Source organism: Stomoxys calcitrans, chromosome 2 (genome assembly GCF_963082655.1).
Source record: "Stomoxys calcitrans chromosome 2, idStoCalc2.1, whole genome shotgun sequence".
Taxonomy (NCBI): Eukaryota; Metazoa; Arthropoda; class Insecta; order Diptera; family Muscidae; genus Stomoxys; species Stomoxys calcitrans.
Window position 1 is genome coordinate 145,409,680 of NC_081553.1, and position 288,358 is coordinate 145,698,037.

General features: G+C 36.1%; 2 protein-coding genes and 3 long non-coding RNA genes across 11 annotated transcripts; 4 read left to right on the forward strand and 1 right to left on the reverse strand.

Annotated features, from left to right (window-relative positions):
* The first annotated feature begins 46,955 nt into the window (after window positions 1-46,955).
* LOC131995368 (uncharacterized) lies at window positions 46,956-47,691 on the forward strand. The gene is made up of 3 exons (XR_009397425.1): window positions 46,956-47,120; window positions 47,209-47,352; window positions 47,413-47,691. It is a non-coding gene; the product is annotated as an uncharacterized LOC131995368 (long non-coding RNA).
* Window positions 47,692-57,085: 9,394 nt separating this feature from the next.
* LOC106088314 (sex determination protein fruitless) lies at window positions 57,086-236,088 on the reverse strand. 6 transcript variants are annotated; one of them, XM_013253765.2, is made up of 8 exons: window positions 235,754-235,771; window positions 184,143-184,183; window positions 136,903-137,050; window positions 105,794-105,994; window positions 105,006-105,731; window positions 99,215-99,469; window positions 97,257-97,389; window positions 70,814-73,849 (listed from the first exon to the last, which is right to left on the reverse strand). In XM_013253765.2, exons 3-8 carry the CDS (start codon window positions 137,026-137,028, stop codon window positions 72,612-72,614), a joined length of 2,679 nt encoding a protein of 892 aa, XP_013109219.1. In that variant the 5' UTR covers window positions 137,029-137,050; window positions 184,143-184,183; window positions 235,754-235,771; the 3' UTR covers window positions 70,814-72,611. The 6 variants fall into 6 exon arrangements, with proteins under 6 accessions (XP_013109225.1, XP_013109224.1, XP_013109219.1 ...); XM_013253771.2 differs by lacking the exons at window positions 70,814-73,849; window positions 184,143-184,183 and adding an exon at window positions 57,086-60,784 and having other exon boundaries at window positions 97,257-97,386; window positions 235,754-236,084; XM_013253770.2 differs by lacking the exons at window positions 70,814-73,849; window positions 184,143-184,183 and adding an exon at window positions 67,408-67,958 and having other exon boundaries at window positions 97,257-97,386; window positions 235,754-236,088.
* Window positions 98,449-99,862, forward strand: LOC131994888 (uncharacterized). Its single transcript, XR_009396922.1, has 3 exons — window positions 98,449-99,094; window positions 99,150-99,576; window positions 99,646-99,862. It is a non-coding gene; the product is annotated as an uncharacterized LOC131994888 (long non-coding RNA).
* Window positions 110,627-180,882, forward strand: LOC131994885 (uncharacterized). The gene is made up of 3 exons (XM_059361935.1): window positions 110,627-111,122; window positions 180,399-180,526; window positions 180,595-180,882. The coding sequence occupies exons 1-3, from the start codon at window positions 110,747-110,749 to the stop codon at window positions 180,631-180,633; spliced, it is 543 nt and encodes a 180-aa protein (XP_059217918.1). The 5' UTR covers window positions 110,627-110,746; the 3' UTR covers window positions 180,634-180,882.
* Window positions 194,902-196,293, forward strand: LOC106088316 (uncharacterized). Of its 2 annotated transcripts, XR_001221418.2 has the most exons (3): window positions 194,902-195,235; window positions 195,665-195,691; window positions 195,780-196,293. It is a non-coding gene; the product is annotated as an uncharacterized LOC106088316 (long non-coding RNA). The 2 variants fall into 2 exon arrangements; XR_009396921.1 differs by having other exon boundaries at window positions 195,665-196,293.
* Window positions 236,089-288,358: the final 52,270 nt, after the last annotated feature.

Sequence of the window (288,358 nt, forward strand, 5' to 3'; positions counted from 1 at the left end):
GCCTATGACGCTGAACGCCTAGGTTCAAATTATGGCGAGAACATCAGATAAAAATTTTTATCGGTGGTTATTCCCTCCTAATGCTGGCGACATTTGTGAGGTACAATGCCGCTTCGGCACGCCGTTCGGACTGGACATTAAAAAGGAGATCCCTAATCATTGAACTTGAATCGGACAGCACTCATTGATATGTGACAAGTTTTCCCCCGTTCCTAAAGGCCAAAATAAAATGAGCATTTAGCGTTGCAAAAATGCAAGTTAGCACACAAATCCCACAAAAGCAAAGCAATAAAGTTAAAAAATTTTCAACTTTGACGCTTGAAAGTAAGCGGGCAAAATTTGCATTGCATTCTTCTTCTTCTTACTTTATTTTTAACATATCGTGCTTTTCAACATTTCTCACGTAATGAATACTCCATGGCTGAATTACTTTAAAGGTTGTCTCATTTGTACAACAACATAAAGACCATATGTTGAAATCGCCATCTTGCCATCAAGCTGATCGAAAATTTGCCAACACAAGCAAAGAAATATGTTTTTGACAAACGTCAAAATTTGTCAGTGTTAGAAAAAATGGTCGATTGGCACAGTAAAATTAATTTTTTTCACACCAGTGTAAAAAACCTCCCCCTTTAAATTCGTCCAAAATTATAAATCGATGCTTGTCGCCATCTTGTATTCTACCCAACTATTTTCCAGTGGCGACATAAATTTATTGGCTGCAACACTCTGGTCTCACGCGAACAGCTATTTACAGCCGGCCAGTACGGTATTCAGATGCCAGATTTTTGTTTGCATTCTCTTTGTTGTCATCTTCTTTCTCCCATATTTTCTGCAAATTTCTTTGCGTGAGTTGGCAAAACGTAGATCAGCTTGATGGCAAGATGACGGATTGCACCATATGATTTGTGATTATTGTAGAAATGAGACCACTTTTAATTGTTTCGCCATTCAAGCATGACATATTTACCAAGCAGTGTACCGTAAACAGCTGACTAAAATTTTTTTTCGCGAAGTGCACTAACTGTCGACGTGTTTTGGTTACATTTGAGACCACCTGTAATTGTTTCGCCATATTTTCTTTGTTTTTATTCACTATTCCATCTAGGCCATCGTAGTGCAGAGGTTAGCATGTACGCCTATGACGCTGAACGCCTAGGTTCAAATTATGGCAAGAACATCAGATAAAAATTTTCATCGGTGGTTATTCCCTCCTAATGCTGGCGACATTTGTGAGGTACAATGCCGCTTCGGCACGCCGTTCGGACTGGACATTAAAAAGGAGATCCCTAATCATTGAACTTATACTTGAATCGGACAGCACTCATTGATATGTGAGAAGTTTTTCCCCGTTCCTAAAGGCCAAAATAAAATGAGCATTTAGCGTTGCAAAAATGCAAGTTAGCACACAAATCCCACAAAAGCAAAGCAATAAAGTTAAAAAATTTTCAACTTTGACGCTTGAAAGTAAGCGGGCAAAATTTGCATTGCATTCTTCTTCTTCTTACTTTATTTTTAACATATCGTGCTTTTCAACATTTCTCACGTAATGAATACTCCATGGCTAAATTACTTTAAAGGTTGTCTCATTTGTACAACAACATAAAGACCATATGTTGAAATCGCCATCTTGCCATCAAGCTGATCGAAAATTTGCCAACACAAGCAAAGAAATATGTGTGCGTGTGCAGAAACTGTAAACTCAGAGAAAAGTTAACACCAAACGTGAGATATTGACAGAATGCACTTATAGGGAGAGGTCATGCGCACAGCTGAGTAAATTTTTTTTATATTTGTTTTGATTTTGCAGTGAATCTAAATGTCAAAGGCTGGATAACACAGCTGTGATTTTTTTTAAATCTTAAAAATATGTTTTGAGTACCCAGGGACTGGGATCTGTTTTAGATTGCCTGATCATAATACGGCCGACAGGCGATAATCCGGGCGATCACGGAATGCATGGGGTGGTGTGGTGCTAACGCGAGGACGTCGAGTGTGAACATCTTTAAGGGCATTAAAAAGGCCATAAGGGCAATAACAAAAATTAATTATTTTGTAACTAGCACGGAATTCCAAACTTAAAGTTTTATTTTTCGAGGTTAGTTTTTAAAGCGCACAGCATGTCGATTTTTGGCTTAGGTGTAAGTGCATAAATGGCATGGGGCGGGTTATTATTCGCACCCTCTTTTTTACCTAACCTAGTAAAAGAAATAAAATTAGAGCAATATATCCCGAAATGTGAACTTTTGGTTTTTTCAGATACCTTATGCGCTGCAAAAATGTTTAATTTGTTTTTTTCTTTACCTTATTTCGGATATAGAAAATAAATGTGAAAAATTGCATTGTAGTTTTTAATATTATTGGAACTTTTTTATATAATATATTGTAGTTTTTCCTTTATTTAATTATTGGCTTTTACCAAACAATCATCGTATGTTTAAGTTCAATTAAAATATTCGTTTTTTCGTGTGTTTCTTTGATTCGCGTTTATCGACCCTGTTTTAATTGAAGTTCTCGTTAAAGTCTTTCTACTCCCTTTGAGCGCAACTTTGTAGTTGCAATGTCAGATTTTTACGAGTAACTAACCTTTTCCCTACTAATTGACCCGCCACCTTGTAATTGTTATCACCCGTTATCGTTTTTTGCAATATGCAGCCCATTATTTCGTAATATTTTATATCGTTGTAATAATTATAAAAGGTTATCTTGTTTACCCCCTTTCGTACTTAAATTGAAAGTTTAAATTAAGCTTATGGCTACACTTATTGCCATATTATATTGAAATCAACTGCCTTTTATATTTATTTCGTTTGTTTCTGTACCTGACTGACTGACTTTGCCATTTTACACGAACAAGTGTCAAAACGCACTATAAAAAAGGTGACGAAGATAATGCGAATACATACCGTACATGTGGTCCTGAGTTCTATGAGCAAAATAGTAGCGACATGTCGCTGCATCACGATAAATTTCGCACAATTATAATTGCAAGTGTAATTAAACGTTTGGACCGAATCAACTCTGCTTCAACACTATTGTCTTGTTTTGTGTTGTTGCCAGACTTTTGTTTGTGTGCTGACAGAGAAAAGAGTCTGTCGGATTTCGCAATAATTTAAAAGGCATTTTCACTGTGAATAAAGTCAGTACTAGGCTTTACGGCGAACAATTTGGTCGGAGCCTTGGAGACATAAAAGTTACTTATATGGCAATAATTTGTTCTGTGGTTTCTTCAGCCCACCCCTACATCGATAACATTACACCATCACCACGCCTTCGGAAGCATCAATTTAATATATAAAGGGTGATTTTTTAAGAGCTATAAGAAATTAAAAAAAACACAAGGAAAATGCATGAAATCTTTATTTGAATCCATAGTACGGTCCGTATAAATTATTGTAATGTCTGAAGATTAGATCCATTCGCTTAGTCCAATTTTGGCATACCCTTTCCAACATTTCGGCCGGTATCTCACGAATAAAGGCTTCAATGTTGTCTTCCAAGGCGTCAATTGAAGCGGGCTTGTCTGTATAGGCATGAGCTTTAACATATCCCCACAAAAAAATTAGTATAAGTAAAATAGGTACCGCACGATCTAGGCCCCCAATTGACCGATCCCGAACGTGAAATAAATGTTCACGGAACTCGCTTTCAATAAGTCCATTGTTACGCCCATAAACCGCACCAAACTGTGACTTTTTCTGGATGCATTGGTAGCTCTTGCAATGCGTCTGGGTGATCATTCACTACAAAATCGGCAATTCTGCTTATTTACGTACCCATTGAGCCAAAAATGAGCTTCGTCGCGCGATGAACTTTCTTTTGCAGAGCACGTATTTTGATAATAAAATTCAATAATTTGTAAACACGAAACGTGCGTGAGCTGTTTAAACCAGTGGTGCCAAAAAGATAATAGCTGAAAAATCACCCTTTTTATACTAAGGTAGGTGTAGTGCAGTTTTTTTTTATTGAAAATGTGAGTTCGCGCTTAAAAAAAAGTGTCGTGGTCGTCCGTCCAAAAAAGTCGTCTCGCACTGCCCTCAATTATTTGTTTATTTGATTTCGCGCTTCGTCTTCGTCGCAAAATTATTTTTAATCGAAAAAGTCGGGAATTGGTCGCATTGAAAATATTAGGTCTGTTTGCGTACTTTTCCAGTAAAAATTTGTAAGAGAGTAAGAGCCATTTTACTTCCTTTAAAAAATTTGCAAGCAAAAGTAAGCGAACGGCTTCGAGTAAAAATTTGCGGAACAACAGCTGCTTTTTGCTTTGGTTGGTTTTTATTTGCTTGCTTGGGAACGCAGTTGTTTTAAAATAAAAAATGGTGGGGATACATGTGAGGTATTTTCCTTAAACTGAGTTCTGTTCAGCTTTACAGGCGGGATGCTGTCAAACTCCATATAAAAAAAACGTCGGCGAAATGCTGGAGGAAAATGGTTGAAAAAGTAGTAGTACTCTGTTTATAGTGAGGAATATGGCAAAAATAAATTTTAAGGGGAACGCTTGGCTTCATTTTTGTTTAATTGGTTTCAATGGTTCATTTTTTCTTTTTGTTAGTTTATTTATTTGCGAAAAAAAATAATAAAACCATAAGTGCAGATAAAAAACGTTTTTTGGTATGAAAACAAAAACAAAACTTAACTGTCAAATTCCGGTCGCGAAACAATTAGAGATTTCCGCAACTATTCCCAAAGCAGAATAGAATAAACGTCAATATATTGACCCGAGAGTGATAAGGCTATAAGAGAAGCCATACGTCATATCCGTGAGCTCCTTCGTCATATCCGTGCTGCTCGACAGCCAACACAATTTACCGTGCACGAAGCTACCAATGTCTATTTGGTCATGTGGCGGCTACGGATACTGTTCAAATTCAAAGAAACGGTGTTGGTTTCATCGTAGTTCTCCGATGAGGATGATGCCATCAAAACACTTAAGAAATCGATAATTGCTCTTATTTTCCAAACAATTCCGCAAATCCGCACAACTATGCTCGAAATGGACCTTTAACTCGTACTTTTTTAAATTTAATTTCTGTCAACATTGAGTTTCAAAGGGAGTCAAACCCATTCATTGATTTTAGCACATCAAATAAATCTTCAAATCAATTATATATAAAATTTTTCCAAATCCATAATTCTTAATTTTATTATAAATTAAGATTTAAACATATGTTACTGAAGTCATCTACGTCTGAAAGGATATTAATTCCATTGACTAAGTAATATATAAATAAAACCAGCGGTAGTTTATGTATTTAAGATTGGTACTATATTCGGGTTTCGCGGTGAAACTCAAAAAAAAAAAATAAAATAAAAACATGCGGAAAATATTGATGAAAAGTATTTGTTTCGCTATAACTTGTTTTTTTCATCTAGGGAAAATTTACATTTCACTACGTCCAAAAAGAGCACAATCACAGTCGCTGCGCAACAAGTTGTTTTCTTACGTAAAATAAACTTCTAATTGTAACTAAGTGTTTGTTAGTGTTAGTGATCCTACTCACATGTATTTACTCGGGGTGGAGAACAATTTAGTATTTGTGGATGCATAAATCCGAAAGAATTTGTATATAAATAAATATACTTTTAAAATAAATCTATTTCAACAAATCTGTACGAAGTAATAACGATTGTGAAAGATGGTGTTGAGCTTTTGGTCTTGCAATTACAACAACACTATTTTGAAACAAGTGGAAGATGCTGGCAAAGAAAGTCGTGCTTATTTAACTTATTGCAAATTTTGCCCATGAACATTCCACTAAGAAACAGGGGTAAACTTCTTACATATCAAGGAATGCAGTCCGATTCAAGTTTAAGCTCAATGATAAGGGGCCTCCTTTTTATAGCCGTGTCCGAACGGCGTGCCGCAGTGCGACACCTATTTGGAGAGAAGTTTTACATGGCATAGTACCTCACAAATGTTGCCAGCATTAGGACGGGAAACCACCACTGAAATTTTGTTTTTTCTGATGGTCTCGCCAGGATTATTTATAAACTTATACCAATGAAAATACTACAAAATTTGATTATATTTACAAATAAAGGCTGCATTCGTTTCTTTTTGTGTTTCATTATTTATAAATTTCGAAGGGGTGGGTTTTGGTTGAAATTACAACAACATATAAGAATTTGAGAACGCTCCACACACTCACATTTCTGTGTACACATGCACGTATGCAGCTGATAAATTGATTGGTGCCATATTAATTTTTATATGTAAATAGCAACATTTTGGCCAAAGAAACCCAAAAAAAATCTAATGTGGTAACCTTGTCAAACCACTGAAAGAATGATTTAGGGAAAACTTTCCCCAAAAAGAACGTAGTACCAGTCTTTATGTGTTAAAGTGCATTTTCATTTACATAAAAGTGATTTGCATTACCGTGGGCAAAACACTATTTATTGCACATCAATACACTTGCCACTGTATATAATATTATTATCGCAGTGTTTGTTTCGCACTTTTCCCATCATTTTAATTATTTTTTTTTTGTTAATTTTTTTATCGTTTGCATGAGTTGCAAATACATACAGTTGCATTTGTTTTGATTAAAGTACGTTTACATTGGCCACTAAATACGGATTTATGGCCTTTTCCAGATTTCAGTGCTAAATCCTGTGTTTCTTGCAGGTTTTACCATAAAAAATAAATCCAATTTTTGCAGGATTTATTTCTAAGGCCAAAATAAAATAGTCGTTGAAAGTACCAAAATATGCATTTGTTTTCAATAATTGTGTGTGATATACACATCCGTGTATACTTATATACGCTTGTGTATGCCACTTAAATCCCCAAAAGGCAGTGTAAACGGCCAGGATTTGTTTTTGTTTCGGATTTCGGATTCGGATTTGTGCAACCGTCGATTTATCACACACGGAATTTTCTGGAGTTCGTCCTTTAGTAACGTTCGATTTATCGGCTGAGTTATATATTTATAATTTCAATAATATTTTATACATTTAACTTTATATATTGACTATTTTGGTTTTTATTTGCATAACTTCAATTTAGTTTTGGATACATTTTTCGGCACCCTACTTCCGGCGTGTAGGATTTGAAGTTGTTTTTTCGAAAATTTACTTCCTATTTCGGTTTGTTTGATACTTGTTTTGAATTATTCATTGTTTGAATTTTTCATTGTCCGTGGTGAAGAATAGTAAAGTAACTAAAACATTCTTTCGTGTGTTTTTGCTGTTTTTGAGGTAGAACGTCCTACGGATAATTGATTTATTTTGCCTTTTCGAATCGAGCGATTTTCTCAACATGCCTTTGAGCCCTCTAGACCTTTTGTTTTTCAGAGCCTCCGATGCTCTCGTTAAATTTAACGCTCATTTTAGTTGTGTTAAAGTTGGGGAGCTGAACGTTTTCAGTCCTGAAATTCGCTCTAGTGAGCTTAACAAAATTGTGGGAGAAGACGCAAGAAACCTTTGAAAGATATCTGAAATTTTGTACAAACGATTGATAATGTTTGTGTCGATGAGTTAGATTCTGCCGATGGAAAATAAGAATCTTCACATTACGTTTTTATGGATTGCTTGTCTGCAATAAATCGTAAACTTTCACACTTTCCTAAATCTCAAGTTGCATTTGGTGATGCTTCAATCACTTCTGCCAGGTCTTTTTGGCACCAGCCGTGTGCGACCCCTAGAGATGCACAGGGCATCAACCGGCTGTTAGATAGTGCGCATCATTATTTTATTAACCGGCGGGCATCGGGATACTGGCAATGCTGATCGCAGCTTCAGAAGTGTAGTTACTTAGTATAGTGTAGTCCTCCTCCTAGTGATATGGTTCACAGTCTCTAGTTGCCACCTTGTGAAACCGATATTTTTGAGGGAAATTTATTGACATGGCCCACTTTACGAGATTTGTTTCACGCGATATATGTCAATAATTCCCGGTTGACTGATGATGAGCGGTCATGCCATTTGGTGCGCAAAACCTGTTTTTAAGCTCGGGAAATGGTGTTGAGATTTCCACTCACTAATCGAAGTTTTGCGCTTGCATGAAAGCTTTGAAAGACGCTTATGACAATACGCGTATTCTGGTTCATAACCAACTCAAGGCCCTTTTCGCTATACCGGTAGTTTCGAATGAGACTTCTTCGGGTTTAAAATCGATTCAAAAAGTCACAAATACATGTCTTTCGGCATTGTCGACTTCTGATGTTTCGACGGGTAGTTGGGATTCGGTCTTGGTTTTGTTTGTGTGCAGCGTTTGCCAAAAATTACGCAGAATTTCGTCGTCGGCGGATTTGAACGCCTTTTTGTCCGAACGACATTAGAACTGGTGATTCATCGATACAAATCCAAATGAAAAAAGTTAATTAATTTAATTAATTAATTTAATTAGTTTAATTAATTCTTCTTCCAAACGTCGTGCGTTATAAACCCAACCAGCAATTCGACCTTTAACTTCTACCTCCGAGGGACAAACGCAGCCTTTGGCTCAATCTACGTGCATTCCTCGACAGGTATTTCGTACCTTGCAGAATAAAGCCGATTTTTTAGGGACTGCTATGATCAATGTTGTTCACAATGGTGTTTCGTATACAGCGCGAGCATTGATTGATCCTGCTTCGGAGTCGTCTTTTCTGACTTAAATTTTTCGGAATAGTTTGAAACTTCCAGTTTGGTCTACTAGTGGTACGGCCACGCCATTGGTTTGAAAATCGTTCTCCTCAGAATTTTTCATTGTAAAAGAAACTGCGGCTTTGGTTTTACCATCAACATAGGGTAATTTGCCGTCGCTTCGTGCTTTTGAGAAGCTGTCATCTCAAATGATACGGTAACAGCTGGCTGCTTCGGATCTTTTTGTATCTTGTCCTGTAGATTTTGTTAGGAGCTGATGTGTATCCAAAAATACTTCTAAATAGTTGTTTGCAAAATGTGGCAGGCTCGTTAATATCAGGAAATAGTGTTTTCGGTTGGCTTACAACAGGTCCTAACCTTCGGCAAATATTCGTTCCTTCGTAACTACTATCGGTACGACTGACGTGGAAAAGATAGATCAACTTTGAAACAAATGTGCATTTGCTCGTCGCGATTTCTTTGTGGATAACTTAGTCGTTACAAACCCGATACATCAATTATTTCTGCATCATCAATATTCGATCGGAAAAAGCCGTTATGGGGCGACCTTACACTGCATTGGTCTTGTTGGTCTTGCATTGGTCTTGTATTTCGGTGAGAGGCTTTTTTCTGGCCCTACAGGGTTCCTATTGGCCCATTTGATAATTTTTTCGTGGAAGCGAAGTCTTTTTGGGCTTCGTCTGGGTCCCTACTGACATATTCGTTAATCTTATCGTGGATACAAAGTTCCTTACTGCACTACGCCTTATCACTTACTGCACTACGCCTTATCTCCCGCAGACTAAGTCTAGTTTTAGTTGCAACATACCTGAATGTTGCAAAGTGGCCGGCAATATTTAAGTTCAATTAAAACATTCAGTTTTAATTTTGTATATTTCTTTGATCCGGATTTATCGGCCGTATTCTAATTGAAGTCCTCGTTAGAGAACTCAAAGTCCCTTGAGCGCAATTTTGTAGTTGAAATGTCAGATTCTAACGTGTAACTAACCTAACTTACTAAGCTTTCCCTATAACTTATCCCACAACCTTTCTCCGTCTTGTAATTGTTATCACTCGTTATCACACTTTTGCAACATACAGTCCATTATTTCGTGATATTATATATCGTTGTAATAATTATAAAATATAATCTTGTTGACCCCCTTTCGTACTTAAATCGAAAGTTTGAATAAAGCCTACTGAAGCTAACTGTCTTTTATTTTTATACCCTCCACCATAGGATGGGGAGTATACTAATTTCGTCATTCTGTTTGTAACTACTCGCAATATTCATCTGAGACCCCATAAAGTATATATGTTCTTGATCGTCGTGACATTTTATGTCGATCTAGCCATGTCCGTCCGTCTGTCCGTCCGTCCGTCTGTCTGTCGAAAGCACGCCAACTTCCGAAGGTGCAAAGCTAGCCGCTTGAAATTTTGCACTGAAACTGAAGCTAACTGTATTTTATTTTTATACCCTCCACCATAGGATGGGGAGTATACTAATTTCGTCATTCTGTTTGTAACTACTCGAAATATTCGTCTGAGAACCCATAAAGTATATATGTTCTTGATCGTCGTGACATTTTATGTCGATCTAGCCATGTCCGTCCGTCCGTCTGTCTGTCGAAAGCACGCTAACTTCCGAAGGTGTAAAGCTAGCCGCTTGAAATTTTGCCCAAATACTTTTTATTAGTGTAGGTCGGTTGGTATTGTAAATGGGCCATATCGGTCCATGTTTTGATATAGCTGCCATATAAACCGATCTTGGGTCTTCATGAGCTTCTAGAGTGCGCAATTCTTATCCGATTGGAATGAAATTTTGCACGACGTGTTTTGTTATGATATCCAACAACTGCGCGAAGTCTGGATCAAATCGGTCAATAACCTGATATAGCTGCCATTTAAACCGATCTTGGGTATTGACTTCTTGAGCCTCTAGAGTGCGCAATTCTTATCCGATTTGAATGAGTTTGTGCACGAAGTATTTAGTTATGATATCCAACAACTGTGCTAAGTATGGTTCAAATCGGCCAATAACTTGATATAACTGCCATATAAACCGATCTGGGGTCTTGACTTCTTGAGCCACTAGAGGGCGCAATTATTATCCGATTTAGCTAAAATTTTGCATGAGGTCTTTTGTTATAACTTTCAACAACTGTGCTAAGAATAGTTCAAATCAGTTCATAACCTGATATAACTGCCATATAAACCGATCTGGGATCTTGACTTCTTGAACCTCTAGAGGTCGCAATTATTATCCGATTTGCCTGAAATTTTGTACGACGGATCCTCTCATGACCATTAACATACGTTTTTATTATGGTCTGAATCGGTCTATAGCCCGAAACAGCTCCCATATATATCGATCGCTCTATTTTACTTCTTGAGTCCCCAAAGGACGCAATTCTGACATTTTACACAGGTCTCCAACATATAATATAAATAATTGTGGTCCAAACCGGACCATATCTTCATATCGCTCTAATAGCAGAGCAAATCTTTTCTTACATCCTTTGTTTGCCTAAAAAGAGATACCGTGGCAAGAGCTCGACAAATGCGATCCATGGTGGAGAGTGTAAAAGATTCGACCCGGCCGAACTTAGCACGCTTTTACTTGTTATTTATTTTGTTTTTACGCTTACGATTCTACCTGTGCCGTTTTTTAACAAAAACTACTGTAACACTATTACTGATAGAACCGATTGGAACTACGATATTCCTAGTAATAGATGTTACATAGAGTTCTATACGGATCCAAACTAGACGACCAGGTGGGCTTTGGGTGTACTCTTAAGATCTAGAACTGGTCATATCGAAAAGTTTACCCGACCACTGTGTATCAATCGGACATCATTGCAATTAAGGAAGTGGTGGAACGGCTAAGATGTAATGTCATAACGACGATTGGCATAAATATCTTCTCAGACAACCAGGTAGCCATTAAATCCCTGGAGAACGTATTTCTGAACTCAAAAACCGCCATCGACTGTCATTGATCTCTCAACGAGATTGTTGAACGTCCAAAATTCACCTGTTCTGGGTGCCGGACCACAGAGATTTCCCAGGGAATTGTAAAGCGGAGAAAACCTGTCTGACGTAGCGTATGTGAACATTCGCAAGTTATTGGGCTTTTTAAAGCGATCTGTATGGTTCAACGGTAGGAACTAGAAGGCATCTTCCTTCTTCTGTTCCTGTGGTATCACAATGGACCGAAACCTGTAATGAGTCTGATGGCAGACCGCCACTTAAGCCTAACCCAATCTAAACTACGCTTACCGCGAACAGCATGAACAAAAAATTTTATGAAAGTTTCTAACTACCCGTAGCCAAAAACCTCACATATCTTATTTTTCTACAAAACTTTATGCGAGGACCCTATCTTCACAGTCAAGGTAGGCATGTATCTTTGTTGGTTACCGTTACTGAAAATTTCACTTGCAGGTATTCAGCTCAAATGAACTTTTCTTTGCGTAACAGGACATAATAGACATTCAAGAAATTTTTTCTTGCAATTACGAATGAAAATGTTTGTTTTGATAGACCCATGCAACATGCTATTAAGTTATTTCCAAGTAAAAACGATTATTTTTGTACAGGGGCGTAGACAGGGGGGGAGGGAGCAAGACCACGGCAACGGCTCTCGCTGTTGCTCCGTGTGCCCAGGTTCAAATCCCGGCCGGGCTCTGCCGAATTTTTCATTTTTCAAGTTTTTTGCCTGTTAGGGCGAAGATTATTAAATTTTACAATTTTTGTTTGTTCTGATCTTCGCCCTAACAGGAAAGAAACTTGAAAAATGAAGCCCTTGAAGCCATCACACCTAATATGTTTGAAAAGTCTTTTAACCAAAGAAACGCGTCCCATAGTGCTTGGTGAGTATTGCTATCTTTGGCTTTCCTTTTCCATTTGCATCTCCGATCATTGAGCTCGTCTCGAAAGAGAAACACACGATCATTGAGCTCGTCTCGAAAGAGAAATACACAAAAATTGGAACATCTTTTCCTTCAAAATCGGATTTTCGATCGATTTTCATAAAGTTCGGAGAAGAACATGGTGGAGTCTTGAAGGTGGTCTCACCCGAACAGATGACGGTATTAAATGTCAGTTCTGTGTTTACATTCTCAGCAAACTACCCCATTTTTTTGCACGTTGTCTTTGTTTGAGTTTATCTTTCTTTCATTTAACTGGCACACGTACGCAAACGAGGGCAAATTTCTTTGGTTGTGTTGAGAACAATACCAATTTTTAAATGACATCTTGGTGACGAGTTGGCGGATTGCACCATATGATTTGTGATTGTAAAACAAATGAGAACACCTTTAATTGTTTTGCCATGGGAGGAGAAATAAGCGGCATCATTTAAGCCGAACGTTGATGGCTCTTCGTAAAAATTAGTCAAAATTTAGGTTTTTTAAATATTTAACATTTATTGTTCCATTATTTTTTTATGTATTTGCGTAACATTTTATCGAAATAAATCTCATTTAAAATAAATTGACCGACACAAACAATAACCTTTTGAAATCATAAAACTAGTTCAAATTAAAATGAGCGCAACAAAAAAAAAATCATCAAAATACTGAAGCTGGTTCGTCAAACCTATCACAATAAAACTAAGATATTCGCAAAGACAAGCACATTTTGAAGGCTTTGAAATATTAGGATCGGCTTGAAAATAGTGTGTTGGCAAGCCATACAAAATTCAACTCTGACTTTAACCCCAAGTCAACGTCGATGGGCCAATTCCTGCAAACATTAGCGACGATCTTTAACAATTTCACAGTAGCAGAAAAATTTTTGCAATTTTCGATTTTGAAAAAAATGTGGGGTGGCCCTCCGCAAAATAAAATCCTGTCTACGTCCGTGTTTTTGTTCATATGTACTTGATAAGACAAAAATTATGAAAAATCGGGCAAAATAATAAATCAATGTTTGTCTACACAACTATTTTCCAGTAGCGACATAAATGACTTGGGTGCAACCGAAAATTTGCTAGAGGTGTATCAGGATATTTGTCTATATGTGGGGGATATATTAAGATATAGAGTGATTTGGATCACATTTGGAACGAATGACGGGATTCAAAATATAATTCATTGTGCTAAATTTCAGCGAATTCTGGGAATAAATATTGTTTATGAGCAAAGGACCCTAAAACGAGAGATGGTCTATATGGGGTTTCATCAATATATATAGGCCTGTTCCGATGACCGCAACAGTAAGCATTTTGAAAATTCAACTTTAGTTTATGTTCCGGAAATCGTACAAATTTTATGGTTTTCAATCGATCAGACTTGCCTCCGCGCATTGAAAATGATTGCGCTGATTTCTTTATAAAGGGCAGTATGCACCTTTAGCGAAATTTTCGTTACCAAAAGAATTGCATTGACATATTAATTGATCTCGGATTTGACTTCAAGATATCATGTTGAAATACCTAATAGGAAACTTTACAAGGTAAAATACCCAAATCAAATCTCACAAGATTTTTCAATGGTTTGTCCTCATTTTACGTTTGTTTCCATTTTGTTTTTTTTTTTGTCATTTTCATTTACAATATAATTTTCATACTTATGATCACAAACATACCTGTATTTATCTTTTACATTCATCTTCATCTCTTTGACCTGTTTCTCTCTCTCCCCTCTCTTTCAAATAGTATCATGTGCTCATCTACTCATGCAATTCAGTCATCTGGCGCCAATTTTTACTGGAAAAGTAAGCGTAAGAGAGCACAGGCAAAATTTTAGAGTTTGGTGATTGAGAATTTGCAAATTTCTGCTGAAGGTTTGCCGGCATTGATAGGGCGATGAGTGATACACGTTTACTAGAGCACTGGAAATAGTTCTAGATGTCCGAGCCATAGACTTACAGACCTTACGTATTCACAAAAAGTTATGGAGGCTTTATAAACTACTAAAAGGCATTTGCACCAAAAACCGTATTCGCAAACCTTTAAAAGCCAAAGGGTTTATAAAAACCTTTATTCACTGAGCACAAGTTGTTGTAGGCGCTGACCTTCTTTAACCAAATAATAACCTTACTTATTGCAATTTCTGCATACACTCGCAAAATAATAATACTATCTAAAAAAATAAATATTTCTGTTGAAAAAACAAAGAGAATTTTTACGAGATTTTGGAAAATGATCTCCTAACGATATGCAGATAATTATATATTTTATATTCTTTAACACAAATTTTATTCAAAATTATTAATAATTTTAAAAAATTTGGCAAAAACAAGTTCTTTATGTGTCTACTACAGATAATCGAAAGAATTTGGAGCGAACGCCTATACATATTTTGAAACATGGCCATGAAAGTCCCAAACAGTCAAAAGCAAAAATAAAAATTTTTTAATTGGTGTCTCCCATTTTTTGTGTACGGTGTAAATCAGCTGATTACAAATTTATTGGAATTAAATGGATATAATTCGTTGCAGTTTTAGATGTTCCGATGGCTATTTGTGTAAATTTTGTGATTTTGTAATAAAATAGCTGGACTCACTTTTAGTGATGCAAACCAAATAAAACGAAACCAACATTCGAGCCTACACCGGTTTGTATAAATAAAGAATATTTTTATTTTTAAAATTTCCTGCTTATTATATCCCAGCTGCTTGTGACAAGAACTAATGCTTTTGTTCTGAGTAGCTTGCAGTTTTTTTAATAATTATTCCACAGCTATGTTTTATAATATCTAGAACTGTGAAGAAACCGACGCAATAACTATTTTTTTCAGCACTAGCACAAACCAAAAAATGAGTCGCCCTTTAGTTATTCAGTTGCTATTGTAGGTTTTGTGAAAACGGCTGTTAATGTTTAGGTATGACGCAAGACGGATTTAAAAAGGTGGTCTCACACGAACAGCTGTTAACAGCCGGCCAGGTTTGACGGTGTTAAAATGTCAGTTTTTTGTTTGCATTCTCTCTTTTGTCATCTTCTTTCTCGCATACTCTCTGCTTGTGTACGCACACGTATACACTCACGCACATAAAATTCTTTGTGTGAGTTGGCAAAACCTCGATCAGCTTGATGGCAAGATGGCGGATTGCACAATTTGTGTACAAATGAGACAACCTTTAATTGTTTCGACATGGGTATGTCACACCCCATGAGACCTTTTTGGGACCTTGAATCGATACGGTTGTGTATTGCTTTATATGTCAGGGTTTTCTTCTAAATTGGTGTCCACAGAAACTGTTAATTTAACAAGTGTGCATTTGTACACTGAAAAAACGACAGTGTGCAGTGTGCGGATGTTTCGGGGTTCGGTGCATTGTCGTCGTGCTTTATCCAGTACAGTTATAGTACTGGATAAAACACGACGACAATGCACCGAACCCCGAAACATCCGCTTCAATTTAAATCAAATTGCAAAGTCTCTTGGTTTGGCAACACGATTTCTAATCAAGTTATGTAAGAAAGCTCATGTTCTTTTGAAACAAAAGCTATTTAAGTCCATTACAAATTGAAAATTTTGAAAATACGATGTGTAAAAACTTTGTCATGCACTGTGCAACTGATATGCTACTCTAAACTGAAGCGACCAATTGCGACAAAGAAAAAACCAATAGGGGGTTGAAAAAAAAAATTGTTTACATAAAGTTGGCACCTCTTGCGAAATTGTCGGTGCAGCCAAGACATTTATGTCGCCACCGAAAAATAGTTGTTTAGAATACAAGATGGCGACAAACATCGATTTATAATTTTGGCCACAGCACATATGTACTAAAATTAAACGTTTTTATTTGCAAATAACTGAATTTCATGATGGGAGAATGGATTGAGGATGGGATAATCGCGGTATAATCGAGACGACGATAGGAAACCTGGAAGGAAGAGAAGAGGTTTCCGATCGGATACCTGGGACGATACTGGAGGTCGAGTGCGAGGCACTGCTGCCAGCGGCACAGTTTTGGACTGACGGAACCCTAGTGTTGCCATCTGGACGATCATGTTACACGGATGGATCATAGCTAGAGAATAGAGTGGGCCTGGGGGTCTACATTGAGAACCCAAGGACTGAGATCTGTTTTAGACTGCCTAACCATTATTCGGTCCTGCAGGCGGTGATCCGGGCGATCACGGAATGCGTGGGGTGGTGTGGTGCTAACGCGAGGACGTCGAGTGTGAACATCTTTACGGGCAGTAAATCTTGGAATGTAAGAAGGAATTTAACGGCTTCTCTGAGAATCGCACAGTCCGCATCGTTGGATGTGGGCCATAACGGAGTAAGGGGAAATGAAGAGGCAGACGATTTGGCGGTGAAGGGCAGAGGACTGCCTTCAATAAACTTGGTTAACCCGAAGCCTTTCGGGTCGACGCAGTCCGAGTTAAGGGCGTGGGCGTCGAATGTGCATGTAACGCTGTGGAACGTGGAACTGCGAAACCGTCGGTAGGACGGTGAAACCCCTATGAAGTGATACGGATGCTAAGTAAAGCTTTTGGCATCATAACGGGACACATAGGACTTCGAACTCACTTATGCAAAATCGGTGCGGCAAATGATAGTATGTGTAGGGTAATAAACCAACTTTAGGACGTGGCAAGGAAACAATTAAGGATTTTGTGAGTAGCACCGAATTCCTAACTTAGATTTTCTTTTTCGAGGTTATTTTTCAGTATTTAGAGCGCACAACAAGCTGATTACTGGCTTCGGTGTATGTCTATAGTGGCATAGGGCGAATTAATATCTGCACCCCCTTTTTCAACATAACCCAACTTAATTTCATGTTGCATGGGCCTATAAAAACATACATTTTCACCATAACTGAAAAAAATCTCCAATGCATATTACGTGACCCTGTTGCGCAAAGAAAGTTTCATTTGATCTGCGTACCTGCGGCGACATTTTTGGTAACGTCAGGGGCAACGAAATCCTTTCGATTTCCTTTAGGTAACGAAAATTTCGGCAGAGGTGCAAACTGCTTTTTAGACGTTTTTTCAATGTTTTTTATTTTTGTTAATAAACTTGAACAAGCTTAACAGGACAGGATTCGCGTAACAATATGATATTTTAATCATTAGATCAAAGCAATTCAAATTAAATGGCTGTAATATATAGGCATACACGTAACAGAGATTTGAATTCGCTTGAAATTTTTCAGGATAGAGCAAGGCGTATTTAAGGTGGCCTCATCGGCGAATCGCTACAACAAAGCATCATTTTTTGGTATGTCAAAATTTCTAAGCGAGGTGAATTAAATTTTATTCGCGGTGACTTTTAAATTTTTGGACAAATTTGCTTCGACCAATCAAATTTGCTATTTTTAAGTGTCAAGTAAGAAAAAAAAGATTTGAAAATGTACAAAATTCCCATTAGCACAAAATCACGAGGATGACAGGTTTAAATAGAAGTGAAGGTGATGTTGAATGCTACAGAATAAAACTATCAAAAGGCTCAAATAGGAAAATTGTGACTAGAGCTCAATCAGGTCATTTGAAGAGAACTGTTAAAGTTTCTTGATGTATTCCTCGGAAGATAAAGTTTGTGCTATTCACCAGTATGAGACAACTTAGTGTGTTCTCCTAGATGGTGTGAAGCTATCGCTCTCATGGCAATGTCACGAATTTGACGTCGCGCTGGACAAATGACGGACTTACGTTTGATTCGATGGGATGAAGAGGAGTTATATAGTTATCTCCCTGTTGGGAGATGATCTCAAATCAAGTGGATTTGGGCTCTAATGTAAACATGATTTAAAAAATAAGAACGTCCGATAAAACGAACACTATGCACTAATGCGTTAATATTCAAAAATAATTAAAAACCGGGCAAAATTATTAATCTAAGTTTGTCGCCATCTTGTAGTCTACACAACCGTTTTCACTGGTGACATATACATACATATGTTCTGGCTGCAATCTTATAGGACAGTATGCACATCTGGCGAAAATTTCGTTTCCATAAGAAATGCATGGACATATCGTAAACGAAATTTATTTATGTTCGGGAACGATCAATTGGCCGCCTAGAACGCGAGATTTAACGCCTTAAGACTATTTTCTAGGGCTATGTTAAAGCTCATGTCTATGCCATGAAATAATTACCAGGTAGTGTATCCTAAACAGCTGAGAAAAATTTTTTCTCGCGAAGTGTGGTTGTGCGTGTGTATTATAGTTAAGAACAATAACACACAAACAACGAAAAATGGTGCGAACTGGTAACATACACAAAATAAGAGTTGCAATAATCACTGATTTTGATAGATAGTGCACTCAATATTTTGTTGTTGGGCAACTGCCAATACCTGTAAATGAATTTATCTTGTGTCTATACAGACAAGCCCGCTTCAATTGACACATTGGAAGACAACATTGAAGCATTTGTTCTTGAGATACCGGCCGAAATATTGGAGAGAGTATGCCAAAATTGGACTAAGCGGATGGACCATTTAAGGTGCAATCACAGTCAACATTTGCATAAAATAATCTTCAAACTTTAAATTATATGGACCTTACTATCAATTCACTCATGGGACTCACGGAGACACCGGAATCTTGAAATAATGACGTTGATCGAAGGTTTATAATAACGGAATTTATGGTGAAGGAATCCTTGAGGAGCTTCAAACCATTTAAGTCACCCGGACCTGATGGGATATTTCCAGCGTTACTACAGAGGGAGGCAGACTATCTGGCGCCTCGTCTGGCCAAAATTTTCACAGCGTGCCTAGGACTTTCATATACTCCGAAAGCCTGGCAGGAGGCAAGGGTTGTGTTCATACCTAAGCCCTGCAAGGCAAGTTATGCGACACCAAAGACCTACTGACCCATAAGCCTTACGTCCTTTCTACTCAAAACCATGGAACGTATTGTGGACACCATGATAAAGAATATGACATAAAGCGAAGTATTCAAATACAAACAGCATGCCTATGTCAAGGGAAGGTCGGTGGAGACTGCCCTGCACGAGGTTGTGCATAAAATAGAAGAAGCGTTCGATGCCAAAACGTACACACTGGCGGTATGCATTGACATCGAGGGGCTTTTAACAATGTGCGGAGCGACACACTGATCCAATCCTTGGAACAGTACCGGGTGGACCCGGTCCTTAGAGACTGGATAAACCATATGCTAAGGAACAGGTGGATAAATTGTATGTCCAATGGCATAAATATAAGGGAGAAAGTGGCTCAGGGCACGCCACATGAGGGCATTTTATGGCCACTCCTATGGGTGACCACCATAAAGACCTATTACGGATGCTGACTGAGGAGGGATTTGAACCCGTCTGCTACGCAGACGATGTTATAATACTTCTAAGAGGTAAAGGTCTGAACGAGCTATGCAGAAGGGCCGAAAGAGACTTGTTTATGGCATATGACTGGGCTAGACCCAGAGGTCTCAAAGTTAACCCAGAGAAGACTGAAATATGCCAGTTTACGAGGAAGACGAAGGAGGGTCAATTTAACGCACCACGTTTCCTCAATAAGACGATTTCGATATCTGACAAGGTCAAATATTTAGGTGTGATCTTGGACAGGAAACTGAATAGGAAGTGTCACATTCAGGAGCGTAGTGAGAAGGCTCACAGATGTTGGGCTCTATGTAGACGGGCCGTAGGCTCGAAATGGGGCATGAATCCTAGGATAGTCCACTGGCTCTACAGGAGCGTGATTAGACCAATATATACTTACGCCTCAGTAGTTTGGGGGGACTGCTATGGAGAAAAAGTGCAACATAAGGACCATACAACAGGTTCAGAGAATATGTTGCCTTGGCATAGGCGAAGCGATGAGGACCACGCCCACTAGGGCACTGGAGACTATTTTAAATATCATCCCCATTGACATACAGATTAAGTGTGAGGCAGCCACTACGGCTATGAGACTTAAGGCGATGGGAGAATGGATTGGGGATGGGAGCAGCTCATACTAACGCGGTATAATCGAGGCGACTGTGGGAAACCTGGAAGGAAGTGGAGAGGTTTCCGATCGGATACCTGAGATGAACCTTGAAGTCGAGTGCGACGCACTGCTGCCATCGGCACAGTTTTGGATTGACGGAACCCTAGTATTGCCATCTGGAAGATCATGTAACACGGATGGATCAAAGCTAGAGGACAGAGTGGGCCTGGGGGTTTACATTGAAAACCCAGGGACTGATATCTGTTTTAGATCCGGGCGATCACGGAATGCGTGAAGTGGTGTGGTGCTAACGCGAGGACGTCGAGTCTAAACATCTTTACCGACAGTAAACCAGGACGGTAAGGTCACGAACAGTCTTGCAGTGTAAGAAGGAGATTAACGCCTTCTCTGAGGATGTCAAAATCCGCATCGTTTGGGTGCCGGGCCATAATAGAGTAAGGGGAAATGAAAGGGCAGACGATTTGGCGATGAAGGCCAGAGGACTGCCGTCAATAAACTTGCTTAACCCGAAGCCTTTCGGGTCGACGCAGTCCGAGTTAAGGGAGTGGGTGCCGAATGCGCATGCAACAATGTGGAGCAGCGAAACGGTCGGTAGGACGGCCAAAATCCTATGGGGGGATCCAGATCGTGAAAATACGAGGCTATTACTGAAAGGAAGCAAGAATGAGGTCAGTATAGCTATTGGTATCATAACGGAACACATACTACGAGTTCACTTATGTAAAATTGTTGCGCAAGTGATAGCATGTGTAGGGCATGCGGGGAAGATGATGAGGCGTTGGAGCATTGCCTTTGTCATTGCCCGGCTTTCGCGTCCAACAGATACGGGTACTAAGGTGGAGACACAATATCAGACAAGAACCAGCTTGGGGAGTGGCATTGAAAACAATTAGGGATTTTGTTAGTAGCACGGAATTTCTAACTTAAAATTTTCCTTTAGAGGTTACTTTATAGTTTTTAGAGTCCACAACAAGCCGATTACTGGCTTAGGTGTATGTCCATAGTGGCATGGGCGGATTAATATCTGCACCCTCTTTTCAACCTAACCTACTATCGATTCAAATAAAGATTTCATGAATTTTTCTGCATTTTATGTGTTTTTTTTTGAAAAACATTCCTATAGCTCTTAAAAAATCGCTCTTTATTATAAGACTTTCATTTTCGCATAGCTCTATTATGGTTTTGTATTGTGATCTGTGGTTATACAATGGGCGTTTTTGTTTTCACACATTTGAAAACCTACTTTGGGTTGGATATTCTTTATCGCGTGAATGTTACCAAACAACTTATGAGTCTTAGAAATTCTTTTGTGCCTTTGTGTACCTGGCAGCCATTTATGTGTTGCTGTAATGATTTTTGTCTTTGGCCATATCAGCATTTTTGTACCGAAACCTTAAAAATGTACACATTCCGTGTTTACCATCCGCACTCGTCCGAGCTGCAGAGATGAGCTGACTTATGCAGTCATCAATATCGGCAGTGCATCCGGTAGCATTCTACCAGATCATCGGCCCCAAGTGGAGGATCTGGTTAGCGATCTTATTTTCGAACATGTGTGGAACTCTGTGGAGATGTAGAGGGGACATCTTTACGCTGCGTTTTGCGTCGGCGGAATGCATTGATATACAAACAGCTCGTCAGAGGTATCCATGCTACCTGGGAGGACGCAATGCTCGAGCTGGTGAGAAGAATGGACATCCTCCAGCTCACAAAGGCGACGGTCTTCATTAAGGGACGGGGCAGTAAATTTGCGACGGAACGTATGATGGGATTCTTGGGCAAGCAAAACCAAGGATAGGTCGCAGAGAAGTGGGAGATCTTTCACAGCGAGGACAAGGACGAAGGAACTCTCCTTGTGGTTGGTATTGATCAAGTCTCCGTGACGAGTTTTGCTACGTCTAAAGGCAGGATTCGGAAGACAAGGATAGGCAGAAATCCTCATATTGAGACATCAGGCCGTGCAGTGGCAGATGACCCAATACCGTCCAACGAACTGACGACGAGATAATTACTACCGCCTCTTTCAATATAAGAAAGGCAAGGTCAAATATTTATGCATGATCTTGGATAGGAAACTTACTTAGAAGTGTCACATTAGGGAGCCCACTGAGAAGGCTCACGGATGTTGGGCACTATGTACTCGAAATGGGGCCTGAATCCGAGGATAGTCCACTGGCTCTACAGGAACGTGATTAGACCAATACTTACTTACGCCTCAATAGTTTGGTGGACTGCTATGGAGGAAAAGTGCAACATAAGGAATTTACAATAGGTTCGGAGAACATGTTGTCTTGGCATAGGCGGAGTGATGAGGACCACGCCCACTAGAGCACTGGAGACTATTGTAGATATACGGCTCATTGACATACAGATTAAGTGTGAGTCAGCTACTGCGGCTATAAGACTTAAGGCGATGGGAGAATGGATTGAAGATGGGAGCAGCTCATACCATCACAGTGTAATCGAGGCGACTGTGGGAAACCTGGAAGGAAGTGGAGAGGTTTCCAATCGGATACGTGAAGTGAACCTTTAGGTTGAGTGCGAGGCACTGCTGCCAGTGGCACACTCTTCATCTGGAAGATCATGTTACACGGAAGGATCAAAGCTGGAGGATAAAATGGGCCTGGGGGTCTACATTGAGAACCCAGAGATTGAGATCTGTTTTAGAATGCCTAACCATAATACGGTCCTGCAGGCGGGGATCCGGGCGATCACGGAATACTTGAGGTGGTGTGGTGCTAACGCTAGGATGTCGAGTGTGAGCATCTATACGGACAGTAAAATAGACATAAGGGCAATAACAACCAGGACGGTAAGGTCACTAACAGTCTTGCGGTGAAAGAACGAGATTAACGCCTTCTCTGAGGATGACACAATCCGCATGGTTTGGATGTCTGGTCATAACGGAGTAAGGGGAAATGAAAAGGCGGACGGTATCTGTTAGACCCCCTGCGATTTTGGCGCAGGGTATAAAATATTTGATATACAAATTAGACATCGTTGAAAAGGTATAGGCTTGTATAAGACAAAAAGATTATGATAACATAAAAATTAGGATTTTTGATGAGAAATTTTTGTAAAAGCAAAAATAAGGTAAAAATTAAATTTTTGTGAAAACAAAAATTCAAATTCACAAAAAATTCTAAGAAAAAAACGAATAAAGATTTCTTAGTAATTCTTTTTTCACAAAAACCCCAAAATACCCCTTTCGGTCAAAGATGGTTTCAAAATCGGCATGGAGGCTACAGATATTTGTAGGTGCAAAATAATTTTTGCGTGGGTTTAGAGGACATATGAAGTAAAAAAACATGTGTCCAATTGTTGGATCTGAGCTTTGGAAACTTTGTACGCGAGGGGTTTTTCCAATTGTTTAATAAAAAATTGACTATTTCGTGGTACACATAGCACCCGTTTAAGTTGGCATATCGTTTTCAAATTTGTCGTAAAAAGCATCTACTATAGGTATTTAACCAAGTTTTTTCCATAAAGACTAATCAAGAAAAGTACTTTTTTTACCAAAAAATTTTTAAAATTTTTTGATTTCCAAACTGTATAACCTTTAACTGACTGTAACTTTAACTTTAACTTTAATCAGATGTGGACCGTTGTTGCGGCAAAGTTGTTGTAAATCTTATCATGAATCCAAATCCTGCATCAAAATTAAAATTGAACCACAAATACAATGCAATGTAAATTGCAAAATACAAAGCAGATCTCGGTCAAAATAGCAAAACCCGGTTTAGTTGAAATTTAGAACAGCGTCATTCTGTCAACATCCGCTACGAGTTTGGTCCATATCGAACTATGTTAAGATATAATTGCCATATAGACCGATCTGCCAATTAAGAGTCTTAAACCCAAAAGCCCATTTTTTTAAACGATCTCGCTTAAATTGGAAAAAGTGAGTTGCACTGGGCCTCTCATTGTCCGAACTGAACATAGTTCAGATCGGACCAAATTTGGATATAGCTGTCATATAGACCGATTCACCGATTTAGAGTTAAACAAAAAAAAAAAACGCATTTTCCTATTTCGCTGAAATTAGAGCAGTGAGTTGGACTAGATTTCCCGTTGTCCGAACCAAATTTGTCCAAATCGGACCATAGTTTAATATTAAAATGGAATATGGAGGTGCACTAGGCCACCCGATATCCGAACCGTGTATGGTCCATATCAGACCATATTTGGATATATCTACCATATGGACCGATTTGCAGATCTTAAGCCATAAAATCCTCATTCATAGCCTGATTACCTTGAAGTTTTAAACTGTGACTTATATACACTTCTAGGTACCGGAACCAATATGATCGGCATATAATTGGACATTAATATGGATATTAATATGGATATGGATATATAGAATAATAAATATATTCATTGGCGTGGGTATCCTAAGTTCGGCACGGCTGAACTTAATGCGGAAGAAGTAAAGTTGGATGACATGTATATATAGGTGCAATAGACACGGACCATTATGCAAAATTTCGGTCAAATAAAATAAAAATTGCAACTCTAGACGCTTAGAATGTAAATTCGGGAGGTCGAATTATACGAGAGTTGGAGGTGTCAGGAGAAATTATGAAAAATATCACCCAAATCGGATAAGAATTGCGCCCTCTAGGGGCTCAAAAAATACAATCGGGAGATGGTTTTTATGGGGACTATAGGCGGTTACGGACCGACTGAGACTATACTTTACAAAAATGTTGGAGGTAAAAAAAAACCGGTTTGCAAAATTTCAGCAAAAAAACGGACAAGAATCGCTCCTTCTAGAAGCTCAAGAAATAAATTCAGAAGTTCGGTTAATATGGATGTAACCCGATATAAGAATACATATAAACGGAGTTGAATTAATATATCACTTCATAGGGCACGGTGTGTAAAGAAGAAAATTAAAAAATAAATAGTCAATTAAAAGTAAAGGAGCGAAGCGAAAAAAAATTGCCGGAGCGAAGCGGAAAAAAGGTACCCGCTCGGATCTCTACATATATATATATATATATATATATATATATATATATATATATATATATATATATATATATATATATATATATATATATATATATATATATATATATATATATATATATATATATATATATATATATATATATATATATATATATATATATTTATTAATATTGTCTTATTTTAATTTTATGGTGCATTTTGCGGTCAACCGGCAGAATGGATTTTAAAGAAATTGCCATCAATCGAAAGATATTTTTCTAGAGAAGCGACGAATATATGTGAAAATAAATGTTCCTTAAAGAAAATCCATGAAAACGAGGAATTAATTTTCAATAAAACAACACGAATCTTAACAGCTAACACAGTCCAGCAAACTATTGTTGGTTTTTATGCCCTCCACCATAGGATGGGGGTATACTTATTTCGTCATTCTGTTTGTAACACCTCGAAATATGCGTCTAAGACCCCATAAGGTATATATATTTTTGATCGTCATGATATTTTACTTCGATCTAGCCATGTCCGTCAGTCTGTCGACAGCACGCAAACTTACGAAGGGGTAAAGCTAGAAGCAGGCTTGTTTAACCCGACGCCTTTCGGGTCGACGCAGTCCGAGTTAAGGGAGTGGGTGCCGAATGCGCATGCAACAATGTGGAGCAGGGAAACGGTCGGTAGGACGGCGAAAATCCTATGGGTGATCCAGATTGTGAGAAGACGGGGCTATTACTGAAAGGAAGTAAAAAGGAGGTCAGTATAGCTATTGGTATCATAACGGGACACATGGGACTACGAGCATTTCCTTTGTCATTGCCCTGCTTTCGCGTCTAACAGATACCGGAACTTAGGTGGGGACACAATACCAAACATGAACCAACTTAGGGGAGTAGTATTGCAAACAACTAAAGATTTTGTAAGTAGCACGGAATTCCTAACTTAAAATTTTCTTTTTAGAGGTTACTTTATAGATTTTAGAGCGCACAACAAGCCGATTACTGACTTAGGTGTGTGTCCATAGTGGCATGGTGCGGATTAAAATCTGCACCATCTTTTCAACGTCATCCAACCTATCCTAAGCTAGACGCTTGAAATTTTGCACAAAAATATATTTATTAGTGTAGGTTGGTTGGGATTGTAAATCGGCCAAATTGGTCCATGTTTTGATATAGCTGTCATATAAACCGATCTTCGATCTTGACTTCTTGAGAGTCTAGAGGGCACAATTCTTATCCGATTTGGCTCACGTGGTGTTTTGGTATCACTTCCAACAACTGTGCTAAGTATGGTTCAAATCGGTTCATAACCTGATATAGCTGCCATATAAACCGATCTTGGATCTTGGCGTAATTGTCATCCGATTTGGCTGAAATTTTCCACGAAGTGTTTTGCCAAGACTTCCAAAAACTGTGCTAAGTATGGTTTAAATCAGTAAACAACCTGATATAGTTGTCATATATACCGATCTTGGATCTTGAGCATCTAGAGGGCGCAATTCTTATCCGATTTGGCTGAAACTTGGCAAAAAGTGTTGTGTTATGATTTCCAAAAAATGTGCTATGTATGGTTCAAATTGGTTCATAACCTGATATAGTTGCCATAAGCCTGGAGCACGCAATTCTTATCCGATTTTGCTGAAATATTGTACAACGGCTTCTTCCATGCCCTTCAACATACATGTCCAATATGGTCTTAATCGTTCTATAGCCTGATACAGCTCCCATATAAACCGATCTACCGATTACGCTTCATGAGCCCCTACAAGGCACAATTCTTATCCGAATGGACTGACATATTACCCAATGACTTCTTCTATGGTCTTTAACATTTAATTCGATTATGGTCCGAATTGGACTATAACTTGATATATCTCCAATAAAAACAATTCTTACCACAATTCTTTGTTTGCCTGAAAAGCGATACCGCGCAAAGAATTCGACAAATGCGATCCATGGTGGAGGGTATATAAGATTCGGCCCGGCCGAACTTAGCACGCTCTTACTTGTTTTTTCTAAAGCATTCGTTATGGGTTTGAATGCAAAGCCAAAGGTGGGAGTATTAGTGGTGAGAGTAGGAGAAACAAATGGTGCGAGGGAAAGAGTATTACTATTTAGGTGTGGATGTTGTGGGGGTGTGATGTGGGTCGCTCTACTTGGCATATAGGTCAGCTCAGTGTTGCCAGTATTTTTCCGTCCCTTGTTCCCAAGTTTCGAATCCTTTGTCCCCAAAAATCACCAATCTCAAATGAATATCCGCAATAGAAATCCATTCATTTCTTAGGGAATAATATTTGTTACTGGCGGCCAAACCGACTAAGGATTTGTGTCACGCGAAGGCATGGATATGCAATTTTGAAGAAAAATGGATGCAGATCTGTTTTTTAGCATTATACATTCAATGCTAGTGAAGTTTGCTCAATCATAAAGATTTTGTCCTTAATTTTAGGATTTTGGTAATAATTTCGAGCCAAAGATATGCATCTTATAAACAAGGATTGCGTCCAAGGATCAAAGACGTAGTGCGGATGTAAATCAAGTACATGTACAAATACTAAAACAAGGTTTTTTGCCATTTGAAACCCAAAAATATGATGACTTTAATTAACGATTTTGGTCGCTCAATTCAAAAAAAAAAATAGGAATGGATTAAAGTTTGCTGCAACATAATAAAACCACTCGGTTTGAAAATAAGGCTTCTGCGATTTTTATTTAAAATTATTTTACCTCAACATTTAAAATGGCCTTTTCTGCTTTCATGAATGAATTAATTTTGTTTTATTTTATTGGATAGTTGTATATAATGTTTCTTTGTCAAAAAAAAAGAAATATTAAAAACAGCAATATATATTCTTTAGTCAAACTAAAAGAATAATGTTATAATTTTCAATCATATTTATATATTTTTGTATTTATGTATTTGGTTACATAAACATCTTGATGTACATGTCATGGATTATTAACTCATCCAATTATCCTTATTCCGTTAAAGTTTATTTTTTATGATTTCAAAAAATCCATTGTTATTTCCGAGTGAATTGTGTTCCCTAGATTATCTAAAATAAAAACAAGTAAAAGCGTGCTAAGTTCGGCCGGGCCGAATCTTATATACCCTCCACCATGGATCGCATTTGTCGAGTTGTTTTCCCGGCATCTCTTCTTAGTATAAAAAGGATATAAGAAAAGAGTTGCTCTGCTATTAAAATGATATCAAGATATGGTCCGGTTCGGACCACAATTAAATTATATGTTGGAGACCTGTGTAAAATTTCAGCCAATTCGTATAAGAATTGCGCCCATTGGGGCTCACGAAGTAAAATAGAGAGAACGATTTATATGGGATCTGTATCGGGCTATAGACCGATTCAGAACATAATAAACACGTTTGTTGATGGTCATGAGAGGATCCGTCGTACAAAATTTCAGGCATATCGGATAATAATTGCGACCTCTGGGGGTCAAGAAGTCAAGATCCCAGATCGGTTTATATGGCAGCTATATCAGGTTATGAACCGATTTGAACCTTATTTGACACAGTTGTTGAAAGAAAAAATAAAATACGTCATGCAAAATTTCAGCCAAATCGGATAGGAATTGCGGCCTCTAGAAGCTGAAGAAGTCAAATCCCCAGATCTGTTTATATGACAGCTATATCAGGTTATGGACCGATTTCAACCATACTTGGCACAATTGTTGGATATCATGACGAAATACTTCGTGCAAAAACTCATTCAAATCGGATAAGGATTGTGCCCTCTAGAGGCTCAAGAAGTCAAGACCCAAGATCGGTTTATATGGCAGCTATATCAGGTTATGAACCGATTTGGACCATACTAGGCACAGTTGTTGGATATCATAACAAAACACGTCGTGCGAAATTACATTTCAATCGGATAAGAATTGCGCCCTCTAGAGGCTCAAGAAGTCAAGACCCAAGATCGGTTTATATGGCAGCTATATCAGGTTATGGACCGATTTCAACCATACTTGGCACAGTTGTTGGATATCATAACAAAACACGTCGTGCAAAATTTCATTCTGATCGGATAAGAATTGCGCACGCTAGAGGCTCAAGAAGTCAAGACCCAAGATTGGTTTATATGGCAGCTATATCATGTTATGAACCGATTTCAACCATACTTGGCACAGTTGTTGGATATCATGACGAAATACTTCGTGCAAAAACTCATTCAAATCGGATAAGGATTGTGCCCTCTAGAGGCTCAAGAAGTCAAGACCCAAGATCGGTTTATATGGCAGCTATATCAGGTTATGAACCGATTTAAACCATACTTGGCACAGTTGTTGGGTATCATAACAAAACACGTTTTTCGAAATTACATTCCAATCGGATAAGAATTGCGTCCTCTAGAGGCTCAAGAAGTCAAGACCCAAGATCGGTTTATATGGCAGCTATATCAGGTTATGGACCGATTTGAACCATACTTGACACAGTTATTGGATATAATAACAAAACACGTCGTGCAAAATTCCATTCCAATCGGATAAGAATTGTGCACTCTAGAGGCTCAAGAAGTCAAGACCCTAGATCGGTTTATATGGCAGCTATATCAAAACATGGACCGATATGGCCCATTTACAATACCAACCGACCTACACTAATAAGAAGTATTTGTGCAAAATTTCAATCGGCTAGCTTTACTCCTTCGGAAGTTAGCGTGCTTTCGGCAGACAGACGGACGGACGGACGGACAGACGGACGGACATGGCTAGATCGACATAAAATGTCGCGACGATCAAGAATATATATACTTTATGGGGTCTCAGACGAACATTTCGAGAAGTTACAAACAGAATGACGAAATTAGTATATGGGGGGTATACTAATTTCTTATGGTGGAGGGTATAAAAAACAAATTTTGACATAACACTCTAAAGAGCAAATTCTTTTTATACCCTCCACCATAAGATGGGGGGTATACTAATTTCGTCATTCTGTTTGTAACTACTCGAAATATTCGTATGAGACCCCATAAAGTATATATATTCTTGATCGTCGTGACATTTTATGTCGATCTAGCCATGTCCGTCCGTCCGTCCGTCTGTCTGTCGAAAGCACGGTAACTTCCGAAGGAGTAAAGCTAGCCGCTTGAAATTTTGCACAAATACTTCTTATTAGTGTAGGTCGGTTGGTATTGTAAATGGGCCATATCGGTCCATGTTTTGATATAGCTGCCATATAAACCGATCTTGGGTCTTGACTTCTTGAGCCTCTAGAGGGCGCAATTCTTATCCGATTGAAATGGAATTTTGCACGACGTGTTTTGTTATGATACCCAACAACTGTGCCAAGTATGGTTTAAATCGGTTCATAACCTGATATAGCTGCCATATAAACCGATCTTGGGTCTTGACTTCTTGAGCCTCTAGAGTGCGCAATTCTTATCCGATTGGAATGAATTTTTGGCACCAAGTATTTCGTTATGATATCCAACAACTGTGCCAAGTATGGTTGAAATCGGTCCATAACCTGATATAGCTGTCATATAAACAGATCTGGTTATTTGACTTCTTGAGCTTTTAGAGGGCGCAATTCCTATCCGATTTGGCTGAAATTTTGCATGACGTATTTTATTTTTACTTTCAACAACTGTGTCAAATAAGGTTCAAATCGGTTCATAACCTGATATAGCTGCCATATAAACCAATCTGGGATCTTGACTTCTTGACCCCTAGAAGTCGCAATTATTATTACCGATATGCCTGAAATTTTGTACGACGGATCCTCTCATGACCATCAACAAACGTGTTTATTATGGTCTGAATCGGTCTATAGCCCGATACAGATCCCATATAAATCGTTCTCTCTATTTTACTTCGTGAGCCCCAATGGGCGCAATTCTTATACGAATTGGCTGAAATTTTACACAGGTCTCCAACATATAATTTAATTGTGGTCCGAACCGGACCATATCTTGATATCGTTTTAATAGCAGAGCAACTCTTTTCTTATATCCTTTTTTGCCTAAGAAGAGATGCCGGGAAAAGAACTCGACAAATGCGATCCATGGTGGAGGGTATATAAGATTCGGCCCGGCCGAACTTAGCACGCTTTTACTTGTTTGCATTTATATTGCCTAGCTGGTCAAAATGACCGATTTGATTTGAAGTCGAAAAACTTATTAAATTTTAATTGACGCTTGATTACTAGAAATAACATCCATTTACATTCAAATACGAGTACAGCTGAGCATCGATAAATGAAACAAACATAATTTTTGTTTATTTTATTTTGTGGACTTTTTTAATTCGCAAGTAATTTTTGTATTTTTTATTTCCGATTTATGAATATTCCTATAAAACACTACTGTTGTTGTTGTGTTCCATCTTTCGTCAGCTTGAGTCTGTTGAGTGTCAAGACCCAGAAACTCTGCGACTAAGATGGGGCGCGTCCACAGGGTTCTGGGTCTGAGACGAGTGGGTCTGGCCGGACAGTTAAACAGGTGACGTGTGGTCCCTAGTCACAATCAGGACATACATCTTCCACGTCAGCATCAATCCTTGGTCTGCCGGAACGTAATTGAGCCAGAACTTCTCTGGCTTGCAGGAGGATGTCAATTTCTTCAGCTGTAACTGGAGGCGGTCGTCCACCAAGGACTACATTCACCCCGTGTCTGCATGAATGTTGTTTAGACCCGCATGATACGCCACTTGATCTAAAGGTTCTCTCTTGTAGCGCTGAACCTCACGCTTTAGACCATGTAGATCTACCTTAAGGCTTCTAAGTGGTGGATGTCTCTGCGATAACAGCTCAAAAGGTATTGCTTAGACTGCATGTAGTTATATTTTCGCACGGGTATTATCTTTGTCTCCTGATGAAGGTGGTCCACATGGTGGTCCAACTGAGGACTCAGTCCGTCGCAGAGCTGACGAGACCACACTGGCGCTGCATTAATTACCACAGACCGGCCAATTGCTTTGCACGTGGTCAACAAGGTTTCTTTGTCTGCAACCCAAGAGCTGCCGGCATGTGACTTGAGGGCCTTTTTTTCTACTTTTGAGAAGAGAATGTGTAAGAGCTGTTAAATGTGACGTCAAGTATTTTGGGACACTTCATGGTCGGAATCATTTTTCTATCGATCATCACCGTCAGCTGTGATTTCCTCTCGGCAACTAGCACATCCGAGCGGGAGTCAGTTCACTGAAGCGGCGATTGGTGGTCGATGGTGAGAATTATGGGGAGGCGGTCTGATCCCAAAGAAATGACGACTTGGCAGGAATTTTCTGGCGAGCTTTTTCACCTCCTCGCAATCCTATTGGGGGCATCCAAAGTTCTGGCCATAAAAGATCCATTTATTACAAGAGTTCCATGAAATTTGGCACAGTGTGTTTTGGTAGACCCCTACCCATTCCTGTCAAATGTGGTTCAGATCAGACCATATTTGGATATAGTTGTTATATAGACCGATCTCCCGATATAGTGCAATGGGTCAATAAAAGGAGCATTATTCATCCTATTTCGATGAAATTTGCCACAGTGAGTTCTGGTACACCTAAACCCTTTTCTTGAATATCGTCCAGATCGGATCATATTTAGATATAGCTGCCATATAGACCGATCTCCCGATACAGAGTATTGAGGCCATAAAAGGGGCATATTTTATCCGATTTTGATGAAATTTAAAACAGTGAGTTTTGATAGACCTCTACACCTTTGTGTCGAACATCGTCTAGATCGGTCCATGTTTGGATATAGATGCAATAGAGTATTAGCCCATAAACGGAGCATTTTCGTCAACATCGAATTCGGGTAATAAATGGATTTTTTATAGCCCCAATCCTGGTGGCAGCCTCTGCGGCCAATAGGGTCGCTTTTAGGTTCTCGTTTGTCCGTCCGTTCGTCTAGTCTTTGGTAAGTATTGTCGTGTTTAAGTGTATATGTCGCAGTCAGTTCTTGTCTAAAAAAGTTTTTTTTCTTTTATTATTTTCTAGGGGTTTTCTGATGTGCTGCTTTCTCAGCACCGTTAGGTCAACATTGGCTGATGGGCAAGGAAATATCCTCTACTATCCACTACCTAACCTAACTATGAGCTCATGCTTAGGTTACTCTATAGAACTCCACCAAAGGGTAAGTAATAAAAAAAGCTCGATGTTGTCCCCACCTAATTACCTTTTTTTCTCTTTTTTTTACAGAAAAAACTTTTTTAACAAAATAAATCTGTCGAGAGTCAACCGTCTGTATGCCTGTCGGTTTATGGTCAGAGAAACTTTTTGGACTACCTTATGGACACTGGGGTATGCGACAGCGTCTAGGTCCCTCGGTGGAGTAGCGACAGGGGTTGTGGATCTGCCAATTGCAGCAGCTGAAGTATTTTATGTGTGTGGCAGTGGAGGTGGAGGAGTCTTGGCTTTCGCTTTTATTTTTTTAGACTTAAGTTTTTAGCTTTAAACTTTACATTATATGATTTGATTTTTTTCTATTTCTTTTCAGTGTTTCCTTTTTTTTTAATAAATGTTTCTTTTTCTTTTAGGTTTTTACAGTTTTACTTTACTTTAAGCTTTTCGATTTCTCTTATTCTTTTATTTTTCAAGTTCTTTTAAATCATTGTAAAATTTTCATAGATATATATATATATATATATACATATATATTGTTTTTAGAATTTTTGCCTTATATTTGTAACTTTTTCTATAGCTTTAAGATGTTCACCAAAACTTTACATTTGTTTTAAATTATTTGTTTAGTTTTCACAACTTTGTTTATTTTGTGACACCGCTCAATAAACACATTAAATTTTTCTTTTGTTAATTCACTTGTGTTTAATTTTTTTTATATTTACTGATGGCTCCACCTCCGTTTGCTGCCAAGATCCAATCGAAAAAGAACTTGTCATCCTCCACATACTGACCATCATGGTTCCCCCAAGCCATCATGTCCACCGAGGAACCATCATGAAATTTGCTTTTCCAAAATAGCAAAAACAAAAAAAACATATGTTTCTTTGAAGTGTCGTTGTAGTGGTCACATTTGTATGTGGAGGTAACATATGGTGGTAGCGCAGGGTTGTATTCCCTAGTTGCCATAAAAAACGTGACTGTTCAAAACCAGATGTCGCTCTACTCCAATCAGACTTAGGGTGACACGCTACAATATATATCAAATTCTATTTTATGAGATCAGAAGATCAAGTTTATATACAAAGAATACGAAATCATCAAAAATTGTGTGTAAAATGTTTTTATACTCAATATATGTGCAAAATTATAAATACCCACCTTTTGGGTTTAAATGGGTAAATACCCGGGAATTTACCCAATGTTTTCAAATTAATAATAGAAGAATTTTAGGCTATGAGAAGAATTATTAATTTTTTTCGTCGATTCCTCTTTGTGTTTTTCGTTTTTTGGGTAGAGTTGCCAGAGAGGAAAACTGGATAACGGTTTCTGTTAACAAGGAATTAGAGAACAACACAATCGTTAATGCAAACGATTTTTTGTTGACATATTTAACTAAACGATGTTCGTTATGAGTTAACCGAATATAGTGCCAACCTTTACAGAATTGCGGGACTGTTCAAAATCAGATGTGTGCTTTACAACCTACTCTAGTTGGGATGGTATATAGAGCACCATGATCCATTTGACATCGTCCATACAGCTCATACAGCTCGTGGTTCATACGTCGCCTATATTTTCCATTATCGCAAACTGGTCCATCCATTTCGTCTTATCTCCATTTTCTGCCAGACCCATTTTCAATGACTCTTGTGATTAGTGTTCCATATATATTCACATCTGCATCTCGTATAATCTTCTCCAACAGGATATTAAAGAGTCTGACTCCTTGTCTAAAACCCCTTTTGGTATTAAATGGTTCCGAGAGATTCTTTCCTATTCTTACTGAGGAACGCGTATCAGCAAGTGTCATCCTGCAGAGTCTTATTAATTTCGCAGCGATACCAAACTCAGACATGGCTTGAAATACCTTTGAACGTAAAGGAGTATCGAAGGCAGTTTTGTAGTAAACAAAGAGATGGTAGGTGTTGATTTGTCCTTGTAGGGTCTTTTCCAGGATTTGGCGCAGTGTGAATATCTGGTCTAGGGTGGATTTACCAGGTCTAAAGCCGCATTGAGCGCCCAATTATCGCATTGACTTTAGGTTTTAATCTTTCGCCCAGTACGCTCGAGAGCATCTTGTATGCGATGGGGAGGAGATTTATTCCTCTGTAGTCGGCACATTCCGTCTTGTCTCCATTCTTGTGTGCGGGACATAGTATGCTGAGGTTCCAATTATCGGGTAGGCGTTCTTCTAGCCAAATTGCGTGGATAAGCTGATGCATACGACTTATCAACGTGTCGCCTCCGGTCTTAAATAGTTCAGCGGGTAACCCGTCGCCTTGTTGTTCTTTAGTCGGATCACTGCTACTTGGACCTCATTCTGGCTAGGAGGTAAACATTCTATACCATCATCATTGATTGGTTCTGCGGTATCCTCTTCGCCGCCAACGTCGGACACTAGCAGTTGGGTAAAATGTTCTTTCCACATCCTTAGCATGTTTTTTGTGTCAGTTACCAGATTTCGGTTTGATGTTCGGTGTTCGGTTTGATGTTTAATTCTTTGGTAGAATTTCCGGACTTCATTCTGACTCCTGTACATCTCAATTCGCTCACACTTACTCCGGATACCTCTCCTTCATCTGACGGATTGGTACTGATTACAGTGTAGCTCTATATGCCGCATTCTTGGCTTCAGTAGCATCTCGATACTCTTGGTCGTACCATGGGTTTCTTGGAGGAGGCTTCCGGTACCCAAGTACGGATTTCGCAGCATTTTCCATGGAGTGGACAATAGTTTGCCACTGCGCCATTATACCATCGGAACAAGGAGTGCTTTCATCAAGCAGTTGGGTCAGTCGAGTGGAGTATGCCGCTGTCATTTGTTGTGTTTGCAGCTTTTCATTGTCCAGCTTCTGTGCAGTGTCAGATCGTACTTTCCTCGCCATGTTCAAACGGGTGCGAACCTTTGCTGCAACAAGGTAATGATCCGAATCTATATTCCCTCCACGGATCGATCGTACATCTAAAACGCTGGATGAACGCCTTCCATCTATTACAATGTGTTCAGTTTGGTTTCTCATGTTTTGATCGGGTGACAGCCATGTGGCTCTGTGAATGTTTTTATGTTGAAATCTGGTGCTCAATCAGCCTCAACCCATTACTAGATGTTATCTCATGGAGGCTTAACTTTCCGACTGTTGGACCAAAAATGGCTTCCTTCCCTATCTTCGCATTAAAATCTCCCAGAACGATTTTAATATCATGGGCGGGACAGCGGTCACATTCTTTCTCTAGGCGCTAGTAGAAAATATCCTTGGTCTGCACGTCTTTGTCTCCCGTCGGGACATGGGCACAAATAAGGCTGATGTTGAAGAATTTGGCTTGTGGATTGTGGCTAGCCTCACATCCACCAGAGTAAAGCTGGAGACAAGGTGTTTCAGTCTCCGACTAACCACAAATCCACAGCCAAATTCATGCCTCGTGTTATGGCAGCTTTAGTATAGCTCGTCACCGTTTGGTGTTGTAGTGACGCCACATCTGCCTTGTACTTCTCTAACATATCCGCCAGCGCGTATACTGCTCCTTCTCTGTAAAGAGTGCGGACATTTCAGGTGCAGATCCGCAAAGCATGGTCTTTTTTCGTTTGCGTGGGTCGTCAATATTGGGGGCGGGTTACTGGCCCTGCGCCCCAACCGCATGGGTTTTGTGGGATTGCACATGTATCCCTCGTAGTGGCGAGCCGCTTGATCCAAGATTCAACGCCAGCCTCCAGCCGCCCCTAACCTGGGAATAGACGCTGATATTGGCCATTGGTTATTTGAAGGCGCCAATAACTCGCCTTGTCATCTCGAGTATCATTGGCACTCAGTATTTAGTTAAGAGCCAGTGCCGTCTGACTCCTCACTGGGACTCTCCTCTCGAAAATCACGTCAATAGCAGTTTAAAAATGGCATCGTTGAATTTTTTTTGTCATATTTGCAACATTTTCTAAAAAAGATACTCCCATTTACTCAATTTTTTGTAGACTTTGGCCATCAAGGCATTAACATTCCATCCTATTTTTATAAAATGGAGGTAAAAGAAAAGATTTAAATGTTAATTTGACTCATTTTGATATTAAATCTCCCCATTATCTTAGGACCAATATGGCAAACTTTTTAAAGATCCACGGGAACTTTCCCCTTTTTTAGGCTCAATGAAGGTATGTCTCACCATATCCTAGCCATAAATGAGGTCGTGGCAACCAAAATCCTAAAAAAAGTTAATTTTCATGTGGTGCTATTTTCATTGTTATATACTAAGTTCAGCATCAAAAGTTATTACAAAAATTGTTATGAGCTCTTACTTCGTATTACTTCTTCTACAAAACTAAAAAAAAAAACATTTTATGTAACCGGCAAAATAAAAGTCCATTTTTCAAAAAGTCGAATTTTTACTTTTGCCATGCCTCGAAAATGTCGCTTGCCAAATTTTAGAAAAATTGGAGCAAAAATGATGTTCCAGAGCAACAATATCAAAAATAGGGGGAACGTTTGTATGGTGTTCTCAACACTGCTTTAAAATAAATATCGAGATGGGCCGGGCCAAATTTTATCTTTAGAAATTTTGAAAATTTAGAAAATTTTGAGACTTAACACTAGTTAAAATAAACTAATGGCGCTAAAAAATAATATGCTCGTTGCGAGTTCAACAAATTATAAATAGCAACGAAATTGTTTATTAAACTCTTAATTTCGAGCATGTATTAGTGAACTCAAGAAATGGGAATGGGATTGAAGTCTAACTTGTATTGAACTAAAAATCTTTATTTCTTTAAGAAGTTCATTCAGCAATAAATTTCAGAAAATGTATTGTCAACGATGATATGTTTTTGTAAATGAATAGTAAAATTCTCACTTTTTTCAAAAATAATCGTTTAAGGAAAATTACTAACTCCACCTGAATTGTAAGCTTTTCTTCTATACTCACGAGTAGTTAGTTGTATTCGTAAAACGTTTATTTCTCACTCTTTAGGAATTTTTAACTATTCGCGGATAAATATTATAGACTAACGAGTATTATGTAATTAACTCCTATTTACGATCAGCATTTTTCTGAGTGTAAGAGCATTCTTTCATTATTTATCATTAAGACTTCATATTTATTTGCTTCTATTTTAAAAATTGAATTCGAGATTGAATTTTGTTTCAGTGATTTTTTTTTTTAAATTTTGACTTAAAAGTTTTTTTCTTGAAGCTTTGTCCATGGAAAACAAGAACGTTGTACGTTTTTGGTTCAATCCAATCCGATTCTAGCTCAAATTTTTATTTAGACATTCAAAGAAAATGTCTTCCTTTTGGTCATGACCCGGTACATTTCTTGACGATCCTTCATTGCTGAAACTTTTCTTGTGTTTGGGAACTATGGTAACTGGAACCTCTGACAGCTGTCGATTTTCATAAGATTCAGGAATATTAGCGTTTTCAATGAATTTGTCATTCAATAGCCATTTGAATGTTCATCGTATCCTTTACTTTAGTTTGGCTATGACAGAATATTTGTTCCACTAGTCGAACGCAGAATAGCGTTCCAAGCGCCTCGATCTTCTGCGCTCATTCTAAAATCTCTGACACCAAGTTTCGAGGTGTCTCCCACCACTAGATCTTTCCATCGAGCTTTTGGTCTTCTCGGTTTGCGTGTACCACCGTGTTTGCCTTCAAAAGACTTCTTTGCTGTAGCTTCTTCATCCATGTATGTAACTAAGCTATCGTCGCCATACAGCTCATACAACTCATGCTTCATACGTCGCCTATATTCTTCATTATCGTAACTGGTCCATATATTTTACGAAGAATCTTTCTGTTCCTTTTTCGAGACGAGCTAAATGATCGAAGATGCAAATGGAAAAGGAAAGCCAAAGGTAGCAACACACACCAACCACTATGGGACGCGTTTGGTTAGAAGACTTTTAAACCATATTAGGTGTGATGGCTTCAAGGGCCGTGCGTTGGTATGTTGTATTTAAATCGTATTTAATTGCGAAAACGCATCTATGATACAATGACCACATTAACCAAGCTCGACAACCCTGCTTATTAGCAGAACCTTTTCCAATGCATTTATTTTTGTGTTTTTGTGCACCTGTTGGAAGTTGTATTGATGGCTTCCAACGCTAAGACAACGACAATGGCTCTCGCCGTTGCTCCGTGGTCCCAGGTTCGAATCCTGGGCGGGCTAATAAGCAGGGTTGTCGAGCTTGGTTAATGTGGTAATTGTATCATAGATGCGTTTTTGCAATTAAAAACGATTTAAATACAACATACCAACGCACGGCCCTTGAAGCCATCACACCTTATATGGTTGAAAAGTCTTCTAACCAAAGACGAAACGCGTCCCATAGTGGTTGGTGTGTGTTGCTACCTTTGGCTTTCCTTTTCCATTTGCATTTTCGATCATTTAGCTCGTCTCGAAAAAGAAACAAACAAAAAAATTGTAAAATTTAATGATCTCGTCCTAACAGGCAAAGAAAAAAACTTGAAATATTAAGAATTATTCTCTCAAATACTCCAAGCACTGCCTCATATAACAACACGGGTAGTATCAGTGTCTTCTATAGTGTAATTTTCGTCTGTCGAGAGGTGGCCTTGTTTCTAAACTGCTTACTTAGTCCAAAGCAGCATCTGTTTGCCAGTATTATTCTTCACTTTATTTCACAACTGATGGCATTCGTTTCGGTTACGGTGATGCCGAGGTAGATAAAGTTACTGACTATCTCAAAGATATCGTTCCAACTTTCTCCATTTTCTTAATCTGCTCGGTTGTACAAGGCGTTTTGGGAGTTGAAACCATCCATTTCGTTTTATCTCCATTTACTGCCACAGCCATTCTCAATGACTCTATTTCGATTATTTCATAGTCAGTAGTTACTACTTCCGGTGACCGACCTATGATGTCGATTAGTGTACCATATCTTTTCACATCTGCATCTCGTATAATCTTCTCCAGCAGGATATTAAAGAGATCACACGATAGGCTGACTCCTTGTCTGAATCCCCGTTTGGTATTAAATGGTTCAGAGAGATTCCTTCCTATTCTCACTGAGGAACGCATATCAGCAAGTGTCATCCTGCAGAGTCTTATTAATTTTGCGGGGATACCAAACTCAGACATGGCTTGAAATTCCTTTGAACGCTTTTCGAGAGGAGAGTCTCAGTGAGGAGTCAGGTGGCACTGGCTCGCCACAACGAGGCATTCATGCGCAATCCCACAAAACTCATGCGGTTGGGGCGCTGGGCCAGTAACACGCCCCCGGAAAACTATGAGAACTACTATGATAAACAAAGGAATAGTAAAAACGGACCCCCAACGTTGACGACCCACGGAAACGTAAAAAGGACCATGATTTGCGGATCTGCACCTGGAATGTCCGCACTCTTTATAGAGAAGGTGCAGTATACGCGCTGGCGGATGTATTAGAGTAGTACAAGGCAGATATGGCGTCACTACAACACCAAACGGTGACGAGCTATACTATAGCTGCCATAACGCGAGGCATGAATATGGCTGTGGATTTGTGGTTGGTCGGAGACTGAAACACCTTGTTTCCAGCTTTACTATGGTGTATGAGCGGCTAGCCACAATCCGCATAAAAGCCAAATTCTTCAACATCAGCCTTATTTGTGCCCATGCCCCGACGGGAGACAAAGACGTGCAGACCAAGGATATTTTCTACGAGCGCCTAGAGAGAGAATATGACCGCTGCCGCGCCCATGGTATTCAAATCGTTCTGGGAGATCATAATGCGAAGATAGGGAAGGAAGCCATTTTTGGTCCAACAGTCGGAAAGTTTAGCCTCCATGAGATAACGTCTAGTAATGGGTTGAGGCTAATTGTTTTCGCAGCGGCAAAAAACATGGTAATTAGTAGCACCAGATTTCAACATAAAAATATTCACAAAGCCACATGGCTGTCACCCGATCAAAACACGAGGAACCAAATGATGATGTTATAGAATCAATCAATGATTATGGTATAGAATGTTTACCTTCTAGTCAGAATGAGGTCCAAGTAGCAGTGACCCGACTAAAGAACAACAACTCAGCAGGAGCCGATGGGTTACCCGCTGAACTATTTAAGACGGGAGCCGACACGCTGATAAGGCGTATGCATCAGCTTATCCACGCAATTTGGCTAGAAGAACGCATACCCGATAATTGGAACCTCAGCATACTATGTCCCGTACACAAGAAAGGAGACAAGACGGAATGTGTCAACTACAGAGGAATAAGTCTTCTTCCCATCGCATACAAGATACTCTGGAGCGTACTGGGTGAAAGATTAAAACCTAAAGTCAATGAGACAATTGGGCGCTATCAATGCGGCTTTAGACCTGGTAAATCCACCCTAGACCAGATATTCACACTTCGCCAAATCCTGGAAAAGACCCGAGAAGCACACATTAGCACCTACCATCTCTTTGTTGACTGCAAAGCCGCCTTCGATACTCCTTTATTTGGCTAGAAGAACGCATACCCGATAATTGGAACCTCAGCATACTATGTCCCGTACACAAGACGGAATGTGTCAACTACAGAGGAATAAGTCTTCTCCCCATCGCATACAAGATACTCTCGAGCGTACTGGGTGAAAGATTAAAACCTAAAGTCAATGAGACAATTGGGCGCTATCAATGCGGCTTTAGACCTGGTAAATCCACCCTAGACCAGATATTCACACTGCGCCAAATCCTGGAAAAGACCCGAGAAGCACACATTAGCACATACCATCTCTTTGTTGACTGCAAAGCCGCCTTCGATACTCCTTTACGTTCAAAAGTATTTCATCGTATCCAACAAATGTCAAAATTTACGGTTGCTTAACATTGGAAAGTCAATGCAGTCTAAAGAACAGGGAGCAGACGATTCGAATTATATATTTTCCCCAGAGTTGTCAACGTCGGATGCAACAGTGGTGAGACAGGGAGACGGTGGAGCATACCTGGCATCACTTTATCTGCCTTTCGACACTCCGACACCGCCACCCAAGTCGGAGCTGCAACGGCTGGTGAGTAAAGCAAAACAGACACGAAACGAGGTACTAATAGTGTGCGATGCGAACTCTCACCACATTGCATGAGGTAGTATCAACACAAATAAGCGAGGCCAAGCCCTGGCAGAGTTCTTGAATACTAACGACCTAATAACGCTTAATATTTTTCACAGGATACGAAGGGACTCACGGAGACACCGGAATCTTGGAATAATGACGTTGATCGAAGGTTTATAATAACGCAATTTATGGTGAAGGGATCCTTGAGGAGCTTCAAAGCATTTAAGTCACCCGGACCTGATGGAATATTTCCGGCGTTACTACAGAAAGAGGCAGACTGTCCGGCGCCTAGTCTGGTAAAAATTTTCACAGCAAGCATAGGACTTTCATATACTCCGAAAGCCTGGCAGGAGGCAAGGGTGGTGTTTATATCTAAGCCCGGCAAGGCAAGCTATGCGACACCTAAGGCTTACAGATCCATAAGCCTTATATCCGTTCTACTCAAAACTATGGAACGTATTGTGGACACCATGATAAAGAGTATGACATCCAGCGAACTGCTCAAATACAAACAGCATACCTATGTCAAGGGAAGGTCGGTGGAGACTGCCTTGCACGAGGTTGTGCATAAAATAGAAGAATCGTTCGATGCCAAAACGTACACACTGGCGGTATGCATTGACATCGAGGGGGCTTTTAACAATGTGCGGACCGACACGCTGATCTAATCCTTAGAACAGTACCGGGTGCACCCGGTCCTTAGAGACTGGATAAACCATATGCTAAGGAACAGGTGGTTAAATTGCGTGTCGCAAAGAAAGTGGCACAGGGCACGCCACAGGGGGGCATTTTATCGCTACTTCTATAGGTGACCACCATAAATGACCTATTACGTATGCTGGCTGAGGAGGGATTTGAACCCGTCTGCTACGCAGACGATGTTATAATACTTCTAAGGGGTAAGGATCCGAACGAGCTTTGCAGAAGGGACGAAAGAGACTTGCATATGGCATATGACTGGGCTAGACCCAGGGGTCTCAATGTTAACCCAGAGGTCTCAATGTTAAACCAGAGAAGACTAAAATATGCCTGTTCACGAGGAAGACGAAGGTGGGCCAATTTAACGCACCACGTTTCCTCAATAAGACGATTTCGATATCTGACAAGGTCAAATACTTAGGTGTGATCTTGGACAGGAAACTGAATTGGAAGTGTCACATTCAGGAGCGTACTGAGAAGGCTCACAGATGTTGGGCACTATGTAGACGGGCCGTAGGCTCGAAATGGGACCTGAATCCTAGGATAGTACATTGGCTCTACAGGAGCGTGATTAGACCAATACTTACTTACGCCTCAATAGTTTGGTCGACTGCTATGGAAAAAAAGTGCAACATAAGGACCATACAACAGGTTCAGAGAACATGTTGTCTTGGCATAGGCGGAGCGATGAGGATCACTCCCACTAGGGCACTGGAGACTAGATATCCTAGATATCCGACCCATTGACATACAGATTAAGTGTGAGGCAGCCACTGCGGCTATGAGACTTAAGGCGATGGGAGAATGGATTGACGATGGAAGCAGCTCATACCATCGTGGTATAATCGAGGCGACGATAGGGAACCTGGAAGGAAGGGAAGAGGTTTCCCATCGGATACCAGAGATGAACCTCGAAGGCGAGTGCGAGGCACTGCTGACATCGGCACAGTTTTGGATTGACGGTACCCTAGTATTGCCATCTGGAAGATCATGTTAAATGGACGGATCAAAGCTAGAGGACAGAGTGGGCCTGGGGGTTTACATTGAGAACCCAGGGACTGAGATCTGTTTAGACTGCCTGACCATAATACGGTCCTGCAGGCGGCGATCCGGACGATCACGGAATGCATGGAGTGGTGTGGTGCTAACGCGAGGACGTCGAGTGTGAACATCTTTACCGACACTTAAATTGCCATAAGGGCAATAACAACCAAGACGGTAATGTCACGAACAGTTTTGCAGTGTAAGAAGTGAGGATGGCAAAATCCGCATCGTTTAGGTGCCGGGCCATAACGGAATAAGGGGAAATGAAAGGGCAGACGATTTGGCGGTGAAGGCCAGAGGACTGCCATCAATAAACTTGCTTAACCCGAAGCCTTTCGGGTCGACGCAGTCCGAGTTAAGGGAGTGGGCGACGAATGCGCATGCAACATTGTGGAACAGCGAAACGGTCGGTAGGACGGCCAAAATCCTATGGGGGGGGGGGATCCAGATCGTGAGAAGCCGAGGCAATTATTGAAAGGAAGCAAGAAGGAGGTCAGTATATGTATCATAACCGGACACATAGGACTACGAGCTCACTTATGTAAAATCGTTGCGGCAAGTGACAGCATGTGTTGGGCATGCGGGGAAGATGATGAGACGTTGGAGCATTTCCTTTGTCTTTGCCCGGCTTTCGCGTCCAACAGATACCGGTACTTAGGTGGAGACATAATATCAGATATGAACCAACTTAGGGGAGTGGTATGAATTCCTTACTTAAAATTTTCTTTTTAGAGGTTACTTTACAGTTTTTAGAGAGCAAAACAAGCCGATTACTGGCATAGGTGTATGTGCGTAGTGGCATGGTGCGGATTAATATCTGCATCCTCTTTTCAACCTAACCTAACCTAACCTAACAACATTGCTACCAACCTGCGTTCGGAAAAATTCTTACCAATGGTCTGATATTTCGTAGGCATTGAATATTTCATGCCACATATCCGCCTCACTCTCCTCATTGGAGTATTCTTCTCGTAGTGACTTTGAAGAATCATTCAGCATTCTTTATTAACTTTAACTGAGCGTCTTCGACTGAAAGTCCAACTATTACGGTGGCATCTAAGTTCTGCTTTTTTCAAACTTCCATAATTACTGATGTCACAGGCCCAGAAACGTAATTCCGTAATGCTTCTTTATGCAAGATCAACTCAAATTTGTATTTCCATAGGTGGTAGTTATCAGCATTCAATTTCGCAAACAAAGTCCTTAAACGATCCATACTGACAGGCCCATAACTTATTGCAGGTCTGCGATGGTGGAATAGTATTAACTTTCTAAGAACAAACGCACGTCTCTAAGGTAGGCAATTTTATTATGGAATGAGAAAGTAATTTAAATGTTAATTGGATAATATGTACACTAAATCAAGGATGACTTGACCGTTAACGAAATTAAATGCAAAGTGTTTCAAATGGGAATTGCTGTCGATTGTAACTCCAAGTTTCCACTTCCTCCGCAGTTTCCACTTCTTTTTCTGGTAGAAGGGATAGTCGTGCAGAATGTGTGCCGAAATCTATCCCAATCCGACTTTCTTCTGTTAAGCCGAGGGACCACTTCTGCAGTTTTTTCCCCAAGGCTGAAACTAATATACCGATGCATCGCGATGGTCAGAGAAGCTGTGGTCATCCAACACTTCCCAGTCGCATATCCTTCTGCTTAGATCTTCCCATACAAATCTTATACCTCCTGCCTGTTCCTATTAAAAAAAAAACGGTTTATTCTCTTTATTACAAATTGCCAGATTGCAACTTAAAATATATTCGATAAGCAGCTCACCCGTTTTGTTTATATCCGAACTTCCCCATATCTGTTTATATGCATTGGCATCACTTTCAACAATGAGGCTCTTTTTCCCTGCAGAAGCGGCTTCAACCAGCAACTTAAGGCTTGAAAGCGGCATCTCTGAATCGCGTGCCGCCTTCGAGCACAATTAACGGAGCCTCTCTCCTTGTCGGTGAGAGTTTTAGGATCATTCGCACCAAGCCTCTGTGATTTATTATCAGAGAGCTATGCGGCATTTACTATTCCAACCTCTTAAAGAGCGTATTGATTTACCGAAGTAGGCTGATGGCGAAGATAAAATAGGTTCAGTTTTGTCCTTTAGACTCGAACCGTGTGTCGTCCTCAAAAGCCCCTGCTGACCAGTCATCTGTCGGCTAGTGGAGCCTGGTGCAACCGCTCCACCAGTCGAGGTCTCTATAGCAGACAACATGCTACGGCCTTATACTACCACCGCAGCTGTTGGGTCTTTGGAGTCCATTCTAATCCTGCTCCATGGCACTAGATCTGCCGCTCCACTGGATATAGACGCAGATCTTCAAAATCAAAAATTGCCAGTTTCTGTGAAATTGGGAAAGACACCAACATTATTTTTTTTGATATTTGTGGTCAATATTGGTTGCAAGAACTGCGGTGACATTTGGTCAGAGCTGAATGTTGTATTGATTGCCAACACACACTTTCAAATCCTTCAAAATGAGATTGTCTTTGCGAATATCTTAGTTTTATATTGATAGTTTCATTGAATCAGCTTCAGTATTCTAAATAATTTTTTTCTTTTGCGTGCGTAGAGCGTAGTTTGCTCTCAAACTAGTTTTATGATTTCAACAGGTTTTTGTTTGTGTCGGTCTATTGGTCTTAAATGACTTTTATTTCCATAGAATTTTACGCAAACAAACTGAAAACATTATGCAACTATAATTTTTAAATATTTCAAAAAAATAAACCAATTTTTACGAAGAGCCATCTATGTTCTGCCTAAATGATGTCCGGTAACGATTGCATCCAACTAATGCCGTATTTGGTTATAATTTGCGTCATGGGTTTATAAGTCCTAAAACGTTCCTAACTTATTGAAGATAAGTACGAAGATATACGAAGAAATTTTATTTGCGTTTTAATTTTTTTTTATTATTTAATGTCTTCCCCTAAAATGGTAATCTTCAAAAAGAAAATTATTTTCAAATATTCTCAAAAAAAAAAAAGGTTTTTCATTCAACTTCCCCAAGATCCCCAAATTGATGTTAAATGTCTTAGCGGCAAATGTAAGTGTAATATAAAACGTACTCCATAGAAAAATATGTATGTAGTATTAGTAAGTATGTATATGTATAACAGTTAAGGAAATATTACTAACAAAAGTTTTTCTTGAAAGAAAATTCAAAAAGGAAAGTTTGAACATTTTTTAAAGAATATTTCACTGAGGCAAATTTACGGTCAAAGACTACAGAAATAATAAATTTCGACGAGAATCAACGCTGCTTTCTATTGACTGATAGATTTCGACCCTTAATCTCTATGAACTTCGTGCCAAAAAGCTTCAATACTGTGTTGTGAATTATGGAAATCCAAGAAAAATCGAAATGTTTCATTTGCAAAATAATTTTAAAATATAAATTAGTCAGGGTGATAATTTCGGGTGTTTTAAATTTGGGTTTAGGAGCCCCAAAAATTTTCATTTCATTGAAAATCTATTTCAAACAATTTTTAATTACTAATAATTTTTTGGAAAAAATATTTTTTAATACTTAAGTTTTTCAGACTAACAAGCAAAATATTTTATTTAAAGAGAAATTTTAAATATTTTTTTTCTACAGATAAAATTCAATTAAAATAATAATCTTAGAATTAAAAGGATATTCATATATAATTATGTCTATGAAATGTTTGTCTCTCGGAAGAATTATTACTGAATAAAATCCATTTTAAAGCAATCTCAAAAATTTCATCTTTTGAAAAAAGTATGCAGCAATTCCGTTTTAAAGAAAATTTTATTAAATTTTTTCTATAAAAATTTTTTATCTTTGGCTTCTTTGTTTGGCTCGAGGTCATCGAACAAATTACAAATTATTTAATTGTTTTATTTGTAATTTTTATTGAAAATTCTCTTTAGAAAAAATTGTATGAAAAAATTGTTGAATGGAAAAATGGAAAAATTTTGAAATTGTGTCCAGATTAGACCAATGGGTTTTTTTGTTTCTAATTAAAATAGAAAAGCCAAACAAAAGGCTTTAAAAAGTTTAGACAATATGCAATCTCTCAAAATGCATTGAGCATTGACTGAAATTTTGGCATGAAAAAATTATTTCTAGTTAGGCCCAAAACTGGGCAAAAGATTGTCTTTAGAGGATTTTTCACTGGAATTTAGTCCTTAGAAAAAATTTATTTAGTCTTTGGACGAAATTTTATTTTTAGAAAAAAATTTTTAAACATTTTTTAGAAAAAATTTTATGAAAATTGTGTCTTTAGAAGAATTTAAGTAAAATGTTATCTTAGAAAAAATTGTAAAGAAATTTTGTTTTAAAACAGATAATTTTGAGGATGTCGGGCGCTAGCTCAGGTTTTATCGTTGGGGAATGTTATGCTGAAATTATGTCTTTAGAAAAAATTTCATCAAAATGTTGTTTTTAGTAAGAGTAAGCCCGAGGGACTCCTCCCTGGCTACGTCCTTGCTCTCAGAGTGCAAGGTTATATCTTATATATAGAAATCAATTTGTGTTTGTTTGTCTCTATGTTTGTTTGTGTGTTCCCTATAGACTCAAAAACGGCTGAACAGATATGAAATTTCCACTAATGGCGCATTATGATCCCGTGGTGAAAATAGGGAACTGAATTTTTTGATATCTGAAGGGGGACAAAAAATCAATAGATTTTGTCCTTGGGCCAAAGAAGTGAGATGTGGAAAATTTCGTGACAATCGGATAATATTTAAATGCGACCTGTACCTTGTTCACAAGAATACATGGACAAACGGACAGACTGACATAGCTAAATCGAATGAGGAAGTAATTCTAAGCCGATCGGTATGCTTATCAATGGGTCTAGCTCTTCTCCTTCTTAGCGTTGCAAACAAATGCACAAACTTATAATACCCCGTACCACAGTGGTGGTACAGGGTACAAAAATGGTCTTTGATAATGCTGGTTACATAAAATCGAATTGAATTGAGATAATTTTTTGTTTGTTTTGGGGTTTTATAGAAAAAGTGATAGAGAACTCATATGTGCAATGAAATGTGATGTTCTACTTGGGCTTTAACATTCGGAGTAACACCAGCTGAAAGTCGGCTAGGATATATATATACCATTTCAATCTCTAATTCAATTAAAAAATACAATGAGTCGAAAGGCATAATTTTACTCTACATACCAAATTTCGGCCAAACCAGCCAACGATAAAAACTTCTATGAACCGAACAAGGATATGGAGAGATCAGTTTATATGGGAGCTGCATCAGGCTAAAAACCGATTGGGACCGTACTTGCGACAGTTGTTGCAAGTCTTAATAGAATACCACGTGCAAACTTTTGGTCAAATTGGACAAAAATTGTGGCTTCCAGGAGATCCAGACGTGAAATCGAAAGATCGGTTTATATTGGAGGTATATCAGGTTATAGGCTGATTGCGATAATTGCAAAATTTCAACCCAATCAATAAGATGTATCTGTGCAAAATGTCAAGCGGCTAGGTTTATGCCTTCGAACCGCTATCGTGATTTCGACAGACGGACGGACGGACATGGTTAGGTCGACTCAAAATCGCAGATCATATCGAATTAAAGCCAAATCGGACAAACATGTCTAGATCGACGCAACATGTCCAGACGATCAAGAATATATATCGCTGATCAATATTTCGAGCAGTTTTGCCGTATTTGGTGGGTTCCTACCAAAATGGGCAGGTTTTTATTCCCTTGGTAGGTTGGTTGGCTGACCTCAATGTTTGGTAGGTTTTTCCAACATATAAATACCAAGCTATTTACTGAAAAAATCGCCGGGGGGAACTCAAAATTATTTCACTTCTTGTCGTTTCTGTGCATTCGTTAAGAGTGCAGAATAAAACCATGGATGTCGAGGAGCCAAATGCTGTTACAAGGGGACTCACTGCTTCAAACTTCTGGAAAAGTTCTGATATTGGCTGTAACTTTTGTACGTTCAATGCCTTCAATCATAAAATTGGACTATGTGACAGCTGCATACCAATATGGTCAGATCTGATCAATACTCAGACGTTCAGGGGTCCTAGCACCGCAAAAATGGATAGAAAAAGCTTATTTCTGGGCTCAGACGGACGGATTTGTTCAGATCGTTTATAAATATAACGACAAATGGAATGGTAGAAATTAATTTTCTCGAGTGGCAACATTGATTTCGAGTTTTTGCAAACGGAATGACTAGGATAGTATGCCCTCCATCCTCTGGTGGTGGGTATAAAAAGGGAAAGTAAACGGGAATGTGGAAACAATAAGCCATATTGACTTAAAGATATCAGTTTTTCATTTTGAATTCTTCTTAATACCTCCCCTTTATGAAAATACAAAGGAATGATTATATTTTGATGAAAAAAGTCTACAGACTTGTGGGAATTGGAAATTTTAGACAAAAAATTTAAATGTCTACTTTTTGCAAAAGCCGACTTTGATTAAGTCGAAAAGTCGACTTTTTGCACAAATTAGACTTTTACTATTTTTATAAATTCGAAAAGTCGTCTTTTCTTTCGAACTTGGGATCCCTTGGATCTACCGGCCAAACAATAAATAGATTTGAATCAAATTCATAACGTCTTACAGACCTTAATATTGTTTTTATAGCTGGGGACTTTATTACCAATATTCTCATAGATTCTAAATTGACGGACAATATGTTAGCACTGGGGCTCTCCCCTACCAATTCTAGAAACAACACTCATTTTTCGTCAACTGTTAGTACCCTTTTGTATATGTTCTTTGTGAAAAATACTTCTAATATTTCGTTCTATGACCAAATATCTGCCACTTGTTTCTCAAGACATGATTTGATTTATCTGGCTTACAATTTCACTGTGCCAAAGATAATAAAGAAGTTTTCGTACCGCGAATTCAAAAATTTTGACTATTCTGCCTTAGTATAATTAGGAATTCTATTCTGGTGTCGGAATAGCCGTTGAAATTTGAAATAGTTTCGCAATTGACAGCAATCAAATGTTTTTGTTTCCGTACCAAAACACGTTTCTTTATCTTCACTTATTGTTTTCTCTATTTTATATATTTTTTTCTCAAATAAATAAAGAAATACGAACCATTGGAACCAATGAAACAAACTAAATAGTTTCAAGTGTTGCCACTAGTTTCAAGTGTTGCCACTATAATTGTTTTTTGCCATTTTACTCACTATAAACAGAGTATTACTTTACCGCCGATTTCCAGTCAACGTTTCGCCGACGTTTTTTTTTATATAGAGTTTGACAGCATTCCGCTTTTAAAGCTGAACAGAGTACTCAGCTTTATATGAAAGGATTCAGGAAGTCTACTGGAATGGGATATATGATTTTATATCTATCGAAGATTGTTGCTTTCTTCAAGATAACATTGAACGTATCTATGATGCAACAGTCCCCATTCAGACTTATATGAAGAAATCGGATATTAAGCCTTGGTTTAATTCCACTATTAGGAATTTTATTCATTATAGGGACCTAGCCTACTCCAGGTGGAAACGTTTTAAAACGGCTGAACTTCATGAGGAATTCCGCACGGCAAGCAATAAAGTTAATGCACTCATTAGTGATGCAAAATTACGATATTATTCATCCAATTATTATTATTATTATTCGTCGTTAGACATGAAAGGCAAGTGGAGGGTTATAAACGATATAGGGATTGGAAAATTCAAGGCAATTTTTAATTATCTTGGTGATGTAAATGAATTTAATGAAACTTTGGTTAATAAAGGGTGATTTTTTTGAGGTTAGGATTTTCATGCATTAGTATTTGACAGATCACGTGGGATTTCAGACATGGTGTCAAAGAGAAAGATGCTCAGTATGCTTTGACATTTCATCATGAATAGACTTACTAACGAGCAACGCTTGCAAATCATTGAATTTTATTACCAAAATCAGTGCTCGGTTCGAAATGTGTTCATTCACCGTAACGTTGCGTCCAACAGCATCTTTGAAAAAATACGGTCCAATGATTCCACCAGCGTACAAACCACACCAAACAGTGCATTTTTCGGGATGCATGGGCAGTTCTTGAACGGCTTCAGGTTGCTCTTCACTCCAAATGCGGCAATTTTGCTTATTTACGTAGCCATTAAACCAGAAATGAGCCTCATCGCTGAACAAAATTTGTCAAAATTTGAACATAAAATTCAATGATTTGCAAGCGTTGCTCGTTAGTAAGTCTATTCATGATGAAATGTCAAAGCATACTGAGCATCTTTCTCTTTGACACCATGTCTGAAATCCCACGTGATCTGTCAAATACTAATGCATGAAAATCCTAACCTCAAAAAATCACCCTTTATTTAGACCTTAGATATAGACTCGACTTTTTACAAAGACACTAATAGGCTTTCCGAAAGCACAAATGTTGATTGCAGTTTTGAGTTTAGATGTGTATCGCACGACGAAGTCTTACATTGTCTTTGATCAGTCAAGTCAAACGCTATTGGTCTTGATAACATTGACCCAAGATTCATTAGAATATTAATTCCTTACCGTCTACCTTATTTCACTCATCTCTTTAATTCAATTCTAATCACCAGTGCATATCCGACTATTTGGAAAAGATCAAAGATAATCCCAATCCCTAAATCGAATAATGATTTCCGTCCGATTTCCATATTGTGTTACCTCTCGAAAGTTTTCTAGAAGATTTTGCATAAACAAATGTCCGAATATCTCTATCATGAATCTCTGTTGTCTGATATCAATCCGGGTTTTGTGCCCATCAAAGTTGCGTTAGTTGAGGTTCTCAACCAATGTTTCTCACTTCGCTTCTTCCCTTTATGGCTGTAGCTTCGACAATCTACTTAGAACTAGATCTCTACTATTCTTACAAAAAATCATTTGGACGCAAACACCTAAATACCTCTATGACAAATTGACATTTTCCCGATCTAGAAGGGGTAGGAAACTTGTTCCTTTTAGAAGAAGGAGCTTAGTATCTGAATGGCTGTTTTATACGAGTACCATACGTCTTTTGAATACTCTTCCTCACAACAAAACACGAAACGTGTGCGAGCTATTTAAACCAGTGTTGCCAAAGAGATAATAGCTCAAAAACTCACTGCACCATTTTGAATGGTGTCCTTACTATCACTGCAACTCAATTGAGTCTGCGCAAAAACAATTCATGCTATTCTGCTTCAGTGGACGTATGTGGATATTTAATACTTCATCACCATATTAGGGAAGACTTACAGCCCAATTCTGAAAACTCCCTGGGAATAAACTCCCTAAATTAATTTCTCCCTCGAATAAAATCCTCCTATTCTGATTGAATGGGGAGAGGGAATTTCGAATTCTCGAAAACAGCTGTTTTGCTTCAGCTGTTTTATTTTGGCTAAACATTTTACTATTATTTTTGGGGAAAAGAACATAAAATGGAAAAATAAGCAAAAAGAACTTATAAAGGTTGATAAAAAAAGTTTACAAATATGTTTACTGTTGCTATTGTAATGTTTGTTTTAATTTTTGTATTTTAATAATGCCAATTATGGCCTACAACTTGTCACCATATTTATGTGTTGTGATAACAACTTTCCGTCTTCATCCAACAATCGTTGGCTAAACAGAGTGGTCTGGTAGACAGATTAATTGTGGCGTGTTGTCCCTGGTTGCATGCGGGGCACACATTTTGGCGTTTTCCCTTGCCAAAAGGAGTTAAGATTGCTGAATCGTATGAATGCTGTGGTGGTCGGCCTGATACACCGTCTTGTCTAAAGGCCTACTTTTATGGAACTAGAATTTGAAGATCTAATCGATATTTCCGGGTGGCGACCGCTTTCCTTGGTGGTTGGGACGGCTGCTGGACATAGTGCTGCCGGAAAGCGACTTATGAATTTATTCTTACTCCTATGAAGTAAATGCTGCCAAATGTGGCACCAAGTATCTTTGAATAATTGCTCACTAACATTCCATTAAGGAACAGGCAGAATACTTCTTGCACAGCATTGAGTGCCGCCCGATTCTACTTTAAGCTCAATGATAAGCGATCTCCTTTAAGTATCCGACTCGGAACGGAGTGCCAATGAAATTTAAAAACTTTAGAAAATCTTCTTTGGTGTGTACATGACATATTTAAACCGGGAGAACCTAACAAATTTGTACTTGTTTTTGAAGAAAAAGTGAAAAATAATTTCCATATATTTTAAATTGTTCGTAAGTAATAAGAAGTGGTACCATTTATTTTATAAAAACATAAAATTCACAATTTTTTATCCTAACTCCCTTTTATTTGTTTGGGGGAATTTATCCAAATTTTTATCGCCTCATTCTCCCTTTTATATCGATTCAGAATAGCTACTTTTTTCCCTGGGAGAGATTTCCCTTTTTCGAAGTTTGTTTAGAATAGGGGAAAGGGGATTAGGGAAAAAACTCCCAGTAAATTGTTATTCAGAATAGGGGAAAAGGGAGTAGGGAATAAACTCCCAGGGAATTGTTATTCAGAATAGGGCTGTTAATCTGATCCAATTTCCCACGATCAAAAGCCGGCGTACAATGCTGAACCTCAATTTCATAACAAATATACTCAATGGAAAGCTGAAGAACGAGCTTCCATTGGAGAACATTTGCCTAAACGTACTGTTCAGACCAATGCCAAATTTTGAACTTCTTCATGTTAAAAATGATCGTTACATCGATATCGATACATTATTGATAGAACTACGCGAGAACAAATAGGCATTAACAAAGAAAAATCATACTTTTGCTGAGTTCATAGTTTTCAAGCGTAGATGTATTTATTGAATATACAGTAAAATAACGTAGGTAAAAAAGTCAAAAAATACCAATTTTTTCTTATTATTATGGCATATAAAAAACTAATTTTTTATCCACATACATATACGGTTTTTTTTTGTATGAGTAACGTCTACTTTTCCTTCACAATGCGACATTTTTTGATGTGGAGGTAGCGAACCTCCTCCGAACCTCGTTCGGTCCGCTGGCGCGATTGCCAAGAAAACGTGATGGTCATTGGTTTTTTTAAGGCGCCAATAACTCGATTTCTTATATGGAGTATCATAGGCACACAGTGTTAAACCAAGAACCGGTACCGCCCATCCACTATTCGAAACCTATGGACGCGCGAGCTATGAAATTTTCAGCTTCGATTTTAGAAAATGATTTCTTGTGCACGTTTGTTTCTTATAAGAGTGGTTTCTTATATCAAATCATTCAATTATTTTGCTTGCTATGAAGGTTGTAAGAAAGGCATGGCGTGTTTTTTAGAACATTTCTTTAGCACATTCCCTTCTCTAACATGATGTGCTTGTATCCGTTATAGGCTAGTCTGTAAGGAATATAATACATATGTAGATCAGTAAATGAAATGATAATAGATTACTGAGTTTATAGTACTAAGAATAAGTATACATCTGCCTGTCCATCTATCTGTAGTCTGACTTAAAAACGAAACCTCTTAAAATTGGTAGAAGTCGGGTTTTTAAAAAGCTTTTAGATTGCGATTTAGCGAAAGCTGTCTTTGGAGCAACCTCGCGTTCACTTAATGATCTTTAATCTTTGTTTCAAATCGTCAAAAATGGGTATTAAAAAGGCTTTTTTTTTCTTGTCAAAGCAATGCCTTTTTTTGCCAGTATTTGATCTCCACTGTCTTTGATGTCAACTGCGATTTTTATTACGTGCATGGTTTTTCGATGCTAATTCTATGTACGGATATCGATGTTTCTGTAGTTAACTGATTGTATCAGCTTCTGTTTTGTTTATGATTGTCAGTAATACCGATAAAAGATTTGCCTGTTTACTTACATGCATTAAGCCTTAAACACTTACCACACTGAATGTAGACCTCATCTGAAATAGCAAAAACCAAAGTACAAAACTAATCCTAATTGTGCTTCCAACAGAAGGGGGTCTTTCGTTCTTTCATATGAAAACTCCCGCAGTATCAAAAGATTCCCACAACCGCCATACGAGTATACTAACCATACACCGACTGTGACAGAAGGGAGATAACAAAATATATGTTTACTTGTTTAGAAGATTTATTTTATATATATTTTTTTTTTTGAAATTTTCGTCAAGTGTTACTTACTCGTTATCTTAGTTAAAAGAGAAGTATGGGATGGATGAGCGCCATCGTGAATATTAGTGGATGATTGTAGCTTATCATGGGATAGGAAATAAGAGAATCTTGGAAAGAAGTAGCTGTTATACGGTCATAATTTCGAAAAAGAAAAATAATTAAAAGGAACTTTTTGGACTATCTGTATCTGTAGCTGTATATTTATGAGCGTACGAGTATGCGGTATATTTGATGCAGTGAAATTTATAAATTCTTGCATTAAAAACATAAACTTGTCGAAATTTAAGAGGTGTAATTTTTTTTATTTTACATACTTTAACTCCAAAGTAGTGTTTTTTTATTCTTTGCATGCTTTGTTTTGACATGTATTTTGTTTTTTGTTTTTGTTCTGTATTTTGATGTATGAAAAATCTTGTAGTGGAAAAAGTTAGATTGAAGTTGAATATAAATTTATCTTTTCGCGTTAGTAGTGTAGTGTTTTAATCATTAGTTTCATTTGCAGTTTTATTTACTGACTTTGAATGTTGGGTGATTAATCAATTTCAATTACGGGAATTTGTTTTACCGTGCTTTCAGACAGCCTGAGGGATATCATATCCGTGTATTACTGGGATTTTTTAGTTGGTAGTTCCCGTAATAATATATATATATATATATATATGTATATATATTTTTTCGGGAACTACCAACTAAAAAATCCTAGTAATATATATATATATATATATATATATATATATATATATATATATATATATATATATATATATATATATATATATATATATATGTGTGTGTGTGTAGTATATGTGTACTCAAATATAGTTGTGATATGCTGGATGGGGACACCTTCAGTTATTATTTAGTGCCCTTGTTATAGGTTAACACATACACAAGTAAGCAGTCAGTTGGTTAATTTCTAACGATTTTCAATCGATGAGTTCCAAGATTTTTAATAGTTTGCAATTGCGTCAGTTTGTGTTTTCTTTTTCGTATTTATTGGATTTTTTGGTACATATATTGTTTGAATTTGAAATTTCTAATAGCTAAATTTATATGGTAACTAAATGTAATATATACAACTAATATAAAAAAAAATCATAAAAACTATTACTAAAAGGTCATTGAGCAAAACACTTTTATTATTTAGTTTTGTTGTGTAAAAATTGCTTTTAGCCATTTCGCAAATTTATTTTAACAACTTAATATGGTAGGACCGAAACATAACAATTTGGAAAAAGATCAACCTAAAATCCAACAAATTTTTATTTTCAATAAATAATGTTACGAATTTATGCGAAGAAACTTTCATATATTTAGTGTATTGTTTTTCGAAAATATCACAAACATTTTTTTAAAAAAATATTCTTGATATTTTTGTGTAAGAACAAACTTATAATTTTGAGTATCACAAAATGTTCAAAAATTAAGTTTTGTGAATTCTTGCCAAGTTTTCTTGCAAACATATTAGCATTTGTTTTATTTTTATTTGTTTGGCGTTTCTTTGTCTTATTATAAACATAAACAAAATAGGAAACCTTACAAAGCGAGTATGAACGCCATTTTTGAAAGATATGGATAAAACTCAAAACAAAATCAATTAAAATTAGAATAAACCTATAAAGCAAACAAGTTTATATAAATCAATGTTAGTTAATTTTAATCAATTGACATAAAGGAGCGGTGTCGTGGCAATTTGAGGGAAATTATGTTTCATCGAAATGCATCCATCTATTGTTTTACATAGTAGCCAAATTACTTGAAAGTTGTTTGTTTATTGAAATTAATTGTTTGTATTCAAAATTCTTCAATGCTTACGAGGTTTCGGAGCAGACAATATATGCAAGCAACCGGGGGAACTAGCGAACTAGAGCTCATAAGAATGGGAACCTCTCCTTGAACAATACAAATGATTAGGTCACAACTAAATAAAGAGTACATAAATAATATACATATGTGTTTGCTTTAATTATTTGTTTTAACGTTTAAATCAAAGCTAAAACTAAAGTAATATTTTTGTTGTTTTTTCGTTTTTTCGTTTGTTTTTTTAAAATATTAAAAGTAAAACATTAAAACTGAAATGCATTTGAGGTATATTGATATTTGTTTTGTAGTTGAATTGGTTTAATTCTTTACACTTTAAGTTAACACAAAGAACAAAACTTAACAAAGTAAACATGTTTGAATTGTTGTCGTTAAACAAAAAAAAAAAAAAATAAAAATAAAATAAAATTGTAAAACAAAGTCCTAAAACTTAACAAACAGTGCTAAATAATTCTATTACAAGGAGGTAACAAAGAAACCTTTATTTTGCGATTTAATTTTCTTCGTTTGCATCATCGTCATACTCCCAATTACAAATAATTTACTTAAGTAGCAGTTTAAATGCACTTACTCTCACATGGCTCGTTCATTCATGTTCAAAATGCCAAAAATCAATCATGGTGTAGTGTACGAGTACACACTTGTTGTACAATAAGTTGTACAAGCGTGAGCATATCATATCTGGCTGCTGGTCTGTTAATGCGATTTCATTTGAGAGAGCTGTATTGAGAAGTGTTGAGTGGGAGCGATGCCATTTTAATCATAATAATAATTAATTCTAGTTCACATTTTGATGTTTTCTTAAAATAACGCTTTTGTTTCATTTTTTTGCTGTTGTCACAACAATTGCTGGCTGACCAATGTTGTTATGTTTGTTGAATATAATTTAAGTATTTGAAGAAACCGTACATATAGTTATACGAATATATAAATAGTAATTTTGTTTTGTAATTTGTGACTTGATTATACTTGAAACCTTCCAATTTGTATAGTTTCCCGTGGGACAAACATAAAGATAAGATACAATTACAGTAACAATGATTAGCAACGGTATAGCTGACACATATAAGAAAAATACAATATACCATGCCATCATCATTCATGTGCCCATACATAGTAGTCCTTTTCATTTTATGTTTTGATTTTTTACAGATTTTATGTTGTTTGTTGTTGTTGTTGTTTTTTTTGTGTCTTCTAATGATAAACTATTTATGTTAAGAAGAATTTACTTTGGATGCTGCTGTATTATTTGAATTCAGTTGTGCGACCCTCGGAGGAAGAGTAAGAGGCGTTAGGATGGGGTTTCGAAGGAACGATCTTCACAGAAGAATTATAAATCACGTCAAGACCCTGCTTCATTACATCCACTTGTTAAAGCTGCCGATTTGCCGCCGTTGATTGCATTTGGGCCACGATAGAGGGGTTTGACTTCTGGACAATATTGTTGACAAAAAAGAAATGTTAGCCATTCACACCTCTGTGGGTCATTAAGCCGACGAATGTTGTTATTAATCTAATGTGGGTTTACTTCCTGTGGTACATTTAATATGTATATTATTTGTAGTTATTGTTTTAATATATTTACGTTATGCTAAATTTGGTTGCTAAACATAAATGCAAATATCTTGTTTGGGTATTGGCTGAATAATCAATAAATTCTATAAAATCACTATTTTGGAAGAACTTATTAAGAGTGGTATAAGACGAGTGGCAAAACCGAGTATAGTTTCTAAATCAAAAACCAATGTGGAACGTACGAACAACAGAAATGAAATAAGCGATTCGAAAACATTGAAAATAATCATCTGAAAAGTGATTGTACATATTTTTTCTCCTTTTGTTACTACTGGTGTGGTACATCTCCGGTAGTATGTGTTAAAAATATGCTTTTGTTGTTGTTTTTTTTTTTAATTTTTAAAATAAAAGTCCTACACTTTGTGATATGGGCTGGACTTGGGAAAATGGATTTCTTTTACAGGTTTGTGGAAAGAAGATATTTTATAAAGCAGTCCCGAAGCTAACCAATCTCATCGATGCGGGATTCTGTATTTGCGATCAGGTTTGTTTTTGTCGATTGTTGTCGATTCAATGAAAACTTGGGTATCCATTGTGGAGAGGGTTCCAGACAGATGACGAAAGGAAGAGAGACATGCATTGGCAATTTGGGTAGCTTATATTGAGGAGCCCAGTTTGATTAAACGATCAGAATGTTTTACCCGCAAATGTGAACGCAGCGTATCAATGCGACTATAGGTTGCCGGACAATAAGGACAATTTGAACGCTGGGCAGTGTGCGAATGGAAATGATGCCAGCGATTTGTAACTTCCTTGCCACATGATCTGCAGCGCCACATTGTGCCAGGATCACGGGACGGTGTGAACATATTGTGATACGACATCTGGTGATGTAAGTTGTGTCCTGAGCCTCCAATATTGCCAGTAGCAGATCCAATTGTGTGTAACTGGTTAAGAGTTTGATGATGTCCCTGGTCGTTCTGATGGTGTCCGCCGTTTGTGCCTCGCATAATGTTCTCCAACAGATACTCGTTTTTGATAGCTGCATCCAAATGTAACCCGTAGGCTGAAGCAGGGTGATGTGGCGGTGAATCAGATAAAGAAGAAGCTCTCGAAAATGACGTCCTCCGAAATGAGGTTCTTGATAAGCGTCCTCGGGATGCTGTAACCAATGAAAAAACAGAACATACACCACATAGTGGGGCGAAGGTCAGCCCAGAAAATAAATAGAGTGAAAAATCGATTTTTAACGTTTCATAATAATATTGTTGTTGCTGTTGTGTGATAGGTAATGACAGTGAAAAGAAACTTAATAATCCAACAAATTAACTGAGTAGAATTACAAAAAAAAAAACAAAACTAAAATAAATCATAAATTATAAATCAGTGTTGTCTAAGTATATTACTAGCTTATGAAGCATTATTTAAGCTATGTACTTGTTTGTGTATTTGATCAATTAATTATTATTACGAACAGAAATGAGGTAAGAAATAGAGAGTTAGGTAAGGGTAGAGGTAAAGAGATAGATAGAAACATATAGTAAGGAAAACAATACAACTAAAAACTGATTTAACATAGATTTAATCATATTTCTGTTTGTTTTTTTTTTTCTTTTTGTGATGAAAGTCGATTGCATCTGTTGATTCTTTTCGTTTGCAGCGAGCAAAAAAGGAATACAAACACAAACCATCGTTAAAGTTATGGTAACACCAATCAAGGTCGAACGTTGTTGGCCAATTATACCCCAAGACTCATGTGAGACACATACTTAATTCAGTACAGTTACGCATACTGTAGATATTTATGACTCCAATTAATAGTAATGGGTTGTAAGTAACCATTAAAATCGCATATCAGAAGAAGATGATAGATTTTTTTACAGTAATTATACATTTTTATGTTTATGAATAACTGTCACAAAGTCCCTTGCAAATGCAAATAAGCCCATAAATATTCCATGAGGGAACAGGGGCAAACATCTCCATTTCTACTTCATAAAAACTCTGTAAAACTTTTGAAAAGAAGTGAAATGGGAAAAATGTTCGAAAAGATAATTTTTGTTGATCGAAATGGTTGGCCTGTTTAAAGTAGATCAACAGATCATCTATTATTGCTGAATCGGTTAAAGCTTTACTTGATACGAGTACAGACTTCCATGAGAATACAAAGCAAAGTGGTACGCTGTGAGTTGCTTTATACAGACCTTGGACTTGCTTTAAATGTATCATACTTATTTTATAAAGAGAATAATTTAAAATACTGCCACTTAAGTGTTGTAGTTGAACCGTATTAACTTCGAAACTTACTTACAGTTACGTCCATCAATGTTGTTGGTTTTATTTGATTTATATCAAGAATTTATAAAATTTACAAAATAAAAACTATCGAATAAAGTAAAAATGCCTCCGTTTGTATGTTGATGGTAGGTGAGTTTCACAATTACAATCTATTATTTTACCATTCCAATTTCGGAGTCGAAATGAACAATGTATTAGTCACAATAATAATGGAGTGGCGTACTATGAACGAAAAGTCGCTTTATGGGCTAATTAGAAAATTGGCTTTGACAAATATTCGCACATAGTACATTTAAATCCATAAGTTACGAGTTAGTGGAATGTAAGTGTTTCACTCTTTCTTATGCATTGCATACTTATGTGCGAAAGTTTAACAGAAATAATTATTTTTGATTTAAAAACAGATATATGAAAGTATAGATTGTAGTAGATATATATATAAATATATATTATTATGCTTACCATTTGTAATATGTACTTATACTAAAATAAAAAAATAAAAATATATGTATAGAAAAATAAAAAAAAATGAATGTTTCATGATAGCAATCAACCAAATAAAATTACAGGAAATTGGGCCGGGATATTAAGAGATAAGCTTAGCTTTTAAATTGCATATCTATGGTTGAAGACGTATGTGTGGTCGGACGACATGAACCCCAAGTTGGAAGCACAATTGTAAAAGGACAATAATCTTTGATGGACAGTGAAATAAAATAGTAGTTAGGAACAACCTTCTGTGATGCTTCATTCCGCCAGAGAAAAATCGTTTATTTATTCCTTTTTGTGATATATATATGTTCATATAATATTTTTTAATGTGTACATTCTTGTTGAGTGTTTATGTGTATGTCATCCTAATTTGGAAGGACTCACATGCAATTTTTCATTTTTTTTTCTAAAATATCTTGGACTAATTGGTCATAACAAAACGTTATGTAAATTTAAGAACATTTATACGCTTGCTATACTGTATTTTCTTTTGTTTATTGGAAAGGTTTTATCATTTCCGGTTGTGAATAACAAATACTGGGCTTTTGTTTGTTTGCTAGTAATTGAAATGTTTTTATTTTTAGTTCTTGTTCTTTTTTGTTTCTTTTTTTCATTTTAATAGTGAAATAACTTATATTTAATGCATTAATTGTTTATATAAATAAGTCTTTAAATATATATATATATATATATATCTATATATATATATATATATATATATATATATATATATATATATATATATATATATATATATATATAAAAATAATTTCAGTATTTTGTTATAAAAATTATATAAATTAATAACAGTACAAAAATGTTTATTTCATTAAAAAATAGTTAATGTAATTTGTTCCTTAAATTAAGCAATTTAATTTTTAAAATATTTTAAAACAAAACAATGTGTTGCCGCTCGATAAAGAGAAAAATTATTTGCGATACCCGAACAAACGAGGAAGTGAGGAAGGATTTGTTCAGCTATGGCTAAAACACAGAAAACGTGTCTCTCGAAAGTATGAAATTTTGTTTTTCATGTTGAGGTTAATTTTAGATTTTTTTTGATCATGTAGTGGCGAAATGTTCAACATTGCCAAGAAAAGGTAGATACGGACGTTTTCAGCGAATACACCTGCTATTGCATAGTGAGGTCTATTCCCACAATCGCCGTGAGGTTTATTGCCACCAGAGAAGCAGAGGAAACGCACGAGTTGCATTGCATATAGACATTTTCAAATCAAATCGTTGGACAAATCTTAAAAAGAATACCTAATTGTTGTAAAGGTTAAAATAAAACCATTGTCGTTTATATTTTCAGAATATTAGAGAGATCATCCATGTGCAACAACTAAATTCAACAATATGGTTTGCGTGATTTCGACTGAGTACCTTATTCGTGTTTGTTGAATATTTGATGATGGGTCAGTTGATAGAAAATAATAGTTTCTCTTTGTCGTGTGGTTGTACGGTTTAAAAGATCAGAATACTTATTCTAACATCTTTGACAAGTTTTTTTTATGTTGCCACCATATCGTCTGGCCGTTTGGCCCTCTTCAACTTCTTAGTGTTTAATCGAACATTGCACAAAGTTACGATTGCAGAAACTTGCATTGGGGGCTGTTCATAGTTGAAGATCTCTAAGATATGTTGTCGATTATCTTTACAAATCTTTCGTTGATTTTAAATGGGAGAAAAGAATCTGCTTATAAATCTTCAAACGTATGCAACCCATTAAGTTTACATGTATTTCAAAGTTATCTATTTAGTAAACATTAGTTATTGCATATAGTACATAAATAATGTAAGTTATCAACTAGGAGAAATATTTATTTATACAAGTAAAATGTATGAGTTTAAATAGTAATTATTAAATAATTTGTGTTCCATGTTTTTTTTTTCTAACTGTAATTTATTTTGCTTTTTAAGAAAACTAGTTTATATTGCACATACGGTTTTCTCCAGTTCCTTTAGACGTTGTCTCTTTTTCTGTTTGTCATTGCATCTTATACGCAATTCAACCTGTTATCTAGTCAACTCCTGTGGTAGTTTCACATATGGGATTATGTGCCCACATCTATTGGCTTGGAAGAGAGCCCATTACTTTTGCTCCTTCTGTTTTTTTATATATTTTTTCTTTGTTTTTTTGGATTTAGCACCTTTACGTTATTGTTTGTTACATTTCTAAGATTTTGTTGTGTGTTGTAATTTCTTATTTTAGCGTTAGTTATCACATTCTTGAAATAAAAATTGTCGCTAACAAAATGACCACTTAGAATCGGCTAATCATTTTCAATTTTTATTTTACGTCTGTGCACCATATTGTTTTAATAGTAATTAGTATCTTGTTCCATCTAAGGCTTGGAAGCTTTAATCGAAAGAAATTGCCAAAACTGCTTCTTGCTATTAATTATGGACATCTATAGTATAACAATTTGAATATTTATTTACATATCGATATTGTGGAAAATGAAATTTGTTGCTTTTGGGCTGCACCTTGGAAAGGAAGTAAGGTAACTGAAGAGTACAGAAGCGGATAGTTTGGGTTTGGTTTTAGATTTGAAGTAAAAAAAGACATTGTTGAAAAATTTGTTGGGTGTGAGTTATGGTAAAAATGTTAAAAGATCTACACTTATGATAACATTCAATTCGTTTTCGAATATTTGTTAAGTTTCTAGGAAGGGAAAGCAATGAATTCTCGATTTGCTTAATATTAACCCACTGGATAGCTGTAAAGGACAAAAATAAAGCCGTTTGCCGCCAACCTATCAAAGCAAGGCAAAAAAGTAATATTTTTATAATTTTGAAATAAAACTAGCGAAACATTCCTCAGTTGGTCATATATATTGGTGAAAAAAATGCCGCGGAAACTCTAGAAGTAGCCTGCATTGGCTACCTATGCGAAACTTCATGGCATGTATCATTTCCTTGTATAGTTGAAAAAAAATCGGGGCCACTTTTGTAACAAAGTGTGTCGGCATTCAACAAAATAAACAATAAGTGTTTCAAACGTGGTTAGTTTTGTACATTTTCGTTTAGCGAATATAATCGAAATGTTTACTGTCTCAAAAAGGGGTATCCTTGATGTAATGCCATGAGATGGTGTTGGGGTGCAATATGAATGATGTAGCTCATTGGACGGGAAGGTTGGTTTCAAAATGAAGTTTCCTAGGGGCATAAGTCGACACCAAAAAGCTACCAGCAACCGGTTTAACTGTTGCACCTTGGTTCAATTTTAAACATGGGTTTTGAGTTTACACCATCAACATCAAAACACAGTTCAATTGGTTTCAATGATTAACTTGCTTAATTTTGTGTGTGTGAGTATGTGATTAGTGTGATAAATCGTTTACATTCATACCTGCCAGACTTCTGCAATATCCAGAGAGCAACAAATATTTGCTTGTATGATTGTAAATGGGAGATTACTCCAATTTCCGAATTCAAAAATCTAACGCTTTACCTTAAAGTGGAACCGAATCGAAGTGATTTGTTAGAAGGGATTGGTGGGGGAGAGCTAAATGAGCATCGAAAGGGAGTTTTTTTTCTGTATGGGTTATAGGGCGCTATATGACAACATTTATCTTAAGTAAGAATAAAGACGGAGTGCCATTTAGAAGAGATGATAACATTGCCGTTGAGTATTTGTACAAATCGTCTCTTATCTCCCAATTGTTGGTTATTCAATATTGGTATTTTGTAAACGGTGGTTAGTGGGTTTTATAGTTGGGTTTTGCCGGCGTTATATTCCTTCAATGTGCGTGACATAGACCGTAGCTTCTTTGTTGAGGTGGCTTGTCTTCACCTTCTTCTTCTTTTTCTTCGTCGTCTTCTTATCTTAGATTTTACTCTATTACAATTAATAACAATTTGATGTACTTTAAATGCAAAGACATTGTAGATTAAAAGAATAAAACGAATAGTAGATGGATAGAAAGTCGTTTTGGGTACATTCACATATAAATGTGTACCTTGTGTAGGTATTAATTTATACTACTTAAGAGTTATGGTTATTAAATATGTCAGGGTATTTGGCAACAAAATCTTTTTCATACTCATACTTAAAGTTGGCGTATCTAAAGAAACCATTACGTGTTATCAAATGGACCTTAAGTACCGCGTACTGGGTACTCCATCACTTTCGCACTATTGCCTACCTTAACATGAATCACACAATGAAACCGTTGGCACCAAATAATTCTACCATTGCACCTAAATGTGGTTAGCTGCTGTTGTTTTCCTTCTTTGAGAAAGAGGTGCATAGTTGGGGTTTATTTAATAATTGACTTCTTCCGTACGCTTCTTTGGTCGGCCCTGTAATGCACCGATCTCATATTAACTTTGGCTTTCTCATCAATTGCTCATAGCATGTGTTCGCAAACAAATTTCTTTGTCCACGTTGCTCGTGTTATGCTCTGGTCCCGATGTTGAGTATGAAATAAGTTCTAATGGCATATCCGCATTTGATTTTGCCTCCTTTTGACACAAGAGATTTTCCAGTTTTGGGTCGCCGTTTACGGTTGTACTGGTGTTTGCAGTCCGTAAGTATGGAGATGGTGTTTTCGGGTTCGGTACCAAATCAGTGTTATCATTATCGGTGTCATCATTATCATCGCTCTCCACTAAGTTAAGTACAGGTATACGATCTTCACAAGTAGGCGCTCTGTCTGCATGGATGGAGTCGGAATGGGGTGGCTTCATATAACCGCTAAATGGATCGGCATTACAGTGGTTGTAATACAATTTTTGGAGCGTGTTTGGGTTTTTAAGAATGTTGTTACTATTATGATGGAGACTTTGCATTGAGTCGTCCGTGTTCCAAGCAAATGGATTACTGGCTACCAACGAGCGGGTGGTTAGTGAAGAGGACAAGGACGACGATGATGCCAACGAAGACATTTCGGTAGACGTTGATAGACGTTGGGTTGAAGTAGGTGGCGGCGGTGGTGCGTGTGAATTCCCCAGGATATTACCGTAATTCCAGGCCAGCAACGACCCGTATCATTCGTTTGTGGCATTGTGCGGCTGAGCTTGCTGGTGGACTGCTGTCTGGGAAATCATTTGGGCTGCTTGTTGTTGCTGTTGTATTTGATGTTGCAACATTTGTTGCGTTTGCTGTGTCAAGTTATGGGCATGTTGCTGCATTTGCTGTTGGTGGTGTTCTCTTTGCTGTAGCTCCCTTTGTTGCTGTTGTTGTTGCGCTGCGTTGAAGGCCGCTGCAGCGGCAGCCGCTGCCATTGCCGCCTGTGACGCAGCTGCCAATTGCGTTTGTGTGGGTGACTGTGTCGCGGTGGCGGCAGCAGCTGACATCATATTTTCAAATTTTCTTGTGTCTGGATTGTACATGGGGTGTTTGAACTTACAATGCGTTCTCAGATTATCGCTGCGTGTATATGTAGCCCGACATAAGGGGCATTCAAATCGGCCCGGAAAATGGACGTGATAATGATTTCGAATATGCGTCACCACCTTGCCGCATAATTTGCATCGGTGTAGATTGCAGCCCCCCGACAGACGCTCAAATGTCAAACGCATGTGCCAGGCCTTAGAACCTTTTTGTCCCAGTTTTCGGTTTGGGTTGTATTATAATTTATTTTTTTATTAAATGCGGTTACGATTATTAAAAGTTTTTCATATCAATCGTTTATTTTCGTGCGCGCAGCAAATAAAAAAGAAGAGAAAAACATTGTTTTTGTTGGTGATTGACAAGAAACAAAACATAATGTATTTGGTTAGGGAGAAAATCTTAAACACTAAATCTTTTTAATCATTAATATATGCTTTGCGGGTATTATATCATTTAAGGTCCTGCGGAGAAATCGCGATCTTAAAGCTCCTTGGTACAAATTCGAAATTGCATCGATAAAGCTTCGAGAGATGGCAGAATCTTCATAAAATGAAATAATTTAAAAAAAGGACAAGGGAAAGGAAAACTTTTCCAAATGCAGGGTGAGAGAGTAAGGCAAGATTTTCTTTCTGATTCTTTCAGTTGAAGACTTTATCTATTCAGCATTGAAATTTAAAATCGTAACAAATAAAAGCCAATTTTTCAATTCCCATAAATCGGGAAATCTTTACGGACGTGTGGTGTTTATGTACTGCTCATATCTAATTCTAACTTAGGTTATTTAAGTTCTTTGGTGGGTAGGTACTTATTTTTTATATTATTTACAAAAGTGGTAATGTATGTAGTTTATTACAGATTTAAACCATCTCCATTTAAATATTCATAGTGGACATTACGCTAAAGTTTGCGTTATTAACAGTAGAACTGATGTTAAAACAAAACAAACAAAAAAAAATACTACTATAAATATTTGTACCAAAATAAAAGTAAATAGGAGTACATAAGGTGTGTGTTTTGTTTATATTGAATTATTTGTCTTTATTGTCATTAAACCCAAACCAATATTGAATGATCTGCTCTTGTCGGTTTTTTTAATACAATTTACATTTAAAATGTGTTAATATAATATATCTTTTATATATAAAAAAAAACCAATCGGACATAGCCTGAAGAGGAGTCTTTTGTATGAGTGTTACGTTAACCACCATATATTAACAAATGAGGTTATATCATAGAGAATCGAGAGAGAGAAAGAGAGAGATGGATAAATATACGAAGTGAAGGTAGCGAGACAGTCAGACAGTGAATTAAAGAGAGAAAAATAGTTGTATTAAGAGGGGTTATTGCAAAAGAGTTCTTACGGTAATTAGCCAATGTTTCGATAGCAAATAGTGAGATAACAGTCAGTGGTAGCAATAAACTTTAAAATCAGTTTAGTTAATCAAAACCAAAGGTAAACATTTATGAACGATATACGAAAGATGAAATTGAATTGTTTTTGAAAACAAAACTTGGAGAAAGTTTTAAACATTAACATCAAACAAATTTTCAACACCCCTCCTTCCTAAGTAGGTTTTTCTCTTGTGGTACAGTCAACAAGATACACTTTAGAAGTCAAAACAAAATGAAAAAAAAAAAAACGAATTTTAAAAAAATGATTTTTTGTAGAATTTAACGGCCAATTCCTGTAACTTTATTTGTTTTGAACTACAATTAAATAAACATAGTTGGGATTTTTAATCGTAAAAGATGTAAATACTATATACGGTCTTTAAATAAATACATACTTAACATTCATATACACAAAAACTTACCGTGTCTTTTCGAATTTTTTTATTTTGGGGTTTAGGGGGAAAGAAGAAAGTTTTAAATATAAAAGAATAACAGAGCCAAAGTGAAAAACTAAACAAAGATCAATGAGCTTCGGAGAAACAAAAAAGAACAAAACATGATAGATCAAGTGCGCTGTCTTCACTCAAGAATAAAAACACCATTATTTTGTTTATTTTTGTTGTTGTTTGAAATTGAAAGAAGTTTTATTTTTAATTGTTTAAAAGATTTTCTGTTTTAAATATGTTGTAGCATATACTATTTGTATTTTTCTTGAATACTATTATTTTTGTTGCATGTATGAGATATACATATATATATATATATATATATATATATATATATATATATATATATATATATATATATATATATATATATATATATATATATATATATATACACATACTCACTAATTGATTTATAGAGTTTGCTTTGTTTTGTTTCTGATGTAATAATATTGAGCTTAACTTTGTTAACTTCCCTAAAAACACAATTTACGTTTGATCTTTTACCACATGAATAAAAGTCGAATTTCTATGAAATTCTTTACAAGAACTTTTTTCATAATGTTTGTTCAAATTATTTGCTGTTGTTTTTTCTTTCTTTAAATAAGGTGGGTTACGTTCTTTTCTTATACGGGATATAAACATCCTTTCAAAAAATTATTTGCAAAAAATCTAAATATTCTGAAAATGATTTAAATTCGTTGTCTAGAAATTTTTTACTACTTCAATACTGCACATATTGGGATCACAAAACGAGGTTCTCTTATTACATTTTTAGAACATTAAGAGGAATGAATGGAAAAAAAGAGACATATTGTATATGAAAGGGGAGATTTAAGTTTAATTTTTAGTTTGGTAAAGACACGCTTCCATGCAAAGCGTTTGGATTTCCAAGAATCTCATTCTCATTACACGAGATTGCATAAACAATAGCCAAAATACACTGATACATGAGAATTGATGAACGAAAATATATTATCGCCTATAATTACTATAACAATCTCACTCGTAAGCTCAATGCCTCATTGCAGGAAGTTAAGCTTTTGTTTTTGTACTCGTACTTAAAGTTAATTTCTTTCTCTTGTTGCTTTTGGACTTCTTTTGATTTTGTTTCGTGTCTAAAATGTGCAAAAGTAGGTTGGGGGTTGAAGTGGTGAAAGTTTTTTTTTTATTAAGATTATAATAGTGGATCTACTATTTTTTTAAGTAATAAGTAATTAAGTATGTCTGCATATGTTTGGATTTATTGGAATTATATTGTAAATATTATTTCTGTTATTTATAGAATTGTTTTTTGTACACTTATCTATAAGTATGTAGCGTCTTATTATTGATCGCTGCCAGACTACGTATACGCCAATTATGGGACTAGATGAGAGTAAGGATAAGTAAGTACATACTCATTAAGTTATATTTATAAGTAATAAGAGGGTTTCCTAAATACTGCTATATTTTCCTGGATTTATTTCTTTATATTTCCATAGGTTCCTATTCTACTGAAGAGAAGCGTTTATTTTTAAGATTATTTTCATTGTAATGATGTTGGTAAGCAAAGGTAAATTCTAGTGTCTTCCATTATTGTGCCCTATCGCAATGCACTAGTGCTGGCATGTTGGGTAAGCACATACATACATTGGTCTGTGAACTTGAAGGATATAGATTTGCATTCACATTAGAAAACAGCTGAGTACTGCCTACCTTACCTACTGAAATCGAAACTATCCGACAGATGATAGGTTCCCATTTGATTACGTATATAAATGTGTATGTGTGTGTGTTGCAGTACTTAGAGTAGTATTTATTTGTTGATTTTTTCTTTTTCTTATTTAGTTATAGTAATTATAAATCTACTTTTCTATAGTTATGGTTTAGGTAGGTATTTGGTTTGGTTGGTTAATGTGAGAATTAATATCTAAAATCATCAACTGATCGTTACCATTTGTAAAAGAATCTTTGGTTTATGTTGTTAGAAGCATTTTCAGAATATTTAAATTTCAAGAACCATCCAAAGATTTGTCAACAATTCTAACTTAAGCTTAAAATAAAAATAAAATAATTGGCTAAAATCATTATGGCAGAGAAATAAATTCGCGCAGTTACAAATTTTATTAAAATTTAATAACAAATTAATTTAGTTAATTTAACTACAAGACATGTTAAAGTAATTTAAAATAAATTGGAATTTCTAGCATAATACTTTTAAAGTACACATTGTAATCTGATTTGTTCGTCTCGACATCATCCTCATCATCATCATTGGCATCATGATCATTGTTTTTGTTTTTGTTTTCGTTTTCGTTATGTATAAATTTAACACAATCTCTGTTTCGTTTCCAAAGTTCTTCGTTTTGATTTTGCATTTGCCTTTATCAACTAAAATTAAGACGGTTTTAATTTAATACTACAGCCTATACTAAACATTCTCTTCCAATTTTTAATTGAGTGATGTTTCCTTTGGGTATGCACTATATAATACTTTGTTTTGTTAAGAAAAAATTAAAAGAAAAATTGTTTAGATACTAATTTTCCCTAACTTGCTCTAATTTTTTACAATATTATTTAAAGCGCAATTTTGCGAATTTCTACTTTTCTCTTCTTTTTCTTCTTTTAATTGTCATTAGGTTAACGGCTATTAAGTTTGCATTCGGAGAGAGAAAAATTGAAAGGAGAGTGAGTGTAAGAGAAATTACTATGCAAATTTGTATATGCTTGAGAATCTGCTGTAAATTGGGCAGACTCGTTTCGATTGACATATGTATGCAATTAGATTTTTGGTTTGATTTTTTGTTTTGGTTTCGGGTATTTTAGTAGTTAGAGAATAAATTGCAGAGCGTATGTATGTGAAAGTATCTATTTGTTTTATTACTTAAGTTTGGTTATTATTCAATCTGATATTCATTTTATTACTTGTTGAGTTATAGAAAGAAATCGTTGAGAGAGATAGAGAGAGAGAGTGAGAGAGACGAAAATTTTGCTACTATTTAACTTTTGTATGTTTACTTGACTACATATAAAATTGATCACATATGTACATAATGACTGAAGAAACGATCTTTTATGTCGGCATGCTTAATCTTACAATGGGCTTTCATGTTATCTCGACGCGTAAATTTCTGGCCACAAACAGGACACTCATGACTCTGGGGCCTGTGTATGTTGGCGTGGTGCCAACGATTCGAAACGATTTTATTACAACTGACACAACGATAGAGCGTCGGCAGGGTTCCGGACAATTGAACGAACAGTAACGAATAGTCAATGTTGTGATCGCGTCGGTTAGCGGCGGCCGCGGCTGCAGCCGCTGCAGCTGCCGACGAGGCTGAAGCCGAAGAGGTTGAAGAGGACGTGTTCGTGAGATGTTCACTTTCATGTACTGCTGCTGCTGCAGCCGCTGCCACAGCTGCTGATTGCATTGCCGCCGATGACGATACCATTGTGGAGTTCGTGCAGGGATGGAGTTTGGGATGGTGGCCATGATGATAGTTGCCATGTTGCGGAGCGACATGGTGGTGGTGATGGTGTATACTGCCAGTGGACTGTTGTTGTTCTTGCGCATGATGATGGTGCTGTTGCAATGCATACATATGCTGTTGGTGCTGTAGTGATGCCGATGATGTACTGGATGCTGTTGGCGAAAGTGCAGCGGCAGCCGCCTCGGCTGCAACTAGTGTGTCTAGAGAGGAAGATCCACAACGACCTAGATTGATGACACTCTGCGGAGCCGCTGCCACATTTTGTTGATGTTGGACATGTGCTTCGTGGTGCTGGTGATGCGAATGATGGTGAATGTGTCGATGTGATGTTGAGAGCTGAGGCGAGTGCTCTAGTTGATGCTGAGCCTCATGATGCTGTTGCTGCATGTAGATGTCCCCACGCTGATGACAGCGGATTTTCGTCAAATTCAAATCTTCACTTTTATAATGGCAATTATAATTATTCTCCACACCTATCTCATCGTTGTCAACATCAACTGCGACCTCGGAGACCTCAGTATAGTGGCTGCTTTCGTCGTGACGAGCCAAAGTTCGGCGCCGCTCAGTAATACCATGTTGATGTTGATGAATCCTTTCATCGGGTGGCATCTCATCACTGTCTTCATCCATATGATCCTCGGCGTGTTCCATATGGTGTACATCCGGATGGGGTTGTGCGCCATCAGTACTGGCCATGACATTGGCGCTGCCACCAGCATTGCCATTGGCGATAGTGCCATCACCATCACCACCTCCTCCTTCTCCTCCACCATCAACAATTTCACCTGCAAACATTTTGGTATTATGCATATTCGGGTGTTATTTTCCAACAATATACTAGATACATAGTATGTGGTGGGTGGGTGGTGGGTGGTGGATAAGTCAATTGCGACAATAGGAGGATGTTGTATAGATGTATTTGTAGAGTATGTGGAGGTAAGTTATGATTTTTGCTTTCACGGGAAGAATATATATAGCCAAATACTTTCTATGTATTTACTAGGGGAAAAGCAGGTGATGTCCGATATTTTTAAAAAAATTTGGATTTAGGATCGTTACGTTTGTGTACTGTACTTTCAACTAAACAGAAAAAAGCAGAGATGTAATTATTTCATTATTCTGCAATGGAGCCATGACGCCAGTCCGTGTTGAATTCACTGCGGCGCACGTCTTCTGCCAAGGCCAATATCCATTTGCGATGGATCGGCGGCTGTCGGCGGTGGAAAAATGAAATAATTATCTACCCTAGGGGTTTCGCTCTCTATGCTCATATGTCTCGGTGTTATTATTACCAATAGTAGTCGTGTATCGCAGGGAAATTCTTTTAAAGTAAATAATTTCTAAATTATAGAATTTAACAAAGAAATGCATCTAGATTATTAATTATATCATTTAAATGCAAACTCAAAAGTAATAAAGGTAAGTACTAACAACAGTCAACTACATTTTTAATTGAATTTTATATTTTTTATTGTTTTCCAGGCTTAAGTATTGTTTTTTGTTCTTTTCTTTTGAAATTACGTTGAATGTGTGTATGTATGTATGTATGTCGGCATGTATGTTTATGTATGCATGTTATATAGTTGAATTGCTGTAAATATAGGTATCGGTGGCTGTTTTAGATTTCACTTTTTTTTTTTGTAAATATTGTTATTGTAAATATTAAGAGGCATGTATACCATAAAATCAACTAGCGTGTATGAAATTTTCTATTTTAAAAAGAAACATCTTTCAAATAAACCGAAAGAAAACTATAACTAATGTTAACGCATTATAATAACGCAACTCGGTGTGATAGGGGATCGCTGTAGGAAGAGGGCTAAACTAGGCTAGGGTGTTGCCAGGATTAACGAACGCATTATTATAAATGTCAAACAAAACACAATAAAACAAATGAATAAAAAACGCATTTTTTTAACAAAACGAAGTATGTCTAAAGTGTCTAAAAAATTACAAAAACAATAAATAAAAAGTATAGTTGGTAGATAACTTAAACGTATAGCCAGCGCACAAGTCAATCAAAATGGTAATCAAGTGTAAGTATAATAACAATAATATAAACAAAACTGATGCTGCAAGGACTCTTTAACAAATAATGTACAATGTAAAAAAATCAATAAAAATCGAATCGAATTGTAGTGGGGTAAATGTGTTGGGTGTACAAAACACTTTTCTTGATTATGCTATATATATATATTTTTTTTTAATTTCTCGAACTTTAATTTATTTACGTAACCAAATGGGAACTTCCCGTCTTCTCATAAATATGCTTCTTCTCCACTTTTTCTCTTTTTTTTGTCATAGTATTAGTAGTAGTTCCTATAACACACGACATTGATGTGCGCTAATTTTTAATGTTTCAATGTTGCAACATTTTTACTAAAATTTCTGTTTGATTGAATATTTGTGCGGAATTGTTCGGAGGTGGTAGCAATGTTAATGTTATCACCTGTCGTTAAAGCAATTCCTAATGAGCTATGCATAATATAAAAATAAAACTTCTTTCTCCTTCCCAGTCATTGAACTCTTTTTCGTTAGACTTCTGTTCAAAGGTTTATATTCCGAAGACAGACGCACACATACAAGCAAACAAACCGGATACATTACGGATAGTTTTGCTTTTACGAGTATTTATGTTCGGTTTGTTGATATGCTTATATCTGTCTGTTTAATTTTAACTAAGCATTAATCGCTTTCGAGAAAAAATTTCGAATAAAAAGGCATGATCTGCAGCGTACATTTTTTTAACTTCCATTTAAATAAAATTCTTACATTGCTTAATTGGATTTAAAATTTAAGTTTTTTGCTCTTGTTGTATTTGTAATAACGATATAAATAAACAAAAGGACGACACAATATAAGTTAGTAAAAACAAACATTAAAATCGAAGTTTAAAAAAAGAGCTTTTTATTATAGATAAAACAAACAGCACTAAAAATAAACCTCAGTTAGCAGATCCACATACTTTGTTCTTTATGCCTCAATGAATTTGGTTCCCCTTAACGAAAACTGAATGTTAAATCAACCAATCAATTAAATTATGCTTTCATTTGTATGATTTAAGGATTGTCATTAGTTAACAAACACAAGAAATATTCGTAAACCATACAGTGAAATGATAATAATTGGAATTATTACAATAATACACAGCTCATAGTAACATTTAGTATTAAAATTTTGACTCTATTTTTTTTTAATAAAAAAAAAAACACACACACACAAATACTTAGGACATTGAGAAAACATAAGATCACATTTAATCCAATTCATATTTAAAATTTAATTTAACTTTTTTAATTTAAATTTGATCTTTATTTTTATTTCTGCTTGTTTATTATTTATTTGTAAGTTGCAACATTAAAGACAAAAGTAGAGGAAAATATAAAAAAGTTTATTTTGTGGTGGAGGGTGTAGTTTCTTGATGTTGGAAGTGAAGGTGATTGGGAAGAAGTTAAGGTTTTAAAAGTTCTCGGGATTATTTTAACTTTTCGTATTAGTAAGAGAGACATAGTGGCATACCATTGCATTAATGAATTGGTTTTTACACTCCTAGAAGTCTAGTTTAGATGGAGATAGCAAAATCTTGTCCTGGAAACCGGCAAAAGAACCATTTACTCGACGAAAATTGAAGACAGGCGTATTCGCATAGTTGGTTAGCAGGAAATATTAAATTAACTATATTATTATAGTTAAAATCTTTGCTGCATAACCAAAAAAAAAGGATGGAGAAACATTGTTTTCATTCTAAAAACTGGAAATCCGTGACGTAAAGTGGAACTCCTTCTGACTGCCAGTGCGGCACACATACGAGTACACAGCAGATATTCTATAGTCTCTTCTTCCTCGCAGCTTCTCTTTTCTTTCTGACAGCTTCTGCAGAAGTCGTTACATGCAACCTTAAATCTGTCAGTATGTTTTCCGATCAGAAAGTGATCTGTCATGACTAGAGATGGGCGTTGGGTAAATACCCAAAAGGTAATTACCCTGTAAATTGGGTAAATACCCGGGTATTTACCAATATATACCCAAAACCTGGTTATAATAATTTTGTTATTATAATTTTGCAGATATCTTGGGTATAAAAACATTTTTCAAACATTTTTTGATGAGATCAGAAGGTCATTAAATACCCAAGCCGGTAGAAACCCATCTCTAGTCATGACGGACACAGTGACTGAGACGTCTGTTCTAGCCAGCGGCAGATCTCTTCAAGTCTAGATTAGGCCACATAATTTTGAGGTGTTAACAAAATAAAATCTTGGAAGTATGTACCACAATCGCAAAAAAGTCCAAATTAACTTTTTAATGTGGGTAAATGCTTAAAGTTGAATGCAATGTTTGCAGGTTTTTAACCGACCTACTTCAATTAGAAATATTTGTTAAATTTAGAACGGAGAGCTAAATTTACTCGAAAGGTAGCTTGCCTTCAGTCGGATGTCGGATGATGAAGTTAGTTTAAGTCGATCATATGGTGTACGGTATGAAACGATAAAAGTTTCAAAAATAATTTAAAAGAGGCCATTGCTCCTGAGAAACGTAAACCAAACTCCCAAAACCTTCTTTAAGTTGATCCCTCAGCGTGAAAGAATTCAAATAGATCAACATACAGAAGTTGAATTTATTCAATGATTTGTTATCGGAACACATGATACCTCAGTAAGCTGAGTCCTTAGATTTCAACACTAGCGAAAGCTCATAAATAATTGATACTAGCCAGTACAAAAATTCCCCTACATTTGTAATCTAAACATCTAGGTATGCATGATACCTTCAAAGGTTTGTGTAAAATTTTGCAAAAAAATTACAATCAGATAAATTTATTAGTCAAATCAGCAAAAATTTTGGTGTAATGGCTGGTACTAAGTTGCACAGTTGAAAACATATTTTTTCGCGATTACTTTTTTGGCCCATTGTGGTACCCTAGAGAGAGAAAGGGAAGAAAACGGAAAATGTGAAACCTCGTACTAGAGGTTATAATGCGAATAAAAAGAAAAAGACAAAAGTGCAACTTTGTCATCTGACATAGAAATATGGTCTCCAGGCACTTGACGCCATATTTCTATGTCAGATTCTCTATACCTAAATTTTGAGACAACATATTGTCATGACCGAGCCTTTCATCGCATTGTCCCTAACAACCGCGAACATGGGCTCACATAATGCGAGATACTGCATGCTCTCCCTTAATCTTCGTTCATTGAGTGCATATTATAGCCACACACTCAATTACTTTGACTGAGCAGAATCGTTTATAACCCGGAATCTTTATAAGTTTCACTTGTATGTTTAAATAAAAGAAGTGCTACCCACCCAGCCACTACATATTGTATACTCTAGTTATAAGATTTGTCGTCTTGTTGTGCAGGGTCACAATAGATATACAAACAACAACAAAAATGCAAATACCTTACACGCCCAAACCGAACCTAGAGTAATTGCCACAAACCCCTGCTCTAAATAATGATATTGCTCCTATTACTCCCACTTATCTCAATATGGCATTGCATTCACACAAACAACGGATCCTTTACAAAACCCTTGGCTGTTTAATAATATAATATAAGTGACACCCACCTACCTATTGCATACGACCTGTACTGTTATTAAAAGATTTTTGTCTTGTTCTGTAGGCCTCATTGCCTCATTTAAATCCATTCAGACGTTTGACCGTAATATGTACCACACAATTGCCTTTATAAGACACTTGGCGGTTTAATAATAAAATATCCCCTCGTTAATGCTTGTTTGGTATTCAAAATTTTAACGCTTTACTCTTGCCCGAATTTGGAAACAAATTTGAGTGTTAACAATCTTATAACTGTGAAATTGGCTACATGTTGATGATGCATAAGAAGTGCAGATTTATACCATATGATGGTTTATTGCTTTTAATCTCCTCTAATATTTGACTATTAAATACTGAAAATAATCGTCCAAAAACAAACTCAAAATGGCGTAAGGAAGTACCTTTCTAAAACATACGCAAGCGAAATTATCTTCCATTTCAATTAGATTTTATGTTTATGAAAATATTGAACATAAAACATTTCCCGGGAATTCAAAAATCTTTGTTTCCTTTTTCACGGGAATGTAAGAAGCCGGGAAATGATTTGATCAAAACTCTTTAAGAAATTCATTTATATATAATTGATTCATAAACCAATAGTCGTGCGAAGCTCACATCTCTCTATTTGTCATTGCACTAACGGACCAAGAGAGACATTTTTCCTGCTTCGGTTATGATAGGTTGGAAGAGGATAACAGAGAAACGTTAGAGTAAATCTGTTAGCAATACACACAGTTATTGCAGATAAATGGTGTTTTCGATTGTGCAAAAAAAAAGCGTAGAATTTTTTCGACTTGTTGCACTGAAATAGATTTTTTGTGTTCGTTTGTCCAAAAAAATGTAAACCCAGCACCGGGTGTAGAGTTCGTTTGGAATGGTGTTGCCTACAGAGAGTGGCAAAATGTTGCATTTCTTGCACCGTCAAGTCTACGGTGGAGAATGTCGCACTTAAAATTAGCGGCTATCATTCAAACAAGTTTTGTTTGAACAGAAGAAGACAAAATATGTTGAATGTTTGGGGGAAAAAAGCGATAAAATATTAAAAGTAAATATATAAAAATGGAAAAGGGAACGCGTTTTATTTAACTAACGGCATATTAGAAAGTTCTTCATCCGAAGACGAGGATTCGATTTTACCGTAGTATTTGGCCGAGACGACTACATATAACTACATAACACTATGAGAGGGTTAGGCGACATTTGCAAAATGTTGTCCCGTATAAGTGCAACATTAGTGTAACATATTTTTTCAGAATCGAAATCACCATAAGTATGTAACAATTCAGTCGATTAAACAAGACAAAATGACCCATTTCCCTAAGTTAGGGAAATAAGTATTTTACTAATAATGTGTATTATATATAAAAATTATCGTCTGACAAAAGGCATTTTATTTTTGACCCTTGTTTGGCCGAGTCATAACATCCAATGCTACGCCAAAAAAAATATTATTTGAAATTAGACCCTGCAATACAGTTAAACCTCGATTATTCGGGCTATTATTACTCCTGTAAACCGGCATGCTGTGCTTTTGGTTTTGGACCTCTATTAACCGTGGTTTACCTCTATTGCCCGTGCTTCAATAATGGTCCCTCTATTAACCGTGCTTACCTCTATTATCCGTGCACCGCACATATGATTGATGTAAAATTCTGGGATTCCCTTTTTATTTTGAGATAAGTTCTATCTGTCAGTCTGTAATTGAAAAATGGCAGGTCGAGGTGTTTGTTCGAAAATGGCTCCAACTACAGGAGAGAAAATAAGAGAACTTAAAGTTCTTTCAATTCAGGAACAATTTGAACTGATTAAAGAGCACAGTAATTACACACCCGGTTTGTTTGTAATCAGAAAAATATGATGTAGGCAAACAAACTTTTTTGCAATTTAATAAATAAGAAGTAAACAATATTAAAATATGCCGCTAGAAGTGAATCTATGGATTGTTTAAATAAAAAAAAATACAGAAGTAAAACGAATTCTACAAAACATTTGCTTCGATAAGGAACTCAAAGTGCTTTCGCTTCTAAATGAGAGCACAACCAGATGTAAATGTACCGAATTTAATTCAGTCTATGGATCAAGGAGCAATCCGGTGCTTTAAACACCGTAAATTAATCATCCAAAAACGTTTGTCTTCAGAAAGGAGACATAATTTCATCAAGTCTCTGAATATCAAGCAATAGAGCTATTTCAGAGCCATTTGTAGCCCATGTACGTACATAAAAATACATTAATAATGAAATTAAGAGAAAAACCTCTATTAACCGTGTTTTCGCATTTCCGTGCTAGCTTGGTTCCGAGCGAACCGGATAATCAAGGTTCAATTGTACATTGAAAATCTCAAAGAAACAAAGCTTATAAGAAATGTGATGTAGTCGAAACCGCATTGCAAAAGGATATTGGCAATGTTGGTCTAATAATGAAAAATCGATTAAAGAGAGGTCAACGTAGCTGTTTAAGTATGCTTTGAATAAGGCGACGCCTAAGTTTACAATTAATTGCATTCACATATATTTTTGTTGCTGGATCTTTAAAAATAGCTTTTGTTCACAGATCTAATATCGAACAATTGATCACTAGCTATCCTCTACTAACGATGACTTTTGTTAGAGTGGAGTTAAGTTATGCTGAGGGGTAATATATCTAATAGTTTTTTGAATAACTTTTTTTAACTACAGTATTAAGTTTTTTCTCCTTTTCGCATCGCCTTCTTGGAGAATGTCTCCATAGGTCCTAGATGATTAGTTAAATGATGAACATGAAATTGTTTTCAGTGAAGTTAGTTTTAATGGTTATTTACGATTTGATTGGACGTGAGTCTTTGAGTTAATCAACATTAAATCGATCCCAAAAATGGGTAAACTTTTTGGACAGATGTGATAATGTACATACAATCTATTGTAGCCAATTATAAACGATTAATTTAAAACTTATAAGCTATCAATTTATATTTTATATTGTCTACCAAAGAAACGGAGGCATTTTTAGTTTGATTTGTTACAATTTATAAGTAATGTCAAGTAAATTTGGAATACGTGTATCGTTCTATAATTTTAAGTAGTATTTCGATATTACATTGTTGATCGTTGTTTATTTTGCCTGTATAACGTTTATACGCAAGGGAATGTAATGCGGTTTAGGTTAATTAATGTCTTTCTTATGAATGTTAAAAACTAAATGAAGTAAAGAAAACATGAAATAATTAACTGCAACTAAAGTGGAAAACAATTATGCAAAGAAATTGAAATAAAAGTACACACAATTTTATGTAACGAAAGTGAAAGTAACCAAAAGTAGAAGGAATATAAAATGAATGTAAAACAAAGTAATAGAAATTGAAATACTTGAAGAGAAGTGAAATAGACAATTTAAAAGGATCGCCTAAAGATAGCAAAATAAGAAAAGTTTAAAAAATAATATATAGACGGTAGACGCACTTTGGAAAAAAAAACAAACAGAAATTGGAGGGGGAGCAAGAGGAATATATTATTATAGTTCTACTGAACATGCAGCATGCAAAGAACGATCGAACGAACGGACAAACACGATTCCATTCTCCGTAGATAAATAAGCACATATGTAATTCAAATGTAAGCCTTATAAGCTTCAAATGTTTGCGTGTATATCCACAGTTTTGCGCATGTGGAAAATAGCTTGTTTCAATTACATATGTGTTTGTAATGATGTATGTATTGTATAATAAATAACATAAACCTTAGGATTTTACTATGATTTAACAGTGATTAAGCTATGAGCAAAAACTTTCAGTGGATCTAAATCGAAAAAGTGAAATCAAAGATTAAGATTTTCGTCGATTGTTGTTGTCGTCGACTGATGTTTTCTGTTTGTTTTAATTATCACTACAGTTACCGAAAAAAAAAATCCTGATTGGGTAGGAGAGGTGTTGATCGGTTTCTTCCTTACAGGAAAAAATAAAGAAAAATATTAAAGTGTCATATAGTTCTAAAATAATTCATTATTACAGGCTAGATTTGTGTCCATTCTATGTTGGTGATCTACTTTTAAGTTGCCATCGTCAAAATGAGTATTTTGGAAATATTTTAGCTTTTTTTTTGTAATAACAAAATATGTTATTTTTTGCTGATAAAAATTACAAACAATATATGTGCTTTTTTCAACAGTTTTTGAAGTTTTTCTTTTTATTTTCCAAGAATCACACAAATCACGAAAATATCAGGGTAAAGTTTGATGAAAAAAAAAAAATTAAAAACAAAATTTTTGTTTCATTTTCAAGCAATCAAACTAAAGTCAAGTCAATAATATTAATTGAAGGGAATGAATTACGAAAAAAATGTAAGAACAAAACTATAAGTGCCATAATTGTGATAACTGGGGTATATCAATTTACTGTATGTACAATCGTACAAATGTTAATGTTAATTTATTGACAAATCACACATTTGGACCATACCGGGGCGGGAATCGGGATATATTTGTATGAAAATATTACATTTACTTTAAGCCAAATCCAAATTTATACAACTATTTTGTTTCTTCAAAAATGAAATGCGTTTAAAACTTCCAAAACGAAAGCTTACCTTAAAAAATCTAATTGATATGTTAATTGATATGTGTAAGTAGCTAAACTATCCTAAATTAAAAAAAAAATGCTGGAGTTTGTCTTTCTATTAACTCCGTCCTTTGTAAAAATACTGCAAATGTGGTCCTTTTGCTAAGAGACTACTGTAGCACAGAGGTTAGCATGTCCACCTATGAAGCTGAACGCCGGGGTTCCAATCCTGACGAGAACTTAAAAAAAAATTTTAACGGTGGTTATTCCCTCCTAATGCTGGCAACATTTGTGAGGTACTCTGCCATGTAAAAAAGATGTGTCCCACTGCGGCAAGACGTTCAGATTCGGCTAAATCATAGAGCTTAAACTTGAATCGAACAGCAGCCAGTAACATGTGAAAAGTTTGCCCTTATTAGAATGTTTAAGCAAATTTGCATTTTTTCCTGCTTAACAGAACGAAGGCGCATTGGAATAGGTACGTATTCTACACACTGACAATTTTTTCTTAACTTTTAAGATTCGAGCTAAAGATATGCAATCTTACTTTGAAGATGATCAATTTTATAAATTTTTTAGAAACATTTCCTTTGGTGAAAGATATTTACTTGATATTAAGGATTTTTTATTTTAAATGGTAGGTTAATAGATGCTTAACTTTGCGTTCTGTTTATAAAAAACAAAAATCTGAAATGAAGCTCAAAATATCGCTGAAAGTTAGGAAAGTAGCCTTAGTAGCGTCTTAATAGGTTTAGTTGATTTTAGATTGAGATGATTAGTTTATATAATATAGCTCCCATATAAGCTGACTCCTGATTTAACTTCTTAAGCCCCATGAAGCTTCAATTTTTGCCCGATTTGGCAATTTGAAATTTTCCATGTAGTGTTTCGTTATGACTTTCAACAACTGTGCTAAGTACGGTCCGAATCGGTCTATAACCCGATATAGCTCCCATATAAACCGATCTCCCGATTTGACTTCTTGACTCCTTTCAAGCCGTTGTTTTTGTCAGATTAGGCAGAAATTTTGCATTCGGTATTCTGTTACCACTTCTAACAACTGTGCCTTTAGTCTGATATAGCTCCCATATAAACCGGTCTCTCGATTATCATTTTTCGGTTGCCAGGAGCTTTAATTTTGGCTGGTTGGACAGAAGTTGGTATGTAGAATAAAAATGTGCGCTTCAACTAAATTTATTTTGTATAAATTTTTAGCAGAATCCAAGAAGGTGGGTTCCCAAGATTCGGCCTGACCGAACTTTGCACGCTTTTACTCCTTTTTGGATTACGCATTCTAAAACAAACAGTGGTGTGCAAAATGGTATAATTTAAAATATTTATTGTTGTGGCCTGAACTGAATGGAAAGTTACGAACAAAAAACAACAGAGAAAAAAATGGCAAAACTATGGCTATTGAAGAAAGTGCCATATTGTGACCAAAGTTGAATATATATATATATATATATATATATATATATATATATATATATATATATATATATATATATATATATATATATATATATATATATATATATATATATATATATATATATATATATATATATATATATATATATATATATATATATATATATATATATACTTGATTTTTTATATCCTCCACTATAGGATGGGGGTACAACACCTCGAAATATTCTCCTAAGACCACGTAAAGTATACATTTTTTTTAAAGTCAGAAGTAGTTAAGCAAGGTGCCTGGCATTTTGCCCTAATACTCCTTATTAATATTGATCGGCTAGGAGATTTAAATCGAATTTGAAATGATGCAATTCTTACCCATTTTGGCAGAAATTTTGCAAGATGACTTCTTATGTGACCTCCAATAGTTACAATAAGTAAAGGCCGAATTGGACCATAACTTGATGTAGCCCCTATATAAACCGATCTCCCGATTTTACTTACAGGGCGTAATTCTTATCTGATTTCGCTGAATGACATTTCGCGCCATGACTTCTGCTATGGCAACCAAATAGTAATAGGTATGGCCCAAATCTGTCCATAACCTGAAGTATATAAACTATTCTCTCCATTTGATGTCTTTTTGCAGAAAGTAGCTTTTATCCAAGCATATAAAAAATCTATGGAGATTTTTTGTTTTGATCTCCCATTATCCTTGTATAGTTTATGCAAATAAGGAGAGACCATGCAACGAACTGACAAAGGCATTCCTTGGTGGAGGGTATATAAGATTAACCCCAGCCGAACTTAACACGTTTTTACTTCTATTAATCCATTTTGTACTCATATTCTCCGTTTCTTATGGAATAAAGAGGTCAGCCGACTTTACGTATTGTTCTTAATACTGCAAAATAATGCATATTTTTCTATCAATTATGATGACATTTAACTCTTAGCATTTCTCTATATCATTAAAACCGTGGCTATATTATATGGAAAATCAGATTTACATATAGTCTAATGTATACTCTAATAACAATAGTCTAACATATTAAATGAAAAATAAAAGCCAAAAAGCTTTTTTCATGATTTTATTATAAGTAAAAACCAAACATTCCGTTCTTTTACAACAAAATGTACTTCCAAAATTGTAAACATCACATTATGTGAACTTAAACAAGTAAAAGTGTGTTAGGTTCGGCCGGGCTGAATCCCGTGAAGCCACTACCATAGATTTTGCTTAAAATTTGTATTTGAATTATTTTGAACAATCAAATCGGGTATTGATTGACGCTTCTATGGTCTCAAGAAGTCATATCGGGCAATTGGGTTTAAGGGCCTATATCTACAATATTTATGAACCTATCGGTGAAGGATACGTTGTGAGTATTGGAGGGCACAAGTGTGCTTCACGTACCAAATTGAAGCCAAATCGAGCAAAAACTAAAGGTACGTTCAGATTTGTCAAATATTGGACCCAGGATGCAAGAAGTCAAATCCAAAGATCGGTTAATATGGGAACTATATATGTTTAACCTATCTTGGTGGGATTTGTGGTGAGTATAGGAGGGCATAAGTTTTCGAGACGGTGCACCGCATCCGCACGTGGTATTAAGAAAACATCAATATTTGCGGTGAGAAAATACCAAATGGTAAAAAGAATTTCAACCACAGCATTCAACAATGTTCTCACCAGTGTCATTGAGCACACTCTCTTGTCTTTGAGGGCGATGCATACTGTTAGTAATTGTTTTATATTCAGAGTTTTTTTTTATTTGTTTTTGCATTGAAATTAAGTATAGCGTCATACATACAGTGCTTCAAAACGAAAAAGAAATGGAAATAAGTATGGAACTTTTACACTACCAGCCGGAAACTTTCGAGTGTAGTGAAATAATTTTTTGTTTCAGTCAAAAATAAGCAAATTTCAATATCAATTTAAAACGGTTTTGTTATTTACTTTTTTTTTTTTAAAAAAATGGGGTAATTTTTTGCATATCATATACCGTTATGAATGAAACTCTTAAATTGTAGTAATTTTCACTTTACATTTACTCACACATTTGTAGCATTTCTATAAAACTTTAAAATCGATTTAAAAAACGCAATGTCCTGCTCCCTTACTAAAACGCCAGAACTGCTATAAATAAATTGCCATGTATACACACAAACGTTGTCAACATTGATTCTTACGAATGTGATTGCAATCCTACTCGGTCCACGTATTCGGCGAAATTCGGCCCGTTAATGCTTTGCTCATTGGTTAAACATCTCAACAGATAGCCAACAAAACTGGAAGTGTGTTTGTTGTTGCACTTATATTACGAAAAGCAACCGGCATTCGCGAGTAAAACCGGAGTATAAAACAACTATACTATGCTTTGTTCGGCCGGGCCAAATCTTATATACCCTCCACCATGGGTCGCATTTGTCAGCAAACAAAGAATAATGGATAAGAATTGTAATGGCTATTGGAGAGATATCAAGTTCTAGTCCGATTTGGACCATAAATGAATTGAATGTTGAAGACCAAAGCAGAAGTCATTCGGTAATATTTCAATCCATTCGAGTAAGAATTGCGCCTTGTAGGGGCTCAAGAAGCATAATCGGGAGATCGGTTTATATGAGAGCTGTATCAGGCTAAAGAACGATTAAGGCCATATTGGACATGTATGTTGAAGGTCATGGGAGAAGCCGTTGTACAATATTTCAGCAAAATCGGATAAGAATTGCGGCCTCAGGCTTATGGCAGCTATATCAGGTTATGTACCGTTTTGAACCATACTTAGCACAGCACTTCGTGCAAAAGTTCAGCCAAATCGGATAAGAATTGCGCCTTCTAGTGGCTCAAGAAGTCAAGATCCAAGATCGGTTTATATGGCAGCTATATCAGGTTGTGAAAAAAATCTTTTTATTTCCTAAGCCCCTACAACAAAAAATAATTTTCTTTATATTTTTGACCATTTAGCCGAGACAGCTGGATTTAATTATTTTGGCATAAAACAGCACCTGTTGTCAAAAGAAGTAGGAATATTGCCATAATTCCCATAAATTTATTTTTTTAATATATACAAACCATCGCATGTAACAAAACATCAAAACGGATTCCAGAAATCTCACTGCTCAGAATTTTGAAAAATTTTTTTGTTTGATTTTTGGTATATAAAAAATTGTCGGCTTTCGACGCGACAATTTTCCCCCAAAACATGACGGGAAAATTTGTTGTAACTGGTTTCAATCATCCACTTTACGCCAATCCGAATTTCATTACTATACCTCTTTCCTAACTCGAGCTAGAACTTTTCTAAGTCAGCTACTGTATATTTTTGGGTGTTTTTCGTCGTTTATGGGTTAAGGCTATTTTTTTAAGGCCGCATCGCAATGTAATTTTTTCAAAAGATAAAATTTTTGGGAAAAGTTGTTGAGAGTTTCTTTAAGCAAAAATTTTTCATGGAATTTTCTTGCCAACATTTGTTTTTTTTATTAAAATTGTTCCGAAAATTTTTCTATGGCATAATTGTATATGAATTTTCTCTTAATTCTCGTTTTATTTTAATTGATATTCTATCTGTAGAAAAATATTATTTAAAAAATGTCTTTAAATGAAATAGTTTGCTTGTTGGTCTGAAAAACTTTTCCAAAGAATGAGTAACTTTTCGTTTTGTTTCTCTTTGGAGACGAGCTTACTGTTCGAAGATTTTGGCAATGGAAAAGGAAAGCCAGAGATCACAACACACACCAACCACTATAGGACGCGTACTTGTACCGTTTTTACCCCGAAAACGTGTCTACGATGTAAGCAGACAATAACACAAGTCTGGCACATTTCATACTAGTCTGCCACTTTCACTATAAAACTAAGATATTCGCAAAGACAACCACACTTTGAAGGCTTTGAAAGATCAGTTCTTGCTCCCAATAGCGACCACAATCTTCAAAAAAAAAAAAATTAAGGTATCTTAACCAATTTCACAGTAACAAGAATTTTGGCAATTCACGATTTTTGAAAAAATTAGAGTTATATTAGCCCCTCCTATTTTCCTTTATTCTTTCCACTTGGGAACAAAGGGTTTTTTTTAAGATTATTCCTACTTATTCTATCTTTACATGCTGTTCTTATTTTTTTGTTTTGATTTGATTTGATTTTTGTTTGATCTCTTAAATTCATTTTTGACCGTTCTGCCCCACATAGTTTTGGGTCGGCCCTAACCGACATCCCTGTGTGATTCATTCAAGTGCGGTTTTGGCTCTGCTTTCGGACGGTTTGCGTAGTTTATGGTCATTCCACCTCCATTTTCTTCTTGTAATCTGTCGAGTTATTGGTTCTTAAAAGGTTCCGTTTCGTAACTCTTCTTTAGATATTGTGTTTGGCCAGATAATCTACATAACATTCGCAGACATTTGTTGACAGTTGTTTGGATTTGACTTGCAAAAGAATTTGTCATTAACCACGTCTCACTTCCATTCAAAAGTGTCGACTTCACACAGGAGTTTAATACACGAAGCTTGCTTTGTCTTTCGGATATCTGCGTTGAATGTCATGGTTTGATTAGTCATCCAAAACAGGTCTAGCTTTTTTAATTCTATTTGATACATCGCTATCCACGCCATCTTCTGTTGACAAAATTCGTACTAAAAAATGTTTGCAAATATGTACAAATTGTAACTGAAAGTTGCCCACGTACTTTATTTGCCAGCAGAAGAGAGAGGGAGAGTGCGTGGGAGCGTGCACAATTTTGAGTGTTTGGTAATTAAGAGCTAGCAAACTTCTACTGGATGTTTTTTCCCAGCAAAAATGTGCAGCTTCGAACAGCTGTTTTATGATATTCAGCTGTTTAATTCAAATAAACAGCAAAAGAGATTTAAGGCTGTTCTTACTCTCCTATAAATTTTTACTGGCAAATTTTGAATGGAAAATTACGCGAACAGACATACAATGCAACCAAGAAAGCAGAACTTATCAACGTATTTTCATGTATATGTATTTTATAGGTGTATGACGTATCTTAAAGTTGTTAGGTGTGTTCGTGTGCCCAAAAATTTGAGCAAATTTTTACTGGCTAATTTTCGCGTACTTAATTTGCCAGCAGAAGAGAGCGCGAGAGAGAGCATTTAGTGGAACTTTTTTTGTCAGCAGAAATTTGCAACTTGAACAGGTATTTTATGAATGTCATCCTTTTTTTGTGAAAAACAGCTGTTATATGAAAATACAAAAGTTAACACCAAATGCAGCCAAAATGGAAAAGTTAAGTAAAAAATATTGTTACTTGGTAATGATTGAATTTGTTTCATTTTAATTTATTTTTAAGAAGATTGAAGGCAGCAACCAGCGTTCGGGTAGAGAAAATTCGCCAAATAAAGTTGTAATTTTACCTCAAACCGGTTTTTCTACACTAGAAGAAAGGTGCAAAATTTGCAGTAATATTTGGCAAAATCTCAAAAAATTAAGACATTGCATCCTTTCAGACACCAAAAAATTAGCAATTATCGTTCCTTATATTTGTTTAATGTTGTAACTACACTATAGATAGATTTTAGTGCCATCATTGTGATTCCACAGGAACAGGACAAGTAAGATGCCTTATGGTTTCTACAAACAGTCCTAGTTACTGGCGTATGTATGGAGGGCACTTAGAGGTTGTCATGGCCGTCTTTGAAGCTAAACGCATGTTTTTAAATCCCGGCGAAAACATCAGCTTTGGTTATCCTTTTCCTATGCAGGCGACCCTTATGAGGTACTATGACATGTAAAAACTTCTTCCCAAAGTGTTATCACATTGGAACGCGCCGTTCGGACTCAGCCATAAAAAGAAATTCCTTATCCTTGAATCGGACAGCACTCATTGACATGTGAGAAGTTTACCCCAGTTCCTTAATGGAATGTTCTTGGGCAAATTTGCAAATGGCGTATGTTCACATCAACCAAATCAAGCAAGTCCTAAAATAAATTGACACCTACAGTATGCATTAAGCACTTCGTCTTGCTTCGTTTTTCGTTTATTTTACACTAACTCCCTAATCCGCGTCACAACTAATCGTTTTTAGTACAAGACCAAGGCCCTCTTGCCGTGGATTCTCATAAAATGGTTGCTTTAGGGCCAAATAAAACATATTTTTGTGGTTGTTTTTAATTACATTTCCCGTTTTTTTTATTAACAATAAACGATTTGTATGTGATTCGGAATTGTGTACTATAAAAACAATCAACATATCTTTTTCTTGCCAGTGCCGGCCAGGCACACATCAAATATTCTTTGGACTCTTCATTGGTGAATTAACAAGGTTGGCTTGCCCGACAACAACGGAATCAACTATACACCCTGTGGTGATGGTGGCGCAAATTCCCACTAGGTTGTCAAATTTGTGGACCCTTCCTACTTCACATTTTAGTTTTTATTTGCATTATCATATGTAGCAGCCGCATGATCAAAAGATTTATGAATAAAAACGTGTTAATTATAAATTAAAACAATTAAAATATGAAAAAAAGAACAAAATATGAAAAAACAAGTAAAAAGGCGTTAAGGTCGGCCGGGCCGAACTTTGGATACCCACCACCTCGGGTATATATATAAACCACCTTTCATCAAAATCCGGTAAAAATTGCATACCTTTTGTCCTATAGCAGTGGTATCGAAATATGTTCCGATTTGGACCAAATACTAATAAGTACAAGTTATTGTTCAATTATGTATAACAAAATATTGGTCTTTTTAGTAGCTATAACTTAAAGTAAACCGATCTGACTCATATACAATATGGATGTCGAAAAGCCTTACATAAGTCAATGTGTCAAATTTCAGTTAAATCGAATTATAAATGCGCCTTTTTTGGTGCCAAGACTTTAAATCGAGATATCGGTCTATAAGGCAGCTATATGCAAATCTTGATCGATCTTGACCAAATTGCAGAAATATGTGGAGGGGCTTAACTCTCTGTCCCAAATTTCGGCAACATCGGACAATAAATGCTACTTTTTATGGGCCCAAAACATTAAATCGAGAGATTGGTCAAAATGGCAGTTATATCCAAATCTGGACCGATTTGAGTGAAATTGAAGAAGGATGTCGAAGGACCTAACAGAACTCACTGTCCCAAATTGCGGCGACATCGGACAATAAATGCGCTTTTAATGGCCCCAAAACCTAAAACCGAGAGATCAGTCTATATGGCAGCTACATCCAAATCTGGAGCGATCTGTGTCATAATGCAGAAGTATGTCAGGAGGTTTAATTTAACTCACTGTCTCAAATTTCGGCGACATCGGACAATCAATGCGCCTTTTATGGGCCTAAGACCCTAAATAGGAGGATCGGTCTATATGGCAGCTATATCCAAATCTGGACCGATCTGAGCCAAATTGACGAATAATGTCGAAGGGCCTAACACAACTCTACGTCCCAAATTTCAGGACATGTCTAGATCGTCTTAAGATTTTTACGCTGATCAAGAATATATATACTTTATAGGGTCGGAAATGGATATTTCGATGTGTTGCAAACGGAATGACAAAATGAATATACCCCATCCTTCGGTGGTGGGTATAAAAATGTAAATCCAAACCAAGCATTTGACGTTCTAGTGGAATTTGGAAAGAACTCTGGAGTTGGACAATTCCATCAGCTAGCTGGGCAAGTGAGCCAACCTTCTTAATTCAACCATGGGACTCCTCACAGCAATCTTCTAAACCGTCAAGCTGGATATTCATTAGATACGATTTCATTACGCTGTCTGGTTGGGCCTGATGACGGGCTTTGTCGGACAATATCTTGATGTTGTCATCGATACTTTCGATATTATATTTTCTGTCTGAATAATGATTGATACTTTTCCTATCGATTCTATTGGCATAGATCAATTTTTTGTCGTCTAAGTCGAGTAGATTTTGTTGTAGCAGAGTGTTGTACACAGAGGTGGCAGCCCTCGCCGATGAAGGACTCCATCGGGTCAATCCGGTACATGCAACCGGTTGCCATGGATTGAGCGAGTCTGGCTAAGCAGTTCAACAGGTGACGCACAGTGGGGTGCGAAACAAATTAAAGGAAACAGAAGCGCATTTATGTTCTGATTTTCAAAATTTTTTATTTGTTCGAAAGGGTTTGAAAGCTATAGGTCGATTTTTTTATAGAAACGATGCAATGTAATTAACTTATATGATCAAAACATGCCAATCATTGCTTTTTTCACATTTTTTGATTTGGAACTCTCAAAACTTCGGACTGAACAATCAAATTTTAGCATATAATGCGGCAAATATAGTTATCCGTTATCCAAATTGGTTGAAAAAATTTAAAATTGGTTAGGAAATTCTTCCACATACAAAAAATTAAAAGACCAGCCTCAAAGAAAAATTTTAGTTAGTAGATTTTCTTGAACACTATAAAAGTTATACCGTACAAAAAACATATTTTTTGTAAACACTATTAAGCAAATAAAAAAATATATAAAATCAGACCATAAATGCGCCTTTAGCAGCCCGAGAAAAATGATGTGGCGCCGAGATGACCAACTCCGAAGTTACACCAATGTATCCACGGGCCAATGTAGTGCCCTGAAATACTGCACATAGTCTGGATATCACCTAACTATTACTTATCTTTACTTTAATTGGCTATGACAGAACATTTGTTCCACTAGCCGAACGTAGCATAGCGTTTCAAGCACCTTTATCTTCTGCGCTCATCTTATAATCTCTGACACCAAGTTTCTGGATGTCTCCAACCACGTGATCTTTCCATCGGTCTTTTGGTCGTCCCGGTTTGCGTGTACGCCCGCGTTTGTCTTTAAAAGAATTCTTTGCTGGAGCTTCTTCATCCATTCTGACAACATGACCCATGCCTCAGAACCATTTAACAACACGGGTAGTATCAGTGTCTTGTATTGTGAAATTTTCGTCTGTCGAGAGGTGGCCTTGTTTCTTAACTGCTTACTTAAAAAGCATCTGTTTGCCAGTATTATTCTTCACTTTATTTCACAACTGGTGTCATTCGTTTCGGTTACGGCGGTACCGAGGTAGATAAAGTTGCTGACTATTTCAAAGTTGTGGTTCCCAACTTTTTCCATTTTCTTTATCTGATCGGCCGTATAAGGCGTTGTGGGAGTTGAAACCTTCCATTTCGTCTTATCTCAATTTACTGCCAGACCCATTTTCACTGACTCTCTTTCGATTCTTTCAAAAGCTGCAGATACTACTTGCGGTAACCGACCTATGATATCGATGTCGTCAGCATAGGCGAGCAGCATGTGTTCTCTTGTGAGTAGTGTGCCATATCTATTCACATCTGCTACTCGTATAATCTTCTTCAGCAGGATATTAAAGAGATCACACGATAGGCTGTCTCCTTGTCTGGAACCTCGTTTGGTATGTCAGCTCTTCGATAGCAGAGTCTCAGAGAGTTCACAAATGGCAGACTTATTTTTCCTATTTTGTTTTTTCCCACACCACTGTTGGGTGTGTGGTCCCAGTTCCACGTTGGCATCAATGCCTGTAAGAGTTGAGGCGGCTTAATCTGCTGCCATAACTACTGTGGTTTGCCGGGGAGATTTATTTATTTTGGTGCAATGGGTGGCGTCGTTTTCCAAGGACCACATTCAACAGTTAGCTATTCACAGCATCTGCTTCCGGGTCTGCATGAATGTTGTCTAAATACGCCTCATATGCCGCTGGATCTAGAGGTTCTCTCTTATTGCTCTGAACCTCTCGCTCCAGATTATGTAGATCCACCTTAGGCTTCTGGGCGGTGGATAACTATTTGAATGATCCCTTCGATAACAGTTCAGAAGGTATTGTCGACACAGCATGTAGTTATGCCTTCGCACGGATGGGATCTTTGCCTACTGAAGGAGGTGGCCCGCGTGAGAACTGAGGAGAGAGCCATTCTGACAGATATGAATATTATTCCACTGCGTGCCATATAGCTGACGAGTCCATACTGGCTCTGCATAATTTACCACATACAAAGCACACCAAGTGTGCTCGACCCCAGGTTGAACTACCAGGCATTTCTCTTCGGGTCAGTCACAGTTACGTCGCCAAAAATCGGGGAGGTCCTTTCATTCTTTAATCCGGAAGTGCGAGAGTGGCTGAACAGTAGACCACAACTTGCCTAAGCCGTTTTATTGCTTCGATTGTTCCAGCCACATATTCCGCTTATGTTCGATGGCTACCCTGTTTATTTCTAGATTCAGCTATATCTTGATATAGCGTGTTTAAATGTGAAATGACGAGTACCAGTTCCTTCTATATTTGTACAATGGAAATGGAAAAATAAAATGAAACCTTTGAACATTCCATTTAGCGCTGTCCTACACAAGTTTTTAAGCTCAATGATAAAGGACCTCATTTTTATTGCCGAGTCCGAACGGCTTGTCGCATAGTGACACCACTTAAAGTGCTTACATAGCAGATTATCTAAGGAACATACCTCACAAGTGTCGCCAGCACTTTTTATGTAAAAATAATTGTTTCCCTCTAAAATGGACAAACAAATAAAAAAACAAACCCAAACAAAGATCAGTTGTTTTTCTGCCAATTTTTACTTGAAGTTGTTCGCTGGTAAATTTTTTAAAGAGAGTAAAATGGCTCTTACTCTCCTGCAAATTTTTAATGGCAGATTTTTACTGGAAAAGTACGCGAACCGAACTGTTGTTGTTTATCCACCCTCCCTCCACTCGAAATATTCGTCTGAGACCCCATACAGTATATATATTCTTGATCGTCGCGACATTTTATGTCGATCTAGCCATGTCCGTCCGTCCGTCTGTCGAAAGCACGCTAACTTCCGAAGGAGTAAAGCTAGCCGCTTGAAATTTTGCACAAATACTTCTTATTAGTGTAGGTCGGTTGGTATTGTAAATGGACCATATCGGTCCATGTTTTGATATAGCTGCCATATAAACCGATCTTGGGTCTTGACTTCTTGAGCCTCTAGAGTGCGCAATTCTTATCCGATTGGGATGAATTTTTGCACGACGTGTTTTGTTATGATATCCAACAACTGTGCCAAGTATGATTCAAATCGGTTCATAACCTGATATAGCTGTCATATAAACCGATCATGGGTCTTGACTTCTTGAGCCTCTAGAGTGCGCAATTCTTATCCGATTTGGATGAATTTTTGCACGACGTGTTTTGTTATGATATCCAACAACTGTGCCAAGTATAGTTCAAATCGGTTCATAACCTGATATAGCTGCCATATAAACCGATCTTGGGTCTTGACTTCTTGAGCCTGTATAGGGCGCAATTCTTATTCGATTTGAATGAATTTTTGCACGAAGTATTTTGTTATGATATCCAACAACTGTGCCAAGTATGGTTTAAATCGGTCCATAACCTGATATAGCTGCCATATAAACCGATCTTGGGTCTTGACTTCTTGAGCCTCTAGAGGGCGCAATTCTTATCCGATTTGAATGAATTTTTGCACGAAGTATTTTGTTATGATATCCAACAACTGCGCCCAATAAGGTATAAATCGGTTCATAACTTGATATAGCTGCCATATAAACCGATCTGGGATCTTGACTTCTTGAGCCTCTAGAGGTCGCAATTATTATCCGATTTGCCTGAAATTTTGTACGACTGATCCTCTCATGACCATCAACATACGTGTTTTTTAAGGTCTGAATCGGTCTATAGCCTGATACAGCTTCCATATAAATCGATCTCTCTATTTTACTTCTTAAGCCCCCAAAGGGCGCAATTCTTATTCAAATTGGCAGACATTTTACACAGGTCTCCAACATATAATTTAATTGTGGTCCAAACCGGACCATATCTTGATATCGTTCTAACACCAGAGCAAATCTTTTCTTATATCCTTTTTGCCTAAGAAGAGATGCCGGGAAAAGAACTCGACAAATGCGATCCATGGTGGAGGGTATGTAAGATTCGGCCCGGCCGAACTTAGCACGCTTTTACTTGTTGTGTGTATTTATAACCCGGCCTACTCAGCAAGTTTCACCAAATCGCTGATTTTTCTTTGCATGTCGTTGAAATTGTGCGACACACAGTGAATTAATTTCACTTATCCGAACGACGCTTAATTGCAAATTACCTGTTCGTAACCCAATTGCTACATTTTTAGCGTTTCACTTATCCGAGTTCGACTGTGGCCCAATAAAGCTTACACGATTGTCACTTATATACAAGGGCTCCTTACGCTTCACTATATGTAGGCAACAAAAAAAGTGTATTTTTATTTCAGGTGACAAAGAGGTATTTCTAATATTTTTTTCAAAAAAGTTAAACGCATTTCATTTCCATTTACAACAAGTAGAGGAGGAAAAAATTATATAAATATACATATATTGTTTTGTAATTTTTGTTAAAGCTTGATTTAATGCTGTATTTGGAAGATCAAACAAAATTAAGAAACTAAATCACAAACTAAATTTGGGGGGAACTACGTTAAAATGGGTGAAGATAAAAAAGTGTTTGCACTAAATATTTATGTATATATACTAGTATGTATGTTTATTCAAATGTAGATAAAAAAATGTCTGCTTGTTGTCGTGGAAGGGTAAGTTAAATCGGGTTGTTTTTGCTTTTTACAGAAATATTACATAACGAAATGAAAAGAAGAGATTAAGAATAAGTCTACTAAACAATCGATACTAGAGGCAGACTAGGACATGTGAAAAAAACGTGTACGACGTTCAAAGAACTTACCATCAATGTTGTCTGACTGGTCGAAAGGCAATTGTTTTGCATCGTTGTGATCCTCTCGCGTATCGGCTGCTTGTAACGAATGGCTTGATAACAATGATACCATGTCCTCGGGGTGTTTCAATGCTGCCGGCTGCTGGGGAATCGATCAACGCAGAGATAGCGAAGAGAGGGGGAGAAAAGAGGGATATACAAAAATGACAGCTTCGCTTAAAAAAAAACTATCAGGCTTTGATTTTGTACTCATTGAGAATTTAATTGCTGTGGGATTTTCTTAGAAAAATGCTTTAAACCTTAAATATGTACAAAACTACTCAACTAAAACCTAAGTTCCGTTAAAAGAGACGAAATAGTGACAGCTATTCTTGGCAATTTGATTTCTTTATTTCCATGCCAGTATGTGACGCCAGTGGCTTTGTCACCAATGTCAAAGGATATCAGGGACTGTCGTCTCCCACATTGATGGTTATTATCTCGGGCGCCTTAGTGTTGTCTCTGTCGTCGGGTGTTGTATTGCGTTTCAAGTCTTCACCGCCGTTTGGGGCTATCTTGGCCGCGGCTTTCTGCTGCGTGTGACACTCCTGTTTCTCCCTCTCGTAACACATGCGATGCGATTTGCATTTGTTGTGATGATTGACTATCTCAAGTCGAAAATTCGAGTTGCCCTCCACAAATGAAGTGCGGATATCCGGCAACTCGTTTGACCACTTGCGACAGAACTTACAATACATTGTGTTGGACTGTTCGTCATATTGCAGCCAATCGTATAGAAATAGCCAATTTGTGCGGAAACGACCATTTTTGCGAGATGTACTGGGCGGGTGAACAACATTGGGCGGTACGGTGGGAGTTTGATTCGACTTGCCAGAGGAACTACGGGAAGTTGACGCTTCGCATGTTGTTGCCAGGAGTTGTTGCTGATGTTGTTGTTGCAGCAGGCGCTGAATGGTTGAGGTGGCAGCCATTTCAATGTCGGCAACATTTTGCTGCCATGTGTTCTTGATGTGCTGTTGGGTTTGCTGCTGAAGCCGTTTCAGTTGAACTTCGACAGCGTGTTGGAAGATTATGTTTTGCTGCTCCTGCTGCCTTTGTTGATCTTTTTGAATGCGATCTTTTTGCTGATGCTTTTGAAACTGTTCATATTCTTGTTGCAAATGCTTCGAGAATGTCTCAGCAATACTGAGTTGCCTTTGATTACTACTAGACGGGCTTGGTTGCCGAGGATTATCAAGATTTATGGTAGTCTTTAAACGATCGTTCGTGTTCGTATAAACGCAAGGAAACAAAAGAGACAAACAAATAAAATTAAACTCAAAAGAAAATTTAAAAACTTCATTCTCGAAATTTTTAAAGCGAAAACATTCTATAAGAATGTATTACTGTATAAAATGCATTCTTCTCCACAAGAGGGAAGGGTCTCGCTTTATACGAATAAACACAACATGTAAACATTCTTAAAGCACATCCTTAAATTGTTTAGATTTTTTCTTTTTCACGGCCGATTTATTTTTCGCAAGAATATCTTAATAATCCTTCGTCATCCCAAAACATTCATCATTGGAACATACTTTCATGTCTCCGTCTCTGCCTACCGAAGTGTAAAGTGCGGCAATTTTGTAGTATTTGAAGGTTTAAAGCATTTTTGACAATAAATAATTCAACTGGTTCAATCATTATACATCTAACGAAAAGTTGTTTAAGAACAAGGACAATTTGGCATGTTGTAAAGCAAAAAACATTAAAAATACTAAAAAAAAAAAACACAAATCAATTGGAACCATCGCACCGGTCCAAAGAAAAAACCTTAACAAAATAAAGCAAAAGAAATGAACAAAGGGAAAGTATGGGTCATTTGAAGAATTCTTAATGCGATCAGTGTTAGTAAAACCTTTCCAGCACTTAGGTATCTGTGCTGCTGACCTCGAGAGGAGAAATGCCCGTTTAATCTATACGAGACTTACCGGCAAGTATTCTGGAGGCAAGGAGACGTGATGCTCACGTTGCTGTTGCTGCTGGGCATCCATTAGTTCTTGCTTAATACTCAGAGATTGGTTTAAACCCATGCCACCAGATGATGCATTAACGTTGCCGCCACCGCTGAGAGCACTGGCCGACAATGGAGAGTCACGGCGTCCTCCGGAATCTTCTGTTTCTGATGTATTACCGCCACCGCCAAGGGACTTTGGCACAGGACTTGATTTAAAGTTTGAGGGCGCCTAAAAAGAACGAAATTCGCATGAGTGATCGTGTTTTGACAGTAAGTGTTATGTATACGAAAACACTTTCTCAAATTAACGAAACGGAAACAAAAAATTATTCGCTTGTAAGTGTCCATACAACAATCAATTTGGATTATTATTTCTAATAAATATATGAACACATATTTATTTAGGTTTTGGAATACACCCCAGACAAATAATTATATGTGCAAAAAATTTTGCTCTTTTCCATCTATATGAAACCAACAATTGAACAAGAATTAAAGAACAAAATGTTCACTACCTTGAACACTTTTACATTCCATAACCAATTCTCTGTTTGAACTTCATCCAAAGTACTATCACTCTTAATTTCTGTGGAAGTCTAAGATTCCCATAGAAATTATTCATATGTGCATTATTGAAAAATTAAGTTTTAGGAGCTAAAAACCAACAATTTCCAATTTTTCGGTAATTACTGTGAAATATATAGCAAATGGTGAGAATCAACATACTTAAAAAAAAAATGGAAATAGATTTGTATTTTTTTTTTTGTTTTTTTTAGAGGCTTTGTTCCAACTAAAATGAATGCAGAACTATGTAAAGACCTCCTGGTGCCAAGTTCGGCCGGGCCGAATCTTATTTACCTCCACCAAGGATCGTTTTGGTCGAGTTCTTTGCGCGGTATCTCTTTTTAGGCAATCAAAGAATAATGGATAAGAATTGTTGTGCTGTTGGAGCAATATCATGTTATAGTCCGATTCGGATCATAAATGAATTGAATGTTGAAGACCATAGTAGAAGTCATTGGGTAATATTTCAGTGCATTCGGATAAGAATTGCGTCTTGTAGGGGCTCAAGAAGCATAATCGGGAGATCGGTTTATATGGGAGCGCTATCAAGCTATAGATCGATCCAGACCATATTGGACACGTATGTTGAAAGTCATGGGAGAAGCCGTTGTACAGATCAATCGGAGAAGGCGGAAAATGCGCCTCCTAGTGGCCTAAGAAGTCAAGTTCTCATATCGGTTTATACGACATCTATATCAGGTTATGGACCGTTATGGACATTTCATGCAAAATTTCAGCCAAATCGGATGAGAATTGCGCCCTTTAGTGGTTCAAGAAGTCAAGATCCAAGATCGGCTTATATGGCAGCTATATCAAAACGTGGACCGATATGGACCATTTACAATCCCAACCGACCTACATTGATAAGAAATATTTGCGGAAAAATTTCAAGCGGCTAGCTTTACTCCTTCAAAAGTTAGCGTGTCTTCGGCAGACGGAACTGGCTAGATCGACTTAAAATGTCATGACGATCAAGAATATATATATATATATACTTTATGGGGCCTTAGACGAATATTTCGAGGTGTTACAAACGAAGTGAGGAAATTAGTTTACCCCCATCCTCTGGTGGAGGGTATAAAAAGTAATTTCCTTCACCAGAGAATGTGGGTATACTAATTTACTTACTCCGTTTTTGCATCACGCAGCGGAACATTGAACATGTCAGTATATCAAATTCGTCTAGATGGTAAATACGGCGTTATACGTGATTATATTTCTGGAGAACATTTTCTCTCGAGTATATTCTAAATTTTAGCTTGCATTCGTAGGACGCACAATGAGATAAAACAAGTAAAAGCGTGCTAAGTTCGGCCGGGCCGAATCTTGTATACCCTCCACCATGGATCGCATTTGTCGAGTTCTTTTCTTGGCATTTCTTCTTAGGCAAAAAAGGATATAAGAAAAGAGTTGCTCTGCTATTAAAACGATATCAAGATATGGTCCGGTTCGGACGACAATTAAATTATATGTTGGAGACCTGTGTAAAATTTCAGCCAATTGGTATAAGAATTGCGCCCATTGGGGGCTCACGAAGTAAAATTGAGAGAACGATTTATATGGGATCTGTATCGGGCTATAGACCGATTCAGACCATAATAAACACGTATGTTGATGGTCATGAGAGGATCAGTCGTACAAAATTTCAGGCAAATCGGATAATAATTGCGACCTCTAGAGGCTCAAGAAGTCAAGATCCAAGATCGGTTTATATGACAGCTATATCAAGTTATGAACCGATTTATACCTTATTGGGCGCAGTTGTTGGATATCATAACAAAATACTTCGTGCAAAAATTCATTCAAATCGAATAGGAATTGCTCCCTCTAGAAGCTCAAGAACTCAAATCCCCAGATATGTTTATATGACAGCTATATCAGGTTATGGACCGATTTCAACCATACTTAGCACAGTTGTTGGATATCATAACGAAATACTTCGTGCAAAAATTCATTCAAATCGGATAAGAATTGTGCCCTCTAGAGGCTTAAGAAGTCAAGACCCAAGATCGGTTATACATCAGGTTATGGACCGATTTGAACCATACTTGGCACAGTTGTTGTATATAATAACAAAACACGTCGTGCAAAATTTCATTTCAATCCGATAAGAATTGCGCACTCTAGAGGCTCAAGAAATCAAGACCCAAGATCGGTTTATATGGCAGCTATATCAGGTTATGTACCGATTTCAACCATACTTGGCACAGTTGTTGGATATCATAGCAAAGCACGTCGTGCCAAATTTCATTCTGATCGGATAAGAATTGCGCACGCTAGAGGCTCAAGAAGTCAAGACCCAAGATCGGTTTATATGGCAGCTATATCAGGTTATGGACCGATTTCAACCAAACTTGGCACAGTTGTTGGATATCATAACAAAACACGTCTAGCCAAATTTCATTCTGATCGGATAAGAATTACGCACGCTAGAGGCTCAAGAAGTCAAGACCCATGATCGGTTTATATGGCAGCTATATCAAAACATGGACCGATATGGCCCATTTACAATACCAACCGACCTACACTAATAAGAAGTATTTGTACAAAATTTCAAGCGGCTAGCTTTACTCCTTCGGAAGTTAGCGTGCTTTCGACAGACAGACGGACGTACGGACGGACGGACATGGCTAGATCGACATAAAATGTCGCGACGATCAAGAATATATATACTTTATGGGGTCTAAGACGAATATTTCGAGTAGTTACAAACAGAATGACGAAATTAGTATACCCCCCATCTTATGGTGGCGGGTATAAAAATTAGTGCAAAGAAAGACTTCCATTTTTGAACGAATAGAGATATCGTCACGAAATTGCAGGGCCCTGGAAGACCCGGGGGCCTATTGGCGAGACTTCAAAGTTGGTCACCAATATCAGTGCGGTAATAAGCTAGTGGCAAACGGTACAAATCGTTTTATATTTCATCTATTCCATGCGGCATTGCTTTTCTATCAACACCGTGTGGTACTGAAATAAGCACGTTTTGTATCAACTTTGCTCTAAATGAGGCCCATAGCTATTGCTATCGTTATTGTCGTAATGAATATATGCCAATCGTGTGGCAGTTTATAACTTATATACAACAACTACCTATGACAATTTGGTGAGATCAAAGTGTTTTAATTTTTCGAACAAATTGTAAAGTCGCTCTTTTTAAGTTACATATTTCGGCTATAAAGCGCCCATCAAAATTGACCAATTATGAATTAACATTTTCTTAAAAAAAATGGTTTACCACCGTAGCGTAGTATGCCTGGATTCGAATCCTGGCGAGAACATCAGCAACAAATTTTCAGCGCTGGTTTTCCCCTCTTAATGGTGGCGACATTTGTGAGGTACTATGCCATGCATAGAGTCTATGTTAAAACTTCGCCCCAAAGAGGTGTCGCAATGCGTCACGCCGTTCAAACACGGCTAAAAAAATGGATATGTGAGAAGTTTGTGCCGGTTGCTGTTTATGGGCAAAAATATGTAGTATGTGTCTTATAGGCAGAAATGAAGTTTATCGCTAATGGGGTAAATAAGAAACGATTTGGGCGTAAAATGATTATTGTCGACTTGAGAACGAATTATATTGTCCTATATCTTGCTTCGACTATATGCGGCGTAGACCAAAACCCAAATAAACTGAGTTTTGAGGTAAACTGAATGGCGGTCAAAGATACCAGCATAGGATAACTATGAACACCACCGACCTTTTAGGTGTTTATCGTTATCATGAGAAGCTCAACTCAGAGCTATCGAGCTCGTCCACAGGACAATCAGCATTTCCAGTGGAGAGTCTTAGTGCGAGGCCCTTTGGCGCCGGCACTTACTTAAGTACTGGGTCCCAATGACACTCGATATAACATGACGGGTTATTGACGCCTTTAAACAACCAATGGCCATAACTTTACCGCGGCGATCGATCAAATCGACAGCAACGACCTTGCTCACCTACAGGAGCTTGATAAGGATCGCTAATTCCACATGGAAATATGAAGCTACTACAACAACGACACGCATTGAAAAAATGTTTGTCTTTCGGGCCAAAGAAAAGCAAACTAAATTTAAAGATGACCAATTTTCCAATTTTTTCCTTTGGTATTAGGATTTTTTATTTTAATCTTTTTATTGGCTTTAGGGCAAGACAACAGTGTAAGTAATAGATAACGACGCAAACTAGCCTTAGAAATAGGACTGTCTTTTAATCTTTGGCTTCCTTCGGTTTAAATGCCACATTTAAAAAAGGATTTTTCAACAAATAAAAATTGGGCAGTCAACTGTGAAGTACAACAAGAATCAATCAGCGATCGAAATTTGGTCGAGAGATGGTCGTGTCCGTTAGTAAATAGGAAAGTAAATGTTAAGATAGCATCTTTAATATAACATTTAAGTTCTTTGGCTCGTTTCCACGTTTAAGTCCTACAAGTAAGAAAATTTCTACAAACACACATAAAGAGATCTACATTGAATCCCTTCATTGATAACTATTGCGATGCAGTCGGGAAAGCAAAGCGGTAGGCGATGAGATGTCGCACTTTGGGATAGCATCGAAAAACTTGTTAAAAAGACTGCCGTCTGAGAACGGGTAGAGATAACTCTTTGAAATTTTGAATGGTTAGGATGCCCGCCTATGACGCCGAACGCCTGGGTTCAAATCCCGGCGTGAACATTAACAAAATTTTCAACGATTATCCTCTTAATAACGCTGGCTGCGTTTGTATAATATCCTGCCATGTTAAAACTTTTCTAACAAGTGGTATCGCTATGCGGCACGTCGTTCGGACTCGGCACAAAAAAGGAGGCCCTTATCATTGAGCTTAAACTTTAATCGGACTGTACTCATTGATATGAGAGAAGTATCCCCTGTTTCTAATGGAATGTTCAAGGGAAATGTATTTGTAGTAGAGCTGAGGTGCTAACGAAATCATGTAAATTTGAAGGCCCTAAGTAGTCCGGGCACCTATTGACAAACCCCTAAAGTTGATCACCTCGGTATTCCGAAAAATTTTCAGGCCACCAAATCTTTAATAAAATTTCTCAAAACCTAAATCCAATTTGGTTTTTCTTTTAACTTCGTAAGTCCGCAAACAATGTTTGTAATCCAATTTGTAGTGTTTGAAGACTTTTGGTGTATTGAAAACTTCGTACAAAACTAAGCGATTGTTTCGAAAATTAATTATAATCAAACTTTCCTGTGTTGATTTATAACATACCTGAGAGTCTTGGGTGTAATGCCTGTCCTGTACATTCGCATTTGGGGTCGAGGTCAACAAATTATCACAGTTAGATGAGTTCTTACGTCTTCTTTTATTACTAATAATATGCTCTGGTGTGGTCGACACCTCTCTGTCGCGATCTCTCTTGCTCTGGCTGCTGTAGTCTAGTTGGACCAGATCCTCACGACGCTCATCGACGCCACCGCGATCCATGCTGCTGCCAATTCCGCCAATACCGCTGACACCACAAACGCTGTTATCATTTCCACGATCGCTTCCGCGATCGCTGCCGGAATCAGCACGGCTGTTTAAGACATCGGTACTAGCACTACGGCTTGCTGCAGCTGCGACGGCAGCCGCAACGGCGGCAGCTGCTGCACTGGTACTTCCCACGCTGGGTGATCGCTCACCGCCTGTTAAACCTAAAGTGGCTGCGGCAGATTGTAAATTGGCGTTGCCGCTGGCTGCAGCAACAGCTGCTGCCGCAGCTACGGCGGCTGCCGCCGCAGAACTCCGCTCGCTAAGGCTACTACTGCTGCGGTGCGAATGTAGATCGTCGCGCAGGTCACCACGACGATCTCGAGACTCGCGTTCTCCGCGCATTCCTAGACCAGAGCCGCCGCCGTACGATGTTCGACCAGTGGGCGATGAAATGTCTGCATCGCGGTGTTTGTCGAGTTCAGAGGGATAATTAAGATTATTGTTATCTGTGAGACCGCGCACCTGTGAATAAAGCGTCAAATGTAGTTTAGCACACTACAAAACAAAAAATCACAATCACGTACCTGCAGACTTTCGGCTGTTTTCAGGAACATCGGTAATGAACTTTGGCCGACATTTACTTCGCCCTTGTACATGAAATCGAGCAGGGATCGCATTTCTGAGTATCTGACATCTTTCAAGTATATGATAGGGTGTGGGTGGTGATTTTGCAGGAATATTGTTTCGAAATATGGACTGCATGCTGATAGTATAGCCTGATGAGCCTGAAAATAAACGAAGCAGAATATTATAAATGAATATTCCTTCACAATTTCATCCAACGTGTGTATATGTAATAACAATTCCATTAAGAACAAGGATATATAGGATTATAAAAATGACAGTCTGAAATCGGACTGCCCGTCTATTTATCTAAGTGACAAGTTGTGACCATTGTGATACAACAGTAGCGACCAAGCTCACTACCAATTCACCTACAAGGGCGCTTAATACGCTTGGGGAGTAGACTTGCCAGGAACCCAAAGCTCCAAGTCGGGAAATCCAAAACTAGTGTCAAGAGTCTAATGGCAAGTGACTCCCCTGTGACTGTCTTTTATATTTCGGGATTGGACAAACCTTGTGTTGCAATCTGCCAACTGACAGCTCTATCGTAAAGCTTGACATTTTTGAGGTAATACGTACTCAAAACGTTTTGACATACGAGCGCTATTTGTGTTGCTTACAGTAACTTAAAAGATTCACCGGAGCGAGACTGCTACACACGCTCTGATGGAGAAAATCAGCAAGGGCAAGATTTATATTGCCTTAATTCAGGATCCATGGACGACCCGGAACAGAGTTTCTGGACTGAACCATATCAACTACCAATTATTCTATGCTAACACTGGTACTCGTTAATTGTAATAAAAATTTTAATTATATATTTTCCCAGAGTTGTCAACGTCGGTTGCAACAGTGGTTAGACAGGGAGACGGTGGAGCATACCTGGCATCACTTTATCTGCTACATCGCCACCCACGTCGGAGCTGAAACGGCTGGTGAGGAAAGTAAAACAGACAGGAAGTGAGGTGCTAATAGGGTGCGATGCGATAGTACCAACACTAATTAGTCGGCCAAGCACTGGCAGATTCTTGAATACTAACGACCTAATAACACTTAATATTGGTAACCAGGCTACCTTTGTTAATAGGATTAGGGAGGAGGTATTAGATGTGACAACATGTTCGGAAAATCTAATCAATGAGGTTCAGGATTGGAGGGTCTCCATGGTACACAATTTCTCTAATCATCGCTACAGTAGGATTAGAATAGCAAGGCCAGTGCCAAATCAGAGACTTGGGCAAAATAATTTAGATTGTCCAAGCATAGAAGACATTGCCGAAAATTTCAACAGGATTACAACTGCATTGGTGGGGTCTTTCGAAGATCGTTGTCCACTTCGGGAAAAGAAATCACTTCTTAACAGAGCACGTCGTTAAAAAGTGGAAGTTTATTGGGATGTGTATTACACAGGGCTCAAGGAATACAATAGGATAATCAGAGCGCGATAAATAGAGCTTTCGCGTCTAATAGATACCATCACTTAGGTGTAGACACAATACCAGACATGAACCAACTTGGGGGAGTGGTATTGAAAACAATTAAGGATTTTGTAAGTAGCAGGGAATTCCTAACTTAAAATTTTTCTTTTTAGAGGTTACTTTTTTTGTATTTAGAGCGCACAATAAGCCGATTACTGCACCCTCTTTTCAACCTAACCTAATCGTCTGGTGTTTATAAACATCCACTGAGACACATATATACATTTGTATTTTATTTTTTCTTCTAACATCCCTTTCATAACTACACAGCAGTCATTTTTAGCAAACAACAGACTTTTTAGCAGTCAGAGTGTACATGACTGGCATGGACTTTCTAAATTTAAAGAAAAAAGAATATGGAAAGTGAACATTCAGTGGTGATTATAAACATCCACTGAGACACACATTTACTTTTTATAAACATCCCCTTCAACAGTAATTTTTAAGCAAACAACAGATTTTCAGCAGTAAGCCTGCTGCTCTGAAATTGCAGAGATACTGCTGTTATAGCAAAACTACTGCTATAATAGCAGCATAATTATCTAATAATATTCAGCAGACAGTGTTTGCCCCTTTCAGCAATTTTTTTTCTATAAGCGTACACCAGCTATCACCTGAAGCACCGATTCATATTAATGTTCAATCTTATTATTAAAAAAAGCCTGTAGCAGATTATATGTCTTTCCTTGGTGTATACATTACTTAAAATACTGAACACGTTTTCGCATTGGGCATTACTTATGGGTATATGCTCAGAGAAATTTGTTAGTAAAAACAACAAAAATGTTTGCTATAGCAGCAGAAGTCTGCCCAAAATGGGACAGTAATAATTTATTGCTAAAACAGCAAACTTTTGTTGCTGTTTTCAAATGGTAAAAAGTTAGAAAAAGATTGAAAATGTCATTTTCTCTTAACTTAAAATTTTACAAGCCTATAATGTAATTTTTTCCAATTTTCTATTATTTGCTAATTTTTGAACGAATTTTAATAAAAGCAGACAAATAACTACAAATTTTATAATTGTGCTTTTACAAAAAAAAATTTAAAGCCTTAAAGTGGCAATTTTAATACCCTCCACCATAGGATGGGGGTATACTAATTTCGTAATTCTGTTTTTAACACCTCGAAATATACGTCTAAGACCCCATAAAGTATGTATATTCTTGATCAACGTGACATTTTAAGTCGAACTAGCCGTGTCCGTCCGTCTGTCTGTCGAAAGCACGCTAACTTTTGAAGGAGTAGAGCTATCCGCTTGAAATTTTACACAAATACTTCTTATTTGTTTAGGTCGATTGGGATTGTAAATGGGCTATATCGGTCCATGTTTTGATGTAGCTGCCATATAAACCGATCTTGGGTCTTGACTTCTTGAGCCTCTATAGGGCGTAATTCCGTCCGATTTGACTGAAATTGCACATGGTGTTTTGATATCATTTCCAACAATTGTGCGAAGTATGGTCTAAATTGATCCATAACCTGATATAGCTGCTATATACCTGATCCTGGGTCTTGTCTTCTTGAGCCTCTAGAGGGCGCAATTCTCATCCAATATGACTGAAATTTTGCACATAGTGTTTTGATATCTCTTCCAACAACTGTGCGAAATATGGTTCAAATCGGTTCATAACCTGATATAGCTATTATATAAACCGATCTGGGATCTTGAGTTCTTGAGCCTCTAGAGAGTGCAATTCTCATCCGATTTGGCACAGATTTTGTACAACGGCTTCTCCCATGCCCTTCAACATACGTGTGCAATATAGTCTGAATCGATCTATACCTTGACACAGCTCCCATATAAACCGATCTCCCGATTTTGCTTCTTGGGCCTCGAATCGGACTATAACTTGATATAGCTCCACCTCCTCCTCCGTCCATATTCATTATTCTTTGTTTGCCTAAAAAGAGATACTGCACAAAGAACTCGACAGATGCGATCCATGGTGGAGGTTATATAAGATTCGGCCCGGCCGAACTTAGCACGCTCCTACTTGTTTTTATTAATATATAGCAATGCCTCATTTCTTGTTAAGAAGTTCAAAAATATTGTATGGATTCCGTCAAAAGTTAAAAATTTAAATTAAATCTAATATCAGCAGTGTTTGCTGATATCAACGGACAAATTTTTCCGGGTGTGGAAATCTAAAAGATCAAAGCGTGACCTACACCTTTTTCAATAGTTGTTGGGTATGTAGAGGACCTTTATCAATTTGACAAAGGTGTTGATGAAGATACATGGTCTATCAGAAATTGCGATGCACTATGCCAGTCAAAGTGCTTTCAAAATACTTACTGAACTCTTCAAAAGTTCTTTGCTATGTTATTTTTTGAAGAATCTTAAAAAAAAACGATTTGCTTTACCGCATTTGTTACTTAGCATACCTGTATGTAATGTTTCAGAATCAGCTCGAAGACTCTCGTAGTCGCCATAAAACATATCAGATTCTTTAAAGTTCTGGTGGAAACGAGTATTGCTTGGTCATATGTTCTAATTATTTATAAGCAGACTGCACTTGGGCAGACTAATCTGAACGACTTTACTTGTACAAAAACATAAATTTGGAAAATACGCAACATTATGTAAATTTGAACGATATGCAATCGCATTAATTCAGAAATTTCATTCGATTCCTGAGTACGATTCCAAGGGTAGTAATGGAAAAAAGTAGGTGCTGGTTATAACCAAATTTTTTGTTATTAAAAAACCAAGTCTTTTTGATTCATTAAGAAGTTGGCGAGCATGGTAGATAATTTTATTATAGTAAATATCTTCAGTTAATCTGGCATATTGCCTTTAAGTGAAAGTCCAAATTATGTAGATGTGGAAAGGACTTTCCAGAGTCTACCTTAGTTTGCACTATTGCCTTTCCCTTGGGGTTTACTCCAAAAATTTTATAGCCTTTTACCCTTCATAGACAGCAAACAGTTACGGAATCTCTAAAAAATGATAGTTTAGCCGCTTTGCCGTCTATAGGCAGCAAGCAATCAAAAAACCTTCAACACTCTTTGAATTTATATTTCAGACTTCATGAGCTACACCTAAAGAAACCCGTTTGGTATCAATAGTATTGATAGTGTGGCGGCTGGAAATAATTTACTTTGAAATTTAAAATGTTTTTTATTATTTTAACAACTTAGCTTTGATTTTATTTGTTTTTCATTTTTTACTTTAATTTTGTAATTTTCATTCTTTTTAACAAGTCAGCCTTGATTTTGTCACTTTTTTTATTTTGAACAAGGTAGCCTTGAAATTTCTTGTTCTGGGTGACAAACGAAAATTTGTAAATATGTTGAGTTGGAAATTGTCTTTCAAACAATAAAAACCTTATCACTCTTTTTGTAAAAAACTTAATTGTTGCGTTTCATTATTACCAAATACGTAACAAATTGGTGACCCCTGACGCTAAGATTTCTACAACTACAGGACTAGTAATGGCAACGAGCGATAGCAATTCATCAGTGCAAATGCAAATTTCCCGCGTAGCTGTGAAAGCTCCACCATTTTGGCGTGCCGACCCTCTTTTGTGGTTCAAGCAAATGGAATCTCAATTTTTGATGGCTGGTGTTACGCAAGATGCGACAAAATTTCATACCGTCGTGGCTTCAATTGAAAGCAATATATTGGAAAAGACAGCAGAAATTATTGTAAATCCTCCTTCGGAAAATATGTATGACACGCTTAAAAATAAATTGATTAGCAGTTTTACGGATTCCGAGGAGAAGCGTCTCAAAAAGCTGTTGACAAATATTGAACTCGCGGACAAAAAGCCATCCGAATTGTTGTGGGAAATGCGGTCTTTATCACAAGGTAAGGTGTCAAATGATGTTTTGAAGCAGCTTTGGATGTAGCGGCTTCCAACTCAAATGAAGACAATTTTATCCGTCAGCGAAGATGGTCTGGACAAATTAGCTACCATGGCCGATAAGATTGCTGACTGTAACGAATCAGAAATATGCAGTTTTTCACCTCCTGTGAATCGTTTGGAAGAAATTGAAAAGTTGGCTAGCCTTTGCACACAAATAGAATCATTTCGTAAGTCTAGAAGCCGTAGTAAGTCATCATCTTCAAGACGTTCACATTCAAAATCCGGCAGCAAAGCGAAACCTTATTGCTGGTATCATTTAAAATTTAGAGAAAATGCCAGGAAATGTGTAGCTCCATGTACGTATAAATCTTCAACTCGGAAAACTAAATGGTGCGCCGTCTTTGGTGACGGATGGGTGCACCCCAGAAGTATGTCGCCTGTTTGTTCGGGATATCGTAACAATAGTGAAGCAATAGCTTTGATATGTGCTTCTAATTCACTAGCAATACCGATGATGTAAATTTTTTCTTCAGGGTACATTCTTTGCGTTTTTTCTTAACAAGTTACTATTACTATTTTTGCGCACTCCCTTGGGATCGAATGTTTTCTTTCTTGGGCCATTGCTATGCAATTGTCAATGTAAAACTTGTACTTCCCCTAATTTCAATGGTGTCCTTTAGCACAATGTGGTCTTTATTTTCGATAGGAATAACACCTTCCTGACGCGAATCGGTTGCAAATAAGGGACAAGAGTGATTTGTTAAGTGAAGTAATACACTTAATAAAAGGGCTTTTATATGGGTTTTTAGCGAATAATTTACACAAACTGCAGTTGTGTTACATCATCCCTTTGATTTTTCTAATAGAGTTTTGTTCTACGTTTTGTCAGGTAGATGTCGACGTTGCACAGTGTGAGAAAATAAAAAAAAAATCAAAATTATCCGAATAATTGTGGGGGCTGCCAAATCTACAAAATTCTTTTTTTGCTGGATAATTTTTAACGACAGTTTTATCTGCAAATTCAAAAAGAATTATTACTTGTTGTTGTAAATTTTGTCACAAATCAAAATCATGCACAAAAATTAAAATCGAACCACAAATGTCTTCGTAAATTGCAAAATACAAAGCAGATCTCGGTCAAAATTGCAACAAAAAATTTAAAAGTTTAATATCTCCAAAACCAGTGGAGATATTGTATATCTCAAGCGGATTTTTTGTAGGGATTTCGAAAATCGGACCACAAATGAAGATTTGGCAGTCCCAACAATTTTTCGGAGTACCGAGGTGACCAATTTTAGGAGCCTGCTAAGAGGCGCCCGGATTATGTAGGGCCTTTGCACACGAACTCGACAAGCTATAACCATTCCAAATTTCAAAGATATATCTGTACCAGTTCTCACACAGAAAATTTTTATTAGTTTTGTTTTTTTTTCTCCCACTGTGCGTCGTCCTACAGCCAATTTCCAAAAGGCGCAGTTCCTGCTTTGGATGACCGACCCATACTATCGATGTCTGCGGCATAGGTGAACAATAAGTTCCCTTGCGAATAGTGTGCCTTGCCTATTACACCTGCTTCTCATATAGTCTTTTTCAGCTATGCTGGCCAGATGGTAGGTTTTGGTAGGGATTATCCCGACTTTCTTTGGCTACCCCGACTATTCGATAAAAAAAAATATGGGAAAATGATATATGATATTGAACGAATCGGAATTGTAAACACGAGGGTAAATTTTTTAGTGCAATTAATTTTGTGTCTGTCTGTTTGTTCTAAGTACACTCTATTTTCATAAATAATGCTATCGGACTGAAAGTTAGTACCGCGTTTTTTTATACCCTCCACCATAGGATGGTGGTATACTAATTTCGTCATTTTGTTCGTAACTCATCGAGACATTCATCATAGACTAATGGGGTCTATGATGAATGTCTCGATAATGTCGGGATAATGTCTCTCGGTATATATATTATTGATCGTCATGACATTTTAAGTCGATCTAGCCATGTCGGTCCGTCTGTCGAAAGCACTCCAACTTTCGAAGGAGTAAAGCTAGCAGCTTGAAATTTTGCACAAATACTTCTTATTAGTTTAGGTCGGTTGGGATTGTAAATTGGCTATATCGGTCCATCTTTTGATGTAGCTGCCATATAAACCGATCTTGGGTCTTGACTTCTTGAGCCACTAGAGAGCACAATTCTTATCCGATTTCGCTGAATTTTTGCATGAAGTGTTTTATTAGGACTTTCAACAACTGTGCTGAGTATGGTTGAAATCAGTTCATAACCGGATATAGCTGTCATATTAAGCTATCATATGTATGCCATATAAATGGATCTTGAATCTTGACTTCGTGAGTCACTAGAGGGCGCAATCCTCATCCGATTTGGCTGAAATTTGGCATGACGTGTTTTGTTAAGATTTAAATAACTGTGCAAAATATGGTTCAAATTGACCCATAACCTGATATATTGGGTTGCCCAAAAAGTAATTGCGGATTTTTCATATAGTCGGCGTTGACAAATTTTTTCACAGCTTGTGACTCTGTAATTGCATTCTTTCTTCTGTCAATTATCAGCTGTTACTTTTAGCTTGCTTTAGAAAAAATGTGTAAAAAAGTATATTTGATTAAAGTTCATTCTAAGTTTCATTAAAAATGCATTTACTTTCTTTTAAAAAATCCGCAATTACTTTTTGGGCAACCCAATAGCTGCCATATAAACCGATCTGGGATCTTGACTTCTTGAACCTACAGAGGGCGTAATTATTATCTGATTTGGATGAAATTTTGTACAACGGCTCCCATGACTTAACGTACGTGTTAAATATTGTCCGAATCGGTCTATAACCCGATATAGCTACCATATAAACCGATCTCTCTATTTTACTTATTGAGCCCCTTAAGGGCGCAATTTTTACTCGAATTGGCTGAAATTTTACACAATGACTTCTACTATGGTCTCCAACAATCAAATCAATGATGGTCCGATTCGAGCTTGATATAGCTTCAATATTTTAGCAATTCTTATCTTTTATCACCTGTTTGCCTTAAAAAGAGATGTCGGGAAAAGAACTCGACAAATGGTGGAGGGTATATAAGATTCAGCCGGCCGAACTTAGCACGCTTTTAGATGTTTTGGTTCCGTTTTATTTTACTTAGGGTAGTCTGCTTGAACATTTGCAAAGTTACTTTGTATTGTTGTAGCTCATATATAACATGAACTTTATGAGTATCGAGAAGCCCTAATTTTCATCCGATTTGTTTGAAAAATAATTTTTCAGCCGTTCAACGCCCATACCAAATATCACTTATGAATAGAAATAGCTTTTATATGGTACGTGAGGTATACTTAAACGCTCCAATAAACATACCATATATTACCCTATAAACCGATCCCTCAATAAAGAGTGGAGGGGCTAAAGGGCCCGAGCACTCCCTCCTTTTGTCTAAAGAAAAACAAAATTAATTATTGTAAACCCAAAATTTCAGTAAAATTTTCTTCAGCACAGCTGATGGAACTGCAGATGTCAAAATAATTTTGAATTCGTCGTACAACATTAAACGTCAGTTGAGAGTCCATAGATTGCAGATAGTCGAATTGAGTGCCTGAAAAACACACCTGATACGCCTGTGATGCTCAATGTGAGAAGGCGGTGATCGGTCCTATGGTTCATTATGTCGCCCTCGAAAAAACATTCAGAAAGGTCAGAAAAACACAGATAAAATTTACGACAGTACAATGCCTGGCGAACTGGATTAATTCCCTCAGCTGTCATTTCAAGGTGTTCGTTTAGCCATAATTCTGCACTTTCCCCGCAATTTCGGGGCAGTGCCACAATTGTTGCTTCACCATCTATAACCATCCTCATTTCCACAAATCCTGGGTTAGTTCAGGGTCAGATGTCAAAAGGAGCCTGTTAAATGTTCCCATTTGTATTTTCTCTGCATCTTCCGTGCGCATAATGGGTTTAATTGCAGAATGTTTTGCAGAAAATACCAACATTTTTCATTGCCAATGCTGTGCCCACACGAATTGGAATTTTATAAGCCGAATGTAAAAGGCACTCAAAAAAGCGTATCCATCCGTGAAGTATTGAGATTCCAAATAGCAATTGTCAGTATTTATGCTTTTGGATTTTTTTTTCCAAAGAGCTGATCTCCTATGTCCTCCTAATAGTCCTTACAGACTTACCTTAGCTGATGACTTCGAAATATTGATATTACTCCGATTTGGGTAACACTTGTGTTTAGCCTAATTCTTATAAATGAAAATTTGTCTGGGCGGCATTTCTAATAACATTGTACGGACAACGAGTTAAGGCCTGGTTATGCTCTCGTAAACATAAAATGTAAATGTAAGAAAACGTGTCAGCTGTTTTGTTTTGTTTTATGAAAACGCATGCAAACGATTACCGAACGTCTGTCGACCGTAAACGGAAAGTAGAATTCAATAAAAACAAAATTTTACGTTTCGTTTTCGTGTCAGCTGATAAAATTTGAAGTTTGAAGAAATTTAAAAACCAAAAATTTATATTTAGAAAACTGCTATACTATTCTATTTCTCTGTGGCATTTATTACAATTTATTGTTAATAATAAAGGTTTATTGGGTGGCCCGCCATGAAACGGTGGCCAGTCTGACAGGTTGTGATAAAAAGTGAGACATATGTGATTATCCGCTAATCCATGTTATCACTATGTCGTGAAACTGAGGTCTGATCAGGCTTTCCACACACTCCTCCACGCACTTCGACCTCACTGTACTAGAGCCCACGGCCTTGAGGGCCGCCATATACACATACATAAGCTCAGCTGAGAGCTACCGGGCGAGTCCACAGATTGTAATTAGTGAAAGGCTTCTTATACGGAGTAGCTCCAATTGAAAGTCGCGAACAATCAGCGGTATCGAAGGGAGATTCTCCATGAGAGGCCGGGCGGCAACGGCTCTGACTTAAATACTGAGTGTCAATGATACTCGATGTGACAAGGCGATCTATTGGCGTCCTTTAATAACCAATGGCCATAACGTTCCCGAGGCGATCGGTGACCGAAACGAGCTTGAAGAGAATCGCTACCTCCACATACAAATGTGGCTACAACATCATCAACAACAACTGATTTCGAAAACTGTAAATCCCTTCCCAAAATTTCTTTGCGTCTACCGTTATGGCACATAGCTCTCCCTGAAATGTTGTGTGTGTCGCAATATAGTCCCAATCCAGTCCCTTTCTCCTAAAAAGGGAAACTTGGCCGTATTCTGTCACAACGAGCGGGATAGGGCGGTGACGGTCGACCCAACTCCTCGTTGTTAAATTCACCCTCAATATTCGAGAAGGCCGCCATTGCGTACTCCTTCAGTTGGAGATACGTCTCAACTTCAAGCATCACTGCGTGGAGGGCCGTTTTCTCCGACCTGCCCTTAAGTTAGGCCAGTTATGTCAGATCTATCTCACCTTCAAGTCTTTTTTGTTAAAAAAAAAATTTTTTGTTTGAAATGTCAAATGCTACGTTTGGTAATAAGCATAATTGCCTCTTTACATTTACGATACATTTGTTCTACATTTGCACTACATTTACGAGAGCACAACCAGGCCTTTAGTTTTGTTAGTTAGTTTGCTTAGCAAGCGACAAAATAGGCAAACTAAAAATATCTAGTAGAGGCTTGGATTTGTTAGCTTTGGTGTTATCCTCAGAGCCTTGAAACGAAATTAGTTTTCCCCCTCTTTTCGCATGCCCTTTCACATCAGAATCAAAAGATACAGTGACATTAAACCATACTATGTAAGAGTTCTGAAATCTTTCGTCATTCCTTACACATGGTTCACAGAACAGTGTGAAGGCTTCATTAAAACGTTCCGTTTTAGATTCACAAACAATCTTGTAATCGTTTCTTTTAATTTGTTTTTACTGCAAAAAGTTATTGAACTGCATTTTCTCCCAATATTAAAAAGTTTAAGACGACCATTAATGTTAGTTTTTGACCCTAAAATTTTAATATCCTCAATTCCTAAGAAAAAAATCGAGAAAGAGGAACAAATATGAACAAATTTTTTTTTGAGGATCTGAAAGCTGCCGGTCTTTACTATGTGAAACATACACAATCTCAAGGGATGTGGGCACTTTTTTAGGTTTTCCCTATTATGTCATAGAAAAGGCTATATTTCAAGGTATTATTTAACTAATTTGACATTTATGCAAACAACCATTATACACAGAAAAAATACCACCACTTTGATACAGGGTATTATTACTTTGTGCATTTGTTTGCAACGCTATCTCCCAGTGGACCAATAATATGCTTTATGGCAGAATTATTAATGCGAACCTGGTTCTACCACCGATTCTATGGATTCTATGGAACCTCGTGATTTATGAAATCCTGATGGAATTCGGTGGGGACGGCACGAGGATAATCCCTTATGTGGACGATGACATGCTGCTGATCCAATGCAGGATTCTGTCGACGATCAGCGAGATCATGAAAGGTTCACTGAGAAGGTTGTCGCGATGGGCTACCACAAATGGGTTGAGGACCAACCAGGGAAGACGGAGCTGGTGCTCTTCACGCGTACATATAAAATACCGGAGTTCAGGATGCGGAGAGTAAACTGAGGGGGATCTCCGACTACCTGGCACCAGTGCCGACTGGAATGAGCGCATTAGCGATTCGATTGCCTGAGAGGGACGAATGGAGGGCGAATGGTGTACTTGAGGAGGATGAGTCCTCGAACTACACAGATGGCTCCAAGATGGAGTCAGGGAATGGATTGGGGTCTACTTTGATGCACTTCATATCAGTATGTCTCTGAGACTGCTGGACGAGAGTACGGTCTTTCAGACAGAGGTCTGTGCCATTGCAGTGGCCGCAAGAGAAATTCTGGTAAGGGACTAACCTTACCAGAATTGGTACTTGAAGTACACCGAATGGTGTACTTGAGTAGGATGAGTCCTCGAACTACACTGATGGCTCCAAGATGGAGTCAGGGACTGGTTTGGGGTCTACTTTGATGCACCCAATATCAGTATGTCTCTGAGACTGCTGGACGAGAGTACGGTCTTTCAGACAGAGGTCTGTACCATTGCAGTGGCCGCAAGAGAAATTCTGGTAAGGGACTAACCCCCTTCGAAACGTAGAATTTATTTATGTGCATGGCGGCGCTCGAGGCCTTAGGGCCGAGGGTGATGAGTTCGAGATGCGTGGCGGATTGTTTGGAGTCCCTGGAAAGGCTCCGGGGACATGGGTTCCTGGGCATGAGGGGATTGCAAGGAATGAGAGGGCGGACGAGTGAGCCAAGCGGACTAGTCATCCGTCGTGCCTATGTGCCATTTGTCGAGCTACTGAACACAGTAGAGGGAATGGCCAGGACGGCGTCGGTGGCGAGGTGCGACTCGGTGGATGGTTGCCGGACTGCAAAAGCTATGGCCGATCATCGACCGGAGGAGAAAGAGAGAGTTGCTGGCGTTCGATAAGAGGTCGTTGGGTAGCTTGACAGGGGTCATATCCTGACACTGTGCCATAGGCCGAATGGTGGCGCGCATGGGGATACCGCACACTGACTTCTGTAGGAGTTGCCACGATGAGGAGGAGACTATTGAGCACTTGCTGTGTTCTTGTCCGGGTCTGCAGACACGTTGGCTCTCCTTTCTGGGGAGCCGTTTCTTCTGTGATCTGGGTGAACTTGCGAACGTAACTCTGTTATATCTCCTGAGATTCGTTGAAGGAAAAGGACGGTTCCGGCGGTGGGTGCCATATTCTGCGGCGTAGGTTCTTCCGTTTTTGCGTGGGGACGGGCCGCTTGCGTTCTCCATTCCTCCTGTTTTTCTTTATTCGTGTATAACCTCTAGTCCGAGGTCTCACAACTTCTATCTCTTCCCTTTCTCTTTAGGGTACCACAATGGGCCAAACTGACCAATTATCCAATTTTATCCAATATGGACTTTGAAGGCCGTAGTCGCCACAATTTTTATCCGGTCTTTACAAAGCTTTGCAGGAGGTGTTTTATTTGATGTCCCAATAGGTGTGCAAAATTTCATAAAAATTGGTTCAGATTTAGATATAGCGCCCATCCGACATGGGCTTTGAAGGCCGTAGTCGCTACAATTTTTGGTCCGATCTTGACAACAATATTTTGCATGACAAAATGCAAAATTTCATCAAAATCGGCCAGATTAGGATATAGCTCCGATATATATCTTTCATCCTTTATGGCCCTTTAAGGCAGCAGCAGCCACAACTTTATCCAATCTTAACAAAATTTAAAACGAGATGCTTCATTTGAGGTCCCAAAAAATTTATTTTTCATTAAAATTGAATCAGATTTAGATATAGCTCTTATAAATATCTTTTAACCGATATGGACTTTCAAGACTGTAGTTGCCACGATTAAGGTTTACCATAGGACCTAAATCGTACGATATGACCTAAACCTTACAAGGTTCCATTTAATATTTCAATAGGTATGCAAAATTAAATACAGCTACTTTTCAACATAGGTTCCATGTATTAAAAGTAGTACGTAGACTCGGTAGTGTAGGGTATTATATAGTCGGCCCCGCCCGACTTTTGCCTTTCCTTACATGTTTTTAGTTGAAACTGCTTTAATCACCAAAATGATAATACAATCACGGTTTTTGAAAAAGTAATTAAAAAATTTTTCAAATAAAAAAATTGCATATTCTAAAAAAAGTGATTGTAATTTTTGAAATTTTCAATTATTTTTTTAAGTTGATCAAATTAAAAACATGATGGAAATTTTTGAGGTTTTCAATTACTTTCTTAATTGATCCAATTAAAAAATTACTTAAATTTTGCGAAAATTTGATTTAATTTCTATATTTGGTACACAGATGTTTATCTCGTGAAACATGAACTGGAGGTGCGTTGTTTGGGCAAAGGTCCGTGGGCACCCGTATTAAAAGAAACTCAACCGCGGGGGTTCTCAAAAAAACTAGGGTGTTTGGTGGGGTCGCCCTATATATTTGTTGTCGTAGCAGTGTATTTTGCAATGAGGCGGTAGCACTTAGAACCGGCTGTCATGGTATTGGTATAGATTTGTCGAAATGTGGAACGTATGGGTCTTTCAAATTTCTTTCCCTTTATATTGTAGAGGACAAAATAGACTTTAACTGAAATTACTTAAGTACCAAATTGGAAAATTTTTTGAGATTCGATTAAAAAATTTATTGAATCAATTAATTTTTTAATTGAAAAAATTTTTCAATCATCGATTGTGATTGAAAAAATTCAGATTTAATTATAAAATGAATTGAATCAATTAATTATTTGATTGAAAATTGCGAAAGCTCAATATTCAAAAAAAAAATGGTTGAATCAATTAGTTTTTTAATTGAAAACGATTTTATTTTCAATTAAGTTTTTAATTGAAAATGTTTGTTGAGACTTTTTTTCTGTGTATGTGCATTTAGCTGGTCACTTGTAGATGACGATCTTATTTTTGTGTATTAAATAATTAAAACAGTTTAATGATGTTTCGTGTCTTCACATTTATTTTTATATTTCCAAAAAGTTCTTTTTCCAGAAGAGATTTGCAACGAACTGCAGTACTATTGATATTTAAAATTGACATTTCTTGCGTCAGAGTTTTGTGCCCTTTCTTTTGATATCAAAAACTGCTATGTTCGTCATATTCAATTTTTCTAATAAATCCTCAAACTTATGGATTTGGCCCAGTAGCGATTAACTTTTCAATTTTGAGGTATCTTCACCAATTTACAATACCAAAAGAATGTTGAAAATTTTTTGATTTTGAAAAAATGTGGGGTGCGAATGAAACCATACATTTTTATTAGGCATTCATAAGTTAGTTGCTTTTGACTTGCATTCATTCAATAACAGCCATAGTGACTTCTGTTCTGTTACTTTGAGACAGGGCTTCCCAACCTAAATAACATAAATAATGTGATTATTTCATTTCATTCACATTTAATACTTTTTATTAACAATAAAAATGTTAATGAATATTAAAGGAAAAAAAAACAAATTTACCAATTAGTGCGAAATTTTGGAGTTTCTCTGTTGATTAACTAGTTTTTTTTTATATTTGGTACTATTGCTGATAAAGCATACCTCAAATCATTATCAACATTTAGACAATAACGATATTTTGACTTTATGTTTAAGTGTCGAAAAGATTTTTTCGCATAGATAAATTGACCAAAATAATAAAATTTTTTAAATTTTGTGAAGACTTGACTATCCAGTCACGATAATTTAACCAAAAAATTTACAAAATCACTTTTTGCGCTCGAATCATTTGTCTTCCGTTTTTTTTTCGATGATTGCTACCCTTATGAATAACACTCGACGGCAACTGTGGACAGCTGTCAAATCCGATAAATATGAGTGCAGCAGGGAGTCTTGTTTTAGTCGTTAACGGAGAAGCATTTCAACCGGGTTCTGCCATACTATTTATCTTTATTATAAACACAGAATACAATTATTGGAATTAAAAAACATTTTTACTTTAAACCATTATGCCACTCGTCCAACCTTTGACACATTTTTCAAATATTCTTAGGGAATGACATGGTGTCTACAAAAAAACGGTTACGAAGCAATTTTAATTGCCAATAATGAGCGATCATATCTGGAAAACATCTTAAATTCACTCGAAAGTGTATCCAAATGTAGTACAATTTCGTAGCCAATGTTTGTGTTGGCCATATCGTCGGAAACTAATATCTCTATTAACCGAGGAAAAGATGTATATTTTGGGAAAGGCGATAAAATTATTTTTTCTCCACACATTTATTTTTCCGCTAAATGAAATTATGGAATCAAATACTGTTAAAATATACGTATTTTCTCCCAGATATGCCAAGAAACTAATTGTATTTGTATTTGTGAAAGGATCATTAGGTTTTTCATTATTGGTATTAAACAAGAAATGTTCTACCTCGTTTTGCCTACGCCTACGTGTGGCGTGCCTTGTGCCACTTTCTCCCTTATAGTTATGTCATGGGACCCACAATTTATACACATGTTCCTTATCATATGGCTTATTCCAAGATTCCGGTGTCTCCGTGCGTCCCGTGGTATCCTGTGGAAAATCGAGTTTTCATCAAAAGCCTCAACATGTCCTTCGTTGTCTCTGCTCTCACTCTCATGTCGTCTACTTACGTTTCAGATTCTGAGAGAAACTTCATCTTGAGGGCGTCATAAACGCTATCTACTTGTTCGCAGAAAAGCTTAAATGCTTAAATGAAAAATGAGAAGAAGTTCAAGAAAAATGATGACTCTTTTATTGATGAGCAAACGTTTTTGGAATGTACAACACAGGAAGATGGAGGTAGATTTGGGGATTCGGATGCCAACGATCTATTCGATCACGAATTGCCAGATTTTCAAGCAACCTAGGAGCATAAGGGTTGCAAATGGTGCCCTTATACTCGCGTATGGCTTCGGCGACATACATACATGTTAAAGCAATCAAAACATTTATCGGATGCTCTATATGCGCCGGATAGTAAACTTAATTTGTTTTCAACAAATGCCTGCTTCGAAGCCGATTATTGTGTTTTCTAGAAGGTGTTCGGGAGAACTCAAAACTTTTCGAACTGCTGCTAAAAAAGGGGTAATGTTCCAGGTGCAGAAGCAAATATGGCTGTCAGAAATAATTCCCTCCAAGTCTGGCATGAGCGTATGTACCATCAAACCAAGTTACATGTGAGAGAAGTATTGGAGCAACAGAAAATCAAATGTACGCGCGACGATTTATCTGTGAGGGATGTTTAATGGGAAAACAACATACATACAGCGGTCAAAAAAAGTATTCATCATTCAATGTTTTTTTTTTAATAAGTCTACAAAAGACAATTGGAATAAAAACATATTAAACTAATGATGCAGTAGTGCTTGTGTGATATATATGTACACAATTTTATTGTTTTTAAAGAAAAAAATAGTATTTATTGGAACAAAAAGGGCTATTTTACAGCTGAACACAAAAAATTAAACAAAAAAAGTATTCATCATTGCAAAAAAACAAAAAAATAAATAACATAATTTAAAAAAATTAATACTTTGTTATTCGACCACCGCGTCTTATAACTTCTTTTAAACGGTTTGACATCGATTGGACTAATTTAGCGGTTATATTTTGGTCTATATTAGTCCATTCCTCCATTATCACCTGTTGCATTTGACTCTTGCTCGAAAAATTGCGCGTTCTCAATTTGCGTTCGAGATGTTCCCAAAGATGTTCAATTGGGTTCAAGTCGGGACTTTGAGGAGGAGTTTTAATGACTTTGGGGCAGTTATACAGCATCCACATCTTGGTATTTAAAGCAGAATGTTTGGGGTCATTATCTTGATAATATTGAAAGTTATTACCAAGCCCAAGTTTTACAGCACTATCTTTTAAATTCCTCTTTAAAATGTCAATGTAATACTTATGATCCATTACTCCATTAATAATTTCAAGATTTCCAGCTCCTGAAGCCGCCATACACCCCCAAACCATTAAACCACCTCCACCATGTTTTACAGTAGCAACTGTGTTTCGTTCTTCAAGCTCTGTATTTGGTTTTCTGTACACTATGACCTTTCCATCGCACCCAAAAAGATTAAACTTGCTCTCGTCTGCAAAAATTACTGTTTTCCAAAATGATTCGGGCTGTTTTACATACATTTTTGCGAAGTTTAGCCTTTTCACTCGGTTTATTTTATTTATAAAGGGCTTCTTACGTGCAGTTCTTCCTCTGTAACTATGCCTTTTGAGTGTATTTCGAATTGTTTGTGTAGTAACTTCCTTCCCTAAATATTCCATAGTGTTTTTACGAAGAATGGTCGCATTTGTCTTCGGAGTTTTCTGAACTTGCCGCACTAGCCAACGCACATCTCCAACTGAAAGTGCTTTTGGTCGACCAGATCTTGGTTTATTGTCAACAGTTTTCGTTTCTGTCCACTTTCTGATGATGGATTGTATAGTAGATCGTGGTCTATTTAATATTTCACTGATAGTTTTTTGAGTTAAACCATTCCTGTGGTGTTTTATTATCAAAACTTTTACCTCATCAGAAACCTCGTTTTGCTTACGACCCATTTTGACAAAAACTATATTTTCAATGAAATTAAATATTTGCTGTCAAGGGCAAAGCCTCCTTTACTAAATAAAACAGAAAAGGGGGATTCCCAAATAATATTTGAATTTGACTTTGATGATAGCACATCAATGATGAATACTTTTTTTGTTCTGTTTTTGGTGTTATTATATAAAATTGCATTTTTTGCGCTAATTAAATTTATTTTTTGAATTTATTTTAAAACATATTACGAAAAATAAACTATTGCATAAAACTGCATTATTTGTTTACTTTAAATTTTCTTCAATTACCCAAAATAAGTGAATTTATTATCAATTTTGCTAATGATGAATACTTTTTTTGACCGCTGTAGATGCCATTTAAGTAGAGTTCTAACAGAGTTGAGAAATTTGGAAGTTTAGTCCATACATACGTTTGCGGTCGATGAAGGAAATGTCATAACGTAAGAAATGGCGTGCCAAATCCAAGAAAGGTATATTTGTTAGATACCAAAAGAATTTCAAAGACTATCGTATTTGGATTCCCCAAGAAAATCGTATTGAGATTGCACGAAGTGTTATAACAACAGAGCAACATGACCACGTCAATAAGACAAATCACCTCAATAAGTAAGATCACGTCAATAAGGCAGATAATGCCAACGCAAAAATGCGATTCCGGAAAAAATTTCTGAATCAAGTGACGAATTTAAGGATGCTAAAAATGAATCAGAAAGAAAGGGTGATCATATTAACGAAGACCAAGATACTCTCGATGAAAGACAAGCTGAAGATCATTCGAGTGAATAATAATAATACAATCAACTTAATTTATGATCCAGATCAATACAAAATAATGATGATGCAAATTACTGCGTTTATCTTGCTGGTACGGTTGAGCACGGAAATGATCAAGAAGCTATAAAAAGTGGTCTTAAGAAGCAGTGGAAGAAAACCATGGATGAGAAACTTACATCAGTTGTTGACAATGAAACTACCACAAGGAAAACCGATTACCTGATTACCAGCAAATGGAAATCAGATGGGTGAAATAGAACGATACAAAGCGCTATTTGTTGCGAGGGTTTTACCTCAAAATTATAGAATTGATTACGAATAAACTTTTAGAAAAGTTGACCTCCATCAGGGTGATTTTGGCTCTGAGTACGTAATTTAACTATCATCTAGCACAGTTTGATATAAAAACAGCATTCCAGTATGGTTTTCTGGATGAAGACAAAGTCTGCAAGTTAAAAAAAGGTATACGCAATCTTTAAGATGTTGTTACAGGCGTTTCACTGCATGCTGAGAAAGTTCGATTTGAAGATAAACAATTCAGACCCCTGCATTTTCATCGGTGAAATAAGGAATAAAAAGGTTGCGCTGCGTATTTATGTAGATGACGGAATAATTACGGCGGAATCTTAAGAGATAGCTGACGAAGTTATTGAATATTTGAGAGGTGAGTTTGATGTTAACGTTTTTTCTTCGTTAAAGAACCAGGAAGATTGTATATTCGACAAACACCGTACATTATGAAAATTCTTAAGAAATTCAATATGCAAGGCTCAAGACCAGTTTCAACACTAGCAGAATCTTACCAACTTTTTAAAAAGAAATCAAATTACCGTATAGGGAAGTTGTGGGATCTTTAGTGTATCGTATAGCATTAGCTTCAAGACCGGACATAGTGTCTACAGTGTCTCATGCAAGCCGTTTTCTTGATTCTTATAATGTAGACAACGTAATGCAGTAAAAGGAATCTTCAAATGCTTACGTGGAAATTCGAGTGAAGGAATTACATTTGATAAAACGGAGAAGCTATATTGTTATACGGCTTCAGTTTACGCAGGGTATATTGAAACAAGACATTCGGCAAGTGGCAACATAATTATGCTATCATGTGGTCCTATTACATGGCCACCTAAAAAACAATCAACAGTTGCCTTGTCTACAACTGAAGCGGAACCAGTATGTGGCTGCAAGGGAAGGAATTAAAGAGCTGATTTGGGTTAAAAGGTTGTTTAAAGAGCTAATTCCAGAAAATCAAAATGCTCTTGTTCTATCTTTAGATAGCCAAGGTTCTATCGAACTTATAAAGAACCCTTAGTTCCACCAAAGAAGTGAACATATATATGAGAAAGGAGCGTTTGAAATTCAATATGTTTCTACGAATAATTAATTGGCTGATTTATTTATAATCACAATCGTGAAGCAGCAGTTCAATAATTTAAAAACAAAGCTTTATATTAAAAAAATTAAATGAGTAAATATTTTCGTTTATAAAAGTGGAAGTGTTGAAGAATTTGTTTATGTAAAACATGCATTCATTCTTATTTATGAAAACATAGATGTCATACTTTTGTTTTGTTATAGTATGCCATGCATTTGTATTTAATCATAGTAATCCATGTTTTCGTTCATTGTTCTATTAAACATAGTAGGCTATGATTTTTTCTTCTATGTACATTTTTCAATAAATACTTTTAGTCTCAATTTTAACACCAGAATTTTTTATTTCTGCTTACAGTTTTACCGTAGGCGAAGCTGCTAAAGATTATACAATAAACAAGAATCATTAAGTTCCCCAATAAGTTACGTTCACTAATACTACCTTTATGGCTAACGTTTGATATGTTGAAGCGAATAGTTGGGATAAAAGTAGTTTGCTTGTTGTAAAATAGTCCAAAATGTTTTATCTTCTGCGAATGTGTAAGATACTCTCTTAAAGCATTTCTAATTCTCTCAATGTAAAAAAATTGTTTTTGGACTGAATGATTGATTTTTGGCAAAATTAACCAACAACTAGGAACATTTATAAATATCATTGTTTTTAAAATAAAATGAGAAAAACGATGCGTATTCCCGTGCACATGTTCATTCGTTGCTTTCTGTATAAAGCAGGGATGGAAAAGTCGGTACTTTAGTAATTTTTCAATACTTTTTTCCACCCAAAGAGTACCGTGGTACCCCCACTACCGATTTAGTACCCTTTGATGCACTAAGAATAATTCTTAGTATTCGGATGTTTTAGAGCTTTTATTGTTTTACTGACAAGTAGTATTTAATTTAGGAAATGCATCATGCTAAAATAGGGTTACTCGTTTTCTAGTCATTCGATCGAATTATGTCCGCACGGTTGTTGAATTTGCCTCCATTGAAAAATGTTTTAATGGGACAATATCAGTTCATATTTAGAGAAAAAGAAGCCTTATGCACGAGTCGCCTCATATGACTCTTATTGAGCCTCTACAAGGCTTTGGGTGTGGGAAGGGCCCCTGAAATTTTACACCTGTCATTCCTTTCGTTTCGGTCCCATGTTGTACCTATTGCTTTTTAGGTTAAGGCTGCCCTCTAGGTACTTGACTCAACATTTGAATATCTGATATCCGTTTTTGGGTTACTATCGATGTACAATCAAGAACTGAAATAAATCGGTTCACCCATAGCTGATGTATACTTCACAAATATAGCAAAAGATGGAGAACTTTCGTCTTCGGTGAGGGTTATATTCAAGGGGCCGTTGCAGAGTGTAATCAGTAATCTGCACTCGAATATTTTTGAAATTACAAAAAGTACCCTTTCGGTCCAAAAAGTTTAGTACTATTTAAAATGTTGTATTTTCCATCCCTGGTACACAGTGGGCAGCAAGGGCTGTTTGCAGCTTTTTCGTCTGACTTGTGCGAAGAGAGTCGAGCTTTTAACTTCGTCATAGTAGTGCCAATATAGTAGTGCATATGTTGGTCTCCTCGCCGTTGCTTTTGATTTTATAAACTAGATTGGAATTATCTTCTTTTTTGCATTTAGCTTTTGTCCTGCTCATTGACGGTTCTGTTTGTCTTCCATGCTAGCGTATATCTTCCTTTATTGTATATATTGGACTTACTTAGTCTTTTTGAGAAACCTTCCCATATGATGCCGTTTTGTATACATTTCCTTCCGAAACTTTGGATCTTTTAGAGTCTGATATGTTACATTGTTTGGCTTTGCATATCAATTGTTTTATTGTGCGGCTGCGAAAATCGTAGGCTTTTAAAAGGTTTCATATTCTTGTTTCATAAAATTTGTCGCCTCTCGGAGCAATGGATTTTTGGTACCAAACAATCACCTTTTAGTTATTCCTTTTGTCTATGTATCATACAGTCAAGGTATGGTAGTTTGTTATCTTCTTCTTCCTCCATCGTGAACTGTATTTGTCGGTTGTAAGCATTTAGAGCTTCTAAAGTTTGGTCCATTTTCTTATGACTGCGAAGATGTCATCCACATATTTCGTTATTATGTTTGGCTTGGCTATTTTCTCTATCACACTATCTAGTAGGTCGTCCATAATAACATCGGCGACGCTGGGGAACCGTAGGCACGCCCTTGAGCTGCTCGTAATCTTTATCCTAGTACTGAAAGTACCTTGCGTCCTCAATACAAAATGATATTATTTCCTTAAAAAGGTTGTATGGTGTACGTGTGTATTTTTTAATTTCTCCCTATTTCCTCTCGATCGTTTGGATAGCCAAATTCACCGGTATGGTCGGAAAAAATACAATCACATCACATCAAACATCTCGTCGTCAGTTTATTTTATTGTATATTATCGATTTTTGTCTTGATGTCAATGGCTTCCTTTACGTCATATTTGAAATTCGAGGTTGCATGTTCCAAAATATTTATTGTGTATTTAGATAGGTTATAGGATGGTGAACTGATATATGAGCAATTTGGCCTCAATGGTGTACCCTCTTGATGCATTTTAGGGAATCCGTTAATCCTTGGGGCCAATGAGGTTCTGTTTGTCAGTGCATTCTTCTCTTGGGCATTTTTAAGACTTAAGTTAAGCCGAGCTTTCCGGGTCAATCTTTCATCTTTTATATGTCCACAGAATATCTTTCATTTTTGTTTCATAGTCATATTTATTTGCCCATCGCTTGTGTACACATTTTCCAATTGACATTTAAATTATTTTTTAGTCCATAATAAAATTTCGAACTTAAATACGTATTTCTGTTCTTAGAAAAACCACCATGCCATTAAGTGATCTCGCATCCAAGATAAAACCCATAGAAATTTGTTTGCCTTTGGTATCAAAAGGACATATGGTAAAATGGGTGAAGGCATCTTAAAACCGTTTTCCCTATTTTGTAATTAAAGATTTCTATGGTATTTAAAATTACAAATATGTATGTACCCACTGATTCCATTGTCCAATCTTTATGAAATTTCATATATTTGCACTTTCGAGCATTTATACACTTAAAAAATTAAAATTTCTTTGCTGAATGGTGATATAAAGCTAAAGTAATTATTTTTTTTTTTTTGCAGTAAAACCTTAGAAGCTGAAAAAATTAAAAAAAAAAATCTTAGTTTTTCTTCAAAAAAATAAAGAAAAATTTTTAGAAATAATAAAAAAAATGCTGTATTAGCAAGCATTTCGGTCAGCTTAATCATCAAATAAAATCTGTTCTAAGTTAAAAAATCGGCTCTGTCTGTCTGTTGTTTTGGTTACGTTAGGAAATTTCTGATCCATAGGCCAAAATAGTGGTAGGCCAAAATAGTGCGTTTTTCGCCATACCAACTTTTTTTTTATCTGCCTATGATAATCGTCAACTACATGACTATGTCGTATGTAGTTGTAGTGGCCTGCGACTCAATTTGTTATGGCATAACCTAACAGGACAAAGGCATGCTGTCACAGCAATCAAGCTTTCATACAATTCAGCTTGTGCAGCCCTTTAATGTACATCTTTCGCCCGATATGCACTATTATGGCTAAGATTAAGAAATGGCTCTCATATTTATCTTTCGTCCGATATGATTTTCTATGGCTGAAGTAACCACAAGATTTTGAGTGAGAAGTTTTATTGTATATTTGAAAACAAGTACGAGTATATATTTATTTTCGAGATGGGATTAAATTTAGATATGGCTTCCATATATATATATATTTCACCCGATATTCACACGCAAAAATATAAAATGTTTGGGAAATTTTTACAACAAACAAAATACTTTTATCACGAAGTTTTGCTTTTATTGTAACCGTGTAACGTTTCGCTGCAACATAGCAAACGTTAGCCACAGACGTTACCCATAAACCCTTTAGCCGCTTCGTCTACGGTAAAAGAACATTGCTTTTGTTGTAAAGCCAAAAACTCTTCAATTGCAAAAGTGCTTCGACAGCCGCAAACGATTATTCGTGTACTGCACCAATAATTATATTCTTGTGTCTCTCCTACTAGAGAGAAAGGGCGAGTTTTTGAGCGTATAGACCAGAGGTTGGTAAAAATTCTTGCTCTATTGCACCTTACTTTGTAAATCCCAAACAGACCCATAGGCTAGCAAAAAATTACAATGGTGTGCTTGCCGCTGGTATAGGCACATTCTGATACACAACATTTTTTTCCTTTTTTGTTTTGACTGAGCAAAGAGCAGCCAGTTTTTTGAGCAGCTCAAACGAGTGCGGATGGCTACTCGGAAAGTGAAAACTTTTTGAGTTTCGGTACAAAAATGCTGTCTTCTAATATAAATGGGTTGTATAAAAAATGGTAGGTTTAAATATAATTGTGTATCATAACATTGAAATAAATCCAAATACAATCTGAAGGAGTTTGAATTACCAACTGAGATCTGCTTATAATTCGTAAAAATTTTAGTTTGAATTATGTTACAACATTAAATTGGGCTTAGTGTCCTTTTCACTTTATTTTAATAGTTAATATATACCAAATTCATATTCGCAACGTGTAAATTTTAAATATATATTAATAAAATATAACAAAGGATGAATATGGGAATAAATAATACATCTAATTGCAGATGATTTTATGCGCATTGTTTAAATCTGAACGGAATAGAAGCCAAGATTTTGCGAAAATATTGTTCAGATGTATTACCATACAGTAAATATTTCGTATATTTTATTCCATCAAATGTGTTGATTTCAGTTCAAAATTATCTTTCACGATTGTTCATCATATGCACATCCAGTTTGTTTAACGTTGAACCATAACGAAGTTCTTCGATGTTATTTTAATTTAGATCTAGATTAAATAAAAACGAATAAATAACTTAGAGCTATATGAAGTTCAACTTTATTCGAAAGTAGTTTATTTTAACTCAAACATTGGGTAAAACAGCAGTTTTTATCTACTGAAAATGGGAAAGCAGATATTAAGGGCTGCTGCATTGGCAAACATTTCGGAACAATTTCAAAATCAGTTTAAAGTATAAGAATCTGCTGAAAAAAATTGTTACGCTATTTTTATGTTTGCCTGTTACTTGTTTTGATTAGTTTAGGCATTTTTTAGAAATTTTTTTGAAAGAGATGATTTCAATTTGTGGTTTATTAAATGTCCCCGAAGTTATAAAAAATAATTGTTAGCAATTTCTCATATAAAATTTTCTAAAATTACTTGCTAAAAAATTAATCTACCCATTTTTGAAACGGCATTGCAGTGGGCCATAATGTTAAATTGAAATATAACTTTAAGGGCCGAATTTCTCCGATCTGAAATATAATTTGGATTTAGGGTCTACTGACTCTAGTAGCTCTTAGTAGTAGCTAATCTTGGTATAAGTTTGTATCACCTATCTTTGACCAGTGCAGCACAGTGGGCCATTATGTTAAATTCAAATATAACTTGAGGGGCCAAATTTCTCCGATCTGAAGTATAATTTGAATATGGGGAATTCTGATTGTAAAAGCTCTTGGTAGAAGCTTATCCTGGTATTAGTTTGTATCACCTATCAATGATGAGTTCACTTCAATGCCGTTTTAAAAATCGGTCATATAGGACGTCAGGTTATATTTTTCATAGAAGTGTGCGGGTTTGGTTATTATTTAGCATTTTGTAGTTGTAGATAAAGTAATTTAGAAAATTTGGAGTAAAAATTGCAAAACATTTATTTATTTATTTTAAATATAAAAGGAAATCAGTTAACAGTGCTCTGTTAATCACTTAACATATCTCTGTTAAAATCTCCGATTCGTGTCTTGGCTAAGTTATATTCATATTTATCTTCACGGACATGAATGTTACTGCAAAGAATTTACCTGATCAATCCGTTAGTATACATTTCGAAATGTGCACTCAGAAAAATGCTTATCGTAAATATGAGTTGATTATATAAAACAAATTGGTTCATGATCTTTACTCACGCTTAATTAAAATTTCGTAAGGGGTTAGAAAGTTAACTTTGTACAATTAAAACTAACTTTTCATGAGTATAGATGAAAAAGTTAACGAATTTTTTTGAAAAAGCTTGAAAGTTTCTCGTCATTTGCAGGACTTGATCTAATTTTAGAAATTTTGCTTACTGCGGATATCAAAAATTGATGTATCGTTAGACATAAAATCTCTAACGACCTCCAAATTTGTAAGTTTTTATACCCTCCACCATAGGATGGGGGTATACTAATTTCGTCATTCTGTTTTTAATTCCTCGAAATATTCATCTAAGGCTCCATAAAGTATATATATTCTTGATCGTCGCGACATTTTATGTCGATCTAGCCCTGTCCGTCCGTCTGTACGTCCGTCTGTCTGTCGAAAGCACGCTAACTTTCGAAGGAGTAAAGCTAGCCACTTGAAATTTTGCACAAATACTTCTTATTAGAGTAGGTCGGTTGGGATTGTAAATGTTTGATATAGCTGTCATATAAACCGATCTGGTATCTTGACTTCTTGAGCCTCTAAAGGGCGCATGTATTAACCGATGGCTGAAATTTTGTACAGCGGCTTCTCTCATGACCTTTAACATACGTGTCAAATATGGCGTGAATCGGTTTACACCCTAATACATCTCCCCTATAAACCGATCTCCCTATTTAACTTCTTCAGCCTCTAAAGTGCGCAAATCTTACTAGATTTGGCTGAAATTTTACACAATGACTTCTGCTATGGTCTCCAATATTCAGTTTAATTATGGTCCGAAATGAACAATTACTTGATATTGTTCCAATAACATAGAAATTAATTTCTTTTATCCTTTATTTGCCTAAAAAGAGATACCGTGGAACGAACTTAGCACGCTTTTACTTGTTTAGAATTCCATGGAGATATAGTTGAATAATAATAATTCAATTCAATTCAATTTCAATTTACTTTATTTTTTCAAAATCGTTACAATTTATAACTTAATGTTACAGTAATCACATTTGTAATTTTTTTTGAAGTTATAAAGTACAATACGGCATGATTTTAGTAAAATCGTCTACCGGATTAATGAGTTTTTACATTGTTTAATAGTTGTATTCGTTTATTAATTCTTTTCTATAGGATAGTGCCTCTCGCAAGTAATTATATAATGGAAACCAACAAATATCTTCACCACCATTTAAAAAGTGGATTACTTCTCCATCTGATAATCTGTGCTTATAAAAAAATTTCATTCTGATGGCGCTGAAAATTGGACAACGTCCTATGAAATGTGCTGCTGTTTCTACTTCTCCTAAATTACATATGGCACACAATTGTTCATTGGTTCCGTATCGGCTGCCGTTTAAACCCATCACGTCGGCTCTCGCTCTCATAATATATCCAATTTGCATTTGATTAAATTGCTCATTGCAGTATGTGAAACCCAACGTATAATTAAGAAATTTATATATTCGTCTCTGACTTTCCTGCGATTTGTTTATGTATTCTTGGTGGCTTTTAATTTGTAAAACATTAATCAATTGTTTGCTTGCCTTGCACCACAAATACTTGCTCAACTTCATGTTGTTGTGTTCTATATTGTGTAACTCTAGATGATCGATTAGGTGTTTATACCAGCTAATATTCTTCTCCATAATTTTAACTGCTAACTTATGGGTTAGTCTTTCCCGATCAGGTTCAAAATAAACTTTAGCTACATACTTTAAGTGTTGTGTGTATGTGTATATGTATCCAGGTTCATATCCAGTTTCCAAAGCTATTATATAATTTGGTGTGTTTTCTGGAAGTTTTAAAACACGTTTAATAAAATATCTGTACAGTTGATCGACGTCATCAAAATATGCGTTTCCCCAAATCTGTGAACCATAGCTTTGTATAGATCGACACACGGAGAGAAACATTTTCCATTTTCCACTTAGAGTTATATTAGGTTTTCCAATGAAATTCTTCCACGTTGCGTTTATACATGTCTTAGCGGCTTCGTTTTTATTCTTAAGATGTTTTGTAAAAGATACTTTTGGCGTGAGGGTGATGCCCAAATATTTATACTCGTTTGTAATTCTCAGCTCTTCTGCGTTGTAAAACCATCTCTCACTTGCAGCTAACCTTCCTCCGTTGCGGAATACCATCACTTCTGACTTCGACTGGTTTACTTCCATACCCCACATATTGCAATATGAAGCTAGGTTATTTATCATACCCTGTAGAACCTGAGGGTCATCTGCAATGATTACAATATCATCTGCGTACATTAGCAGACGGATATTTATTTCATCGATGTTGAGGCCACCCCCTAAGCACTCGTGCATATCATTTAGATACAAGGCGAACAAGATGGGTGACAGCAAACATCCTTGTTTGACACCAGTCCTGGTTTCAAAATGGTCTGAAAGTGCTTCTCCTGTCCATACAGCTGATTTCGTGTTTTCATACACTTTCTCTATAAAACGTATAATTTTGGACGGGAGACCTAAGGTATATAATTTATATATCAAATGTTTTCTTGGTACTCTATCAAACGCCGCCTTGAAATCGACAAAGAATGCGTAGACTTTCTTGTATTCAGCTAGTTTTATATTTACAATAGACACCAAGTTAAATACGTTGTCGACTGTGGAGTAACCTTTCCTAAATCCGGCTTGGTATTCATTTAAAATATGCCGCTGGTTTACCCATTCTGTTACCCTGGAGTTCAGCATGCCAATCATGAGTTTACCGACGCAATTCATAAACGTAATGCCTCTATAATTGCTTGGTAGACTGACGTCTCCTTTTTTGTGAATTGGATAAATAACTCCAGAGCGAAACATATTGAAATCGTTCATTCCATTTAAAATTTTGGTGAACACGTTAACCAATGCCATTAAAAATTCGTCTGTAGCGTGTTTAAAATATTCATACGGTACCCGATCTTCACCTGGCGCTTTATTTTCCTTGACTTTGTTAAGCTGTTGCTTTAATTCCATCAGTGTGAAGTCACTGTCCATTTTTTCATCTTTTATTTCATTTGCTGCATAATAAATGACTGGTAAGCAAACATCTTGATTTAAGAGCGAGTCGAAGTAATCTTTCAGTTGCTCCGCATTTATATTGCAATTGATTTGGTTCTCCTTTTGCCTTATTTCTTTCGCTAAAGCCCACCATGACTTGCTGTCGGATATGTAGTTTAATTTGCGCTCTATATTAAGATAGTACTCTTTTCGCTTTTGTTTACATAATTTCTGAAAGATCTTCTTTTGATTTGCATATTTCTCTCTGTCGGCTATTTGATGAGTTTTTCTAAATGCTCTGAGGCTTCTCATTGTTTTGGTCCGAAGTTTCCTGCAATCTTTATCAAACCATTTATTTTTAAATTTGAGTTTCTTTGGTCCAGTTTTGCTTTGATCCGATTGCCTGATCAGCTTTATATAGTCATATAAAGAAGCGTTAGGGTCCATGAGATCTAAGTTATAATTTAGTTTTTCTCGATAAGTTTCTTTTTGGCTGTTCTTCCATACTAACTTGGGAAGTAAATTCCGTTTTTCCGATTCATTACTGCCCTTGTCTTTTATTTCCAGTGCTAAACATAATGGAAAGTGGTCGGACCATATCTGATTGTTTACCTTAAAACTTTGTACCGTATCTAACATATCATATGACATTGCGCAGAAGTCGATCACCGAGCTGCCATTTTTATTTGCAAACGTGATATTCCCGTCCTCATCACCTAAAGTTCTGCCATTCAGTATGGCTAGGCCGTTGTTGTTGGCAAATTCTAAATAATTTCTCCCGTTGGCATTTATTACTTTATCATTTGATATCCTTGCGACATCGATGGTTGTTAGTCCTTCTAAAAGTTGCTCTCCAATTATTTGATCTTCGCCAATACGCGCGTTGTGATCCCCGATGACAATTTTTTGAACATCATTAGCCTCTACAGCGTTCTTTAAGTTTTCAAAATCATGTGCCCAGTTTAAGCTTCTCAGGTACACAGGTATGATTTCAAATTTCATTGACTTTGTTTCGCAGTATATTAAATCAATATTATTTCTTTTAATTAGTTTATGCGTTAGTCCATTTTTTATTAGATCCTTCCTGACCCCGCAGACTTGACCTCCAATAGCTCTTCCTCGATTATTAACTCGTGTTGCAGTTTTCCAATGTGTTTCAAAATTTTTAAATTTGTTCTCATAATTACACTGATTTTTTTCTTCAATATGTGTTTCTAGGAGGATAAATATATCAAAATTTTCTAAGAATGCGTAAAACTCGTGGTGAAGATATTTGTTACCTAACCCATGAATATTATATGCTAGTATATTTAGAACAAAATTATTATTAATTGAATAATAATAATAATATGTGCATTTTGTGTACGAATCACATTCAAAGACTTAAAATTCCTAAAAAATATCCATATACAATTTTACCGGTCAAGATGGTACGTATTATTGATTAACGATCGCCATAATATTTCCTATTTCTCTTTTTGGGGTTAAAGGACAAATAAATAAAAGGAATGAGTTTCGAAAAGAAAAAAAGTTTTTGTTTATCGGGACACTTTAATGCTCACATGGGTTTAAAATCAAAATATTCGACTTCTTGTGCAGCTTACCTTAACTGTTTCGCCTTCGCAGGCTAGAGTAACATCGCAAAGGGCTTCTCTTTGCAGCAGGGAGGTGAGAACACCGGTTAAATTTGTCGGATGATTGTTCCAGCGAAGACAGAATTGCTGGTCCATAGCTCCTAGGTCAGCGTTGAACCTGCAAATGTAGAGAACAAACCGCAAGCGGTCATCACTAATGAACCACCGAATAAGCTAATTATGTAATTTAGTCGTTAAACAGATAAGCGGTATAGAATAATTAAAATTTAACTGTACATTCATTCATATCGATTTATTAACCAACCATACTTTGCAGTCTGGTAAATTTAATTAAATTTATATATGTACACATAACATATTTTGCAAAATGCATGATATATTCACAACGAATAAATGCCAAATTAAAGCATTCAATGATAAAAATAATGCAATTGTACACCCCATTCTTCCTGCTATTCCAAACATTTTACCGCAAAACGAAAACAACCAACGATAAAAAAAAAAAACACAGAACAACTATGTTGTTACAATAATGCAAACCATGTAATAGATTTCTCTATATATTATAAGGTGTCGAAAGATTATTTTTAATTAAGGGGTGGAGGGAAATGATAGCTGTTTAACTCAAAGTTAGCTTAATACAAATGTATCTCCTTTTTACAACCGACCCTGAAAGGAGTGCTGTTGAACGTGTCCTTACAAGGAAATGGATCATAAACACTAAATCAAACTACTAGTTGGCAATCTAATGTTATAGTAGGGTCTGCTTAAAAAAAAAAAAAGAAGAATTCGCCAAGTAAACTTCTTTTCTGAAAAACATTGGATTTGGTTTACGATAAAAGTACACGTGTGTTTGATACAAATTCTTGCAAGAATCTTTGACAAATATAACTTTTTTACACGGACAATATCTTTCATTCTTGATATATACAACGATATTCGGAGTTACAACTAATTTTTTCTTTATTTATAAATTAATTTAACGTTATGCCATAGGAACATTGTAACAGCCCGAAATATGCGTCTTAGACCCATATTTTTTCTTGATCGTCATGACATTTGAAGTCGATCTAACGAAGTCGGTCCGTCTGTCTCACTGTCGAAGGCATGCTAACTTTTGAGGGACTAAAGCTATACGCTTGTCTCACTGTACATCTGAGACAAATACACATCTCCCGATTGGAGTTCTTAAGCTTCTAGAGTGAGCAATTTGATTGAAAATTTGTCATATATCGTTTTGGTATGGCTTCCAACAACCGTGCCAAGTGTGGTCTAAATCGGTTGATAAAGTGATGTAGCTGTCATATAAATTTTTCTATGACTTCTAACAGCAACGACAAGTGCGGTCCATATCGGTCAATAACTTGATGTAGCTCATATATATATTGAAAAAGTCATTCAAAGAAATTGATAAATGCGATCCATGGTGGAGGGTATATAAGATTCCGCCCGGCCGAACTTAGCACGCTTTCACTTGTTAATTTTAAAATCAATTGAGCGTATTGAAAAGGCTAATAAGTTTAATTTTGTGTTGTAACACAATTCTTACTCAAATTTTACCAATTATAAGTGGTTCTAAATTGGTAATTCAAACTCTTCCAGAGTATATTTGGATTTATTTCGATGTTATGAAGCACAATTATATTAAAAGCCTTCCATGTTCCGCTAATGATTTTTGTCATTGGACGTACCTAAGACGAAACTTTAAAACTTTTCTATTTTCGAGTTTACCATCCCCCCATCACTTGTTATCCATCACTGGTCTATACGCTTAAATACTCACCCTCTTTCCGTCTAGTAAGAGAGACACAAAAGAATTATTATTGGTGTGTTAAACAAATAATCGTTTGTGCCTATCGAAACACTTTTGCCATTAAAGAGTTTTTGGTACAATGAACAAAGTTGGTTACATTCGATAATACTACGTTTGTGGCGAACGTTTAATATTTTGAAGCGAAACGTTACATAGTTACAATAAAAGAAAAACTTCGTAATTAATGTTTTTTTTCTCGTAACAACCTCCCAAACGTTTTATTTTTTAAGTACAAATTATTTAATGCATCTATCAAGGTTTATGTCTAAGCAATGCAATTGTTTGGTAAAACGCTCTTCATCTAAACACAAAGAGAAAATAAAAAAATTAGAAAATCATTGCGACAAACCAGTTTGTATTTTTTAAAGGGAAGTTTATAGCAAAAACTTAAGGAATATCGTCTTTTGAAAAGAAGGCTCTTTTATGCGCAATCTCTAAAATTCTTTGAATCCAAAGAATGTTTTGTGATATTTAAGAACAAAAATCTGCTAAAAAAAAAGTATGCTATTTTTTTGTTTGCCTGTTACTTGTTTTGATTACCTTGGGCATTTTTTTAGAAATTTTGTTGGAAGAAGACAATACAACCAAATGGTTATTTGTTTAATAAATAAATAAAACCACCCACGATTGCCAACAAATAAATAAATTGGGCAAGTATTGATTTGGAAGTTATCCCTGCGTTAACTCTTAGTAACAACTGCACAAATGTTCTACAATAACAATAACAATAACATTGCTTGCTACACATTGAATAAGAAAAGATGAGACCTAATTTCTCAATTCGCCTACAGAATATTGGACATTAGTATCGAAAACAGCGAAGCACCTCCAAAATTTTACAAAGTCCGTTGTTTTCGACAAAATTTGCTAATTTCATTGCTATTAAAACGTAAAAAAATTGTTTAGTAGCTTTATTTGTTTAATTAAATATAGATTCATTTATTGCATCATTATTCTAAATTATATTATTATCAATTACATATAAGCTAAATTATAAATATAATGAGAAAAATGCTATGACTACAGAGGCTTTAACAAGTAAGTGATTTACAAAGAGAAATATGGAGGCAATTTAAATATAATTAACACGCTTATACTTCTTTAAGAAAATTAATAGCTTTATTAAAATGTGATAACTTTTGTAATTTCTGTTTTTTTTTTTTTTTTTTTTGTAAATATAATGCTAAAAATCAAAAATTTTTGAAATATATATAGTAAATAAGATTTAACTAACAGTAACAATTACATCTGTTCATATGGCCTCGAGTCAGGCTGAAAAGCGAAATTATATTAACAATAAAAGGTCCACACCGCAATACATTTAGAAATAAACATAAGGGAACTAAAGCTAGAACCGACATTAAAATGTGGCTACAACAACAACAATAAAGCTAAAACATAACCTAAAAAGTGATATTATAAAAAATAATATTTAATATTTGTGAGGTACGATGCCATGTAAAACTTCTCTCCAAAGAGGTTTCACACTGGGGTACGCCGTTTGGACTCGGCTATAAAAAGGAGGCCCCTTATCATTGAGCCTTAAACTTAAATCGGACTGCGCTCATTGATATGTGTGAAATTTGAAATTTGGAATGTTTATGGGCAAAATTGCCATTTGCAATATTAAAAGAAAATTTTAAATTAAACGTGGTAACGTAGTATTGCAAAGGTTTAACGACCAGTTTGGCTTTGCTATAGAATACTTAAATGAAATTTTAACAGATTTAAGAAGAACCAAATGTTTGCTGCTTCAGCAGACAAATACTGTTGCTTCAGCAAACTGTTTGCTATTTTAAGTAACAAATTTCGTTGAGTGCACTTTTTGTTAACTGCATGCCATCGCAGCTATGATTGTTTTTTAAACGTTTAAAATGACGTATCACATTATCCCATTTTCAGGACATAGGCAACAAAACAGTGTTCTAATGATGAAATTATTACAGAAAAATGTTTTTCAACTAGATAAGCTATAAAACAAAGTGTATTTGTTAACCCAATAAGACATTTGAGTTTCGCCATGTGTCATCGCATGAAGGTAGTGGTGGTTGGGTTGTTTGGCTAGTAATCCCAACTTTTGAGTGTACCCTGTTTACATGCATTAATGTGTGATTATATTGTACGACTTGTTTCTCGATTCATGGATGGACATACGCAGGCATTTGTACAAAAACGGTCTTGCTCTCTTTGTATAAGGCCCATTCGGTTTATTGCAATTTTTGCAAATTAGTTTGTATTGAATTTAATGATGATGCATATCAATGTAAATTAGGATTTGAAATTTCAGTAGAATTATATATGTAAACAAACATTGCAGATGATGCGCTTAAATGTTGCGTGTGTGTACGAGCGTGCGTGTGCGTTTCTCGACTAATGTACTTTGGTTTTAATTCCATTTTGATAATTTTAAATCAAAACAGTTAATGCAAACAAATAATGGACAATCGACCACATACAGACATACGCCACATACGCACATCATTTTGCTATTGTGGCATACTTCATTATTAACGAATGCAATTGCATGTCAACACACCGACAAGCATTGATACATCTGAGTACAAACAATAATAACAGTAACATTGCTATAATTAAATGCACGAGGCCATAAACAATACTATTCGACTTACGTATGCTGGCAGGTTGTGTGTGTTTGGCATTTGTGACATTTAAAGGCTTATTCGCACCTGCTTTAGTAATCAAATGTGTGTGACAGGCAGGTATACATGATCGCACACACCCACAAACACCTTCGTTGATGAGATCTCGCAACCCTTGCACCGAGGCCCTGCTGTGTTTCGCGGAAGACCTTAAAGTTAAAGAATAGGAACGAACTAAAATACAATTTTTCACATACCTACATATGCGAGAACAAATCCCAATTGACTGATGGGCTTTGACATTGTTTCGAATGTGTGGCATTCTGCAATCAGACTCACATTTAATTTCACCGTAGAGCAAACCAGATCATTTTAAAAAGCCTTAAAACTTGGGAATGATTTACATCGGCTAACTCCGGGCTGTATGCAACAAATCCGAATGAAATAATTTTCAACGATAAAATATTTTTTTTTTTTACATTTTATTCTTTATTTTTATGTTCTTGATTGCTAGAACGCCATCTATATAGCCATTCGAAATTTTGCTCAAATATTATATGTATGTCTATTGATGCAGGTCGGTTGGGTCTGTAAATGAGCTAAAACGCTCCATGTTTAGCTATAGCTCGAATATAAACCGCTCTCACGTTTAACACCCTCACTGAATTAACGGGAAATCGTATCCATATTAAACGATATTAAATAACTGATAGAAAAATTTGGAAATGCGGTTTATGATTATGAATAATCCGATTTTTAATTTCAAAAATTTATTTAGTATAATTTTCTGACGTAAGAGCCTTAAAGCCACTGAATGTTCCAAGCTGTCAGTTTTTAATTACCTTATTGAACAAATTAACTCAGCTGCTCATATAAGCATACTAATTTGAATCATGGCGACGATTTTCAAAAGATCCATGGAAATGATTTGTATATGATACATTTTAGGTAGACATACTATTTATATAAAATTCTAATTGCCGGAACAATTTTCTTTTTGAATTCACAAATATTTACGACCTTATTCACAAAACTTAGTGTAGATTTGAAATAGGTTTATTTGACAGATTTCCTTTATAGAACTGTCAAAAAAACCTACTTCTAGGCTTCATTAAGTTTTGTGAATAACTTGTCGAGTGCTCCTCCCTCAAACGCTTATTTAACATCTGCATGTACTGAAAAATTTACATGATGCCTCGTTGCATTACTAATTACCAATTTAAGTTAATCGGAAGCAACAACAGCCCTAGTCCACTTTCACTATGTAGTCTACATTCCAAAAACTACTTTAGGCATACCTAAGCAGTACATGAAAACTAAAGCTTTTACAATTTTCGAATTCCTTGCTACGAACTGTATAATATGGCAAATATTGAACCATTAATTTGTGACCTCTGGAGACCACCGTAGAGCAGAGGTTACCATCTCCGCCTATGACGCTGAAAGCCTGGGTTCGAATCCTGGCGAGAACATCGCAAACCTCGCCAGCAATAGGAGGTCTGGCGAGGAGCTTGTAAGGTACTATGCCATGTTAAAACTACTCCCCAAAGAGGTGTCGCAATGCGGCTCGCCGTTCGGACTCGGCTATAAAAATGAGGCCCTTATTTCCTTTTGTATTTTGTGATCTACCATATGAAAATGCTTGGTTAACCCAGTTAGACCACAAAAGTCATCTTCAGGTCCCATACAAACTGCAAAGAAACTAATACTGCATCTTTGTTTCACTCAGAAAAATTGTGCGCATAAAATAATGTAAAATACTTATTCCAAATAAGTTACCTAATTTGGTTAAATTTTGATTAAAACGGGGAAAAATGGCCAAATTTTAGTAAGTTTTACTCATTTATAATTAGCTGCAAATAATTTATAAACTTGGATTTGGGAAGTCATTTTACTTAACCAAGTTTCTTCCGAACAAGTTAAATATTCCTATAGCAAACAACATTTGTATTTACCCAATATAAACATATTGTTAAGTTGAGTGCAACGCTTGCTTCAAACCTATATTCTTCAAATTGACTAAATATTCGTTCAAAATAGTTATCGAATTTCCACAAATTTGAGTATTATTGAATCAATACAAGTTTTTACTTAAAATTTTGTTAAAACTAAATTTAGGTTAACAGATTTTTTAACGGAGATGATTAAATCCAAATTCTCTCTCAGTAATTCCAAACCTATCTTCAATGAAAGTGCTTTTTAAACTCGTTGTTTGTCAGTTATGCAACCATCAATCGATTAAAAACGTATAATATCATAATACAAGAGCGTTTGATTTGTGACTTCAATTTGTATAGAACAATAGATCTGTTCACCGTAAGCGTAATTAAAAAATAAACAAGAGAAATAAAAGACAGTTGGTTAAGTTCAATTGCCAATAAAAGGGAAGCCGTAAGTTTTATTCAATTTTTCACGATAGGATGGGGGTAAACAGATTACCTTTAAATAATTACAACAAGAGGTAATTTACCGCGAAATTGAAGATGCACTATAATCTTTTAATGTACGATAACGAGTGATAACAAATACAAGATGGAGAAAGGTGGGGGGTCAAGCATTAGAAAAAGATTTAGTAACCCGTTAAAATCTGACATTTCAACGACAAATTTTCACTCAAAGGGAGTAGAAAGATTCTAACGAGAACTTCAATCTAGGGTCAAAAAGCCTGGATCAAACGAAAATGCGAAATTAAAATCGAATATTTTAATTTAACTTAGACAAGATCCGTGTTAGAAACCATAAATAAAATGCCCCTAAGAAACCTATAAATGTTTATTACCGATATAAATTTTTATTTAAAACCCTGTATATGGGACATTCACCATGTTTACCCTTGACCCAGGGACGTAGCCGGGATTTTATTTTGGGAGGCCCACTCCTTATTTTTTCAAAATAGAAAATTACCAAAGTTCTTCTGAGAAATTGGTAGATACCTCAATTTTTTTGAAAAGGGAACAAACCCATCGACTTCTTTTGACCAGTTTTTATGAAGAGCCATCTACATTCTGCTTAAATGATGTCGCTAATTTCTTCTTCGAACTTCAAAAAAAAAATCTGGTAAACATTTCATCCAACTATGACGTATATGCTTATAATTTCCATCATGTATTTATAAGTCCTAAAGTTTTCCTTATGTTTTGAAGATAAAATAAGAAAAGGCGGTAGAACTAAAAATCAGAAACACGAAGAGATTTCTACTTTATTGCAGTTGTAAACTTTTTTCTTTCTTTGCCCACTAATTGATGTCAAATGATCTAGCGGCAGACGTAAGTGAAATATTTGCCACTAATTGATGTCAAATCACCTAGCGGCAGACGTAAGTTTAATATAAAACTTGTTCTAATAGATAAAAGTCGGTTTACTAATATTATTTTAATACATTTCCACACTTAAGGTCTGTCTTTTAATAAAAATAGATTTTGAAGCAAAAGGGCTTTCTGATTTCATTCATTAGCGCATTATGATAAAATTTTAATAAATGTGTTATGTTTTCATTGATAATTTATAGTTTTCCAAAAAAGAAATCGTGAAAACCATGGGCATTTTACTGTGAAACACGAACTTTTTGTAAACATGCAGTTTGACTCGTCGCATTCGATTAAAGATTTTTTTACATAACACATAAGGAAATCACTATTCGCAAAATCTTTTCAGTAAAACGATTTTCTTGGAAGAAAATCAAAAAATTCAAAAAGTATATTTTAAAATGTTTTAAATAATATTTTACTGTGCTCAAATTTACGGTCAACGCGAACAGAACTAGCACATTTTTACTAGACTTTTCGTCCCTTAATCACCATGAGCTGCGTTTCAATTGCCTTAAATACTGTATTGTAAATTACGGAATTTGAAGACAAAAACGATATGTTATTATTTGATATAGTTATTTTATTTGAAATGTAAATTAATCCGTGTGATCATTTCGGGGTTTCAAAATTGTGCTTCCGAGTCGTAAAAATTTTGTTTCTCTTTCGAAACTAGCTGAATGATCGGAGATTGGAATGTACGGGATTCAAACCTGGACAAACGGAGCAGCAGCGAGAGCCGTTGCCGTGGACTAGCGTTCAAAGTCATAAATACAACTTCCAAAAGATACACACAAATGGCATGCGTATACTATGGAAGCTAAATAGGCGTATAGAAAAAAAGTCTATCAATACAAGAAGATACGATGAAAAAAAAAAGCCAGTGGGTAAGATGTCAAACTTGTAGACACTACGTAGTAGACACGTTTGAGCGGTATATTCGATATAAGTACGACCAATGTTGGCCCTTGAAGCCCCACACCTAATATGGCCGATGAGTAGTTCTAATCAAATGACGAAACGCTTCCCATAGTGGTTGGTGTGTGTAGTGATCTCTGGCTTTCTTTATTCATTACAAAAATCTTCGATCATTGAGCTCTTCTCGAAAGAGAAACAAAACGAAAAATTACTAATCATTCTTTGGAAATGTTTTTCAGACTAACAAGCAAATTTTTCTACAGATAAAACTTCAATTAAAATAATAAAACGACAAGTAAGGGAAAATGTTTATAGAATTATGTCTTAGAAAAGTGTTTGTTAAATGTTTGTCTTTCGGAACAATTTTTGTAAAAAAATTTTTGACAAGAAAATTCTATGAAGATTTTGGACTTAAAGAAACTTTTAGGAAATAAAAAAAAATAATTTAAAATATGAAAAAAAAATTGATATATAATAATTTATCCATATCAGATAATGGAATCGAGAGCCAGGCGTAATAGGTTAAAATGTTGCCTTTAAATATATTTATTGAAATTTGTCTATAGAAAAAGACTTTAAAAATGTTTATGCAAAATGTAGTGTCGCAAAATGCAAAATGTATTGAAATTTTGGCCTTAGAAAATAATCTCGAGGTTAGGTTGTCTTTAGAGAGTTTCTCGCCAAAATTGAATTCTTAAAATATCATTTAGTCTTTAGAAAAAATCTTTTTGAATTTTTTTTCTTTACAAATGTTGTCTTTAGAAAAAATTTAATTAAAATGTTATCTTAAAAAAAATTTAGGAAATTTTTCCTTTCCTTTAAAAAATAATTTCAAAGGCCGTGCTGAAGTTTTGTCATTAGAGAATGTTACGCTAAAATTGTATCTATAGAAAAATTTCACTAAATTTGTTTAGAAAAAATTTTATTGAAATATTTTGTTTAGAATAAACTTAATTAAAATCTTTCTTTCAACAAAATCATTTTGGGGCGGGCTCGGGCCAGATGGCTACGAGGGCCCCCTGGCTACGTCCCTGCCTTGACCCATTTATGTTTGTGTTCATGATAACAACAAATATTGCAATAAACATGTGAAACGTCCTAAACCATTCAGAGCAATGCAGATGCAGGTGCCGCCGATAAAAAGGCGTCAGCAACACACACAGCTGGCAAAGGATTTATACTACTAATTACGCACAGACGTACACCTTTCATGGTAGGTATTAGACTGAAAATAAAACTGGAAACTTTCATTTCTTTTTCAACAGACTATAAAATATTTTAGATATGATATAACGGAACTTCTGGGCAAATATGGTGCTTAACCCTATGCCACTTATTTGCAATTGCGATTTTTTCCGAAGCCATTGAAAAATAAAAGCGTGTATATTTTTATTTTAATATAAAAATATATGACGAAATATATATATATATGTATTAGCAAAGTGTAAATTCAAATAAAACAGAGGATAAATATGAGAATAAATAGTAAATCTACAATTAAAAGAGTTAACTCATGCGTATTAGTTAAAACTGAACGAAATAATAGAAGCAGAAATTTTGCAAAAAAGTTTGTACAGATGTATTAACACACAAAAAAATCGAATATTTTATTCTATAAATTTTATTTATTTCAGATCGAATTGTCTTTCACGATTGTTCATCAGATATACTGAATAAAGACTAATTAAGTTCCATTTATTTAACGTTAAACCATAACGAAGTTCATTCAATGTAATTATATTTTAGAAACGCAATAACTAAAAAAGAATAAAATTGTCTTTAGTTTATTTTAACTCAACCATTGGGTCACAATTTTTTGGGTGTTCGCACCGTTTTCTGAAACCATATTGAGTCCAAACGGCGAGCAGCCTCTACGAGGAGTAGTTTCTACATGGCATAGTGCCTCACAAATGTCGCACAGTGGGCCAAATGGCAAAAAAATTGGAAATAAGTCTACAACTTTTTATCTGTTGATTTTAGCCATACAAAATGTTCTAGACATTTGTAGAGGAGGACATAGGCTTTCAGAAAAGTGCTGTTGTTGGTCCATATCTTTAATACAGGGTGAGCTACAGGGTGTCAAAGTTGACCACTTTTGACTTCTCCAAGCTTCTGGGGGCCATAACTTTTGATCTACTCAACCGATTTACATGATTTAGGACTCTAGAGAAAGAGCTTGACAAGATCTAAAAAACTTATGCATAAAGTACCATGCCATCGTGTACTGTTAAGGAGTTATGAATTGTTTAATTTTAAAATATGAAAATTTGGCCTTGGTTTTTTTCAGTGTTTTTTTAATAACTCCGTCAATTTTAAAGCTATAAACTTCATACTTCACACAAATTATGCCAGCATATGTGTGCATAAAATACAAAAGGAATCACGTGAATATCTTTGGCGGTTTAAAAATGGCATCGTTTTCAATATGAAAAATATTTTTTTTGTCAAAAAATTGCAAAATTTTTCAAAAAAGATACTCCCATTTCCTTTAAGTTTTCGCAAACTTTGGCCGTCAAAGCATTATCATTTCTTTCCATTTTCACAAAGTCGAGGTATTAAGAAAAGTTTTAAGTGCTAATTTGGCTAATTTCGATATCAAACAACACCGTTATCTTAAGACCAAAATGGCCAATTTTTTTACTAAACTTCAAAAGTTTCTCACTGGAAAAAAAGTTCCACGGGGATTTTTTCGCTTTTTTTGAACTTAAATGAAAGCTTAAAATGTTCCCAACATTTTAAGGTATGTCTCGCCATATCCTAGCCATAAATGAGATCGTAGCGATCAAAATACTGAAAAAAGTCAATTTTCAAGTAGTGCTATATTCATTGCTAAAAAACAAGTATTACGTCACATTTTATTGCAAAGATGTTAAATAAACTTTTATTTGGTAACACTTCTTCTACAAAACACAAAAAGAATCATGGAAATATCTCTATTCTATTCCATTTTATGGAACCGGCAATAAAAAAGTCAATTTTTCAAAAAAGTCGAATTTCCCAAATTTTGTTTTTGTTGTCCTAATTGCACATGACACACTATAGCCATATTTACGCAACATACCTTATCGTAAAGGAAATTTTCATACCTTTCCAACGATGTATAAAACATTTCTCAACTCGGATTCTATCTACTCTAAAATTCATTTACACTTCATTAAACTCTATATAAAAATGTCTATTTGTGAAATGGAACCTTATATGGGGCCTACACTAAAACATTGATAGATTTGCCCAGGGTTTACAATACAAATGTGTTAGAATAAAAAAAGGTCTCCTGCCAAAGTTTAAAAAAATTGGAATAAAAATATGTGTTTTAGAGCGAAAACACTTCGCATCGGCGTGCGTTTGTATAGTACCTACATCTATTTTTAATGTAAGCTGATGATTTTTGAATAAAAAGTAACCTAGAAATATACCTGCATATATATATATATTTGTGTTAAGATTTGATGCAGACAAATGTTACCTGTTTCGCTATGTCGAATTCCCAGGAAATCCACCGTATCAATGAATGTGAAAAAACCTACCCATAAAAAATTCATTGTCATTTTTTTTAACCAAATTCGAGTCCAGGTAAATAATTATAGAAGAGTAAGTAAAAAGAGGCACTTTGGACCCCTTTTTACGATTGCGTCTGATACCTGAAATGGGTCATTAATTGTGAATATATTGCATAAATATTTGAACAAAATCCAAATTTTCTTCATTATATTTTGTAGAGGCGTAAAGGACATTTATAAGTTATGGAAGTCATACTGAAGTATTCCACTCTTTCGAAAATTGTATGGGACATCAAAAATGATTCCAAATCATACACGGAGTCATTTAAGGAACTTGTTTACACTTTGGACCACATATATGGAATAAGGCTAAATAAAGACGCTTTAGACAAACTTGAAAAATTCTACAAATCATTTGAGAGAAGGTTGCCAGAATGTTCATTCGCAAAAATCAAGTTTTTCAAAATGTATGAGAAGTGGCTGAAATCGGATCTACTTATTGAAATTAAACCGCTGATTCCCGGCCGGCCTAGCAAAGCATACGACGAAGTTACGGAGAAAACCAAAAAGAAAAAACAAGAGGAACTATTGGCGGCACATCCGCCAAATTTAATAAAAGATACGTTCAAAACAGCATTGTTAAAAACACAACCAAAAAATGTTGGACGAATTGTCGATGTTTTACCATTAGCATCTCCGAAAAGGGTAAAGAGAATGGTAGAAAGTATTCCAACTCCAAAATCGACTACAGAATTCACGGAGGAAGATGCACTGGCCCTGATTTTGAACCTAGGCCTCTCAAGAAACAAATACTCAACAATGAGGAAGGCTCTTCGTGAAAAAGGATGGGGTTGTTTACCCTCAAAACATAAATTGTACAACACCAGGACGAAAATGGTGCCATCAAATATATACGTGGACGAATTAAAAGCAAGAGTGAAACTTGCTGATCTTGTTGAAAATACAGCTGTTAGAATTATTTCTAATTTTACTGAAGAACAGTTGAACACATGTAATAATTCCGAAGTGGTTTTGATCAGCAAATGGGGTTGTGATGGATCATCTGGATTTTCCGAATATAAGCAACAAACAGAAATAGATACCAACTTCGCATCAATTTTCATGGCATCATTAGTACCATTGAGAATGAGATTGTACAAGGACCAATCTTCATCATCGAAAGAAAATGCATTTCAAGATATATGGATAAATAGAACACCTGGGTCAAAATATTTATGTCGCCCAATTCGGTTTGAGTATACAAAGGAAGACCGGAACACAACACGATCTTTGGTGAACGAAATAAAGGAAGAAATTGCTGCATTACCCATGATTGTTATAAACCAATTGGGAAGAAATATAAAAGTTTCGTTTCAACTACAACTCACTATGATCGATGGAAAGGTGGCAAACGCATTAACTGGCGTTATGTCCAATTGGAGATGCAATATTTGTGGCAAGAAGAATGGGCAATTCGAGGACAAGTCTGATGAAAATTTAGTAAACGAAAATGCGCTCAATTTCGGTATTTCGCCCCTGCACTGTAGAATTCGATTCATGGAGTATTGTTTGCATTTATCGTATGACCTTAAATATCGGACTAGCCCTGGAAACCGCGATGTCTCTGCTAGAAACAACCAAGATCTTCACAAAATGAGGCAGGAAGAGAAGAATCGAATCCAGTTGGAGTTTAAACAAAAGGGACTTATAATAGATAAACCTCTTTACGGATACGGAAGCACAAATGATGGCAACTCGGCAAGGCGGTTTTTTGAGGACCCCGTATCGACATCTAAAATAACCGGTCTTGATGAACACTTGCTAAGACGATTCAAAGTGATTTTGGCTGTAATCAATAGCAAAAAGATGATAAATTCAACCAAATTTGAAGCTTATAGTAATGACACAAAAAACATTTTATCTGATTTATATTCGTGGAAAGCTTTAACACCGACAGTACATAAAGTCTTACATCATGGCAAGGAAATTGTGGAATACAACATACTTCCGTTAGGAGAACTTACAGAAGAAGCTCAGGAATCCCGTAATAGAGATGTTAAACAGTTCCGGCTTTTCAATACCCGAAAGAGCACCAAATTTAACCAAAATTATGATTTACTTCAATATTTATTGTTATCGTCTGATCCGGTACTATACAGCATCAGAACTAAATGGCTACCAAAAATATGTGACGATATAGATAAGGACGATCCCGATGCCATTCAAATTAAAGAGCTTTTAAATTTTGATACCTTAGATTATTTGGTAGAGAATAAAATCAAATAATACAAAACTAAAATGCTTTTTTATTTTGGGAGTAGCTAATATACATATAAACGCACGCCGATGCGAAGTGTTTTCGCTCTAAAACACATATTTTTATTCCAATTTTTTTAAACTTTGGCAGGAGACCTTTTTTTATTCTAACACATTTGTATTGTAAACCCTGGGCAAATCTATCAATGTTTTAGTGTAGGCCCCATATAAGGTTCCATTTCACAAATAGACATTTTTATATAGAGTTTAATGAAGTGTAAATGAATTTTAGAGTAGATAGAATCCGAGTTGAGAAATGTTTTATACATCGTTGGAAAGGTATGAAAATTTCCTTTACGATAAGGTATGTTGCGTAAATATGGCTATAGTGTGTCATGTGCAATTAGGACAACAAAAACAAAATTTGGGAAATTCGACTTTTTTGAAAAATTGACTTTTTTATTGCCGGTTCCATAAAATGGAATAGAATAGAGATATTTCCATGATTCTTTTTGTGTTTTGTAGAAGAAGTGTTACCAAATAAAAGTTTATTTAACATCTTTGCAATAAAATGTGACGTAATACTTGTTTTTTAGCAATGAATATAGCACTACTTGAAAATTGACTTTTTTCAGTATTTTGATCGCTACGATCTCATTTATGGCTAGGATATGGCGAGACATACCTTAAAATGTTGGGAACATTTTAAGCTTTCATTTAAGTTCAAAAAAAGCGAAAAAATCCCCGTGGAACTTTTTTTCCAGTGAGAAACTTTTGAAGTTTAGTAAAAAAATTGGCCATTTTGGTCTTAAGATAACGGTGTTGTTTGATATCGAAATTAGCCAAATTAGCACTTAAAACTTTTCTTAATACCTCGACTTTGTGAAAATGGAAAGAAATGATAATGCTTTGACGGCCAAAGTTTGCGAAAACTTAAAGGAAATGGGAGTATCTTTTTTGAAAAATTTTGCAATTTTTTGACAAAAAAAATATTTTTCATATTGAAAACGATGCCATTTTTAAACCGCCCAAGATATTCACGTGATTCCTTTTGTATTTTATGCACACATATGCTGGCATAATTTGTGTGAAGTATGAAGTTTATAGCTTTAAAATTGACGGAGTTATTAAAAAAACACTGAAAAAAACCAAGGCCAAATTTTCATATTTTAAAATTAAACAATTCATAACTCCTTAACAGTACACGATGGCATGGTACTTTATGCATAAGTTTTTTAGATCTTGTCAAGCTCTTTCTCTAGAGTCCTAAATCATGTAAATCGGTTGAGTAGATCAAAAGTTATGGCCCCCAGAAGCTTGGAGAAGTCAAAAGTGGTCAACTTTCACACCCTGTAGCTCACCCTGTATTAAAGATATGGACCAACAACAGCACTTTTCTGAAAGCCTATGTCCTCCTCTACAAATGTCTAGAACATTTTGTATGGCTAAAACAGATAAAAAGTTGTAGACTTATTTCCAATTTTTTTGCCATTTGGCCCACTGTGTGTCGCCAGCAAAAACTTATCAAAGATCAGTTTTCGAATCCACTACGGATATACAGTTATGTGCAAAAAATGGGCACAGCGGCAAGCCATACAAACAAAGGATTCTAAAGCGCGTAAAACAAAAACTAAATCGATATTTTATATCAATTTTTTATTGCAGATACACTGAGAAAACCATTCCCGTTATGAAAATGTCAACTTGTGCCAAACAATAGGGCAGTGAGTAAATTCGTTTAAAAATTAAAAAAAAAAATCATTAAAAGCTTTTACTCAAAGTGAATAAAAAGCAGCTATTTGCATAGACATAGAAAAGGTGTAAACTTTGCAACTCAAAATGTTATTAAAATAATTCAAAAGTTCTCCGTTCCTTATCGCCCGGTTTACTTGCGCACTCACATATAAACTAGAATTTGACATTTTTCCCATCTGATTTGCTTTGTCTATGCTTTTTGTCCGTAGAAATGTTAAGACAAGAGTTTAGGTCAATCATTTTAATTGTAGTTTCTCAACTAGGAACCTAAGCAGATCGGGGCATTGTGATCGTTACAAGAAAAAAGCAAAAATTACTTAACTTGGGAAATTACAATCGGGAAGTAGCTGAATTGCTTACACTTTCGTCAACTCTGATGGAATATTCTGTGGATTGGATACCTTAAAACATAGAACGATTAGAATCAAATTAGTTTACATCGTGGAAACAACAAAACAAGTTTTGGTAAATACTAAAATTGTTACTACTACAATTCTTTGAAAAATTTTAATTCTTGAAAGTTTATGTCTTCAAAATAGATATGATCAAAAAATACCCGTTATTTTCGAATTTCGTGAGTTAGTTCTGTTATGTTGGTACACATGTCTATTATATATGTAATATCAGCCATTTTGGATTTTCAGTTTGTTTCTGACAGATAAAAAGGTTAATCGTGTTTTGGTGTGCTCTTTGATTTTTGTGCTATCCGAAGAAAAGGATCAAAGAAACTGTATTGATTTTTGTGTAACCAAAAAGCGTGTATCCGAAGTGTTTCAAGAATTGAAAAAAAAACGGAAAAAATATCAAAATATATCTAAGGGGGATTACTTTGAAGGTCAAGATAATTATTGATGAATAAACAAATACTTTTTGGACAAATTTAAAATAATGGTAATTTTTGATCAGACCTGGTATATTCAAAATAGTCAAACGTGGTATTTTCAGCTGGCCAAAAGAAGAATGGAGCAATACTTTTTGGACTGATAACTAAAAATAATTTCTAACATCCCAAATTGAGGATAATAATGAGACCGGCTAAAGCCCAGGTACTCCTTATAACCCGTCAAACATGTCGATGAAAATATCGGGGTTTGGAGAATGTTTCTGAACAATGTAGTGGGCTTCTTGTATCGTATACAGGGCATGGCATTATCTAAAAATATCGTTGACATTTTACAGAATTTTATAATTATATTATCTGAAGACCACAATTTTATTTATTTTTATTTTATTTATGGATTTATTGTCTACGCAACAAGATGATAATCTTATAATTAGAGTGTAGATTTATTGTTATATAATACATTCGACATCCGTTACAATAAATAAAAAGTGGAACAAAACAGTGTTAAAAAAACAGCCGTATGTAAATGGGAACAAAAAGCACAAATAAATTGTAATTAAAAAAAAAGGTTTGGAGCAACATTTAAAGAAATTAAATATCAGTAAACTATGAAAAAAATTTAATAAGCCGTTTTTTAAATGTAATCGTGCTGCTGATGCATTGAATATCGTGTGGTAGATTATTCCAGAGACGTATGTTGGTAATATAAAATTGTCGTTCAGACATAAGACTCCGTCTTCTAAAAGGTTTAACTTTCTTCCTTTATCAGATTGGGCAAATCCCAGTCTCTCAAACAAATATCGGGGTTTCTTTTCCAAATAACCTGATCTAGTTTTTAGAAGTTTGTTGAAGCTAAGTCCTAATAGAGAATCTACATATTGTGAAACAAGCTGACTCCTTTTTAAACCATACACATAACGGACTATGCTGTTAAAAGCTACATTCAATTTTCGGAGGCCCGAAGAATCACAATTCGAAAAAGTTCACAACCATATATCAAACCTGAAACAAGAAGTGTTTTCGCCAGAAGAATTCGGATATTTATGGGTGTAAAAGAGTGTGAGATCCATAAAGCACGAAGCTTTGCATAAGTCTGCCCGGCTGCAATGATAGCATGATCGGACCAGCTCAAAGAACTGTTAAAAACCACGCCTAAAACGTAGCACTAGACAGAAGTCAGATAAATTTTTCAACTGGATAAAGACCTTAACCACACGTCTTAATACAGCCAACCTTCCCATGGAATATAGGTTTGATCGAAAATCCGCAAAATATTGTTAATTAAATATTGTCAACTAGACAATTACGTCTGTTCAACTCAGACGAATTTTCGTTGCCCATTTGACCTTCGTAGGTAGTTATATCAGTTTCGGTTCAATAGAACTGAACCGACTCTAGGCCTAGAATGAGGCAAGTCCTTTTTTAGAACACAATTTGGCTACATTCGTAACTCAAAACTTGCCTTCCTTTTTCTTATTTTGCAGTTTTTGAACCAGAAGTGATCCTATGATTTTTCACAGACTATATTTTGGTATTTTGCATTAAAAATTGCTATAAACCATCGATATAGCTCTCATTTTATGTGCATTAGAATCCTTCATTTGTCGCGCATAACAGTATATCGGAGAATCATCTACAGGTACCGTACCTGGCATGAGCATTAAAAGCTATAAAAAAATATCACGTTTAAGATGTCAGCCATGTAATTGCGCCCCTTAGAGGCTCAAGAAGTCACATCGGGCGATCGGTTTAAACGGGAGCTATATCTTGTAATAAACCTATCTGGGCCAAACTTGGCACGGCTGCTGAAAGCCAATGCTAAACTATCAGCCAAATCGGGTGGAAATTATGCCTTTTAGAGGCTCCAGAATTCAAATCGGGCTATCCGTTTATAAAGCAAATATATCAAGCAAAAATATCACTTTATTGGTCAAAATAAAACATCTCATGCGAAATTTCAGCCAAATCGAAAAAGAATTGATCTGAGATCGGTTTATATGGCAGCTATATCAAAACATAGACCGATTAGGCTCATTAACAATTCCAACCGATAGGAAGTATTTTTGGAAAATTTCAAGCGCCTAGCTTTATTCCTTCGAAAGTTAGCGTACTTTCGACAGACAGACAGACGGACATGGCTAAATCGACTTGGAATGTCAAGACAATCAAGAATATGTATTCTTTGTTGAGTCATAGATCAATATTTCCATGTGTTACAAACGGAATGACGAAATTAGTATACCTCATTCTATGGTGGGTGGTATAAAAAAAACCGAAAGTTACTGCCTGCTTATCAAATGGCACGACTAAAGGCGAGTTTCAAAGGTATTTCAGGGCACTGCTTAGTGAACGATCGGGACGTGCCATCAATTGCTCATCCAATTCATTCTCGGTCATTGCTAATGGTTGGTCTAATGGTTTTCAACATTTCCTCGGGCCCCCTTACTGGCCGTAAGACCTTTCATTTAGACAACTTTCTATTATGTATCAAGAAATTCTTGCACCATACCACTCCAAAGGATATTAAATGTATGGCACTCCTGCAGGGTTAGGGTAAATGTGTGAGAATGCAAATTGGATTACTTAAATCTACATGTTCACTCGTGATGGTAAACAACAACAAAGGCTATCGAATTTCTATTGTCCTTATAATCTTTCATATCCAAAAGTGTATAACACATCAAATGGACAATAACAACATTTGGAACTGGGGGTAATTTTAATCATATTCAAACTGTATAAAGTTATTGAGTAGAAAAAAGTGCATTATGTGTACAACTTGCAATAAATCTAATCTACGAAGATTTTTCGAAATGCCATGAAAGTTTTACCAACAAAAACAAGTCTGAAATTATTTGAATTAAAAAATTAGCAATTCAAATTTAAACTATACAAAACATTAAATTGTAATCAAATAGCTAAAAAGTTTAATTTACAACTTAAAGACGAGTAAACAAGTAACTCCATCTATCATTTAATTAAGGTTATATTCTTTTAACGAACTCGTATTTATAATACGGGTCGTATTCTGGTTAATCTTTACGAAACTTGTCTTAGCGTATTTTTATACCCTCCACCATAGGCTGGAGGGTATACTAATGACGTCATTCTGTTTGTAACTACTCGAAATATTCGTCTGAGACCCCATAAAGTATATATATTCTTGATCGTCGCGACATTTTATGTCGATCTAGCCATGTCCGTCCGTCCGTCTGTCTGTCAAAGGAACGCTAACTCCCGAAGGAGAAAAACTAGCCGCTTGAAATTTTGCACAAATACTTCTTATTAGTGTAGGTCGGTTCGTATTGTAAATGGGCCATATCGGTCCATGTTTATATATAGCTGCCATATAAACCGATCTAGGGTCTTGACTTCTTGAGCCTCTAGAGTGTGCAATTCTTATCCGTGTGTGTTTTTTTATGATATCCAACAACTGTGCCAAGTATGATTCAAATCGGTCCATAACCTGATATAGCTGTCATATAAACCGATCTTGGGTCTTGACTTCTTGAGCCTCTAGAGTGCGCAATTCTTATCCGATTTGAATGACTTTACGCACGAAGTGTTTTGTTATGATATCCAACAACTGTGCCAAGTGTGGTTCAAATCGGTTCATAACCTGATATAGCTGCCATATAAACCGATCTTGGGTCTTGACTTCTTGAGCCTCTATAGGGCGCAATCCTTATCCGATTTGAATGAATTTTTGCACGAAGTATTTTGTTATGATATCCAACAACTGTGCCAAGTAGGGTTCAAATCGGTTCATAACCTGATATAGCTGCCATATAAACCGATCTTGGGTCTTGACTTCTTAAGCCTCTAGAGTGCGCAATTCTTAACCGATTTGAATGAAGTTTTGCACGAAGTATTTTGTTATAATATCCAACAAGTGTGCCAAGTATGGTTCAAATCAGTTCATAACCTGATATAGCTGCCATATAAACAGATCTGGGGACTTGACTTCTTGAGCTTCTAGAGGGCGCAATCCTTATCCGATTTGGCTGAAATTTAGTATGACGTATTTTATTCTTACTTTAAACAACTGTGTCAAATAAGGTTCAAATCGGTTCATAACCTGATATAGCTGCCATATGAACCGATTTGCGATCTTGACTTCTTGAGCCTCTAGAAGTCGCAATTATTGTATTATCCGATTTGCCTGAAATTTTGTACGACGGATTCTCTCATGACCATCAACATACGTATTTATTATGGTCTGAATTGGTCTATAGCCCGATACAACTCCCATATAAATCGATCTCTCTATTTTACTTCTTGAGCACCCAAAGAGCGCAATTCATATTCGAATTGGCTGACATTTTACACAGGTCTCCAACATATAATTTAATTGTGGTCCAAACCGGACCATATCTTGATATCGCTCTAATAGCAGAGCAAATCTTTTTTTATATACTCTTTTGCCTAAGAAGAGATGCCGGGAAAAGAACTCGACAAATGCGATCCATGGTGAAGGGTATATAAGGTTCGGGGCGGCCGAACTTGGCACGCTTTTACTTGTTTTTATTTAATTATTACATTGTTAACTAAATTATAAGTGTAATAAGGAAATCAAGTAAAAGCGTTCCGGGACGAATCTTAGGAACCCACTACAATGGATTCTGCTAAAAATGTATACACGCAGAAAAAACGAAAAACATGGTTAAATTAAGAAATGTATTTTTTTTTTAATTTATATTTCCCAAAAGAAAGAAGAAAAAAATTGCCTTTTCTTTATGAGCCTCTCTTCATCGTCGTGAATGCCAAAATAATTTATATATACATTAACGTGATTCGTACTAGATACCAATCCTAGCATTTTGCGCACAATACCACCAAATCTAGATCCACATGAAGGAATATTGCATTTGTTATCTTCCGTCATCAGCGTCGTTTTCCAAGCCAATATAGTCTCTATAGGGATAATAACATATTAAAATAAAATAATACTTATAAATAATTCGTCTACCGTCTTCCAGGTCCTCAAATTTGTTTCGTTTGGAATGTACTTATTTCATTTGTTTACAGTAACACTTTTAAAAACATGTTGTTTTTACTTAACAATTATTATTTGATAAATTATTAAATTTTATTGAGGGATAAATAAAAGCCACACTTTCCATTTTTATACCCTCCACCATAGGATGGGGGTTACCTTCATTACCTTTCGAAGGAGTAAAGCTATCCCCTTGAAATTTTGCACAAATATTTCTTGTTTGTGTAAGTCGGTTGGGATTGTAAATGGGCTACATCGGTCCATGTTTTGATACAGCTGCCATATAAACCGATCTGGGATCTTGACTTCTTGAGCCACTAGTGGACGCAATTCTTATCCGATTTGGCTGAAATTTTGCATGAGGTGTTTTGATATGAAATTTTGTACAATGACTTCTCCTATGACCTCCAACATACGTGTCAAATATGGTCTGAATCGGTCTTTAGCCTGATACAGCTCCCATATAAACCGATCTCCCTATTTTACCTCTTGAGCCCCTAAAATTGTACACATAATTTTTACACTTCTACACTTCCAACATTAAATTCAGTTAGCATAGCTATTCTTTTCACGTTTTTTGGAAGCTTTAACGGAACACTATGCTCAGTTTGTCAAATTTCAGACCAATCGGATAATAATTGCGTCTTCTAGGGGCTCAAGAAGTCAAGTTAAAGGACCACTTTATATGGCAGCTTTAACCAAATCTGAATCAATATGCCCCATTAACAAACCTTAGCGACCTACATCAATAAAAAGTATCTGTGAAAAATTTAAAGCGGATATCTACGGAATTAAAAGAAAAAACGATTAAATTATTATCTCTTTGCAACTGCCCAATTGGAGTACTATGAAGCACAAACATGACCATATTGGTAGTTAATGGAGTCAATCAGACGGAAAATTATCAATGAATGAATTATAAGAAAATAAAGTAATTGGCTTCAAATTTTGCACAAACACTTCTTTTAGATGTAGGTCGTTAGGGATGGGAAATGGGCCATATCGTTTTACATTTGGATATAGTTCCCGTATATACCGATCAACCGGTATGACTTCTTAGGCCCCTAAAGGGCGCAATTATTATCAGATTTCGCTGATATTTTGCACGTTTACTACTGTTATGATTCTGAGCTTACATGCATAGCTTGGTTCAATTCTTTCTATAACGCGATATAGCTCCAATATATACCGATTTGACTTCTTGGGCCTCTAGAGGGCGCAATTTTTATCCGATTTGAAATTTTGTACGATGACTTCTGCAATGGATATAAGCCTACATGCCAACTTTTCTCCAAATTGGATTATAGCTGTATAATAACCTTGTAGTTAAACATTATCAATGATATTACAACAGTTAGCTACCGACGTGCATGCACTGCAAAGGGTGTGCAATTTCGGCACGCACTAAAACGCGAGTGCTTTCCTCCATTGATATGGAAAATTAAGAACAGTACCGTTAATACACACAAGCAAAACGTATAGCAGAGTATTCTGTTCAGCCTTCGGTTATCCTACAGTTATCCCGTGTCGGCCGGGGTTCATCTTTCGGAATAGTTGCGAAAAACTATAACAAAATAACTTAATTATTTTATACACAATCACATGAAATTTTTTGTACCGGTTAAAGAGTTAAAAATTAAAAAAAAAAAAAATTAATACTCAAATTCCAATTACATTTGTACTTCCTTTTACATAAACCTACATTAGATTTGCATTAAATTTCTACATTTACATATAAAACAGAGGACGCAGACAAAATAAACATTTCCAAATATTCAAACTAAATTTGCCTAAATGACGGCTAGCAGCTGTTTTACGCGTGAAGTTTACCTAAATTTAGGCGCTCATATGATATTCACTGTACGTTGCTATTTTGGTGCAGATGTTTATGAAATGATAGCAGCTGCTTTAAAATGCTGTATTCTATATTGTAGACTTACGGTGTACGGTGCAAGAAATTCAACATTTTTGCACTCTCTATAGACGTATTGCCTACATTACAAATGAAAACTCTATCCGGTAGTGTGTTACATTTTTTTGGGCAAATGAACACACAATTTCGATTTCAGTACGATGTGTCGAAAAAGGCTAGGCTATTTTAGACGATGAGATTTGATTGCTTGAATAGCGGTTTCGTGTTATTCTAATTCGATTTGTGTGAAATGTTTATCTGTTATGTTCCTCTAAATCAGTGTTGAATTCTAATGTGATAAACATTTGTATGCGTACATCGGTTATGAAGGTAAGGTACGCACATCTCAAGTTTCATTGAACTGGTTTCATGATGAGAGAAAATATGATGGAAAACCATATACTGCATTATCACTACGCCTAATCCCGAAAACTGCTGTAGTGTAGTGCTTTTCGATTATACGCCAATTAATTTGAATTTAGTATAATGTTCATATGACCAATTGAAGAAGTTTGGTTTAAACCCTTTAAGCTTTCGGTTTAAGGAGATTTTTACAATAACCTTTAACAGGCCTGCATAAATATTGGGTTGCCCAAAAAGTAATTGCGGATTTTTTAAAAGAAAGTAAATGCATTTTTAACAAAACTTAGAATGAACTTTAATCAAATATACTTTTTTTACACTTTTTTTCTAAAGCAAGCTAAAAGTGGTTTGGTTTATACGAGACAAATTTTTTAAGCGCTTATGTGAAAGAAATAAGCAGTTTTCAACATCTCCTTGAACTATATTTACAGGTTTCTTTAATGTGTATAGGTATGTATAGTAACCAGACTTCCTCGAGCTATTTTTCCAAATTATTGGCTTATGGAGTTATCAACCTCTTTAATGGAATTATTCAGTTTTCCATCGCTCCAAATAGCATAAATTTTATTATACCCACCACCATAGGATGGGGGTAAACTAATCTGGTCATTCCGTTTGTACCACCTCGAAATATTGATCTTAAGAGTCCAAAAAGTGCATATATTCTTAATCGTCTCGACATTTTGAGTCGATCTAGTCCGATAGCGGGCGAACGCGAAAAGCTAGCCGCTTGAAATTTTCCACAGATACTTAATATTGATGTAGGTCGTTGGGGATTGCAAATGGGCCATATCGGTTGGGCTTTGGATATAGCTCCAATATTAACCGGTCTCCCGATTTGACATCTTGAGGCCCTGGCAGCTGAATTTTTTTTTTTTTTTTTGTCCGATTAACCTAAAATTTTGCACATAGTGTTCTGTTATGACTTCCAACAACTGTACCAAGTACGGCAGTCTACAACCTTGTATAGCTTCCATATAAACAGTTCTCTCGATTATCCTTGTTCGGCTTCTAGAAGCTTTAATTTTTGCTGGTTTGACAGAAGTTTGGTATATGGAATAAAATATGCAGAATAAAATTATGTCCTTCGGCTAAATTTATTTTGTATAAATTTTTAGCAGAATCCATGGTGGTAAGTCCCCAATATTCGGCCCGGCCGAACTTAGCACGCTTTTACTTGTTATTAATAAAAAAATCCACTATAGGCCTGATTTCAGCGAAGTTTTTAATTGAATCGTAAACCATTGATTACATTGATGTAAAATAATCCTGCTATGCTGAACGATATTTCGATACAACTTGTCACGTTTTAATATATCAACCATAAAAGTTGTTACATAAAGCATATGTATGTACAACCCAAAAACCATTAACTAATTGTCTGTCAGTGAATATTTTTTTCAAATATTTATTAAGTATTTACGAAGATTACGATGTTTATTGGATTGCTACCATAACTCTGCAGACATTGTACACAATTAAATCCTTTTGTGTTTTCTAGCAACAGAATTAGACGTTTGACGTAATAACAAGTATTAAAACTTTTGAGTTCGGCTGGGACGAACTTAGGATACTGACCACCATGGATAACTTTTATCGATGTCAGATAAAAACCTCGCCTTATACGAAGCCAAGAAGATTATGCGAGAGATCGCTATATCCAAATACGATCCGTTTTGCACAATATTGAGCCAGCATGTCGAGTGATTCAAAACCTGTCGCCGTTCAAATTCTAATTTCGTAGAACTGGGGAGATTGGTTTATATGGCATCCATATCTAAATATAGTACGATCGGAACCATATTTAACACGGAAGTGAAGTGGACAAATGTAATTCACTGTTCAGGGAAATCGGATAACAAAAGCACATTTAATGGGCTAGCGACTACCCTAAATGGGAAGATCAGCTAAATCTTAATATGGTCCGATCTGTTTTATATTCGTCATGTACACGGAGTGGTGTATTATTTATGACCCCAAATCGGGAGATCGGTCTATATGGCAGCTATAAGCAAATGTTCTTTATAGGGTCGGAAATCTATATGTCGACATGTTACAAGTGGAGTGACAAAACGAATTAACGCCCTCAAACCTAAAGTGATGGGTATAAAAAAAATTATGCTTATCATTGTTGATAATGTGTTAATGACCTCGTATGCAAAATGTAGTGGCAAACTTGTCGAATACAAAATGTCAAGTACAGAGAGATTCTTCCTCAATACCGATAACGTCTACTAATCATTCTGTTTCCAAGGACTTTTTGTTTTCATATATTTGCGGGTATTATGCAAGCATTAAAAGAATATTCCTTGAAACTTAGCATTTTCTTTGTGTGTTAATCCTGATGGCCAAAGCGGAAAGTTGATATCCATTATTATTACACCTTTCTGCAACACTTTTGTTCATTTTGAAGATTTACAACATAATAAGATATTTTTATACTTTCCCTTGATTATTTCTATGTAATCAAATACTTATAGGTATCGTCTGTGTTCGACCAAAAGTCAACAAAACATGAACACAAAATAGTGTCAAACAATGAGTCCGTGTGACCATAGTATCACATATAGTTAGACTCTAATTTGCTGTTTTACTACTGTAACATTGAAACATTGTCAAAAAAATAATAATAATAATAATAATAATAATAATAATAATAATAAGTATATATAAAATGCAGAACAAACTATTTTTGATGGATCGTAACCATGATTTTAATTAGTTAGAGTTTTATGACAGTTTCTTTTAATTGTTGAACGGCATTGCACCGCAAATGGTTCATTAGCAAATTTCAATTTAGGAGTTCTTTTTCCAATATATTGGCTTTTAGTGCTTAAACTGTTGCAGGCTTGTTGACATAAAGCCATATTTTAGGGACCGACTAGGTCCAATCCCAAAACGAACTTTCACTGAACTCGCCTTTCAATTGGGTGAATGTTGCATGAGCTTTGTGACATGTTGGCATCACATTTCAGTCGAGTTCACTCATTGGTCAATCTACAATTCCAACCAACTTACCAATAGGAAGTGTTTGTGCAAAATTTTGAAAGACGCCTTCAACGGTTAGCGTGCTTTCGACATTCGGATGTACATTCCCGGATTGACCTATTATAGCATGCCCAGAAAAAATATAGGATCTATATGCGGTAGCTAAAAAACAGGTTTGGGGGCCAACGACTGCGCATGTGATTCAGAATTCACTGCCCTAGGCTCTGTACCTGTTTTGAATCGATAAACATATTTCGTAAATTGAAATTTTTCAATGTCAATCAAAATTGATCAGTGGTTATAGAGGAATTCAAGGTCAAAATAGATCTCTTGAATTATTGAAATATTTAGCAAGGAAATATGAATTGATTTATAAATGTCATTCGATAATAAAACATTTTAAAACTAATACAAATGCAAATTTCCCCATGAACATTCCATTAAGGAACAGGGGCAAACTTCTCACATATCAATAAGTGCGGTTCGATTCAAATTTAAGCTCAATGATAATATCCTCCTTTTTATAGACGAGTCCGAATGGCGTGTCGCAGAGCGACACCTGTTTGGAGTGAAGTTTTTACAACGCATAGTACCTCGTCAGCATTTGAAGGGGAAAACCAGCGCTGAATATTTTTTCTGATGGTCTCACCAGTATTGGAGCCCAGGCGTTCAGTACCATAGGCGGACATGCTAACCTCTGCGCTACGGTGGTCACCTTTTAAAACTAATAGTTAAACAATTTTCAGAAAACATTTTTTTCTAATAAACTTCTCGCTCGATATACGACAAGTAGAAGGGCATTAACTTCATCCGGGCCGAACATTGGATACCCACCACCTGGGATATACATTAAGCACCTTTCGTAATAATATGGTGAAAAATGCATCATTATCACAATTTTTAAAGACAAGCGTGATTTCGACAGAAAGGCGGGCGGACATGGCTAGATCGTCTTAGATTTTTACGACGATGTATGTATACCTTATAGCGACGGGAATGGATATTTGGACGTGTTGCAAACGGAATGACAAAATGAAAATACCCCAATCTTTCCGTGTTGGGCGTAAAAAAAACTTTACATACCAGTTTTTGGTGATAATTTTGTTTATTTTTTTATTTAAATAGTACTAGCAAACAATTTTTTAACATTTTGTATACAACAAAAATTACGTAACTGGAGTTTGTAAATGAGCTTGAAACCTATATTTACTCTATTTAACCTTTTAAAGGCTCAAAATAAGTTCTTTATTTAGTTTTAAGTTTATTTTGCAGACTATGTTTGCTACACTGATAGAAAAGGGCTTTGTAACATTGTGCACTAATAGAGTCATGATCATCAACAGGCGTTGTTGAAAATATTGCAAACGTGTGGTGATGATTTTGTTATGTGATTTCATGTACCGACCATTAAAAATATCACCCCACAAAATGTGTATGTTAACCAGCCTTAAGACACGTTTACACTAGAGACCAAATGCACTTGATTACACCTCTTATTGTGTTCAGCATCTATATTGTGGCCAGCAATTAAATTGGTGGGGCGATCTTATTAAATTTAAATACAAAATTTTATAATTTCAATAAGAAATTGTCAGATGTTGAGAAAAAGTGCTGCCCAACACTACTGACAATAACCGGTATTCAATACAAAGGCAGTGTTGCATTTGAATTTCGAAGGAGATTCGCACACACTGAAAATGTATGGGAAACCTCGTTGCAAAACACGAGATTTTCGAAATCCACGTGTAAACATGGCTTTAAGTTTAAATGTCTCTGAAAACATTGCATGTACAAAGGCGGCTGGGGTGCAATGTGGTAAAGCGATTGTAAACATGCGGAAACAAGGGATGGATGGAACACAAATTCGATTCTCAGCAGCACATAAAATCTTTTTGCAATCTTTAAGAAAAGCTGTGAATTAGACGTTTTCAGAATGTGGACAGTTTTTAACATGTTTGGTAGATCTGCTATCATCTGTGTGCTAATTCACTTTTATAAACTAATAGGGTCGAATTGACAACGCCATGTAGATTTTTTTATGGTTGTATTATCAGCGGACATTTCTCTGTGCGTGTAGGTTTTGCTTATAATTTTGATTCTTTTCCTTCTGCATGAAACGGCAGGTTCATATTCAAAAGCATTTTTAGCAAACGAACAATATGATCTACCAAAAGCATTTGTTGTATTTGATACTGCAAGCTAGGTCACCCCGGTAGCCGAGTTGTTAGCGTGCGGAGTGGTGGCTCGATGGTATCACAATAAACTTTAATTGACTTAATGAGTATTTTTAAAAAATAGACTGCCACTCTAACCTACTCTACTACAAGCTATTCCAACACCTTCGAAAAAACTCGCACAGGTCGAGGTTCATGAGGCGCCGCACAGTGGTTGAGAAATGATTCAGACTGGCTAAAATCCCATTTTTATCATCGCCGATTTCTATAATTTGGATATCATTCGATGGAATATAGGTAGGCGGAATATAGGTTTGCTACTGCGAGCGTGATGTGCGAAAAACATTTTATAATATTTAAGAAAACCCTAGTTTTTAAAAATTTTGGCAATTACGATTTTTCGCAAACTTATATTGATAACTGGAGAGATAGGCAGGACAGCGGTCTTTAAGAATTTGTATACTTTATTCCTGTGCTTTTTTTACCCACCACCAAAGGATAGGGGTATACTAATCAAATTATTCCGTTTGTAACACTTCGAAATATTAATTTGCGACCCCAAAAAGGTACATACACAGCCGCTCACTTGAATAGCACCCCCTTCTACATTTAACTAAGTTTTCTGTCATTTGAATGTGGTTTGACGTATTTCTTTTATTCGATTTATTTGAAAGCGCAGGTATTTCAGAAATTTTAAGAAACCTCGGAAATGATGTCCAAAATATGAAAATCCTTACCACCGGATTAATAACGCCCCATAAAATTCGTTGTCCCCATATAATTTTTTGAGGTCCTAGAGTCTTTTCTTCGAACTGATTCGGATATACCCGAAGTTAATAGGTGTAAAGTTTTTTTTCGCAAAATCCACGTTTTTTCTAGTTTAATTCGAATGAAAAAATGAAATAAAAAAAAATTGGGGGAAAATATTTTTTACCTCATATGATAATGCAAATTTGCCCATAACATTCCATTAAGAATGAGCGGGTATTTTTGTCTTATGACAATGAGTGCTGTTCGATACAACCCAATGGGGATAAATGTAATAAGCGGTATATTACAAGGTAATCGATAGCCTATATAGCTTGTTGATTCCAGAATATATTATTCTAAACACTGGGCATGTTCTAGGAAAAGAATAAATACTTTTTATATGTTCGAAGAATGGAATTATGTATTTAATTCATTCAATAGAATACATTATTTAACAATGTATTTGGAATGAAATTTTAAACTAATATGTTTCAATACAATATAATTATTATATAGTTTTATAAAAAATAAAAATCAAAATTTGGATAAATTTACTTTTTTGGGGGCAAGAAATAATTCGGGAGTTTTTTTTTAATGGCATTTATACATGGATCGATTAAGAATGTATTTGGCATACATATGAGTGCTCTAATACAACCAACTGCCAAAAATTTTAGCAGAATCATAGACACGACTTTTATTGGCAAATGAAAAAAGTCAAAAATGGTTTGATTTAGATCATGTATAAAAATGTTTTTTTTATGAAAAATTAAATTTTTATTAATTGCTTTGCAAAGAAACGTTTTTCATTCTACACAACGAAAGGCAAACCGAATAATGTATCATGCCATAACGGAATTCCAAAATGAAGAAGAATCGTCACTCTAAAAAACATTACATCTCAACTTCCCTTGATGTGGTATTACACTCGGTAATCAATGTGCCATTTTGGTCAAAACAAATTACCTCCTATATTGTTTATGATATCTTATAAATTGTCAATCGTATAATGAATTATATTATGTATTCCAAATGTAATAAATTTACCACTTTCCCACTGGGTAGTTTAAGCTCAATGATAAGTCCAAATGGCTTGCCGCAGAGCGACACCACTTTATAGAGAAGTTTGCACGGCAGATTGCCAAAGGTAGATACCTCACAAGTGCCGATAGCACCAGAAGGGTCTAGCCACCGCTGAAAATTTGTTCTGATGTTCTCGTCAGCATTTGAACCCAGGCGTTTAGCGTCAAAGGCAGACATGCTAAACTCTGAGCTACAGTGGGTATACATATGCTTTGCATTTTTTTTTTGCAATCTATACCTAAGTCCGATTCGATTTAATACAATTTTGAACACACATTGAGACAGCTACATAATCAAGCACATGATATAAAATTTATATAGCACACATCGAACGAAAGACAAGAATAATTTTATGACAATTGGCCAACAAATGCAATATGTGCCCTAATTCGAATCAGAAAGTTATTTTATGTGGATCGGTGTGCTTAACAATAGGTCTAGCCTTTTGCACAACTCTACTTTTTACATACATTTAAACAAAAAAATACCTTTTTCAAAATCACTACAAAATATTTTTTTTATTAGCGTACCACGCCCACAATTACAAATATGTTGATCAAAGTTTTGGCTTTGAATGGCATCTTTACATTAGAAACCAGTAAAATTAGACTTCTAGATAGTAAAATTCAATCCTGAGCAGCATGAGTCGACAACCACCACAGATATTCTAGTATTTTCACTTTATAGAATAATTCTTTCACCATCTGCCAGGTGGTGGTTATTTCCAAATCGCCTATACTTTTACTTCCCTTCGCTCACTACATGTGAGAACAATTACAATGCAATCAGTGTCGATGCATCTTTGTTTGTGGTGTTTTGTTTTTTTTTTAATGTTATCAATAAGTTGTGGTGTGCGGTTATTTGTGAACACAAATGCAGTTTTATATTTCAGTGTGGGGTAGGTAATTATAGTTGAAAGCGAAAGCAATTGATAAGAAAGTGCCATAAAAATAACGAGAGTAAACATCATTTTACTACACTTTATGCGGTCAAGTCGTTTACACTTTGTAATTAGAAATCAGAAGCCAATCGCAATGAAATAACAATTATTGTGTTCTAAAAAAGGATTTGCTTAACACCATTGGTGGGCACACTAACACGTGTGTACACTATTTCCAAACCCATGCCCGGCAAACATTTTTGATCGCCCAAAAAAAAATATTTGTATTACTCGTCACATTCGAGTCCTGAGATTCACTTCCCCTTAATGCAATTTGTAATTATCGCAGATATAAACAGTCGTTATTAAAACCTTTTGGTGAAAGTCTTACTTAGTTTTCATTAACAACTCTTATGTTGGAAATTTATGAAAGATTGACACTTTATTCGCGTGGTAATAACAAGTTGATTCAGGGGGTGAAAAGGAAATCTTAAACACACCAGATTATCACGTAAAGGCACTTGTTTGGTCAAAATAACTTTTGAATTTATTTTTCTGTTTCTTATGTATATTTAATTTAATTTACGTGAAATAGTTTTCCTCCTCAATTATTCGATTGCTAAACAGCACTGGTTTCTACTATAATAATTATTTCCACAGATCTTCATTTTAGCACTTTCCACTGCAAGTTAGGTGCCATGTTGTAGTGGATAGTTATCGATAAGATACGTATTTTGTACTCGTTTGTACAAAAACATAGGGTTTATGTCATGTACAGGAAAAACAAAAATTCCTAATAACAATTTTAAAATTTGAAGGTAAAATACAAAATTTGTTGCCAAAAATTCCTCCTCTATAAATCACCAATTTTTGCTTCAAGTCCCCAAGTTCCGAAGTCCCTAACTCATAAATGTCATCGCCATTTTCGATAATAAATCCCCAATTTGGGGAGAATTTCCAACACTGGCAATACTGTTTTCGCTTTGAAAAGTGAGCATGGCACCTGTGACGCTGAACGCCGGAGATCGAATCCTGGCGAGAACATTCGAAAAATCTCAGCGGTGGTTATCACCTCCTAATGCTGGCGACATTTGTGAGATAAAAACCAAAAATAACTTTCCGTTGCTTCATTTAGAAAGGAGCTTTCGCATTTTTTATAATCTGTAAGTGGGCTAGTACACCAGCTTCAAATTTCCGCCATATAGTAGGCCCACACAATTTTAAAATTTTCTTTCAGAGAAATTCCATAGATTTGTCAGATTGACCTTCAACTTGTGCGCAAAGAACCTCTTATCGTTCATTAGTGCGAACAAAAAAAAACCAAATAAAAAAACACACTCACACACACGTAGCATATACATGCATACATACATATATATTTTTGGATACATACCAGAAATGTACATATACACATTATACATAAATATGTACACACATATTTACTTTAGTTCAAACAAACGCTATAAAGAAATTTACAGAAGGCACTAAACGATAAGGTTTGTTAGCTTCTCGATGAGCATTTATAACACCCAAGTTTGTTTTTTTACCAAATCCATGTGTGGATAGTTGTACGAAGTGACACATCACTACAGACGGAGGAATGGCCAGAGATTCCCATGGCCCGAATGTGGTCATTTATTTTATGGCGATTCCGGGATGACTTTGAGGCCCTTTAATTATGCTGGCCACAATGAAATTAAGTTTGCAACATACGTTGCTCGTATGTGTAAACATTTTGTTAGTAAACTCTATGTTTTTTGTTCGCATGCGAGCCATTTTCAAATCAGACGATCAGAAAAAACTGCAACATTGCGGCGGTATTGTCAAGTCCATATGGTCCAGAGCTCTACACGTGGAAACGCTCCACACCTGTGTACAAACAATTGTCACTGTCAAATCAAACAAACAGCAATGACATAATATCAACGACCAGCGCAAAGCAATTCAGACGCACGTGAATTTTGTTTACACATTTTTTACATTGAAGAGTTACACAATGATCCGTTATTTGTTTTTATCATTTCTGTTTTACTTTTCGATTGGTGGTTGTATGTATTTCTGTGTTTTTGTTTATTCAAGAAATATTTACAATGTTGGCGTATTTGTCTACGTGCGAATGATTCTATTCATTGTAATAACTCGAGACTATGCGCAATGACAGGCTACTTCAAAAGTGTGCCTACAAATCAAAAAAAAAAAAAAAAAAAAAAACAAAAGAAAATATGATGTAATTGTTAGTATTAGGGCTGGTTAGCTCTTGAACGGTTCTAGGGAACATTAAGGAATTGGTTAAAGACCAATAGGAAAATATATACTAATGTAGAAAAACACTAAACACTAAAAAAGGCCATACCGAACGGTGTGAAAACTAGAAGGTACACCCACTTACAGTGGAGAATTCTTCCTTTTTTTAGAACTTATATCCCAGAATTTGACTTACAAATAGTAAGTATACCCCATAATTCGACATAGTAGCTTGCAACGTATAGACATTTTATATTGCAAACCTGGTCATATCGTTGTTAGAATGTACATTTTAATCCGATTTCAATGCAGTAGAGGAGCCGTAAGAGGTTTGCCCCTGTTCCTTAACGGAATGTTCATGTTTTTTGAAATGAGGAAGAGTTGGATGGATTTGGTTGAAATTTCGATGAGAATTACAAGTCAACGGGAATTGGATATGAGTCGACAATTCGAATTGACTTAGAACTTTGAGCCTCTAGAAGCCCCCAGTTTTAACCGATTAGCTTCTATAAGTATACAAATGAAATCCAATACTCACACGAGATACTGACTGGATAAGGCCATAAATACATAGATTAATAGTTTGACTTATGATTTCTTTCTAATTAGTTTTGCTTAAAATGTGGTATTTTATGTGTCTTATGACTCACACCATAACTCTCATTGAGACTCTCCACTTCATTTTCAACGGCAAATGCAGGATTTCCCTATGAAAATCCTTTGTATTAACAGAAGAGTCCAATGTGTAAAAATTAGAAAACGTGAAGAAAACCTTCGATGCCAACAAGGAGCAAAATGTCTAAAAATACCAAACAAATATAAATAACAGTTAGAATTGACAGAAAGGCCCATTGTGCAAAAACTATAAAAAATGGGGGGTACGATACCTAAAATCTAAATCACAAACATTATATACAAAAGACCATGAATATTCTGCTTAATTATTTGTCATTTTATAATAGTTTTACAAGAGACAGATTGATTTATAATAGATAACAAAATAATCCATTTATTGAATATACGCAAATCGGGACGACCAAGTGGTGAGAGACACCTCGCAACTCGGCACGCCTTTCGGACTCGGCATGAGCTTAAAATTTTATCAGACTGCACTCATTGATATGAGAGAAGTATACCCTGTTCCTTAATGGAATGTTCATGGGGAATTTAGTTAAATAGTTACCATGTTAGTAAGCTCGCAGCATTTCATTAATTTCATATCTATATTTTTGTCGAGTTCATTTTGCCTAAGACTGTACCGTTCTATTCCAGTCCGTATTTGTTTTAACGTACATTCTTGTTCGAACACATGTACATGTATGTATGCACATATGTACAAAATGTACTTATGTAGGTGAGTGTGAGTCTGTTTGGTTATCGTTGCCAGAGGTCAATGATCTGTCGAGTGTGAAAAATAAAATTACATTGATTGTAAGACCATACACACATCGGCATACATATAGCCGTCTACATCTTATATACGGTTGTGCGTGCGTTCGTACGTAGATGTTAATGTTGTACAGTTTGACGTTGTGTTGGTATTATTACAACAAATACGACAACAACAGTCTATTTGCCCCACACTCACAATTATTTAAAAGTTAATTGATTGTTACATTTACAGTTGTATTGCTGTTACCGCTGTTGTACTTGTCGTTGCCATATGTTTAATTAAAAACCCATAATAATAAAAAAAAGAAACAACATAAACCGATAAAACACAACATTGTGTTAGATGAAAGAAAATTCCCTGTTAAGTAAATCGTAACCTTTTTACAACGGTCTATGACGAGGCCTCTGGCCATTTAGCACAACCGAAAACCTACTTTAATGCGTGCGAAAATTCGTTCGTATGCAAGGCTGAATGAACATTGCATGTAATCGGTAGCCAGACATTCGGGCAAACTGATTGACAGCCAGCCCAGCCAACCAGCTAGGCAATCGAAAGTCCGTACCTAGACAAATGATGTTCGTGGGCAAATTGGAATTTATGAAATGCTAAAATTCCGACATTCTATTGTGGTTAACATGCGCACGAGCAACATTGTGGTAAAATTTTAAACGTTTTTGCTCAGAAACTTATTCGAAACATTTAAATTCTTTAATTTAAGGTAAATTTATGTGTAATGGTTGGTTTTAGTTAAATTTAAGAGCAAAGAGATCTGCGTACAAACTTGATTTGAAATATTTCAAGGAGGCATGACAATCTGGTATTGGGCATGGCAAAGTATTACGTACACTCTGCTTTAATATCCGCACCCTCTTTTCAACCTAACCTAGTTAATGCTGATTATGTACCCAAAATTTTGAGCTGTCGACTAATTGAAATGTTGTAATTTCATTAGAAATTTTTTGATATGACATTGGCAATCTAATGAATTTCAAACTTTAGTATTGCTTCAAGCGGGCTGCGGCGTCTGACCCTCGATTTCCGCCAGGAGTCGGAATGACTGGGGGAAACACTGTAAATAATAAAAGTGCAACAGTTAAGCATGGTGGCGGTTCAATAATGGATTGGGGTTGTATGTCGGCATAAGGACTTGGAAATATAGGGTTTATTGATGAAACAATGGACGTCAAAATTTATTTAAATATTTTAATGCTAAATCTTCCCTTGAGCGCTGTTACACCCATTGCAAGATAAATAATTTATGTTCCAAGAAGATAACAACCACTCCAACACAGTATAGGATGTCAAAATGTGGCTTCTTACGACACAAATTATTTCAAAACACCTCCCCAAAATCCAGACACCAACCCAAATGGTCACATTTGGAATCCCGGATTGGACAACTCCGAATTTCATCTGGGTCGACCCCTAAACAAGTGCCGCATGAAGAATGACACAAAATCACTTCAGAAATGTTTCGAAAGTTGGTAGAATCGATGGCAAGACGACGATGGATGCCACCTGTACAAATAATAAAAGCCATACAAAGTACTAAATGTGTACAATATATAGTCCTATCTTTGTGATAAATTTAGCGACGAAGACTTTTGTAAGCAAGATTGTTTAGATTTTATTGATTCTAATGATCCTTAGAAATAATGCAATGAAGTTATTTGTTTCAATTTTTTTTGCCATAGTTCGCTTCTTTGTGTACATCTTTACACACGATACATTTTTTTTACAAAAATGTTCATAGGTTTCAAAAAAATCTAACATATTTGACGAAACTAGAAAAACGAATACTTTTATGAGTCACTGTATAAGCTAAAAATATGTGAAAAAAATAAATGCTTCAAAGGAGCAGTTAAAATCAATAAATCCTAATATAATATGAATGTAAGATTGAGAAATTATGATATTTTGTTAAGTTTTTCGCAACTTTTCCGAAAGCTAGACAGAATATTCTGTTTAACCCATTTAAGGTCACTACCCCTTCTTGTAATGCAAATGCCTCGAAACTTTACACATAGGAAGCTTTCGGTTCCTTGATAAAAAAAGGTACACTCGGTGTTTTTATTTAGTATAGTTCGGTCACTGATGCGAAAACGCAAGAATTTTCGTAAATGGGTTAATACAAAATTTCGTTTTGAAAATATTAATAGAAATGAAATGTTTTAATTCTATCAATACAAACTATATGAAAACCTCAATGGAAACCTATTTTCAAAATGTTCATTCGCATAGCGCTTAAAGCTGTGAGTGAAAAAAGTTCAAACTTGCCAAAAAGCTCACATATAAACCCCTAAAAGTGTAGTGTACTTTTAGGGTTTTCATATGATATAGCTGTACACACAAAAAAAGATATCCACAATTAAGAAAAAACAAGTAAAAGCGTGCTAAGTTCGGCCGGGCCGAATCTTATATACCCTCCACCATGGATCGCATTTGTCGAGTTCTTTTCCCGGCATCTCTTTTTAGGCAAAATAGGATATAAGAAAAGATTTGCTCTGCTATTAGAGCGATATCAAGATATGGTCCGGTTTGGACCACAATTAAATTATATGTTGGAGACCTGTGTAAAATGTCAGCCAATTCGAATATGAATTGCGCCCTTTGGGGGCTCAAGAAGTAAAATAAAGAGATCGATTTATATGGGCGCTGTATCGGGCTATAGACCGATTCAGACCATAATAAACACGTATGTGTTTATTCTCTCCGTATGGTCATGAGAGAATCCGTCGTACAAAATTTCATTCAAATCGGATAAGAATTGCGCCCTCTAGAGACTCAAGAAGTCAAGACCCAAGATCGGTTTATATGGCAGCTATATAAGGTTATAGACCAATTTGAACCATACTTGGCACAGCTGTTGGATATTATAACAAACCACGTTGTACAAAATTTCATTCCAATCGGACAAGAATTGCGCACTCTAGAGGCTCCAGAAGTCAAGACCCAAGATCGGTTTTTATGGCAACTATATCAGGTTATGGACCGATTTGAACCATACTTGGCACAGTTGTTGGATATCATAACAAAACACGTCGTGCCAAAATTCATTCAAATCGGATAAGCGGATATTGCGCCCTCTAGAGGCTCAAGAAGTCAAGACCCAAGATCGGTTTATATGACAGCTATATCAAAACATGGACCTATATGGCCCATTTACAATACCAACCGACCTACACAAATAAGAAGTATTTGTGCACAATTTCAAGCGGCTAGCTTTACTCCTTCGGAAGTTAGCGTGCTTTCGACAGACAGATAGACGGACGGACATGGCTAGATCGACATAAAATGCCACGACGATCAAAAATATATATATACTTTATGGGGTCTCAGACGAATATTTCTAGTAGTTACAAACAGAATGACGAAATTAGTATACCCCCCATCCTATGGTGGAGGGTATAAAAATATAGAAAGACAATTTTAACCCAAATGATTTGTCCAAAAACATGCAAAGCATTTTTCGAGTTCATGCGCTTTCTACATCTGGGATAATACTGTATTTTTATTGAAATGCAATTTGAAGATTTTTTTCAAAGCTACTTTTTGTGTTAATTACCCCAAGAGGTTGATTAATGGGGATATACACTTATTGGGCGCACCGCTGATTTCTCTGAAATTTGGTATGGATATGTGGGTTGACTCCAGTAACACGAATCTGTCGTCTATTTTTGGATGCCATAAACCCCCTCCATAGGAATTGCTGCAGGCTAGCCAATATGGACATCAAACGAAAGGTATTAACGAATCGATTGCAAATGCGCCCTATAAAGTGTATTTTTCCCGCCTTTTATTCATTTGATCCCTGTAAACAAAATATGCAACAATATTGTGATCGGCTGAAGATAACACCTTAAAAATTTTGCACAGGTTTGGACGAAATTTCCTACGTATTGTCATTAGCATCTACCGAAGTACATAAAATCGATTCAGATTTAAAAATAGCGTTCATACAATGATGACCCAATTCACACTTAAAATGTGGGTTTAAGGTTTCACATAGTTGACAAGTCCCATTTTTTGCCCTACGTTTCTTGTGCACTTATTAGTCCTTTAACCACTAACCTAAAAACCCGCAAATCTGCGCCATAAAACCTAGGAAAATGGCAAACAAATAGATGTTTTATTTTACTCGACAAGTAAAATATCAGTGAACTATTTTGTCACTTTCCTTCGCATGCATGACAAAAACTGACGTTACTGGTCCCCAATTATAAAGCAAGAAGCTAAAAGCTTAAATAGTAGTCGAGTGAACGACATAAATGAAATTAGTGAAAAAAGCAGTTAATTTGCGTTTCTTTGTTTTATAGTTTAACAAACTGAGCAGGGTGTTAAGATCGTTGAAGTCGCTAAACTTTTTTTTGGGAATATTTAGAAGAAAAAGTTTAAGCCTGTAAGAATAAAAATTGGAGAGTAACAAATGAACTAAATCTGCATATTGAGAGCATAGTAATATCTCAGAGTTGGGACTTCTAACACACTTTATACTTTTAAGTATGAAGAATTCGTACACTGAAAAAATGTTTGTCCTTATTTAAAACTAGCACACGCCCGGTCGCCTCGCTGCCTCGATGGTACACGCAATGCCAAGGTAAAACTGTATTACGAATTTAAGAGTTTTAGTCTAATCCGTAAAGAAAGTAATATTTTATAAGTTATAGTGCCCAAATACAGTAACTAAGAAAACCTTTAGTCATCCGATGTATACAGTCAAGGTCTAACTGTCCCCAATTTAGTAAGCTCTAATTCAATGTGCAAAGAAATTACCATATCGTACGTTTCAATACCTAAATGTACGAAAAAAACTTTCTAGTCGCCTATTCTGTATCCGAAATTTTCAGGCTCCAGCTCAATACGTAAATACTTAATAATACGTAAAGTCGTATTAAATAAATTTTTTTTTCCATTTTCCATACGTCTTTTTCTACCCCATTGTATAAGACGCCATTTGTGACACTATGGACAAAGATAGCTCATAATGTTCCATTTTGTATCATTCGTACCTAAGGTACGAATTTCAAAAAACTCTTCTAGTGCCCAATATATACCGGCGTGGAGCAAGTGTATCCTAATTATGAAAGCTTAAGATCAATTCGTAATGAAAGAACCAATTTGTACGATTTAGTACCAAAATGAACTCGTCATCCGATATATTCTGTTACAGAGAAACTGTATCCCAATTTTAAGAGCTGTTGCTCTATCCGTAAAGAAAGTAGCAATTTGTACGTATGAGTACCTAGATGTACGAAATAAAAAAAATGCATTCGCCCAATTCATACTCTCAATATGTACTTCAACAATATTGAAAAGATGAGACCTTTAGCTCAATCCGTTAAAAAAAAACAATTTTGTATGATATAGTTCCTAAATGTACAAATTTAAAAAAAATCTTCTAGTTGCCCGAAAAATTGTGGTAAGTAGTAACTGTATCCAAATTGTAAAAGGTATAGCTCAATCTGTAAAGAAAGTAAGAAAATGCTGTAGCTCAATTAGTAAAGAAGGTACCAATTGTGGCACTTTTTCTTATATATGTATATATATATGTATATATATATATATATATGTATATATTTAGATATATATATATATATATATATATATATATATATATATATATATATATATATATATATATGAGAATTGGTTCTTTCTAACAAGTGGACGTTTGTTTAAAGCCAAGTTAGAAGTAAGCAACCAAAGAATAGACAAATTTCGTGCGAATGAAGGTAGAACTAAACTTATTGATAAATTTTCACTTGTATATCGGTAACTGCTCATCTCACTTTGATTTGAGAAGACAAATTATGTGTAATATATGCTTTCTGGAAATATTTTAAGTTGTTTTTAAGTGTTTCGCTAATTTTTATTCATTAATTCCGATTTTGTGACCTTTCTATGTTAATAAAACCGATCGTTATTATATGGCAACACCATAGCTGTTAGGTTACAATATTTTTATACCTTCCACCAATAGATAAAGCATGCTAAGTCTCGAACGAATAAAGCTACATTGCCGAAATTTTGTACAGATACTTATCATTGATGATTGTTCAGTTGGGACTGTAAACAAGTCAAATCGGTCCACACTGAGATATAGCTTCAATATAAATTGATCTTCGGATTTGACTTCTGGAACCCTTAGGGGGTGCAATTTTATTCCAAAGGCAGAAATTTTGAACTGTCTTCTGCTATGACTCTCATTATATGTGGATAATTCGGTTCAAATCGGTCAATAATCTGATATAGGTCCCATATAAACAGACTTCTGTATTTAACTTCGTGAGGCCCTAGAGGGCGCAATTCTTGACTTGATTTGGCTGGAATTTTTTAAGATGATTTGATTGATGTCCGCGTCGAATAATGTCCAAATCGGTCAATAAGCTAACATTAACCCGTGTGACAAATTGTTTTCATGAGCCCCCAAACGGCACAATTCTTACCCAATTTGACTAAACGACTATGGTGAAATGTACAAATAATTCTATAAAATAAAGCATGATTTGAACTTTTCTTAAACAAAAAACCTGTATTCTCACTGTCCTGTATTGGAATTCTTTAAACTGTTTGAACGAAAATCGTTTATTTTAAAAGCGATAACAGAAAATTTAACGATTTCGGTATTCAGTATCCACTTTTAACGATAATCGACTTAACATTAAAATCAACTGTTTTCGTTAACGAATGGATAATCGCCAACTAAATGACGAACAATTATTATGGATTTTTTATATTGGGTTTCATGGGCAAACTTGCAATTTTTATTTTAATGATAATTATTTACAATGGCTTTAGAGTATTCCCCTCATGTTTTTTCTTAAAACATTACGAATACGTGTGCACAATCATTATTTATAACCAGGGCTGCGGAGTCTAGCCCTCGATTCCGACCCCGGGTCGGAATATTAAGCCGGAGTCGGGCCTAACGTCCTCAACTCCGAACCAAACTTCGACTCCGGCTCAATAGTCCGACTCCGACATCGACTCCGGCCTCATAAACTCGACACCGCAGCCCTGTTTATAACACTTGATCACACTTTTCCTTAATAATAATATATATATGTATATATATTTTATTTAGATCTTTGATGTTTTTGAATTAAATTAACAAAAATTGCAGGCTAATAGAAAATTTTTTATTTTTTTTTCGTCATTTCCCCTTTGTGTTTTTCGTTTTTTTGGGTAGAGTTACCAAATAAACAAAAAATGATATCGAATTCTGTTAATTAGGAATTAGAAAATGACATTGTCCTAAGTACAAACTATTTTTTTGACAAATTTAACTATACGGTTTTCGTTGTAGTTTGGGAATCGCAATACTGGTGTTGCCATAAGGATATTTCTTGCTTCAAAGGACACCTAGGGATTAACGTCGTCTATGTTTGGCATCCCCCACGGCCAAATAATTAATCAAAATATTTAAAAACATTTTGCGCTAAATTTATTCGGTCGGGTTCTCTGGTCCTAGTTTTTTGTTGTGATAGCTGGATGTCTTCTTTTGGCAGAAATATATGAAGAGTTTGTTTCCTTTCTTGCAGCGCTTCAAAAGGTGAATACTCTTAAGAGCATAGTTTTAGCCTAGAAGACATACATTTTGACAAATCCTACTGATGAGTTTGGTGTGGTGTCAAACGAAATCACGATCTAGGAAACCAGTGAAATACTGCAAACACATTTTCTGCCTAACTTTAAAATTAAGGTGTTTTGTTTTTCTATTTGTAAGAGAAGCAGAGAAATCAACAGTCTGCAGCCGGGCAATATACGATTGTATATTTAAAAGGTTTAGCAGAAAATTTTGGAGCGATTCGGGTCAAAGCTGCAATTTAAGGCATTACCATTCGCAGGCGGATTTACAGGTAAATCTACAGTTCTTTAGAAAAATCGTCGTTTCATTCATAATTTCTGTTTTTTTTTTTTTAAATAGGATTTCGCTAGGGATAAGCGAACCTTAAATCACTATTAAATCTATTCATAATGAGTGAGCCTAGCCTTTTGATATACCAAATGGAGCGTAAATCAAGTGACAACGCCAAAAGACAAAATCACAAAAAGAGTGTGGCTGCACGTCAAAACAGAAACAATCTTTACTTTCTCATTCTCTTCTATTAGCTCGGGCAAATTTCGACAAAGAGATTTTCGGGCTAAAGGCTGGTACTATATTCTCATTTTGCGATAGACTTGCTGATTTCATTCAGTAGGACTTCCCTCAATACTTGTGGCAAAATTTAAATAACATTGTTATTTTCGCAATTTTTCAAAAAAGTAATTGCGGAAAAAAGATTTTCAACGGTGAAAAACGAACATAGTGACAGCCATAAGTTTTTACTTGATAAAAGAAAATCTTCATGATTTTTTGGTGCGGAATCGAGAACAACAACTTTCTGTGAGGTGCATTCTTTTATTTGTGCCTCTTTCGCGAATTCCCCAGCGGCAAATTAAACCATAGAAATATAATGAATTAGCAAGCACATAGAATGTTCATATCACATACTGCAGAAAGCGTAATGTAATCGTTTCAATTGTTACGGGAGCAATCAGCGAAATTCACAAACCCTCCCCTCAACGCCCACACACACACACACACCTTCTCAGCGAATTACCAGCAGCAATCATTCTATTGTACATGGAGCTAATTATGTAGAAGGTGTAAGTACAATGTGTTTGCTTTAGAATGTATGTAGTATGTATGTAACTCGGAGGAATGAACGTAAGTATGTGAGTGGTTAAATGTTAATCATACGAATTGCGCAACAAGTAGAACAAGAAATTTTTGACAACCGAAAATAAAACAATCCATTTACGTAAGCAACAGTTATCTGCGAGAACAAAAACATGTTCAGAGTAACAACGAAAGATACCGAACAGGAGCAGAAAAGCTGGCAAACCTGTCATGCAGAGAATCGGAGAGAGTGAGAGAGCGCGATTGAAGCAATGTACAGATTATCGCATTAAAAAGTACACAATTAATTTAAAATCAGCCTCATACATGCTTAAGTGCCAGCTAACACGTGCACACACACACACACACATGCAATTATCAAATTTATTTGAAAACAAGCGCCGGTAAGGGGCAGAGAGTTCTTGGTCGATGGAACTTTTAGCCCTCGAAGAGAACTCAAATCAAATGAATATTTTTTAAATGTTAGCAACAATCGATGTTAAGAATAATAAATTTCAGCTCAAACAAATTTCACTTTCTGTCGAATCATTGAAAGCGAAAGTGCAAGCAAAGCATTGTTTGTATTCTCTTTATCTGCGGACGAACGCGGTCGTCGGACTGCAAAGCGCAGTGCAATGCAAAGCCCCCGCGTCGTCTGCTCTGCTCTGGTCCTTTTCCACACTCGATTGCTTTACTCAATGACTACGCTCGAGAAACGTCAGTCATGTGGGTTTGTTTTGATACGATGAGTATTGCATTGGTTCACGCGAGCAAAAAAAAAAAAACAAACCGGCACAATACAAATACAGTTGTTTTTGCCCTCCACTTTGCAATCGATGACGCTGTTGTCTGCCACCGTGTGCTGTTTACACTGCCCGCTTAAATATTTTAATGCTCTTCTTGTTGTGTTGCAACTCTACTTTCTTACCACCAGGCTAATCGTTCTTTGAACACACAGACCCACATATAAATAGCCAACGAATAAATATAACAAAACAAACGAGAAAATCGACGAAACAGGCGAACAAAACAAAAGAAAATAATAATTGTAATGTGCTTAGCTTAAACATGTTACCGGCTGCCTTGCGCTATCACCAGGAATGAGAAGTGTGGCCGTCACTTCCAATTGCAATTAAACTTGATTGCAAAGTGCACTCACAGAGTATAAATCTACAATGCATGTACATATGTATGTAGGCACGTACAATTACAAACGATTTGCAGCTATTGACTTAATATTTGGATTAGGTATTGACATTTGGGTGAATTCATTCACCATAGGTATGCTTGAAAATGCTGTTCACAGAAAAAGACAAGATAATTTAAAATTTATGAATTAAGTCTAGTACTGAGCTCAAATTCTCGCCCGGACAATTGTAAAAACGTACTATAAAGGTGGGGTAGATAATGCGAACACATTCCGCAGAAATGGTACTGAGTTCTATGAGCAAAATAGCAGCGACATGTTGCTGTATCATTATAGATTTCGCTTCAAATAATTGTGTGTCGGATGGCTTCGACAACATGTTTAAATAAATAAATCTAAATCACCGATGTTCAGGCCAGCCGTTGATCGCAAGTCACGCGTATTCGTATTCACTTTGTTTCAGTCCTTGTTGAGACAGCAGCGAATGAACATGCTCAGGGAGATACACATTTTTTCAGTTTTTTTTAGAAACAATGATTTTTTTGATTCAACGCTTCGAAGGTATAAACAAGTATTTAAGTTTTCTTATTTTTTATGTTTACTTTTGCAAAACACCAATCATTTAGTCTAAAACACATTTAAACAGCAGTTTTTATCTGCTGAAAATGGGAAAGCAGACATTACTGCTGTTTCAGCAAACATAGGGCTGCTGTATTAGCAAACATTTCGGTCAGCTAAATCAGCAAACCAAATCTGATATTTTAAGTACAAAAATCTGCTGAAAAAAAAATGTTATACCTGTTACTTGTTTTGATTACATAAGGCAGTTTTAAAAAAAAAATTATAAACGTTTGTTGGAAGATGTGATTTTAATTTATGGAATATTTGCAGAAAATAGCAAACACTGTCCGCTGAATATTAGTATTTAATTTTGCTGCTATTGTAGCAGTAGTTTTGCTAATACAGCAATGGTACTGCTGAAAAGTCAGTTGTTTGCTTACAATGACTGCTGCTTGATTATGACGGGGATGTTAAAAGAAAAAATTAAACACAAATGTAAATGTGTGTTTTAGTGGAAGTCAATAATTTCCACTGAATGTACACTTTCCATAATCTTTTTTCTTTAAATTTAGAAGCCAAACGCCATGCCAGTCATATACACATTAGTAGAGAAATAACAAAAATGCTAGCTAGCTCAGGCACCTTTCGAAATGGATGGATCAGTTAGCTTCTTTACAGTAATATTACACAAATTTAAAACGTTTCTCCCAACAAAAGTTCTAAAAAAATGCTAAAAAATGCCCAATGTAATCAACGCAGATAACAGGCCAATATACAAAGTACAAACATGCTTTGGCATTTTAACCTCAACTTAAGGTACACTGTTGTCTTACCCCAATGTTAATTTCCTAACTTTTAACAATGCTTTGCTAACAAGACGCAAAGTCGGGGATCTATTAACCTTCCATTTAAAATAAAAAAATTATTATCAAGATGGAAAATTGATCATCTTTAAATTAAGGTTGATTATTTTTGGCTCGAATTTTCACAATTTTTTTTTCTGTGTACCCAGAACGGAGCCTATACAAAATTTAAATTTGCATTCAATTTGAATGCGTTTTATTTTAGCTAAATTGTTAACTTAACATTATTAAAACACACTTACCAACAAAAGATTGATTAGTTTCAACAAATGCTAAGGCTTACCTGAAAAAGAGAGAAAAATTGTTAATTTGGTTTGATAATGTCACGCGAAAGATATAAGATATGCAATTTCACGAAAATGTACCCCCTTAGGGCTGGGTAAATATTCGCTTCTCGCGAAATTTGTTCGTGGTAATAGATTTTGAAGCAAAAAAACTTCAGTAGGACATTCTCCCATACATTTTTAAACAATTTTAATAAATGTATCATGTTACAATGAGATTTTTGTAGTGTTTCCAAAAAGAAATCGCGAAAATCATTGTTTAGATGTGAAAGCATTGATTTCAGTAAAAAAAAAAATATTAAACTCGTTCTAAAAAATTACAAAAATGCTCGCTTTTTCATGTAAGTAATACCGGCTGAACGTTTATATTACAATAGGTCTGATTGACATCATTGTTTCGCAAAAATTTTAGAACCCTTTCAATGCTGGTTTCGGTTATTACAAAATAATGATGTTAGGCTTTTAAATATACAGCGTGGCTGATGAATATTGCTACAATGATGAATATTGCTACATTTTTTTTTCGGTGTATGGAATACATTTTTCTTTTATTCATGTTAAATTAAATTATTAAATTAATTATTAAATTATTATTAATTAAATTAATTAATTAATTAATTAAATTAATTATTAAATTATTATTATTAAATAGAAAAAAAGTTATTACATTTTTTTTTGGTAGCGGCTTTCATCAGCCACCCTGTATGCTTGCATTTAGCTGAATTTTTAGGTACTACACCCAGAGAAAATTTGATACCAAACGTACTCATTTCAGTATCATACGGTATTGATAGCAAAACACACCGTGCAAAATCAATACCGATTGGTATAGACGAAGCATAAAATGATTTGTACCGTTTGGTACTAGCCTTATTACCGAAATTGTATTGGTTTTAATACCAATCTGTTATTGGTTTTAGCACCAGGCCGTTATTGAATCAAAAAAACAAACATTGAAAATAATTTTAATCTAATTTTATTTCGATTATTTTTGTTAATAATTACAAAAAGTAATGTAACCCGTGACCAATCTCAATTATTTGTATTCATCAATTGAATCCATATTCATCGATTCGCAGAAGTGGTTTCCAAATGAATACACCAACACAGCATCGTTTTTCACACAAGAGACTACCATGTTTTTATTTATTTGTTTAACAAATATTTAATATGGCGTCAATATTTTATGTACAAAGCTCAAATGCTCAAAAATACAAATGTGACGATGTCAATTCTTAATAGCCTCCTTTGCATTGAAATTATATCAAATGGTATTAAAAATCTTTGCCAATGACGCGAACAAAATAATACCAGGCGATATAAGCAAAGTACCGTAATTTTTCTACCAGTGTAGTTAGTGCAAGCCCTTTTATTTTAAGGTTGACGTATATAACGCCCGTTACGAAAATAGAACAAAAAGTTTTTTTCCAACGAGTTACTTAAAATTTTTGTTGACAAATTTCAGAAAATAAGAAGTTGTCATATAGGTCTCCGATTATGGTGTATCTTTTTGAATAACTTTATACTTACTGTAAATAACGTCTGTTTTTAGTATGTAAAGCCCGTTACATTTAGTAAAATATGAACATGGCGAGCAAAAATGAACTGCTGAAACTTACTCAGAACATATAAGACTTTGAAAAAAAAACATTTTTGGCTAATTGTATTATTTAAATGGCAAAATTATCTTAAAATAAGATAATAATGCGGTACTTAATGACTTCAAGAACTTCGAGGAAGAAAAAGGTCAACATAACTTTTATATTTAACTATCATCACATCTAAAGCGTATGCGCCAAGGAAGTAGAGAGGTCTGATACAATATTGTCCTATTGATTCTGCGAAATCATATAAAAAGTTTACCTTTTATGAGTTCAAGACCCATACTTGGAAGATCAGACCATAAGGCTATATCCAAACATGGTCCTCAGTGTACGTGTTCGGCGTGCCTCTTCGTCATGGGAGAGGCACATCCCGGAGTCCCTTCTCCGCAAGCTTCCGGTACGTGCCGGGATTGAAAAGAACCCCGGACTGTTGAAGAATCCTTTTTCTGTTTGGTTTGCCAGAACCGCCTCCATCATCGGTCGATGTCAGTGAGGTGTAATTGGTGCATGGAGTGGGTCCATTACCTATCTTGCTCTGGCCTTACATCACTACGGGAGTATTGTTATACTGAATATGTTAGAGTGCATGGGGATACCAGTCAGATCCGATACTGCGAAGATCTAGAGCTATACAACGTGTACATGCCGCCCGACATAAGTTGGGTTATTCTGTTGTGAGCCCTATGTTATCCTTAGTTGACCTACATGTGCTCTGTGGGACTTTCACGGTGAGTAGGCCTATTGACGACTGCATATGCGTAGAGTCCGGATTTTATGCGAAATCGAAATTTTCCTATCTGTTAGCAAAAAAAAAAATTTATGCTATTTAGACTGAACGATTGTTATCACATGTACCTATAACGCCAAACGTGGCTTGAATACAATACACCGTACAACACTTGAATTTCATCGCATTTCAAATTGGTTTATTTGAAAGTGGGAAAATTTGGGTTGGCATGACTCTCCTAGAATGACAGGGTGATATGAATTAGATTGGCGAAACACTTGTAAAGTAAATCGGAGACCACGATTTATGCAGGAGCCAGATTTCAATCTCGGCTGGACCCCAGTAAATATAACATCGACATTACTTAGTTTAGAAGGGTTTCGCCAATCTAATTCATATCATCCTCTCATGTTAGGAGAGTCATACAAACACAAATTTTCCAACTTTCCAATAAACCAATTTGAAATGGGATGAAATTTCAGGTCAACGGTTTTGAATAGAACCCAGTTGAATATTGGTTAGCTGCTAAATTCAGTCTCAGTAGGCTTGTTGTTTTTATGTTCGATTGAAGACTAGGCATAGTGGCATGTACATACTTACTTTTGTAAGTAGTGAAGAGGCCGATAAGAATGATGTCATCTACGGCCGATTTATTATTTGCTCATACGTTGTCAACTATACCACGAGTAAATGTAATGGATCCTACGTACATGCATACCTACAAGTACATACTACGCCTTTTCAAGTGCCACATACTCCCACTTGGCTGTGTACTCACGTACTCAAGCGCACATTCATTACCCGCTTGTCCCAACAATAGCCAATAGCCACCAACATCTACTTATTTCAGTAGTCACCATGGGAGACAAATTGTGTTTGATCCGGCTTCGCTCTCAGCAAAAAAATATGCGTGGTCTGTACTAAAAGTATAAGTTAGTTAGATTGTTTTGTTGCTAGTCTTAGCCGTTGCTCATGCAGGTCAAGGTCGACCATTCCGATTGTTTATTAAATTTTTGACAACTGTTTTGACCGTGTGCAAGGATATATAAATTATTTCTAGATATGTATAAACTGATAAGGCCACCGTGGCGCAGAGGTTAGCATGTCCGCCTATGACGCCGAACGCCTGAGTCCTAATACCTGCGTTAACATCAGACAATTGTTCAGCGATGGTTTTCCCCTTACTAATGCTGGCTACATTTGTCAGGTATCCTGTCATGTTAAAACTTCTATACCATGTGGTACGCCGTTCGCCTCCTTATCATTAAGCTTAAACATTAATCGGACTGCACTTATTGATATGAGAGCAGCAGCCCCTGTTCCTTAAAGGTATGTATGTTCATGGGAAATTTAGTATATAAAGATAATTTTTATGTGGACAGGATTATTTAGAGGTTTATGGCTTGGTACCTATTTGAATAAAAAATATTAAATAAATATTGTAGTAATTATTCCCTCTCTCATAGGCCAATCTCTCTCCTTCGTGAGCCTTTTGTAACATGATTTTTTATACACTTTCGCTGACATTTCGGCTAAGAAGCTTCTATATAAGACCTCGATTAAAAAATAGCCCTCATTTGGACCGGTCTTCCCATTTTGATTGTTAGGTGCACATAATTATTTTTACAAAAAACGCCAAAACTTTTAACGAATACAATAGAACTAGCTACATCGCCTAGTGGGTACTGGCAATTATGTGTGTATGTATGTGGTATTGTTTTCTTCGCATTTTACTGTCAATTACGTAGGCACACATGTAATAGAATACACCGAGTATCTCTTTGTGTATATTCGCATCTTAATAGGTGTACACTCACCACCGCGCTACAGCCATAAATACTTACGTAGAAGTTTTCACGTATTAATTGTGCGTACAAACAACCACAGTGGTGCGAGTTATATGCTTAAATAGTTTTCTCTTAAAAGTGTTTTCAGACGATAAGTATTTGCATGTAAGTTAGGTTAGGTTCATATTAGGGTATACACTCGATTAATCGATTATTTATGGCCTTTCAAATAACGGAACAATCGGCAATTATACATCTTCAAATAAACAAATAACCGAATAATTTAGGAAAGGTAATCGGTTAAATCGATTGGATGTTAAAAACGCTTAATATTATATATATATGATTTGTGTCATTTGCCTGCTTTTTTTGATCACTTGGGTAAAATTTCATTCGATTGGGTGAGAATATATTGATTTAGTTCGAAAAGGAGATGAAATAAATCGGTTCCATTCGCCCTATTTACAAATCGAATCGACATTCATATGTGAGAAATATTTGAAGATTTTTAAAAATATCCCGCTTTGTTTTATTAGACATATTAAACGATTAATCGGTAATCGTTAACCTCTTTCGGTCTTGTTCGATTAGCCATTAAAGTACATTCACATTGGCCACTAATTTCGAATTTATGGCCTTTTTGGCATTTAAGTGCTAAATCCTGTGTTTTTGCAGATTTTACCATACAAAAATAAATCCCATTTTTGCAGGATTTATTTTTAAATCCATAATTAAACCGATTTCATGGCTGAATTATCAATAAAAGTACCAAAATATGCAACTGTTCAAGAATTATATATGGATGGGTGTGAGATGCACATTCATGTATACGCATGTACGCTTGTGCATGTCACTAAAATCTCCAAAAACACAGTGTAAAGGATTTGTTTTTAAATTTAGTCAAATCCAGATCATAAAAATTTCAAGCTAAATGTGCTTTTAGACTTGAATTTTCAAATAAACAATTAATCGAGTAATCATAAAATACAAATAAATGCACATCCTAAAATAGAGCGCGCTCTAATCAGCATGTGTTTGTCATACACGTGTCGGCATATAAGTAGTATTTTTTACAAAATTTTAAGTGGCTAGCTTTACGCTTTCGATTGCTATCGTGATTTCAAGGTCAAGACGATCAAGATTAAACAAATTTTTGTGGCCGCAGATCAATATTTCGAGGTGTTACAAACGGAATGAGTAGATTGGAAACCCTTTATCCTGCGGTGGTGTGTATAAAAATCACATCTCTATTCCATCCATAATCCATTCAAGATAACGTGTAAACCGTAAGGTTTTTATTTTATTAAAATTTCATCATAATGGTGGCAGGTGGCAGCCCATAAACCGCACCAAACTGTGAATTTTTCTGGATGCGTTGGTAGCTATTGCACTGCTTCTGGCTGATCTTTACTCAAAAATGGACAATTCTGCTTATTTACATACCCGTTGGGCCAAAAATTACTGACTATAAAATGGAAGAAGCGCGCGATGAAAATTTTCTTAACAGAGCGCGCATTTTGATAATAAAATTCATTAATTTGCAAGGGTTATTCGTTTGTAAGACGATTCATGGATAAATTATAGACCAAACTGAAGATGTTTGACAGTGAAACAAAAACGAAATGTGCGTGAGCTATTTGAATTAGTGTTGCCAAAAAGGCAATAGCTAAAAAATCAACCTTTACATACTACGTCGTGTAAAACACCCTAAACCCTACTGAATGAAACCCGGTCCCGAATTACAGCATACACGGATGAGATTTCGTCACGCATCGAATGGATGTATTACCGCACTCGAAATCTATCGTATCAAAATTTATCAAATAGTACCAATTATTTTTTTACATTAGAGTGGATTTGATAATAACAACACATATAACAATTAACATATACCAGGCTTTTGTGAATTTATTGAGATTTTAGGAAACAAAAGTGAATTTATAAAAAATAAAAAAAGCACGGCTACATTCCGTATGTTATGCTTGTTGTCCTCTGATACTGAAGAGGACAACACCTCTGAGCGTATTCGCTCGAACGTCATTGCCGAATATGCGTACACAAATCATCTTAATAAACACATAGATATTATTAATAAAAAAAATGTGTATAATTAAGATTTACCGAGTAGCTGGTGGGAAGTGTTTCTAATTTTTTTTTTTTTAATTACAAAAATGTGTGGAAGTAGCCTAAATTTTTGAATCCATGCACTTTCGTTCGATTTGACCAAATTTTTCCTTAACTTTTATTCAGAGTCTTTAAAGAAACGAATTGCAAGCTGCACGAATGTAATCTGCGGTATTTTGGCCACTCCAAAATATAAATCCATTGTAAAGGAATCTTTCTTCAACGCATCCATACGGGCATATATTTTAGTCCTTACCGTGCTCTCAAAAGTGATCAAAATGGAAAAGTCGGTCGGATTGGAAATTGGCGAATTTAACAGGAATGGTGGACCGAATGAAATGCTGCACATGATTGACAGTTTACTTGACAATGCCTAGTCTTTATGGCGCATCCATGGTCTACGACCAAAATATTTGCTTGCATCGCGGCTCCAAAACAGCTTCCAATATGTTTTCCCAATAATAAATTGCATTTACTTCGACTGATTTGACTTGTTTGAGCTTAATTTCAAGGGGCTCATCTCTACCGCGGTACCACCAAAGCCCATTTGCGGCCTTTTCTTACATTCCTCCAAGATTTGGCATAATTTGTTCTTGCAACATAGTAATTTAACTGGGGGAGACTATTTCTTCCATATCCATTAAGATGTTGCCTTCTCTTTCCTACAATTTGGCCACATATTTTTGCCAAATTCGGATGGCTATGAATTGAGCCATTGCAACCTTTGTCGATCATTTTTTTTGCGTAAATTAGTCCTAAATACGAAAAGAGTGTTTATTTACTTTTTATACCCTACACCACTACTGTAGTACAGGTTATTATAACTAAGTGAATTTGTATGTAACACACAGAAGGACGAGAGATAGACCCATTGATAAGTATACCGATCGACTCAGAATCAGTTTCTGATTCGATGTCTGTCCATATAATTTTTTGAACAAAGTACAGGTCGCAATTTTCATCCCATCGTCTTCAAATTTGATACAAGCATTTTCTTGTGCTTGGAATAGTATTGCAATAATTTGGTCATTTGTTAACCGATGTGGAAATTTCAGATTTAGATGTAGCTCCCATATATATTTTCGTCCAATTTTGAATAATACTCAATAATTTAGTAATATGTTAACTGATCTTTACAAAATTTAGCACGAAGGTTTCTCTTATAACTCGTCTGATGACTGATGAATTTCATAGAAATTTTCTGTTTTAGATAAGCTCCCATATATATGCATCTCCCGATTTTCACTTTTAAGGCCTTTGCTAACGCATTTTTCAATCGATCTTCTCAAAAATTTGCACAATGATTTATTCTATGAACGGATTTCGATCGAAATTCTACATATCAAATTTAAGTTAATTTTAAATTCAACGACTTAGCCAGCATATCAAATGTGGTGTAGGGTATCAAAAGGTCGGCTTCGTTCGACTTTAGCCCGTTTACTTACTTGTTTGATATTATAATTACACTCAAATACTTCCATTTTAACTTTTGGTTTTACTATTGGTATCAAGTAACAATTCTATTCGAGTGCTCCTGAGCTCACGAGTAGATTTCAAAGAGTTGATACTCGATTATGCACTCATTAACGAATGCGGTAATGGCGAAACAAAAACTGTCGAACAATTTTACTCGTTCCCGTATGCGTTAATTCGGCCCCATAATGTTTTTTTGAAAAAAAAATCCGTGAAAAATAGAGTGAAGACGTATTGATTTTCACTGTGAAATTTTAACTCCTTATCGGCATTGGTACTAAATTCCTAGGATTAAAAATATATAGCATGGATTCTTTAAAACGCGATTGGATAATTGTTTGTGCAAACATTAGATGTGTGCGTTTAGTTTGAATGCTCGATACACAAGCTGTGAAGCACAACAATAAGACGCAGAAACGTTATCCACAAGTAAAGGCTGGTACTGAGTTCGCTTTTCGCTGGTGACATCTTATTTTAACGTAACTCCGTATGCCAACCTGTCAAACCCAAACGATAGATAGTGGAACATTTGCATGATTTGCAAATAAAGCATGAAAAAGATAAGCGGCATTTGGCATTGGTTACACATTACTGGTTTTTGTGGTTAAGCAATTGATAGAATTATTGTACTTCACTTTAGTTCTAAAATATACTCACTGCCAAAATCACTAACATTCTGTCACTCGACTCGTTCGCCAAATCTTTCAGATCTGCTGTTTCTTTCCTTTATAAAATCAGTTGATTTCAATGAATTGACGAACGAATTGAGTGACAAAAAGTTAGTGATTTTGGCGGTTAATCCCTCGCACCTTAGTACTAGATGTTATGAAATAATATATACATCTTGACTAGATATTTTTATAGCATTTGTCCAATATCGATCCACTGTGGAACGTAGGTGTGCCATCTCTTTGTACTGTCCCTTATTTGTAGTAATTTGTAAAGTTTACAGTTAGCAAGATAACTACGCACCTAAAATAAAAATAAACCAAAGAACATCGTTTGTTGTTGCTAACGTTTCCATTGAATAGGTGCTAAGTAGTAAAAGCATCGATACCAACTTCTCCATATGTACAAATGTGCCATGGAAACATTCCTATGTTGAAACATAAGGGTGAGTCGCAGGAAACCTCAACGGTTACATTTTGGTATCGCGTTTTCAATTAAACTATTCATTCATTCTTGATGAAACTGCTTTTTTTTTGATCGACCCGCCCTAATGTCGGCACTCGAGTACTTCCAACAAGGCTTCAACGACTGATTAAAGATAGCGTTTTATCATTTATCCCGTAGATGCCCACATGCTCAAGAAGGAAACTCGTTACATGTACAGCTGTACTAATGAACTCGCACACGAATACATAAATATCGTAGACTGCAGATATATACCTATGTACCTATTTGTTCTGGAAACTTAAAGACATGTAAATGTGTTCGCTGAGGTCGTTGTAAGTCGTAATGAGTAAGGTCATCAAGTTTGGTAAATTTGGGTGGACCAACCAACACCAATCATTACATAGTATATGCGTATTTTATCGGAACTGATGTCATACATAGGGCCATATATGGTTTGTCCATTCTATCAAACTTTAGCCAAATCATGCGAAAAAGAAAAACAGACTTAGAAATTAAAATATTAAATCGGTGGAAATATGACAAACTCCGAACCCAAAATTACTACTTGTGAAAGCTGTCGAAAAACGCTAAAAAATCCTACTAATCTGTTCGTTTATAAATTAAGGTACATTTTAATAAAAAGATAACATTGCTATATTTCTTTGAACACTAATATCTTAACATTTGCTTAAATTTATAAACAAAAAATTGTGCAGACTTTTCAAAGTGTTTTTGTAGCACATGGCCCCATGGTTTTGTCACATTTCCACAGAAATATTCTAAGGAAAATTTTTAAAATTCAAAGTTTAATGTGAAAAGAGTTATGAAGTTTCTTGAATGTTCGAAAGATGGTTGTTCCAGGTCAAATTGCAACTAAAAGTTACAGCCAAGGTTTTACACAGTTTAAACACGAGATGTTAGAGAAAGCAGTAGTTACGTGCCAAATTGCGTTCTTCAAAGGATCAAGAAGTCGTATTGGGTGGTTAGTTTATATGGGAGCTACATCTGGTTATAGACTGATTTGGATTATACTTGGTTGAAGAAATCGTTGTGCATAATTGAATCATTCAAATTGAATAAGGATTGCGCCCTCTAGATGCTCAAGAAAAATAATCGTGGCATCGGTTTATATTGCGGCTACATTAGGCTATGGACTGATTCGGATCATACTTGACGTGAATGTTGTCGTGATTTCGACAGACGGACAGACATGGCAAAATCGACACGAATTTTCATGACGATCAAAAAGTTTATCTCTTAAAGTTATTCCCATCGTCGGATAATGTAAGTTTTTTTTTCAAATAGAGCGAATTTAATCGGACATACCAGGTGTATGCGGAAATATATGTATAAAAAAGTATAGCACATATTCTCATCTAAAAGTCATGTGATTAATCTTGAAAAAAGGGTATCTATTATGTAGTAAGGAATTTACCCAAAATTGGTACAAAATTTTTTATACGCTTTATGAAAATTTTCTCTTCTGTTATGAAAATGTGCTAAATTACGGGACTATACCCTATTTTCAAGGATATTCCAATTAGTTCATATACTTGAAATGGGTATGGAGTTTCCTAAATTCAATTCATGTTCAAAAATGCTCCCAGAAGAGAAAAATACATGCTTAATTGTAATCTGTGACCATACAAAAAAATTTGTAGCAAATTTTTACAGAAGCTTATTACCATTAATGTTGCACATCTGCTAATTTGGAGTTCATCACATTGTAGAAGCAAGTAAACAAAATATTTAATACATAACTTCTTAATTAGTGTAGAATAAAAAGAGATATATAATTCCTTAAAATAAGCTGCCAGTACAACATAGATCCATCTACCGCCAGAATTAATCAAAATCTGCTTTGTTTACATTTTTGGACAAGCTAGTGCATGCTGTAAAACGAATTGCTGTGTGTGAAATAGCGTGTAAACATGCATGCATACACACATAAATACATATCTCTTAGGCAATAATCTGCTTATTTTCGTTTTGATAGGCGGCTAATTCAGTAGGTTTTGTTATGAGTTCCAGTGGAGGCGCCGAAGAAAGAATTGATGATGATTTTAAAAGGAGAATTTTCAAATTTAAAGCTTTGACGGCAGTTCGCATATATTTTTTAGCGTCTTTTATAAAAAAAAAAATATCCAACTTTTATCAAGTTTCAACATGTTGCATGCTTCATTCATTGAGGACAACGAATACCAAAAAATTATTTAGTGGGTAAGTTCTGCTTTATTTATTTGTTTATTATTTATGTATTTATTGATTAAAATCATTAATTTGAGTACTAATTTAGTTATTTACTTTTTTATTTATTATTTTACTCATTTATTTGTTATTTTACTCATTTACTTATTTTTTCATTCATTAATTTCCTTGTTATTTATATATCATTTAATTTATTTTATAATAAAATTTTATTTTTATTTACAATATATATTCTTTTTCTATTTATAAATTTGTTTAATGCTGTATTTATTTTTTATGTTTTTATTTATTTAGTAATCAATTAATTATTTTTATTATTTTTTATTATTTTTATTTTATTTTAATTCTTTATATTATTTCATTTTTTTACTTTGTTCTGTTTTACTTTACTTTATTTTATTTTAATCGAATTATTTTTTGCTTTCATTTTCGATATTCGAGGTAGGTAACAAAACAGCAGACAAATAGGTAAGTTCTATTTAAATTATTTTAAATATTTTATAGTTAGTTCAACTAATTGTTTTTTTTTTTCTCTTTTGTTTTCAACAACAACCAGGACGATTAACGCTTCTGAGGATGACAAATCCGCATCGTTTGAGTGACGGGCCATAACGAAAGGGCGAATGAAAGGGCAGATAATTTGGCGGTGAAGGCCAGAGGTCAGCAGTTAATAAACTTGGATAACTTGAAGCCTTTCGGGTCGACGCAGTCCGAGTGGGCGACGAATACGCATGCAACACTGTGGAACAGCAAAACGGTCGGTAGGACGGCGAAAATCCTATGAGGGGATCCAGATCGTGAGAAGACGAGGCTATTACTGAAAGGAAGTAAGAAGGAGGTGAATATGGCTATTGGTATCATGACGGGACACATGGGACTACGAGCACGCGGGGAATATGGTGAGACGTTGCAGCATTTCCTTTGTCATTGCACAGCTTTTGCGTCCAACAGGTACCGGTAAAAAAGGGCCAAAGGATACATATAATAACTCATATTTAAAATAAATAAATGTTTTAGACACTTAATTTAAAAATACGAATAAAAAGTGAAGTTCAAGTGTTGTTGGATAATCAAATTTGTAATTTTAGCTTGATTAAACTTAAAAATTAATGATCGTTATTCAAAGTTCACTTTTTGATTAAGCGAAAATTGTACAAGTAAAATAATACATACATGTTTGCAAATAAAAAAAATAAATTTTTTAATATAAATATAATACTTTTATGCCACAATTTATTACACAATACAAAAGCTTTGGATACAGTTTTCATGGAAACTAGTTATTTCTAGTACTTTACTTACTTTTACTTATTCTCCTGTTTACTTATACTACTTATAAATGTTTTGTTTCACTGTTAAACACCTTCAATTTGATCTATAATTTAACCATGAATCGCAAATTATTGAATTCCTATAGCAAAATGCGTGCTCTGTTAAGAAAGTTCATCGCGCGCTTTCTCCATTGAGCGACGAAGCTCATTTTTAACTCAATGGGTACGTAAATAATTGCCGATTTTGGAGTGAAGATCAGCCAGAAGTATTGCAAGAGCTACCAATGCATCCAGAAAAAGTCACAGTTTAGTGCGGTTTATGGGTAAGCGATATCGTGAGATGAAATCCAACTTTTTTTGCCCAAAATGCTAGAGCTTGACTTGCGTGACATGTGGTTTCAACTATTTAGACGGTTTCACATGCCACATAACACGCAACACGCGTAACAATTGACTTATTAAGAGGCGAATTCGGTGAATATTTTATTTCACGTACGGGACCGGTCAATTGACCGCCTAGATCATACGATGTAACGCCTTTAGTTTTTTTTGTAGGACTATGGTAAAGCTCATGTCTATACAGACAAGCCCGCTTCAATTGACGCATTGGAAGACAACATTGAAGCATTTATTCGTGAGATACCGACCGAAATGTTGAAAAGAGTATGCCAAAAATTTACCAAGCGGATGGACAACTTGAGGCGCAGTCACGGTAAACATGTGCATGAAATAATCTTCAAACATTACATTATATGAACCGTACTATCGATTCGAACAAATATTTCGTGCATTTTTATAAATTTTATGTATGCGTGTGTTTTTTTTTTTTTTTTGAAAAACTTTCCTATAGGTCTTAAAAAATTGATACGTTGAAATTAATTTTCATAGAACAGGAAAATGAATAGTTTTTAAGAATGCATGACTATTTCTAAATTTTTATAAAAAAAATTAAGGATTATCATACGAAAATTGGCATTAAAACGCAAATGCATTTTCCTTGTAATTATGTTCAAAACATGCTGAAAGTCAGTTCAGATATCCCAATATCTTGAAAATTTCAACAAAATTTTAGGTCACTCGTATGTACCTAAAACTAGGAATTGTGGGATTCGCTTTTTTGAGTGACTGCAAATATGTGAAATATATTTCGGCCAAGGGCAGTTTAGTTCTCAGCGGAAGATCTTGCAGTTTGCGTCGAAGATTTTGTAACTATAACTTAAGATTAGATTTTTATCAGATTTTTCTTTTCTTTAGGCAAAGGTGCTCGCGTTGAACGAAAATAAAAAAAGGCATCATCTGAAAGCTCATTTTTTTCTAGAATTTCTAACTACATTTATTCCCTTTCCCTTTGGGTTGGCTTAGATTCCAAGATGTTTTCTGTTCGTTATGCAGGTGGTAAAACAAATATTTATACCAATAATAGCAAATGGTGATTTAAGAAACAGTGTATAGCCTTAATTCTAAAATATAATGTGAGTATTTCTGAGTTGAATAATAATAACACTTCGAAGGAGAAAACCTTTGAATACAATGTGTCTGCGATGTGCATTACTTTTTGCCAACAAAAGTTCGTAGCTGCTCATATGCGCTGTGTTGTCTTTTGTCTTACAAGTGAACATTTGCAATAGAATTGTTAACACCTACGCCCAGTGGCACAGTTTCTTTAGTGTGATTTGATTCTCTTGTTGTAATTGCTGCCTTCGCCAAAGCCTCAAGCGCTGTTGTTTACAATACAAAGAATATCGCAACATTTCTTTCTTTGTAATCACGCAGAAATGATGCGTGCGGACTGGTCGAGTTGACTTGTGCAAATAAATTCTTATAGCACGACGACACACCCGCAGTTGAGGGTGTGAGAGTGGGCGGCCGAGCAGTTGTCTTCACAAATGAAATGAAGTATTTATGAAGAAGCAACTATACGAATTAGTCGCGTAAGTGCTATACGTATGCACCATCATATGTAGACACATTATTTGTAGGCTTTCATTCGATTTTTGCATGTTCGAATGATAGTTATTTTGAAAGGAACAAAGGAAATCAGATAACTAAATGTAAAATTAACCAATTTATTTTGTGATAAAAAACCGGCTTTTATTGTTTAACAAAGTTATAGCATTCAAGAGTCTGTGCAGAATCTTATAAGAATATTATAAAATAATATTCCACCACATGTGTAATCTAAATTACATGTAAAATCTGGCATGATCTTCCATGTCCATGATCTTCTATGTCCATGATCTTCCATGTCCATGGCCAAAAGAGTAAATTATTTGGATGAAATTCCTAAAGCCTTTTTCCAGTTGACAAAGCCAGATAATACTTCATAATGGAACAAGGGGAGATTTCTTTCATATTCAATACTAATTAATATTCATAGCTTAGGTTACTAAAAAAGTAACCTCGAAAAAGAAAATGTAAGTATGAAATTCCGTGCTGCTTACAAAATCTCTAATTGTTTTTCATGCCACGCCCCCAAGTAGGTTAGTGGTACGGAGAACATTTAAGGATTTTGTAATTAGCACGGAATTCCTAACTTCAATTTTCTTTTTCGAAGTTAATTTTTTAGAATTTAGATGGGGCGGATTATATCCGTACCCTCTCTTTCAACCTAACCTAATACACATAGCTCATTAACGAGTTACATCATTTTAATAGCCGCGTCCGTACGTCTGAGCGAAATCTTGTGTATCTTTGCCGAAGGCGTCACAAATGTCAGTGAAGGTTTACCTTGTTCTGGCCAGGATCCAAACCCTATAATTGCCCAAAATACGACGTATTTTTGATACGATTTCATAGAAAATAATCTTGTCCTAACTTTAAAGATTTGAGCCACATATTACCAGCTTGACTTAAAGATACCTAGTCTTTCAACTATTTCAGGACACGTTTTTTTTGGCGAAAGATTGTTTACTTCATACTAAAAAACATTCTTCCCCAATAGAGTTTAATAGTCCTTAATGTTGCATCTCATTTTTAAAGAAACAATTATTAAACGAAGGTCAAAATATTGTTGAATGTTTGAAACTTGAAATTACGAAAAAGGACAACAATGTATCGTAGCTGAAGACACAAAAAATACCTACAAACAAGGTCTTGAAAAGTTTATTTATTTCAAGTAAAGATGCTAAGTTTAAAAATTGAATTTTACAAGAAAAATCTGAGAGTTGTCTGTGAAGTCAAATGGGAATCAGAACCAATCTCCCACCTGAGGATTTTTTCGGATTGTATTTCACATTCAGCCTCTTTTGCATGTCCTTTCCGCACCTTCATTGTTTTTACATGAGATTAATTAGACTATGAGAACAAAAGAATTCCTACACCTATAAGTTGCTGACAATTGGCGAATGTCATTGTGTTTCGGTAAAAATTCCTATTCATAATTCCATTTAACAGTGCCCTCTAGCTCCCATTCCTTGGCCGTAAACATCGCAAAAAGTTTTATTGTTTTTTTGTTTCGCGTTCATCAAAACTAATTTGAGGAAAAAAAAAGAAACAAAATCAAATTTCTTCACAAAAATCAAAACGCCAACAAAAAACATTCAATATAGTACGTACGGTACACCCAACTGTATACAATCATACATCTATCTTCGTGCATATGTGCGGTGTTAGGCACATACGTATACAGTGATCGTCTAAATAAGATCTACTAAAGCGATACTTTTACATACCATCATAAACTTACCCTCATCGATAAACAGAAGGTTGTTTCCGAAAGAATCTCGTTTACTTTCGTATTTCGTATAAATAGGTAGTTAATTTAAAGCCAGCAATAAAACTTTTCTTTTTTTTAAACAAAAGTGTATGTACACTTTATTTGGGCGCTCACTATATGTATGTGGTATACTTGTTGTATACAATGATTAGATGGCAATTATAAAACATTTTTTTTTGGCAAAAATTAAATATATACCGAAATAAATAAAAACGACAATATGCATGGATGTTGGTAGGAAAGTAGCTACAAATACAAATAAACTTACGTCAAGCAATGTCTAAAAATAACAAAAAAAAAACACAAAACAAATTGAACGAAAAAAAATGGATGAAAAAGTATAGAACAACCAAACATACGGAAACATTTGTTACAAATTGAAAAGGGTGTGTGGGCCTGCGCTTGTGTGTGTGCTTCAGATCACATTTGTGTGTGTAATGTGCCCGCAGCATTTGGCACTATAGATTGTCGAAAGCGTGTGTATGTGCGCGATTAACAATAAATACCAACACTTTTTCACAGGAACAATGTTTGTTTTTATTTTTGCTGAATTATCTTAAAAAATGAGTTAAAACAACAGAAAAGTTTGCGTTTTGTAAACATTATCATCTATTATTCACCTTTTATTATTTATACCAAGAAAATAGCGAAAACAGTGGTGGAAATAATTGTAGCAACACGTTCAGAACTGCAACATTGATCGAGCATGTATGTAAGTATAAATTTAGGTACAAGTGGGACGTAGTCCTAAACAATGCACTTCGGTCCCAAACACAACTCTTATACGAGAAAAAATTCACGAACTCTTCGTCAATTGGGAATGTTTTTACAAGAGGTCTGCATTCGACATTGGCATTGATCTGCATATCAAGTTAACTTACAAAAATCTTTTAATAACATGCAGAAAAGGTTTAAACGTTGAGGGAACTTGCAATAAATGATTTAACATGGGGACTATTACTTTCTTTCAAAACAAGATAACGACTAGAAAACTAAGCGGACTTTGGGGTGTACTCTGAAAAAGTATCATATTATATCTTATCGAGAAGGTCCCCCACCACTGTGGTGTTTATCAAGCGGAGCTCGTTTAAAGACATGGTGGAATGGTTAAGATATAACGTCTTAACGACTTTTGGCATAAATATCTTCTCCGACAGCCATGCAGCTATTAACACTCCGGGGAACGAATTTTTGAATGGCTGAACATCTCAGGAAATGGTATAACAGACGACCTTGAGGGCTCAACTATAGAAACGAGAAGGCATTTGCCTTCTCCTGTTCCTGTGACACCACAATGGACGAACATGTGTAAGTGAGATTGATTGCAAACTGCAACTTAAACATAATAAAAAGGTTTCCAAAATTAGTCTGGCATAGAAGGGCACCATTCTCTAGGTTTTTGTTATTTTTGAGCATTTGTGTATATGTAGTTCCCGGTTTCTCTGCTGCATGTAATGGGGGTTTTAAATGGGAAAACCTGGCCATGGTTGGATATTCTTCAGTCAAGAGATTTCACTTTTGCCGCTGATGCGATTTTCTGTAATTTTTTCTCTGATATGTGCCCCATAAGATTTTACGACTGTAAGTAATATGCAGCAATAGTTATGGCCTGAAAAGTGTAGTTGGAGCCAAAGTACAATGATAAGTATAGAATCGATCCAAATTTGCTCAAAGTAAACTAAAAAATGTTGGAGTTTTGATAATATTTTCGCGTTTAACTTGAGTAACTTCAACCCTTCGTGTCCAAGTCAACTTTCGACCAAAAAACCACATGCTATAAGTTGCTTCAAAATAGCACATAACATGACAATGGCCAATTGTTACGAGTGTAAAAGAACTCAAATCTGAAAAACCATGTTCTTTTTTAGGGGGTTTTGTCAGAATTTAAAACTTTTTATTTCAATATCGATAAGACAAGTGTTTTAAATCAATAATATAGAGAGATATTTTGTGAGGTATTACGTGCACTGATGTTCTCTTCCACATTGACCCATACACTCATCAAAAACACACATTTGCTCAAATACAATATTTGGCTGTATTATTGTGTACTCAAAGACCAACTGTGTAAATATCCTACCAGCGCAAAGCCAAAAGTGCCTAAAAAAGTTCGGCAAGTACACGTTCCTCGCAGCCAGCAGCTGGGTAGATATGTATGTAGGTAGTTGGGTACCCACTGCACAATCCATATTCATCTTTCCAATGCGGTATTTTGTTGAGTGGACTTTTTGTTTTTGTGCCTTTTTCATATTTTTGGCAAACAGTTTTAAGAGGGATAATATCGCCCACTTTCTTGCATTGCTTATTGTCGTCCCAATATTCATTAGTGTTCATTTGTCTATGAGTTTCGACGAAGGCATATAGAGCCAATCATTCGTCTTCTTTAAAAACTACGAAATGCCATGGTGGATGCTGCAAAGGGCACATGGGTGAATGCTGGTTTTACGAAACTTTACGTCAACTGCTGTTACGAGGTTTTTTTTTTTTTTTGTTAAAAGAAAATTCGTAAATTTGCATGGCGTTTGTCATTTACATCCCGAATCCAAATAAAAAAAAAAATCAAAAACCTATTCGGCTGATATTGTTTGAACTTAATTGTCTAGAGCCGACCTTGTAATACTCTACACCAAGGGTGGGCATATTTTTTGGCTATGTATGCGTGAGTAAAATTATTTTACTCTTGGCGCGAAATAAAATTGCAATTCGATGAATGCCAAAATGGCTCGAAAAAAATTACTTTAAATAACTTAAAATTTGGTTTTTTACTCGTGGTTTAAAAACTTTTTAATGTAAATATTTTTTAAAGCATTTGTTTGGCTACGACTTGGTGAGCAAACTTGTTGTTTAAAAACATTGTAACTTGAATGTAACAGCGTTTGCTTGCAAACTATGGATTTGAATCTACAAAACGATAGTATTGATACCATCGACATTATTATTATTATAAATATCGAATGTTTCGATTATCGATATTTTGCCAGGTCTAACGCAAGCTGCTGAGCGAAAAAGCACGGGACACTTACTTTGCCCGTCGCAACAACATAGAACTAGAACTAGCTATCAATATTCGCTCCATTCGACAGTTTCGATATTTTCCTTTTTAATTATCGATGGTATAGTGAAATTTAAACATATTAAAATATATTATCAAATAAGCATGTTTCCAAGAAGTGAAAGTAAGACTGAGCTTTGTATATCCACTACATACTTGATATTGCAAGCGACTTACAAACGTTTCATCTGAGAACTCAAAGCCCTTTTCGGCCTTAACGCTTCTGACATAATACTATCGCCCAAAGTTTGAATTCTCCACACCTAAGGGTGCGAACAGAGTGAGCGCTAAAAGCCGAGTCGAGATTGTTAAGGCGATAAAGATTGTCAGCGCGATATAACTGTGTATAACACAGCGAACGCCGAGAAGAGCAGAGAGCAATGCTGATTGAGTGCGAGAAAAAAATTTTAAAGCGATTTCGCGCTAATCTGTATTATTGATTTTCAATTTATAGCGTGTAGTCGTGTTTTTTAATGTTGAAAAAAAAAAAAACAATGTACATCCATCAAATAATATGTGGAATTTTCACCGACATTATATTCATACTGAAATTGAATCATTATTAGTGTAATTTTTTCGTGGTAATAAGTGCCTTAAACACACTAGAAGAAGCAAAATTCTCTTCGTCAGATGAAACCATTGCTGTGTGCAGCAATTTTATAAACACAAATGAACAACAAGAGTAAATGTAATGAAAGCAAAATACATGGAACAAACAGTATAGCAAATTTGGCGCATGAAAATAAACGACAAAAAGCTCGGCTGGGCATCAGAGCGCACTCTGTTTGCACCCCAAAGACCACAACCCAGAAACTGTACCAATGTGTTACTAGCTCGCCAAAGATGCACTTTATCGTGCGCACCTACGATTTCGCCGAATCACGAATCTGAAGCCCGTTTTAGGGTCAAAAGGTCGAACCGCCCTCGATGGGAAGTGCTCCCACCTAGGCAATACGTGTATGAAGCAAAAAGTAAAAATACAGTATTATTCTACGAAATGAAAATATCGACGGATGTCGTATGTTTTTGAAGGCTATCATGAAACTAACGTTTGGCTTACGAATTATGTAATTGTTGATTAATCCAATAATTTGATCAAAAAAGGGTACATTTTACCAACAAATTTTATTTTGCGATAGTATCGATAGTGAAGGAATAATTAAACTGTCGATAATGCCATCAATAGTTTGCCAGCCCTATATAGAACAACAGGTCAACCCGAATAGATTATTTATATGACAGCATTATATAACCTTATGTATACCGCAATGGATGTGGATATTGATGGTGTGCATTTTAGAACGAGATAGAGAGTGGTGGAGGCCACCGTAGCGCAGAGGTAATCATGCCCGCCTATGACGCTGATAGTCTGGGTTCAAATCCTGACGGGAACATCAGAAAAAATTGCAGCGATGCTTTTGCATTCCTAATACTGGCGACGTTTATGCTCCTATGCCATGTAAAAACTTCTCCGTAAACAGGTGTCTGACGCATTCGGCGGCACGCATTTCGGAGTCGGCTATAAAAAGAGTTGAGTTTAAATTTTAATAGGAATTTAATTGTAAAATATGTGCTCCTCTTCCTTAATGGATAGTTCACGAACAAATTTGCACGGATCGGACCCAGTTCAACCAAATTCTTTTTAAATCGAATATGAATATTTCGTAATGGCAATTCTATGGCGGTTAGTCGAGATATTTTTTTTGCAGACCTTTTCCATTTCCTGGGAAATGGGGAAATAATTTCCAATCGCGGGATTTCCTGAGAAATTCCGGTTTTTTCAAATGATTACTATCCGGTTTTGAAAATAGCAAATTATTTCCAAAGCTTATATCGTTATTTAATTACATGTTGTAATGAGATTTCCACATTGCAATGTGGGATAGATACGAAAAAAACTAGTAACAAATTTCACCCATTGAGAACGGATAGAGTTAACTCTTTGAAATGTAAATGGTTAACGCTGGGCTTTTATCGAGATCATGTGACGCATGCTGCAGCAAAGTCATTGTAAGTTTTGTCACCAAACCAAATTATGCATCAAAATGAAAATTGAACCACAAATGCCTTCGTAAATTGCAAAATCTCGGACAAAATTTCAAGAAATGAAAAAATAAACTCATATATCCACGAAACAATTGGAGGGATTTTTGAGCACAACCCAGCAAAAAAGAATTTTGAAAATCGGGACACAAATGAAGATTTTGCAGCCCGAACAATTTTTCGAAATGCTAAGGTACACATGATCTTGATAACACATCAGATTTAACCTTTTCAACGAGTTATCTCTATTCGTTCTCGAATGACGTATTTTTAACTAGTTATTTTCGTTTCTATCCCATTGTGCGTCGGCGATCGCAAATCGTCTTTACTAAAAAATGTAGTAGATATAGGAAAAACTTTTTTTCTTTTAACAACAACTTGGAGATATGCCATAATTACAACTGTCATTTCGTGATAGCACCCCGAAATATGAGCTTGCGCATATATATTTCAAGTCGAGTTCGAACGAAAAAAGCTACTAGCCTGAAATTTGGCACAGATACTTTTAATTGATACAGGGTTCGGACAGGTTTGGCTGTAGTGGCAGTCCTAACTCAGGCTCGCTTGGACAATTTTTGTCTGTGGAGGGAATCTAACCCACCTGAAAATTCGAGGTCGATACCAACTCAGCAACCATGGCGCTTCTTTCTTATTAATGTATGCCTATGAGAATTTCAAACGAGCCGTCTTATACTAGATTATGTTCAGATAAATCCATAAATATATATTAGCGCCACTTTATCAAATTAAGCCCGTGTAAACTATTCAATTTTAGATTTTTTTTCAGCAAAACTGTTGTTTTTCATAACGATGTGTTTTCAGCTGATTTCAAAGAGATCGTCCGATTTACACTTTTAATGGATTTCTTATACTCAGCAGACAGTGTTTGCTATTTTCAACAAACTTTTTTCTATGAGTGTATGGGATATACTACATCCAAAATTTAGGTTTAAAATTAGGAAATATTGTAAGGTTTTTTTTCCAGGTTTTTACTTTATACTAATTAATTTTGAGAAAATCCAAATATTATTTATTATTTAATATATCTAAGTTGTAAAGATATTCAGGAAAAAAATCTCTTACAGAAAGCCATTATCTTATTATTATTATTTTTCCTTATTTTAGGCTTTAATATTAAAAATGACCAAACACAACATAACAAAAAGAAACTTTTGAATCATTTTTGTAAAAATTCCGTCATAATTCGCAATTTAGACTTTTCGGATATTTTAAGTTGTGAAGCAAACAACTCTATTATAATATTAGAATAGTTCAGAGAATTTTGCAATCTTTCGTATGGTGTAATCAGATTTGCAATCGGTTAAGAAATAGTCCTATAATATCAAAAATACCGACGAAACCTTGGCTGAAATCATAAAAAAAATTGTTGTAACTCCAATATCTCATAAACTGTTAGAGATATTCTAGATATGTTGGCATGTTTTTTTTTTTCTTTTTTTTTGTTCTGTTTTTGCAAAAATAATCCTGACGATCGACCTATAAATGCGTATTTGGCAGCACTTAAAAATTTGAAATGTTCGAGGTGAGCAGTATTCACATCCCCGGACGTACTAGAGTCTCCAAATTTTATTGGAAACCATCACCACATTCACTATGACAAGTTTCATGGAGATATCTTTATCGGTTCAAATGTTTTAAAATTATTCCAAAGATTTTTCGACTGTGGGACATAGTGGGACAAATATTGAACCATCTCCTTTTTATATAATGCGGAAGCTAAAATCTTTTAAGGGGCAATTAAAGAGCGTATTTTGAAAATATGGCAAGGGCATAAAATGACATATTGTTTTTTCCTCAAAATTGAAGAATAGTGAAAAAATGTGTGCTTTTTAAATAGTGTTTTACCTAAAGAAGCCTCAAGAAATCATTATATTTTTTCTTCTTGTTGCCACCTGTTTCCTCTGTCCGCGCCACGGTGAGTCGTGGCGGCACGTGTAACAGGTTACCATAATATTTCGAATTTTGCTTATCGAGATCAAAAGGAGAAAAATGGAGGGTGGAAATGGAAAATACTTTGTTTTCTGGGACACTCTAATGTAGACCTATTAACTGGCTGCTGTAAGCTGACGATGATAGCCAAGAGAACTAGATGCAGGAGAATGCTGATTGTATTTATGCGATCAGCCCACACAGCGTAGTTGAATATTGAGAATAAAAACGGAGCGTTAAATAATAAAAATGTTCATAAATGCGAACATGTTGTTTTGCCATTTTGTCATTTTTTGCTAATATATTCGTACATACAAAGACACGGTGGCATGGCACTTAAGTGCCAAAGCTTTTGAGTATTCCATATGCCCGTATCTCCATGCGTCTCAGTATTAGTTGCGATCAAAATTAGGTCAGCGAGACAAATATACCAATGTTTTGTTTTGGCTGGCAAAAGGCTTGGGATGGATATATAATTGTATGCTCAGAATGGATCTCTTCTGTTTTTCATTAGTTTTGTTATTCTTGTAATGAACTGGTTACAAAAATTTATTTTAAAGTATTCGATTCTTGAATGATCATAAGGTATGCCAACCTATTTATATAGACTAGAAACTAGTCTTTATAAGCAGGTCCCATTGTTTGAGTGGTAGGCATATTATGGACTTTGCAGCAACTAATGTTTATTGTTGAAATGCAGACCGTCCTCCAAACTTTGTCTTCTTGAGCTCAGAAAGCGTAGTTTTTGCTTTATTTCGTTGAGATTTGATATTATCAGTGGTAGTAGGTCCATGTGTGACCTATGAACCAAGAACATCAAGAAATTCAATTTTATTATTGGCCAATTTGTTTTGATGGGGTTTTTGGACATGTTTTGTAACGAATAAAACCAATTTAATTCATTATTTCTGCGCATCGTTTCGTCAGTTGACTTCCGACTTCCTCAGGGGGAGTTTATTTTGAGTTTCTTTCGAAAACAAAGTAGGCAATAAAATTCCAATTTCCTTTGAGGTCAAGATCAAGCTTCTCGCTTACAATTAGTTTATTTTTCTTTTACTTATATTTATAAAAAAACGGGACTACTTAAAAGCTAAATGTACTGGCACAGAACGTACTTGCACTTAAAGCTGCTATAGCAACCGAGTATTGTATATGGTGTTGTCTTTCTCTTGAATACATATGTACGAAGGCTTTCCGAAGTAAATCGTTTGTTTTCCATCCGCTCTTTTTCCAGTATTTTGACGATCTTCAAATCCGCTGTGTGTTTGCGTCCGTCATTATGCTGTGCTGTGTTTTCCTTTTCTAATATCTGCATTCATACCTCCTTAATTCGCTCAATCGGTCACCTTATCTTCTTTTTGTTGTTCCCACATAAACTTTGTTGCATTGCTCGTTGCCCTTGGAAGTTGTTTCGTAAACAACGTTGTTTTCTTTTAGTTACTCTTCTCCAAAATACATTTTTAATGTTTCGTTAGACTTGCATACAATTGCTGTGTTTATTATTGTTTTCATTTTTTTTTCGAGCTCTGTTCTCCTTCAATTTGGGAACAAATGGTACACTGAGATAATTCCACTTTTGAGATTCTGGTTGTATTGAGTTTTCCTGCCTGCTCTGTCTGTGTGGCTAGTGTCTGCTTGGAAATAATTCCTTTTTAATATAGTTTTAGTTTTTCCTTTTTTTGCGGAATCTGTCATCACATATTTCAAATATTTTTTTGTGGCAGCATTGATTTTCATTTTGAACGGTGGTGTAAAATTAAAAATTATTATTTCCCCTGAATATGTTGGTTTTGCATACGAATTTGTTATTATGTATCTATTTTGTCTAAATATTTTGACAACCAAAAAAGGTATTGCACTTTCTTGTTAGTTTTCCTCCGTGAACTGGGATCTATTGAGAAATGAGTTGAGCTGTTTTTATTTTATATGTATTTTTTATCTACGTTCTTCCATCAAGTCGCACAGTGGGCTAAACAGCAAAACAAAAAAAAAATTGGTAATAGTTCTATAACTTTTTATCTGTTGATCTTTGCGGTACAAAATGTTCTAGACATTTGTAGAGGAGATATTATCAAAGTTGACGATTTATAACTTCTCCAACCTTCTGGGGGCCACAACTTTTAATCTACAGAACCGAGGACTCTAGCGAGTGAGAGAACTTGACGAGATCTAAAAAAATCATGCCGTCGTGTTCAATTAAGGAGGTATGAATTTAATTTGAAAATATCAAAATTTTTACTTCTTCAGTGTTTTTTTAATAACTTCGTATAACATAATATACGAAGTCATTAATTAGTATTACGTCATAACATGACATAATACGAAAAATATTTTTTTTCTCAAAAATTTATTAAATTTTTTAAAATAGATACTCACATTTCCTTCAATTTTTCGCAAACTTTGCCCCAGAAAGCATTATCATTTCTTTCCATATTCACAAATTAGAGGTACTGAGAAAAGTTCTAAGTACTAATTTGACTCACTTTGATATCAAACCACCCCGTTTTCCTAAAACCAATATGGCCAATTGTTTTTTACTTAAGTTTAAGTTACTTAGTGGCAAAAAGGTTTCACGTGGATTGTTCCCAACAACTTAAGGTGTGTCTCGCCATGTCCTTGCCATAAAAGAGGTCGTGGCGGCCGTTAAAAACCAAGTATTACCTCCCAATTTATTGCACATATGTGTAAGAAACTTTTATTCGGTATCACCTCTTCTACAAAACACAAAAAGAATCATGCAAATATCTCGATTCCATACGATTTTATGTAACATAAACGACCATTTTTCAAAAAAGTAGAATTTTCCAAAGTTTGTTGTTGTCGTCATCATTAGTCATGAAAAATTACCGTCTTATTTACGCAATGTACCTTACCTTAAAGGAAATACTTTTTCAACGAATGTACAAAACATTTCCCAATTCGGATTCTACCTTCTATTTTTATACCCTTCACCATCACTGTGGTACAGCGTATTATAACTTTCTGCATTTGTTTGCAACGCTTAGAGAGAAGAGCTAGACCTATTGATAATCATACCGACCGGATTAGAATCACTTCCTGATTCGATTTAGCCTTGTCCGTCTGTCCATGTCTTCTTGTGATCAAGGGACTTGTACCATTTATTGTCCGATTGTCATGAAATTTTGCACAAAGGTTTTTTTTGGTCCAAGGACAAATGCTACTGATTTCGAAAAAAATCAGTTCATATTTAGATATAGCTTCCATATATATCTTTGATCCGATTTGGACTTTTAAGGGCATAGGAGGCACAATTTTGGTCCGATCTTTACAAAATTTGACATAGGGTGTTTTCTTAAAATTCTCAATACGAGAGCGAAATTTTAAAAATTGGTTCAGATTTAGCATCCATATAACTTTCATCCAATGTGGAATTTTGTGACTGTAGGAGTCCAATTTTGTTCCGATCTCTACAAAATTTAGCATGAAGTGTTTTTTTTTTTTTTAAATTCTCAATACCAGAGCAAAATGTTAAAAATCGGTTCAGATTTAGCACCCATATATATATTTTACCTGATATGCAGTTTTAAAGCTGTAGCAGCCACAATTTCGTTCCGATGTTTACAAAATTTTGCATAAGCTGTTTTTTTTTGACGTCCTATTTGGTACAAAAATTTTTAAAAATCGGTTCAGATTTAAATATGGCTCCGTCCGATCTTTATAAAATTTGACATGAGGTGCTTTATTTGACGTCTTCATATGTGTAAAAAATTTCATAAAAATTGGTTCAGATTTAGATATACCTCCCATATATATCTTACATCCGATTTGGACTCTTAAGGCTGTGGTAGGGACAATTTTGGTCCGATTTAGGGTGAGGTATTTCATTTAAAGTCCCAAAAGCGAGTGCAAAATTTCATCAAAATTGGCAACGATTTAGATATAACTCCTATATAATCTTTAATCCGAAATGGCTTTTTAAGGATGTGGAAATCCAAACTTTTTGCCCTATCGTTAGAAAATCTTAAAAGGTTGGATTTGATATTTCAATAGGTATCCAAATTAAAGTCTGACTAGATTTAAGGATAAGTTCTATTTACGTCGGCTCCGCCCAACTTTTGCCTTTCCTTACTGGTTTGAATGTACCGTTACTTGGGGCTTCATCAAAATATTTATCGATTTGTCCATGGGTTAGAATTTACTTGTTCCGAAAAAATGTCACTTGGCAAATTTTAGAAAAATTTAATATAATCAATTTACATATGATAATATATAATCCATTAGCGATATAGTCCATTAAATGAAGTACTGCTATAATATACCACTTTTTGTTAGATTTAGTTTACGACTAAAACTTCAAACTTGGTAGATTTTGCAAGCGCTTTGTAACGAACATAATTAAATAATACAAGACTGTAATATCAACAAATCGCATGTACATTTAAGTGTAACTTGTCTCACGATTGGCTAATATTCATTACAAAAATAACCTGCAGATGCAGATGCAGGCAGATTTGATTTAAAAAAAGGCTAAATGATGATGCGTAGTAATATAGTCATTTGAGCTGAGATTACAGATTACGCCAGAAATTGGATTTTAGAGAGCGGCCATTAGCAATTGTGAAAGTGTCTGTTCTTAAGAAAAAAAACTAGTGGAAGTATCGACTTTATAAGTTGAAATAGCGTAAACTAATTTAATATTTTTAATCACAAATAATTTTTAATGGTAGAGGACAATCAAAAGAACTTTTTAGTCATAAAAGATATTTTTGTACTTTTTTGTTCGATGCCTTAGTGACCCAAAAAAATGGTTTTTCTAGTAGTCGGTATTTGAGTGCTGCGAAATCCGTACTTGTGTACTGAAAGCCTTCGCCAAAGAACCCATGGTACGACCAAGAGTGTAGAAATGCTACTAAAGCCAAGAATGTGGTATACAGAGCAACCCTGCAATCATCTGAAAATCGGGAGAAAATGAGAGAGGAGAAACTTCTATTCCGCAGAAAGAAGAAGAAAATGGAAAGATGTGAGTGTGAGCAAATTGCAGAGATAAAGAATGAAATCTGGTCACGGACACAGATATAGTGCCCGACGATGGCGGCGAAGAGGATATCGCAGAACCAATCCCTGATGATGGCATAGAATGTTTACCTTCTAGTCAGAAAGAAGGAGTGTCCAAAAATCTAAAGCCTTCCCTTCTCATATCCAAAAGTAGGGCTGACAGAACGCCGTATGCAGAAGGAGGTTTTGAACGTGTAGGACAAAAAACGAGCATTAATGCTCTCGCTATTTTATTTAAGAGAGACAACTCAATTTTAAATTTTTCTCTTTGGACTGGAAACTTCGAAAACCTATATTTAGAATGAAAATTTTATTTTTTTTTTATTTAATTTTTTATTTTTTTTTTAATTTGCGTTTTTTTTTAATTTTATTTTACTTCCACATTTTCGAAAACTTAATTTGCGAAGGTCGGTATATGATCCACTGACCCTCTGTGCGGATGTGCTATCTGAATTTGGAAAGTGAAAAGGATTCAATACAAAGTAGAGGTTGATTGAGGTTGAATTATAGGCCTTATGGAAGGTTTCTTAATCTGGGTCCTTCTCAAGTTTCCCGCTGGGAAACGCAATGACATGATTGTATATGTGTTGTATGAATGGGTCAACACGGTCACTGCATATGCTGTGTTGCATGCCACAATCAAATCAACGAAGTTATCGCTGCCGCAGCTGTTAAAAATGCATCTTCAAATTGGCTTACAATTGTGCACTCTTGCTCTCTTGCTATAGTTTTGTTATTCCTCTTTTCTGTAAAACACATGTTGTTTGCTTTTGTGGCCGTTATTGTTGCTGCGGTTGTTTTTCTGAGCTATTTGTATTAAGTGATGGTGAATGCAGTATGTGTGTGGTTGGCGTTAGGCTGTGTGCGGCATGGCGATGATGATGTATGCTAATAAATTATATTAATTTGCCTGAGGTTGCAGCAAGCTAAGCGCCAATTACTTCACACATAAAATATCACATTTGAGGCATTTCATCAAAAGTGACGTTTCCGAACATAATCTTCATCTTGGCAGTACATCTCAATCTTGAGTGGGATTGATTAATTAATTACAGCTCCAACACACACACACACACACACTCGAGCGCATAAATACAATAACAATATGCGTAAGGATTAGAATATAAATATGCTTGAAACATATGATGAGTACAAGTATGTAGTTGTATGTGCGTACATGGGTGTGAGGCGGTTCATTGCACAAATTAAACATGAGTGCCACGGCAAAACATTGCTGACCTCATCCGTGCAATGCAGAGCGTATCAATTCAGCCTGCTTGGTATGTGCAAACATTCATTAGAACATATATAGGAAAATTCGTGATTGATAATTTTCGTGTGCATAATTTTTATTTCAAAAGATGATTTGAAGTGACTGTGACTTAAAACACAGAGACATCGTGCAAGATAAAAGGATCCAAAATCGAAGTTCAGTCATATGAGCGTAAGGAAATCCACAATGATCGCCAGTTAAACAAATTATTAAAACATATATTCACTTAATCCATAATAATCAGTTGGGGATTTCACTCTTTACACCGTGTGCACGTAAATTATAATATAATTTGATAGTAATATTTTGAAATAATAACAATTTGAAAATTTGCCACACAAATTATTTTCACAAATGTCAAACCGTCTTGAGCACTGGAATGCGACTAAAGAATTTAAGCTTAACCACACAGCATTTTGTGGAAGGAATATACAGGTTTTCGGCCAGGACGTCCTTGTGCCGACCACATTAACTCCCTGCGCATAATCATTGAACAGTCTGCAGAATACAGTCCAAGCCTTTTATTCGACGACTTCGAGCGTGCTTTTGACACAGTTTCGCGAAGTTCAATGTGGAGCACGCTGTTGAATAAGGGCATCCCTAAAAAAAAATCGTGAAACTAATTAGGTCAGCATTCCTGTACAGCTCATATAGGAATACTAACCCTTCGGGATCGCTAAAGGAGTGAAGCAGGGTTGCATTCTGTCACCGATGCTATTTTTAATTCTATTAGACTTCGTATTAAAAGCAACTAATGCTGAGGCACCCTTTTGCATACGCTGGGGTATTAACGACTTCCACATAGACATCGACTACGCGGATGATATATGCCTCTTTGCGCATTGCTTGGAGCTAATAAAGGCGATACTGAAACGACTGAATGAAAATGCTGCCAAAGTAGGCCCGAGGATAAACATAGCAAAGACCAAATTCATGGGGATAGGAACATCAAATCTGACACCGCTCACCATAAATGATCATATCGTTAAAGACGTTGACTTCTCCTATCTTGGCGGCAAAATAACAAAGGACGGAGGATCAGAGGCAGACATACGCGTACGTATCAATAAGGCTAGAAGCGTCGTTCTTAACTTCAACAAAGTTTGGAGATGCAGTGAAATCTCACATAATACAAAAGTCAATCTCTTCAACAATAGTATGAAATCTATTGTATTATATGGTTGTACAACTTGAAGCTTGACACAAGCGACTACCCGTAAAGTCCATGTTTTCATCAACTGCCTACAACAAATACTTCGAATTTTCCGACCAAACGTATTTCTAAAGAAAAATTACAAAAAAAAAAGAACAAATACTTCCCCTATCGATGTAGAAATCTAAAAAAAGCTAAAATGAAATGGTCATATCCTACGCCGACCGCGCGATGATATAGCGAGAAATGTCCTAGACTAGAACCCAAAAGGACAGCGAGGGAGGGGCGCCCAAAGAACACATGGATTCTCTGTCCGAAAAGAAAGTTGGAATCAACCCTATATCACGAAATCAATACATATATAATGTTATTGTATATATAATATACTCCAAATGTAAATGAAAGACATATAGAGGTTTTTTGTTCACCTTTTTTAAGAATTATTGTTTGTGCAATTATTTTCCCCTACGCAGGAAACACGATCATTTTTTTAAACTGACCCCTATTACATAGCAGTACTTGTTCGTAGTTCGGTAAATAGCAAATGTACAATTAACTAAATTTCTCATAATTTTGCGTAATTTGTAACTGAAGGGACAATATTGGGTTTAAAGTTAGCTACTAAACTGGAGATGGTGCCAGCTGGTCCTTGGCTAGACAACTGGGATCCTATAGAAATATGTACGACTTACGAATATGACTTTTCATTTCACCTTTATACGCCATGTCAAACCCAACATATACGACTTTCTGAGAACTCGTGCACATTCAATCTACAAAACTGTACGGCGCCTATGTGTACATAAAACAAAGTCACTTCATAACACAAAACTGAATCTAATGATTAGTTGGTTTCTATGCCATGGATTCTTGTTAAAGTAGACCACCTTTTGAAACCCTTCATTAAAGGATATGTAATTCTACTATTTTTACCCTGTGGTGAAGGGTTTCAAAAGATGGCTGTGAAGGGTTTTAAAAGGTGCAAATTGCAAATTTTGCCCATGAATATTCCACTAAAATCAATGTTGGGATCTAAAAATGTCCATGGCGATATTCTACGTCCATCTGTTGTTTAAGTCCTACGGATGTCTGGTAACTACAAAGTTTTGGATTAAATGGGCAATAGACGAATTTTCTGCTATAGAATTAATTAAATTCTAACAATATAACTCTGAAATTGATGGATGACATGCCGACACATGTTTATTACTTATCTCTAAAAAAAAAAGTTTGGTTCATGAATAAAATATCAAAAACAAACCACTTTCTTAAATTATTCTGAAATTCCAATCAGAGTGCATGTGCCAATTTTGTTTGCACTGTGCTAAGTGGAATCTTTTCTGTTTTCTTTATATTTTCTGTAATTATTATCAAAGCGGCAGAAACGAAAGATCATCCAACTAATGAAAAGTAATTGATTTTGTTCTATACTTGAGTTTCAATATTTAAAAGACATGTAAAAAGTAAAACATTCATTCGATTTTGCTTTTCACTGTAGATTTAGGTATGCACATATAAGTGTGAGAAGTTGAGTTCAGTTTTGTATAATTATTTTTAACAAAACCCATGGTTGTGCCGAATATGATTTTTTTTATTCATTTACAAAACGCAAATTTCAGGGAAATAAATTTAAATGTTGAAGGCTTTGCCTGCGCTAAACTTATCACCAAACGGTGATTTACTTCGTTCGTTTTACATATTGGTAAGAAACCCACTACTATCGCAGTGATCTAGTGTATCGATAGACTCGGAAACAATTCCCAATTCGATTAAGACACGTTCGTCGTTCTGTCCGTATTTTGAAGTTATCTAGGTATAGGCGTCCAATCGCCGAGAAATTTTCGACGTATACCCAACTTTTTCGGCCCAAAGATGAGAGTTTTGATGAACATTGTTTTAGGTTAGGTTTAGCCCAATTTACATTTGTAAGAGCCTAGTGTTTGAGCTTAGGTACCCACAGCGATGGCAACATTTTAGCACCAAAAAGCGTAACAAAAATTGTAAAAAGCCTAACAAAAGAGTATAATTTTGTGTTAAAAGGAGAAAAAAAGAGCAAAATTAAATTTTTAGAACATTGTGCAAATTTGTATTAATTTCAAGTGATAATATTTGCAGTCAATTTGATTCCTAATTGAATCAAGTTTTATTACTGTTATTTTTTTCTTTACAATAATTTCCGTTAATTCACACCATATTTCACTTTTTGTATTTCGATTTTTATATATTGATATTATAGCTTTACTCAAACTAGTTTGTCAACAAATTATGTATTTGAAAATTTCAATCCTATACTGTTATATAAGATTTTGTCTTTTGTTTTGGTAATAACGAATAAACAAATAAATAAATAAGAAAAATATTCTTATCCATTTACAAATTCGACACGAAGAGGTGTCGTTAAGAACTACGTCGTTAAAAATCAGGAAAAAATGATCCTAATCATTGAGCTGGAATTTTAATCGGTATGCACTCATTGGTACACAGAAAAATATTGACTTAAACTTGCACAATTAAACATGCTAGGTTAGGTTAGGTTTAAGTGGCAGTCTGCCATCAGACTCACTTAGACGTTTTCGTCCATTGTGATACCACAGGAACAGAAGAAGGAAGATGTCTTCTAGCGCCTACCGTTGAACCATCCAGACAGTCGAGGGCGGTTTTTGTGTTCAGAAATACATTCTCCAGGCATTTAATGGCTGCCTGGCTGTCTGAGAAGATATTTATGCCAATCGTCGTAATGGCATTATATCTTTGCCATTCCACCACTTTCTTAATTGCAATTATCTCCGCTTGATACACACTGCAGCGGTCGGATTACCTTTTCGATATGACCAGTTCTAGATCCAGGATTCACTGAATAAGGTTAAGCCAAGCGATCAGCCGATATACTTTTTTTTTAATATTTGGCAGTACTTGGCATTGAGGATGTCAACTTGTTCTCTTTTTACATTCATTCTTTGTTTACGTTTTCTCCTATATGATGACATTTTCAATCGTCAGATTTGACATCCTTAATGATGTTTATGGGGCCTATCCACTTTGTGTTTTTGCATGTGACCTAACCTTCTATTAGTGAATCCTGTTCTAGATCTTTAGAGTATACACCAAAGCCCACCAGGTCGTTTAGTTTGGAACCATCCGTATAGAAGGCTATGTAATTTCGGTTACCAGGCAAATCGTAGTCCCAATAGGATCTATCAGGAATAGTGGTACAGTACTTTTTTATCGAAAAACGGCTCAGGGAGGGTGTAATCCACACTGAATGAAACCTCGGATTTTGTATCAGTGTCCGTAGCCGACACATGAATAATGAGAAAGCTCCCCTAACCTCACGGCAGTGGTCGCGGCCATTTGGGTAGCCACAATGTCCAGAGGAATAAGATGTAGCATTAAATTCACTGCATCAGATGGTGTTGTCCTCAGTGCGGCTGTGATGCACACACAAGCCATCCTTTGGTCCCGGTTAAGTATTGAGCAGTAGGTGGATTTTTAAAGCGCCGTCCACCTGACTGCATCACCTTATAGCATTATAGGTCTGACAGTTGCAGTATATACCCAATGCATGACACGCGGTCTAAACCCCCAACATGGTAGCCAGGATTCACTAATAGAAGGTTAGGTCACATGCAAAACACAAAGTGGATAGGCCCCATAAACATCATTAAGGATGTCAAATCTGACGATTGAAAATGTCATCATATAGGAGAAAACGTAAACAAAGAATGAATGTAAAAAGAGAACAAGTTGACATCCTCAATGCCAAGTACTGCCAAATATTAAAAAAAAAGTATATCGGCTGATCGCTTGGCTTAACCTTATTCAGTGAATCCTGCATGGTAGCGATTTATAAAAATATTTTTTACAAACTGATTAATTGCTTTGGTAATTGTTGAAATTGAATCATGACATGTGATTGCTGAAAATACTAATGTTTGACAAATTTTTAATTAAACGAATTAAAATTGTTACTTAATAACATAACCAGCAGGTATGCATCTGGTTCCACAAAGAGGGAAATGGTGTTGTGTACTCTTTCATGCACATGCAATGCGAATGGGCCAAATATGTGTTTCTTGCTTCTCTCCCACACAATCATATTTCCATTTTATGCATTGCTGATTTAATTCAAAGAGAAGACTGCTAATAGCGTGGCTAGACGATAATAAATTTGGCAAAAAAATACCGCTTCATAAAAGGGATTTCAATAAGAAAACTCAAGTTTGAAAAAAAGAGTCCTTTTAGTTCCTTTTGGATTTGGCAATATGTGGTACGTTTTCGGGTATTGTGTGACCTAAAAAGCACCAAATCTAGTGCTAAAATCACCAAGTTTGCATTCATGGGACGATTGTTTTATTATCAAACAGAATATTTCAGTTAAATTTCTTAAAAGTGGATTGAGATTTATCATTCACAGGCCTTGTAGACAATGTTGTCAACATGAGGTGTTGATTTTTTGAACGAGCGTTGTTATTTCATGCACCGACCGTTGTGACCATCATCCCTCCAAAATGTGTATGTACACTAACCTTACGTTCAAGTGACTCTTAAATCTTTTCTGGCACATAGGTGACTGTGGCGGAACGTTTGTTATGACCGCCCATACCGCGGCCATAAAGCCCAAATTTGTTGAATATATTTCGATATATCTTAGTTTGGGTTTATTTCGTCGATACTGTTTCATTATAAAATAATGTCCAAATAAAGAAATGAAACAAACACCAAAAAATATTTGACGATTATTTCATTTGTTTTGGGGTTATTTTATTTGGTTAAAAATTTATTTTTGATCTAGTTATTACAAAAAAAAAAAACAAAAAAAAATTCTCTAGTAAAATGTATTGGAGTAATATTTCTGCGCATTATTATCAATTCAATGTTAAACCATGAAGCGAAGTACAAGTGATTATGCAATTTGAAATCATTGCCGGTAGATGCAACAACAGCAAATTGATGCAGATTCGAAGTGAAGGGCACTTAAATGCTAGGAAATCCGCATATAAAGCAAATAATGCTATGGCGAATATTTTTAATTTAAAATCGTACCCGCGATGTAGGTTGAACTTCATCATGCTTACCCTTTAATTCATGCATAGTTTTTATTATTTTAGTAGTTTAATGTTTCCTATGTCCAAAATATCATAAGATTATGAGCAACAGCTTGTGCAATAGGCAGAGCGGATTGAAAATGTGGGCGTGATGACCAGTCACCACTGAAGTTCAGGCGGATGAAAAAGCTAAAATGCATAGCCCGTTTTGCGAATTATTTGTTGAGACAATGCAAGTATTTTATATTTTTTTTCTGATTAAAATTAGAAAACTTAATGTTATTTATGCAGTTTTTGCATGCCCATTTGTATTGACCAATGTGGCCAATTTGTCAACACCGTCTATGGGTGTAATAATTCATGTTATAATGACATTTGTCATACAAATGTGCACGAATCCCATTCTCATGTCGATATCAAATTTTCGAGTAACTCAAGAGTTTGCTTGATCGATAATTAGACAAAAAGCAGGTACAAGCGTACTAAGTCCGGCCAGCCCGAATCTTATATACCCTCCACCATGGATCGCATTTCTCGAGTTCTTTTCCCGGTTTCTCTTTTTAGGCCAACAAGGGATAAAAAAAATAATTGTTAAGCTATTGGAGCTATATCTAGTTATGGTCCGAAACGAATTGAATGTTTGAGACAATAGTAAAAGTCATTTTGTAAAATTTTAGGCAATTCGAAAAGATTTGCGCCCTATAGGCGCTCAATAAGTAAAATAGGAAAATCGGTTTATATGGGAACTGTATCAGGCTATAGACCGATTCAGACCATATTCGACACGTACATTAAAGGTCACGAGAAAAGCCTTTGTACAAAAATTCAGCCAAACGAGCCCTCTAGAGGCTCAAGAAGTCAAGATCGCAGATCGGTTTATATGGCAGCTATATCAGGTTATAGACCGATTAAAACCAATTTGGCACAGTTGTTGGAAATCGTAAAACAAACGCGTCATGCAAAATTTCAGCCTAATCGGATCGGGATTTACAATCCCAACCTTCACTTCATTAATAAGAGTATATATGCAAAATTTAATACGGCTAGCTTTACTCCTTCCAAGACGGACATGGCTAGATCGACCTAAAATGTACATGACGATCAAGAATATATATAACTCATGAATATTTCGAGGAGTTACAAACAGAATGACGAAATTTGTATGCCCCCATCCTATGGTGGAGGGTATAAAAAGTATTTTTCGAAGTTTAACTAAAAATCCTCAAATAGATCCCTTTGAAAGATCATATCCAATTTTGGATATCATGGTCGCAATTGTTGCCATTAACCATTCGTGATTAAATTACCTATATAATTTGTTTGTATAAAATAATAGAGGTTATGCGATTAAAAAAACAATTGATTTTCAAGACACTCTCACTCAATCTGATGACACGCTTAAATGATAAATTAATATTTCAAATTTACAACAGCCATAATAATCCAACACTTTAGACAAGCCGGAACTACAAAATCTCAAATTAATATACGAATGTCATTTGTCGCCTTTCACTTAAACGAGCACACAATTTTCTTTAATGTTCCACACAGTGCTGCCAGGACTTTTTCGTGAAACAAAGAAAATTTTATAAAAATTGCTCTAGGGATACGAGGGTTGTCTTTTATATTTCGAGATGAGCGAACACAAAAACAAATATTATTTATCGAAAATCGCTTCAATGTTTTTCAAAATATTCCCCATTAAGATCTATAAACTTTTGCATGCGTTTGAACCAATTGTTGAAGCCTATTACCACTCTGATTGCGGTATCTCCAAAACATGCATTCTGAACGTGTCAATCGCTTCTTCAGGTGTCGAAAAACCTTGACCTCTCATTTTATTTTTTACAAACGGGAATAAACTGAGGTCATTCGGTGCTAAGTCAAATCGATGTTTTGAGTGCTCAAACTGTAGTCGTTTTGTATTCTTGGAGCATTTCTTTCGACCAATTGACAAGAGCCTTTTTTGAACGATTGACAAATTGTGTGGGATCCAACGCGAACAAATTTTTTTAACGGTCAAATGTTCATGCAATATTGAATGTCCCACTTATGCCTAAGGTTGTCTCAATCCCACGATAGATCACATGGCGACCTTGCAATATCAGTTGGCGCACATCATCAATGGTTTTTGGAACAACAACTGATTTTGGACGACCTTCACGAAATTCGTCTTGGAGTGAACTACGACCTCGGTTGTGAATCATACCATCGATAAACACTGATCCTCGATGGAGCTCCATCGCCAAAAATTTAATCAAGTTCATCGATGCGCGGTTGTTGAGTCAATCCACGTGGAAAGTTGTAAAAAATAATCGCACGAAAATGTTCACGATTTAATTGCATTTCTTTCTTTCAAGTTACTGTAAACAACACAAATAGCGCTCGTATGTCAAAACGTTCTGAGTACGTATAACCTCAAAAATGTCAACCTTTGAGATAGAGCTGCCAGATGGCAGATTGCAACACAAGGGTTGTCCAATCCCGAAATATGAAAGGCATCCCTCGTAAAATTTTAATGAAATTTTTATGAATTTCGAAACTTCTTCGGAAAAACTGAAATTTATGGGGTGTGCCCTCCCAATGTTTTCATTTTTGTGCAAAATTTCAGCTAAATCGCTAATCGGGAGATACGTTTATGGGAAGAGTATTTCAGGCAACGGAGTGATTTAGACCATACTTGACACAAATGTTAAAAGTCATTCCTCAACGATATGTGCAAAATTTCAGCCAAATCGGATAAGAGTCGCGGCTTCTATAAGCTCAAGAAGACTAATCGGAAGATCGGTTTATATGGCAGCTATATAAAAACATGGACCGATCCTAATCGATCGCTAAAATTTCAAGCGCTTAGCTTTAGTCCTCCGAAAGCTACCATGCTTTCGGCAGATAGACGGACGGACATGGCTAGATCGACTTAAAATGTCATGGCGATCAAGAATTTTTATATACTTTATGGCATCTTAGAGGCATATTTCGAGGTGTTACAAACAGAATGCCGAAATTAGTATACCCCCATCCTATGGTATAAGAAAAAATAATTGGTAATACATCCGAAACAGGGGGCAATTTTTGGCACAAAAGCCCAGATATTAAAAACCCGACTGAACTACTACATTTTTGTCAATAAACTTTGCCCTGTTTCCCAAATAGTTGTGCGACATTCTAAGTAAAACAAAAAGGGATTTTAAGCAAAAATGGACAAGCGTCGAAAAACCAAAATCGTCATAGTAACGTAAAATCATCACGTCTGGCAGTCCTGGTTCCACAGAAAAGTCGAATTTACTCACCTGCTGGTGTTGAAATATAATTGAAAAAGGTAATCCAAATTTAGGGGCGTAATTTTCCTAGATTTTTGTTCAAATCTCCGTTGTTAATCAAATTTAAAATAAAAAGCCCAGTTTAGCCAGCAACTGAGATTTGTGAGGATGCGGTTGCAGCTTTAGCGTTTCTTGATTTTTTGTTTTCTGTTTTCCAATAAATATTTTGTTTGTAAACTTTTGATGGCCAATTTTGTTGTTGTTTTGTTTGTCAAATTTTAAACCAATTAAAGATGCGAAATTTTTGAGGAACTGTTGCCTGCTCCGATTCCAAATTTAGAACTCCTCGGAACGTGTTTACACCATCACAATTAATTTTAAACGGCACATTTTCACACAACAGATGGAGGTGGTAGCATTTTTGATTATTTTTTTTTTATAAATTCTGGTGGGGGGAAATTCGTTGTGGTTTATATGCTGCACATAGTGTTGGTACACAAGGGTACCGACGTTTTTAGCATAGGTAGTTATTACAAATTTTATTTTATTATGTAGTTATGCATGTAAGAATGGATGTTTGCATGAATTGCGGGTAAGATTTTTGTGTAGGTATAAGGCACTTGTAGATTTGTTTTTTTTTTTTTCTTTTTTTGTTAACTAAAAAATATATGACACATTATTTTGTTGTTGGTATTGTAGTTGTTGTTGGAGTAATATAAGGTGTATGGACATTCTGCGTGCAAAAATAAACTTTTGCGACTACACATATAAGTGATTATTTAATTGGCATTAGAAAATTATTCATAAACAATAACAGCAACTTATTCATCCTATATTTCGTAATTGAAATTTCTCTTAAAAAATTTTAAATTCAAATCATTTATCATTGCATGTGGTTATTTTATGTGTGTGCGTGAGTGTGTGCTTTATTTCTTATTTTGTTGTTGCCGTTTGTTTGTGCGTTGCGCTGGTTTGGTTCTTTTCTTTTTTGCGTTTTCTTGAAGTTGCGAATTTAGCCGAATTTCCGAATTTTATTTTTTATGTTAAGCGTTATATTACAAATATGTAACTAATGCTTTTATGATCAACTTAATGTTGCGAACCGCCGCCGCCAACTACTACAAATTCGCTTGGTGTTTGAGAGCAGAGCACCGAGAGTATCGACGACGCCTCGCTCAACAAACTGCGCGATCGTTTATTTCTTGCTGCTTATTGTTGTTGATGGTGTGCGAACCGAGTGGGTCTGCCTCAATAAGAAAAATTTTACGAATTTCCTATTCAAAAAATACAACATATGGTTTTACATACATATGCGAAAACACATACCTACATACATACATACAAGCACACATGAGCACAATGAGTACAATTTGCGCGGTTATGTGTGAAGGGAGAAGTCTGTTGTGATACAGATTCGCATGCCATGCGTGTGTGTATTCGTCACATATCAAAAAACTACCTAGTAAGAGCCACTTAAAGATTTGTTTGCCAGTATGTTTTTTGCAAATAGAAGACTATGATCATCATACAAAACGAAGGTGCACACACACACACACCCACTGTGCAGAACAAACACACCGAACAAAACTGATGAAAGAGAAACCCCCGAAGTAATAAAATGTTATTGATAAAAACAAAAACAAAAAAAACACTACAGCAAACGGAGTCAAGAGAGTGCTTGTTGACACATATATATATATACACACACACACGCACCAACACGAACATACATACATAGGGATGTATGTAAGTTGGCAAAGAGAATAGCGCGCAATTCAGGAGTATCGTCGCAACGGCACGACCTACCAAATGACTAAATCCAAAGCTACAAAGCAAATTGCCAAAAACCTTGATAACGATCACCAACAAAAAGTACAACAAATAACACAATCCGCAACCATACATACACACACACGCACACACAAATGAAAATGCGAGCGCTTTTTTGGCGAGTTTTATTTCATTTTTGCGGAGAGCGCCGCGCATACTAAGAATTGGCGTTAATGATAACATCGTTCCATCGTTTATGACAACTATGGCAGCAGCGACGTCGACAACGACGCAGTGCGACCACATTTGGCTGCTAACTTTTGACGATAATGATGTTGGCGAGTGACAACGTATTCACATACCCCCTAACGCCGTAAAAACTAAAAAGTGAACAAATTCTGCAAACATTATCATCATAATGCTCAACTACAAACAAATAGTAGCTGCGCCACCAACAACACCAAACTTCGAATATGTTGTTGCCCGATGGATGCGAGAGTACCTACCAACCATCAGAGAATTCGCAAATTTAGGTGCTCAAAAAAAAAAACTAACACATCTTCACAGACGTAAGCGACGTTTGGAGATGGCCTCGTCGTTTTTACGTTTGCACAAGTACACAAGCGTTGTTTTGTGTGAGTAACTTTGCTTTTTTGGTAATCCGCATTAAAGCCAGTCTCACAAACTACATTCAAACATGCTTAGAATGCGTTAAGATGACGTTCGCTGTTTAAATGTCTAAAGCCAAGATCATGGCATACTTTATGAACGATGTTGAATATGGAATAACGAAATTATGTAGCGATTTACTTCCGGTTGCATGGAGGACGTTTCAGGCCAACGCTTGAATTAATGAAGGACCGACCAGAAGCATATACACTCATACATACATAGGTACCTATATGGAATTTATCTAACTATTCCCATGTAGAAGCACACTGAATAGGTTTATGGCTAACATTTTAAAGCCGGAAAATTAAGGGGATCCTGGACATAAACATGGGAGACCACGATACACCAATGAGGGGTCGTTTGCAATGATATCAACCGAAATAAAATTCTAAGAATTTTGTTCCATGTTATCAAATGACATCCATCCCCAAGCTTCAGGCTCATTAAAATGGAGAGCCGTGGAGAGAATTAGAAAAGTCGATTGAGAACACTGACGCCTATATTAATGGATTACCCATTGTTCTCAATGAAAAATGCCAACTACGAACAACGACTAGAAATCTGTCGTTTTCTTTTGTCCCATTCTTAAGATTCACCTAAGGGAGGAGTAAAAGGAATAGCGAAAAAAAAATACAAGTAAATTAACAAGAAGCTAACAAGGAAGTTGAGTGTTTAGTAAAAATACTTTATAGTTTTAAAGCAAAAAATATCCACATCGATTAAAAACAAGCTAAATCACATTGTATGTTTGTACACAGTTCTCTTCACAATTTCTTTTCCCTAAATCTTCTTCGTTTATTTCTAGACTGCCATTGGTCCGTCTCTAAAGAGCCGCTTAATTTATCTATTTTTCATTTACTGTATGTGATAGAGAATGCAATCTCATTTTTATTTTGTGCACTCTCTCTAAAGGAGAGAATTGTCATGAGACATGTTGCTTAAGTTATCATGCATGATTTTCGCGACAAGTACATGAAAACATCATCAACGATTTGTTTTGGCTGTCGGCTTTATGTCTTCAACGATTTAAAAAGGTCACACACCCGTCTTTTAAGACGTCTTGACGACGCGTCCTGCTAGGATGGTACTGTAAAAAAACCGATAGATGGGCATGGCTAATCTGAATCACAAAAAGTTGTTCTTAGACGATCCGTACACTGCATCAATGCCACAGTGTGGTGCAGGGTACTGTTAATATGTTTGCACAAAATTGTCAAAAAAAAAAATTTAAGACCAGAAATCATCAACTGGATGCCCTAGAAAGAGCAAATTTAACTTTGGACGTCGTCAGTCCCGCATAATTTGGTCAACATCTGATAATTGACTTAATAAGCAGATTGGCCCAAACAACTACATCCAACTTTGGAACGTCGTGAGCCCCAGCGTAAAGGGTCTGCCTGAATATATATCAGCGGTGAGGGTCTACATCCAGGCGAGAAAATCAGAAAAAAATTTTCGACCGTAGTTATCCCCTCCTAGTGCTGGCGACACTTGATTTAATTACTTTTGATAAATTGTCGTCTTAATTTCTCCACTAAGTGTTGTCGCTCTGTGGGAAGACGTTCGGACTCGTATTTTTTAGCTGACACTTATATGGGACAGCGCTCAATGATATGAGAGAAGTTGCCCTGCTGCTCCTAAATGGAATGTTCAGGCAAAATTTTTTGCATATCAACCGGTTGGGAATATACTCATCACAGCTGCCAAGAATAACTTATGCAGTTATAAGAAGACAATCGTTCAAGTTTGGTTCTAAAAAGTTTGAATTTAAAGTGACCAGATTCACAACTAATGATCAAATAACAATAAATTAAGAAGCACTTTTTACTATAAATGGGTTAAACTGCTCAACACAAATGAATGTGTGGTCCGAAACAAAAATTGACTGGAAAGCGAGGTATTTTATGTGAGTTCTGAATAATAATAAGTTCCAAGGAGAATATCTGTGGAACTTTTAAAACTTTACTTATTTAACCGAATTTACGAATTACAGGCGACATATAAACCATGGGACGAATTATACACATTCACACCAAGGTTCTAGGGAGAGCAAAAAGCATAGGATTGGAAGTAGACGACTGCAAATTAGGATCGTCTCGAGATTGGGATCGTATCTTGCTGTCGGCATTCAATATTCAGTACAGTTCTCTCTTTTTACTAACTCGTAAAATTTATTGGTGCCCAATTTGTATTTTCTGTTCGGAAATTACACCCAAGCATGCGGCAGACCAACAACCAAACTCACAGATAAATGCGCGCGAAAACACAAAAAGCACAAAACTTTAAAATGGGCGAAGCAAACCCATAAAAAAAACTGTGTGCAAAATTTGTTGTATTTTATTTTGTTTTATTAATTCGTTCAAAATGTGTTTTTTTTTTGTGTGCTCTTTTTATCGTTGTTGCTGTTGCTTTTGTTGTCGTTTTAGTATTTGGCAAATGTGGATGTTTGAAGGTCAGCTTTACGACCCATAAGCGCATATTTTTGGTGTTCATTTCGGTTGCTTCGGTTTTGTTTTTGCACTGGTGTGTTGCTTTTTTTCATTAGTTTTGTTGTTTGTGTAATTTTCGACTTTTTCAATTTTTATTTTTGGCATTTTTCGGTATGGCCGTTGTCTACGCAGACATCGCTGCCTTTACCGGCGTCGACGTTGACGAAATTAGTTATAATTTTTGCTATTTGTGCCATTTCGTCGCTTGTGTATGTATGGTCGTCGTGCCGGTCGGTATTCAAATATTAATAGGGGTGGTGCGGTTTCTGTAGCGGGGGAGCAGCCAGTTAAAGTCGACGTCGGCGACGCGTAGTTTTACATGTGTTCGATCGCATAACCGAGATGAGTATGGCAAATATTAGGAACACCAGGAGTAAGGGCACATGGGTACACCTTTCCCCTCTAACCAATCCAACCAGCAATACCGTCATCGTGTTCGAATGTGAATCTCAGTCGGTCGGTAGGTCGAAATGTTTCTGCACACATACGAATATTTGCATGTTTGCGTGTGTGTGTGTTTGTGTATGCAATGTATGTTTAGGGCTCTTCACTTTACACACTAGTGCAAATTTAATTTGTCGCTGCCCTCCCGCTCTGTTTCGTTTCGTTTGTCGCCGGTGATGTGATGTTATACTCGTACCCTATTGCTGTTTGATAAAGGTTGCATACCCCACCCCCGCCCCCCACTTCCATCACCAACAAACTGATTCAGCCACCACAAGCAAATCAGCACTTCCATGTTCATTCTGTCCGTTCTGTCAATGTATACATGTTGGCATTTTGTTGTTGTCATTGATGTTCAGTTTGTGCAATGGATGTGTGCTGGGGCTTTGCAAGTAAAAATTATGAATTTTGTCTGTTATTATTATTATTATAAACTATTAATATTTGCTCTCGATGAATGCGACACATACAAAATAGCCTAAAGGCAAAAAATAGAAACGCCAACAACAATTAACTAGGAGACGTAATGCAAATTTTTTTATGTAACATTTTTAGTAGAAAAATTCCTAGGTGCCTACATGTAGCAGTTTCTGAATGTTCTGCAAAGCCCCTTTTCTTGAGTTGTGCTTAGAACTACATACAGTACACCTACAGCGGTCAAAAAAAGTATTCATCATTAGCAAAATTGATAATAAATTCACTTATTTTGGGTAATTGAAGAAAATTTTAAGTAAACAAATAATGCAGTTTTATGAAATAGTTTATTTTTCGTAATATGTTTTAAAATAAATTCAAAAAATAAATTTAATTAGCGCAAAAAATGCAATTTTATATAATAACACCAAAAACAGAACAAAAAAAGTATTCATCATTGATGTGCTATCATCAAAGTCAAATTCAAATATTATTTGGGAATCCCCCTTTTCTGTTTTATTTAGTAAAGGAGGCTTTGCCCTTGACAGCAAATATTTAATTTCATTGAAAATATAGTTTTTGTCAAAATGGGTCGTAAGCAAAAGGAGGTTTCTGATGAGGTAAAAGTTTTGATAATAAAACACCACAGGAATGGTTTAACTCAAAAAACTATCAGTGAAATATTAAATAGACCACGATCTACTATACAATCCATCATCAGAAAGTGGACAGAAACGAAAACTGTTGACAATAAACCAAGATCTGGTCGACCAAAAGCACTTTCAGTTGGAGATTAGCGTTGGCTAGTGCGGCAAGTTCAGAAAACTCCGAAGACAAATGCGACCATTCTTCGTAAAAACACTATGGAATATTTAGGGAAGGAAGTTACTACACAAACAATTCGAAATACACTCAAAAGGCATAGTTACAGAGGAAGAACTGCACGTAAGAAGCCCTTTATAAATAAAATAAACCGAGTGAAAAGGCTAAACTTCGCAAAAATGTATGTAAAACAGCCCGAATCATTTTGGAAAACAGTCATTTTTGCAGACGAGAGCAAGTTTAATCTTTTTGGGTGCGATGGAAAGGTCATAGTGTACAGAAAACCAAATACAGAGCTTGAAGAACGAAACACAGTTGCTACTGTAAAACATGGTGGAGGTGGTTTAATGGTTTGGGGGTGTATGGCGGCTTCAGGAGCGGGAAATCTTGAAATTATTAATGGAGTAATGGATCATAAGTATTACATTGACATTTTAAAGAGGAATTTAAAAGATAGTGCTGTAAAACTTGGGCTTGGTAATAACTTTCAATATTATCAAGATAATGACCCCAAACATTCTGCTTTAAATACCAAGATGTGGATGCTGTATAACTGCCCCAAAGTCATTAAAACTCCTCCTCAAAGTCCCGACTTGAACCCAATTGAACATCTTTGGGAACATCTCGAACGCAAATTGAGAACGCGCAATTTTTCGAGCAAGAGTCAAATGCAACAGGTGATAATGGAGGAATGGACTAATATAGACCAAAATATAACCGCTAAATTAGTCCAATCGATGTCAAACCGTTTAAAAGAAGTTATAAGACGCGGTGGTCGAATAACAAAGTATTAATTTTTTTAAATTATGTTATTTATTTTTTTGTTTTTTGCAATGATGAATACTTTTTTTGTTTAATTTTTTGTGTTCAGCTGTAAAATGGCCCTTTTTGTTCCAATAAATACTATTTTTTTTCTTTAAAAACAATGAAATTGTGTACATATATATCACACAAGCACTACTGCATCATTAGTTTAATATGTTTTTATTCCAATTGTCTTTTGTAGACTTATTAAAAAAAAAACATTGAATGATGAATACTTTTTTTGACCGCTGTATATCGCTGACAGTCCACACACACTCATTGTGTTCCACGAAACCAATAGATTATATATGGCATTTGCACTAAAAGTGAATTTTTATATACATGCAGAGAGCGCCAAAGCGTAAAATGTTTAGCTTTTGTAAAAGTATTGCAAGAATATACATAGGACGCAGTAATTTTTAATATTTTATAAATTTACGAGAGTATTGAAAATACATATGTACTTTCCTAAGTAAAAAAGGTAAATCCATACATCTTCCATATTCTTACCGCAATCCTACAATAAACTAAATTTCAATGAGTGTTGACTCACTCTTGATGCCAATTGCAGATTTTTTGGATAATACAGTATATTTCGCTTATAGTCCATACAGTGCGTTTCACGGAATCAGTAGCTTATATCGCGATTTGGACTAAAAGCTAATTTTTTTATATGCAACGTTTGGATAATAAGCGTGCTAAGTTCTACCGCGCTGAATTTTATATACCCTATACCATGGATCGCATTTGTCGAGTTCTTTGCGCGGCATCTCTTTTAAGATAAACAATGCTTTAGGCAAACAATATAACACACAAACAATTGTGTGTTATATTTCAGTCCAAGAAGCAAAATCGGGAGATCGGTTTATATGGGAGCTGTATCAAGTTATAGATCGATTCAGGCCATATTGGACACGTATGTTGAAGGTCATGGTTGTACAAATTTCAGCCAAATCGGATGAGAATTTCGCTCTCTAGAGGCTCAAGAAGTCAAGATCCCAGATCCGTTTATATGCCATCTATATCAGGTTATGCGCCGATTTGCACCACCCTTAACACAGTTGTTGATAGTCATAACAAAACACCTCATTCAAAATTTCAGCCACATCGGATGAGAATTGCGCCCTCTAGCGGCTCAAGAAATCAAGACGCAAAATCGGTTTACGTGGCAGCTACACCAGGTTTTAGACCGATTTGAACCATACTTAGCACAGTTGTTGGAAGTGATACCAACATACCTGATGCAAAATTTCAGCCAAATCGGATATGAAATGCGCCCTCTTGTGACTCAAGAAGTCAAGATCCAAGATCCGTTTATAGGGCAGCTATATCAAAACATGGACTGTTAGGGCTTATTTACAATCCCAACCGAACTAAGAAGTATTCGTGCGCAATTTCAAGCGTCTAGCTTTACTCCTTCGAAAGTTAGCGTGCTTTCGACAGACAGACGGACGGACATGGCTAGATCAGAGGAATATTTCGAGGAGTTACAAACGGAATGACGAAATTAGTATATCCCCAGGGTATAAAAATTGCATCATCAGAAAGAGTCCAAAACTGTCAAGGTTGTCGTCACCATCTAAATATTTAGAAGAAACTTGGACAATAAATTCATCACTACGTTCATTTTTGTATTGAGTATTAGCCAATTGTGAGAGTGCTTACAGTTTTATGTACATATAGTGAGCATCAAAATAAAGTGCAATGTAGCATTTGTAATAAATAGTTTACATTTCAGCCTTCAAATTTACGTTTTAAAAATCATTTTATGTTTTTTTCGAAAGAATAATAAGTCTCTACTTAAACCTAAAAGTAAAAATAATCTTAACACAAAAAACATATGATTGTACACGTTATCCCGACGCTCACTGTAATATGGAGCGATTACAGTGTTATGTCTATTCGAACAAAATGTAATCCCGCTCTTACTTTGCTTTTTCGGATAGAAAGATTCTGTCAAAATTATCCAATTTTGAAATTTTAATTTTTGACCATATCTTACAAACACTATGTGCATTAAATGTAACGAGTGCTTTATAAATGTGGCTTATAAACAAAACAAAAATGGACTATATCGCTAATGGGCTATATACCGAACGAATACGATGCATAATGATTATATTTGACTTGCAAAGAATTATATCTTTAAATCTACTGTATGCAGTATGAACTATAAGCTAAATATACTGTAAGTGATTTTATATACCTACAAGAATTGCTTATGGACTAGGTATATGCGGAAGAAAGATTTTCCATTGTGTTTATTGAAAACTTGTTATACCATTAACCATTGGATGCGAGGTATACTTTCACCTCGACGGAAATTCTTGATCTTCATGACACCCGATCTAGCGATGTCCGTCCATCCGTCTGTCGTAAGTCTCTAAGGCCTTGTTGTCGGTGTCGACAAAGATATCCACGCGATTGGAAAACAGTTATCCTGATGCAGATGTAAGCTCTTTTTTGACGAACACATATATTTTGAACTTCTTGAGTTCTTAAACATAAAATGTCTACATTTGTAATAAAGCGTTAATTACTGTACACAATATATATCATTTGTACACTTTAGATGAAATCAAATGTTAGTTCAAATAATGAATGCAAAATATTGTAATTCTTCGCTATACTAAATTATTGAGGAGTAAAAAAGCCGTAAGAACATGAAAGAGTTGAGAAAGAATATGGGGGAGGTGGTTGGTATTATACATACATTTTGACTATAGAAATATTCATTTTGGGACCTTTCCGTTACCTTCCATAATGGATCCCTCTTGGCAAGTTTATTAGCAATTTTTTCGTACACAATATTATATTCAATATCATTTATACAAAGAAAGTTCTTAAGATTTCTATTGAGTTCAAAAGAAATGCGTTTTCGGCTTAACATTTTAAATTGAATGCAATCTAAACTTGTTCATAAATACACATTTCAAAATCATCTATATTACATATTTTATTTCAAGTGCATTCTTTCTAGTTTTTTTACAATTTGGTAATTTTTTAACGTTCCAAATGACAGCAGAACGAATAACCATTAATACCCGATTCTTTGGAAATTAACGAGTGCATATATAATCGTTGTAAGGAAAAACTCGAAACCGATTCCTTCAAAAGTTAAAATGTAGCTTGACAATCATATGTATGGCTGTCAAATGGTCGATATAAGAAATGGCTAGTTCGTTAATTAATTTTAATGCTCAATTATTAACCGGATCCAAAGGATGGCTTGTTAGTGCATCACAGCCGCACAGAGGGCGACGCCATTTAATGCTACATCTTATGCCTCTGGACATTGTGGCTACCCAAATGGCAGCGACCACTGCCGAGATGTTAAGGGAGCTTTCTCATTGGCCATGTGGCGGCTACGGACGCCGTGTTATCCTTGATACAATATCCGATGTTTCAGGCAGTGTGGATTACACCCTACCTGAGCCTCTTTTTGAAAAAAAGTACTCTACCACTATTCATGATAGAACCGATTGGAACTACGATATCCCTGGTAACAGAAGTTACATAGACTTCTATAGGGATGGTTCCAAACTAAATGACCAGGAGGGCTTTGGGCTGTACTCTACAGATCTAGAACTGTTCGTATCAAAAAGGGTACCCGACCACTGCACTGTGTATCAAGTGGAGATCCTTGCAACTAAGGAACTGGTGGAATGGCTAAGGTACAATGTCATTACGACGATTGCATAAATATCTTCGCAGGCAGCCATGCAGCCATTAAATCTCTGGAGATCGTATTTCTGAACACAAAACCCGTCCTCGACTTTCGCAGATCTCTCAACGAGATGGCTGAACAGTTCAACATTCACCTGTTCTGGTTGTCAGGCCACAGAGATATCCCAGGGAATTGTAAAACGGACGAGCTTGCGAGACTAGGAACTTCCCTATACATTTCAGGGACACTGGAATTTGTGGGTATGCCTCTAGCGACATGTAAGCTAAGTTTTCAGGACCAGACCCAAAGGACAACGAATGATAGATGGTCACAAGGAGGGGGCTGCAGGCATTCCAAAAGTATGGGGCCTAAACTGGACTTGAATAGGTCTACTGCTTTGCTGTCATTGGCTAGAACAGACGTCTCAGTCATTGGGTCCGTCATGACCGGTCACTGTCTAATCGGAAGACATACAGCCTGAAGGTAGGGACTTCGAGGAAGGAGAGACTATAGAATACCTTCTGTGTGTGTGTCCCGCACTAACAGTTAGAAGGAGTTCCACTTAAGGTTCTTATTTCTTTGAGAACCTGTCTGATTTAGCGGATGTGAACATTTGCAAGTTACTGGGCTTTTTAAAGCGATCTGGATGGATAAACAGTAGGAACTAGAAGGCATCTTCCTTCTTCTGTTCCTGTGGTATCACAATGGACGAAAACGTCTAAGTCAGTCTGATGGCAGACTGCCACTTTAACCTAACCAACATTTGGACGGTGTACTTGGCACCTTCTTTGACTGTATATGGATGGAGGGCACCGTAACGCAGACGTTAGCATGTCCGCCTATGACGTTGAACGCCAGGGTTCAATCCTGACGTGAACAGCGGAGGTTGTTCCCTCCTAATGCTGCAAGGAACTATGCCATTTGAAAAAATGCCATGGAAGCCATGTACAAACTTTCTCCAAAGAGGTGTCGCACTGTGGCACGCCGTTCGGACTCGGCTTAAAAGGAGGCCTCTTATCATTGAGCATAAAACTTGAATTGGACAGCACTCATTTTTATGTGAGAAGTTTGCCCCTGTTCCTCAAGGGAATGTTCATTGGCAAATTTGCATTTGCATACGGAACTTCGTTGTTGTAAATATAATATCGCATTAGTGTATTTCGCACCATATTTTATTCAAATTGAAATAAAATTGGTTGATATGGAGGCTATACATATTTCTCTAAACGTTACTAGATCGAATTCCAGTATGCAGAAACTTTCGTTGAGATTTTAAAAGATGTTATGATATTAGGTTTTATGTTGCTTGTTTGACCGGAAGATCGGGCACCTATGTACATATGAGGCTTGTTCAATCAAAGTGACCCCGAAATAGTTGTGAACAATTGAAAACTGCAAGAAGATTCTTCTATCTGGTACCTATTTTATTAAATGTCGTACACATTTACAATGTATATACCTATCTATATAAATATGTACATGTATGTAAATTTATACACACATGTACGCATTATTCTTTAGAAAATGAAATTGCTGTTATTACTTATTAACAACTAAGCTCGCTATTATTCAACATTATATTTTGCATTGTTTTTTTCATTAGAACACACTATGGCACACGCACATACACACACACAAATGCTATGATATTTTTTCTTATCCACATTTACTTTTTAAATGGATCGATTCCCTTCCCGTCGTCGTATTCATAAAACCATCGCATCGAAAGTCCTCATGCCTCAGGCACTGTGTAGCACACGGGGAGAAAACAGCTTTGATTCTAGCTACTGCCTGGTGCAGGTATTATTCTTGGAAAAAGTAGTTGACATGAATTTGCAAATTTTGTATTTCCCTGTTTTCAAAGCTTGTTTTGAGTGTTGCTGTTTGCGATTAAAAACAAAAAAGAAATGATCAAAACAACGCGCGCACAATCTGCACTATATGTACTAACAAACGACGATTACTTAATAGAATTACACCGCATGCCGATTAGAAAAGAACTGAACGCAATCTTCAGGCGGCCAAATAAAGTTCTTGATTACGACGACTAACTAAAAAATAGCAACAAAAAAAACACAAAACAACCAAACCAAACACGCCAACTACAACAACAAATGCTTTACTAACGACAACGGCATCATCGTCACCACCGTCTCATCATTATTGCCATCAACAGCAGCAGCAGTTGCTGCTGCGCAATGGCAGCGCTAGCAACAACAATGGCAATATTTTCTATTAACCAACATATACGAAGCAGCGACAACAAAGCAATGCAGAAAGATCTAAAAAAATATATGTTGTGCAAAAAACAAAATCGCAAATAATACATTCAGAGAACTGACTACAATAATAGTGTGTGTGTGAGAGAGAGAGAGAGAGAGCGAGGGAAAGAGATTTCGAAAATATACATACTCACTTGTCATATACTTTGCAAGGGAAACACATGAATCTTAACCCAGCAAAAAGTTGAGAATGATCACGCTCGAGAATAGAAAGATAAACTTAAGAGCTTACACAAGAAATATACCCACGTAAAATGCACACACATCATCGCATAATACATATGAATGTATAAACTTGTGTGCCTGCAATTGTTTGTCTAGTGTAGAATCTAACCATCCGCATGAAAAACGCACATTGTGTTAGAAATTTATTCGCAATAGGTTCGCTACACACATGCGTTTATATATATGTACATCTATATATACATACAAACATGTTCAAGATGCCATGAGTCGCCGCTTCAGCCCGCCCTTCTCTTTTGGTTTAGTCTACAGTGTAATTGAAGTCCATATAACCTAACAATGAAATTAGGACATGATCGGCTGGCACACTCACTCATTTGTGCGACGTAACTAAGGAGTTACTGCACACTAACATTCCGTTTGCAACACTGCCGTACACACCCCAGCGGGAAACTTTAGGAGAACCGACGTTTAGAAACCTTCTATAAGGCCTATAATACAACCTCAAGAAAAGCAAAACATACTCTAAACGACCTTCTAAATTTTGCCATTATATATGACCCTTGTTCTAAGCTATGAGTTCATCATGTCTTTGTGCAAATAAACCAAAGGAAATACAAACAAAAAGCAAATCGACTTCAAACACTTTTGACGACGTTATGGTTCTCTGTGCGATAGCCCAGTAGATAGCACATTGGCTTGGCGGACAGAGGGTCAGTGTATTAAATCCTAAATCGATTTTCAAAATTAAGTCCTCTCAATTAATCTTTTTTGTTGTGGTCCTACAAGCCAAGGCCTTACTTCTGACAAGCCAAGGCCTTTCTTCTGAGGACATCCCTTGTAATTAGCAACAAAAGGCCTTTGAGAAGCAGATTTTACTCCTGATGTTTCCCGCTGGGTAGTATCGCAAAAACGACGCCTGCCTTGTTGTGTAGCAGATAATAACGCCGAACATGGCTACAAATATACAACAATGATGATGATGACGATCTACAACAACAATGTAGGGAACTTTACTAAATGAATTGGCTGAGTGGTGCTTCATTCGTAAATTCATGTGCATATGCTATGAGAAAAATTGGCAAAAGAGCTTTTCTCCCTTTAGTGATTAAAAGGCGCACAATTTTCATAGCAAATAGAGAATAGGCAATTTGGGTACACACTTCACGCAACTAGAAAGAAGAGAGCGAGAGTAAGTGGTGGGACGCATTCACACATAACGAGCGTCTCTGACGCGCCGCTGTGTTGAGGAAGATCAAAAATTTCGTATTCATCGCCACAGATTGTTCGTTCCGTTGCTAGTCAGCAAACCCAAACAACTTTCATTTGTTTGCACAGCTCACTCGGTGGGAATTCAGAACTTGGAACAAAATGCTCAGCGAGAGTAAACTTATAAGAAACAATTAGTTGTGAGAACGCGATAAATGCTATTAAGCTTGTGAATTACTTCAATTAACACTGTCATTTGCTCGTTTGCGCTTGCTGAGGAGGTGGGTCTGCTACTCGCAACGTAATCGCTAGCCTGCTCGCTCCGTAGTATTCGACGCCAGTTTTACAGGCCATTGGTATACAATGTCGTCATGCGTTGATCTCATCCCAAGTTGCATATACGGGTTATTGGTAAATTCACATTGCAAGATAATTTAAATAATTTTCTTGCCATTTTTGCAAAATAAAAACAATTCAGCGTTTTTAAAAATTTATACGAGCACTAATGGTTGCCAAACACTCGCAAAAATCGTAAAAATGCTATTTAAATTCTCTACCAAACAATAGACTCATTTTATTTAGCATATAAGCGGATTTTCTAGCTTATTTTGTAGGAAGCGGGAAGTCAAATCTGAAATTTGAAACACTTATTAGAAGTAAACTGTTTTGGCGTCATTACAAAGTTCGCGGATGCTCACACTCACCTACATCTGATTTTCAAAAAAAAAAAAACTCAGATCTCGGAGATGTTCGTGCGATCAATCATTACAATATGGGACTCCAATAGAAGGTATTCGAGAGTAGAAAACGAATCTGATTCCAGTTTTTCGGTTAAGTTTTGTGGGCACCCCATCCCCAAAACACATCCCAAACTGGAAATATTTACCGATAAAAAAAATGTATGAAAATTAAATACAACCCGTTTATTCAGTTGGATGATGGCTAACGATCATAATTGATAAAAACTTATAAATTTTTTAGAATGAATCGAGCACTTAAGTATACTTCACCATCTCACAATGTTCAACCAATGCTAACCTCTGAGCTGCGATGTCCCTACAGATTTCGAAAAAGCTCCTTTATGTTTGTTCGTCGGATTTTGAGTAATATTGCAATAATGCGATAACTAGGATAGGATACCTTGAACCTATCGGTTCAGATGATTTTTATAATAACTCTGCTCGGATTTACCCAAAATTTAGTATGGATTGTTCTGTTATATAATAATGCCATTAAACACTTACATATCTCTGCCGTAGTCTATCAAAATCGTTGCAAAATTATACACCTATGCAAATTTGCCCATGAACATTCCATTAAGAAACAGGGGCAAACTACTCACCTATCAATGAGTGGTGTCCGATTGAAGTTTAAGCTCAATGATAAGGGATCTCCTTTCTATAGAAGAGTTCGAACGGCGTGCCGCAGTGCGATACTTCTTTGGGAGAAGTTGTTACGAGGGTTGCTTTTATATTCCGAGATGAGAGAACAAAAACAAATATTAGTCATCGAAAATCGCTTTATTGTTTTTCAAAATATTCCTCATTTAGATCTATACACTTTTGCATGCGTTTGAACCAATTGTTGAAGCACTTTTGCCACGATCCATCACCTGTAACGATGTCATAGACGTATTTCGAAGCACCGCGTTCGAATTTTGGAGCATTTATTTCGACCAATCGACACGAGCCTTTTTTTTAAGCGATTGTCAAATTGTGTGGGATCCAACGCGAATATATTTTGTTGACGGTCAAATGTTCATGCAATATTGAATGTATGCTGGTCCCACTAAAGCCTAAGGTTGTCTCAATCTCTTGCAATATCAGTTGGCGCACAGCATCAATGGTTTTTAAAACAACAACTGATTTTGGACGACCTTCACGAAACTCCTTTTGGAGTGAACTATGACCTCGGTTAAATTCACCATACCATCGATAAACACTGGTCCTCGATGGAGATTCATTGCCGAAAATTGAATTAAGTTCATCGATGCACTGTTGTTGCGTTAATCCACATAGAAAGTTGTAAAAAATATTCGTACGAAAATGTTTACGATTTTATTGCATTTCTTGGGCGAAATTAATCTTTTAAGTTACTGTAAACAACACAAATAGCGCTCGTATGTCAAAATGTTCTGAGTACGTATAACCTCAAAAATGTCAAGCTTCAAACGATAGAGCTGTCAACACAAGGGTTGTCCAATCCCGAAATATGAAAGGCAACCCTCGTATGCATGGCATAGTACCTCACAAATGTCGCCAGAACTTGTAGAGGGATAACCACCGCTGAAAAATGTTGTCTGATGTTCTCGCCATATAGGCTACAAATTTACACACGATCTCGTTTACACCTCAGCTCTAATCATTTTTCGGTTTTCTCCCACTGTGCGTCAGTAGAAATTTTTTTCATCCATGAAATGGATTAAAATTTTTTTCAAATAAAATGCTTTTCAAAATTATTTGGGGATTTTTGGGGACAAAGGATTCAAAATTTGGGGACATGGCGCGGAAAAATAGTGGCAACCCTGGCTACAACGGCTATCAGCTAAGTGGTGAAATTAATTGAAACATGATTGTAATATTGGTTTATGGTTTGGCGAATGACGTGTGTCCTTGTGAGGTTTAACCTTAACTCACATTGGCCTTGTAGGACGATATCGGCAGGACAGACCAACAGCCAGAAGATGCACAATCTACCTACCTTATCTGTAATTGTTTGACACGGATGGTGGACATATTTTGTGGCAAATGCAAAGGCCACAGGTTTGTACAAAATGCTTGGCCAACTGAAATGTAATACAAGCCATTTATCCGCGATGTGTACTTTAATATCGTTTGATAGCTTTTCCTTTTGAAGTTCAATGTATGCCCAATTAGAATCGTTCACCCAGTCACACGGTTCGTAAGTTACTGGGCCCACACCCCCAGCTCCCTCCTGTCTAGCTTCTCTGCAAACACATGAATAAAACCAATTGCAAAATATTCTACATTGCGGCTAGAGAAATCAGGTAAAAAAATATTGCTGAAAAAAAAAATCAAAAGTCACAAGCAATCTCAGTTCGTTGCCAATGGCTAGATTCAGCTTGGCTCTTCGAGGCTGGTTACACCAGTGGCTGCTGTAGTTGGCGACCTGTTTGGCATTTAAGTGAAGTGTCAAAGTACTCTCGCTGCAACAACGCCGAAAATGACATTGACAATAAAGAACACAACACTTATTTTTGTATTTAGCCAGGCAGTCAGTCAGCCAACCGGCGACGCAACCCGGCCAGCTGGCCAACCAGCCAGATATCAGGCCAGTTTACATTTCATCCAACAATAAGCCGAAATGGTTAGAAATAGAGACAGTATTCCGTCGACGACACAAAGTCACAGGGACGTCCAAATCAAAGCCAAGTGCGAAAGAGACTCTTACGATGGCTATAATCTGTCGATAGCCAGCCCAGGCGGGCAAACAACTTGCGGCTTCAAAAAGGAAAGCTAGACTAAGTAAGCACCCAAAGGTGGCCACTTTAATTATGTCTGTCTGTAAGCCAGTCCACCGACCACCCCCCGTGCGTCCGCATAGTTTTTTGTTATATGTTACTGAACGAAGCTGGTCCACAAAGGAGTAGCCCAGGTCTATTTTTTACTCTGCTGCATTCCTATTTTCGTCTAAAGTCTGAATAACATTCAAAGTTACACAAACACACCTTGTTCAGAAGAGTGCACCCAGCAAATGTTCACAAAACGGCATTCGACTTTTTGTGCAAATGAGGTGGTGACCTCCCCCCAAACTAAACCAAACCAACCCAACACCATTCATCTAACTCCCGTCCCCACCTGCTACATAAAAAGCTAACACAAATCGCTGCCGTACATTGTAGGGTTCTCACGATTGTTTTGTTTGTGCAAAAATCAAACAAACTGAACATAGCCGCGTTTTTGCCATTCAGCCAAAGTCGGACAAAAATGATATGATATTATGATCTTTTTACGGATTTTGTGCAAGCTGCCGCTTTTTGCTTGGGATTTGTATTGTTTTCTTGTTGTTGGTTTCTTCTGTAAGGTTTACGAATAGTCGATATGGAGCTGGCAGCACAAGTTCTGCGGCAGCATCGAACTGATTTTGTGTCAAGGTTTTGTGCTCGATTGCTGAAAAAGGAGTTTGGTTTTTCATAGCCGAGTTTAGATTAATTTTATGATTTCTACCGATAAAAACAAAAGCAACAAAACCTAATTGAGCATTGTGGGGTGGATGCTGGCGAATGGAGGGTGGGGAACTGTGTGTTGTTGTACACATACCAAAAAAGGTCTCCACGATTTAAGCTGTAATGGCGCTGCAAAATGCTCAGCGTTTGTTCTGTCTGCACCATTTGTATGCCGAGGTGTTGATCTGTATCAACAAGCCCTGGCCTGTACTGCCACGCACACCTCTTATGGCAACAATTAATTTGCGAAAAGTGTTTAATGGCATTATTAAGCCACAATTTAAGCTCATTTAATTAATAACGTCAAACTGTTTGGTGACAATAAAAACACCGTAGCACTAAAAGGGGTAGGGGTTTTTTTGTTTGCTTAAAGGCCAGAACTTTTCTTTTTTCTCTTTACCAGCACGCATGAGATGTCTTCTAGTTATATATGCTGAGATTTGCGTTGACGAGTGCAAACTTAGGAAGTCTTTTGCACATTTGTTGATGGGAAAGACCTTAGCCGGGAGCCAACTTCCCATAAGCACTGATCCGTTTATTCGGCCGCGGGATGCGGGAAAGACTGGATTTCGTCCTGAGGTCTGAACTATTTCTGCTTGCCAGTGCGGGACACACACACTAGATGTGCTGTAGTCTCCCTCGCTCGACTTCCTCGCAGCATCTGCTCGACTTCTTACTTGGAACCCTCAATCTATCACCATGTTTTGTGATTAGATCTGTGGGATTAGGCTGAAACTTTCGCCTATGAAAAAAAAAAATACCTATAAATAGTAAAACTTGATCAGTCTAAATCGCCAAAACCTGTTAAGACTTATCGCCGTGCTACCTAGCCATTGGCCAATGCCAAGCACAGCGACTAAAACTTTCATACAACGACCCCAGCTGCCGTTGCGGAGGACGAGGAGATGCCGTCCATTTCTCCACGGCCTTGTTGAGCCCTGGGCTGCCCAGTGAGGCTGAACACGTTATATGTAAAATTAAAAAAGTAAAGACATATATGTCGTTTCAAACGAAGGATTTAGATTTTTTAGTTGCTAAGGTTTCTGTTATTCGGATGTTGGGGATAAAAGAATACATATTTATAGCGATTGATATATTGGGTTGCCCAAAAAGTAATTGCGGATTTTTTAAAAGAAAGTAAATGCATTTTTAATAAAACTTAGAATGAACTTTAATCAAATATACTTTTTTTACACTTTTTTTCTAAAGCTAGAAAATTTTGAGGAGAAACGACTGAGAACTGAAGTACGGGGATTTTAAATTTCGCCGATTTGGTTGAACAAAAGGAGCGTATTCTTTTAACAATCAAGTGAATCTCAACCCGGGGCATCTTTATAGGAATTCCTTATTTGGCTTCAATGCAAAATTTTAAATTATTTGAGACCCTAAAGGACTCAATTCTTATTTGAATTGGCTGAAATTTTACACAATGACTTCTACTGTGCTCTCCAACATTAAATTCGATGATAGTCCAAATCGGACCAAAACTTGATAAATCATAGCAATTATTTTATTTTATCCTTTGTTTTAGGCCAACAAATGCGATCCATGATGGAGGGTATATTAGATTCGGCGCAGCCGAACGTAGCACGCTTTTATTTGTTAAAACTGATTTTTTTTTGGATTTTTATAGCTTTTACGAAAGTATTCCTGAAAATGATGGTGATATGTTAATGCAAGTAGAATACATTTTAATTTATTCTGTCCATAATACAAGCCTTGGAAACCATTTACACATCAAAGGATTAACGAATTACATTGGAGAGATATTCCACTATGCTCAAATATATTATGTATTTATTGAAGAATTATCACTAGACTTCAATTGAAGTTAGTTTGTTATAAAGGAAATAAAATAATATCTTCAATTTTGGTTAAAAAACATATTGAACTTTGGTGTCCTTGAAACATCCCTACAGTATAGATACGCCAACATTTTGTAAATTGTTACTAGATTTAATTTTATACCTAAAATAAAGATTTGAGTAAACTTAATGGGAGGAAAAACTTTAGCGCCAAATCATGTCCCACTTTACGATGATTTAGGTTATTATACCCTCCACCATAAGATGGGGGGTATACTAATTTCGTCATTCTGATTGTAACTACTCGAAATATTCGTCTGAGACCCCATAATATATATATTCTTGATCGTCGTGAAATTTTATGTCGATTTAGCCATGTCCGTCCGTCCGTCCGTCTGTCTGTCGAAAGCACGCTAACTTCCGAAGGAGTAAATTTTGCACAAATACTTCTTATTAGTGTAGGTCGGTTGGTATTGTAAATGGGCCATATCAGTCCATGTTTTGATATAGCTGCCATATAAACCGATCTTGGGTCTTGACTTCTTGAGCCTCTAGAGTGCGCAATTCTTATCGATCTCTCTATTTTACTTTTTGAGCCCACAAAGGGCGCAATTCTTATTCGAATTGGCTGACATTTTACACAGGTCTCCAACATATAATTCAATTGTGGTCCAAACCGGACCATATCTTGATATCGCTCTAATAGCAGAGCAAATTTTTTCTTATATCCTTTTTTTGCCTAAGAAGAGATGCCGGGAAAAGAACTCGACAAATGCGATCCATGGTGGAGGGTATATAAGATTCGGCCCGGCCGAACTTAGCACGCTTTTACTTGTTTTTCATTAATGTTTTTTAGTGTACAGACTCATAAACTTCATCTTTGACCTGGCCCATTTATAATTATTTTAATTCCATTAACTACTCAGGATTACAATTGAATTTGCCTTAATCGAATCAAGAAAGTTTAAAAAGAAGCCTAGCTACCAATTGAGTCTAGCCACAGATATTGACGAATCCATCCATTTTGTCACAACCACTTAAAAGCCAATAATGACAAAGGTAAGGATAACGCAGGAGTTGGGAACATTTGCAAGCACCTACGAAATCAAAAACCACATCGCTGCCGCCGTTTTTGTTGCTGCTATAACGCAGATTGTTTGTTTATGCCGCTAAGGGAGGATGCAGAAGAAGTTTGGAAAAGTTTTGTTGTGTAGGATGCCAAGTACAAAAGAGCATTTGACAAACCTGTAGGTGTTTTTAACACCGTCTGTATGTAATTGCTGTAAAACATTTACAAACAGCAAAATCTACTGCCATGGATGGGGTAAGAGACAGACCGACATACCGACACTCGTTGCTCAGAAGTATGTGTGAGAGTGCTCCTACTTGATGAAAGGTACTTAAATACACTTTGTAATCATGTCTATGCCCTGCATGGCAGGCTGGATAGAAGAGAGGAGTATAGGTGTGGAGTTGTGTTATGAATGTGCCAGTGTTTGAAACACTTGGTGGGGGTGATACGCACACAAACTACCACCATGCACTCTTGGATTTTATAAACACACCAAATTGATGTAAGAATGCCGAACCGGCAGTCTTGGCGAATCTGAAGTACATAGGTATACAACTTGTTAACTTTCTGTAGGCTTTAAGTGATCGCTGAATGCCGTACGCTGACAACTGGTTGTAAGCTTGCTTAAACAATTCGGAGATCCCGAATGTCTTATTACATTATGCGAGTTTTGTTTGTTTACTAAAGTTATAGATATGTTCATACTCATACTCTCAACATATAGTGACATTGTTTGTTAAATCCGATCATACCGATTGGCTCAGAATCACTATACAAGTCGTGGTCTAGAGACGAAGTCTATTGGGAGAAATGAAAGAAACTATTTCAAAAACTACTGCATATCTAAATTGAAAGTATTGCATTATCTGACTTCTTTTGTAATATATGTATATAAACTTATAAGTTAGTCTCAAACACATATGTTTACATTACACAGTTGAAAAAAAACAACAATGCGCCAACCGAACGAAGCCTTACGAAGTCGCTTACGCTGTAGTATATATGTAGTATATATATATATATATAAATTTTTTCGCGCCAGATTTCGTGAGGGTCAGTTGACAAATGATTATGCTTTTGCAAATCGGACACCCACACACCCACACACACACATATATATATATATATATATATATATATATATATATATATATATATATATATATATATATATATATATATATATATATATATATATATATATATATATATATATATATATATATATATATATATATATATATATATATATATATATATATATGTGTGGGTGTGTGTTTGTCCGATTTGCAAAAGCATAATCATTTGTCAACTGACCCTCACGAAATATGGCGCGAAAAAATTTTTCTGATTACTGAATTACTGATTTGAGATTCCCATTTAGATTAGCTCTCGCTATATGTTTCGACCAATTTTCACTTCTAGAGTCCTTGCAAGCACATTTATCAACCGACCTACATCAAATGTACCACTGTTCAAAATACATTTATTTTGAACATGAGAGATAACGCATTAGCATTTCATAGCCCACGCGTTGTTATCTTATAGAGTCTGTGTGCGGTTTAGGGTCTATTTGTACGATCGCCTATCTCATAAAACCAATACGCACAGCCGTATAAACCCTGCATGTGTACTTTTAAAAAGGGAATAGATAATGAGTCTAAGAAATGCATGTGTGTGTTTACTTAGGATCGTAAAATATCAGATAAGGAGAAACGGAGATATCACTGCGTTGGTATCTCGTTCTAGTTTAGTTTTAAGATTTTCATTTATTGTAGTGATAGGAAATTTGAAAATAAATGGTCAGTATAAATCTAGCATCAGAGAAGTGCGTTTTAGATTCAGCTCAACATTTGGTCCTTCGTAAAATTGAGTTATCCCCCACCCGAGGTAAGAAGCTCAATGGAACTAGGCCTATAAAGCAATTTAATAAAAATTGTTTAACACCCACTGAAAAATTAAATTCTGTGAAGAAGCGTCCTCGTGGCTTTAAACAACGAGAAGAAAAATAATAATAGAAATCACAATCCACTAAAAAGTGGAAATACAGTGAAGAAGCGTTCTCGTGGCTTTAGACAACGAGAAGAAAAAAAAAAAAAAACACATAATAAAAATATCAGAAAAATAAACAAACAAAACTACAAATAAAGTAAAATGGTTCGTCAGCAGTTATACAAGCGTCAAAATGAGATTGGTGAATATATCATCAATTTGAAGCAAAGCTGCCTTAAGGAAACCGCAAGAAGTGTGGCTAAGGAAACCTGCAAAGCCCAGTTGGGGCAAGTTTGGCAGGAATTCAAAAATAACCACACGAAGTTAACCGAATTGGGTATCACCGAGGAACCGTACTTTAAAAACAAGTATTATGAGAAGGTGAACTCATTGGTGGAGGAAATCTGTGCAGCCCTAGAGACGAACGAGGATGCAGCCAGCCAATTGGAAACTGGAAAAACTGAATCGTCGGGGTTGAAATTACAACAAATCCAACCGCAGGAAAATGGGGAGTCCAAAAATGAGAAGGAAAGAATAGCGGGAAAAAGGAAGGAAAGAATAAGAAAACTTATTCGAAAGTTAGTAGGAGAACTACTAGAGTTGGAACAACTCAATATTAAAGTCTTGCTGGAAGAAGCAAAAAGATCATGGGAAACACAGATGAATCAAATTAATGATCTATTATGGGAACTCACTATCAACCATGAGGGGTCTTACGAAGACATCACTAAAGAAGTTGATGAAGTAGAAAACCTCTACAAAAGAAGTAAAACAACGCTGATCTTAAGATTGGACAAATGTAAGGAGGAGAGATGTCCTATAAAACTAGCGGAGATAAAAATACCGGACTTCTACGGTAACGTGGAAGAATGGCCATCTTTCCATGATTTATACAAGAAGCTCGTACATGATGCCGAGAGCTTATCGGACGTTGAGAAAATGTTTTATCTGAAAGCTCATATTAAAGGAGAAGCGTCAAAAGTAATTAAACATTTACCGGCAGATGGAAGCAATTACCAGCCAGCGTGGGAGATACTAAATCAACGCTTTGGAAATAAAAGAATTTTGTTTCAAACGATACTAGACCGATTGTTAGATCAACCCCATGAGTGTAGTGAGAACGCTAAACAAGTAAAAGGATTACTTGATACAACAATTGAATGCGTCCAAGGGTTAAAAGCAATGAAATGCAACATCGAGGATGCTGTAATGGCGCGTGTAATCATCCGTAAGCTAGACAAAGAAGGTTTATTATTATACGAGCAGCATACAAAGAAATCGAAAGAAATTCAGGAGCTTAAAGATGTTTTGGAGTTCTTGGAGGAACGATATCAAAATTTGGAGGGAGCAGGTACAAAGAAGTACAGCAGCAATTACAATCATCGGCAACAGCAGCCTATGAAAAGTACGACACTCTATACGGATAAAAGTGCGTGTCTATACTGTAGAAAACAAGGACACTTAACGGAAGAATGTCGAAGTCTGTTGAGATTGCCAGTGGCGGAACGAGTATCATGGGTTAAAACAAAAAATATATGCCATAGATGCTTGAACCACAATCAGAATGCAAGATGCGATAGTACCATCAAATGTGGAACCTGTGGGTTTAAACATCATTCGGTACTCCATCTAACTAAGACATCCACTACATGTGTTGCTAACGGGACAAGGAGTGTCCTACTGGCAACGGCTCAGGTGCAGGTCAAGAATATACATGGAGAGATGGTTACCTTGAAAGCTTTGGTGGACCAAGGATCACAGTCAACGTTTTTAAGGGAAGAAGCAGCACAGATACTTCAAATCCCTCGAGAAAAGGCCAATATGGAATTGCATGGACTAGGTGACAATTTGGTGGGAGTTGCAAAATCAAAAGTAAAAGTTAGGATCCATCCGAGATTTCCCAGCAACTATTCACTCGATGTCGAAGCTCTTATTTTACCAGCGTTAGCTTCCGTCCATTTGGATTCTTCGTTAGTACACAACCAGGGTGTATGGAAAAACTTTCAATTGGCTGATCCAAACTACTACAAGAACGAGAGGATAGATATGGTGCTTGGCGGAGATGTGTATGTGGACATACTAAAGAACGGAATACATAAGAAGCATGGAATGTTGGGGCAACATACCAAGCTGGGATTAATGTTGTCCGGCCCATTAACGATTCGAGTCCCAGTAGCGAAAAAAGGTGTCAATGTCACTACAGAGATTGAAAGATTTTGGGAAACTGAAGAGTTGGATATGGACATGGTTACAAACGATGACGAAAAATGTTTGGATAATTATGCTGCTACAACGAAAAGAAATGAAGAAGGGCGGTTTATAGTTCAAATCCCCTTCAAAGAAGATAAAGAGCTGGGAACATCGTATAAACAGGCAGCAGCCAGACTCATTAGCCTGGAGAAAAAGCTCATCAAGGATAATGCTATGAAGCATGAATACTCAAGAATTATGGAGGAATATATTGCACTGGGGCACATGAAGCCAGTGAAACAGATTCATAGCGGTAAATATTATTTACCACATCAAGCGGTTGTTCGAGAGGACAGTCTGACTACGAAAGTCAGAGTGGTTTTCGACGGTTCCGCGAGTACAAATAATGGAAGAAGTCTGAACGACATAATGCATGTCGGGCCACGGTTGCAGAGAGACGTCTTCGACATACTACTCAACTTTCGTTTAAAAAGGTTCGTGATTTCTTCAGATGTTGAAAAAATGTACCGCCAAATAATGGTGGATGAGGAGAGCCAGCGGTATCAACATGTTCTGTGGCGGAAAGATAGGAATGAGGAAATCAAAGAATATCAGCTGACAACAGTGACATTCGGAACAGCAAGTGCCCCGTTCTTGGCCGTAAGAACCTTAATGCAGATTGCGAAAGAATGCGCGGATACGAAGGTGAAGCAAATAATTGAAGAAGATTTTTATATGGATGATCTTCTTACGGGGGCAGACACAATAGAAGAGTGTCTCCAGCTTCGATTCAAAATATCAAGGCACTTAGAGGGTTATGGATTCCATCTCAGAAAATGGTGTTCAAACAATGAATACATTGTGAAATCATCGAAAGAAGACAAGGAGAACGAAATAATAAACATCAATGAAACCACTAATGTAAAAACCCTGGGACTTCAGTGGAAACCGAAGGAAGACGAATTTCGATTTAAAATATCGGAATACCCAGCGGAGAGTACAACAAAGAGGCTGGCTTTATCATATCTAGCAAAAATATTTGATCCGCTTGGGTTGCTGACACCAGTCATAATAACGGCGAAGTTGTTTATTCAGAGTTTATGGTTGCTAGAGATGCAATGGGACCAGAAAATCGATGGAGATTTGGAGATCAGCTGGAAAGAATTCGTGACACGTATTTCGTCTCTACAAGACGTTAAGATACCTAGATGGCTAAACTCTTCATCCGAAAGTAAAATTAAAATTTTGGGATTTGCGGATGCATCAGAGAAGGCCTATGCAGCAGTGGTTTATATTAAAACCGATAAAGGAGTTTCCTTGATGGCTGCAAAAAGCAAAGTAAACCCGATTAAAAACAAAAAGACGCTTCCGAAATTAGAGCTGTGTGCAGCCTTCCTATTGGCCAGGCTGCTAAATAGAATAATTAGTGTGGTCAAAGCCGAATCGGAAGTTTATGCCTGGAGTGACTCCACAATTACACTTGCTTGGATTGAAAATAACAAGAGCAAAGATAAATTTATAAGGTCACGAGTAACCGGCATAAAAAATTTGGTATCTCAGGCGCAGTGGCGGTATGTAAAGTCAAAAGAGAATCCAGCAGACTTGGGGTCAAGAGGCGTGTCCCCAGATAAACTTGTAGACTCAAAGCTATGGTGGGAAGGTCCCCAGTGGCTGCTGTTGCCGGAGGCGGAATGGTCTCTAACCCCTCCAGAATTGAAGACATGCGCTTCCACGGCTTCCAAGGAAGCACCTACCTTATTGAACGATTTGATAGAAAGGTATTCATCATATGGAAGACTTCTAAGAGTTTACTCTTACATCTTGCGGTTTGTTGAAAAACTGAAGGGAACCCGATCCTTCCCGTCATATCTAACGAGAGAGGAGTTGTTAAAGGCGGAGAAATACATCGTTAAAGGTCATCAGAAGATAGAATGGCCAAGTGAGGTACAAAAACTAAGAGATAACAGACAGATGGATCATCGACACAAGCTGGCTAATTTGCACCCGTACCTAGACGAAGAGGGGGTTTTAAGAGTTGGAGGTCGACTTCAGTACTCTGATTTGCAGCTAGATCAAAAACATCCTATGATCATTCGAAAATCACGGCTGGCCTATTTAATTATACGAGACACCCATTACAAGACGATGCACGGAGGAAATCGCCTAGTAGAATGTACCGTGAGACGAAAATTCTGGATAATTAATGTGAAAAACTGTATAAAAAAGGTTATACGAAGCTGTCCGGTGTGCATCCGTTATAGGCAACAAAACACGCAGCAACTAATGGGAATTCTTCCAGACTATCGTGTCAAAGTTTCATTTCCATTTTATCACTGCGGAGTCGATTATGCAGGACCGGTTTCGATGAAGTTTTCAAGTGGTAGAGGACAAAGGTCATTTAAAGGATACATAGCTGTGTTTATTTGTATGACCACAAGAGCGATTCATTTGGAGGCGGTCAGTGGCCTTACTACCGATGCATTCATGGCAGCCCTTAAACGGTTTTTTGCAAGAAGAGGAAAAAGTGCACATATATATTCGGATAATGGCACTAATTTCGTTGGAGCAGCCGGTCGTCTGGAAAAGGAGTTTCAGAAAGTCGTTAGGCAGAACGCTGATCTAGCAGAAGTTTTAGAAAACCACTTAGTTAAGTGGCATTTTATCCCGCCAGCAAGTCCTCACTTCGGAGGTTTGTGGGAGGCTGCGGTCAAATCGATGAAATATCATTTAAAAAGGATTATTGGAGAAACCAAAATGACGTATGAGGAGATGAGCACACTTTTAGCTCAGATAGAGGCGATATTAAATTCAAGGCCTATGTGCAGCATGAGTGAAGCGGACGAAGGTTTGGAGGTACTTACCCCTGGTCATTTTTTGGTTGGACGGCCATTGATAGAGGTGCCAGAGTCAATCAACAATAGTGCTATTGGTTGTCTGGATAGATGGAAGCTGGTGCAAAGAATGAAGAAGGATTTCTGGAGCAGCTGGAGCAATGATTATTTGGTCACATTGCAACAAAGATATAAGTGGAAGACAAGTAGGAAAAATCTTCAGGAAGGCCAGGTGGTAATTATAAAAAATGAGGAAACGCACCCAGCGAGATGGCCTTTGGCAAGGATTACCCAGGTTCACCCTGGTAAAGATAGCTTGGTGCGAGCGGTGACGGTAAAGACAGCTTCAAATATAATGAAGAGACCTGTAAATAAGATATGTCCTTTGGAGAACGTGTCGTCTGTCCAGGACAATCGGGATGTGACTCATGTAAACTACACCAGAGTCGAGAAGAAGGTACGATGGAAAATGTCGCACATTTGGGCTCTACTTTTAATCTATATTGGCTGCATTAGATCGGATCCTATACAAATTGGAGCTTCGTTGAAAGAAATTAAAGAATCTGCCATAATTTACCTGGACCACGTCGGATCGGTGGATGTTGTCTCATCAAAATGGAATCTACTTGTTTATTATGACATGGAGCCATTTTTTGGGGTGATTGAGAAGGCAAATCCTTTGGTGAAAGATATGAGGATGACTTGTGGGAAGCTGCAAACATTCGAACCACAATGTAATTATATATTGAATACAATAGAACGCCAGCTACTGAACATGGAACAAACGAACAAGTATCTCTTTCCTCTAATAACCACGAGGTCGAAACGCGCGCCACTGGAGTTCATCGGATCTCTTCAACACATTCTTTTCGGGACTATGGATGCAGAGGATAGAAAGGCAATGGAGCTAAACATGAAAAATCTATTAGATAACCAGTATAACCTGAAGTTTCTGGTGAAGCAGCAAACATCAGTGGTGGAGTCAACAATTAACATTCTTCGCAGGACTACAGATGAAGTTAATCAGAACTTCAAAAGTATAGTAGACCGGGTAGACAATATCACGGAAACAGTGAAAGAAGAATACTTTGTATACCGTGAATCAACTAAGTTCTTTATGGTCGTTAAGGAACTTCAAATTATAGTAGAAGAGAACGAAAGGGTTCAACTGCAAATGCTGGCGTTGTTAATTGATATTAATCATGGGAAATTAAACCCGTCCTTGATTACGCCTATACAACTGCAAGAGGAGATAAATAAAATTCGGGAATATATTCCAGACCACTTGAAGCTACCAGGAACAGCAGAGAATCAGCTACGCAGCATATATAAATTGCTAAAGGCTAAGGCATCGGTCATAGAGAATCGCTTAGTGGTGTCCGTCTGGATTCCTCTGTTTAGTGACCAGGTGTCTCAACTTCATGAGATGATTGGCGTGCCGTTTGAGAGACTAGGAAGAAGATTGATACCAGTCCTTCGGAGTGATTACATCATTTATAATTTTAAAATGGACGCTTATCACCTGTTCTCGGAGTCTGAATTAAACAATTGCCAAACCTTTGGCGATGAAGAGTACGTCTGCGATGGAGGGTGGCCCTGGATAGATGCTAACGATCAATCTTGTGAGACATCTCCTCTAAAACCTCGCATCAAACCAAGCTGCAAGTTTGATGACTTCGCTGCGGATTCATTTTGGAAGAAATTGGCGCTAGTAAACAGCTGGATGTTTAAAGTTTTCAACCAGACAACGGGACATATTCAATGCTCGAGCCGCTCACAACGAATAATAGAGTTACCCCTGCAAGGCGTCTTGGAAGTGGAACCTGGCTGCACCGTTAGAACCCTAGGAACAACAATCACTGCGCCGTTAAGCCTCCAGTCTAGTCGAGATGTAGAAGATAGAGTGAATTTCACAGCAGACTTAGCTCAGATTGAAGAATTTAACATGCTTCCTTTGGGACCAATGATTATCAATCACACCCGCCAAGTTGATGAAGTGATGACGAAGCTTAGAGATGTCCAGAAAACAAATGTCGATCTAAGGGGCTTGCAGTTTCTTAGATCTTAGATCTTAGAGTGGTCATGCTGCTCTTATTTTAGTTATTCTCATAATAATAATATTAGTGATATGTTTTATTAAGAAGTTTATTCAAAGGCAAAATGTATCAGCTTTAAATTTTTAGATCTTTAGAACTTATGTAAAATAATATATCTAATATTACAGTCCACTATTACAAATTATCGAACGACAAATCAAAGATATAATTAGACAAAAATACAGTCAGTCCACTATGTAGACTTACGCGCCCGGCAGAATGTTCAAAATACATTTATTTTGAACATGAGAGATAACGCATTAGCATTTCATAGCCCACGCGTTGTTATCTTATAGAGTCTGTGTGCGGTTTAGGGTCTATTTGTACGATCGCCTATCTCATAAAACCAATACGCACAGCCGTATAAACCCTGCATGTGTACTTTTAAAAAGGGAATAGATAATGAGTCTAAGAAATGCATGTGTGTGTTTACTTAGGATCGTAAAATATCAGAAAAGGAGAAACGGAGATATCACTGCGTTGGTATCTCGTTCTAGTTTAGTTTTAAGATTTTCATTTATTGTAGTGATAGGAAATTTGAAAATAAATGGTCAGTATAAATCTAGCATCAGAGAAGTGCGTTTTAGATTCAGCTCAACAACCACAATGTCTTCTTCTATGACAATTACTATGTGTATAGAATATGGTCGAAATCGCTTCAGATTTACATATATATATTTGTCCGATTTTAGCTAATATTCCAATAATTTTGTCATTTATCCACCGATCCTCACAAAATTTGGCTCCAACGATTTTTTATGACACTTGCAATTTTTGTTTACCGATCTTAACATTTTGCACAATGTTTTCTTCTACCATTGTCACTTTGTTTCGATGGAATCGGATCAGACTAGGATATCACTACCAATAAATGTATCATTCGGTTTTTACTTCTAAAGTCGTACAATTTACGACCGATCTTCACGAAATTTTGTGCGAGTTTATGCTCATCACCGTATCTCTGACACACTTCATCAAAATCGTTCCAGATTTACTTATTGCTGCCATTATATTTGCACTCTTCTGAACACCTTCGCCAAAATCAGTCAAATTGGTGCAGATATTGAAAAAAGCCATCACAGTGATATGACGAAATTTAAACTTATGGTGTAGGTAGGTATAGTATTTCTCTTACTACGCCATACTTTCCCTTGTATTATATTTACAAATATAAGCGAAAAAGCTGTAGCTTACGTTATTTGTAATAATTTGTTACAAAACTTCTTAGATAAAAACCAATTTCTTGTTGAAATAGTCAAATTATTTCATACTATGTTAATGTGCAATTTTGATGTAAGCGACATATCAAGGCCACGCAAAAAGGCAAACAACCTTAAATGGCGCTGGGTACATGGTACAGCTCCTCCGTCGATGTGCATCATAAACAAAATCGAGAAAATGTAGCTGGCATCATTTTCACGGGAAGGGCTTGCTATTCTCTTAGTAAAAAAATCACAACAACAAAATATTTGCGGTGATTTACAAATTGGGGTCTATTTGCATGTTGCTGTTTGAAATTGTGAAGATGTACACCAATTTCTTAAGGGAAATTTGACATCAATTTGATATTGTGGAGCAATTTGTATTTTTTTTTGGGGTACATTTATATGCTTCGGCGAGGATTTGGTTTTGGGTAGTTTTCCATAATGCGAAATTATCCAAAATTTTAAGTCTTTTTTCTTGTACAATTGGGGGCGTATTTGTTTGGGCGCACTGTAAAGGTGCCTTATAATGTGGTATCCTCAGGCAATGACAAGAAACGAAAACATAGTTGCAACTAGTGTTGCCGTTTTTGGTAGGTTCCTATCCAAATTGGTAGGTTTTTATTCTCTTGGTAGGTTGACCTCAATTTTTGGTACGTTTTCCATTTCACCACTGAAAAAATCGCCAGGGATAATTCAAGGTTTATTCGCTTCCTGTCGTTTCTGTATATTCGTTAAGGGTGCAGAATAAAACCTGGATATCGACGGACAATATGCTGTTACAAGGGTTCTCACTGCATCAAATTTCTGGAAAAAGGTTGAATTCTGATATTGACTGTAACTGGTACGAGTTCTAAGGGAACTCTCACAAATTTCGTAAATTTTTGGCAAGAAATGCGGCTTTTTTATACCCTCCACCCTAGGATGGGGGTATATTAATTTCGTCATTCTGTTTGTAACTCCTCGAAATATTCGTCTAAGACCCATAACGTAAATTCTTGATCGTAATGCCATTTTAAGTCGATCTAGCCATGTTCGTCCGTCTGTCCGTCGAAAGCACGCCAACTTTTGAAGGAGTAAAGCTAGCCGCTTAAAATTTTACACGAGGACTTCTTTTAAGTTTAGGACGGCAGGAATTGTAAATGGGCCATATCGGTCCATGTTTTGATATAGCTGCCATATAAACCGATCTTGGATCTCGACTTCCTCCCACTGGAGGGAGCAATTCTTATCCGATTTGGCTGAAATTTTGCCTGAAGTGTTTCGTTATGAATTCCAACAACTGTGCTAAGTATGGTCTAAATCGGTCTATATCTTGGATCTCGGATCTCGACTTCTTGAGCCGCTGGAGGGAACAATTCTTATCCGATTTGGCTGAAATTTTGCACGAAGTGTTTTTTTATAACTTCCAACAACTGTGCCAAATATGGTTTAAATCTGTCCATAACCTGATATAGTTGTCATATAAACCGATATGGAGTCTTAATTTCTTGAGCCTCTAGGGGGCGCAATTATTATACGATTTGTCTGAAATTTTGTGCAACGGTCTCTCCCTTCATCATACGAGTCAAATATGGTCTTTATCGGTATACAGCCTGATACAGCTCCCATATAAACCGATCTGCCTATATTATTTCTTGAGCCCCTAAAGGGCGCAATTCTTATTCGAATTGGCTGAAATTTTACACAATGACATCTACTAAGGTCTCCAAACTTCAATTCAACTATGGTCCGAATCGGACCGTAGCTTGATATAACTCCAATAGCATATCTATTCCTTTCATTTATCATTGGTTTGCCTAAAAAGAGATACCGGGAATAGATCTCGACAAATGCGGTCCACGTTGGAGGGTATATAAGATTCGGCCCGGCCGAACTTAGCATGCTTTTACTTGTTTACTCTACCATATTGCGTTGTTGTTGTTTCACGTATTTGACATGAACATGTTGCAACCAGTGTTTCCACTCAAGAAAATTATTTCCTGTCAAAATTTAAGAAATATCCTACCAAATCTGTTCCTACCAATTGAGAGGGCTAAATCGACTCAGAATTTATATACTTTATGGGTGGGAAAAAGTTCTTGATTTATATGGATGCCTTTGCAAAATTGGTACTAGTCAAGGATGGACTACAACAATGCACTTTTTTGAATTTTATCTAAATTAAATGCAAAATATGCCTCCTGTAATCTCCGTAAGTAAAACCGGACTGGATGTGTCTAACAGAACTTGTTGAGCTCAATTTCAACGAAATCGGTTAATAAATTCACCTTTTATGGTCCTACAATCTTAAATCGCGAGATCGGCATATATGGCAGCTATATAGAAATCTGAACCGATTTGGGCCATGTTGAACAGGGATATTGAGGATCCTAACAAAACTCGCTCTACCGAATTTCTGTGAAATCGGACAATAAATGCGCCTGTTATGGTCCCAAGACTATAAATCGAGAGATTGGTCTATATGACAACTATATCCAGTTCTGGACCAATATGGACGAAATTAACGAGGATGTCAAAGGGGCCTAACATACTGTCCCAAATTTCAGCGAAATCGGTCAATAAATATGCCTTTCATGGCCCCAAGATTCTAAATCGAGAGATCGGGATGGACCGAGGATGCACTTAATCGAATTTCAGCAAAACCGGATAATAAATGTAGCTTTAATGGGCCTAAGGCCTTAAATCGGCATATCGGTCTATATGGGGCTATATGAAGATATAGTTCGATATAGCCCATCTTCGAACTTAACCTGCCTATGGACAAAACAAAGAATCTGCGCAAAGTCTTGGCTCAATATCTCTATTTTTAAAACCTGTAGCGTGATTTCAACAGACAGACGGATGGACATGGCTAGATCGTCTTTGAATTTTACGACGATCAATAATATATATACTTTATACGGTCGGTATTGGATTTTTAGATGTGTTACATGCGGAATGACAAAATGAATATACTCCCATCCTTCGGTGGTGAGCATAACAAAATGGAGAGATATTTCGATGTGTTGTGAACGTTATGACAAAATACCTTTACCCCCATTTTATGTGAGTGGTTATGATAAAACTGAAGATCAATTATAATTTGCAATTTACTTACTTTGAAGTGTTTTTGTGCATAAGTGATTCCACACCGACAATCATTCGTTTCAATGTAGGGTACACACAACCCACGCATGTTTTCCTAACATCCAAGCGAAACAATCCAACAAGAATGGAATCTAGGCTACATGGCTGACAAATGTGTTGCACACGGAAATGAAGGGGGTGTCAAGCAACAAAGGTGAAAAAGAGAATCACCAGCTAGCAAGAAAGCAAAAGCCAGTCAGCACCATGTGTGCGGCATGATTTTAATAATCGTCACAGTCATGATAATGATGATCAATAAATAAGAAGAGACCCCGCATTCGCTTTATGGGTACATTCACCCGGCGTGTTAGGCTTTTAACGCCCCACCACTAGAATTGGGACAATGTAGTAAGTATATAAGTACGCAAAACCACACGCTCGCGTTCCTACACATGCCATGTAATGGGGGGGGGGGGGGGGGGGGGCACACGGTGATTTGCTAAATGTAGATCTGTACTTACACTGAATACCAACACTTTATTGGACGTCAAGGCAGCGGGAGCTCTCCTATTACAATAATTATCATGACTGGTATAAAGCGCTAACCAATTTTACAACAGCATATACGTACATATGCCTTGCGTACATATGTGTCATGTTCTTTGAATGAATTTTATTTATGACCTCAACCTGTAACTATATAATGGAAAGTTATTCAATTAAGTCAACATCGATTACTTTTTTTATAAAATTAGTCTGAGAATAGAAGGTAATTCGGAAGATTGTATTATATACACACAGAGAACAATAGGGGCGGACCCTCCTCCTTATCACAAATGTACGACCCAAAGATAAAAGTGAAATGATCGGGACAATATGGGTCTCAAATGAAAGGTATTCAGGAGTAGACTACGAATTTCATATTAAAACTTGGGCCCAAGTAACTGAGGGTCCGCCCCAATCTCAAAACTCCCTAAAATAGGTTTATTGGGCGATAATGACAACATAGGACCCGAATGAAAGGTATTGGAGAGTAGAATACCAATATGGTATTAAAATATTCGGTTCAAGGGGTCCTCCAACCCCAAAAACTCCTCGAACAAATGTATTGGACGTACATATCAATATAGGACTCAAATGAATGGTATTCGGGAGTAGACTACGAGTATGACATAAAGAATGCGGTCCAAATAATTATTGGGGGTCGCCCCACCCCCAAAAAGCCGCCCAAATGGGAATATTACTCGATCATAGCTAGATGAGACTCAAATGAAAGGTATTTGGAAGTAGATTAGGAATATGACTTTAAACTTTGTGTTCAAGAATCTATTGTAGGTGGTGGTTTACTTCCTTAAATCGCCTCCAATAGGTTATTTGACTCATTCAAAACAATGGGGGATCAAGTGATAGATATTTTTGAGTGGAGTGCGTTATTCAAAGTTGTGTTCAAGGAGCAGATGGGGTGTGGCGCATAACCCTCCTATAGACGTCCTCACCAAACGGCTGCATACGGCAATCATGATAATATGGGGTTCAAATGGAAGGTATATGGTTGTGGACTGCGATTTTGATATCTTTATTCTCTCGGACTACCTCACCCCTAAACAGTCGATCAATCATAACGACGTAACAGGACACTGTGTGATTTATTTAATTTGAGGACACAAATAAATGAAGGCCGCCATTGCCCCAAAAGTATGATGTTCAGCGTGAAAGTAGGAGTTGCAAACCTTAACGTTAGATTGCCACCATATTTAGCTCATCGATATGGAGCCTTCTTTTCCTAGACAAGTCCAAACAATGTGCTGCTGGGCAACACTTTTTTGTTCAAAACTTTTACATGGTTTAATAGTAAGAACTATCGCCACCGCATCAAATATATATTGTAGACTGGCAAATTAATTAAAAAAAAACTAAATGATGACTATTTAATATTCATAGACAACTGCCATATGATGATCAATGTTATATGCGTTAAGCCACTCCAAGTGAGCAGCACTAACATTGTTTAAAATTTGATTTAGTTGATCCAATGAACAACAGCCAGTGGATGGCGCTAATTTGGAGATGCCAACATGAACAGAGAGAGGGCAGAGGGTTCAAAATTTTTCATACGCCACTTATCTTTGTTACGACAACCTACCGGTTGTTTGCGGTGTTGTCTTGTAAATTTCCCACGTTAAGATGGGCCCCACCAATAGGTGTTTCAGGTAGTTTAAGTGACAATCTTTGCCAAAGATAAAAATGGATATGAATAAAAATGCCTAGGAGTGTCGCCCAACCTCAAAACCCGCCAAACGGATTTATAGACCACAACTATATGGTTATCACATTAAAGGTATTTGAGAGTAGAAAGCGAATATTATATCCAATTGTTGAACTTAGTATTTCGTGGGTCACCCCACCCCCAAAAACCCCGCAAATCTGACATATTTACCGACCATGGCAATATGGATCTTGAATGAAAAATCTTTGGGAGTGGAGCACGAAATTGGCTTTCACTTTTGGGACCAAGTATCCGTGGGGCTTAAAACAATACGTATTTGCGTTAAGAAATGCCCACAGGAAAATTGGAAAACATTGTAAATTTAGAGTACTCCTCTCCAACAGAGCGGACCGGGCTCAGTAAGTCTTACATATAAAAATCCATTTGTGTTTGTTTGTGTGTTTCTTATAGACTCAAAAAGGGCTGAACCGATTTTCTTCAAGTTTTCACAGATGTTGCATAATGATCCCGTGGTGAAAAAAGGGTACTAACTTTTAATTTAATTTAGATACTTATTGCTGCCCCGAAAAAAATTTGTCCTAATACAAAAGATATTTTTCGCAATATTAAGGTAAATGTTTATAATTTTATGCTTGGTTTTAAAAATCAGGTCTTGAACATAAAGATTTATTGACCTTAAAAATAGTATGTTTAATCTTTGGAATCTCGTCCTTGACATAGATGCATATCTTTAAGCTAAATTCGAGGTGCTTCATAGTGCAGTGTACTAACTTTAAGATAAATAAATTATCTATAAATTGAGGGAGACCACGCGACTTTGATTAAAAGTCAAAAATAGCATTAATATTAGGAAGACATTTTTGCAACTTTATTTTTAAAATTAAAAAACACTTAAATAAAAGTCAAGTTATTATTAAAATTTACGATATTGTTCTTATTATGAAGTTTTTCCATATTTACTAAGTTAAACATCTTTAAGTGGTCTAATTAAATAAATGGCATTTCGGAGTGCAATCGCAATATTAATCAAAATAATTAAATATGGAGTTAGGTTTTCATAACTTTTATATCAAAACTTTTACCTATGTGGTCCATATTCGAGGAGAATTATTCTCTTTGCCATGTGATAAGATTCAAAAATGGGACTATAATTATGCTTGACTTGACTTGACATGAAAACTTTTAGTTGCGGAGAATGTTGCTGCAAAATATTTAAGTCTGATCTCAAAGCAGTGGTGCGCAAAATGAAAATGAGATTGTGTGTGTAAGTTACTCTCTTTATATCTGATTTATTTATTCTCTTTAAATGAAAATTCATTTATTCAACAAAAAGATTGGGATTTTTAAAAGAAAACATAACGTTAAACAAAATTAAGATTCTTTTGCAGGATATTGTCTATTCTTTCGTTTGGTTTGGCACATCGCATGTGGTGTAGGTCACTGCATTTACACGAAACAGCACTGGTAGCATTAACCGTTGGGCCATCGCCATGCGAAGAATAAAAAGAGTTTTGCAAAATATGTCTGTGTTTGTTGCTATTGGCATCGTTGGATAAGTTGGATTTGAATAAGGGAAGTGAGATTTGATTTGTTTTCTATTGCGCTTATGAGTCGTCTTAAAGAGCCCTGTTCAAATTCAATCCGATGGTTGTAAAGCATCATGATCCATTTGACATCTCCCACTGATGATTTTTCTTGGTCGAAAATGAAGTCGCGGTACGGAAAACCAATCAAATGCTTCCAGAAACAACAAACTTTTGCTGACTTTTAAATGTTTTTTGCCATACTATTCTTTGAATAGAAAGCATCAAACAAAGGTCTAAAGCCGGACAACATCCTGCTATGGAATATCAATAAGATTTTAAGACCGAAAAAAGAAAGCACAATCAGTTAAACAAAATTATTAGTCTTTCCTTTCTTATCTGGCGCTTAATCAGTAAAAAGCATTGTTTTAGAAACGAAAACATATAAATGCGCATGTTCATTCGTTGCTGTCTGAACAACGACTGAAACAAAGAGCAAAAGCGTACGTGTGAAATGAGTATGGAATCTGGTGTAAAGAAAATTTTAATTTTGGCCACCACTGCCTAAAAGAGTAAATCGATGGATCAGTTTATACGGGTCTTTATCTATTTATGAACCCATCTGGCCGGCATTTGTTTGAGCGTTGGTGGGTACAGTGCACCTTAAATACTAATTTTCAATCAAATTGCATAAAAGTTTAGGTTTCTAGAAGCTTAAAAATGTAAATCTAACCGACTCGTATCGATACGCGCATAATAAAATTTAATAAATTAAGGAAATAAAATATGTGTAAACAATTCAGTTTTCTTATTATTAGGTTAGGTTGAAAAGAGATGCGGATATTAATCTGCCCTATGGGCATACACCTAAGCCAGTAATCGGCTTGTTGTGCGCTCTATATACTAAAAAAGTAAATCAAAGTTAGGAATTTCGTGCTGCTTACAAAATCCTTAATTGTTGTCCATGCCGCGCCCCCCTAAGTTTGTTCATGTCTGGTATTGTGTCCCCACCTAAGTGCCGTTATCTGTTAGTCGCGAAAGCCGTGCAATGACATGGGAAATGCTCACATTATTGTATTTACAAATAATTTATACAACACTTTCATATCAACGTAATTTAATATAATAACAAATACTTAATCGTTTCGCATTATGCGGATGTTACATATTCATCGTTACGAATAGCTCTAAACGAAATATGAATAAAGTACCTATTACAGTCAAAAGCAATATCAATAAATTTGGCTAAAAAATCGGCGAATGAAACATCATATCATATTAACGGAAAGTAAATTAAAATTGCAATTAGTTTTCCCGAAAAAATGGTGTTTTAACAGTTCCTCAAAAATTGCTTATTTTTGGTTTTAATAATTCAAGCTTCTACATCAAAAAGTGCTAATACTAATATTTAATGAAATAATATAAAACATTGGTCGATGATTAAGCAATAGAACCTAATTGCTTAATACCTACATATTTACAATACTGAAATATAATTCTCAAGAATAACATGTTGAATGGGTGAACTACCTATTACGAGAAGAAAATTATGCTGGAACTCCAAACAAATTTTATTTCGTTTTTGGCAGCGGAAGTGAACGGACGCAGTTCAGCATTTCTGACTTTCAACAGTAACATTTACTACCAGGGTTGTGGCCAAAATGAATTTGTCCTTTTCAAACGAAAATATTTTCCTAAAATTTCAATAAATATTTTTAAAGTCGAGATATTAACCCATTTCCCTTGACCCTCGACACCCTTGTCTAATGTAGATGAACTTTCATAATTTAGAGCATTTATGTTGACGTAGTTATTTTTTTTTAATTTCTTTAGCGACAGTTTTTTTTAAGAAAATTAAAAAAAAAATTCTAAGCATTTTGAAAAAATAAAAAATCTTTTTATTTCCTAAGCCACAATGTACACAATGCTTTCGATATTTTATAACCATTTGGCGAAGAAAGGTGGATTTTGAGATAAAATAGCACCTGCTAACTTATCGCAGAAAATTTAATTATTTTTTAATATAGAAACCATCTAATACAACAAGACACTAAAATGGATTCCAGATATCTCACTCCTAAGAATGAGACATTTTTTTGATATATTTGAATGTAAACAATTGCCGAATTTCGGCAAGCCAATTTCTCCCAAAACATGACCTTATTCACGAGATAATTTGTTTTTAACTAGTTTTAGTCGTCCAATTTACGCCAATCCTAATTTCATTAGGATACCTCTTTCGTAGCTGAAGCTGGAATTATTCTAGGACAGCTCCATTCGGGGGTATTTTTCTATCCTTTCGTATTTAATGGGTTAATGACATTTTCTTTAAAGACCGAGTCATCCAGATTTACATTTTAAAATAATTATTTCAAATTAAACCATATCTTTTTTTCCTTGGAATTTCAAAACCCAGTATTTAAGGCAATTGATACGGAGCTCATAGTGAGTTAGGATCGAAATCTATCAGTCAATAGCAAGCAGCAATGATTCTAGTAGAAATATATTAGTTCTGTAGGCTTTGACCAAAGAGTTGGATACAGTGAAATATTTTTAACAAATTTTAATATTTACGGTCATTTTCTCAAAAAAAAAAAAATGTTTTTAGAATGAAAAGCTTACAATGAAAGGAATTTAATACCCACATTAAGTAAGGAAATCTGTGAAAATACTATTAGTCGGCAGACGTTATCTATGAGAACAAGTTTTATATTACACTTACGGTTGTCTCTAAGTCATTTGATTATTTATTTCATCAACAGAGTAAACTTTAGTGGGCAAAGAAAGAAACAAGTTCACATCTGCAATAACTTGGAAATCTCTTCGTATTTCTGATTCCTAGTTCTACTACCTTTTCTTATTTTATCTCCAATAAGGAAAACTTTAGGACATGATGCAAGTTATAGCCATATATGGCAATAGTTGGATGTAATTTTTATAGGGCATCTTTTCCATCAAAATCGTATTTTCGATCGATTTTCATAAAGTTCGGAGGACAAAAAGCTGGGTTAATGAAGGTGGTCTTATGCGAACAGCCGAAAACAGCCGGCCAGTTTGACGGTATTAAAATGTCAGTTCTGTGTTCACATTCTCAGCAAACTACCCCATTTTTCTGCACGTTCTTTTTGTTGGAGTTTCTCTTTCTCTCTCATTTAACTGAAACGAGGGCAAGTTTTTTTGGTTGTGTGACTTCTTGATGACGAGATGGCAGATTGCACCATATGATTTGTGGTTGTTAAACAAATGAGACCAGAGACCACCTTTAATTGTTTAACCATGGGAGGAGAAATAAACAGCATCATTTAAGCAGAACGTAGATGGCTCGTCGTAAAAATTGGTCAAAATTTATTTTTTTGCATATCTAATATTTATTGTTCCTTAATTTTTTAATTTATTAGCATAAAATTGCATTTAAAACCAATTGGCCGACACAAACAAAAACCTGTTGAAATCATATAACTAGTTAAGATTAAAATGAGAACAAAAGAAAAAATGTCATCAAAATACATACTGAAGCTGGTTCGCCAAAACTATCGCAAAGAAAGATACTTTTTGAAGGCTTTCAATGATTAGGATCGGCCTGAAAATAGTGTTTTTGTACGTCGTAGAAAATTCAGCTCTGACTTTAACCACATGTCACTGCCGGTGAGCCAATTCCTGCACCAAGTAGCGACGACAATTAAAACAAGTAACAGCGTGCTAAGTTCGGCCGGGCCGAATCTTATATACCCTCCACCATGGATCGCATTTGTCGAGTTCTTTTCCCGGCATCTCTTCTTAGGCAAAAAAAGGATATAGGAAAAGATTTGCTCTGCTATTAGAGCGATATCAAGATATGGTCTGGTTTGGACCACAATTAAATTATATGTTGGAGACCTGTGTAAAATGTCAGCCAATTCGAATAAGAATTGCGCCCTTTGTTGGCTCAAGAAGTAAAATAGAGAGATCGATTTATATCGGAGCTGTATCGGGCTATATACCGATTCAGGCCATTATAAACACGTATGTTAATGGTCATGAGAGAATCCGTCGTACAAAATTTCAAGCAAATCGGATAATAATTGCGACCTCTAGAGGCTCAAGAAGTCAAGATCCCAGATCGGTTTATATGGCAGATATATCAGGATATGAACCGATTTGAACCATATTTGGCACAGTTGTTGGATATCGTAACAAAACACGTCGTGCAAAATTTCATTCCAATCGGATAAGAATTGAGCACTCTAGAGGCTCAAGAAGTCAAAACCCCAGATCGGTGTATATGGCAGCTATATCAGGTTATGGACCGATTTGAACCATACTTGGCACAGTTGTTGGACATAATAACAAAACACGTCGTGCAAAATTTCATTCCAATCGGATAAGAATTGCGCACTCTAGAGGTTAAAAAATCAAGACCCAAGATCGGTTTATATGGCAGTTATATCAGGTTATAAACCGATTTGAACCATACTTAGCACAGTTGTTGGATGTCATAACAAATCACGTCGTGCAAAATTTCATCCCAATCGGATAAGAATTGCGCACTCTAGAGGCTCAAGAAGTCAAGACCCAAGATCGGTTTATATGGCAGCTATATCAAAACATGGACCGATATGGCCCATTTACAATACCAACCGACCTACACTAATAAGAAGTATTTGTGCAAAATTTCAAGCGGCTAGCTTTACTCCTTCGGAAGTTAGCGTGCTTTCGACAGACAGACGGACGGACGGACGGACAGACGGACGGACAGACGGACGGACATGGCTAGATCGACATAAAATTTCACGACGATCAAGAATATATATACTTTATGGGGTCTCAGACGAATATTTCGAGTAGTTACAATCAGAATGACGAAATTAGTATACCCCCCATCTTATGGTGGAGGGTATAAAAAATTGAGGTATCCTTACCCATTTCACAGTAACAGAAAATTTTTTTTCAATTTTCGATTGTGAAAAAATTTGGGGTGGGCATTTCATTGACGAAAAGTACATATTTTTCAGGTAGAGAAGAAGAAACACAAACGACATTGTGCTAAGTAATTTCGTTAATAATGATTAAAAAGTATAGGCATTACATTTATTGTTTTTTATTTATAGGTATTGTATATTCATAAATCCGAATTAAGAAAAAATACTGAAATTACTTCTGAATTACAAAAAAAAAACTACAATGAAAAAAAAAACCAGGAGGCCAGAGGTTATCATACCCGCTGTGACGCTGAACGCCTGGGTTCGAATACTGGCGTAAATCAGTAAATTTTTCAGTGGCGGTTATCTCCTAATTCGATGACAGCCGTATAAAAACTTCTCCACAAAGAGGTGTCGTACTGGGGCACTCCGTTCGGACTCGGCTATAACAAAGAGGCCCTTATAGAGCTTAAACTTGAATCGGGCAGCACTCATTGATATGTAAGAAGTTTGCCCCAGTTTCTTAGTGAAATGTTCATGGGCAAATTTGCACTTTTTACTATAAAAAAGTAAAAAAAAATTAAACAAAAAATTATGTATATTCTGTAAACACGAGCAAAACATTTCACGTTTTATCGAGAAACATCAAACTTTTTCCAAGATTTAAAACAATGAAAACTAATTTTTGGAAAGTTTTATTTAATAATTTATTGTAATAATTTACCTATAGAAAAACCAAATTAGTCAAAATGACTGTAATAGTTTATTATATTTTATAAAGCATACATAAATATTTGTTTGGGATTTTGTAGGTATAAATAAATAAAAGTTTTTCGCCTTCACATCGAATTCGGCGTTTTGTCGAGCTAGGCAACATAAGTGAAAAAAAGATTTACTCTTTCTAGCGTCAAGTTATGTTAAAAAATATTTTACTTTTATTTTGTTTTCTTCTAGATATTCTAGGTGACAAAATTCAACTCGGGTATAGTGGATTTTTATGGTCTTTTGATTACTTTGTGCCGGTGTTAGACGTATTTTCGTGGCAACAAAAGAAGACAATTTAAATTGTCCCCTTTTATAGTGGCTCTTGAGAAAGTTTGTCACTTGGATTGTTAAAGCTAGTCCATCTTCTCCTAGTAAAGGCAATATCTGACGGTCAAAGCATTTTACTTTTATTAAACTGTTAGAGCAAAATTGCCACTCAACAGAGAATAATTTTAATGATGTCCTTAAGGATGGCTGGGATGCATGGCAAAAGGCAAATGCCTCAAGGCAGGAAATTATTATTCATATTCTCCTTGCAGCTTTTATTAATTTCTTACTTGAGTGTATGCAAAAAGTTTCTTTGTTATTGTAATTATGTTTCGAAAATGTGATGTGATGCAGTGTAGCTGCTTGCTTCTTACCGAATACGTTGTGTGCGAAGAGCATGTTGCTATAACCCGATTGTTCGGGGGCTAAGTCGAGCTTACAGCACATTATGTCCTACAGTATTGATGCAACGGAAATGTCAAGAGACACGAACCGTTTTGCCCGGCATCCAAGGTTCATTTGGGCCATCTCAAAGAGTCGTTGTTGTGCTCTAGTGTGGGGCTCTTTTCCATCCTACGCCGGACGGTTTCTTGGTTGAGGCTACAGTAATGCTGGCCCAACTACATAATAGCAAGAGTCAAGAAGTACTAGTGTGCATTGTCCATTTACTTACACACACACACATCCGTGTTTGAGTGTGATATCCTTTTCTTATGATCATCCTGAATGTAAAGACACTGACCAAGCGCCGTGCACATTGTTCACGTCGCGGCCTTAGAGGTAATCACGTTATTATTAAGCCTTAATTGTCTCTCCCAGTGTCCTTTCGATGGCGATGCAATCAATTGTTTTTCTTACAGTGGTTTCTCACTTTGCCATTGTTTTTCCATTCGATTTTTATGATTTCATTTTTATCGAAATGTTTTCATACTTGCGGTGTGACTGCATTCATTATTATTGTTGTCATTTTTGTGTTTTTGTTGCCGCCGATGATGTGGTCCATGTTGTTGTAATCGATGGCTTTACAACCGCATATATGTGTGGAAATTTTTTCCACGGACTGAGAATTCCTCGAAGGTTTGCGTTTTTTTTCTGTTTTTCCCATATTTTTTTAACAGAGTCCAAGCATTCGATCGATTCCACTCCAATGATAAAAACACATGGATGAATGGTTGACGGCAACGGGGCAAGCTGGTTGGAATGACTTCTTGCAGTGTGACATGGCGGGCCGGGCCGTCGGCTTGATGCTTTTATGCTGTAGTCTGAGTCTGAGTCTGAGTCTGACTTTGTGTGTAATTGTTTATATATATGTTGGATTGCATCAATTTATGTTAATGAGTCAACATTGTTATGTTAATTTTTTCACCATAGACTACCTACCGCAGAGATACAAACGCACCCTTACACTAAATACATACACGCTCAAATACACATCGAAATATGTGTGGGAGTGAGTTTGGGGTACTGTTTGTTCAAATTTTCTTTGTTTTAATATGCCCTTCTACACTCAGAACAAAGGTGCGAATTAAATGAAATAAAAAACTAGTTCATTAAGTCAGCCAATTTTTATATAATATGGTTCAATTTCAGTTTTTTTTTTAAACTTGGTAAATAGCTCATAAACTTTATTAAACAATGTTTTTATTTACCCAAAATAAACATGTTGCAATTTTAAGTTCAACAACTGTCAAAAGCCTATATTCTTCTGGTTGAATAAATATCAAATCAAAATTGTTCACGAATTCCCCAAATTCGAGTAGTATTGAATAAATTAAATTCAAATGCAAGTTTTAACTTAAAAATAAACCCAAGTTGAAAGATTTTGTAACGGAGCTGATTAAATCCATTGACTTCTCAGTAATAACAAGCGTATTCTTAATGTAATTATGCAGATGCTTTTTTAAAACACATTGTTTATCAGTCATGCTATAATCACCCGTTAAGTATATCCCAAAATAAAATCGGTTTGTTTGATTGACTTCAAATTGTAAAGGTAAAGGTTGATCCATGCAAAACCCCTAAATTCTTATTTTAAAGCCAAAATCCGTTTTCTTATTTCCATCTATCTACGGGACAAACTACATGTTGACGTAAGTGATAAATTCGTTCGCATATATTTCAAAGGAATGGTATTTCGCTACGATGCTGTTATTGGCAACTACAAAATTTCCCATGAACTAAGGAATAGTACAGTCTGAATAAAGTTTTAGCTCAATGATAAGGGACCTCCTTATTATGCCGAGTCCGAACGCCGGGCCGCATTGTGAAACCATTTGAACTCAGGCGTTCGGCGGCATAGACGGGCATACCAATCTCTACGCCTCGGTGGCGTAGTCAACTACCTGTGTTAATAATAAACAAGTAGAAGTGTACTAAGTTGTGCTGGGCCGAAACTTATATACTCTCCAACATGGATCACATATGCCAAGTTCTTTGCCCGGTATCTCTTTATAGACAAACAAAACATAATGGATAAGAATGGCAATGCTATTGGAGCTGTATCAGGTTACGAGCCGATTAGGACCGAACTTGGTTTGGATGTTGGAGACCATAGTAGAAGTTATTGTGCAAAATTTAGGCCAAATCGAATAAGAATTGGTCCCTATAAGGCATTAAGGTCATACAAGAAGACGTTGTACAACATTTCAGCCATATCGTATAAGAATTGCGCCCTCTAGAGCCTCAAGTCAAGATCTGAGATCGTTTAATATGGGTGCTGTATCAGGTTAATAGCCGATTTAGGCCATACTTGGCATAGTTTTTAGAAGTCAAAACAAAACGCCTCATGCCAACTTTCAGACAAATCGAATAGTAATTGCGCCTACTAGAGGATCAAGAAATCAAGATCCAGGGTCGGTTTATATGGCAGCTATATCAAAACATGGACTGATATAGCCCATTAACAATCCCACCCGGGAGGCCACCGTAGCGCAGAGGTTAGTATGTCCGCCTATGACGCTGAACGCCTGGTTTCGAATCCTGGAGAGACCATCAAAACATTTTTCAGCGGTGGTTTGCCCCCCTAATGCTGGCAACATTTGTGAGGTACTACGCCATGTAAAACTTCTCTCCAAAAGAGGTGTCGCACTGCGGCACGCCATTCGGACTCGGCTATAAAAAGGAGGCCCCTTATCATTGAGCTTTAACTTAAATCGGACAGCACTCGTTGATATGTGAGAAGTTTGCCCCTATTCCTTAGTGGAATGTTCATGGGCAAAATTTGCAAATTTTACAATCCCAACCGACCTATACTAAAAGCAAGTATTCATGCAAATTAAATTGTTCAACTTTTGAGCGTTGCAACGCAGTATATGTATTTGTACCCTACACCACCCCAGGGTGGTACAGGGTATTATAAGTTTGTGCATTTGTTTGCAACGCTAAGAAGAAAAAGAACTAGACCCGTTTATATGTATATCGATCGACTCAGAATCTCTTTCTGATTCGGTTTAGCCATCTCCGCCTGTGAGTCCATTTATTCTTGTAATCAAGGTACAGTTTGTATTTGTTGTCCAATCGTCGCGAAATTTTGCAAATGTCACGTTTTTGGCTCAAGGACGAACGGTATTGATTTCATCAAAATCGGTTCAAAATTGGATATAGCTCCCGAAAATATGTATCGCCTGATGTCCACTTAAATGACCGTAGTAACTACAGTTTACTACCGATCTCTGCACGATTTATTTTGTTACTGATTTTAACATACATGGAAGATTTCATAAATATCGGTTCAGAATTGAATATACAGTAGCTCCCATATTTATTTATCTCCCATTTATATATCTCTCATATATATTTATCGCACTTGTGTTGCTGTAGTAACAACAATTTTCAAACGATTTGTTGAAAAAAAAAGTTCACATTTAGATATAGCTTTCAAATACATATATCTATTGCCCGAATTTATAATTTTAGGGAAGGTGTACCGTATTACATAGTCGGCTCCGCCCGAATTTAGCCTTTCATTACCGGTTTTTATATAAAGCAAAGTATATTTGGTTGAATTGTTTTCCTTTTCCGCCTCAGACTACAGTAATGGGAAGACATTTGATATGCCTCACCTGCATTTGTATAGAAGAAGTTAGTTATTTTTGGTAGGCATTAGTAAAAAACAAGTAAAACCGTGCTAAGTTCGGCCGGGCCGAATCTTATATACCCTCCACCATGGATCGCATTTGTCGAGTTCTTTTCCCGGCATCTCTTCTTAGGCAAAACAGGATATAAGAAAAGATTTGCTCTGCTATTAGAGCGATATCAAGATATGGTCCGGTTTGGACCACAATTAAATTATATGTTGGAGACCTGTGTAAAATGTCATCCAATTCGAATAAGAATTGCGCCCTTTGGGGGCTTAAGAAGTAAAATAGAGATCGATTTATATGGGATATAAACACGTATGTTGACGGTAATGAGAGAATCCGTCGTACAAAATTTCAGGCAAATCGGATAATAATTGCGACTTATAGAGGCTCAAGAAGTCAAGATCCCAGATCGGTTTATATGACAGCTATATCAGGTTATAAACCGATTTGAACCATACTTGGCACAGTTGTTGGATATCATAACAAAACACGTCGTGCCAAAATTCATTCAAATCGGATAAGAATTGCGCCCTCTAGAGGCTCAAGAAGTCAAGACCCAAGATCGGTTTATATGGCAGCTATATCAGGTTATGGACCGATTTGAACCATACTTGGCACAGTTGTTGGATATCATAACAAAATACGTCGTGCAAAATTTCATTCCAATCGGCTAAGAATTGCGCACTCTAGAGGCTCAAGAAGTCAAGACCCAAGATCGGTTTATATGGCAGCTATATCAGGTTATGGACCGATTTGAACCATACTAAGCACAGTTGTTGGATATCATAACAAAACACGTCGTGTCGAAATTCATTCAAATCGGATAAGAATTGCGTCCTCTAGAGGCTCAAGAAGTCAAGACCCAAGATCGGTTTATATGACAGCTTTATCAAAACATGGACCGATATGGCCCATTTACAATACCAACCGACCTACACTAATAAGAAGTATTTGTGCAAAATTTCAAGCGGCTAGCTTTACTCCTTCGGAAGTAAGCGTGCTTTCGACAGACAGACGGACGGACGTACGGACATGGCTAGATCGACATAAAATGTCACGACGATCAAGAATATATATACTTTATAGGGTCTCAGACGAATATGTCGAGTAGTTACAAACAGAATGACGAAATTAGTATACCCCCCATCTTATGGTGGAGGGTATACAAATTATTCCCCGTTATTTTATTATACCCTCCACCATAAGATGGGGGGTATACTAATTTCGTCATTCTGTTTGTAACTACTCGAAATATTCGTCTAAGACCCCATAAAGTATATATATTCTTGATCGTCGTGACATTTTATGTCGATCTAGCCATGTCCGTCCGTCTGTCCGTCCGTCCGTCCGTCCGTCTGTCTGTCGAAAGCACGCTAACTTCCGAAGGAGTAAAGCTAGCCACTTGAAATTTTGCACAAATACTTCTTATTAGTGTAGGTCGGTTGGTATTGTAAATGGGCCATATCGGTCCATGTTTTGATATAGCTGCCATATAAACCGATCTTGGGTCTTGACTTCTTTAGCCTCTAGATTGCGCAATTCTTATCCGATTGGGATGAAATTTTGCATGACGTGTTTTGCTATGATATCCAACAACTGTGCCAAGTATGGTTCAAATTGGTCCATAACCTGATATAGCTGCCATGTAAACCGATCTTGGGTCTTGACTTCTTGAACCTCTAGCGTGCGCAATTCTTATCCGATCAGAATGAAATTTTGCACGACGTGTTTTGTTATGATATCCAACAACTGTGCCAAGTATGGTTCAAATCGGTCTATAACCTGATATAGCTGCCATATAAACCGATCTTGGGTCTTGACTTCTTGAGCCTCTGGAGTGCGCAATTCTTATCCGATAGAAATGAAATTTTGCACGACGTGTTTTGTTATTATATCCAACCACAGTGTCAAGTATGGTTCAAATCGGTCCATAATCTGATATAGCTGCCATATAAACCGATCTTGGGTCTTGACTTCTTGAGCCTCAAGAGTGCGCAATTCTTATCCGATTGGCATGAAATTTTGCACGACGTGTTTTGTTATGATATCCAACAACTGTGCTAAGTATGGTTCAAATCGGTCCATAATCTGATATAGCTGCCATATAAACCGATCTTGGGTCTTGATTTCTGGAGCCTCTAGAGTGCGCAATTCTTATCTGATTGGAATGTGTCAAATAAGGTTAAAAACGGTTCATAACCTGATATAGCTGCCATATAAACCGATCTGGGATCTTGATTTCTTGAGCCTCTAGAAGTCGCAATTATTATCCGATTTGTCTGAAATTTTGTACGATGGATCCTCTCTTGACCATCAACCTACGTGTTTATTATGGTCCGAATCTGTTTATAGCCCAATACAGCTCCCATATAAATCGATCTCTCTATTTTACTTCTTGAGCCCCCAAAGGGCGCAATTCTTACTCGAATTGGCTGACATTCTACACAGGTCTCCAACATATAATTTAATTGTGGTCTAAACCGGATCATATCTTTATATCGCTCTAATAGCAGAGCAAATCTTTTCTTATATCTTTTTTTGCCTAAGAAGAGATGTCGGGAAAAGAACTTGACAAATACGCTCCATGGTGGAGGGTATATAAGATTCGGCCCGGCCGAACTTAGCACGCTTTTACTTGTTAGTTTTTATTTAATTTTGTTTGCAAGAACTTTTTAAACAGAAAGATGAACTACAATACAATATGAAAAAGATTTATTTACTAATAACAGCCGAACTAACACCTTATTTTAGTAATTAGTAGACTGAAAATAAAACTATGTATCCATATTAAACACTTTAATTCTTTTTCGGCAGTTTTTCTATGAATCTATAAAATATTACGGATATGGCATGAGAGAACTACTCTGAACTATGGTGCGCTTTCCATTACGACTTATTTACGCTTGGGAATTTTTTAAAAGCCATTAAAAACTAAAATCTAACGGTGTACGTATATATATTTATCATTTTGATATATTCCTTATTGTTATGTTATATATTTAAAATTATGTTTCCTTTGGAAAATCTTGGACTTAGAGATGAGATTTTAAACTTAATTTTTATTTGTGTATACTGAGAAAAAAAGTGGTTCATAGAATTAAATATATCCAATTATCCAATTATGTAAGTCAATTTTAACATAATTTAGTTAACTTTTGCATAAAACATGGAAAAATTGCAATTGTTAAATAAATTTTACACATCTGTAGCTAGTTGCAAATTGTTCATAAACTTGAATTTGGTAAGTAGTTTTACTAAACCAAAATTCTATTCAACAAGTAAAACATTATTCGTTGTTTTCAATTCAACGATCTGTAAAATCGATTTTCTTCAAGTTGAATATAAATTTGTAAAAAAATTAGTTCATCAACTTTCCTAAATTTGAATAGTTTTGTGCAACTTAAAAAAAAGCACAAGTTTTAAGTCAATGTTTTGTTAAAATATAGTTGGTTTGAAAGATTTTTTAACTGACTGACTGACTGATATGTTTCCAAAATGTCATTTAGTATTTTGCATATACATACATGCATGTGTAAGATTATATGTATAACGATTTGTTAAAACTCGAAACAGTTCATACAAAATAATAAGTTAATGGAAAGAACATTTTATGAGCTTAATACATTTTAGAGAATAATTCACACAATGTACGTTTTTTTAAAGGAACTTTAAGCAGTAGGTCTCTTGGTCAGACCAAGATTCTTAACGAGTTTTTGTTTACTTAAAATTTGGAAAGATTTGACCCATACCCATTGCTGTAACATTTAAATAGATTAAAAAAAAATAGTTAATTGTGAATTAAAAAAAAATTAATAAAATCCCATATATGGTTTCCTACAGACTGTCTATTTGTTTATTTTCTTAAAAATAATTTCAATTTTTATACCAGTGTAAACATTTATCTATCGTGAAATGAAGTGAAACAATCTGATAAAAAAACCAATTAAAATTGTTTCGAAATATTTGCAAAGAAAAAAATTCAAAATAAATAATGACCTATTACGGCAATTATTATCATGCTACAACTCAAAAAAAATATTTCAGTTCTGATGACGGAAATGAATGGACGTAAATTTTTCTATTATCAGTACAAGTGAATAGTTCAAAAAAATTTTAATCGTTTTTTTTCTAATTCGATTTAATTAGAACTAGCCCAGGCACGCTCCGCTGTGACCTCTTTTATAATACATAAATTGACTTCTAGATTTCATTTCATTTCAAATGTTTGTGTACAATATTGCAAATAAGTTCTAGTCAGAGAAATTTGTCAGCAAAATCAACAAAAAATTTTGGAGTTACAACAGATAGTCTGTTGGAAATGCAAAAATTGTTTGCCAAAACAACAAATAGTTTCTGTTCTTTTCATATGTTCAATATCATAAATACTTTCAAAAGTTGTTTCACCTTTTCTTTTATAGTTTTGAGTTTAAAAACTCAATTTTATCAAATTTTCTAAAACAAAATGTCTAGTTAAATCATATTTAAGCTTTTAAACCAAAAAAGTGCGTCTAAAATTGTCACAAATGTACATAAATATGTAGGAAATGAGTTAACTATTGTTTAGAAGTTGATACTGTTTCCTGCAATGTTAATTTTTTTTATTAAATCCGCATAGAGTATTTGCTGACATCTGAAAACTTATTTCTCTGGCTTAAAGACTACATTGGTTCTTCTGGGTCTACATTCTAAACCACTCCTCGAATTCGCACTCTACTGAATATTTAGAATATTTATGCCCCCACTTCAAAATTACTTTAATTAAAACCAAAACGTTTTGATCGAGTTAAAGGTCCGACTATTAGTATTTTAAAGAGAGGTGGGTGCTCAGGTACTTACATAAGTATATTTCAATTCATGTCAATTTCATTAAAATTCATTCAGCGGCTGGGCCGTTATTTGTACCACCAACTCGCTTTTATGAAACCCACCAACTGCATTTGACCTGTAATTATAAAATTGTTTGTCTTGTTGTACAAAACATATGATGGCAAAACAAGTACAAACAACAACAACAAAAATGCAAATACCTCGCACGCCAAGTCCGAGCTTAAGGAATTGGCTGGCCCACATGCCAAGTAGGGCCACGTACATCACACACCCACCAAAATAGTGATACTCTTTCTCTCGCACCATTGGTTTCTCTTACTCTCACCACTAATACTCCAACCCATGGCTTTGCATTCACACACACATATCGAATGCTTTAGAAAAAAAAACAATAACAATTTGCTGTGTTTATGCTCTTCTTCTTTTATTAGAAATTAATTCCTCACTTTCATGGTTTTTCTTATCAAAATATCTTTCGATCGATGCCCAATTTATTAAGTTCCATTCAGCCCTTTGTCCGTAATATGTACCACAAAATCGCCTTCATTAAACCTTGGCCGTTTAATAATATGTATTAATTTTGCATTCAATTCCGTAAGTGATGACTTTCTTTCTATTGAAATATTTTTTTCTTTTTTTATCCAAAACAGTATCATCGGATACTTTTAGGTGTGAAGGCTTCAAGGGCCGAACATTAGTACGGCAATTATATCGAATTCATTGCGAAAACTCCTTATATATTATAAGTATGACACTAACCAAGCCCGACACCTGTTTACCCGTTTGTGTGTTGTAGTGATAGGTGTTTTGTCCACGCAACTTTTCGGCTTGATGGAATGCTGTACAGAATTTGTATAATAAAATTGTATACCCTCCACCATAGGATGGGGGCATACTAATTTCGTCATTCTGTTTGCACCTCCTCGAAATATTCGTCTAAGACCCCTTAAACTATATATATTCTTGGTCGTCATGACATTTTAAGTCGATCTAGCCATGTCCGTCCATCCGTCCGAATGTCGAAAGCACGCTAACTTTCAAAGCAGTAAAGCTAACTTCTTATTAGTGTTGGTCGTTTGGGATTGTAAATGGGTCAAATCGGTCCATGTTTTCATATAGCTGCCGTATAAACCGATCTTGGATCTTGACTTCTTGAGCCACTAGAATTCGCAATTATTATCCGATTTAGCTGAAATTTTGCATGGGGTGTTTTGTTATGACTTTCAACTACTGTGCTAAGTATGGTTCAGGTCTGTCCATAACCTGATATAGCTGCCATATAAATCGATCTGCGATCTTGACTTCTTGAGCCTCTAAAGGGCGCAATTATTATCCAACATACGTGTCGAACATGGTCGGAATCGGTTTATAGCCCAAAAATAGCTCTCTTGTAAACCGATCTCCCTATTTTACTTCATCAGCCCCTAAAGGCCGCGATTCTTACTAGATTTGGCTGAAATTTTACACTTCTACTATGGTCTCTTCTCAATTATAGTCCGAAATGAACCATAACTTGATATAGTTCCAAGAACATAGCAATTCTTTTCTTTTATCCTTTGTTTGCGAAAAAAGAGATGCCGGGAAAAGAGATCGACAAATGCGATCCTTGGTGGAGGGTATATAAGATTCGTACCGGCCGAACTTGTTTACATCATTTTAGGAATTGGAAAAAAAATCTTAAATGGCAAAATTCAAATAAAATCTGATGAATACCCGAAAATTTGGAACCTTATAGATGCTTTTGTGGGTAACAATGTTAACTAAAAAAATTTAAAATAAAAAGTACTTTAACTATATATTACTTTATTATTTGACAAAGTTGTAAAATGACATATATTAATAAAAACCAAAATAACGTTTTGAGAATGGTTAGTGTATCAATCACAGTTTTTGAAATTTAGTTTTCTGTTTTTCTTTTTTTTTGGAAAACGAATTTGAGGTTAATATTTGGGCCCATGAGTAACGAGACGGGTTAGATCTACCTACTGGCATATACTAACGATATTTAATATATTGTTGATAAAGTACATTTATGAAATACATGTATTAGGAAGTTACCCCAACAGAAAAGTATTTATTTAGAATATGTTACAATTAGATCGGTGCTGTTATGCCATTTAAGGTATATTTTGATCATAAATAAGATTAGAATTGCGTCTAGATTAAAATTTTAATAAGTAAGTCGAAAGACTGTGTCTATGGGGGTTTTGTCTTATTAATAGAAAAAATTTAGCAGAATTTCGTGCGGCTAGACTTTTTTGAAAAATTAAGTTAAAAAAATTTCCGAATCAATTAAAAGAAGTAAAAAGGTATTAAGTTCGGTCGGGCCGAACTTTGGATACCCACCACCTCGGGAAAGCTGTGAGCACCATACAGGCTGGAACATTGAGGTCCGATTTGTGTGGTTTCATTGTTATCCCGAGAAGCTTATCTGCGAGCTACCAGGCGCGTCCACAGGTTGCGGATAATGGAATACTCCATACGGAGTAGCCGCAACGGCAGCCGCGGACAATCAGTGGTATCGAGCAGAGAGTCTCATTGAGAGGTCGGGCTGCACCGGATTTTGCACAAATACTGAGTGCCTATGATGCTCGATATGACAAGGCGAGTTTTTGGCGCCTTTAAATAACCGAAACGAGCTTGCTCACCCGCAGGAGCTTGAAGAGGATCGCCAGCTCCACATGGAAGTGTGGCACAACAACAACCACCTCAGGTATGTATAAACAAAATTTCTTCAAAATCCGGTGAAAAATGCCCGATTCTGAATGTATAGAAGCTATATTGAAATAGTGTCCAATTTGGACCAAACTCGCTAACATTAGCAAAATCTGGTAGCTGTTGATTTTTTTATGGGTTCAAGATAATAAATAGGGATATCAATATATATATAGCATATTAACATAGCTTGTTCATTAATTCTTCTAAATCGGTAATTACTATGTTTATGTGGGTGAAAGACTTTATTTCAGAAGATCGGGCTTTTTGGAGGCTATACCCAAAAATGGTCGGATTTAAATCATACTTGTCACTCACGCCAAAGGGTGAATACAGCTCACTATTTTATATCCCAGCGAAATCGAGCAATATACGCAGTTTTTATTAGTCTGAGACCTTAAATTGGGCGACCGGTCAATAAAGACAGGTCAAAACCATATGCGGTATGGATTTCGAGGATCTTAACACAAATTATTGCGCGAAATTTCAGCCAAATCGGATAAAAAATTCAGGTTTTATAAGCCTTAGACCCTAAATCGGTCTATATTAGGGCCTATATTAAGGTATAGTCCGATATGGTCAATACTCGAACTTGACCTGCCTATGGACAAAAAGAGAATCTGTGCAAAGTTTCCGCTCAATATCTTCTTTTTTAAAAACTGTAGCGTGATTTCAACAGACAGACGGACATAGCTAGAGAATATGCATATATACTTTGTACGGTCGGAATTGAACATTTCCATGTGCAGCAAACGGAATGACAGAATTAATATATCCCCCCCCCCCCCCCACCTTCCGGTGGTGGGTATAGAAATTATTGAAAAATCTAAATTGTTTATTCGAAGAAGATAACATTTTAAATCACATTTTGTAAAGAAAAATGCCTCAGATTCAATGAAAAAAATGATTGAATCCATTATTTTTTTTGATTGGAAATGGCAAAAATTTGAATCACGATCGTATTTGGATAAAGGTACAGGTTCAATTAAAAAAGGATTGAATCAATTAATTTTTTTATTGAAAGTGGCAAAAATTTCGTGATCGTAATTAAGGAAATGTTCAGATTCATTATAAAAAATTATTGAATCAATTAATTTTTTAATTGAAACTTGTCTAGATTTCATTCATCGTAAGTGAAAATACTCGGGTTTCAATTAAAAAAATTATTAATTCAAAATTATTAAATCGAAAGCTTTTTTTTCAACTATATATTTAATTGAAAAAAAATTTGTAATACTATAGACACATTGCTCTAAGCTGGAAGTAATCCAATAACGAAATGAAATAATTTCGTGGTCCAACATAAGAAGCGAAAGAACAAATGAATAAAAATGCCTATGACGCTATATGAAGTTAAATGTAAATAAAATTTAGTTCATTTTAGCTCTCTTTTTTGGAGTGTAGTGGCTGGCGTTGAAGTTTTTGACTGTAAACATTATTATAATACCCGCTGGTTGTTGATTGACCAATGTCAATGTGTCGATAGTTGCATGAGCGCAAGTGTGTGTGTGTGTGTGCAGGCGCTTTCCTTAGCCTTGATATGGGTGTTTCCTAGCAAGGCTTGATTAATCCCATTCGGCAGAGACAATCTGCTGTAATTCCAATCAAGTGTAGCAAGCCGGCATTGCAAATATGTGAAAGGATTCATGTAAGTCATCTTGGCACGTCCTAGGCGACAATTTGTGGTGGCAAATTAATGAGGATATCGATTCTTTTCTCCTTTAGCTGCGTGGAGGCAGCTACAATTGTTGCAATCCAATCACTTCATTTTTATCATGTTTTACTGTGTCTGTGGTTGTTGTCGCTAATTGTGGATGGATGATGGCTAGTATCTATTTGTCGCAGTGCTTGTAACGAAAGGGTGTTTTATTTACCCATTAAGCGGATTTTCTCGCTTAGTTTGTATGGAGCAAATCCTATCCCGATGAGCTAAGCGGCTAATCTTATCGCCACTTACTATCGCCGTTTAATAAAACCTATGGTGCCATCATTCAATTTGAATGACAAAACTAAAAGAGGAAGAACGCAACAAATTTATCCAATGACTAAACGTTCTGGAATGGCAAAATTGCTTACGGGTGCCTTTTATATTTCGGGATTAGAGAACAAGAACAAATATTAATCATCGAAAACCGTTTTATCGTTTTTCAAAATATACCCTATTAAGATCTATACACTTTTGCATGTGTTTGAATCAATTGTCGAAGCACTTTTGCCACACTGATTGCGGTATCTCCACAACATGCATTCTGAACGCATCAACCACTTCTTCAGGTGCCGAAAAACAATGACCTATAATTTAGTTTTTTACGTACGGGAATAAAAAGAAGGCATTAGGTGCCAAGTCAGGACTACACGGAGGATGACTCATCAAATCGATGTTTTGAGTGCTCAAAAATGCAGTTGTTTGAGCCGATGTGAGGTGAAGAGTGATCCGTCTTCGGCGGTTGGTTTTTTCTGCTTTCTTGGAAACAACTGGCAAACAAATGGTTGTGTACCTCTCAGAGTTGACCACGACTCATCAACTGTCACGATGTCAAAGGCGTGTTTCGAAGCACCGCGATCGTATTTTTGGAGCATTTCTTTCGACCAATCGACACGAGTCTTTTTTTTGAGCGATTGTAAAATTGTGTGGGATCCAACGCGAACAAATCTTTTTGGCGGTCAAATGTGCATGCTATATTGAATGTATGCTGGTCCCACTAATGCCTAAGGTTGTCTCAATCTCACGATAGGTCACATGACGATCTTGCAATGTCAGTTGGCGCACAGCATCTTGTAATGACCATACCATCGGTAAACACTGGTTCTCGATGGAGCTTTATCGACAAAAATTTAATTAAGTTCATCGTTGCACTGTTGTTGAGTTAATCCACGTCGAAAGTTGTAAAAAATAATCACACGAAAATGTTCATGAGCGAAATAGCGCTCAATAGCCTCAAAAATGTCAAGCTTTACGATAGAGCTGTCAGTTGGCAGATTGCAACACGAGGGTTGTTCCGAAATATAAAAGGCAACTAGCAGGATTTTAATAAAATCACATTCATGAACTCCGAGAAACATTTATTGAGAATTAAAATGACTTATTGATTGATTATTTCAGATGTGTGTCAGTGCTTCCAACGTTAAAGTACAAAGCATTTAGCATCCAAAAACGCAACGAAAAATATTGGTTCCCGAATTACAAAAGAAAGAGTAGTGAGGGTCGCTTAGGTTTAGCTACCGCCATAGACTGACAGTAATTAATATATTTTTATTACAGTAACTTTATGAATGTGAGATCTCAGATCTATCTGTTTTAGACTGTATGACCATAATACGGTCCTGCAGGCGGAGATCCGGGCGATCAGGGAATGCGTGAGGTGGTGTCGAGTGTGAACATCTTTGCGGACAGTAAAATGGCCTTAGGGGCAATAACACGATCAGTCTTGCAGTGTAAGAAGGAGATAAACGCCTTCCATGAGGATGGAAAGTAAGGGCAGACAATTTGGCCGTGAAGGCTAGAGAGCTGCCGTCAATGAACTTGAACAAAAAATTTTCTTTTTCGAGGTTAATATAGACCGATCTGAACCATATACGACACGAATGTAGAAAAGCCTAACATACTGCGTCAAATTTCAGCGAAATCGGATTATAAATGCGCCTTTTATGGGGCCCAGACTTTAAATCGAGAGATCGATCTATACGGCAGCTATATCCAAATCTGAACAGATCTGGGCCAAATTGAAGAGGGACGTCGAAGGGCGAAATCGGACAATAAATGCGTCTTTAATGGGCCAAAGACTTCAAATCGAGAGATAGGGCTGACAAACGGACTTACAGATGGACAGATACACGGACATCGTTAAATCGTCTTAGAATTTTACGACGATCCGAGATGTACATACGTATCATATCAATGATAAAATCACAATTTTATTAAAATTTTACCGTGTGTAATCCAAGAACATAATTAGAAGAGATTGGATGATTATAACTATTTTTCAATTCATTGGCATAGTTTGGTAAGCATTAAAACATACAATACGAAAAGTTTGCAGCAATCCTATTTGTTTTCAGAAGTTTTTAAATTAGAAGTGGGACAAGATATTTAATGCACTGATATAAAACCGATGCTTTCCCAATGAATTTTCTACTTGTAATAAAATTCGAACATACACCTATTTTATCTGTAAGTGATATAATAGTATAATTTTGCATCTTGAAGATAGTGTGGACCTGAAAAATCTAAATCAAATGCATACTGTGAAAAGCAGAGAATCTATGGAACTTCTTAATTTGTCGACAAATGTTGTAATCCTTTACGACTTAACTACAAATTGCAAAATTTGTCTAAATCCAATGAGAATTGAATAGCAAAGTGCACATTAATTGTATATTTGAATGACAAAATATTTAAATAAAGTGGTAGCAGATAATAATAAAATGTACGTTTTTTAAGTACAAGTTTTTGTTTGAAATGTATTTGTTAATATTTATTTACAGTAAATATTTTAAATTTCATTCTAACAATTAGTTTCAAATGATTTAAAATTTTCTTATGCTTGAAATGACGAATTATTTCTTTGCGATTTAGTTAAAATTGGCCCATGCAGAAAACTAGTTTTTGCAAAAAAATTTTACCTTCTAAATTAACTGAAAGTAAAAATGTCAAACATTCTGTTCCCACAATTAATTTCATATGAGTTAAAATTGTCATACACGATTCTTTACCATATGTACAGAATAAAGAAAACACTAATTTGATGAAGGTGTCGTTAATCTAATCGGAAGTTCATATGATTTCGCTATTTTAACCAACAACATAAAATAAGAACTAATAAAAATGTCTTTAGCGCTTTATAAAGTTCAATTTTATTGAAAATTAACTGAACCATCGGGTCACTTTTTTCGGGTCTAGCTTTTGAATTAAACTCCTCCTGTTCCAATTGTGAACATTTATGACTAGAAGCCGGACCATGGTCAGATTTCAGATGTTCCACCAATGTCGCACTAATTTCATTGTGGACGATTCCTTTTTGCATGGTAATGCTCTGAAAGAGTCTTCTGAATTTCTGCCTTTGGCGCGAACGCACATCGTGAGTCTTAGCCAACAAGCTAAATACAGCTATTGCTAAAGCTGCTTTCTTATTATTGAGTCCGTGGTAATATTCGAGGCAGTTTATACCGAATACGTTTGTTCCCATCTGCAATACTGATAAAAAAAGATGTCGCAATGGTGTCATTTTCAGGAAAAGGCGTTGTTGAAAATATTGTCAACAGCGGGGATGCTTTTGTGAGCGCGATTTCATGTACCGACCGTTATGAACATCAACCCTGCAAAATTAGTAAATACAAAAACCCTTAAAACATTTTAAGCACATACATTGGCGTCTGTGCTGCAATGGAATGGATGAAACTTAGGTTCAATTATCAGCACGACAGAAAAAATTTTTTGCACTCTTTAAAAGAAACTGTACACTAGATGTTGTCGTAATGTGGACATCTGTTTCGTAAAAAAAAACTGTTGTTGATTTATGAACATTTGTGGTTGACTTAATAACATCTTTGTTTTGATTGACTGTTATGAACTAATTGGGTCAAATTGAAATCGCCGTGATTGATTTTGTCTATGGGTGTACCTCACAATGTCAATTTGTATTAGTTGACATACATAGGTTAGGTTAGGTTGAAAAGATGGTGCGGATATTAATCTGCCCCATGCCACTAAGGACACCACCCAAGCCAGTAATCGCCTTGTTGTGCGCTCTAATACTAGTTGTTTACATAGGATTTTTGTTGTTGGATTATGAACTCCGCTTTATAGATTTATCTTGGCATTTTCTCGTATTGCTTGCCAAGAATGCTCTATTAGTCATAACTTGTGCGACACTTTGCTTATCCCTATTTGAAACATATGTAATTGTGGTTATTTGAACCAATTCAAAAGTGAGTACTGCTGGACAATCATTGTTTTTTTTTTCTATCAAATCTCTTAGAACGCATTCCTCGAATTTTTTAAAATTTCTTCAACCCATTTGTCTTCAAGTAGGTTCGGAAAGCATTTGTTGTGTTTTATTTTAGTCCCAGTGCAAGTCAGATGTTCTGCATAGAATTTCAGCGCAAACAGATAACAGATAATAACAACCGATTAATCGTCCCGGCAGAGGATAGCTGTGACCAGGACACAGGCTGGATCTGTGTGGTGTTCATTGCTGTCACGAGAAGCTAAGTTGCGAGCTTCTGGGCGCCTCCACAGGTTGCGGATGGTGGAATCCTCCATACGGAGTAGCTGCAACGGCAGTCGCGGTATCGAGCGGAGAGTCTCAATGAGAGGCCGGGCGGCAGCACCGGCTCTTGCACAAATACTGAGTGCCTATGATGCTCGGTATGGCAAGGCGAGTTAAATGCGCCAACAATCGATTAATCGTGATTTGTACTAAACCATTCTAAAACAAAACACTGTATTTTATTGCGTAAACTTTCGGACCCATTGCGCTTAAATTCTGAACAGAATTTAGGTTAGCAAACAGTAGACTGCTTTTCGACGATTCTTTGGAGTTTGAGCGTTGTCATTAAATATTCATTCGTAGCACCTGTTTTTATTTATATAAAAATGTAGAAATGTGTTAGGTAACTATGATGAAGACTTCAAACACATATTTCAGCGGTTGTTTTGCCCAAATTTTAAACGTGTTAAGATTCTCCGAAAGTGGTGTCGGCGACACATTTACAAATAGGAGATACCTACCAGTCAGTTAAACAAACACCGATCTGAACATTCAGAAGTAAGGGAAGTTTCCATTTTTGCCCAACTATATGTCCGCAGGGAGAAAGTATGAATGGTTAAATGCAATAATGGTCAACTGCGTGTAGAGCAACTTGCCCCTTCGTTTTTCTGCTCGTTGTATTACATGCCGCATTAATTGAAAATTTTTACTTTAATTGTTTTTTAATACGATTTTTAATTTATTTAGCGGCAACAATTGGCGGGGGAGGGTAGAACGGGTGTTTATTTGTGGATGGACTTTCTATCTGTCTGAGTCCGTTCATGGCAATGGAAATGCATAAAAACCGGAGGACCCTAAAAACCATTCATCATAAATTATGACGTGGTGGTGTGTTAATGAAAGAAAAATGCTTGTTGAAAGAATTATTACAATAAACACAAATAAAGATTAATTAACAGCAGCAAATTGTGGTAGAATATTGATACAATGTAAAAATGGACACAACAAACAGAACCAGAAGCAGAAGCAGGTTAAAACACAACAGACAAACATCTATGCTGTGGAATTGGAAGTGAGATCAGTGAAGGTAGCAATGCAAACTTCTGTCTGCCCGTCAAGAACGACATTCAGTAAATGGCCGTCAAATAGTAATGAGCTACATTTCGGGAGAATGGCTGTGGAGCTTGCGAACGGATGTACTACATCTCTAGTTGAGATATGACAGCCAAGTCACTGTATCATGGCAGGGGCCAATATAGAGTATATTGCAATTGAAACTGTAATTTCTTGCAAACAGCCATCAGTGGGTACAGAAATAAAAAGTTGACAAATTTAAAGTGAAATGGTGAAAGAAAGGTATGCATGAAATAATTCTAGCCGTACAACAGAGTTTGGTGTTGTTTAATCTAATTGGAATCTTTCATTCGCTTATTTGGATGTGTTTGACAATTCCTAAGTTTCCAAGAATTTCCTTGCGCCACCGCTGCATAATTATCAAACCTGTATTGCAATTTTGCCCATGGGTGTTCCATTAAGGAACAACGGGGATACTTCTCTCAAATCAATGATAGTTGTCCGTTAGTAGTTTAAGCTCATTGATGAGAGACCTCCTTTTTATTGCGAGTACGAATGGAGTGTCGCAGAGCGACACCACTTGGTGGAGAAATGTACACCTTTGATTATCTTGTGTAATTACCACAGAAGGAGGGGATAAGGACCGCTGACTATCGCCGCGTTTAGCGCCAAAGACCAATATGCTAACTTTTGAGCTCCGGTGGTATTGCACAGCACAGAGCACAGCGCATAACACAAAAAACAAACACGAACTACTTACTCATAATCGTTAATTTGTGGGCAAAAATATTTAAGACACCTTCTTCTTTGCTATAGTTGTTGGGAAATTGTTTCTGTTTTGATTTAGGAGTAGGAAGACAATAGGTGGTAATTGAAAACGGCATTGGTGAATGTCAAGTTTTTCTCTTCTTTTCTTTCTAGTTGCAATCGAGATAAATGAATAGTGAAATGACAAGGATAGTTTTAGAGTTCTTCATGTGGAAATAACAGACCCTTTCGTAGACATACACATGTTTCATTCATTGGACGTTTGGATAGTCCGGGTACCAGTCATTGGTCATGTAAAGTCGGTGGAATCACAAGTTTCGGGTCGGAATTACGCCGTGCAGGTTTCTGTATGGCCGAGATGGTTTACTTATTAGAGGTGTTAATTTTTTGTGAACTGAACAACGACTATTCCGGGTACATTAAGTATCAAATTATAGGCTATATGCATATACCAATAAAGGTAAATATATAAGGTGCTACATCAAAGTGGGCCCCCTTTAGGGACTGCAGCAGGATGATAGCAGACAGACATGGTTGGCGGAATGTTGTTTGAGACGTGCTTAAAGCGATCAAAAATGGGAGCATTTGTCATATTTTCTTTGGTTTTAATTATTGGTTTTAAAAGGGCAGACCCGACCGAAATCACAACATGAATTCTTTTCGATTTAAATAACAAGCATCGGGCAAGATATGTATTTTATATTTTCCCCAGCCGGAAGTCGCAGATTCCCAGCTAATCTGGCAGAAATCACACCCCACTCTATTAGAGGGTGTGGAGTTAAAATGCACATTTAGAAGAATCT

Coding starts and splice junctions, on each gene's coding strand:
- LOC131994885 (XM_059361935.1), top strand. CDS start 110,747: ATGGCAACGAGCGATAGCAATTCATCAGTGCAAATGCAAATTTCCCGC. Junction 111,123..180,398: donor AATGCGGTCTTTATCACAAG/GTAAGGTGTCAA, acceptor TTGTAAGAGAAG/CAGAGAAATCAACAGTCTGC. Junction 180,527..180,594: donor ATTCGCAGGCGGATTTACAG/GTAAATCTACAG, acceptor TTTTTTAAATAG/GATTTCGCTAGGGATAAGCG.
- LOC106088314 (XM_059361933.1), bottom strand. CDS start 235,806: ATGCGATGGTTTTATGAATACGACGACGGGAAGGGAATCGATCCATTT. Junction 137,051..235,753: donor GGAATCGATCCATTTAAAAA/GTAAATGTGGAT, acceptor CTACATTTGCAG/GTTCAACGCTGACCTAGGAG. Junction 105,995..136,902: donor GCGAAGGCGAAACAGTTAAG/GTAAGCTGCACA, acceptor GTTTATTTTCAG/GCTCATCAGGCTATACTATC.